This window comes from Orcinus orca, chromosome 11 (genome assembly GCF_937001465.1).
Source record: "Orcinus orca chromosome 11, mOrcOrc1.1, whole genome shotgun sequence".
In the NCBI taxonomy this organism is placed as follows: Eukaryota; Metazoa; Chordata; class Mammalia; order Artiodactyla; family Delphinidae; genus Orcinus; species Orcinus orca.
In genome coordinates, this window is record NC_064569.1 from 60067685 (window position 1) to 60319056 (window position 251372).

At 36.2% G+C, this 251372-nt stretch overlaps 1 protein-coding gene across 13 annotated transcripts; it reads right to left on the reverse strand.

The window, feature by feature from the left end:
* Nucleotides 1-33061: 33061 nt before the first annotated feature.
* KCNC2 (potassium voltage-gated channel subfamily C member 2) lies at nucleotides 33062-231925 on the reverse strand. Of its 13 annotated transcripts, none has more exons than XM_004281906.3 (6): nucleotides 230938-231214; nucleotides 229076-229778; nucleotides 42901-43828; nucleotides 40658-40822; nucleotides 35105-35199; nucleotides 33062-34191 (listed from the first exon to the last, which is right to left on the reverse strand). In XM_004281906.3, exons 2-5 carry the CDS (start codon nucleotides 229757-229759, stop codon nucleotides 35138-35140), a joined length of 1839 nt encoding a protein of 612 aa, XP_004281954.1. In that variant the 5' UTR covers nucleotides 229760-229778; nucleotides 230938-231214; the 3' UTR covers nucleotides 33062-34191; nucleotides 35105-35137. The 13 variants fall into 13 exon arrangements, 12 of the variants coding, with proteins under 12 accessions (XP_004281954.1, XP_033265444.1, XP_049550942.1 ...); XR_004478145.2 differs by having other exon boundaries at nucleotides 34139-34191; nucleotides 35105-36064; XM_033409553.2 differs by lacking the exon at nucleotides 230938-231214 and adding an exon at nucleotides 231714-231925 and having other exon boundaries at nucleotides 33062-36064.
* Between the last annotated feature and the right edge of the window lie 19447 nt (nucleotides 231926-251372).

Below are 251372 nucleotides of genomic sequence, written 5' to 3' on the forward strand. Positions count from 1 at the left end.
CTCCGCGGAGAGAGAGGCCACAACAGTGAGAGGCCCGCGTACTACAGAAAAAAAAAGAAAAAGAAAGAAAGAAAGCAACCCAAGAAGGAACAGTCCAGGTTCCTGAGATCTAGCCAGGGAACAGTAAACAACCAAGGTGTCACCATCTCCAGTTACATGAAACAGAGCCTGTTGCCAAAGATTCCAAGGATGATTCAGATCCTTTGGGAGAATTCAGTCTTTGAATAAAGAAATATTGCTCTATCTTTTGAGTTATTTGATACATATAATCTCAGCTTTGAGACATAGAACAGTCACATAATCCTGGATTTTCTGAGTCAGTGCCAAATTAAAATTTTCTGTTGTTGATGTGCGTGCCCTAGGTTTGGACTCAGGAAATAATGTCCCCTTGAACCTGACATCACTGGCATTAAAAAAGCCCTACCTTAACTCAGTCAGGGCAGGGAAAGGAAGAAGGGGTTTTCTTAGAGTTCTAAGTCCCACACCAATTTTTAGCTTCTTAAAAGAAAGGACACAGACTTTGAAATATCACAGAGATCAGGATAGTGAAGAGGTTGGCAGAGAATATGGATTATTTTTAGATAAAGAATATTTGCATACCTTTATCTTATTTATTATCATCGGAGCAGTTAGAAAAGACCCTAAAATAAGCGTAGAAATTGAGAGCAGACATAATATAAATGCACCTGCTTTTATCTCTTCCATTCACTTGTTATACTGTGTGCATGTATGTGTGTGTATGTGTGTTTTCTCAGCATTTCCCCCACTATATTGTGAGCGTTCTTCAGGTAGGGATATATTTTTAAATATCTTTATGTTCTAGAGCCTGATTTAGAATAGGTACTTAATAAACGCATATTTGTTGCATCAATGCATGCATACTTGAATGAATGAATGCTATTCCCAAGACAGAAAGATTAAATAAAACAAAAGTTACATTCGTTTTAGCTTACATGCTTAACTACCGTGGTGAAGAAGATAAAATCTTGGCTTTTAAATTGGAATGTAATTTGTTTCTCTAGCTCGGATGTAGGAAGCAGTAGGGGTCTAGGCTTGGAATCGTTGCCTAGCTTATCACTGCTTATCACTAATAAGGAAAGGTCTCAGAGACAGACCTGAAGAAAGGATCCTAAACCACTGTAGCACAGAATTTATTTTCTAGCTCAGGTACAGTTAATTCTTGATTATTTAATTCAGCTTCATGATCTGGTTTATGACTAGCTGTGGACTACAGGGCTTGCCTACGAGGAACGTAGAGCAAGCAATATTCTCTATTTGCCTTATTCAGTCAAGCCTTTGCACCCCTCTCTGCTACACTCAGTGCCGAAAACGTAAAGCTGAGTCAGCTCTTTAAAGGAAGAGGTGAAAAGAAAGGCATATGGAAAACATGGAGCCAAAAAACCTGCTTGTCTGGAAGCAGGTCAGGTATGGGGAAAAGCCACATGAAACAAAGATGGCCACTCTGGATGCTTCTGGGAGCTAATTTCACCCAATGGAACTGTGTCACTCACTTAGCTTAAAACCTGGAGAAGCTTGCATTGCTTATACCAACTCAAGGCCTTCAGACTGGGTGTATCTGACAGACATGTTTTCTTAGGTCTATTCACTATTAGCCTTCATAGTATTTTAAAACTATGGTTTATCAACAGTTACGATTTGGATTTGGGATACTTCACAAACAAAATGTGTAAGTCTACATTTCTTGAAAAATTGGAAGTTGTGGCAACACTGGGTGATTACAGTTTGTGCTTTGTAGTAGCCACTTTAGATAATAAAATATTCTCCAGTCTACCACAATCCTCATCACTCCTAAATAATCAAATGACTGTCAGGTCAGGACTCCTTTCTGGTATACGAAGGTAAGACTGAGGCAGTGGTATGCTGGAGCTGGCTAGTTCTGGCTCAAGAGAAAGAGTATGCACGTCTCTTCCAAATTTCAAGTTCAATGGCACCTTGCTGGTAGCTTGAACGGTCAGGTTCTTTAGCCAACCTTGGAGACCAGTTGTTAAACATTTATCAGTGCACCTCTGGACTGAGGTGAAATGAAGAGCAGCTGCAATTCACAAAGCCTCTTCAGTTAACATATGTTACCTGCTTTATAGAAAAAAAATCACGATCCACAATAAAAATATACTGAATCTATCATGATTGACCTCTATACTTATTTTTTAAGCATAATATCAAATGCTCCATTCCAGCCCTACTGAACTGTTTGCTATATCTAAGATGGAACACCATTTTTTCTTTGTTTCTTTGTAAATATTGTTCCCTTTTTCTGGAATAACCTTTCCATCTTCTCCATCTGACCAGTGCCTACCTGTCCTCTAAGATTCAACTCAGGTAACATCTTCTGCTGAGTTATCTCTTTAACTGGCTTCCATCTCTGTGCACTTGAACATGGAGCACATTTTTCTAATAGTTGTTCAATGTTTGGCCATTGCCTCTTTGATTGTCTCTTTCCCCTCCTGGACTTTGTGCCACTTGAGAATGGAGTTTTGCTTTTTTTTTTTTTTAATATGCTTATAGAAAGAGACCTGTTTTCCAGTAAACATTCAATAAAAGTTTCTTAATTTTAATATTTAAGAATATGAATTTCTTTGTATTTTGAGACATTTAATGCCTGCTTGTTCTAGCTATTAGTACTTGCTGTCTGTTGATCAAAATGTGACTCTCAAGCCTTAAACACTGGAGATAAGTTATGGTGAGGGGTTAGAATGGCAGAGAAGAGAAATAGCGTGGGTCACCAAGACCACAAGGCTCTCAGTAACTGACTGAATCAGAACGCTAGCCCAAGGTTACTAACAACAAATCCAATCTTTCCACTGGTTGCCAGCTTTCCTTTAATCCTACTATTTAATCTTATTACTCCAGTGTTTTCTCCCCACTGCTAAAAATTCCAGCACTGGTATTATCGTCTTCCTAAAGGCACTGAGATTCAATAAATAATGTAGGTACCTAATTTTATAATTTAACACCTTAAATTTCTACTTATGAGTCCATTTCCACCTTTCCTGGAGTTCCTCACAGACATCCTCTATCATCATCTTATCATTGAGATTTATTGATATCATTTCATTTACCAACTGCCCTTTTCAATTTCTGTCAGAGGCAGATGTTCAATCTGGCATCTTCCCCAGCTACAATCAATGTACATAATGCCACAGCTCCTTGATTGGCTTCAAAACATTTTCCTGTCTACAGAAAGGAAGACAGTTTAAGGTTTCTGATGGCACATTTCAAGTGATGCTGCTTAATTCGTCTCCAGTTCTCAATATCTTGGTTGTCTTATACTGATCTTTAAAAACAGACTCTCTGATGTTACAAGCTGAAAAGTAGTCCCAAAGAAAAGGAGATTAAAACCATGATGGTGCAGTATAGATACTGGACATCCTATTGCACTATGAGTACTAAAATGAATATGTAGGAGAAAAATGTAGATGTTTTGGCCCTGAGAAGTTAGATAACACCTGCTAGGTGATAAAGTTGTTTACTGTGTTTGTTCTTACTTTCCTATTCAGTTTTTTTAAAAAACTGCTCTTAATGTAAAAAGGTAATGATTTTCTTGGCAGTACTTATATATGATATTCATGATCCATAAGAAAAATTATCAATTAAAGAATGTTTTTAGAATAATTGTTATATGGATTCTCTTATGCTGAATTAAAACAAATTGTTCCAAACACACTTAACAAAATAAATGTCATTTATCCAAGACCTTTATAAATTTCTCAAATAGTGTTTTCATTTTTTTAATTTTTAAATTTTACATATTTTATTTTTTTAACATCTTTATTGGAATATAATTGCTTTACAATGGTGTGTTAGTTTCTGCTGTATAACAAAGTGAATCAGCTATACATATACATATATCCCCATACCTCCTCCCTCTTGCATCTCCCTCCACGTGAAAAATTTTTTTAAAAAAGAACAAGAAAAAAAAGAGAAAAATAGGAATTAAAAAAAATCAGGTAGTGTTTTTAAATGATTTTACTTATAATAAAATGTGCAATCTATCTTCATTGAAATATTTCCATTAATATTTTCATATGAATGCTGTTGTCATTTTTACCATTTCTTTGCTGTCCATTGATCAAGTACATACAGCAAAGCCAATGTTTTTGCCATTCTCCATTGAGTTTGGCTCTGCTCTGACTCTTCCTCCCTCCCCAACTTCTGAGACAATTAAACCAAGACTACCTTAAAACTTCAGCTGTAGTTGATGAATTTTGAAAATGGGGTAACTTTTAAGAGAACTTTTTCACAAAAATCATAATAGAAAACACACAAGTGATTTTTTTAAAAATTCCTCTAGCTTCTAGAGCTGTGTTCACTTTGCTCACTTGTTATAAATTGTTATTTTTTTAGGTAGATTAAAGCAACCTGGTATTTGGAAAGTCTAATAGACTGGCTTTTCCGTTTCTATTGTTCTATTTAAAGGTATTTTAAAGAATTTTTAGCAGTATTTGTACCACAGGGGATCCAGGATATATTAGGAAGGTAGAATGAGGTAAGTGTTTCTCAAAGTGACAGTTGTAAGTGAGTAAGACATAGGGAGATGAGTCACTTGGTCATCATATTGATGTGAATTCTTTGAGGACATAGATCGTAAATTTGAAGGAGAAGGGCGATGCATTTCTGCAAATGGACAGTGCATAAGTCTCTAAAATGCTCCTTGAAATAAATGGGACACAAAGGAGGTTGCTTTACCCTAAAATGATCTCACCTCCAATCTTAGCAGATTTCAGCATTCTTGAGACTTCCGGACTACCCTCTTAGATCAGTGTGTCTCTAAGGCGGTAGGCAATGGGGTACTGACTGGATGAGAATCAGAGGCCTTAAGCAAGTCACTCTAAGCAAGCAGGTTACTCTATTAACTGTGCCATCTGTAAAATAGACCTTGTTGAAGAAAAATGTTCACAGATCTCAAAAATCCTGTGACATACAACAATGCAATGCAGCCTCAAACCAAAAGCCATTCTATTTTCTTCATAGACCGCTGTCTCAGAAGCTAGTGGAAAATATTCCAGTAAAACATCTAGTAATTCCTGAAAATTCTGGTGCTGTATATACATTATGTTTTTATATGATAAGGCACTAAGCATGTAGGTTAGGTCTCAGTAAAATTCGTAATTGGTTTATTGCCAGAAGAAATTGGCAAACACATATAAATACACAAAATTTTGAATTTCATCTTTGCTACTTAAGATTTTCATCTTAGCTAAATAACCTTGGCCATCTCACAAAACTCCTCTGAGTTTCATTTTCTTCCTTCTATAAAGTGGAAAGAACAATCCCAATTCTGACTATATCATGGGTTATTAAAAGTAAATTAAACAAGGTAAAAAAACTAGCTATTATATTACCTAGGGATGACTTGTGTATATGAGTAGAAACCAAGAGTCTCTCATAAGCAGTGAATTGCTTCACTGGCATGCTCAGAAGAGGGGCTGATTTTTAAGTGAGATTCATTCATTCATTTACTCACTCAAGCCACACTGATATATTTCAAATATTATACCAAGGTGGAGGATACTGAGATACATAAAGCACCTCCTGTATCTTCAAGACAGGTATAGTGCAGAAAGGGTTGTAGGCTCGGCTCCTTGTGGTCCACAGATATATTTTGGTGGTTAGCACAGTTTATTTAAAGTTTGATTTAGAAGACATTTTAATATACTCTCCAGTTAGCCACATGCTCAACCACTTCCTTTCTTCTTACATTAACCCACTTTATTCAAACATAATATATGTATTTGCCTCCCAAAGTTCATGTGATAGAGGTGTGATACAGGCATGATACTCCTTGCCTTAGCCAAATGAGCACCGTAGTATAGACACCTTATTAATTTTGTTGTTTGACTCTCAGGCTACTTTCAAGAATGCATGTTCCCATGCAAGCTGTTGGAATAACATTCAGATCATTCTTTCTTATAAATGTGCCCCAAAAGCCTTTTTTTCCATTTTTCTTCTGGATCATGCATATCTCTAAATATCTCTTAGATTTTCTGTATTTCATTATAGTTTTGCTGAAACATAGCCCTGCCATACAGGGTATGCTTCTGTTACATTCTTTTGAGGCCTGTATTTCCCTCAAACTCAACAAAGTGAAATCTTCACTACTAGACTAGTTTACTCTTTAGTATTTGCTCCCTTTTCTGAATTCTTGTAGCATTCTTAATGCCTATACCAGTCATTTGGGAATGGAACCACATTTGGAAACATTTCTTTAGCTACTTCGTATCTTTCTAAAACTGCTTTGTTTATTTTTTGAGAACAGGCACTGGGTGTTACATTCTCTTGTTTCCAGACCTTCTCCTAGTGAAATCTTGGTGAAGTATATTAACAAATAAGCAGTGAAGGATGACACAACTCAAAATGTTACCTCAAATACATAGGTCTAATAATGTACATGGCACAGTTATATGAAATATAAAATTATATATAGTAAAAATTACTCTTAATTCTCAGAAGCAACAGAATCAACTAAGAGTAACTTGTATGTCTACTTTATTCATCCTTAAGCACAAACAACCACCAAAAAAATAAAAAGCTCCAAACTCTCATTCCATAGTTACCTGCAATAGCAATTATAATAATATTATCTGTGGTGCTATATTATACATTAGTTTTCCTGGAGGGCTAGCCTTATCTTCTGTTGCACTTGAGAACCTCTTGATTTTATGTATAAACTTATTTTTCTGAGGCTAAGTGTCTTTACCTTATAAAATCACACTTTAATGCCTCTGGAAATAAAGCTTGTTGTGAGAAACTATATGGAAACCTAGAGACTATTATCTTAATAGTTTCACCTGATACATAGCTATATAGTCCGCTGCAACCTGAGTCTCCATGTAATTCCTAGGAGACTACATTACTTTGATGTGCAAGATTTTAAGACTACATTTAACCATGCTCAGGCAAGTCAGTTATCCTTTGTGGCTTTATGCCGCGAAAGACTGGCCTCTTTTGGTACACATTCATTTTTCTTTCATTTTCTTTAATGGCTCACTGCATGCTGGTCAGATATTCTCAAAATGATTTCCAAGTAGAAAAAATGTAGATTTGGGATCTTTTATAAATGTCCCCAAAATGGAATGATATTTTTATATATAAATTGAAAAGAATTAGCAGAAAGTGAAATTATTACTGAAGAAGCATTGAACTTCAAATGAGAACATCAAAATTTGGCTTCCAGGGACTTCCCTGTTGGCACAGTGGTTAATAATCTGCCTGCCAATGCAGGGGACACAGGTTCAAGCCCTGGTCTGGAAAAAGCCCACATGCCGCGGAGCAACTAAGCCCATGAGCCACAACTACTGAGCCCACGTGCCACAACTACTGAAGCCTGCACGCCTACAGCCTGTGCTCTGCAACAAGAGAAGCCACCTCAATGAGGAGACCGCATACCACAATGAAGAGCAGCCCCCACTCGCAGCAACTAGAGAAAGCCCGCACGCAGTAACTAAGACCGAATGCAGCCAAAAATAAATAAATAAATAAATAAATTTATTTTTAAAAAAATGGCTTCCAGTTTTGTTAGTTAATAATGATAAAACTTTGGTTGACTACCTTTTCTGAATTTAATTTTCCTATCCAGGTAGTATGATAATTATAATCCTACCACTCATTAAGAGTAATTGAGAGGATCAAATAAAATATTTTAAGTGAAGAGATTTGCAAACTTTTAAACACTACACAAATGTCATGGTATAATTGCTAAGCATGAATAATGATTGCTAGAGCCTCATACTTGGCACCATTAATTCTTGCATAGCCACAGGACAAGCCATTGTTGATGGAAATAATCAATAAACAAACTATAATAGGAATAGGAAAGAGTTTTATTTGAACCAAACTGAGGACAATAAGCCAGGAAGACACAGATTCAAGAAACTCTGGACTACAAAATGAGGGAGGCTTATAAAAGGCAAAACCTGCAAAATTACGTAGACTATTTTTCAAGAATTAGGATTGGAGCTGGCAAAAAGTAAGGGTGCTTATTAAACAAGGATTGGTTGGGGTCCGAAATGGTTGCATAGTTACAAGGGGTGAACTTGAGAGCATAAGCTTGCAGCTAGCAGCTGCTAGCAATATTGTTTTAAGAATGCCTTGCCGCTAGCAGCTGCTAGCAATATTGTTTTAAGAATGCCTTGCCGTGTCCTTGAGTTTGATATAGTTCAGAAAATTCATGTTCTCAGTGATGCAGGAACATGTCTGAAACCATATCCACAATGGCCACCCAGCTCCATTCTGAATGCCTGAACAAGTTACTCCATTTTGATTTTTAAATGCATTCTTTTCTTTAATGGTTAAAACAGATACACAATGAATGTTTAATAGGCTACAAAACAGGTTGTTCTAGTTGCAAAAACTTTAGGTTAAAGCATGTATAATTCATAATGACTTCCCTATACCTCAATAGCAGAAAATTCCTTCCATCACCACACAGTATGGGAGTTGAGTGTACTGACTGACCGGTGGAATTATGCAGAGTCAAAATACAGTTTTGAATACATGAGAAAGAGGCCAGAGTTAGATATTTGAATGGTGAATAATCAGAACAAAGTAATTTTGAGAATAAGTTCAAAACCAGGAAATTCCATGTGAGAAAGCAGCAGATAGTACGTGAACAAATAAATAATACAGTGGTGGTGGTTGTGATTCTAATCTAAATTTTCAATCAGCATACAAAATTCAGGTAATCTATCCAAGTAGAAATGGAGCAAATAATCAACAAAGAGCTAAGAGCTATGCATTTGGTAGCAGTCAAGGCAAGCAGATAAGCAGCTGGCATTCATGTAATCTCACAATAAAATTTCAATCTAGTCATGATAACATTAAAGTTGATTGGAAAAGGTCCAATTATTAGAATGATTGGTTAATCAACAAGAGAGAAAATGGAAAAGGAGTTTTGTTTGTTTGGGTTGTTTAAAGTAGTATACTGCAGTGGTTAAAGAATATAGCTAAAATCTCTGTTGGAGAAACCACAAGGCAGATTTGACTTTTGGTCATGTAGCAATGGCCAAACGAATCTCTTTACTTCTTACCAGCCACACTCTCAAAATTTAGGCTGGTACTTGCATATATTTCAGGATGAGACCAAGGATGGCATTAATAGGCTAATCTACTAGTATTAGAGGAGTTTCATGCAACTCCATTGTATTTTGTATCTTTAGAGAGCTCACCTTGTATTCAATGAGAAATCAATCTAAGCAGCATACAAGGCTGTAAAATTAAACCTGTGATAAAAGCTATGTCAAAAAGCTGGTGATACTATTAAACTTCTAAATTGGGCATTTACTTGCTTGTATATGCCAGGGAAATTTCCCTAAGCAAGTCATAACCGAATTAAAATATGAAGAAAAAAGAAATTAAGTGGTGGGGAAGATGAAATCGGCAGGAAGCATTCAAACAGAGGAACAGTATAACCTCTTCGAAGGTAAATATCTTCTCCCATTCAGTATGGGCAGCCTTTGTGTTTTGTTGATAGTTACCTTATTTGCAAATGATATGTCTGATAAGAGGTTAATAACCAATAAAGAACTCGTACAACTCAACATCGAAAAAACAAACACTGTGATAAAAAATGGGCAGTGGACTTCAATAGACATTTTTCCAAAGAAGATATACTGATGGCCAACAGGCACATGACACGATGCTCAACATCACTAATCATCAAGGAAATGCAGCTCAAAACCATAATGAGATATCACCTCACATCTGTCAGAATGGCTGTCATCAGAGGCAGGAAATTACAAGTGTTGGGGAGGGTGTGGAGAAAAGGGAACTCTAGAACACTGCTGGGGGGAATATAAATTGGTGCCACTATGGGAAGCAGTATGGAGGTTCCTCAAAAACCTAAAAAAGAGCAACCATATGATCCTGCAATTTCACTCGGGTATTTATCCAAAAAAATGAAAACATTAATTTGAAATGATATATGCACCCCAGTGTTCATTGCGGCATTACTGACAACAGCCAAGATATGGAAGCAATCTAAGTGTTCAGTGACAGATTAATGGATTAAGAAGATGTGATAAATAGATACTACTCAACCATAAAAAAAAAATGAAATCTCTCCATTTGCAAGAACATGAATGGGCCTGGAGGATATTAAACCTAGTGAAATAAGTTAAACAGGGAAAGACAAACGCTACATTTTTTCACTTATATGGGAAATCTAAAAAACAAAACAAGGAATAAAATAATAGAAACCGGGGGAAAGGAGCTTCAAAATGGCGGAGGAGTAAGACGCGCAGATCACCTTCCTCCCCATAAATACATCAGAAATACATCTACATGTGGAACAACTCCTACAGAACACCTACTGAACGCTGGCAGAAGACCTCAGACCTCCCAAAAGGCAAGAAACTCCCCACGTACCTGGGTAGGCAAAAGAAAAAACAGACACAAAGAATAGGGACGGGACCCGCACCAGGGGGAGGGAGCCGTGAAGGAGGAAATGTTTCCACACACTAGGAAGCCCCTTCGCGGGCGGAGACTGCGGATGGCGAAGGGGGAAAGCTTCAGAGCCACGGAGGAAAGCACAGCAAGAGGGGTGCGGAGGGCAAAGCGGGGAGATACCCGCACAGAGAATTGGTGCCGACCAGCACTCACCAGCCCGAGAGGCTTGTCTGCTCACCCGCCGGGGCAGGCAGGGGCTGGGAGCTGAGGCTCGGGTTTCGGAGGTCGGATGCCGGGAGCCGGGAGAGGACTGGGGTTGGCGGCGTGAACACAGCCTGCAGGGGGTTAGTGCGCCACGGCTAGCCGGGAGGGAGTCCGGGAAAACGTCTAGAGCTGCCGAAGAGGCAAGAGACTTTTTCTTACCTCTTTGTTTCCTGGTGCGCGAGGAGAGGGGATTAAGAACGCTGCTTAAAGGAGTTCCAGAGACGGGCGCGAGCCGCGGCTATCAGCGCAGACCCCAGAGACGGCCATGAGACGCTAAGCCTGCTGCTGCCGCCACCAAGAAGCCTGTGTGCAAGCACAGGTCACCATCCACAACTCCCCGCCCGGAAGCCTGTGCAGCGTGCCACTGCCAGGGTCATGTGATCCAGGGACCACTTCCGCCGGAGAACGCACGGCGCGCCTCAGGCTGGTGCAACGTCACGCCGGTCTCTGCCGGCGCAGGCTCGCCCCGCCTCCGTACCCCTCCCTCCTCGCGGCCTGAGTGAGCCAGAGCTCCTCAAGCAGCTGCTCCTTTAACCCCGTCCTGTGTGAGCGAAGAACAGACGCCTTCAGGCGACCTACACGCAGAGGCGGGGCCGTATCCAAAGCTGAAACCCGGGAGCTGTGTGAACAAAGAAGAGAAAGGGAAATCTCTCCCAGCAGCCTCAGGAGCAGCGGATTAAATCTCCACAATCAACTTGATGTACCCTGCATCTGTGGAATACCTGAATAGACAACGAATCATCCCAAATTGAGGAGGTGGACTTGGGAGCAACGATATTTTTTTTTTTCCCTTTTTCTCTTTTTGTGAGTGTGTATGTGTATGCTTCTGTGTGTGATTTTGTCTGTATAGCTTTGCCTTTACCATTTGTCCTAGGGTTCTGTCGGCCTGTTTTTTATTTTTTTTATTAAAAATTTTTTTCTTTATAATTATTTTTATTTTAATAACTATTTTATTTTACTTTATTTTATTTTATCTTCTTCTTTCTTTCTTTCTTTCTTTCTTTTTTTCCTCCCTTTTATTCTGAGCCATGTGGAGGACAGGCTCTTTGTACTACAGCCAGGCATCAGGGCAGTGCCACTGAGGTGGGAGAGCCACATTCAGGACACTGGTCCGCAAAAGACCTCGCAGCTCCACGTAATACTAAGCGGCGAAAAACTCCCAGAGATCTCCATCTCAACGCCAAGACCCAGCTCCACTCAACAACGAGCAAGCTACAGTGCTGGACACCCTATGCAAAACAACTAGCAAGATAGGAACACAGCCCCACCCATTAGCACAGAGGCTGACTAAAATCATAATAAGGCCACAGACACCCCAAACCACAACACCAGATGTGGACCTGCCCACCAGAAAGACAAGATCCAGCCTCATCAACCAGAACACAGGCACTAGTCCCCTCCACCGGGAAGCCTACACAACCCACTGAACCAACCTTAGCCACTGGGGACAGACACCAAAAACAACGGGAACTACGAACCTGCAGCCTGCGAAAAGGAGATCCCAAACACAGTAAGTTAAGCAAAATGAGAAGACAAAGAAACACACAGCGGATGAAGGAGCAAGGCAAAAATCCACCAGACCTAACAAATGAAGAGGAAATAGGCAGTCTACCTGAAAAAGAATTGAGAATAATGACAGTAAAGATGATCCAAAATCTTGGAAATAGAATGGAGAAAATATAAGAAATGTTGAACGGGTTGCCCTGATGGCGCAGTGGTTGAGAATCTGCCTCCCAATGCAGGGGACATAGGTTCGAGCCCTGGTCAGGGAAGATCCCACATGCCACGGAGCAACTGGGCCCGTGAGCCACAACTACTGAGCCTGCGCGTCTGGAACCTGTGCTCCACAACAGGAGAGGCCGCGACAGTGAGAGGCCCGTGCACCGTGATGAAGAGTAGCCCCTGCTTGCCACAACTAGAGAAAGCCCTCACACAGAAACAAAGACCCAACACAGCCAAAAACAAATAAATATATTTAAAAAAAAAAAGATCAGGAACAAGACAAGGTGCCCACTCTCACCACTATTATTCAATATAGTTTTGGAAGTTTTAGCTACAGCAATCAAAGAAAAATAAATAAAAGGAATCCAAATTGGAAAAGAAGAAGTAAAGCTGTCACTGTTTGCAGATGACATGATACTATACATAGAGAATCCTAAAGATGCTACCAGAAAACTACTAGAGCTAATCAATGAATTTGGTAAAGTAGCAGGATACAAAATGAATGCACAGAAATCTCTTGTATTCCTTTACACTAATGATGAAAAATCTGAAAGTGAAATTAAGGAAACACTCCCATTTACCACTGCAACAAAAAGAATAAAATATCTAGGAATAAACCTACCTAAGGAGAAAAAAGACCTGTATGCAGGAAATTGTACGACACTGATGAAAGAAATTAAAGATGATGCAAATAGTTGGAGAGATATACCATGTTCTTGGATTGGAAGAATCAACATTTTGAAAATGACTCTACTACCCAAAGCAATCTATAGATTCAATGCAATCCCTATCAAACTACCCATGACATTTTTCACAGAACTAGAACAAAAAATTTCGCAGTGTGTCTGGAAACACAAAAGAACCCGAATAACCAAAGCAACCTTGAGAAAGAAAAACGGAGCTGGAGGAATCAGGCTCCCTGACTTTAGACTACACTACAAAGCTACAGTAATCAAGACAGCACAGTACTGGCACAGAAACAGAAATATAGATCAAGGAAAAGGATAGAAAGCCCAGAGATAAACCCACGCACATATGGTCACCTTATCTTTGATAAAGGAGGCAAGAATATACAGTGGAGAAAACATAGCCTCTTCAATAAGTGGTGTTGGGAAAGCTGGACAGCTACATGTAAAAAAATGAAATTAGAATACACCCTAACCCCATACACAAAAATAAACTCAAAATGGATTAAAGAACTAAATATAAGGCCAGACACCATCAAACTCTTAGAGGAAAACATAGGCAGAACACGCTATGACATAAATCACAGCAAGATCCTTTTTGACCCACCTCCTAGAGAAATGGAAATAAACACAAAAATAAACAAATGGGACCTAATGAAACTTAAAAGCTTTTGCACAGCAAAGGAAACCATAAACAAGATGAAAAGACAACCCTCAGAATGGGAGAAAATATTTGCAAATGAAGCAACTGACACAGGATTAATCTCCAAAATTTACAAGCAGCTCATGCAGCTCAATATTAAAAAAACAAACAACCCAAACCAAAAATGGGCAGAAGACCTATACAGACATTTCTCCAAAGAAGATATGCAGATTGCCAACAGACACATGAAAGAATGCTCAACATCATTAATCATTAGAGAAATATAAATCAAAACTACAATGAGATATCATCTCACACTGGTCAGAATGGCCATCATCAAACTATCTACAAACAATAAATGTTGGAAAGGTTGTGGAGAAAAGGGAACCCTCTTGCACTGTTGGTGGGAATGTAAATTGATACAAGCACTATGGAGAACAGTAGGGACATTCCTTAAAAAACTAAAGATAGAACTACCATACGACCCAGCAATCCCACTACTGGGCATATACCCTGAGAAAAACCATAATTCAAAAAGAGTCATGTACCGAAATGTTCTTTGCAGCTCTATTTACAATAGCCAGGACATGGAAGCAACCAAAGTGTCCATCAACAGAGAATGGATAAAGAAGATGTGGCACATATATACAATGGAATATTACTCAGCCATAAAAAGGAACGAAACTGAGTTATTTGTAGTGTGGTGGATGGACCTAGCGACTGTCATACAGAGTGAAGTAAGTCAGAAAGAGAAAAACAAATACCATATGCTAACACATATATATGGAATTTAAAAAAAAATTGGTCATGAATAACCTAGGGGCAAGATGGGAATAAAGATGCATACCTACTAAAGCATGGAGTTGAGGATACGGGGAGGGGGAAGGGTAAGCTGGGACAAAGTGAGAGAGTGGCATGGACATGTATACACTACCAAACGTAAAATAGATAGATAGTGGGAAGCAGCCACATAGCACAGGGAGATCAGCTCAGTGCTTTGTGACCACCTAGAGGGGTGGGACAGGGAGGGTGGGAGGGAGGGAGACGCAAGAGGGAAGAGAGATGGGGACATATTTATATGTATAACTGATTCACTTTGTTATGAAGCAGAAATTAATACACCATTGTAAAGCAATTATACTCCAACAAAGATGTTAAAAAAATAGAAACAAACTCACAAATAGAGATAAGAAATTAGTGGTTGCCAGAGGGGAGGGGCATGTCGGTGATGAGCAAAATATGTGAAGAGGATTAAAAGGTACAAACCAGTTATAAAATAAATAAGTCACAGATATGTAAGGTACAGCACAGGGAATACAGTCAACAATATTATAATAACTTTGGGTTTTTTTGTATGCTATATCCTTGCACTTTATTTATTTTATGTATTTAATATATTTATATTATTGAAGTATAGTTTATTTACAATGTTGTTTTAGTTTTAGATATACAACAACGTGATTTAGTTATGTGTGTATATATATATATATATGTTATTTTTCATATTCTTTTATCTTACAGGTTATTATAAAATATTGAGTATAGTTCCCTGTGCTATACTGTAGGTCCTTGTTGGTTATCTATTTTATATATAGTAGTGTGCATATGTTAATCCCAAACTCCTAATTTATCCCTCCCCCCACTTTTTCTCTTTGGTAACCATAAATTTGTTTTCTATGTCTGTGGGTCTATTTCTGTTGTATAAGTTCATTTGTATCTTTTTTTAGATTCCACATATAAGCGATATCATATGATATTTGTCTTTCTCTGTCTCGCTTACTCACTTAGTATGATAATCTATAATAACTTTGAATGGTGTGTAATCTGTAAAAATGTCAAATCACTATGTTATACTACTGATATTAATATATTAAAGTCAACTATACTTCAAACAAACAAACAAATCATCAAAAAAAATGTTAAGTAAGGCTAGAGTTCTGATAGCAAAGGGAAAAATGGAGAAAAATGAAGCTGTGAAGGTAAGGTCAGGTCTGGAAGGCCTTGTTTATTGGCCCTGCCAAATATGTTGGAACATTTGAAGTTTTAAAACAAGAGATCATATGTCTAAATTTACATACCATACAGCATGTGGCTTCAGTGTGAAGAAGAAATTTAATGATGCAACACTGGTTTTGGGGACAATTGCAGTAGGAAGGAGACAATACTGTGTTGACTAGGGCAATGGCAGTGGAGATGGAGAGAAGACCGATTTGAGAAATATTTAGGACGTAAAATCTATTCACAGTGCTGACTTCTACATTGGAGGAAAGGAGAGGGCAATGGAAATTTATGTTGCAAACAGTGGAAGAGATCCAACTTAGGGGGACAATAGTGAGTTCATAGATGTTGACTTACAGGTGCCTTTGAGGCATCCAATTAAGGATATTGGAACCCTAGTTGGAAATATATTTCTGGAGTTCAGAAATTTCAGGATGATGTAAATTTCTCAGTGATTTGCATATGTTCGATAGTAGAATGGTTGAATTGCATTCAGACCTGTTTTAATTTGGTGATCACTTTGCTGTGTTGTGGTACAATGTGGCTAGTGTTGCCAAATCTGGCTCCCTGTGCACCAATGCCAAATCAAAATACGGAGACAGAGAATTGGAAGATAAGAAATAGAGAGGCTTTTTATTTTCTTTGCCAGGCAAAGGGAAGACACAGTAGGCTAGAGCCTCAAGAACTGTGCCTCACCTTCCTGGGGAATTACAGGGATTCTTAATGGGGAGTTTGCAGTCCAAAGTGACTGATAAGGATCAAAATGGTGAAGGTCTTGCATTCTTCTTCTTGCATTATTTCAAAATAGTCATCGCTGGAGTCAGGCAACCCGGTAATTGGGTCCTTAGCCTCTGGGTTATCGGTCTACGACCTCCCCTCTGAAAGGTAAACAGCTACATGGGTGATTTGCTACAAGAGTTTATAGGGAGAGTAAAGAGTAAATACCAGGTACAGGATGTAAATTATTTAAATTACACAGGGTTAGGGGTGACAGATTAGCTTTGTGAAGGACAAATCTAACTACAGACACAACAGATTTGTAACAGTTAAAATAAAACTAGGACTGATTAACTCAGGCCAGTTTATGTTTCTTCTCTAGCCTGTTCACTGTTCCCTTTATTTTCCTGGTTATCAGGAGAGGAAAAACCTCATTTCTATTTTTGCTGCAACACTAGTCTCAACAGTATGTGACTGGTGAAGTACATTTACTGAGAAAGCGAGTGGTTGAACTTATTCTCAGTTGGGGGTTTGTTTGATGCATGTGACAAAACAGCCGAAGAGGCCAAGGAATTGAGAATATTATCAAGATTGTGTTGAAATATGGATAGTAGACTCTAATGAAATTGGAGATATTTGAAGTCAGGGAAGAAGTACAGGGGATCAGTGGCCTTGAGAGACCAATGAAGTCATAGATCAAAGCAGCTAGAATGGGAGAAGTTTTGAGATCAGAGTGTGATGCGCTTTAATTCTGACTGAAAATGAAATAGTTACAGGTGGCAGCAAGATGCCCCCTCAGAATGAATGAGGTGGTGGAGTGGAAAGGAAACTCATTGGTAGTGAGGTCAAAGAGCTGGGGAGCTGCATGTTGAACATTCCATGCCCTCAAAGCAATGATGAAGAGAAAGAATGAATTGTTATGCAAATAAAAACACAAAGACTTGACTTGCATACTATTTCCTTGCTTAAGAATATCAAAGAAACTGGAGCATATTCTGTTCCAGGAACTTTAAAAACATTATCACAATAAACACTTTGGGGTGTCTCAGTTTTTGATTTCAGTGCCAAATATTTGTACATAAGAACCTAGTGCTTTTGGATATTTCACATTTTAGCTGATATTACATCCTTGTCTCTCATTATCACACACACAAAAAAGCCCAGAAAATATAGCACAGAAAAATATCTATTTTGACAGTTTTGATCATTAAGAAGCAGTGACAACAGTCTCAAGATATTTCCTAGTAGGCTCTTGGATAGAGAAAGGAAATGTAATTAAGATGTTGAATAATTTAATGATGTACTAATAATTTAATGGTATACTCTCTAGAGCATACCTACTTTTACTGTGGTTGCTATTTCCAGATCCTATTTTCCAGCCAGCGATTTTTTCATGAGTTGTGATATTCACTTGAAACCTTAATCATTCTCAGAGATCCAGCTTTAAAATGGAAGCTAGGGCTTTTCCCTCTACCTGAAGCTCACTTGAAAGAACTACAGCTGCTGTCAACTGCTTTCAAGAATTATGGAGGGCAGGCCAAGGGAAAGCCTTAAGAATAATGTAATAATTGCTTTTTGTTTGTTTTTTAAAGGTACTGGTTATCCAGACTTTCCCTAAGAAAATTTCAGTGCTGAATTTTCAGGTCCCAGATTAAGATGCTGGTTAGATGCACAGTATGATCTAGGTAAGAATCTCTAATAAAGACCCTATCATTGTAAAATGAACCATAGGCAGCATCTAAAATAGTGTAACTACAAAGTAAGTAGGAAGCAAAATTTTAATACTCAAAACTCTAATTTGAAGAGTTCTATTAATTAAATTTCAATTTGTTTTTAATGTTATTCTACTGAATTTATTTACCAAATTCTATCATTTTTACCTTTATTTACCAAATTCTATCATTTTTACCTAACACTATGCACACACTTTTACCTTTGTTCCTGACTTTAAAACATAATCCTCATTCACTCCCAATTTGCACCCTCAAATTTGTCTCTATCGGTCTCCTGGCTATATCATTGTTTCCATGCAGTCTTTACTTTATGATATTTCCCAAAATGACTCTTTAATTTTGCAAATGCTTTCCTGCCCCAAAGGGAAGATACAATGATTGATCTCATTCCACCATTGTTTTTCAAGCTGTAGCAGAATAATGTCCCCCCATAGATACATATGTGATAATTCCAGGAACCTATGAATATGTTATGTTATAATACATGGCAAAGGGAATTAAAGTTATAAATGGAATTACATTTACTAATCAGCTGATTTTAAAGTAGAGAGATTATTCTAGATTATCCCAATGTAATTACGAAGGTCCTTCGAAGTAAAGGAGGCAGAAGAGTGTCAGAGTCAGAGATATTTAGTGATGCTACACTGCTTGATTTGAGGATGCAGGAAGGGGCTTTGAGCCAAGGAATACAGGTGGCCTCTAGAAGCTATAAAAGGCAAAGAAACAAATTTCCTTCTAGACACCTTAGAAGGAACACAGCCCTGCCAGCACCTTGACTGTAGCCCCGAAAGTCCCACTTTAAACTTCTGATCTCCAGAACTGTAATATAAGTTTGTGTTTTTTAAATCACTGCATTTGTGAAAATTTGTTACAGTGTAAAGGTAAACTACTACACAAGCTTTTACTTATGTGTCTATCAGCAATTTTCAGCTTCTGAATTCTCACCTTCATTAACAACTTGCACAGATTCTCCACCCACATCAGTGACTGGCATTGTTATCAAATCCGCACCAGTTAGTTTACTGCACAGTAGTTAGGGTTTTCCATTACTCAGTGGCAATATCCTGAAATAAAAGCACTCCCATAAAGGAAACATTGGAAAACCCAGCATTAGAGATGACAGAGCTTCCAGTAAAGCTGCAGTGAAGGATCACTTTGCTTAACCTCTGCTCATATCACTCACCAGGCTTTCTCATCTACAGGGCTGTTTTTCCCATATTCCCAGATTCTCTTCTCTTAGTGCTTACCAGATCCAGAGTCAAACCCATTTGAATGTACCTATATGTGTGCCCCAAAGTCTGTATCTAGGATTCATCCTAGGACTGTAATATCCCTTATTGTTGTTGCTAATTAAAACAGCTCGTGAAGTATCTCTTCCTCCTAGGTAGTTCACAACTAATTGGAGGAGATACATTGGTCATCTAACTAATTTGTCTAAATAAATAACAATTTCCCAAAGGCATATAACTTCCAATTATTTCTAATAATAATCTGAATTATTGGTCCTGACTAGTCCTGAGTGTTAAAAAGATGGAAAAGACTAGTCTGAAGATGAGAAAATCTGAATGATATGATATTTCTAAAGGATAAAGTTTTAAATTTGTATCATTGACCTAATTATGTTGCAGCTCTCAAGTACTGAACTATTTTTCTTAAAATGATGTCAAGGTTATGAGCAACCTATCAATGTTTCTATGCTTATAGATGCTTCTAGTGTGAAAAAAATAGCTTGTCCTCCTAAAAAAAAGAAAAAGTTGAATATCCTTCTGGAATGTTACTCATTTTCTCATCATTTTTTTTCTTTCTGAGAAAGTAGAAAATTAAGTTTGTGTGCCCAGAGATGGCAATTTCTAAGTTAATGAACAACCAATTGGTTGGGTTTTTATTTATGAAACTGATGTATGTAGTACATAGTAAACATACTTGTCTACATCTGTAGATTTTTGTTTTTTGGGTTTTTTTTTAATTCCCTCCCTCTTGCGCCTCCCTCCCACCCTCCCTATCCCACTCTCTATGTCGTTGCAAAGCACCCAGCTGATCTACCTGTGCTATGCTGCTGTTTCCTACTAGTTAATTATTTTACATTTGGTAGTGTATATATGTCGATGCTACTCTCACTTCACCCCAGCTTCGCCCTCCCACCCCATGTCCTCAAGTCCATTCTTTATGTCTACTTCATTATTCCTGTCCTGGCACTATGTTCATCAGTATCATTTTTTTTTTTTAGATTCCATATATATGTGTTACCATACGGTATTTGTTTTCCTCTTTCTGACTTACTTCACCCTGTATGACAGAATCTAGGTCCATCCACCTCACTAAGAATAACTCAATTTCATTTCTTTTTAGGGCTGAGTAATATTGCATTGTACGTATGTGCCACATCTTCTTTATCCATTCATCTGTCGATGGACATTTAGGTTGCTTCCATGTCCTGGCTATTGTAAATAGAGCTGCAATGAACATTGTGGTACATGACTCTTTTTGAATTATGGTTTTCTCAGGGTATATGCCCAGTAGTGGGATTGTTGGGTCATATGGTAGTTCTATTTCTAGTTTTTTAAACAACCTCCATACTGTTCTCCATAGTGGTTGTATCAATTTACATTCTCACCAACTGTGCAGGAGGGTTCCCTTTCCTCCACACCCTCTCCAACATTTATTGGTTGTAGATTTTTTGATGATGGCCGTTCTGACAGTTGTGAGGTGATATCTCATTGTAGTTTTGATTTGTATTTCTCTAATAATTAGTGATGTTTAGCATCTTTTCATGTGCCTCTTGACCATCTGCATGTCTTCTTTGGTGAAATGTCTATTTAGGTCTTCCACCCATTTTTTAATTGGATTGTATGTTTTTTTGATATTGAGCTCCATGTGCTGTTTGCATATTTTGGAGGTTAATCCTTTGTCTGTTGTTTCAGTTGCAAATATTTTCTCCCATTCTGAGGGTTGTCTTTTCATCTTGTTTATGGTTTCTTTTGCTGTGCAAAGGCTTTTAAGTTTCATTAAGTCCCATTTGTTTATTTTTGTTTTTATTTCCATTTCTCTAGAAGGTGGGTAAAAAAAGATCTTGCTGTGGTTTATGTCAAAGAGTGTTTTTCCTATATTTTCCTCTAAGAGTTTTATAGTGTCCAGTCTTACATTTAGGTCTTTAATCCATTTGGAGTTTATTTTTGTGTATGGTATTAGGTACTGTTTTAATTTCATTCTTTTACATGTAGCTGTCCAGTTTTCGTAGCACCACTTATTGAAGAGGCTGTCTTTCCTCCATTGTATGTTCTTGCCTCTTTTGTCATAAGTTAGGTCACCATATGTGCGTGGGTTTACCTCTGGGCTTTCTATCCTGTACCAATTATCTATATTTCTGTTTTTGTGCCAGTACCATACTGTCTTGATTATAGTTTGCAGTATAGTTTGAAGTCAGGGAGCCTGATTCATCCAGCTCCATTTTTATTTCTCAAGATTGCTTTGAATATTTAGGGTCTTTTGTGTTTCCATATGAATTGTAAAATATTTTGTTCTAATTCTGTGAAGAATGCCATTGGTAGTTCAATAGGGATTGCATTGAATCTGCAGATTGTTTTGGGTAGTATAGTCATTTTCACAATATTGATTCTTCCAATCCAAGAACGTGGTATATTTCTCCATCTGTTTATGTCATCTTTCATTTCTTTCAGTAGTATTTTATAGTTTTCTGAATGCAAGTGTTTCACCTCCTTACATAGGTTTATTCCTAGGTACTTTATTCTTTTTGTTGCAATTGTAAATGGGATTGTTTCCTTAATTTCTCTTTCAGATTTTTCATCATTAGGGTATAGGAATGCAAGAGATTTCTGTGCATTCATTTTGTATCCTGCAACCTTACCAATTTCATTGATGAGCTTTAGTAGTTATTGGTGACATCTTTAGGATTTTCTATATATAATATCATATCATCTGCAAAGAGTGACAGTTTTACTACTATGCTCTAGCATCTGTAGGCAAAAGCACTGCATTATGGAACATGGATAGGGGTTTGAGAGATGCATTCTTTAAAAATTAGCAGTAAAAATAAACATAGTAATCAATTTTTTCACCTTTCAACTCAAAAGCCCCAAATTCACAGGCAGAATGTTTTAATTAGAAAACAAGGATAAAATAAACAGATTACCTTGAAGGACTATCATGAAAACCATTACCCTGATTGTGTACCTCAGAGTATACTTTCAAAATCTATTTGGAAGAATTAATATATTGATGATCCAATTAGAAAATGCATGGTTTTGGAATGTCCTTTTGGTGAAAAGGAAATGCCATGCCATAGTTTACAGGAAACATGAGGGATAATGAAACCAACACCAAAATAAATAAATAAGCAAGCAAGCAATTCTTGCCACCAAATATGGGCTATAGTCCTCAGATTGATGATGAACCTTTTTAAAAGGTTAACTTTTTTTAACATTTTAAGAAAGGTTAAAAAAGAAAAGGTCTTTCTGAGAAACACAATTTCACAATATTTTAAGAGATATTTTCTTCTGGGCTGGTAGCCTTTGAAAGAATCCATCAGGTTGTCAAGTCAGGATGAAACAAACCCGGAGCAAATGGAAAAACAACAAAGCCTAGCAAAAATATTCTGAATCTTCTCTTATTACCCTTTCTTCTGGAAAGTTCAAGCAAATAATATTAGCTTTATTCTATTTGTGGAAAACAGCTATCCACTTACAATAGTTACACATTGAAAAATATTGAAAAGTAAAATGACTTGTTTTTCATTATTTTAAGTAAACATTGTACTGTTTTACTGATAGCCTTACCCCTATGGCCAAACATGAGAGAGAGAAAGACAGAGAGAGAGAGGGAGGGAGGGAGAGAGAGAGAAAGAGAGAGAAACACAGGTGAATACTGTGCCTGTATGGAACTGGGTTGTGGCAGTTTGATGGTTTAAATAAAAATGTCCAAAAGTCAGGTCTTTTTACCTATGTATAGATACCCATTGTGCCTAAATAAACTTTTCAAGAGGAATATTTGATGCCCAATGACCTCATCTGAACTGCCACGTAAACCAATATCCTTTATATTCTGTTTGTAAAAATGGAGCTCATATAAGGCTCACAATTTTGCCATTCTGAGTCATTAAACAGTCCACAACACTTGAGATAAAGAGTTTTTAGAAAATAAGCATATTATCTGTCTTTATACCATATTATTTCAGTAGTCAAGATTCCTTCATTTTTTTATGAAGCTTCATATATGCCACACAATGTAAGCAATGTTTCATTATTACTCAAAGTTTCCTATTGCAATTTGGAAATAAAATTATTTATGTCCACCTTAGGGGTAAATGTAGCTTCTTACGTTTTCACTTATAGAATTGAATGGTCCTAAATCCTTTGAAATTTAAATAACTTCAATAGCTAGAATATTAATTTCATTTTTGAGAACTCATACTCTTGAAGGGAAAGACCGCTAATGCCAAATATGGTATTGATATATTGCCCATAGGATTATAAAACAAATTTGCTTCTGGGTTACATAATCAACTACAAATTTGGGGAAATTTCCCTTTTGGCTACTACCATACATTTCTGTAGCCTCCAAACCAGAGAAGGATTTAAGGAACATTAGGAAAAATAAGACTAATTTGGATCTAAAAATTGCATCGTTAAATCATGGCATAAAAAAGATCCAACTTTTATTCAGTTATGCTCCAACAGTATAAATCTACTTAAAGTGAAAAAAAGGCCTAGAATATGATCTTTAAATATTTCATGTTGGCTCTACGTTATATTCTTTTCATGAACAGGTGAGAACATTAGCAGTTATTTTGGGTTGTTCTGTCAATTAATTGTAATACAAAAATCAGTGCTTTGGGAGAAGACCAAGGAGCTGTTGATTTGTGTTGCTTTTTTTAACAGCCAATTTGAGAGTTTTTAAAATTTTTTAAATATTAAGGTTTTATTTAAATTTTATTAAAGTGATTAATGTTTTTAAATAGTTGTGTTCTAGAGCATCAGCTTCACGAAGGAAACAGTCTTTAATCTGTTTTGTTCACTGACACCAAAGCACTTAGGAGAGTACCTGTAAAATAGTAAGCAATCAGTAAATATTTTTACCATACCCTGAACTAAAGTCACCACATACTCAACAGAATTTGCGGAAAATAGTCATCTCTCTGATCTTTGGACATTAACCTACCAATGTTTGTATATTATATTCAGATTTATGTAAATAAAGTGTATTTTATTTAATAAGAATATAATGAACATTTGGGAATAATTTATTTTTCTAACTTTTTTCTTTTTGGTGTCAGATATCAGAAATTCAAAATATAATATTACAATATGCGTTCAATATTACATTCAAATTACTTCTCAGTTTTATTTTAAGTTCAAGCTATGCATCTTAAAGAGCAATAGATTTATAATTATCTCAGCAATTCACATCAAGAGAGACAGTTTTCTAAAGTTGAAATCTCAAAAGATAAAGGTCTTTAAATTTTGCCTTTGAGGGTACTTCCATTTATAAAAACAATGTACTTGAACGTTTTATGTAGCACACTTTGGATATAGGAGGGATTTTGCTTCTGGCTTAGGTTTACACCTGCCATTCCCACCCCACCCCCATCCTTGCCCATGTCAAGAAAATGATAGCTCTGATTCTTTAGTGAATATTGCTTTCTCAAAGAAAATGACACAAGCTAAGGCATCGGGTTCTGTCATGTCTTTTGTTTTGTTTCAGAATAAAGATATCAAGACTTGAGAATAAACTGCAAATTGAAAACTAAAACGGTCCTTTAAAAAATGCATGCCTAAAAATTATACCCTTTTTATCATTGATATTTAATACAGAAACTCTAGATACTGCTTTGTAAGCCCAGAGTTTACTCATATGCATATATATAACATAATCCTAGGTAAAAGAGAGTGAGTGCATGTTTTATTAGTAATGTGGTAATGTAAAGAGAGAAGTTGCATAACTAAATTATTCCATTCCTTAGAATATTTCATTCCTCCATTAGCAACAAATTTTATTTTTATAGTGTTGAGGGTTTTTTTTATAGTTTATATATATGAATGTGTTGGAAAAATGCTAAAGAAATGTATTTCATGTAGGTTTATTCAGTCACAAATATTGGAAGAGTTCGCTTATCTAGTATGTCATTTCTTTGTTAAGTAGGACATGATCACCATTCTGATATTATCTCAGAAAAGAACAAACCCAAAGTCTTGTGTTACTGCTGTTGTTAACAACATTGGCCACTGCTTCCCCCTTTCCCAAGCTAAATGAGGGCATTGTTTTCCATTTTCACAGTATTGTGAGAAATGACTAAGAGAATAACCATGTTATTAAAACCATTACTTGAACCAGTTCAGAATAAAACTTCCTCCTAATGTGAAAAATAAACAGACAATTCCACTTTTGTGGATTTGGTATTTTCTAAAGAATTCTTAATAGACTAGGGAAGTACCAACACCACCCAAAGATCATGTCTAATTTTGGGTGGTCTTAGTGTGACCTGGGGGTAATCTTGGAATCTCTTAAACCTACTTTGCAGAATTAAATAGAAATTATATATACATATAATATTTTTATATTATTCAGGAAATATGCTAAGACTTTCCAATCATATTGAAACTTTAAATTACCAAAGAGATTCTGCCGACTTCTATTTGCTGTTATAAAATGTAAATACCTCCATCTCTGAGATTTAGTCTGTAAACAATTTTTTAAAAACCATTGAAAGTATGTTCATGTTGATGCCAGGATGAATTTGAAAGGAAGATTTCATTATCTTTAAAGGCAATTGGAAATGGGTTTAGAAACTGTTGTCAAAATCTTGTCCCATGTCTATCACACACAAAAACATCAACACTAGAGAAAAAATTACAAGTTACTACACTATAAAAAGTCTTTGTAAAAAAAAAAAGTAATCATAATTATAATCATAATTGCAGTTCACATTTACTGAGCAGAATCTCTGGATACAATACTGTGCTAAGCATATTACATGCATTTTCTCATTCAAAATTCATGACAAAATTATGTTGTAGATATTATTCTCAGAAGTTTACAAGTTTCTATGAAATTTATAGTTTAAATTACTTGTCCTAAATCATATAGCTAGTAAAGGATGAGAACAAGATTCCAACTCAAATTTACTTTGACTCTAAATACCATTTGATTTACCATAGGTTAAGTAGGTTTATCTACAAAGCACAATAGGACTTAATTACTTGTGCTAATTAAGGGGAGAGGGCACCAGAGGAGATCTGTAAAGTGAATTTCGGATCCTGGGAGTTAATTCTGGCATTGCTGTTGAAAAAGTTTAGATAAATATAAAAGAGGTTCAAAATAGAGTAACCATAGAATCTGTGGCAAATTGAAGTTTAATCCAGATAGTTATTAGTGTCCAAGAAGGTCCAGACCAATAGGTGAGGCAGGGCTGCAAGAGGTCCAGGGACAATGGTGAACACTGTGTCTACCATATCCTAGAGACTCTGTGAGGCCCTGGAGATACTGAACAAAGGAACCAAAGAAAAGAATAAATTGTTGACTATAGAGAGGTAAAAAGAAGCCAAATGATAAAATGTCTTGAATGGCAAGCTTAAAAGTTTGCATTTTACTCTGATGTTGATAAATGTACAACTAGGAAAGAACATAGTGAGATACAAATTTCAGAAAAATGAGTCTTAGTAACAGTTCAATTTTTTTTGTTTGTTTGTTTTTTTGCAGTACGCGGGCCTCTGACTCTTGTGGCCTCTCCCGTTGCGGAGCACAGGCTCCGGACGCGCAGGCTCGGCGGCCATGGCTCACGGGCCCAGCCGCTCCGCGGCATGTGGGATCTTCCCGGACCGGGGCACGAACCCGTGTCCCCTGCATCGGCAGGCGGACTCTCAACCACTGCACCACCGGGGAAGCCCATAACAGTTCAATTTAATAATATGTATTGAGATTCTTCAGTGAGCCTGGTAGTGTGCCAAGCAGTAGAAATAGAGTGATGAATGCCTGCTGGGAGACTCCAAGGGACAGTGTCCAGAAAAAGAGCAGATCTAATTAGATCATTTTATCATATTTTTGGCAGTAAAATGAAAAGACATGAATGGCAGCAACTTATCTGTTTACTTACAGCTGCCTTTCAATTTAATCCTTTCAAAAAAGGAAACTTAACTGTTTCAAGAAAGGAAAGGAGCTGATTTTTATTCATTTTCAAATTATATTTATGATATTATTAAAAGCTTCTAAAGATTTATTTCAATATTAAAGTGACTAACAGAGTGGTTGGAATTCCTCCCCACTCCTACCCAACCCATGTAAGTCCTCAAAGTTTTTTTTTTTTTTCTGTGATTCACCACAACTTTTTTTTTTTTCTGTGATTCACCACAACTACCAAGGAACTGTTAAAGACAAATTGTGTGGTACTAGTTAGGCAGGGAAGATTTTATTTAAGACTACTGCAATAAAGGAAAGAGATGGAACTCAACTACACTGAAACAAAAGTGGTAGAGATTTTAAGCCCCGGGGTGAGCTAGTGAAAAGTACCAGAGGACATTAGAGGGGAGTTTGGTTAATGTGATTCGGCCATCTGTGTTTGCTAATTGGCACTTAAGAAAGTTAGGCTCCTACCTTCCCACAGAGACTAGGAGTTAGAAGTGCTATCTTTCATGATTATTACATTTCAGAGAAATGGCTCCCGGGCCCTTGAGAAAGATATTCCTGGGTTGTAGAACTGGCAAGAGCTAGGAGAAGACTTACACTTCCAAGGGGCAGAGAAAGAATTTACACTAGCAAGTTTTCAAAAGTAAATGCTCTAAGAAAAGGGTTGTCAGGGCCGATGGCCAGGAAGAAACATGTTTTGTGGACTTGAGGGGAATGTTAAGGCATCTTGGTCATAACCATCAGTTGGCAATTCAAAAGATAACATTCGTGTCATGAAACAGTCTCATAGTTAAACCTAGTTTAGTTGGATGAAGGATTATTCAATGGTGTGAGGCTGTAGAAGTTACTGCCTATGGATCTCAAGTGAACCACTTAGGTCAGAAGATGCTTTCTAAGGAGTAATTCTGTGTGTCCTTTTTCCACAGGTCCAACACACCGCATGTCAACACAAGAACATTTGGTGCCAAGAAAAGATGATATTAAAGGCAAATTAATCTTATTTCCCCTTAATATTTTGACACTCAATGTTATGGTTGTTATGCATTATCAGTTCTAAAAAACAAGTAGGTAGATCTGAGCCTGAAGAAATTTAATTTTGGAAAATAAACCTTATAATGATATTTTTCCTAGGAATCTCATTTGTGTCATTAAGGAGTTTCACATTAAAAGGCAGTGTGTTCTCAGTAGTACTCTGTCATGTGGTGCTCTTATGATAAATTTTTAAAAACTTGTACAAATACATTTTACACAAATCAAAACAAATATAAAGCTAGTGGTATTTTATATTTTGACAGTCATCAGTTGGTTCTGAAAACATTTAACCTTAACATTAATGTAAAAGTAAAGAAAGGATATTTCTTTGTCAAAACTGAAAGAAGCAAATAAAAACAGAGCATATAAGAGAAAATTGTCTAAATTCATTCTTCGTTAGGGAATGTGAAAATTGATGGTCTCTTCTCTAGCCCCCTGTGATGTAATGCAAACCTTTCAAGGTCTCCAGTGAAAAGAATGTCTGGTCCTTTTGTGCAGAATTTATTCTAACATGGCTTATGAAGCAGAATTATCTAATTATTCCTTTACCTTTGACTTGTCCTTTTGTTTATTTCACACTAAATGACCTTGCTTCAGGCAATATTCAGCGTTTGCTGCTCTATCTTTGGCTTTTCTTTGTCTCTGAATATCCAGCGGTATATACGTGTGTGTTTTAATCATTACTATCTTAGATTCTGATGCTCTCTATCAGCCATCTGTCCAGAATTCCCATGATTTTTTTAATCTTCCTGCCAGCACCCAGTGTGATAAGGAACAGCTACTGCAACAGGAGTAAACATCATTGTAGAGTGTTTAAACTGGTGCCCTTTGTTTCCAGAGAGACGAAATTACTGGTAAAATGTGAGCTCTCAGGGAAAAAAAGAAAAAAATAAAGAAATATACATTCAGTCCTTAGGTACTGCCTTCATGCTTAATCCTTTGCAATAAAATTACAGGTTTTGTTTTGTTTTATTTTTGATCAGAAAATTAGGCATATCTTTAAGTAATATACTTTCTCTTGGCCATTAAGAAAGAATTGGTTTTAAATAAGAGTTCAGTTCATTGCTAACAGATCTCAAAAGGAAATAAAAACACTGAGCCCATTGATTAAAGAAAGGTTTAATCAAAGGTTTCAGAAGCTACCGCCTTCAAATTACATTAAGAATCCTTTCATATGCTAGCTGTTTCATGTCACTATTCACCACTCCTAAGATAAATGTGAATTTTTCACTAATGCCAAAGAAATTTTAATCATTTTGGTGTGACGACAACACTTCCTGGCTCATAGACAAAAGTCTAAGTGTTTATCAAATTTATAACAAAAATCAAAAAAATTGAGTTTCCCTCAAAAATAAGTTACTTGATCTTGAGTTACATGGTATGTCCTTATATCATTTTTTATTATAAGAAATATACTGAGAAATGAAGATTTAAACTCTATGGCTTTATAATACATGCACAAAATTTTTTTTAAATGGCTCCTCAAATTTGGAATCACATTTAAGGACTATGAAAAAAAAAAAGAATTTCCTAATGAAGTACTGGGTTGGTCTGCTAGTAAAAGACTAGCTATACAGTAAATAGGGGCATGATATTTCTAAAATCTATAATAGCTTAATTTATGCTAATTTTTTGTTTGTTCTGTTACATTTGTTAATAATATATATGCTAAGTCTTTTTTAAAAACAGTGTATGTCTAGGACTCATCTCCAGATATAATTTCAAAAGTTTAGAGTTGAGCGCTGGCATTAGTTTTTTTAAAGGACACCAACAGTTTTTCTGATGCAGAGCCAGAATTAGAGATCAACATAGTAGATGAAGTTTTCAATGCTAGGAATGATGTCTTACTCATCTGTGTTGCCCTGGGATGTTTCCATGAACATGCACATAGTTAGAACACCGTACATGAGAGAGAATGAACAGAGGCTAGAAAGGTAGTAGGCCAAATTGCAGCATGACTTGAATGATAGGTTAAATACACACACACACACACACACACACACACGAACACACACATTAGTATTATAAAGTAAAAATAACAAAAGGGAAAAAAGGCAAATTGATAAAACAAAAACATTTGATTTGTTGAGTGGAAAATTATGGAATTATAGTTAATTTTTTAAACTTTTTTGATTTCTATAAGAGGTTTTACTATTTTTTGTAAAAAAAATTACTTTTACAGAGAAAAATCTGTTGGTGGATAATCAATCAACATATTTACAGCTTGAAGTGAAGTGACAGATTTATAAATAACTCCTGTGTGGTTCACATGATTGACAGTAAGAAGATGAATTAGGAGAAAAGTAGTTCTGATAAATGTGTCAGGGGACCAAATAAAAAAAAAAAATGAGTGTAAATACCAGCAGCTGTGCACCTTGGTATTTACCCAGATGAATTGAAAACATATGCCCACACAAAACCTGAACACAAATGTTTGTAACAGCTTTATTCATAATTGCCAAAACTTGGAAGCAACCCAGCAACTTCAGTAGGTGACTGGATAAACTATGGTACATCCAGACAATGGAATATTATTCAGCACTAAAAAGAAATAAGCTATCAGGCCATGAAAAAACATGGAGCAACCTTAAGTGCGTACCACTGAGAGAAAGAAGCCAATCTAAGACTACATCCTATATGATTATAACTGTATGACATCTAGAAAAGACAAAACCAGGAAGACAATAAAAAGATTAGTGGTTGCCAAGATGAGGGGAGGGGTAAATAATTAGAGCACAGAGGATTTCTAGGGCAGTGAAATTATTCTTCAATAATTGATTCCTGTTATTAGACATTTATCAAGTTCCATAGAATGTACAACACCAAGAATGAACTCTTGGGCTTCCCTGGTGGCGCAGTGGTTGAGAGTCCGCCTGCCAACACAGGGGATACGGGTTCGTGTCCCGGTCCGGGTAGATCCCACATGCCGCAGAGCGGCTGGGCCCGTGAGCCATGGGCGCTGAGCCTGCGCGTCCGGAGCCTGTGCTCCGCAACGGGAGAGGCCACAACAGTGAGAGGCCCGCGTACCGAAAAAAAAAAAAAGAATGAACTCTAATGTAAACTATGGACTTTGGATAATGATGCATCAATGCAGGTTCATCACTTGTAACAAATATCACTGGTGTAGGATGCAGATAGTCGGGGATGTTGTGCGTGGTGGGGGGGCATGGGATAAATGGGAACTCTGTACTTTTTGCTTAATTTTGCTGTGAATCTAAAACTGCTCTAAAATATAGTTCATTTATTAAAAATTGAGTACTAGGTACCTGGGATCCTCAATGGAAAATCCATAGTCTTTGAACATTTTAATGTTCAAAATGCATATTCAGTGATCTGTCACTTTGACGTGACGGTTTGATAAGTAAAAAAAGAAATCATGTAATACTAATTCAATTAAATTATTTAATTTTTAGACAATAATGAAAACAACTATTTTAGGGGAGAACAGGAAGTAACAAAATTTAAGATGAATATTAATGACACAGCAACCATGTTAGAGAAAATTTGTATAAATCTATAGTTTAATAGTGTCCAAGTATTTAAACAATTCATTAAATTTTGGCAGGGGAAATTGGAAGGAAGGATGACAATTTTTTTCAGTAAGGAAAATTTTAAACCACATATTTTAATCATCATAAACTGCTAAGGATTTCAATTTTTTAACAGATTCATTTAGCTCTAAATGTCTTCAAGCATGTTATAAATCCTCCAAAGTCCCTGCTTGGTACTATAGCCTTTTAATATATTCATTGTCTCTTTCCAAGTTAAGTTCGCTGTTGCTATTCAATTCATCTGTCTTGTGATTTATTTCAAAGATAAAATGAATATCTTCACTTTTCATTCATGGCTATTTAACCTTGATTTTTTAATCAAAATTTGATGTCAATTATCTATTAAAATGTATTCTTTCCCCATCCTACATATTTTCCCTTTTTACAGTAAATCCTACATCCTGACACAATCATTAAAAACTTTTTATCAGTAGTTATATTTAGACAGATTTCCTTTTCTGAATCTCAGTTTCTTAATAGTCTCTTAATAATCAACACTGAGCACTTTTAGACCTACAAAAGATTCTGTTGATGCATTATGGGAAAGTGTTGGATTACCCAACCTTATTTCTCTTTTCCATTTTACCTTTCCTCTAATCCTGTTGGCATCATAGAATTTATAGGATAAATTTACACATAACCCCCCCAATACAAATGGAATGTCAGCTATGTGTGGTGCGCTGCTGAAACAGTGGTCCATTACCCAAAAGTGAGACAGAAGCCATCTTTGGAAGGTAAGTATTTACAACAAGATGCTCAGTAAATATTTAAACCATAATAAACTATGACAGGGGAAATTATCTGTGACACAGTTTTGCCTCTGTGATCCTTCACTTCACCACCAATAAAATGAAAACAAAAAATATTTACCTCCAGAATCTCTGTGATGATTAAGTTGGAAAGTGTAAGTGAAAATTCAGTATTAGTCATAAAATGCCATATAAAAATCAAATACCATAATAATTCATAATTTTACCACTTCTGAATCATAAGAGAAAAAAGCACTTAGAAAAGGAAGACACATGCCTAAGACTTAAATGAAAATGTGAGCTATGTATGTTTATAAATCCTTTCATCTCAAATTTTTTATAATGTATGAGTATTAGGTTTGGTATCATGATGCATAAAAATAGTAAAGCCTGTTGAAAACTCCAAAACAAAGAGAAGAGCCAAGAAAAGAATATGAAGAATTTAATCAGATAGGATTCAAGTTTATCCCCAGCTTATTTGCCTTTTATTCTTCATTTCAGTTATTTACATTTCCATCAATTATCAACAAGGATGTGCATGCACCTTGAGATGTTCACAAAAGGTCCACGATACACAGGTTCATAATTAGGTTATATGTTATATTCAGAATCCCAGGGGAACTAATAGATTCTGGAAATACTGATTAAGCAAGACGAAGAATTCTTATACAGTTTCAACTACAACAGATTTAAAGACAAGTACAAGCTTAATTTGCCACAAAACACAAAAAAGTAATTGATTGAAGAATATCTCTTTTATGCAAAATATACATTTTAGGATATAATTCAATTAATATTCTACTATATACTGACATTGTTCCTTGATCATTTAATAAAAAAATACTCTCATTGCCAGAATTTTATTTTTTGTCATATTAATAATTGAGGTAACAATGACAAAACACTTAAACTATAAGTAATATTAGTGAGTTTTTTAAGTCAAACAATTTTTCAGAACTTAAACAAATGTGGGATTCAAAATAGGTCAGTTTTGATAAATAGGCACTGAAAATTTCACAACGTAATCTGACAAGCTGATCATATAAGTGGTTTATTAAAAAAATGATACAGTTAGTGTTTGTGGATCCAACCAACAAAGGAGAAATAAGGGAAATTAAGACAGACCTATACTACACCAATATCACTGCTTTTATGATTCACAGCACAATCTACTGCAACTCCATGAGGTGGTAATTCACAGAGGTATGGGCCTTACTTGAAGCTCCAGAGATGTTGATCATGAATTTGGCTTCCTTTGACGTGAGATGGCCAAAGCTGTTGATCCATGCACACACGCTGGTATTTACAGTTGTTTCATGGACGCTGGCCAGTCCACAACAGACCACTCATATGGGGAGCACCAAATGAGTTCCATCCACTGTTCTTTTACGAACTTTTAATGCCTCATGAAGACGGGAGGATCTCTTCCAAGTGCAACCTGGTCACATCAGGGCACATTCAGCAGCAGAAATCTGTTTCCAGTACAGTCCTTGGTATGGCTAAATTCCACAGTCCCTTTTTCAGCAGTCAAAAATCCATGATAAATTCTGTACAACACTGCAGTCAATAACAGCAGCACCAGACAGTATATTAATTTCTTTACCATAAAGCTGTGTGTAATTATAACTTTCTATGTGTGGTGTTATCAAAAGCATCACTGAATCTCTAAATATCAGATGTTTATGTCTGAGTAAATACATTGCTGTACAAGGTCTTTGACATGCAGGTCATGCTCTAGGACTTAGGAATATAAAGTAGTACTTGTTATGTGGCCAATCATAAAAGTGGCAATTATCTTCCTAACTGAAAATAAACATGAGCATTAGGAATTAGCAGTCTCTAGGATCCTAAATGCCTCAGAAATATTGTTTATCTCTCAATTTATAGTATGACATTTTTCCTCCCTCTCATGCCCAGTACACCAGACACACTACTGCTATTGCATTTGTAGGGATGTGTAAACAGAATTTCTTCCACTTGGACTGAATAAGACACCCTGGGGGTTTCATTGGAGTGAACAAGCAGAGAGGCTTGTTCCAAGTAACCAAAGAAGGCAAGGGGCAGGGGAGAAGACCCAGTACTAAAATCATGAACACCTTATCAAGGCATTTCTGTGCTTCATGGAGACGGATGGCATATACACTTAAGACAGGGAGCTAAGACAAACGGACAGAACAACATACAGGACAAAGCACCTGATTAAATACTGCCTGAAAAGCTGATTAATCCTGTGAGTCAGAAATTTAAGGCTGGTCAAGAAAGCTTCCTGTGAACAACAATGCTCCTTGTTGTTTGCAAAAAAATTAATAATTAAAATAAAGGAAGGGGGTAAAAATGACAAGAGCTTTGAATGATATTTGGCACTCTGCCTCTGAAAATGATGACAAATTCTGGGATTTAAAAAAAATATATGACTCTAGTACCAAGCAGCAATTCCTATCTAAACAATGCAAGCCTGGCTGGCAGTTACCTTTCTCTCATGTTTTGTGCCTTCCCCAAGCCATTAAGTAAGAGATCTGGCCTCAGCTTGCGTGTAACCAGTAATGACAACCTCTTTGCAGTTATCTGTGTGCAAACAACCAGAGATATTCAGAACTCCAATACAGCATTTTGGAACAAAAGTAAATCAATCAAGAAATTAAATCTTTTAAAACAAATATTTTTTTCAAAGAATAAGAAAAAAAATATGTCAGGGAGAAACTCGCCCTCCATGCCCCACAATTCAACATGCAGAACAGTCGACCAGTACTTTCACATCAGCAGGATGGTTCAACGCAAGTACACATATCCTGAGCCATCCATGGTCCCCGAACTTTGTGACATTGCTTTCAGGTGATAGAGACAAGATGGTCCATGCAAATGAGCTGACCAAAGTCATGTTGTGAGCAATCAAAATAGAATCCCAGACATCTTCAGAATGGTTTAGAGAGTCACAAGAAATGAAGTTCCCATGAAGTGGTTGGCATTTGGAAGCACACTGGTTTAAATATATCTCCCTGAAGATATGTTTATGTATTAGGGTACTGGCCAATATCTGATGCTATCTGTCATTTTATTGCAAAAGGAGATCAGGGCAATTAATATGGAGAAGTAGTAGCACTACCAGGATAAGATTCATTTAAAGCCAGGATAAGATTTGTTGGCTACCCAAATGGCATTTCTGACTTCAGATAGTATCATGCAGGACTGGTACTGTATTAATGGAGCTTGGAGTAAGTCTATGTTTAATTATTTCCATTATGGGGTAAACAGTACTTGAATTAAGACAATTAAGCCGACTGATGCAGTTTGGTTTACAAGATAGATGGGATGGGAGATCGAGAGCGCCTCAGAGGACAAGGAGAGTTGTAGGGTGATGTTACTGGAGAGAGCCTCAGAGCATTGCCTGCCAAGCCCGCTATGTTGTTTAAGCTTCGGGATTTTTCATATCCTTTTATGAAAAAATGCACAGACATCAGTTGAATTCAACCAGAAAATAGACAAAGACAAACAATATCATGCAGGGTAATCAAAAGTGCTATTTTTGAGCTCAAAGAATTTGTTTACAAAGAATTCAATATTGAGACAATTTACAACTCTAAAAAAAAAAAAATGAAGCTCACTGTAGTTGTCACTTCCAAAAGATTAAACCAGCTATCAAAAATTACTGTTGCAATACTTCAAAATCTATTCGTTCGCAGATTACAGTCTGTATTGATGTAATTTTGGCATACACAATATCAGAAAGCTTTTAAGAATTAGGCAAAGCAACTTAAGTAAGATATAAATTTGGCAAATATTTTTAAATTTCAGAATATGTTCCTTAAAAAAAATGAGCTATTTTTTCTCTTTTCACTTTTCATTATTACTAAGCTAATAAACCATGCTTAACTTTAAGTGGACAACTCTTTTCCAGCATATTTAATCTTCCAGCCTTATGGGGTTAAAAGGATGATTCCTAAATAATGGTTTTTAATGCCATTATCTAGATGATGTAGAATGAATTCCCATTTCTAATCCCTTGTATTTAAAAAAAAAAGTAAAAAAAAAAAAAAGAAAAGAAATGAATATAAATTGAGTCATAATTTTAGTAAATTAAAGTCTGATTTTGATTATATATTTTCAGCTGACTCTCCCCTGCCAGGAATTGAGAACAATTTGATCTTAATCCACCTTTTCTTTCTATTATCGTGCATTCTAATCTTTTGTTTATGATCATCATGAATTTACAGAATGAAAGATACTTCCCACAAGCTCTAACCTATTGATTTGCCTTAGCTACTCAAGCAACACCCCATCAAGGTCACCTTTGGAAGGATTCATATATTGCAGTATTTTTTATTAGAAAAGATTAGAGGCAGGTAAATGAGGAAGGGAGTACCTAGTATAAAGTTAGAAGTAAAATTGTCTTAAAAGCCAGGCAACTATTAACTGAAAAAGTAGTTATAGTATACAGCTTAGCAAATAAATGTTCTGACAGCTCCACTGAAAAAAGTGTTGTAGATAGGAAAACTAAATAGCTCTACTGTGGGGTAAGATTGGAATAATAGGAACCTCTCCCTACATATACACCCACAAACTTTCAGCAGATTAGATGTCTTCTTTGATATTTTGTAGATGGAAATTTATGTCCTCCATTAACTACAATGAAGTTCTCTAGGACATAATTTCTGCTAATTATCTGCCTATATATTTTGTTAGTATTTTGAGCTGTAAAGCATGGGAGGTGGTATATATTTCGTTCTCCTTTGGTAGCTAATGGAGTAGTTAATGGGAGAATGTCTTAAATAATTAAAAAGGAATTGCAAGTCATTTTTTCTTACATAGGGATCTTCATGTGCCTGGAGGGCTAGTTATCACTACTCTTCTGTAATGCGATTGGAAATATAACTGGAAATTGTAGAAAGAATAATTTATACAAGTTGACTTGGATTTTTAGTGTAACCGAAAAATGTAAACTAGACTATAAACATTGATTGGTTTTGATTAAAAGCAAACTAGTGAATATGTATGAAACAAAGAGGTTATTAACAACTAAAATTCATCCTTATAAAAATGTACCTTTTGTCCTCACTGTCACCATGTTCTCTATAAGACTTCCAAAAAGGTAAAAAATCTGTTTGACAATTTACATTAATCATGCTAGTTACATGTAAATCTTGGTTGCCATTCTCAATGTTTACTTTTCTGAATTATAGTTATTAACATAAATATTATTTATTCTATTTATAGGTCTTTTATTTTTAATAACTATGATTTCAATGTCCATTTGAGAAGCCTTCCCTTATAATTTAGTAACAAGTATTTAATTAGTAAAATTATAAGTTATTCATATAAATATATTGTTCCTTTATTCTGGAGGTTCATTTATGAACAGAAAATTTGATAAAATTTTGCCTTATTAAACTTCTACTGAATGGAATGACTAAAAATATAATTCATGAGGATAAACAATGTTGAACCCAATACATGGTATACACTTTATACAGCTTTTAAGAGCACATATTAGTTTGGGACAGTATTGAAACTTCCTATTCATGTACTATCAATGGGTATGTTTGTGTTCATGTAAAATGATTTCATAAAACTACTATATAAATAAAAACACAGGTTCTAAGTTTTGGGAGTTTACTCTTTTAGGGAATCCACATGTTTTCTTAATGTATGCCCAACTACATTTACATTTGTTGATAGAAAAATAATACAATGGGAATCCAGTCATTTATCTCATGTACATAGGGGAGAATTTTCATAACTCTAAAATCAGGTTAAGGTAGAAACCAATTTGAAAGGCAAGGAAGAAATCATATAGGAAATAAATATCTGAGTAGGAGTAATAGGAGACATCTCTAATCTACATAAAGGAAAAAGGAGAAGAAATGAATGGATTTCTAATAGACATGACAAAATAAGACACTGAGAAGATTAAGTGAAATTAGCCAGAAATGTTATCAGACCTAGGAAAAGAACACAAATCTGCAAAAGAATTGGGCAAGAATGAAAACGAAGTTGATTATGGTGAGAAATGACAAAGAATAAAAAGCTCATAGATGAGTTTTCAAAGATGTTCTCACTGATAGAATTTGTATTTGTGAAATAAGATTAAATGTATAGTTTTCTCATATAAACTGAATATCTTATGAATTGCTTTGCTCATGAAAGTTTGCTATTTTATGGAAAAACTATATTTATATAGTGCTTTATAATTTGCAGTCTTTTTTCAAATGTGATCCCCTTTGACAGTTTAAAATTCAAAATATTTTCTAACCTAGAAAAAAAATTCTATCTAGATCCTTAAACATGTAACCCTAGTATAAATATTGCATGTGATACTTTATTGAATGATGCTCAAAATGCACATAAATCTAACCACATATTACATAAAAATACATATATACATATATAAGTATATATGTATATACACGTATAGTGATTTAAGATTACAATGCACTTAAAATACTATGTTCTATATTATTAGTTAGATATTATTATTTAATATATGTACATATATTTTGCTCAAATACTATGATAGAATATTAACTATCTTTATAAAATATTTAAAAATTGTTGTAACATGATATTTAAATGTAAAATAGCAAAAAATCAAATAAATCTATTAAGATGATTGAAATACATTTTGGTGCAAGGGATAGAGGCAGAGATTGAAAGTTCTTAGAATGAAGAAGGATTTAAAATATTACATATTAAAGAAACAAAAGAAGAGTCCTTTGTCTTCTCTTTCACGACTCACAGGTATGGAGACAGAAAGAACAATGTAAAGTGCTCAGAAGAAATGAAAGAGAAGCACAACATGGGTAATGAGCTATTTCAAAGAAAGTAGTCATCACAAAATAAATATTTTAGGCTTAAAATGGTAAAGTATTCAATAGGAAGAAACTGCAATGAATAGCAAATAAGCACAATATTTTAAAAATGCACTTTCACTAACGTGAAAGTTTTGGAGTGGCTTTTCGTTCAAATTCAGTCAACTGCATAAGAAATTATTATTTCTTCATAAGAAATTAATAGTTCTTCCTCTATTCTGTCAATAAACAGAGAAAAATAACCATGACACTAAAGCCACTGGAATTCTCAAAGTAGGAGGTAATCTAAGAGCATACCAGCACTTTGACAATGGTGGGTTATAAGTGTCACAAAACTATTTCTTAAGGAGAAGAAAAGGGTCCAATTGTTGGTTCATAAAATTTACTAAAACAAAAACAAAGACAAAAACTAGCACCTAAGGAATAGTCATAGACACCTGGCACAATCTAGGGAAATGAAACTGTGCTGGAGTAGAGCTTCAGTATCCTGTTATATTCCTTAACAAAGATGTCTGTCCGATACAATGTATTCATTCAACAAATATTTATTAAGTATCTTCTATGTGCCACGCACTGTTTAGTGTCAATTAAAAAAATAAAAAACTTAGAATTATTACTGCCCTGAAGAAAAATTCCATCAATACATTTTGTAAGTACACAAGTAGCCTTTCCAGTGATTGGCTGAGGATCTTGTACCTTAGCAACCTTCTGACATTCAGGTAAACCACTAGGAAAAGTTGCCCAAATACTGGATAAGAGACAACTAGAGTACGTTTAATGTTTTACTTTGAAAAAAACTTTATTATTGTTTTAAATTATTAATTACTTATCAAATATATGCATAGTGTCAATTAGTGAGTTTAATTCATTGTAGGAAAAAAGATAACTTTTAAAGACTGCTGAATCCATTGTATTAAAGTAATTAGACGAGTGACTTAATTTTTAAATACTTCATTACAATTCTGCCCATAGACAAATGAAAAAACAAAATGTAAAAAAAAAAAGAAGGGTGAAATGCCTTTTAGATATGACAATCAAGTCGGCTGTTATGATATGTATTTTTCAATGTTTATAAAGAGAGAAGATATGATGAGGAAAAGAGCACCATGATTGCACAGTTGCTCCTAGAAAATGATGAAAGAGCATTTTACAGCACTCCATATATTTGCAGCATTTAATTGCTAAGTCACCTGTTAGGATCTGATTAAATGCATGCCTACCTTTCCTGATCCCTCCATCAGAAGCACACGTGTAATCACCTGTCGTCAGTAGGAAACATGTTTCCCCTCTTCTGTGTTTGTCTCTGGTACTAGAGCGTCTGATGGGGAGCCTTTCTGGGGGTGATAATGGCGGCTCACTTCCTGTACTGTCGTCACCTGATAACACTGGTCACAGCACCATGCCCATTGACAGACAGTGATGGATGAGGAAATGAGACAGTACAAAGAGTTTACGCCGAATGTCCATAGTACAGTCACTCGATATACAAAACACAATAATCACATCATGATAAGAAAAAGAATTTTCATCACTCATTACAAAAATTTATGTGGAGCAAAATGGAAATGTACTGAAAAGGAGAGAAATGTTGTCTGGGAAATTTTAACTTCATTTTGGATTTTATCTAATAGGACAATAACTTTTACAAAATTAATGTGAATTCAAAATAAGTGTGATAATGAAGTAGCACACAAGTTAATATCTTTCCATTTTTGACATGTTATCTAGTTAATGCAAATAGACATCTTTGAAAGTGGAGCCTACTGAAGGAAAAACTCCTAAGTAAATATTTGTCTTTGCAGTGCTTTAAGACGCATGCTTTTATTATTTTCTGAAAGTAATTTTCCCCAATAAATTGTAATGAAAATAATCCTGAAGTTCACAAACTTCATGTCCAGGTTCTCTATTTTGAGGTGACATAATATTTTTGAGCATACCAGTGGAAAAAGATCAACTTCTCAAATGCCCTTGAAACAACTGTTTACTTCTATATGTTTTTGCCAAAGACTTTCACATCCTATCAGCCTAGATACTAACTTATAACAATGTTTGCCCAGGCTGAGAGTGTGTCCTCATTTCCATGCCCTTCATACGGGCTCTGCGCAAGTACGTGAGAGCAGTCTAATGAGAGCAGTAACACCAACTAAATTTCATCTTTCATAAAGACATTCCTGGCATAACAATTCTCAGATACATATTGACAGAATTTGCAAAACAATCTACTAAATAAACATAAGGACTGCGAATAAAATCTTTGAAAAAGCAGTTCAGTTCCAGCCAGTTTTTTTTTTTTTCCATGTACCCCATAATAACTTTTGGAAGCTAAGGAGGGAACCTGTGAAAATGTCACTTGCCTTTTCTGTTTGTTTGTTTCCTTGCTTGCTTTGTTTAATTGTTGTTATTTCTAAATAACACAAAATTATTCACATGGGATTCTAGTAAGTCATTTTTCTACAAGAAAAAGATCAAACCTATCTAAGTTATAGGGAATGCATATACCTTAACTTTTCATAGTGGACAAAATCTAAATTGTGTAAACTACAAAATATTTCATCTGTAGTAGACATAATAGACTAGAGATGACACTATTGACTATCACTTTGGCAAACTGAATGTCAGCTTACAATCAACCCTAGATTATTTATGACAATAGAGAGGCGTAGCAATTCAACTAATTCAAGCAGTAAATCATCCAAAACTGAGTTCTGGGAGGGAACAAAGCCCAATGCAGAGTGCATAAAAAAGGAAATCCACAGAGAAATTCAACCTTGCCATTGATTAGCCAAAGCAGATCATCTAGCTCCTGAATAATGTTGGGCTGATTATATTACATAGCACCTTACCCAATCCAAAGGGATTATATTGAAATATCCTAATTTAAGAATAATGAAAACTTAATGAACCCTCCGTAATATTACTGAGGAAGCTATTTACTTTGAAAAGGGACATCTTACATATCACCTCTTTGGTGTTTAGGCCTTTGAAATGTAAACGTCTGTTCTTCTTACGTATCTTCTTCTTGTGAATTAGGTTAAAATGCATGGCCCCATGTGGCAGAGATAAAACTGAGACAAACACGCCAAGCCAAATGGTATGGAGATCAACATTTTGAGAATGAAGGATGGAAAATGTCCAGTATCGTACCATCACATCGTGCAGGGAAACAAAGAAACATTGGCACAAAAGCAACAAACAGGCAAAAGAAAATATTGGTACCATCAGCAAAGGGCATTCCCACTAAAGCAGGAGAGCTCTATAGCCAGCTATGCAGACTTCTACTTAGGATTCATTTAGAAAAGCTATAATCTAGCTATCTACAAGCCTGACACAAACAAATTTTTTGTGAAGGGGTAGAATGGAAAACTCATGAAAATTTGCGGAAAATGAGAATGCTTGCCTTCTATTTCAGGGACATACTGGTCTATAAAGTATTTAATGGCATGCATTTGAAATCGTGCCTTACCTGATCTGTTATGTTCCGGAAGCCGATTGTCTTTGCCCAGACACGTGTCACCCTGTGTGCTATTACAGGCCATATTTAATTCTGTCTTGCAAAATGTAGGCGAGGTTGCCTGAGGGGCAGGAGGGATGTGCTTCTTTCTTTTTCTTGGAAGTTTCTGCTTCGCCATTGCCAAGGAGTAGTACATTCCAAAATTGTTGACAATGACAGGCACCGGCATGGCTATTGTCAGTACTCCAGCCAGAGCACACAGGGCTCCCACAAGCATCCCTGACCACGTTTGGGGGTACATATCTCCATAGCCCAAGGTAGTCATGGTCACTACAGCCCACCAGAACCCAATAGGAATGTTTTTGAACTGCGTGTGCTCACTAGCTGAAGGGTCATTGGGTTGAGCTCCTACTCTCTCCGCATAGTAGATCATAGTAGCAAATATCAAAACTCCTAGAGCCAGGAAGATGATCAGCAGCAAAAATTCATTAGTACTTGCTCGAAGCGTGTGTCCAAGCACCCTCAGACCTACAAAATGGCGGGTGAGCTTGAAGATTCTCAGGATCCTGACAAACCTGACCACCCTGAGGAAGCCAAGTACATCTTTAGCAGCTTTGGATGACAGCCCACTGAGTCCCACCTCTAAGTAGAAGGGTAGGATGGCTACAAAGTCAATGATATTCAAGAGGTTTTTGATGAATTCAAGTTTATTGGGGGAAAAAACAATACGGACTAAAAATTCAAAAGTAAACCATACCACGCACACTCCTTCTACATACGTCAAGGCAGGATCTGTTTCGATTTCATACTGTAGAACGACACTTGTGCCATTGATGACTGGTTCTGTCTTGTTTTTAACAATATTGAAAGCTTCGTGTGTCTCCAGGCAAAAAGTTGTGATTGAAACCAGGATGAAGAATAAAGAAGCAAAAGCAATAAACTGTAGAGAAAAAAAAAAAAAGAAATAAAAGAAGAAACACAGAGTGATCTAAACATAATATATTTCAATCCAAATCTAAATGTATCAATTCCTGTAGTAGAAAAAGTATAAACATATATTTGAAGATTTCACTTGGCATGTTTCTCAAGTGTAAGAAGACGTGTAGGGAACATTCATTAGAGTTGCACTGATGATATGTTTCAAGTTCTGTTTTCAGCTTATATAGGCAAAAAGTTTTGATTTATGTTGGAAAATAATTTGACTCTTTTGTGTAAGACACTATACCTGTGAAAAGAGCATAAAAATCCTTGCAAAAGAATGTTAAAGGGCAACAGGCTGAAAAAAAAATAAATGTAGACAATGGCTCCAGATATTTTTTACCATCCTAGAGATCTTCACATATTAGATCAAGATTTACAACCATAAATAAAAGGTACAGTCCACACTGATAGAAATTTGGTAGCCACCCATATTTAACTGTAGGTTTCTTCTATAATGTTCAGATTGTCATGAGGTATGAACATGAAAAAAAAAAATTTGAGCTATGTTACCATTTATATTATATCAACTTAAGGCAGAGTCTTGTCCAAAAAAGCAAATCTAGGAAGAGGAGGCATCGAGACTGAAGAGAGAGAAAGAGTTAAGGAACAAATTAAAAGGCAGTCTTCTTCCTGTCCTGAAAAAGAACTCCAAATGTTAAAGTAATATGTTATAAAGTTGCAGGATTTTTTTTAAATTCAACATTTCTTTGGTCAATAATATATGAATACACACCTACTAATACAGAATAATAATAAAAGCTCTCACTTATATAGTTCTTACTAGCGCCAGACAGTCTTCAAAGCAATTTACGTAATTAACTCACGTCAACACTCATAACAACACTACACCAACACCTTTTACAGTCACAGAGTTTGTCACTTCTCCAAAGTCATAAGATTACAAAGTGATAGACCTGAGACACTAACTTGGTAAGTTTTGCCCCCAATTCTGTTCCATAACTACCAAACTCTCAAATGTAGAATACAAATATGTTGAAACCTTTATTTTTCTTGGGATCACATACTTCTTAATATTAAAGATCTGAAAACTTGAAGCCCAGTTGTTTTAGTAAATGGCACTGTTGCCATTTGTCAGCACCAGAGGCTTTCAAAGAAGCTGGCAGATTTCTGATGCTCTCTGATAACGCTCTTAGATTGAGCATGCTTAATGAATACCAAGAGACTATTCCTTGAATGTCTAAACAAATGAATTATTCAGCAGGAGGAGGTCATCAGTCAAGTGGAGGGAGGCCATTATTTAGAAATAATAGGGTATATCCCAAACCCAAAGCTCTTCCCTAATATCCTGCATCTCAACCATGACACTGAAAAGATCTAAGTTTCAAGAAGAGATTGAAACCACCTCTTTTTTTGCCCCTGGTTGATCTTCAATGGACGAGATATACAGATCTCGCCAAATACATGAGATACACAAAAAGACTAAAAAAAAAAAAAAAAAATTTTGGCCTGAGATTATCTGCTTTAAAGAACTACACAAATACCTGTGAATAAACAAAGCAACGGAATAGTTTCTAAATATACACAATTCTAAGACACAAAACTTTAGAAACCAAAAATTGTCTGTTTTTATGTCATTGGAACTTGCATTTATAAATATTTTTATTAGCATAATTTAAAGAACTACATGATGATTTTTGTATTTGTATTATTCTTCATTGTAATCTTTATAACTCAGTATATCTTTAGCTTTTAAAGACTTTGTAAATCTGCTGGAGTGTGATAGTACTATAATCGGAAACTAAAAAGAGTATAAAGAATGGAAACAAACTTTGATATTCCTGGAAATATACAACATTCATCTTAGAAGTACCTCATTATTTTGCTTAAAAATCAGCTTGATAGGTCATTTTTTATTTATAAAGGCTAAGGACACTAGGTATGGTCTAGAACAAGAGTTGTAACTGAGAACCAAAGTATGCTTCATAATAACATGGTAGGAAATTGGAAGTTGGCCTCTATCAGCCTGCAAGTGAGGACCTTGGAAGGAAGTTGAATTCTGAAGAGAAGGAAGTGGAAAATGTCTCTAAAGTGAAGGAGGAGAGGCCCATAATATGAGCACAAACAATTGAGAAATCCCCCCACAGGTACAGCAGCAGAACTTTGGGAGACCAATGGAGAATATTAAATTCTAAGATGATGCTTGCTCTGTTAGGCCTTCAGCAAAAGGTGGTTGTACAAAACAGCTTGGTGTTGAAGGTGCTTTGAGTAATGAAGGCATTGGACCATGGGAGAAAAAAAGAGGACATCAGTCAACCACGAGAGGCAAAATACGTACTGAGATTCAAAACCATAAGAGAGTAACAAATAAAAGTAAAACGTAATAAGGAGAAATGCAGCTCCCAATAAAGTCCTTGGAGATATTGGGAGACAGAGCTTCCCATGGAATGAAGAATAGGGTCTCAGTTTATTAGGAACTTAGTTTGAGTATCAAATGAAAGCGTGACTCCAGAAACCTTGAAGATCTAGAATTATCCAGAGGCCACATTTGGATTCCTTTAGCAAGGAACTTGTGCACTTTACCTGAACTTAAATCTAAGAGTCTTGGATATAGAAAATGTCTTCTTTTGTTCCTGACTCACTGAGTTAAGCCGAGAATGGTAAATATGAGGTTAGATTGAATAATATTTTTTAAAAATTAAGAAGGAAATAAATGGGGAAAAAGAAGGTTTTATTTGTTTTTCCTCTTCACTGAACTGGGAACTGTTTAAGGACTGGAATGATGTCATATTCATTTCTGTACCTCCTGCTTCTGTCACAGTAGTTAGTATTTTGTATGGCTGGATGGATGAATAGAAGGATGGAAAAATTAATAAAGAATGAATAAATTAACAAAATAAGGTAGACTATATTCTAGTGAGGATAAAAATGATGTGAAAAAAGGAAATAACAGAAATGAAAAATGAAAGTCCGCATATTGAAGCAAAAAAGCCAAATTTACAGCTGAAGCAAACTGAATTGGCTTACAGGTCCAAATGTTGCCAATGTTAGCTTCCATTCATTCTGTTAATGAAGTTTGTATCTTAAAAGGGAGTTGGGGAAGAAACTTATACTGCCATCTTTCTCTTCCTTTTCCCCTGTGATAAGACCACAGACTCCTACAAGCATTAAATGAAAATAAAAAGAGGCACGTTAAATACTAATTAAAATGTTAGAAAGCTTTCCAGACAAAATGTAGCATGTTGACTGAATTCACAGAACTGATATTTCACCCAAGGCAGTTTCAGGCTGGGAATATCCTACTAAAATATTGGCTTGTGCGTCCAGTGAGTAGTTACTTTTTCTCCATAAGTTCAGTGCCCATGCTTAGCAACATAGAGTGCCCCAAATTCTCTCTCTCTCCCTTTTTTTTTCCAATTAGCAATTATGGAGTAGAAGTCCTCAGAGTCCAGATTCTACATAGAAGGTATTAGGTCAATCAACCTCGAAGCAAACATTCAAGTAGAATCTCCAGGTATATATAATAGGCTGAGAGAAACAAGGGGAAAGTGTGGTATATTTTTATGTTTCATCATTTTCTCTTTCAGGTTAGCATTAAAATATATGTAACTGAACTCAACAACTAACATTCTCTAACACCATACACAAAAATAAACTCAGAATGGATTAAAAACCTAAATGTAAGGCCAGATACTATGAAACTCCTAGAGGAAAACATAGGCAGAACATTTTATTTTTTTATTAGAACTATTCTTTTTTTCTTCTAGTTTTATTGAGATATAATTGAAGAACACTCTTTGACATAAATCACTGCAATATTTTTTTGGATCCATATGCTAATGTAAAGGAAATAAAAGCATAAATAAACAAATGGGACCTAATTAAACTTAAAAGCTTTTGCACAGCAAAGGAAACCATTGACAAAACGAAAAGATGACCTAATGAATGGGAGAAAGTACTTACAAATGATATGAACAATAAAGGATTAATATCTTACATATATAAACAACTCCTACAACTCAACATAGAAAAAACAAACAACTCAATTAAAAAATGGGCAGAAAAACTGAATAGACATTTTTCCAAAGAGGAAATGCAGATGAGTAACAGGCACATGAAAAGATGATCAACATCACTAATCATCAGGGAAATGCAAATCAAAACCACATGAAATATCACCTCACACCTGTCAGAACGGCTACCATCAAAACACAAATAACAAGTGCTGGCAAGGATGTGGAGAAAAGGGAACCCTTGTATATTGTTGGTGGGAATGTAAATGGGTGCAGCTGCAGTGGAAAACAGTGGAGGTTTCTCAAAAAACTAAAAATAGAACTATCATATGACTCAGCAATTCCATTCCTGGATATATATCCAAAAAAAAGAAAACCCAAAACATTAATTCAAAAAGATACATGCACCCCAATGTTCATAGCAGCATTATTTACCATTGCCAAGATATGGAAGCAACCTAAGTGTCCATCAACAGATGAATGGATAAAGAAGATGTGGTGTAGAGATACACACACACACACACACACACACACACACTAGAATACTACTCAGCCATAAAAAAGAATAAAATGTTGCCATTTGCAACAACATGGATGGTCTTATAGGGCATTATGCTAAGTGAAATAAGTAAAACAGAGAAAGACAAATACTATATGATATCACTTATATGTCAAATCTAAAAAATTCAACTAGTGAATATAAAAAAACAGAAGCAGACTCACAGATATAAAGAACAGACTAGTGGTTACCAGTGGGGAGAGGAAGGGGGGAGGGGCAATATATAGGGGTAGGGATCAAGAACTACAAACTATTAGGTATAAAATAAGCAACAAAGATATACTGTATAATACAGGGAATATAGGCAATATTTTATAATAATTGTAAATGGGTATAAACTTAAAAAAGTGTGAATCACTATATTGTACACCTGTAACTTATATAATATTGTACAGCAACTATACTTCAATAATAAATAGCTAGCTAGCTAAATAAATAAATAAATAAAATTGAACTCAATAACTAATTCAAAAGCTCCAGAACTTACAAACATAATGAGAACAAGACTCATTAAGTGACCCTTCTCCATACTTCCCTAGCCCAGGATCACTGATGATATTGTAGCAATTTTCACACACTTTTGTTACTGATTCTACATGCCCACAAGTTCTTCAAAGAGAAGGATTTAACATCTATCCTTAGAGCCAAGGACAAGGCCTAACCCAGACAAGAAGTAGGTGCTCAGTTCTTATGAAATTAGTAAAGCAGCACTTTTAAAAATATTTATCTGTTACGTAAAACTTCTGTTGGCCACAACACGGAATCTGTCTTTAAAAGTCACTTCTTATTAATTCACAGTCAGAAATATGGACCTTCATTGCAAAACTTAAAGGGAGAAAAAATCTGAAGAAAAATTAAATTCACCTCTATTTTTTAATGAAAGTCAATGAGATAATTTAATACTTGGAAATAAACTATGAGAAGATTTTTAAGACAAGTTACTTAAATATATGCTAAGGAATTTGTTTTCACAATCCCACATGAGGTACACCTGTTTTTAGTTTGTATTTCGAGAGCTTAAATGAAATCAATACATGAGAAGAGCAAGGACTTCCAATGATGAAGTATCAGAGCGCATAGTGCCTCCTGATCCAAAACCTCCACTTTTAGAAATTTACTCGGGTAAAATATGTATATAAAAGTACAAGGATATATGTAGGGCATTAATTTAAGCATTACTTGTACCCGAAAAGACCCAGAAAAATGTAAATATTCCTAGTCATTGTATTGTCATAAAATCGCATCACAAAGAATGATGTAGTTCAATACATACAGACACAGAATGATCACTAGTGAAACATATTAAACAACAACAAGTGGCTCATAGTAAATACTAAGTATCTGATTCTATTCTAAATGGCTGTGGCACAACAATACACAGAGTCCAATCCCATTTCTTTCTTTATGTACAACTAGTGTATGCAAATAAATAGAAACACTATATTCTCAGCAGTGGTGATGTCTGGGTATAAGAGTGGCCTCAGGTGAGTGTGTTGCTAATGGAGAATCATAACTGATTTTATAAATGCCTGCAAAGTTCACATTTTTCACAAAATTCTTACCATGTATTTTAAGTTTAATTTTAAAACAAAATTCAAAGAAAGTAATGACCAAGAGAGGATTAAACCTGGATCTTCATTCTCAATGACCATTAAGCTGATTTTATTTGTCCATAGAAATTATACATTTGCAAATTTTCTTCTTTTCTACAGCACCTGAAACTCAGCAGATGCTCTTAGTTATGTACTATTCAAGTCCCTTGTACTACTTTTGCCGTAATTAACAAGTGTGGTGGCGTTTACAGAAATGTGGTCTCTAGAGAGAGAAAAAGTCTCTTTCATTAGTAAGTCTATCCTCAAAGGCCAACCAAACAGGGAAAACTAGAGACCAGTGTCTGCTGGTTCCATGCAGAGTTGACAATTACTTTGACTTCTTTTGAAGCTGGTAAAATCAATTTCTCTTCATCCAAGTTTCACCATTTAAAAGCAGTTCCACAGACTTAACTGCATTTATTGTACTGAATTAGATTGAAGAAAGCTGATCACATACATGGTTACTAAACTCAGAAATCAGTGAAGAAGATTAAGCTACAGGTAACTGTACATAATCATGTGTGTGTTTATAACAAGTTATATGTTTTATGTCTATATCTACATATAAAATGTGTTATATGTATGGATATATGTGTATTATACACAGTAGGTATAGATTAAATATAGACACAAATATATTATATAGATAGGCATAGAAACAGACAAAAAACCCAAAAGACATAGAACAATATAAGATTTAGATTCTGTAAATCAAGAAAATATACCCCAATATTTCTTTTGGCTACTGAGACTTACGTGGCCCCTAATAAATATCTTCAATCACGGTTTTTGGTACCTTTATCCAATATATATACCATTCTCCTACATTTTTTTTTTCTATGCCACAGACTGATTTCATTGAAATTTTAGTTGTTTGTTTACAGTCAAGGCCTATCCACTCACACCCAAGTATAATTTTCCAGGATACAGGCAAGAGAGGCCTGTACATAATATTAGTTTTATCATAATGGATTGTTATATTCAAAGTCAGGGAACTAGAATTAAAAGTCATCAAATATGAATATACAATATCATTTACTTCTCTAAGTCTCACAATGAAATGTAAAGTGTCCAATTAACATACTTCATGAAAATAATTTTTATAACCGTTTCATTAGACTGAAGAAAAATTCTATACCTTTTGAGTCATAAGAATAACAGATTATATATAGTCATTTCACACCATAAACATGAATTGTATACCCTAAATTCCAATTATTGAAAACTCTCCCCAAACCAAATTTTCCATCTTTAGCATATATTAATTTGTCTTAAATTTATTTTTTAAATGATTCAGTTTGTCTTGAAATGATATGATGTACACCACCATGATCTAGGATTTTACATAGGGGGGCATATTTTAAGCCCTATGTACCCCAGTATATCTTTCTTTAGACTAACAATTACTTTCCAAAATGAATTATTTAAGGATCCTTGATTTTACTCAGTTGAAAGTGAGAGAGATTAAGGGAGGATTAGTTGAAGGTGAAGGGAGGTGACTAGCTTTCAAACACCTGCCAAAGATTCACTGACTCATAAATCTGTTTCTTTCAACACTATGGTGCCGTGGTTAAAACACACTCTACCCAGTGACATGAATGGCTGTCTACCCTGCAGTGTCACCTCTGCTGTACACCACAGAGTGTCCCAAGCTTCGGTCTCAAATACATTGTCCTCTTTTTGCCATATCTGCTTGCTCAGTAATTCTTTCTATAAACAGGACCTGTGCCAAGGTAACTGGGTCCTGAGAGTCTTCCAAGCCCAGGCATAGCTCCAATGGATCTGGCCATTCCACAAACAGATCAACATATTTGTTAGGGCTTTAGTATTCCCTCCTCCTCAAGATGATTTTTTTTTTAGTGGACATCTGCTCTTCCTTGCTACAAAGCCTGTGTCAGGACCTTCCAGTCCACTCTAGTCTACCTCCACAGGTATCCCTATGTGGATAGAGGACACTAGAGTTTCAGTTCCTCCTCTACCTGAAGATCTTGGGCATCTTGCAAATAGTTCAAAGTCTTCCCAGAGGGCAGAGGCAAATTTTCTATATTCCACAAAACAAAAGCCTATGTGTAACTTGTAATTTCGTTACGAGACACAGAAAACCATATTTAAAATCAGGAGGGGATTGATTGGCTGTGTAATTGGAAACCCAGTAGGGTCGACCTTAATGCTGCTTGCCTTAGCGATTTAACTATATCAACAGCTATCAAAGTGTGGCCTGGGGACTTCTAGCGGTCCTCAGAACCTTGTTTGGGTCTACAAAAGCAAAATTAGCTTTGTAATGATATTAAAATGATTTTTGCCTTTCTCATTGTCACACCAGTTTACAGGGAAGTTTTCCAGAAGCTACATGACATGTAGTATTACAACAGACTGAATGCACAAGGAGATATGAGAATCCAGCCATCTTCTATTAAGTCAGACATGAAAGAGATTTGCAAAAATGTAAAACAATGCCACTCTTCTCACTTTATTTTTTCTCTTTCAGAGATGCTATTCTTTTTAAAAATTTATTTTTTATTAAAAATACATTTGCTCACATCACTGAGTTACATCCTAATCCAGGAAAATAGGTATCTCCTGACCCTTCTATATATAGCTAATAGGACCCAACAGTGACTCTATACAAGATCACAAGGTCTCCAATGTGATTTTCAATACAATTAGCTGCTTTACTAGATAAAAAACCATGCATTTGTCATATTAACACTTTTAAAGCTGTCATGAATGAACTGAACTCTAACCAAAGGAATTCTCGGTATTTACAGAAATCTGGAATAATCAGAAATATCTGCGTCCACAGTTTAAATATTGAAATCTCTGGAAATCTGGTAATCTCATCTACTTCCACAATTCCAACTGCCATCAATGCATGAAATGTCAATCTTCAGGTTATACCTTTTCTTTGTGATTTATAATCATAATTCTCCAAATCCATACAGTTCTTCAGTCTCAGTAAATTAACAAATAATATGGAGGTAATCAAAACAATGGCTCTATTAGTCCAGGTTCTCCAGAGAAACAGAATCAATAGGATATTTATAGTATATAAAAAGGGATTTATTATGAGGGATTGGCTCACAAGATTACAGAGGTTGAGAAGTCCCATGATCTACTGTCTGCTCCCTGAAGGCTTAGAAAAGCCAGTGGTGTAGTCCCAGCCCAAGCTTGATGGCCTCAGAACCAGGGCAGCCAATGATGTAAGTCCCAGTCTGAGTCTGATGGTCCAAGAACCAGGAGTGCCAATGTTCGGGGGCAGGAGAAGATAAACGCCTCTGCTCAAGCAGAGAGAACTAATTCACCCTTCTGTTTTTTTGGCCCTCAGCAGAGTGGATGATGCCCACCCTCACTGGTGAGGGGATCTTTACTCAAGTGGACGGACTCAAATGCTAATCTCTTCCAGAAACCCTCATAGACACATCCAGAAATAATGTTTTACCAGTTATCAGGGCATCCCTAGCCCAGTCAAACTGACACATGAAATTAACCATCACACTATTATACATTTTATTATTGAAGATTTTAAAGGAACTTCAAACTTTACCTGCCTAATATACTGCTCAAATCTGATCTTCCTGTTCTCTTATATTTTCTGTTATTATTATTTTTGTGTGTGTGTGGTACGCGGGCCTCTCACTGTTGTGGCCTCTCCCGTTGCGGAGCACAGGCTCTGGACGCGCAGGCTCAGCGGCCATGGCTCACGGGCCCAGCCGCTCTGCGGCACGTGGGATCTTCCCGGACCAGGGCACGAACCCGCGTCCCCTGCATCGGCAGGCGGACTCTCAACCACTGCACCACCAGGGAAGCCCTATTTTCTGTTATTTTGACCATCATTTACCCATTAACCAGCTTGGTACCTAGATTCCTTATTTATTTTCCCAACACCTTTGGCTGTTGAATCACTGAATTGTGTAGATTCTCAGACTTGAAATACCTCTAGTTAGTATTCTTCTCCCTTCTCCCATTTCCAATGTCAGTGGCTTATCTTCTAATTTTCCTTTAATTAGCTTGTCTTGGATTACTAGGAATAAGCACTCCTTTAAGGGAACAAATGTGATTATGTCACTCATCTGCTTAAAATAGTTTAATGGCTCCCAATTACAGGATAACACACAACGTTCTTAGTATGTCATTCAAGAAATTTCTTTATGTGGACCTTACACACCTTTCTGCTGTGAACCTCACCATCTTCTATGATGTACGATGCCTTTGTACATGCAGTTCTTCTGTCTGAAATACACCTCTTTGCTTTGTGTGACTGGCAAAGAACTACTTAACATTCAAGACTCAACTCAGAGATCACTTAGTCTTTGAAAGAAATCCCTGAAATCTAAGGCAAAATTAAGCACTTCTTGTTAGGTTCCTATTCATATCTCTACTATAGCACTTCCCTCATTTCTGTAATATTTTATTTTTTCTCCTTTGGTTGAACACAAGCTTGTGACAGCAGGAATTTTTATTCCTATTTTATGTCAATGGTACTGAGTAGTGCTTAATAAATATTGACAATAGCAGCCTATGGCCACGCCAAACATAAAGTTTAACAGAACTTTGGTTCACTTATTTACACCCAACCACTTCCCCCAAATGGATGTTTAAGAAGGCTTATGAAAACAACAAACATAATAGATTAGGAAGAAAAGTATAAACTAAGACTAATAAGGGACTAATAAGGGAACTAATACGGGAACAGATTGTCAGTTTGAGTGACAAGAGCAGGACAATGTCAGAGATAAGAAAAGAAAGATAATGCTTCAAGGAAGAGGAATTAACAATGCCAATTTCTGCAGAGTTCAAAGAAGATAAAAATGGAGAAAGGACTTTTGAATGAGATAATTAGGCCATCCTTGGTTTCCCTTGATTAAGCACTTTTAGTGAAGAAATAGGAGAGAATCCAGATTGCAAGGGATTAACAAACTAGTGGGCGCTGAAAAGTACGAGTCGCAAACACACACACACACACACACACACACACACACACACACACATTACAGCATTCACAAGGGTAAGCCAGTTTTATTCATAGAGATCATTACCAACTTTTAATTTTTTGGCTTTACTTGCTATAAGAATAAACAAAATGGGCCAATTCTAGAAAATATAAAAAGTTATTCAGCGAATACAGCACCAGACCATAATTCTGAAATTGTGAAGATAAGAGCTTAGTAATGAAAGCTAATACCAAACATTCCCAAGTACTATAAAACTGTCTAAATCATAGACATTTTCTATCCATAACCAATCAGCAAAATATGGTAACTACACAATTGTTTTACACTGTTTTTAACTAATTCTACCTCCCAAATCTAATTCAGTGTCCGTTGTCCTCAGAGACATCAGGAAACTAAGAAATTCCAGGCTATGTCACCAATGACAGTTTATATGATTAATAAGTGATACTTTAAAAAACTAGGGATAGTTTTAAGATGCCAAGAGCAACACTGCCTTTGTCATTTAAAAATAACAACCAAAAAATAATACAAATAACAATCTAAAACCAAAGCAATAATAATATTAACAGGTAAAATTCAGTGAGGGCATCTGTCCTAAAAAAATAATTTGCATCTCTTCTAATCCTGCAAACATATTGCACAGTAGATTCCACTATCCCATTTTAAAGAAAAGTGAACCGAGGTGTAGAGACTAAGGTCAAAGCTCTCTGTTTTGTAACATATATTGCTTCTCTGAATTCACCTTTTTTTCAACACAAGAATCTTAAACCCTACTGAACACAAATATTTAGAAAATAAATATTACAGTATTCCAATAAATAGCATTTTATACACATATATGCATGCAAACACTCATGCACACACACATGCTAAACTTTTTTCAACAATAGTGCAAAAGCAGCAAAGCCAGGAAAATGAAATTCCTAAGCTTTATTTCTGATTTATCTTATGGATCTTTATATATAGTACTTTTTCAAGGTCCTTATAAAATAACTGATATAACCAAATGCTGATTCTACATAAGCAAAAATAACTAAGCAAACAAGTGTCAGGATAGAAAGCAATTGTGTGTTCATTACTTGGACAAAGTCAACTATACATTTTGTTCCTAAACTATCTAAAAAAGTCTGAAACTTGCATGAATGGACATGTATGAGCTGGGTTCTCCTCCTTTACATACTTTTTTTTTTGCGGTACGCGGGCCTCTCACTGTTGTGGCCTCTCCCGTTGTGGTGCACAGGCTCCGGACGCGCAGGCTCAGTGGCCATGGCTCACGGGCCCAGCCACTCCGCGGCATGTGGGATCTTCCCGGACCGGGTTATGAACCTGCGTCCCCTGCATCGGCAGGCGGACTCTCAACCGCTGCGCCACCAGGGAAGCCCTCCTTTACATACTTTTTAAAAATATATCTTCTAGCTAGAGAAAGAAATGGTGGTTTTCACAGATTATTTAGCTCATTTCAGAGCTTCCAAAGCAAGGTTTACAGGATTTGCCCTTGATACAGAGACAACAGAAGGGAAGCTTCTGAATATTTAATAGAGCTAGAAAATCCTACAGTTAATATTCTCTTGAGCTTGCACAATGCTGACTTAGAAAGAAACCCAAAGTATCTCTTTTCCACACCGTAGAATCTTAAAAATGCTGTAAGCCCTAAAATGACACTCACAACTTGAATTGCTTTCATTCTTAAAGGTAAAACATTTCTTTTAAAATATGTGCTAAAAGTTTTAGTCAATCAGGAAAAGAGAACTGTGACTGTGCTTTAGGTTTTTGTTAACATCCCATTTTTTATTACCTTATTTCTTCTTTTTAGAACTTCAACCATTTGGCAACAGCCCAAATTTTATCTAGGTTTTGTTTTATTTTGTTCTGCTTTGTCATTTTTGTTTTGTTTTGTTTGCATCAGGGACACATTTTAGGAATACTAAGCAAATCAGCCATCTAATGCCATTTAACAGTTTTTGCATATCCAACCAGGCTTTGTTGATTTTGATTTTGCAAATGTGAAAATTTCTTTAAGACAGGGTAAGCTTTTGAAAGAACTAGGACTGGAGAAGGACCCCCCGTACCTAAAAGTCCTTCTCAAATGGTTATAGTAATCCTTCATGGGATGTTTTTAATGACCTACAGTTTTCTTTCTTGTCTGTTCTATAATTTTGTTGGTTGTGCAAGAGTCTAATTCAACTCAATAAATATTTCTTGTTCAACTATTAAGTTGAAGGCTCTCTGCCCTGAGATTCTGGAGAAACCACAAGTTCTTATGTACAAAGAGCATGTAATCTATTTGGGGGGAAAGAGAAAAAGAAACAAATGCCTCAAATAAAGGTAGAAATTGTTCATTCAATAAGAAAGAGACAAAATGTTTAAAAGTCAGCCATCCACTCACTTCAGTCTGTCTTCCATTCATATTTCTCCAATTAGAGCAGCCGGCTCTTGTAGAGGTCATCAGTTGCAAGTCAGTGGCCAATTCCAATGGATATTTTTATGTTCTCACTCTCAGAATCAGTAAACACTAAAGGTCCTCTCCCTTTGAGACACTCTCACTAAATGATTTTCCACGTTCTTCTGATTTTCACCCTACTTCTCTGGACAATACTCTCAGTTTTCTTTGCTACTTCCTCTCTTCCACTTGATCTCCAAATGATAGAACAACATACAACTTGGCTCCAGATCCCTTTCTATATTTAGGCGACCTGATATGGTCCAGTGATTGAAACCTACATCCATTTGCTTCTGGTTCCAAATTTATATTCCCAGCCCTGACCTCGCTGAGCTCTAGACTGCATTCTTGCTCAGTTGGTTTCTTGTCATTGTCACTGGACATGGTGTCAAGTAGGTTCACCAAATTTTAAAATTTCTTTCCCCTCAAATCTGTTCTTCCCTTCATCTTCTTTATCTCAGTAGATGGAACACAAGTCAAAACTGAGAGGTCATCTTGGCGCCTCCCTTTCCTCCTCACTTCAGAGTCTAATTCACTAACACACTGGAATCCAAGTGACAATCATCTCTTTGAGAAATCACTACAGCCTTCTAATTAATCTCCTTGCTCCCATGCTTCCAGACATGAAAGTCATAATTATCTACTGCTATGTGAATATTACCCCGAAACTCAGCAACTTAAAACAACAGATATTTATTATCCCAATTTCAACAGTCAGGGTGGGTCTGGGTGGGTTCTGACTCAGAGCCTCTCATGAGGTTGTAGTCAAGATTTCAGCCAGCAGCTGTGGTCACCTAAGGTTTAACTGGGGCTGGCAGATCTATTTCTAAGGTAGCACACTCACAGTCTGTTGGTAGGAGACCTAAGTTCCTACTGTCTGTTGAGAGAAGGCCCCAGTTTCTTACCATGTGGGCCTTTCCATAGGGCTCCTTGAGTGCCTTCATAACATCACAACGTGTCAGCTGCCCACACCAGAGTGAGGAATCCAAGAGACAGAAAGAACAAGGAAGGAAAGGTGATGTCTTTTATGACCTAGTCTCAGAAGTTACTTTATGTACCATCACTTTCTCCACATTCTATTTGTCAGAAACAAATCACTAAATCCAGCCCACATTCAAAAGGGAGAAATCAAACACTGCCTTTTGAAGGGAGAAATATCAAGAATTAGAGGAATATTTTAAAAGTACCACAGCCTTCCTTTGCCCAGAGTGCAGGGCCTCTACATAAAACAGCTCCAAGGCCATCAAATAACATATGGAGAGTGGAATTAAAGGGTTCTGAAAATGATTAATTCAAGAACTGTGAGTTTCTGCAGATATTGATTCAGAGAATAGCATTTACTAAAAGAAATCTAGGTGAAAAAGTCTAATGTTGACAAGAGGGATTGGAAGAGGTTCAAAAATTCTGTGGGTAATTTCAGTGAAAAGGGATGGCCTAAATGCATAAACTACAGGGGCCAACTTTACTTCAAATAAGGAAAGCTTCAAAACATGGTATGAACTTGGCAGCAGGGAGGAAAGTGAAAAGTACTTTTCAAGGCATGGCAAAAGCAGGCACTGCTAATTAAAAGCAATCTCAGGAAAAGTTAGGTTTCACTTAGGCAAGGAGGTAGAAGAATGATAGGAAAATGAACTATAATCTGGGTTTATTAGTCTGGTCTAGCTGCCATAACAGAATACCACAGGCTAGGTAACTTAAACTAGGGGCCCCCAACCCCCGGGCTGCAGACCGTAGCCTGTTAAGAACCGGGCCACACAGCAGGAGGTGAGCGGCAGGCCAGCAAGCAAAGCTTCTTCTGCCGCTCCCCATTGCTCACATTACTACCTGAACCATCCCCTACATCGTTCTCATTACTGCCTGAAGCGTCCCAACCCCCCATCCCCCGACCCAGTCCCTGGAAAAATTGTCTTCCACGAAACCGGTCCCTGGTGCCAAAAAGGTTGGGAACCACTGACTTAAATAAAATAACAGAAATTTATTTCCTTGCAGTTCTGGAGGCTAGAAGTCCAAGATTAAGGCAGGTTGTTTCTGGTAAGACCACTCTTCCTGGCTTGTAGATAGCTACCTTCTCCCTGTGTCCTTACGTGGTCTTTCTTTTATGTGTGCTCATTCCTGGTATTTCTTCCTCTTCTTATAATAAGGTATCAGCCTTATTGGACTAGGGCCCCACCCTTATGGCCTCATTTAACCTTAATTACTCCCTTAAAGGCTGTGTCTCCAAATACAGTCACATTGACAGTTAGGACTTCAACATATGAATTTGCAGGGTGAGCAAGAGACACAATTCAGTCCATAATACTGAATTAGTTAATTCATACTCAAAATGGACTGTGGGTTTCTTGGGACCAGGTGAAAGAAGAGAAGAACATCATGGTCCAGGTTGCTGTAGGCACAGGAAGGAGTTAGAATAGATGCTAAGAAGGTGGAAACGTACAATGGGGAAGGAGATCTGAAAGCAAGGACGCAGAGTCAGATTCAGGAGTGGGGGGTAACTGAGGAATAGTGGGGTGTTGTTCTCGAAGCAAGAAAAAATTGCAGGCAGTGCAATGAGATGGAGAAAACTCCATATTAAGTGAGCATTATGAGAAGTTGGAAATTAGAAGTTATTCAATGTTCAATTTATATATTAGAAATTAGGCTTGAATTGGTGCCAAATTATTAGCCTTCTCAGAGCACCCACCTGCCTTCTCTGATACTGGAAGGGCAATTATTCTGCACACAAAAATGATTTTCAAAACCCAGAATGAAAGAAGGAGGAACTTGATAGGAGTGTGTTAGCAACAGGTTGAGGATGGAAGGGGGAGCAGAGCTGAATAAGCCGTAACTTGTCATGTCATGAACTAAATCACCTCAAATACTTCATTCAATAAACAATCATTGAGTCATTGGTGGTAAATTCAAGAAAATGTTTGAGATCCTTAAGTTTCTTTTTATACATTTTGGCAGAACGTGCATATGGACCAGAGACAGGACAAATCCTTTCACAATTTATGATAAACATGTTCAGGCGTGTGAGAAGCTGGATGAGAAAAATTAGATGCAGAGGCAAGACTAATCAAGTATGTCTACACTTCCTTAGCTTGCCAATGTATTAATTTTCACAGTCAATTATTATTTTTCCCAACAAATGATTCATAATAATTTGGATGAACTTTGAAACACTACAACTAAAATTACATAATTTTCACTTTCTTGGTGTTATAAAAGTGATTTCTTAATTATAAGTTCCTAACATGGGGATATAATAAAAAATCTTCCCATCATGTTTGACACTTTTATTAAATTATTAAAACTAGACTGATTCCAAGATAGATAAATACCGAGAAGCAAAAATTGATATGTATGTCACTTAATCTCTCTTAAATTCCATTTTGGAATAATTTCATTAGCTCCTTTGTTCCTTTATTCCATTACGTTACTACTCTAAGGTGCTATATGCAATGTCTCTTTTTGGATTCTAAAAGATTGTAAAGCCAAAAAAAAACCACATTGGATAAGCAATACCACCTCCCCATAATACCTTTATCTTTCACGATGCAGCTCTATGTTATGGCTGTGACTATTTTAATAAGGTGTCCCAATTTTTCTTGAAACAATTATAACTTTTCATTTCCTGGAAAAAAGCTTGAGTACACTAAATTCTTCTGATCAAGAAGTATATATTAAGTGTTTCACATAATTGTATTAGGAAGACAATAAATATTTCTCTAAATTATATGCATTATAGAGAAGATACAGAAATGATGCCTAATTTTTTGTTACTGTGTTTATTAGATTACAATTTCTTTCCATTGAATTTTTGCTCACTGTTGTCAGCAGTGGCAATTGTTTTTCAATAAGATAGATGTTTTCAAAAGTGGACTCAGAAATGACAATAGAAATTATGCTCAAAAATGTCAGTTCCAAGTTTATTTCTTATGACAGGGTGTATAGCCTTTTAACTTTGAAATTAACTGATCAGAAAATGTTCTCTTGTTTTAAATTTTGAAGTTGCATGCTTGAATTTTGCAGACATAACCCTCCATTGAAGTATGTCATTTACAACTTTTACACCAGGCAAAACTTTTTGGTATGCATTATTTAGATTGTGAGTGTATACACTCCATTATATATACATGTGTGTGTAGCATAGGACCAACAAATATCATACAAAAGTTATATAAAACTTATGAAGTTGTGTGTATATTTCCCCAAATAACATAGGCAACTAGATAGGTGGAAAAGAGAATCTAGTATCAGTGAATTTCTTCACCATCTGAACATCTAATAATCTTTATTCACTAATTTGATTTTCTTATTAGCTAGCATTTACATTATAAAATACAAAATTAAATATAATTATCAGTACTTGAAAAATGGATTTCAGTGGTAATGCAAGACTGAATCACTGGGATTCAAAGAATCCCTAGTAGGGATGCAAACAGTAACAATCAATATTTTTTGGCTCAGTTTCTTCAAAGGACCCCAACAGCAGTGCAAATGTAGTCATTCAGTGTGTTGGTATGCCTCAGTGAAGCCCCAGTTTGACCTAATTCTAACTTTTTAGAAATTGATAACCATGTGATTTTACTTAAATTTAATTATTTATAGTTTTTATAAATTTTATAATATTATAAATATGTATGATATTGCCAGTTATTCATTTTCTCTAAATTTTATTTTTATAACTGCTCAAAAACAGCATTTGATCAGGCTTCTCGTGACTTTCTTAAGTAAAATCATATTCATGTTTTCAATTTGCTATCGATCCCATTTGCACCAATTTTTTAAAAATGTGAAATATATTATCAAAATCTTACCTTAAAACACAATATCAAATATCTATTAAAAATAAGACATTATTCTTCTTTTATAGAAATATAAGAATAATTCAAGAAGACCTAACTTTATAGTAATATTTTCTTTTCAGCCATCTTTATCATTTTTTGATTTCTTTACCATTTATTTGGCACTATTTTTTATAGTTAGCCAATGTCTAATGTGTCAAAATAAAATGTCTAGTTTGCCTTAGGTTATGCTATAAATTTTGTTTTTATATGATGTCTAATATAGTAAAGATTAATATTTTCCTACAAGACAAAGCTTAAACTATAATGTGCTCCTCACACCATTGGAAGAAATAGTAATTTTTTTTTTTCAACAGAGCAAGATCACTTATAAGTTGGATTATACGAATGTCACAACCTTTGTCTAAATTAAAATTTCCTAGATAATTTAAGCCTTTGGACTATAATGCTACTCAGTTGAAATAATTCATCTGCATATAAAAATGAAAGATTTGGATAATATCCAAATCAAATAACTCACTTAACTTCAATTAATGTTACTGAAATAAACAGCACTCTGTTACTACTTGAATGATGTAGTTATATTACATGGACCTGATTTTAAGCCATGTGTTCTTTCTCCTTAAATAATCATTCACCATTTAATAAATAAGCTTAAAATATTAATTTTAATAAATCTAACATATTTGGGACTGGAATTGACCTATGTATTCTTGTTCTTACTAGTTAATTGAAAATAAAGATTTCCAAATTTAACAAGATGTGGTTTAAAAGTGATATTGTTACCTTAAACATACCAAGGAAATATATTCCAATTAATTTTTATCTGTTACAAATTGATAGAAAAGGAAATTTTAGACTTTAAAAAAACTTTAAAAGCTTTTTGTCTAACCTCTTCAATTTATGGATGAAAAAAGCCTAAGAAGTTAGGTCTCACGTCCAGAGTCACCTAGATAGTTTATGGCAAAGTCTCTAACTCACCAAGGTATTTACATACAGTTATTTTTTAAATTTTACACACAAGTAAACAGATAAATTATAAAACAATGTAGTATATTATGTCCTATTTGAGAAATTCATTATATGTGCATTTAACCAATACTTGTTGAACACCTACAATAGGTAAGACCCATGATAGATCAGATATAACATGATCAGATATAACGTGATATAACATGACAGATATAAATGGAGTTCTATGGGAATGGAGAGACAGAAAAGGTGAATTCTTCCTGGGGGAATATGGAAAGGCTTCACTGTGGAGAAAATATTAGACTCCACCTACTCCTTTAAAAAGCTTTCCCTGACTCTCTTCTGCATGGCTAGTTGTGTTAGAAGAAGAATCATACCCCAAATCCTATGGCAGCACTGAAAATAGATTCTAATCTTTAGCTACCTGCTCTAAATATATAAAGATCTGAAAAAGCATCACTATGGAGAATATATTCAAAAGTAGTAGCTACTATCACTGTAACTCCCTGTGTCATTGATTAGCTACTCCCTTCCTGGGTTTCCATGATATTCTATCAATTAGTCAATATCTCTCACATTCTCCTTACAGACTGTGAACTCTTTCAGAGCAGAGGAAATCATTTTTTCTTTATATTCTCAGTCTTATGCACATAGAGAACCCCTACAAAACTTCTGTTAAACTAAAGTAAACTGGGTCTAATGGGATGATCACAGTGTTTACCTCTTAAGCAAAGAAGCTGGAAAATGACTTCCCAGGGAAGGAAAAAAAGTGGAAGAGGTACAGAGTTTTAAAAGACTCTACTAAGTCTGAGGTAGAGTTTAGTCAATTATGCATACTTGGAGGGGTAAACCATGGTATGGAAAGTGGGGGCATGTTACTTGTGAAGTAAATGATGGGTGATGAGTTGGATCTAAATAGGGAATGGTCTTAGATGCCATAATAAACATTGTGTGTTTTTCTGTTCACCACAGGTATCCAAGGAAAGTTTTAAGCATGGTAGTGACATAATCAATCTTTATTTTTTAATAAATTTTAATTAATAAGAAGGAAGGAATTTGGAGAAAAAAAACTAAATAGAGTATATTCTAATCAACTAAGCAAGAGAAGACAAGGGCATGGGTTAAAGCCATGGCAGCAGCCATCAGGATGGAGTAAGGAAATAGGTTCAAGATATATTTATGTGGTGAAACAAACAAAATGTACAGATATATTTTGTTAGGAATTATTTAATGAGGTCAATTTGTAGAAAGCAGAAGTTAGAAATTATAAGAGGTGAAGCTATCCAGACAAATTAAGTGTGCTTTACTCCTATGGGAATTGTCTACTGACAGAATGGTTATATTTGTACTGATAAGTTTAATTTTCAAAAACCCAAAGGAGGAACAAAATTTGAGGAGTAGAGTGTTATTAACAGTTACAAATATCAGGGAGAAATAAAAGAAAACTTAAGATGGGTCTTTGGACTTCCGCAATGGGAGGTAATCAGTGACCAGAATGGGAACCTTTTCAAGGGAGTATTGGGCCCAGAAGCAAACTAGGTTTAGGAAAGACTGGCATAGAAGAAAGAAGGGCTAACTCTTCTTCACAAAACTCACCATAACAGGAAAGCAAAACGCGGAAGGGGAGGAAGAGTTAAAGGAAGGTCTGTTTGTCTTTGCTTGGTTTTTGCTCTTCTTTTAGAAGATATTTTGAGTATGAATACTCAAAATAGGCAGAAAGAAAGAAATCAGTGGAAAGGAAGAGCTTGAATATACAGGAGTAAGCACACTTCTCTGTGAAAATATCTTCAAGAATTAAAATAAAGGACCATTGAAACATGTCAAAAGAACTAAAACATAGCTTCACTTTTATATAATCTAAAAATCAAAATGATTTTCACCTCAGGCTTAGTGTACTGTTTCTGTTGAATGATTCCAGTGGGCCAAAATTTCACTATACAATATGGCTGTTGCACAATGACTACTGTGGACAAATTTCAGTGGTTTACAAAGATCTTATTTCTGTTCTTCCAATCTGATCATAACTGGGCTTAATTAACCATTCTTTATTACCAAATACTGAAAAAAGGGGAAAGGAAGTCCTTTTATTGGGTATAACAAGGAAAGGAAGGCATTCCTTTCCACCTTCAGCCTCTGGGTAAAAGCTTCTTGCAGACCTAGGGGATAAATGGAGCTTCAAGACCATAAGGAGTTATCTTCTCTATGCCTCAGCTAAACTGTCTGCATCTTTCCTATTTCAGGGAGACCCAGAGGAGTACAGGTGGGCCTCAGAGGATCAATTTTTGAGGCTGTAAAGTCAACTTCAGTAGCCCCCACTATACATCAAGAAAACAATAAACAGGATCTAAGTGACTCCACTGCAACAAATTTCACGAGTGGGAGACTTCTCTCTCTGGCTCCTTTATTCATGTATAGAACTGTGGCTGTTAACAATCATTAGCTAAGCTCTATGAGCTAACTTAAGAAAATGCAGTTAATCAATAAAAGAATATTAATAAATAAGATTATTCTTCTTGCTAGTATAAGAAATATTTTATGATACATTTTTAGACAAAGAATAGTCACTCTTTAACTTGCATAATATTAAAAATTGCAACGGCAAATTCTTTCAAGGAGAATCAAATATTTTCAGAGAAAAATTCCCACACAGTCTGATACCTACATTGCCATTTTATCTCAATCCTCAAGGTGATATTCACAAATAGGACTTAAAAAAATCCTTTACATATTCTTAAATACAGAATTATAAAATGATAATATACAAATGTGTAAATGCATTTATAATACATTTAATTTATATGTACCCTTTATAAGATGTCTTTAATTTATATGTACCCTTTATAAGATGTCTTTTAATTTAGTTTAAAAGAAAATGACTTTATAAATTATAAATACTGATTAAAACAGCATTTGTGGGAAATAAATGGAGAGTACAAGTATTCTGAAAAACTTATTCTTCAGACTAAGGTGCTAAAATGTACTCATAGGACATAAAAATATAGGGAGAAAATTACATTTTAAAAATACAAGCTTTAAAATTAATAGTCTATTTTATTAGCAACGGATGTATTCTTCACATTAATTCTTATATTTATTTTGCTAAGTTCTTTATTTTCATCTTTCTCATGGTTTTCCTGTACCTAACCACACTTTCATGGTATAATAGAAAATAAATTTTATAGGACTGGAGTAGAATCATATCTTCACCGTTTACTATCTGTGTAACTCTGGCCATTAGTGTCCCACTTGAAGAAGAGAGATAATAAACTCTTTATATAGTCACTATTTGAGCTTCAAAATTATCTGATCTATGTAAAAGGCACTGCATAATGCCAGGGTCTCTGCTAGCATAAGATGTCTTGAAAGCAATTTAAATAAACATTGGCTCTGGGCAGACTAATTTCTAAAAATGCTTCCGTGCTTCACCAAAGTCTCATGGTTTAAGGAACTGAGAGAGGGGATTTCAGATCCCCACTTATACCCCATGACAGGAGCCATTACATGCAGCACAACCTGCAAAACCTAAATCAGAGTCCTTAACATTTACTAAGGAGGTACTTAATAAATATTATGTTTCATTCCCCTCTTCTTCTTAGACACACCAGGTTTATGAATAAAGAAGTATGTTAAAAATATTGGTACACTTTTTAAAAATTTATTTTTTTAATATAAACAGTTCAAAAGGAAACCCAACACATTCTTTGTTATCTTAAATGGTTAGGTTCATAACTTATTCTTATTGGAAGTTATCCTGTGTGCCTCATGCATATTATATGTTCTCAAAGAATTAGAAAACAATGAACTATGCTTCCTACTAAAAGTGTACTCTAGATAAACTTCTTTTGTCCTTCAGCAGACACTTAAGAATACTCTATTGATAATTCCTCAGGGCTATCATCATGAAAACAATTAACCCTCCATCCAAGTAAGAGTTAGCTAAGGTGCTGGTTAACAGAATGCCAGATACAGAGATTTTGTTTATATAAATCTCTTTCAAATGAAAGTTCAGTAGGGGTATTCCTTAAAATAATGTCAACTTGATATATGTAACATAGCTGATATAGAATTAATATGTCATGGAGCTGGTTGTGAAGTTGCATATTGCTCTCTTTGTCTTTCTGTTGATGCCCCTGTTACCTAACTGTTCATTGCTGTTACTAGACATCATGTCATCAAAAGGGAGAATTAAAGTGACCTTGACATTTGTGGGCACTGTGGCACGACAATGTGATATCTAATTTGATTCAATTAAGGTTTAAAATTATGCTAATCACTGGTAAATAGATTCAACATAGATGATTCAAACTGATATTTATGGAAATAAAACCAAATAATGGTAAAAAGGAAAGAAACTTATTCTTCTATAATTACAAAAAAATGATACTTCAGAAATATATCCTTCAAGAAGATCCTTCTTGAGGTCCTTCAGGAAGTCCTATTAAGTGCATGTGTTACAGAGGCTTAATCTCCCCACATAGCTGAAGTTTTAAAAATGGATAACATCTGGGAAACCCAAAGATATGAAACATCAGGATATTTAAAAGGGAAAACCAATAGAAAACTCAAGTAAGTCCTATATACAAAAGGTCATTTTATGATTAGCATTTCAGGAACTCTTTTATAGAACACAAAAATTTCTCTGGAACTTGCTGAATGCCTGGGAATGACAACCTTAACTTGCAATTTTCTTTTGCTTGTCAGTTTCAATCAGACCTTTAATGCTATTTCAGTAAAGGGTTTTGAACCAAAGATCTTGAAATGGCTTTGATCTGACATGATTTTAAAACACAAATCTGTCAAAACTGTCAAATAAATATAACTTGTAGACTATTAGGGGATTTAGGATCTTTCGATAAGACAGTTTCTACTGATGTGGGCAGAATGGTGCCCATTCAAAGGACTAGAAATACATCCCTCATTACAAAAATGACTGTTTATGTTGAAGGAAAACAAGTCTGATCTAATCTGCTTGAGTCCAGGCTCATTTCTTTTTTTTTTTTCCCTCTATACATGTAATATTACATTAGTTTCAAGTAGGTACAAATGATCTTATTTTGAGTATTTTGTTTGTTTCTTTGCTTAATGCACAATTAGAAATGCTGCACCTAAATTTAGGAGACTGTGAATTATTCATATAAACTATATACAACTAAGATATCTCTTTAGAGAAGGAAGAATATAAAATTCCATAAATACAGAAATAGACGACTTTCGAATGCCTCTATTAAATAAACCATGGAAATGATTTAAAATTCCAGAGAGCATATAAATTTACAGGCTACCTAGATCTAGGTAGTAATTATCCTTAAGATGTTGCTATGCCTCTCAACCGAGGATCTTTAACTCAATAAATCCAAATAAAACTAGAGGTACTTAACCTAATTAAAGTTGCCATTTTGTATTGTAGTTCTTCCTAAACATTCTGGACAAGTGACTTTTCCCTATGTCAATTTCACATATAGTAGCACTTTCATTTTTTGTCTGCCTATTGAAATTGTAAGCATTTTGAGAGGAAACGTGGCTCGTAAAAAATAACAGCCAACAGAAAAATAGATTTAGAGTTGAAGATAGTGGTTTGGTTTTAGGATTTTCATAAGAATCTATTTAAATAAAAAAGAAAATCTGTTACTTTATTAGTTATAAGAGAAATTAAGTAGGGAATCAGCAAGCTGGGAAAGGGAGGCTAACCAAAGCTGGCTCACGGATGTTCCTTTTGCCATTTGCGTAAAGTCACTGTTGAAATTCTGCAAAACTCATCAGTGGCCAGCTTCCAGGGTAGAAAGTGTAGAGCGGTCCCACAGACAGATTTGCGGCCAACGACAGGGAGGAGGGGAAGAGGGGAGAGTCATACATAGCCTGGTTTCTCTCTCTAGAATGCTCTCTCTGATACCCAAATCTTTATGAAGTTGCTACTACTTCACCAATTCTGCTTTCCTTGCCCTTCTGGAAACTTAACATCAAATCAAGTTGCCTCAAGGCAATAACTGCATTAACACTTTTAGTTTCAGCCTCATTTAGAGTTTTGGTCTCAGTCTGTCACTGAAGTCCTGACCTCTTGGGTCCTGTGTGTAATTCAGGATTTGGATATGATCTTGGAGACCACTTTCAAGTTCAAAAGTATCCACCTGGTCTAAGAACTGAGCCTCGCTCAGCTCTTATTCATTTCATAAACATTAATTATAGACCTACATTTTTGCAAACATTAGATATGAGATACTGATACCACAAAGATGTATATGATATATTCTCTACCTCAAAGAGACTGAAGTGCTAAACAAGTGAGATGGGTAAGATAATACTTATTGTAAAGGTATAAGTGTGTTTGAGAAACACCGTGTGCCTATAGAAGCACAGAAGGAGGCCTAACTCAGGAGGACAGGGAAGGTTCACTTGAACCAAAGTCCAGATCGCTGAAGGAGGGAAAGGTGTGCCTGGATCAAGAAAGAGAAGGAATAGAAATGTTAGAAAGCAACATATGTAGTATTATTGAGCGACAGTTTTATGTGAAGGAGCAGAAGAATGTGAGTCTAGAAAGATCAGACAAAAAAGAAATAATTTAGGAACCTAAATTGAATCTACAGACTTTGAACTCTAAGCCCAAAATAATACTGAAGGTCTGTGCAAGACAGTGATAGATCTTCTATACTCTGATTAAAATGTGAAGTAACCAAAAGTCTTTGTTTTGTTTTGTTTTGTTCTCTTGTTTTATCTATTTATCCTAAACCCCACCCCACCAGGCCAATGTTGGTGGTTAAACTCTGCTCTGGTCAAGAGATGCTATGATTCCTCCTCACATTATCCCTTCAGAAGAAAACACCCCTTCAGGATCTGAATAATCTCCTTAATCTCTCTGTAGGAAAGGTGAATGTTTCCAAACATTAAATACAAGTCTCAGGAGAACAAAATGCAAAAGTTCCTCAGCATGTATACCTTCTAATCTGAAGACTGAAAGGGAATTAATGGAAGCCTCTTTAGGAGAAAAACACATAGCCAGTCTGGAATCTGTTGGGGTTGAGTAGAAGGCAGATGACAGCTATGATTGTATTATTGGTTTCCAAAATGTTAAAGTTTTGACCTAAATGTTGAAACTCCTGACTTCATAATTTTAAAAAATTGATGGAATTATGGCTGCATTCATGCTCTAAATAAAATAAACTATATACCATTACTTACATTAATAACTTAAGAAGTATACCTAGGAAGAGGTACAGTATAGAGTCTTTTTCCACATCCTTTTACAAGTTTATTTTAATATCTTATTTTCCAGCTATATATATCTATTTCTCTCTACCTAGCCAAATATATCACAAGCATTATTGAGTTCCAATAAAGCTTAAGAGTAAGATTTTTTGTGGTTTGAAATAGCTCCAAATTTAATCTAATCAATGAAAAAACCATGTCAATTCATAAAAATTTCAGTTTCACCAACTTTTAATAATAGATTTATTACATCAATAGTACACCTTGCTAATGCCAGTGCTAGTTTCATTAGTATTTGCTGAGAAAAAAATCACTTTTGTCCTCATTATTTAAGTGAAAAGGCAACCATATCTCTATGATAAACCCCATTAAAGTCAATTTTCTAAGACTTAATAAATTCTTATTTTTACAGATCTAAATGACTCACACAATAGTTACTTTCCACACATGGTCATTTTGGTAATATCTCATCACATGCTGTCTGACGAAATTTGTTTGTTTCCTAATGGGATATTCCATGGCTCCTAGTAACTTTAAATGAGAAAACAAGGTAAGGTTTCTGATGCAAATCAACTTCTTGTTAGTACTCATTTGTTCTTTTATTGTTTAGTCCATTTTAACCTTGAAGGAGAAAAATTTCCTCTCTTGTAAAGCATTCCAAGAGACACCTTAATTTGTAACCACGGATCTGTCAGCTGTCTTATAATATATTTATTCATATGGTAACCATTAGAATTTTAGAAGGGAAGTCTAGGTTTATTTAGGCAATGTCCTTTGTTAGACTATCTAAGTAATGACACAGTAAGACCTCCAAAATGTATTACACAAATTTACAAGTAAAGGGGCAAATGAGTTGAATGAAACCCCACTTCCTCTGGTACTTCTGAAAGGAAAGCAGGATGGAGAGTAGAACATTTAAGAGCAGAAATACATAGTATCCAGGTATCCCAGTAGGAGGCTGGTGTTGCAAAAAGATAGTACATGTTCAGTTACTCTCTGAGTTATAAGAGAAGACCCCTGATTATCCTTATTATTACATTCCCCTTTCTACTTCAGAACTCAAGCTCTCTGGCTGTATTATTCTTGTCACTTGTATTCATACTTTGTGTTGTTACTTCCATTTTTGGGTGACTATGGTTAATAACACAAAATACATTCAGCCCATCTTAGGTAGCTTGTATATAATATTCATTAGGCAGAATGGTCAAGAATAAGAAACCATAAACTGTGAATAAGTGCTAGGAAAAAGTAGTCTGAATAAAGATTTCACAGGCTCAGAAAACCAGAGTAGTGGGTAGTGGGAGACCAACCCTGGTTGGAGGGCACTTTATTATAACTTGTTTTCAGGACATATAAATACAAAGGAGTTTAACTTCTGGCTTCGCTCAAACTTATGCTTTTGAACATTCAGTTCAACATTTCCAAATAAACCTATGTTCTATCATTGTAATGACTTGCAAGAAAATGTGATACTGGCATAGAGAATACAGAATGACTTGTTGAATGGTGATAGCAATTTCCTTCAGTGCAATCAGTCTTCATCATCATAATAGTCAACACATATGGAAAGCTCTTACTACATAACAAGCACTGTTCTAAGTTCTGTACATGTGTCAACCCCTGTAATCCTCGAGGAAATCCTTCATTCTATAAATGAGTGAAGCACATAGACATTCACTTGTGCAAATTCACATAGGTAGGGCTGGGATTCCAATCTAGTCAGTCAGCTTCTATATTAACCAGGAGAGTAAATCTGGTAAGCAAAAGGAATGACGTGAAGGTATAGTGAGGATACTTTTAACATAACTTACATCCCTGCTATATTAGAGTTTCAGCGGTCTTCACTTAAGATGGTCTTTGAATACCACAAGTTAATTAACTTGGGTATGACTAGAGAATACCTAAGTAATGGTAGCATAAATTTCTGTAGATTCTATCTATACCCAGGTTTAATGTAAGAGCACAGAGAATTTTATTAAAGTGTATTTTCTTACTTCACTGAGATAAACATGTACTAAACATAAAAGCTTCATATTTTACCATGAGAAGCTGAAATTAGACTAGGAGAGCAGAGAAAACTAGAATTATATGTTTTACATAGATCCTAAAATACATAACACCAAATGGTGTTTGCAACTTAGAGAAAATGTTTGTGGTGTTGTGGGTAAGAGTATATAGGAATATGTTAAACCATATTTATGGTCTGTGCCTCTTCCACTGTTAAACATGAAGAAAGATCAAAGCTTTGATCTTTCCTATGGACACATTTCCAAATGCCTTAGAGCTACAATTTCTCCATGATTCCCCAGAAATTCTCCAGTGCCCTACCTTAGGGAATGCAATTGTCTTCATCCCTGAATAGAAAGATTATATGTAAAATTTCAATTTCAAAAGGAAAAAAGTTCAACTGTGAAAAACAATCTAAGGTCTCAAGATCTTAAGAATCGTTATATTTATTGTAATTGGCATATAACACATATGAAGGAATATTTTGTTGACTAAATGAATGAGTGAATGAATAAATGTATACTGAACCCCTTTGGTAGTATATCTATGTGTTTAAAATGGGTATGTTTGTATGAGTGTATAGACGCTTATAAACTGATCACCATAACTAACTGCAAGGTAAATCTTATCATGCATCATAAAAATAAGCAGTCTCTACAAAAGGCCAGAATTCTAACAGAAATAAAACAAACAGTTACTGAACATAAAAATCTGGAATAAATCTAAGCATCTAAATGGCTAGCTGAATTTTACAGCTCTTAGAGTTTCTCAATATAAGATAACCAAATAATCAAAAGTTAAGATAATTCTCTGACATATTTTTTAACATTTTAGAGATAGAGAGAGGGGAAAAGTATAGCATCCCTCTTTGATACAAAGCATTTCTTTCGTTGATGCAACTCTTTTACCGGGGACAATGTGTTTTCCTGTTCTTGTCTCTGAAGACTTTCTTTTCATCAGCAATGAGAATAAAAAGGAATAAATGAGATGCTAGATTTGGCAGTGACTGTAAGAGAAGGAGGCTGGGTCAATGACTGTAATTGTTCTTCAGTAGAGACTTTCTTCCAATCAGTTTAATTTTACATGAAATTTTTCCTTTTTTAATTTAAAAGTATATTGCTCTGTTCTTTCTATTTTCTTGCTCAATCTCAGGATCAATTCTGTTGGCAATGAATTACTCGTCCAAAACAACTTAAGAATTTCACTGAAAATAATTTTTAAAAATCAAAAATGTAGAAAAAGTAATTAAATAACATGCTAAGACAGAAAAAGATGCACTGTGCAAATAATCCTTTATCTGTGGCATTGTGCACCAAGATTGAGAATTAGAAACTGTCTTGTCTTGAATATGTGAGCAAGGGAATGTGTGTATTCACCATCATGCATAAGCTCCACTTAGAGTTGTACTATAGAAGAAAAAGCAAAACATTAAGAAACTACTCAAGTTGTCTCTTGATATAAACCAAATAGCCATGCATAAAGGGAACAGAGAGTTCATTCCAACTTTAGAGCTTCAGATTTACAACAAAAACAAAAGGCATTTTTGAACACATATAACATCTCTATAAATGGAAATGTTATACTGGGCTAGAATCGTACTAAATTACACATAACAGATCAATTTTTAAGATACGATTATCCTTGAAGAAATATATTGTGAAAATAAATAAAGGAAACCTCATTTAAAAACAAATGAACAAACATAACTAAACAGAAACAGAGACATAGATATAGAGAACAAACAGGTAGTTACCAGAGGGGAGAGGGTGGAGAGAGGAGAGAAATAGGTGAGGGAGATTAACAGGTACAAACTTTGAGCTACAAAATAAATAAGTCACATATGTGAAATGTATAGTATGGGAAATATAGTCAATAATTATATATCTTTGTACGGTGACAGATGACAACTAGACTTAACACAGTGATCATTTTGAAATGTATAGAAATATGGAATCAGTATATTATGTACCAGAAACTAACATAATGTTGTAGATCAACTAACACTTCAAAAACAAACAAATTCATAGAAAAAGAGGTCAGATACATGGTTACCATAGTCGGGGGTGTGGAGGGAAGGAGGCATTGGATGAAGGTAGTCAAAAGTTACAAAATTCCAGTTATAAGATAAATAAGTACTAGGGACGTACCGTAGAACATGATAAATATGATTAATACAGCTGCATGTTATATATGAAAGTTGTTAAGACAGTAAATCCTAAGAGTTCTCATCAAAATATCTTTTTTCTATTTCTTTAATGTTGTATCTGTATAAAATGATGGATGTTCACTGTACTTATTGTGGTAATCATTTCATGTGTATGTAGGTCAAATCATTGTGCTGTATACCTTAAACTTGTACAGTGCTGTATGTCAATTATATCTCCATAAAACTAGAAGAAAAAAATTTAAATTAAAGTCAGGAAGCTCTGAGGGGGAACTCTCACACACACATCACTCACCACAGCTTGCCGACCCCAGCAGGAAGAAAGATTCCCTTCTGACCCATCAACAACAAGCTTCCCACCACCTGCAGCTGATGAAGAGCCATCCCAGCCTCCCCAGTTTCCTCCTAATACCTGTTGAAGGCTGACCTCCCATTTGTCTCCTCGGACTTGCTTATGGTTCACCATAGTTTGCATGGCCCAAATTGCAATTCCTCTGATCTTCCCAAATAAACTCATTTTGCTGGTAAAATAACTGGCTCTTTTGTTTTTTGAAGGTCAACAAACTCAAGCAACAGCTCTACACTGAAGCTTCCCCTGGCCCCTTTCACACGCAGAGCCTCTCTCTAACCCTCTGTCCTCCGGCCGTGTGCCAGGCCCCCACTCCCACACACACAGGCAGAGCACTGAGATATGTGCCTATACTAGAATTTCATTCCTAGATAGTTGTTTGAGTTTGTATTTGACCACCCCCATGACGGCATAACCTCAGCACATAGTGCGGGGCTGAGTCACATTAACTGACAAAAATTGATGGATCCATTATGGCTTCTCAATCTTCTCATGGCAAATTCCTCCCTGAAAGAAGATATGCTAGCACAGGGTAAAATCAGTGGTTTTCAGAATGCCTTTCTCTTGTCTGTAATTATATTCTATAGCCTCCCTGTAACTCTACACACTGTCTTCAGTATCCATTCTATCAGAAGTGTAACTTTAACAAGTTTTCCCCAATAATCTCTAAACTTCCTGGAACAGCATTCAAACTAAACCAAGTCCCATCCCAGAGAATTTTTTTTTTTTTTCACATCACGACTCGGGTACGTCAACACACTTATTTTGACCTTAGAATCCCCTTTGGCAGAAGACAAGATTTATAAAGATAGTAAAGTATAATAATACGACCTGAGACTGACTTGACCAACCTCAAAATACTTTTTTTCTATAGATTTACAGCTTTCTTGTAATAATTTGGTTGCTGGGGATAGTTTGCTAAATATTTTATCTGCAAACAGCCTGATTCACTTCTTGTAATAAATGTCCTCAGCTATCTTGGAAAATGCTAGCAATAAAAATTTCCATTGCAGGTAACGGAGTCATGCCTATATAATTGTTTGAAAAATATAAAAAGACTATGAGAACTATTTATACCTAAGAAAAGAAAAGCATAAATGCTTCAGTGGAAACACACAAATTGAAAATCATGATGCACATCTGCTAAGTTTAGAAAACAAATATAACCCATGTTAGTAGACATCCTTTGATATAATTGTTCAGTACCTAGAAGCCTGTGCTGGACCCAAAGCCAATACCATGTGGACCGGACCTTTTTACTGGTCCGGCATCTTCAAAATGATTACGTTACAAAACTAAGTTGATTCCAGTTTCCTGGACGTACGCATTTCCATAGAATCTCTTGAGAACCACTTAATTTCTGCTCAAGCTTGAAGAAGTTGCCTTTTTGCTAAGTATTTTCAGAATGTGTGAAAGAGGCACAATAATACTTATTTCTTACTATTACCTCAGTGGTGTGAAGATTAATTAAAAGCACTGTTTGCTGACAACTTTGAAAAGTGCTATATAAACACAAGGTATTACAATTTTGAGGAGTAAGAAATTATCTTAGGGAAGTTTTAAATCCTGGAAACAAATGATGCATCAGAAGGCATTGTAATCATCTATAAATTCATGAAATAATAATAATTTTACTTAAAATTACAGAATGACAATGGAAGTGAGATTTCTACACCTGACCCTGCCACTACCACCAACACCAGTTTTTTGTGTAAAAGAAAAAACTTTCATAGATAACAACCTCTAGAAAAATACAATGAATAGCACTCTTATCACACAGATGAAGGAAGGACAGACAACATTATTTATTAAGCACTATATTATATACCAGATACTTTGCCAGTTGTTTTTACATAGTAATCTCATTTGAGACTTACAACAATCCTTAATGTAAATGGGTATAGTTTTAATTATTTCAGAGGTGATGAAACAGTCTCAAGCATGTTCAATAATGTGCTCAAATCAAACAGCTTTTAACTACCAGAGCTAGGATTTCCAACCAGGTCTTCTGCTCTTTGCATTTCAACATGTTGTGAGTATTTATTTTTAATGGTCATTGACCAAGATATAGTTAATATTTCTACCATTTAATGAGAATTTAAACTTCTAAAATTAGAGAGATTGCTCTATATAAGAGTAGACACTTCCTTATGAGGGAGTGGTTATCACCTGTGCACAGGTAGATACTGCCCTATGTGTAGGTACATAATTGAAATTTAGTTGTCACTACCACTGTGTAGAAAGACAATTCAGATTGTTAATATCACATGTAAAATGAAAAGACAATTAACAACCTAAGAAGAAAATGACATTTGCAACATATGTGACATCGATTAGCATACTTAATATGTGAAAAACTCTACTTTTTAAATTAATTATACAATTTTTTAAGGTGAAACATGAGTCAAAGAACACAATCAGTGAATTCACAGAGAAGAAATACAAATTCCATGTGTTTTTTTTAATGTTTAGCTTCACTTATACTAAAACAACACAATTCAAACAATATTTGCTGCCAATCAAATACATTTTTGAGCCAATGTTTATAAAATTCAGGGATGTTTATTCCTCCGGGTGGAGTATAAACTGGTACAACATTTCAGAAGATTTTAATGTAATCTATAATACAAGCCCCAAATCTTAAAAATTTAATTTCTATTTGATCCAGAAATTCTTTTAGAAAATCAACTAAAGGAATTAAGCTTCAATGTGTCAAAATTTTTTGCTATGAGAATATTCATTGCGGTGCTGCTTTTCATAGTAAAAATATGGACATTTCCTCAGTAAAGGTAATAAATAAAGAATAATTTAGGTAAATCCTGGGGCATTCATATATTGAACTTCTTTGTAACCAATTAAAATGGTATTCTGGAAAAATACTTAATGATATGAAAAAAATGTTCACAAATTAACTGAAAAAAACCTCAGTGTACAAATTAGTATTGAGGATGATTCTATTTTGTTTATATAAAGACAGCATACATTTCATTTTTGCATCCAGAGATAGAGATATCTATATAGAGAGATGGAAAGACATCTGTACAATAGAGATAGAACCAGAGAGAAAATGAGAGAGACAGAGACAGATATACCTACCAAGATGGACATGGAAGTAAAATAAAGATAGAGATATCTACACAGAGTAATAAAATATATTTATAGCAATAAAATTACAGATTCAGAAATACATAGACATAGGTATGCATATATATTTATATGCATACTTATATCTATATACAGCAAAAGTTTAGAAGTGGTTATCTATAGGTAGTGAGGATTAGATTTTTTTTCTTCTGTTTATCTGTCTTATTTTGCTTAAAAATTTAGAAAATTTAGAATTAAAAAAATTAATACGTAATATTTTCTTTAAAAAAGTCATTTGTAAAGACAAAAAAATTATGAATAAAGGTCAGCATCATCTTACCAAGAAGAGTATCATTATTGTTTTCTGTTAGCTGTTTTAATTCATAGAGAGCAGAAAAAAATCAATACCCTTTTAGACTTCTCCAATCACAACTTATTTCTGTTTGTTAATTTTATTGGTAATTAATTAGCATCATATTTAAAATTTTTCAGGTTCGCAAAAAAAATCCTTAGAGACAACCACCCTGGGTGCATTTAACTGGTCAATGTGTGGGGAATGTAGTTAGTTAGTAGTTAACTTGATAAAATTAATAAGGGTACATGTTAAAGCCAAAAGAGAATAATAAATTAGAAGTCATGAAAATAAGAGCTACAATCCTACTTCATTATTCACTAGGCACAAAGCCTTGAAATATTTCCTAAAAATTTCTATACCTCATTTACTTCATTTATAAAATTGGGCTAAAAATAACTGCCTTTCTACCTTAACAGATATATGTAAATACTGACTCTGGCAGTACACATAAAATCTAAGAAAGTTTATATAAGTATTACAATCAGTGTGATTATTACTATTTAAAAATAAACCAGGAAAATTACAATGTGAGTTAATTGTCGTGTCTGTTAATCAGTACAAAATACTTAAATTTAGCATTTTTAACCCTTTAAGAAGATATTTTACTATAATAAGTACATGATTTACTAATGTTTTTCTTACTCTTTTTTTATAGACTAGAAATGTTCTGTACTGCAATTAGTAAAAATTCAGAAACATCAAGACATATAAAATAAAATGACATTTAGTTAAATTCAATGAATTTAATTCATTTTTATTCCCTCTATACTGTATTCTCAAACCAAGTGGAATATGTAAGCACCGATATTCCTAAATGGGATACACCCTTTTAATTAGAATCCTCTGTTTAATTTTTGATTTGAGTGTTTCATACTTCTCTTGAAGTATCCTAGAATTAAACCACTTCAAGTGTGTTCACAAAGAAAGTTGGAAAATGTGGACATGAAAGTAATTCACCCAAAAGTATCTAAGGAGCATCTTCTTTACCAAATACAATACGAAAAGGAAACCTTGCTCTCCAGGAGTTCATAATCTAATTGATTTTATATCTATATCTATCTATCTGGCTATCTAATAAATAAAATACACACACACATAAATACACCAGTTAAATATGAGAAACAGTAGGATTTTAAGCTCCCCGCAAATACCATAAGAATTCATAAAAATAAGACCTCGTCCTAGTTCTAGTATTTTTAGATGATTAAAATAATTACCACCCCTATGCTCTTACAATTAGGGAGTGGCGGAGCTAGGATTCAAACATTCGTCATCAGAAGTCAGAGCCTACACTCTTACCATCTACAGAGATATTTGAAAATTCCATTAACTCTCTTAGGTCACATATATCTTAGTGTCTTTAAGAGACATTTTTCAAATAATAAGTGTCTCTAGGAAGTTTATTGGTCCAATAAAAGGTCTTTATTACCAGTCTCTCACACTAGTACTCCTAAAGATAGATTCCTTTTAACTGATTATGATCACTTATCTAGTAACTTCCTAAATTCTCATATCTCAAAATACAAATAACAAGAAAATTAGAAAATTAAAGATGAACTTAAAGTTGTGCCATTAATGCAACGGTTGTGATGGAAGAATATTACATTAAGATTCAAAAGACCTGATTTCCCACTCTCTAAACATTTCTTGGTGAAATTCCTTTTCTGCTGAAGGTATCAGCCTAACTCATGCCCATGCTGGTTCTAAAATTTATAATTTTAATATAATTCAGATTTTTTAGATAAATATATTTTCCACCTTCAGTATGCTCCATTCATATTCTAGGAAAGATTTAGGGTGCAAGAAGTATCAATCGTGACTGTAAAATTTCTCTACCCCAAAATTCAAGAAGCCATCATTTTGCTCTAAAACTACTGGGAAGGGCTTTTGCTGGCGTGTGTGTTGGGTGGGGTGGGAGAAAGAGTGGAGGGGGCAATGGGTGAGAAACCTGGTCATTAGAAGACATGATTTTGTGCCAGATATGCCACACACGGCTCAACAAAAAGGAAACCGTCAAAATACTTCCTCTGTACCAAGTTCTTTGCTATGTATTGGGGATGCAAGGATAAATGACGCTGTGTTAGTCTTTGCGCTTACAAAGCTTTGGAGTTTGAGAAGGAAAACACATAACAAATCATTATTATTCTATGTGAGAAGCACCATATGAAAGAATGTTCAAAGTGTTGAACCACTTATCTTCACAGTAACCTTGAGTTAAAATAGTTAATGTTTGCATCCCCATATTAAAGGTAGCATTGGCGTTTGGAGGTATAGCAGGATTCTTCTAAGGCCTAAGAGCTAACTGAAAGCAAAATCATGATGAGACTTTTCATCTGTAACATTCACCTTAGCATTAGTGCACTCCCTGTCTTCCTGTTAGTAAAAATAATATTCTAGAGGTTTAGATTTATAAACCCTTTGGCTATTATTTTAGATATGTAAAGTAATATTAGCTGGTGGTCTCAGCATCATTTTATAAGCAATTGTTCCTACAATTGGTCATTTCAATAATTTTTAAAGCTCTAATAATTGTGTAAAGACATTATACATTTTTTGATTAATTAATATTTTGTAGTACTTTCATTATTTTGAAGTTCGTGACCTTTATCACTCAAGGAAATTACCATTTGGTTTTTCTTTTTGATGCCCATGACCTTAGTTCCACTTGTCCACATTAAACTCTTTCAAATTAAATCTTGGGGAAACCCAGGCCAGCACTGCTAGTTACTTTGCAGATCCCCATCCATGGGCACATGTTACCATGGAGTATAATAACGCAAAGCCTGGGCACAGGCTGGGAGTGGACCAGGCATGAGAACGTGAAGATAGGCCTGTGGAAAGCTGTGTCTTCCCCCAATAATCTGACTAAAGTGTTTCAAATGAAACCCTTTGGCCACCAGTACCATCCTCTTCCTTTTTCCTTAAGCTCTTGATTGCCCCAAGGGACAGAACCAAAAGTTTCATGGTAACAGAAATTAGCCTAATAATTGAGTGACAGGCTTTTTATTTGGTGGATCTGGGTTTATATCCAGTCTATGACACTTATCAGCTGTATAACATTGGGCAGCATTTTTATCTCTCACCTGTGAACTGGAGGTTGATCCAATAGGATAATTATGAGGATTAAATGAGGCAATGAACATAAGTATTTAGCACACTGTCTGGAATATAGTGAAATCAATGGAATTTAGCAAATTGTACAAAGATGAAGTTCTAAGTTTCAATTTCCACATCTGTGAAATGTAAGTAAAAATAATTTATCCCATAAGCTTTGAGAATTTAATGAGGTAATGCATGAGAGCATTTCACCTGGTGTCAGGTCTATAATATGAGCTCAGTAAATGTGAACTCTTAATATATTGCACAAGCATAAAGTTAAAGTGGAAGCTCTCTTAACCTCTAATTAATTAATAGCCTAGATTAACCAAAAATTCTGTTCTTTGTGTAAAACATATGAGCTGATGTCCAAAGGATCCAAACAGCATGGCTAGTGACACACCCTCTAACTATGGTAATCATAGGCCTCAGTTTGTCCAGGACTGTCATAATTTATATTTTCTTTTACTCTCAAAAGCTTCTAGGCATGGATGATAAATTACATGCCTACTCTACAAGTACACCCATGCCCTCCATACACGCCAGAAAATTTGTATGCTCTCCAAGTACTCTCTGCATTAGTCTGCAGTGCTGTTTTTGCAAATTTTCCTTATTATTGTAAATTCATAATTCAATTAAATTTTATAAAGACTGATGAAGATGCTATGGAATTAAATATAATTTAATTAAAAATCTACATAAACTAATGAAAAATTCTACAGCATTGGACATGAGAGAGGAAAAGAAAGATCAGGAAGGGGGACTAGAGAGTTTTTGAAAATGTAGACGCTCCCACATTCATTACTTCCCAAGTTTAAGTGCTTGCTCTCGTTCACAGAAATTCAAAGTAAAAACTGTAGAGAATGAAAAAAAGAAAATGTGAAATGTGTCACTGGATTCATACACACGTTTCCATTATACCTCAAAATAACCTTGCAAGGAAATAATTTGTCTAAGTCCACTAGTAAACAACAGTGCTGAATCACAAACCTAAATGTGTCTGAAACAGAACACTTTGCTCTCAGTAGCTAGATAATAGCTTCCGCCACCCCATAACGAAGATACAGTATGTAAAGGCTAGAGCAAGCAAAAAAATGTGATATCTTTCGAATGGAAGCCCAAAGAGCTTAACTTGCTAATTCTGGAAGACTGACTACTTAACTGATTATAAGTTAAGGATACATCTTTATGCTCTATGTCAGCATTCCATTGATATAGACATAGATATAGATATAGATATTTTTAATTGCAAAAGGAAAAAGTGAACAGAGATTGGGTACATCCTGGTGATTTATTTTCTCTGTTAATATTCTACTGAAAATTAAGTGCCTATATAATTCTGCTGTAACACACTAAAGGAATATATTTAATCTGCAGTCCATCAATGCATAAACTTTTATGTTAAATAAGAAACTGCCATTGTATTCTCAACATTCACTATGTCATACTCCTAAATTGATATCTTCTATTAGAACTCTATGTAATATAACTATAAAATAGACTCTAGTTGCATCAGTAATTGAATTGGGCTCTGCTTTGAAAGATTATCTTAATTATAGTGAAACTAGGGAAATAAAAATGCAACCTAAGTAGATTTAATGTACAATTTATGAATTTTAAAACATTGAACACTGTTTTACCTACAGGTTTCATTAATGTCAATGGGAGATGTGCAGCGAAAAGAACATGCAACATTTAACAATTTTACATTTAACTGGGCACTTTTTTCCGTTTTCCTTATCAGTGATGAATTTGGTGGAATATTGCAAATGGAATTGTGGTCTACAAATTGTTAATAATGCACTCTGTTTTAGATTTAAATATGTGCTTAAAATATGGGTAAAATATCTAGATTTATACATTATGAATATAAATTATAAATATCTAAATTTATAAATAAGATATTTAATATATTACATAAAATTCACTCTCACCAGCCATGTTTCAAGTAGTCAGTAAATACATGTGCTTAGTGGCTGCCATATAGGGAAGTGCAGATATGAAACAGCTATTGGAGAGCCACTAAATAGGTTTTAGAATCAAACTATTTTTAGCTTTCACTTTTCCATGCATAAAAGTCCAGTTTGTGACTTTCTAATAAACGAGAATGGATTTTTTAAATAATATAGTGTCATTATTATTAATAAACCAGGGAGGTTTTGAATACTACCTTATAAGGAGCTCCAAATCCTCATTTCAATAGCCTGACATATCTGCCAGAAGTTTCTAAATATCCTCAAACTCATTGCTTTTGGAAGCTCTACTTATCTGCCATACACAGTTCTCCAAGGTTTCTGTTTCCCTTCTTCCTCTATTTATGTTTATGGTACCACCATCTCCAAAGCCATGTCAACATAATCTTCAAAATCATGTCTCTGATTTCTTACTCTTCCTCTCCTCATACCTCTAAAATGGTCACGGCGCTATTTCTTCAATCACGTAATTCTTTTTTGTCTTTTCCTCCTCTCTACCCTCATGCACTCTTATCAACCTTTTTCTCACTTTAATCTATCTTCCAAACAAAAGCCACAGCAGCCTTACTAGAACACAGATAATATGACAGATCCAACTACAAAATGAAAGGCAAACTCCTGAGAATAGCTTTAAGGAACTTCATAAACCCTTACACATGCTACTGCTGCCCCTGACAATGGCTTGGTGACCCCTGTTGGCATATTTTGAAACCTTTTCCAAATACCTGAAAATAAGTTCAAGGTCTTTAATCTTTGTGACCCTCAGTTCTTCTGTCATAAAGTGAGGGAAAGAATATTTACAGGACTTCCCTGGTGGTCCAGTGGTTAAGAATTGTTCTTGCAATGTAGGGGACGCCAGTTCCATCCCTGGTCGGGGAGCTAAGATCCCACACACCACGGGGTAACTAAGCCCGCACACCACAACTACGGAGCCCACGTGCTCTGGAGCCGGTGCACCAAAGCTAGAGAGAAGCCCACACACCGCAACAAAAGATCCCGGGTGCCACAACTAAGACCCGACGCAGCCAATAAATAAATAAATATTTTTTTAAAAAAACAATATTTACTTTCAGGGATAATTTAGAGCTTAAAATTAAGCCACGTAATAAATTGCTGCTGTTTATATCATCATCATCTTCTTCAACATCACCATTCATTTGGCTCTAACCTCCACATTTCTGGTTGCATTTTCGAAGAAGTCTGCATAGACAAATTGCTAAAGATCCCTATGTTTCATTTCACTGGTGAAGAAAAATAGGTCAGACAAGGCACCATGCACTTGCCATGACCAATCGTATCACTAGGGTGTAGCCTCAGGATACCAATGACTTTCTCATTACTACTAAAAGTTACTCAAAGGCTGTTGAAGCCTAATGCTATAAATGACTTTAAATTGTTTTTATAAGACTTCTGAATTTAGTGCAAAAATTTTCATTGTACTTCATCTACCTCTTGATGCAAAGATTGCATCTGAAGCCTGCATGCGCTCAGACACATTACAATACCGAGTCTACAATACCGAGTCTATCCAGTTGGTAATGTTACCACATTACTACTAAATAAAAATGACTGGAATATTGTTACTATAAGGCTTATCTAAATCTTCATTCTTTTCTGTTTCTTCCAGTTTTATTGAGACAAAATTGACATACAGCACTATAGAAGTTTCAGGTGTACAGCATAATGGTTTGACTTATATACATCATGAAATGATACCACAATGAGTATAGTGAACACCATCATCTCATATAGACACAACATTAAAAAAATAGAAAATAATATTGTTTCCTTGTGATGAAAACTCTTAGGATTTACTCTCTTAACAACTTTCACATATAATATACAGCAGTGTTAATTATATTAATCGTGTGTTATACATTACATCCTTAGTACTTATTTTTCTTATAACTGGAAGTTTGTACCTTTTGACAACCTTCACCAATTTTCATTCTTCACTTTCATTTGAGCTTTTTAATTCTGAGTTTATTTTTTTAAGCTCTTCATGCAGCAACAATTTAGGAACAGTCATTAATAAAATAGCTGCCTTTTGATTTAATAAAGGCAACTTGTTATTAACAAAAGCATCAAATTTGCTGAAAGATCATAACATCTTTGTGAGGCTGTCCTAGCAAGTGAATCCTCTTGAATCTCAGCTTTCCTCACACAACAGTCTTATTTTGAAAAAACATTAAAAAATGCTTAAAAAGCAATTTATAAAATAAGAGGTCCTTAAAATAGAACTTTTATCCTCATAAAAAATACGTGTAAAGTCAAGTATTAAGTTACTCTAATTAAAAGGTCTTCAGTTTCTATAACGCAAACTATGTGTTTGTGTTTGTTTCATTTTGTTTTTGAAACAAAGTTTAGAAGTTTTTAGAATATGTGGAGAATCCTCTCTCACTGGTGGTAAAAATATTTATGGTTATTTTTGAGAACCATAACAGAACAGAATGCCATAAGGACTGTAGGTAAATATAAAGTTGTGTCCTTTATTACTCAGCCATAAAAAGAAACAAAATTGAGTTATTTGTAGTGAGGTGGATGGACCTAGAGTCTGTCATACAGAGTGATGTAAGTCAGAAAGAGAAAAACAGATACCGTATGCTAACACATATATATGGAATCTAAAAAAAAAAAAAAAAAAAGGTTCTGAAGAACCTAGGAGCAGGACAGAAATAAAGACGCAGACGTAGAGAATGGACTTGACACAGGGAGAGGGAAGGGTAAGCTGGGACGAAGTGAGAGAGTGGCATGAACATATATACACTACCAGATGTAAAACAGATAGCTAGTGGGAAGCAGCTGCATAGCACAGGGAGGTAAGATCAGTGCTTTGTGACCACCTAGGATGGGGAGGGTGGGAGGGAGGCGCAAGAGGGAGGGGATATGGGGATATATGTATATGTATAGCTGATTCACTTTGTTACACAGCAGAAACTAACACATCATTGTAAAGCAATTATACTCCAATAAAGATGTTTAAAAAAAATTTTTTAAAAGATATATGCCGGGCTTCCCTGGTGGCGCAGTGGTTGGGAGTCCGCCTGCCGATGCAGGGGACACGGGTTCGTGCCCCGGACCGGGAGGATCCCGCATGCCGCGGAGCGGCTGAGCCCGTGAGCCATGGCCGCTGAGCCTGCGCGTCCGGAGCCTGTGCTCCGCAGCGGGAGAGGCCACAACAGTGAGAGGCCTGCGTACCGCAAAAAAAAAAAAAAAAAGATATATGCAAATACTATCCACTTTGGTTATAAGACAGAACTTATAAGATCTCAATTATTTTGTCATTTATGGCAAATGTTCAACAACTCAATTGTGGTTACTAGCTAATTGAGGGAAATAATGTACATGTTGCACTTTTGTATGATTTCCCTCAAATACCAACATTATTTCGTTATATCATGTGCCTCAAAATGTGCTCCTTGGATCAACTGTATCAGATCCACCTGAAATGCTTGTTTGAAATACAAATGCCTTGGAGAATTTGAATTCTGGAGGCAGTGCCTGATCTGCATTTTAACAATCTCCTCAGATAACTCCTAGGTATTCAAAATTTAAAAACACCGCACTATATTTTTTAGAGTGAAAGAAATTAAATGACAAAGCCAAAGGCAGACGAAAGGCCACGTGGCCCATCTCCATCCTCTCCTCTAAATCACACTGAACAATTGGAAGTCCTTACTTGAGGATATAGTCAGCATGCATAATTACCCTGTAGCATAACAGATCTGGTTTTCAAATTTTCTTGACAAAGTTTTGATAGTTTAAATAGGAAAACAGACGGTTGCTTATATATCCAACGTAAATTTATTTGTAAAATATCTTAATCAGTGTAAGTGTAGCACTTCTCTGGAGGGAAAGCTTACTTTTCATTGCCTTGCAAACATATTCAAATATATTTTACTCAAGTTTGCATTAAAATTCATTGATGACAACTTGTATAAATATCTTCAAGGCAAATTGAACAAAGATATCTATTCCTGAAAAATGAGACTCTCCCTTGGGAAAGTGATGATTATGATAATCAGTTGCACAAAATTCTAAACAATAATGATAAAAAAATTAAAATAGTATGGTTAAGGAAAATAAAAGAATAATTGTCAATCTTCCCTTCCCTTACCTCTTCATATTTCTGTCACAGTCTCTAAAGGAAACACATATCAAATATCACATTTAGTCCTGAAGAAAACATTCTTTGAATAAAAGGCACAAATTAATAGCTATGCTCAAATTAAACCTAATATGTGGATAAGCTTATCATATGCCAGAAGTCATTCTTGCATATATTGTTCAATCAGTTCATCACATATCTTTATCACAAGAATGACGCTAACTTTAAAAGGTCATGAATCCAGTATGTGGTTGTAATTTGACCTTCAGTTTTTTTAATTGGATGAATAGCTATCTGTTCCTTCCCCTATACTTGAAACCTCTAAAAAAATTAGGATAGGGAGCGGAAAGAAACCAATACAGCAATTGAAATTGTTCCTTTATATCGTTTTATGAATTCATAGATCCAAAATACTTTGGCAACCATACATAAAAAGAAATGTGTATATTCGGATGGAATGGCAGCAATTCATAAATTAAATGAAATCCAGGAAAGTCTTCTTTTAAAATTTGTTCTCTTTTTTCACCATAACAATTGTCTCAGTAGTGTCAACGCTGCATATGTTACAGGATCAGTTTATGTCCATAAAAAGAGAAAATTATATTAAAATATTAAATATTATATTAAAATATGTTCCTTCTCTCATGTGTTTGTGAAAAATCAATCTCTGTAAGAAGCTAATGGCCCAACAAGCCTGATTTCTCCAGATGCAACATCTATTCTTTAGACCTTTTCACCACTGATTGGTCACCCATGGATTTGTGGAAGATTAAAAAACTTGAAGCTCTTTTTTAGTTTACTCAGGGATAGAAGCACTAATTTCATCTAGAAGTATAGACAATAACATAATAAAAGTAAATTATTCTTAAATTAAAAGGGCTAATGAAGTTGTCAAAGATACTTAATTTACAGCGCAGCCTCCTAGGTATGGAGAACCCAGCACAACTTGACATTGACTAGAGCTTATTGCACTAATTTTGCTTTAATTTAAATGACCAGTGGCAACTAAGACCCATGGTTACCCATAAAAGATTCAAGCTTTTCTGAAAAAGATTAATTTATAATCCTTATTATTTCCAGTTAGTAAACATATATGTACTGACCAGCAAGAAACCGATAATGTGAGGCTGCTTTACTAGAAGGTTCCACTTTAAGAGTGCAGTTTAGTACATTTTGAATGTATAATAATGCATAATCTCAGTGTAGTGTTTTATTAGGTCCTCCTTTTAAAATTTTAGTTATTTTCCAGTTCACAAAAAAGCAAACTCTTGCCCCCCAATTGGGTTAAGTTTCAGAATACCAGTCCTGCTTACATTTAGTGACTAGTTCACAGTTTGGGTGGGGTGGGTACAACTTTCTGCTTGTTAAAAGTAAAGTTAAATATGATTTTTCTTTTAAAGTTGTCTTTTGATTTTTCAATTAAATAAAATTTAAACATACAGAAATTACATATTAAAAATAAAAAGTTATCTATTCCATCTATACTAACATCAAATATTCCGTCAACTAATATTTTATGAATGGACCGCCAAAACACATTGCTACCAAGATAATACATAGTTGAATGAATTGTCATTCTCAAGTTGAGTGAAGTAATAGCCTATTTGTTAAAGGTGATATAGCAGAATTTTTCTCCTCTTGTCTGCTTATAAAGAAATACACCTATTCTCATATTGTCTTAGCTTAAAAGTTGAACCTGAATAGCAAAAGTCTCCTCCACCCCTTCATAATTATGTTCAGTAATATTTTGCCTTCTCATTTAAATCAATTATATATATAACCCTTCTCTTATCCAGGGAAATGTCTGACTCATAAAATCCTTATTCCTGTTCAGCAAGAACTTTCACCTTTCTAACAGCAAGGTTTCCATAAGGGCAATTCAAGCAGACATTGAGAAGTTTCCAGGAAGTTTTAATTGAATCAGAACTGATAAAGATTAATTAGCTACATCTGTCCTCATGACAGCCCTGATGTGGGAACAATAATCAAATAAAAACTCTGTCAACAGAACTGGTCAGTGATAAAGACTTACTGCATCTCTCTATCTCAAATGCAAATCCCCACTGCAAAGACATTACAGAAAATGAAGTTACAATGAGATAGAGGATAAGTGACCTGCTGTGCTTGGAAACAGACCAATGCAGTCTAGGAACATCTAGCTCTTTTAAAAGTAACAATGGGTAAAACCAGAAATTAATAACACCTAATGTCCCCTTGATAGAACAAAGTCTTAAAGGCATCATGCTTCACATAGAGTGGACTATACATTGTCAGCACATTTATATACTGAAGATCTGTGTTTATTCATCTCTGATTTATAGATAACAGAAGAAGTGTAAAGGAGAAATATAAGGATAGAGAATGATTTATAGCTGATCATTAACAAAGAAAATTACACAACCATACTTTCCGCTCTCATGTCCAATTTATGATTTTAATCATTAAGTTGTTCCTCAGTGCTGGCAGGAAATTCTACTGTAATCTTTTAGCCACCTTAAAATGCATGGGTGTATTTGCACAAGGCCCACACTTAGGAACCATGCTTGGTTTTATGCATAGCTGTCACTGTCTTGAATTTTTTAATAATTTAACAGGACTCTGACATTTTGTGTTGCCTGTGCGGTCTCTAGTCAAATCTCTCTTATATTCCTCTACTTTTGCAAATAATTATTATTGCTTCCTTTTATTATTCCAGTGTCTTCTCCTTTCTTGCTCTCAGTTTGATGGTTTGGGTATATTATTTTACTAAAAAGAAAATGAAAGCAATCAAAAGAGAAATTCCACCTCCTCATGCAACCATATTCAGCAACGTAGCTACATCTATACAAATATAAACTTGGGTCTCCTCCTGTTACACTGAATGAATGTTTCTTTATTTTATCTAAAGCCACCTAACTCACAGGGAACATGACTCCTACTTAATGCCTGGTCTAGTCAATCCCATGACAGGACAGTAAATCTGCCTAATTCTGGAAGGCAGTATTAGGAAACCCATTTTGCCCTTGCACATGAGCTACATTCCCCATTTCCACCTTTAATACTACTAGAGGTAATATGTTGGGATCTCTGTCTATTCATTCTTTGTCTTATTTTTTGGGACAAAAAATTTTTTAATGTTGTTTATAAGAGTCCCTCAAAGACCTCAACCGAAATCACTTAATAAATATTTGTTGAAGGAATGAATGAGTGAAGCTAATCATGTTCTTAAATATTTGTTTGCTTAATCTACCAAGTAACCTTAATTTTTAAAAAATTTCCTAATTTTTACTTCCTTACCATAATTATGATATTTTATTCTTATTCCATTAGATAGTAATGTGGATGGGTACAGAAATCTATTTCAAGTAATATTGGGGTGGTCAAATAATTTACTTGAGAAAGTAATTTAGAATGGCTTTTGGTAAAATAGTAAAGTTATGGATGACTCTATAGAATTCAGATTTCACCCTCTCCCTACAACAGGCCATCTACAGCTTGGCTGAAGTCCTTAATTTTCTCCATATACCATAATGGACAAATCCCACAATTTGCACTCCTGTTACACCACTTCCAACCAAATCAAACACAAACAGCTCAGCTCAATTTTATTTTCCTTTAGAAATAAAGATAAACTTTCATTTCCCATGCTTATAGGAGATTCAAACTGAGAAGAATGAATTAGATTAATGTTTTCTAATATTGTTGATTTCATGAAAATATTTTAGGAACAGACTTGGGGAAGTTCAAACCAGTCTGAACCACTGGTTTAAATTACTACCTTCTGCCTACTCAAGTTCTGTAGTAGGAAAGCTTATTATTTACATTATTTAATATTTCATGAAAATATTTTAGGAACAGACTTTAGAAAATATTTTAAGAACAGATTTTCTCCACTTGGGGAAGTGGAGAAAATAGGAAAGAATCCCAGTGAATTCCCCACTTTCTACCAGAGCAACTCTGTATTTATCTTCCTTATTCATTGCGTTTTCTCATAACGTTTAAGATATTCTTCTGCTAAAAATTGTCTAAGTCCACTTACAGTTCTAAGTGATTAAATAAAATATTTTTGTTGAGTATGGGAAAAAAACATATGGTCAATTTGTTACTCAAAGTATCTTTATCAAAGAAAGAAATGGTATATTTCTTCAGAAGAAAGATTGAATGACAAAAGGCAAGTGATTATGTAATTACAGGAGAAAAAGGATGAGTAGTAAACAACACAAGAATAAGAAGAAGTAGCAGAAGCACATATTCATCCCTACTATCATTAACCTACTATCCTTAAGCACATAGGAAATGGGTTTACCCAGATTTAGGAATTTGAAAAAATTCTGCAATTCATAGATTGACAGATGAATTTAAAATCAAATGTAACTCATAATGTTTAGTGCATAAATAATATCCTCATTAGTTTCAGGCCTTTAAGGAATTTCCACTTTAATATTATAGAGAATAATTTATATAAATATAAAACTAAAAATAGAACTACCTTTTGACCAAGCAATTCCACTCCTGGGTATATATCTCAAAAAACCAAAAACACTAATTTGAAGATACATATGCCGCAATGTTCACAGCAGCATTATTTACAATTGCCAAGATATGGATGGAAACTAAGTGTCCATAAACAGATGAATGGATAAAGAAGATGTGATGTATGTATGTATTATATATATATTATATATAATATGTATGATATATAATATATATATATACATATACCTACAATGGAATACTACTCAGCCATAAAAAGAATGAAATTTGGCCATTTGCAACAACATGGATGGATTTGGAGGGTATTATGCTTAGTGAAATAAGTCAGACAGAAAGACAAATATTGTATGATATCACTGATATGTAAAATCCAAAAAATGCAACAAACTAATGAGTATAACAAAAAAGAAACAGAGTCACAGATATAGAGAACAAACTAGTATTTACCAGTGGGGAGAGGAATGGAACAGGAGAAATGTACGGGTAAGGGATTAAGAGGTATAAACCATTGTGTATAATATAAGTTACAAGGACATATTGTACAACACAGGGAGTATGGCCAATATTTTATAATAACTAAATAGAGTATAACTTCAAAAATTGTGAATCATTATATTAAACACCTGAACTTATATAATATTTTACATCCACTGTACTTCAATAAAAATAAGTAGCTAGGGACTTCCCTGGTGGCTCAGTGGTTAAGAATCTGCCTGCCAATGCAGGGGACATGGGTTCAAGCCCTGGTCCAGGAATACCCCACATGATGCGGAACAACGAAGCCCCTGCATCACAACTACTGAGCCCACGTGCCACAATTACTGACACCCGCGCGCCTAGAGCCCATGCTCTGCAACAAAAGAAGCCGCCACAATAAGCCCATGCACCACAAGAGAGTAGCCCTCACTTGCCGCAACTAGAGAAAGCCCACCAACAAAGACCCAACGTAGCCAAAAAATTAATCAATTCATTAAAAAACCCAAGAAAACAAAAACACGAGATAGTACTTCACATCCATTAGGACGGCTAAAGTTAAAAAAAAAAAAGTAACTAAATAAAGAATGAGATATGTTCATGCAAAAGCCTGTACATGAATGCCTATATCAGCTTTTATTTTATTTCTAAAACTTGGAAATTACCAAGATATCCTTCAATAGGTGAATGGATAAACTGTGGTACATGCGTACGATGGGATATTATTCAATGATTTTTAAAATGAGCTATCAAACTAGAAAAAGACATGGAAGAAACTTAAATGCAAATTGCTAAAAGGCCAAACTATATAGAGAGTAAAAAGATCAATAGTCCCAGGAGTTAGGGGGAGGGAGGGAAGGATGACTAGATGGAGCATAGGGGATTTTTAGCACAGTGAATATACTCTGTGTGATATTATAATGGTGGATATATGTCATCATATATTTGTCAAAACTGTAGCATGTACAACACAAAGAGCAAGTGTGAACTGAAGACTTTAAATAATAATAATGTATCAATATTGGCCCATCAATTGTAACAAATGTACCACTTTAATGCAAGATGTGAAATGGGAAGAGAGGAGGGGAGAAGCATATGGGAACTCTGTACTTTCTGCTCAATTTTTCTGAAAACCTAAACTGCTCAAAGATAAATAAAGTCTATTTTTAAGGCCCATAAAAATGAGAAGAGAAAATAAAAGTACAGTAGTGAAGTAATTCTACCTTATAAAAAAAGCATTAGAAGCCTATATATAGCATGATTTTTAACAACAAGGACTTTGAAGAGAGCTCAACCAGCATTTCAATTGAAGCTTTGCTGTTTACCACCTGTTTGACCTTGGGAAAAAAAGTTTCAACCTCTCAAAAACTAAGTTTCATCATTTACAAAATAGAGGTGATATTTGTACCTATTTCCCTCCCTTTGCTTTTTCTCAATATGAAATACTCAAAAAACTAGTAATGTCCTTTTATTTGTTCTTTTGGAAATAAAAGCAGCATCAAGTTATGAAATGGTTCAGTTTGAACCACTGTTTTAAATTACTACCTTCTGCCTATTCAAGTTCTGTAGTAGGAAAGCTTATTATTTACATTATTATGAATATGTGCAATTCAGAAGTCTTGCTCATTTTCAAGCCTTAAAGAAGTGGTGAATTTATAGCAATAAGGCTCCAATCTGAACTTCATTAAGTAGAGGCAGTTCTCATCCAGATAAGGGCAACTTAAGGACATGATTATCTTATTGAATATTTCATATTAAAACACATCACCATGGGCTTCCCTGGTGGCGCAGTGGTTGAGAGTCCGCCTGCCGATGCAGGGGACACGGGTTCGTGCCCCGGTCCGGGAAGATCCCACATGCCGCGGAGCGGCTGGGCCCGTGAACCATGGCCGCTGAGCCTGCGCGTCCGGAGCCTGTGCTCCGCAATGGGAGAGGCCACAACAGTGAGAGACCCACATACCGCAAAAACAAAAAAAACAAAAAAAACATCACCAGCATTTAATAGGAGAGAAGTTTGCTTCTGTTCTTCCTAATAAGAAGTATGAGAAGCCCTTTAAGTACTTACATGTTTTACTGGGCGCTTATATTACTGTGCAATCTGTTGCTATTTGTAAAGTATTTATTTCACATTACTTCGGTTGGTTGATTCAGGTTTTATTTCCATGGAGAACTACAGAGAAGCTTTTCGAACTTTCTAAAACTATCTTAAATCTGCTTTCTCTGTGGAATTCTTAAATTGTGTTGGTCTGGTACAAGGAATTATTTCTCAGAAATCATACTGGAAGAATTCTGAAGCTATACAAAACCATAAGCCAAGCGTGGTCTGAGAAAGGATAAGAGAGCTGTTGATCCAGAGTGGGGCTTTGCCCTCAGAGAACTTGGGCAGATTCTGTTCTCAGTGTCCTGCTGATTCATTGTTTGACCTCTCTCAAGAACTCTTCCTCGCTACGGGAAGAAAACGAGCAAAAGGTGTCAACATCTTCTACATTCTTTAATGACAACTTATGAATTAATAACCTTACCTTATGATACAAATCTGAAGCAGAAATATTGCTAAGAAATGCAAAGCATTATTATTATTTATGCAAAATGTGATAAGAAAACTGGAATGTATTAATTCGAAAAATTACGAGTAGTGTCTAGAGGGCTAGCACATATGCAAGGTGCCATTTGTGCTGAGATAAATTTACTTTCTATTTCTAAGATTCAAATGAGAGAAACAAATTGAATATTTCACACACAAACGCACAACTGTACAAGGCATCCAGGGATTTTGGAGTTGAATTTAGTTCAAAGTCAAATAAAGTTCAATTTTTGTACATTTTGCTTTGTTTTGTCCATGAAAGGCCCAGCTGCTTGCCCAGCTGTTTATCAGTCATTCTCGATCATAGCTTTATTAGTGTGATTCTGTACTCCTGCTATATCCTTTGCAACTAAGAATTGTAGACATATATTTTCTTTGTTTGAGGGTCATACAGAAAAGCTTCTGACTCAATGAACACGAAGATTATAAAGTAGACATTATTTAAAGATTCTTATACAAAAATATGGCATTTATAAGAATTCAACCCTGATTGAGTTATTATGGCTTCCTTAGATAGTTGTTGAATGACCAATCATCTCAAGATAAACAACTCAGCTTGTGCTCAAATACTAGATTTCTATTATTCCCACTTCAATCTCAAGTCTCTATTGAATAACTTCAAATTAACAAACAAACAAAATATATCACAAGAAAGAATGTCATGTTTCTTAAGACCTATAATATTTGTCAGAATGAATAAAACAAAACACTTGCTGTGGAAAAGTGAAGCAATAGACCAGGATCAGAAGAGCTTTCTCTGACCCCAAATGATGCTGTGATCTTTGGAAACTATCTGGACCTCCATTTACACGTAACAATTGAGAATAGACTAGATGAATGTTTTTTCAAATTGTATTCCAGAACCTCTGGCTTCTATGAAGGTATTGTAGGGGAAGGTTAAGGTTACAAAAAAAGGAGAAAGAAAAGTTCGCATGGGTAGGATTTTCACTCCCCTTTTCATTAGAATCACTCTGCGCTTATTTTTCTTATTCTTGGGGATTATCATAAGATTTAATTTAATAAAAATGTTTCCTTTTCTACACATGCTTTAAATAATGATTATTTCTATAGTCTTTTTTATATCTACCAGCCAAACTAGAAAAAAAATTCAATGAATTTTAGACAAATCCTGATCAGCCTGTTCCTCAAACAGGTCTACATCAGAAGTTTGCCCCTCCTTTGGTTTATTTGTTGTTATTATGGTATTATGTACTTACTGTGCATGTCCACACAGCAAAACATATTCTAGCAATCCAAACCACCTGTAAAAGGCAGTAAGAAAATGTAAAACTCCATGGATCAATAAAGCTCCCTAAAGATATTACAAAAGAATATATAACTTTGCATACTGAATATAGAACTATTTTATGTGGAAATAATATTAATATAAAATGTATGTACAGCACACATATTTTTGGGTATCATGAAGTACTATATTTTCCTTTTTTATGAATCATATTGCTACTACCATTTCAGGGGTCCCCCTTCTTTACTGATTAGAGAGACTATACATTTAGAAAGTCTTAATGTAGTATATTCACAGTGATTACAAAAAATCCCAACTTATAGCACAAAAACTTGACTGCACTTATTTTTAATACATTTTTGTCTTAGGAAAAAACTTGACAAATCTAAGTATTAAATTAATATTCCTTATTCTTCTTAGATCATGAACTACAAGCTCTGTAGAAGCAGTTAATGATAAAGGTGAAATTAGGAGTTTAAGTAATCAGGTATCAAGAGAAATACAACATGAAAAATAGTAGGAATTATGAAGCAGTAAAAGTGTTTAAATAAAGCAGATCTCCCAAATCATATATAAATATCAACTCAATTTGGATAATAGACTTAAATGTAAGAGCAAAACTACACAACTTCTAGAAGAAAATACGTTAAAAAAATCTTTTTGAGGGCTTCCCTGGTGGAGCAGTGGTTGAGAGTCTGCCTGCTGATGTAGGGGACACGGGTTCGTGCCCCGGTCCAGGAAGATCCCATCTGCCGTGGAGCGGCTAGGCCCATGAGGCATGGCCGCTGAGCCTGCGCATCCGGAGCCTGTGCTCCACAACAGGAGAGGCCACAACAGTGAGAGGCCTGAGTACTGCAAAAAAAAAAAAAAAAAAATCTTTTTGAAATTCTGTTAGACTCATCCTTAGATAGGACACAAAATTCAGGACTTATGAAGATAAATACATAAATAGGACTTTATCAGAAGTAAAAATCTTCTGTTTCCTGTTTTCATACTAAAAACATGGCACGAGAGGCAACAAACTATAAGAAAATATTTACAAAATACATTATCAGTTAAAGAACTTGTATCTACAATATGTAAAGAATGCTTATAACTCAATAATTTGAAAACCAACAGTCCAATCTAAAAAGGAACAAAAGATTTGAACAGACACTTCACCAAACAAGAGAATAGGCACATGAAAAATGCTCAATATTATTAGTCATCAGGGAAATGCAAATTAAACCACAATAAGTCAACTACTAGAATGGCTAAAATTAAAACAAAACAAAAAAAGACAATACAAATTTCTGACAAGGATGCAGTAAAATTGAAACGCTCAAAAATTTCCTGGTGAGAGTGCAAAATGTTACAACTTCTTTGGAAACCAGTTTGACAGTTTCTTATAAGGTCACAAGCATATCTACTATACAACCCAATAATTCATAGGGTAATTACCCAAGAGAAATGGAAACTTGTGTCAAACAAGGTCCTGTACACAAATTCTTCACTCACAATTGCCAAAAACTGGAAGCAACCCAAACTTCCAACAACAGATAAATGGATAAACACATTGTGACAGATCCATACAGTGGAAACCTATACAGCAATAAAAAGCAACAACACTAATGAATATCAAAAGCATTGTGCTGACTGAAAGAAGCCAGACACAAAAGAGTACACACTGTGTGATTCTATCTATTTGACATGTGGAATAGGGAGAGCAGTGATTTCCAGGGGCTGAGATGGCTGGGAGCAATGAAGGAAGAAAGATTGAACGTAAAAGGGCATCACACTTTGGAGTGATGGAAATCTTCTATATTTTGATTGAGGTGCGCTTCCAACTGTATACATTCACCAGAAATCATCAAACTCTGACCTGAAAAGGGTGCTCTTTTAAAATGAAAATTATACTTCAATAAACATCTTTTCAAAAAATAGATCTATGCTAATTGTGGTTTAACAATAAAGGGCTAGTTTTTAAAAAGTCATTATAGAAAGATATGCATAGACATAGGATTCATGGACTATTTCAGTTTACTCAGAGCTTTTCAGTATCACTTTAGAGAACCATGTGTGATTCGAACTTCCTTGGCAAAACCTATGGGGAACAAAAACAAGAAAAAAAAAGAAAGATAAAAAGATACCTCCAAACAAACAAGAAAAGCTGGAAGGAAGAAACTTATAGGACAATAAATGTTGGGACATATAACGCATATTAAAAGAGCAGTAGGGCTTTAGATAGCACAAATTCTCAGGGATCCTATCTCAATTAACTCTGTAGTGCCTCTCATACCACACTTCCTTTCCTGTGGCCCTTCCTGGCTGCTGAGAATGGAAGAGCATCTTCTTATGGGATTTGCTAATCCCCCCACTCCTCAATTCTTAAGCAATAGCCCAGAGGGCCCTCCAAGTCAGACCAGAGTTCTAAGAGTAAGCAATATGTCTATGTTGTGTTTTATTTTTAAGATCAAAGAGTTGTCTCTTAATGGAGCTAATTAGGGGAAGTACAGAAAAAATTAGGTTTATAACATGGTGAACTTTCAGTTTTCAGTAAGTGCCACTGCCCATGGAACATAGCCCCTCCCATACAGGTTTACTGATAATGGATCTTTTAATAGAGAACAAAGCCTTCAATTTTATAAGATAATGTGTTTCAAATAGGAATCTATGGAATGCAATGTTTTGATCTGAACTTTTCCAATATGATATAAAAATTTGTAACTAACGCTTTCCTCAGCGCAGGTCTTCATAGCTGGAGGAAGAGCACTGGGGCGTGAGATGCCTCCTCTGAGTGCAAGCCTGACAGACAAAGCCTGGATGCCAAGAGGTGAAATTGAGAATGTCAAGACACATTCCAGCTTTTCCTAAGAGGGTGCTGAATTGCTTGCAAAATAATCTCCAAGGGCAAATCATAAGCTCTCTAAATGAAAATGATTAAAAGGGTTAAATCTAACTCCATGGAAAACAAGCCAAAGAATGTAATTGGAAATTTCCAACCATGAGTCAGACTAGATGTATGGGTTCTATATCCACTATTATGGTTCCCAAAAGTGTAGGGTTTTTTCTTTCCTTATTGTTATGTAGAATTATTAAGGAAAGCCTACGATTTGTCCTTATCCATTTTCTTGAAACCTGAAAATATAGCCACTCATAAAATCCCATCAGTAACTTTCTGTAAGATATCAAAGCAAGGACAGCAGTTATATGTTCTGGGGATTGGTCCTTCTTCTTCAGTGCCACGGTTGCTGAGTAATTGATTTACTTAGTATCAACCATTCTGTAGGACATTCTACTGGGTTACAAAAGATGTTACGAAAAACCCAAACGAACTTTTTGGCCAATCCAATATATCTGTTACCTCATTTGCTTATTATACTACATCTCTATGGTACAAAAATACCCCCATTTAAAAATGAGGTGGATAAATTTAACATTAGTAACCTAAATCCACACAGCTAGTGGGAGAACTGGAACTACAAATCAGATTCCAAAACCCACATTAATTGTACAACGTGACATTCATATACAGGGATCAGTACAATGTGTTCCCCACAAAACAGGAAGTGAAAGAAACAATACTAATAATTAAGTATAATCAAACTAGTTCTATGACCACCATTATATCAATATATTTTACTTCCGAGCAGAGTTGTTTTTTTTTAACATCTTTATTGGAGTATAATTGCTTTACAATGTTGTGTTAGTTTCTGCTGTATAACAAAGTGAATCAGTTATATGTATACACATATCCCCATATCCCCTCCCTCTTGCGCCTCCCTCCCACCCTCCCTATCCCACCCCTCTAGGTGGTTACAAAGCACCGAGCTGATCTCCCCTTGCTATACAGCTGCTTCCCATTAGCTATCTATTTTACATTTGGTAGTGTGTATATGTCCATGCTACTCTTTCACTTCGTCCCAGCTTACTTCCCCCTCCCTGTGTCCTCAAGTCCATTCTCTACATCTGTGTCTTTATTCCTGTCCTGCCCCTAGGTTCCTCAGAACCATTTTTTTTTTTAGATTCCATATATATGTGTTAGCATACGGTATTTGTTTTTCTCTTTCTGACTTACTTCACTCTGTATGACAGTCTCTAGGTCCATCCACCTCACTACAAATAACTCAATTTCATTTCTTTTCATGGCTGAGTAATATTCCATTGTATATATGTGCCACATCTTCTTTATCCATTCATCTGTGAATAGACACTTAGGTTGCTTCCATGTCCTGGCTATTGTAAATAGAGCTGCAATGAACATTGTGGTACATGACTCTTTTTGAGTTATGGTTTTCTCAGGGTATATGCCCAGTAGTGGGATTGCTGGGTCATATGGTAGTTCTATTTGTAGTTTTTTAAGGAATCTCCATACTGTTCTCCATAGTGGCTGTATCAATTTACATTCCCACCAACAGTGCAAGAGGGTTCCCTTTTCTCCACACCCTCTCCCGCATTTATTGTTTGTAGATTTTTTGATGATGGCCATTCTGACTGGTGTGAGGTGATACCTCATTGTAGCTTTGATTTGCATTTCTCTAATGATTAGTGATGTTGAGCATTCTTTCATATGTTTGTTGGCAATCTGTATATCTTCTTTGGAGAAGTGTCTATTTAGGTCTTCTGCCCATTTTTGGATTGGGTTTTTTGTTTTTTGATATTGAGCTGCACGAGCTGCTTGAATATTTTGGAGATTAATCCTTTGTCAGTTGCTTCGTTTGCAAATATTTTCTTCCATTCTGAGGGTTCTCTTTTCGTCTTCTTTATGTTTTCCCTTGCTGTGCAAAAGCTTTTAAGTTTCATTAGGTCCCATTTGTTTATTTTTGTTTTTATTTCCATTTCTCTAGAAGGTGGGTTAAAAAGGATCTTGCTGTGATTTATGTCATAGAGTGTTCTGCCTATGTTTTCCTCTAAGAGTTTTACAGTGTCTAGCCTTACATTTAGGTCTTTAATCCATTTTGAGTTTATTTTTGTGTATGGTGTTAGGAAGTGTTCTAATTTCATTCTTTTACACCAACCTGAGCATCGTTTTGAAACATGTCTAATTCACACATCAATTTAATAATAATAATACTCCTTGTGCAGTATATATACAGGTAAGGAAACTGATGGGATAACTAAGTAACTTGTCTAAGGTCATACAAAGTAAATGATAGAGCCAGGATTCAAACCTAGGCAGTATGACTCCAGTCTCAAGAATCTTACCACTAGCTTGAAGGGCCCTTTAAGTAATAAAAGCATGTTCTATATATTAATGGCAATTATTATAATCCATTAATTCAACAAACATTGTTTGAGTGCCTACCTTACGTCAGGTCTTGATCTATGTGCCTGAGATGAAGCTAGAATCAAAACATATCAAGGTCCCTGACCTCAGGGAGGCTGTACTCCAGTGGGAAAGTCAGAAAATAGCCATCATCAATAAGTAAAATATATGGCATGTCAGTGCTTTAGAGAAAAAAATGTAAATAAGTGAAATAAGAAAGTCTAGGTGTATAGGAAGTGAAGATTTCCTATTGATATTTTAAATGTCACTACAGAGATGACATTTAAAGAGAGAGCTGCAGGAGGTGAATGTGTGTAACATGTAGATGCCTGGCGGAAGAGCATTCTAGCCAAGGGAACAGCAACTGCAAGGGTCCCAAGGCCAAAAAATGCTTAACCTCTATGAGTAACATCAAGAATACCAGTGTGGCAGGAGCAGCATGAACAAAGGAATAGACTAACAGAAGTGAAGTCAGAGATAAATGGAAACCTAGGTCCAAAGAACCTTGGAAGGACTTTGGCTTTTACTTTAAGAGTAATGAGATGCCATTTTTGGATTTTGAGCTGAAAGGTGTTTTGGTCAAGAATGGACTAAGAGGGGAAATGTCAAGGCAGGAAGATCCATTAGGTTATTGTACAAAAACAGGTAAGATGATAGTGGTTTGGATTTGGCTAGTGGTGGTGGAGATAGAGAGAAGTATCAAATTCCAGATATATTTTGAAGGCAGAGCAAATAGAATTTCCTGAGGAATAGGATATAGGAAGTAAAAGAAGAGAGAGGTTAAATTTGACTCCTGTGTTTTGGAGTCACAGGATAAAGTTGCCATATCTTGAGATGGGGAAGGCTTTTAGAGAAGCTGGTTTAGAGCTTACCAGAATTTCATCTGGGGTCATGTTAAGTCTGCAATGATGACTATATGGCAACAGGAAGAGGATGTCAATTACAGCAGTTGAATACAAGACTGCAGAGTTTGGAGAAGAGGACTATATGCATGAACATATAGATGGAATTTAAATTTCTTAGACTGGAAGAGATCACCAAAGGGGGAACTAGAGAGAGTAAAATTTTGAGGACCTATCTCCTAGAGACTCAATCATTAGGACATTGGGCAGAGGAGAAAACAGCAGAAGAGACTGAGAAGGAGCAAAGAGAAGGTCAAGGGGAAATCAGATGACCTGTAAACCAATGTTTCAAGCAAGATGGAATGATCAATTGTGTGAAATGCTGTTGATAAGTGTTAGTGTTGCCAAGGATTAATGATTTCATCTTAGTTTTCACCTTAGTTTTAGCAATTAGAGGACTTCGGTTACCTTGAAAAGAGCAGTCTCTGTGAAATTGAGGGCTGAAAGCCTGAGAGTGGTAGATTCAAGCAAGACTAGTAAAATGGAGAATGTAGAGAGAAAAAATGGGCAACTCTTTTGAGAAAATTTTCTGTAAAAGAGCAGAGAAGTAAGGTGGTGGCAGGAAGAAATTATAGTATGTTTCTATGCTGATGAAAATTATTCCAGGGTAAGAGAAAAAGCAATGATAAACGAGAGAGAAGGGAGAATTGCTGGAGAGGTGTCACTGAGGAGAGGAGATGAACTGGATTTACTGAACAAGAGGAGAGATCGTTATCAGATGGGAAATGGGAAAGTTCATTCATGGAAACAGGAGGGAAAGCAAAGGATGTGGATATGGCTAATAGATGCAGACAGGTGGCTAGAAGCACATGTAGGTTTCTTTCAGATTGGTACTATTTTCTCAACAAAATATGAAGTGAATAAACTATACTACAAATACAATCACCACTAATATTCACTGAGCATCAGCTATGTAGCAGGCACAGAGCTGGGTCCAGTAATTATGTGATTTAATACATCTTTTAGTTTAGATATTATCCTTACATTACTATGGTGTAAGCTGATGTCAGCAACAAAACAATTTATATATTCGATTTCAAAAATATATTTTTAATTCCACACATGTTAATATTTAAAGAAAGCCAAGAGTAATCAAACAACAATATATACTAAAAAATAGTAGTTTTTTGAATCAAGTCAATTTTCTGTCAGCAAATTGAAAGTTGTCTTTTTTTCTTTCATAATAAGAAGATAAACCAAAAAATAATATAACACAGAGATGTGAATAGAGTTGAAAGAGTAGGAATAATCACTCGTTATGAAAAGCTTTTCTTATAGAGTTCATTATAAAATCAAAAACATATAGAAATCAAATAATATTTTCCATCTTCTATGTATTATCTGAAATGTTTAGTCGATTTTGTTAACTTCTGTCAGAAAAAGAAAAATTTCTCTAAGACTAATCTCCGATTAATGACATGGCCACTCAATCTTCTCAGGTCTTTGCTAGATTTATGTTTTCAGCTGAAGAGCGGAAGGAAAACATGAAGTGTGTCTTTTTATTTGAATATGTTTCTTGCAAATATCTTTCATATAACACAGCTATAATTTTTAAGTTTAAAAATCAGAAGAGTAAAAGGAATGTGATGATGACAACCATAAAGAATATAAATTTTAGAATAAGTTGTAAGAGCAAACAAAGAAAAAATAAGGCCCAGATCATTGATTTTTACCTTTTCTAAACTATCAGAAAAACTGCAAAAGAATTACTTTTACCTGATGCATATTAAAACACAGAGCTCTCCAGATACTCTTATTTTCTGAAAGTAGCAAGCAGAATCCTGCATATAAACATAATTTACTTTTAAATTCTGTATTCATATCACAAAAGATGAAAAAGAAAATTAAAAAACAAAACAGGGAAGAGAAAGAAGACAATTGCAGAGTAGAAAATAAAGTCACCAGAACTGTCCTTAGGCCTACGACCTCTGAGAGCTGACACATTACTTCAGTCAATAGTGAAAAAGAATGTTTGCTGAATAAATCAATCAATAAACATTGAGCAGATATTTGGAACAGCATTTTGGGTTATTTTCCACTCACCTCTTTAGAAAATGACCTCTCTGAAGCTAACTGAATATATCCAAGAAAAATTAATTAACAGCCTGAATCTTGACTCAGAATGACTAGTGGTTTAAAAAGCTGATATGCAATAGACCAATGTGACCTTGGGCAAGCTGATTAACCTCTCCAATCTTTAGTTTCCACATCCATCAAATAAGAAAATATATATATTTTTTAATTTAATGAGTTATTATAGGGTAACTTGTGATAATATAAATAAACAGCATTCAGGAAGGGGTCTGGAACAAAACAAAATGAAATGTCTGCTGCCATGATTATGACCTCGTACAGCCTTTCCCAACCTCACTGTGATGATATATTTCTCCCTTCTATTTCATAATTTTTAATAGGTTCAGAAACATCCATGTCCATTCGTTAGGCATCCCACCACCCCAACTACTTAGTTCCTTATATTATCATATGACAGTGAATTTGAGAACAAATTTAATTAAAAATTAGAGGAGGAAAGAACAGTGACTAAAATTTGGTTCTGATTATAGCTATATAAAATAATTAATAATATTTGCATATTTTTGTTTACCCTATCTTTTCTATGACTATTGAACTGAAGACTATTTAGGGGCAAGAAAAGGAGATGTTGCCATCTTTTTCCTTTTACCCCTCGACAGCTTCTAGAACAATTTCTCTAATATTGCTGCTTATCCATTTCACCTTAGAAGCAATTATTTTAAAAATACATTTAGAATTGGGACTACTGTTTACCATGACCAAGCCTTTAACTGCCCTTATCCATTCCAAAACAGCTGCTAAATTTCATAAAGCCAGCAATTACAATTTGCTCCCCCAAACCCTCACAGCTTCTTGTAAATGGATTCTGCTTAATTCCATTCTAAACCAAATAAGAAATGGTGTTTTCATGAATCCAATGTGGTAGTTTCAAGGCTGAGATAGTTTTGTTGGGCATGGAAATTTAAGCATTTTTTCTCAGAAGTTCAACTGAAATCAAGCTATCAGATACAGCCATTTAACTTTACAGTAAATACCATCCCTAGTATCTAGCAATACTTTCACATATGTGCTAGAAGGAAAGAAGGGAATATTATAGCAACTTTCACAATTTTTCTGCAGTTAAGTTCAGGGTAACTCAGAAAGTAAGACAGTCACCTATTGGAAAGAGTACAAAGTTTAAAGTCCAGACAAACTGCAGACAAAATCTAAGCCACTTACTCGTGCAACTGTGAGAGGGTTACTTATTTATCTAAGCCTCAGTTTCCTCACTTAAAGTGGGGCAACTATTACATATCTAGTGCGATTGATGTGGTGATTAAAAGTAGATAATGCTCGACACATAGTAAACCCCATAAAAGGTATTATCTTTCATGTAAAACTGATCAATCTTATAGAAAGATCTGGGAGATTCTGGAGAGGCAGTGTCTCCTAAACTTTACCTTAATGCTCCCACCATACTCTCTCTTGCTCTATGGTTCAAGACAGCAGTCACTGAAGACAAACTGTTCACTCTCCTCTGTGTTTTGATGGGAGTCCAGAAACCACTGGTCTGGGATGATTATTTGGACCTTCATACACCCAGAAATAACCTCATCCTTGAAAATCTGTGAGTTATTTTAGGGAAGTCATGCTTATGTGGGGTCTGAGAACCTATAGAGAAGCTATAATTGGAGCTACATTGCTAACGGTCTTTGAAGTTCCTGGAGTATTAAAGCTTACATTGCACCCCAGCAGGTCTAGGAGCACCCAAGAAGTTCCTTCATGGTGCCTCAACAGATTTCAAGTCCCCTGTCTATTCACCACAGGCCTAAAGGAACAAAAATCATTTGGGCTCCCTTTCCTGGTTGGCCAGCACTTACAGGACCCTAATAATCTGATCTGATGGCTACCAACAAGCAATGGAACCCAGAAACCTCTGGGAGGACTTTCAAGTAGATGATCCCAAACTGAAGGCTTTGAAAAAATTCACTAAGAAGAGTCTGATGATGACTTGAAACTAGTAGAAAGCAATAAGACTATATAAAGATATCCTTTAGATCTTAAAAAATAATCTGGAATTTTAAAAACATTCAGTAAAGGAAATGAGAGAGAAGATGACAACGTTTAGGAAAAGATCAATGAACAGGAATATCTCAAAACATACAAAAAATGATACTAGAATATAAAAAGTCATGGGAGAACAGTTAAGAGTCTGAAGGAAAAATACAGGAGGTTTGATAGGCAAGTAATAAGAATTTAAGGGCTTCCCTGGTGGTGCAGTGGTTAGGAATCTGCCTGCCAATGCAGGGGACACAGGTTTGAGCCCTGGTTCGGGAAGATCTCCCATGCCGCAGAAAAACTAAACCCGTGCGTCACAACTACTAAGCCTGCACTCTAGAGCCCACGAACCACAACTACTGAGCTTGAGCGCCTAGACGCCATGCTCCGCAGCAAGAGAAGCCACTGCAATGAGAAGCCCACACACCGCAAGGAAGAGCAGCCCCTGCTCGCCACAACTAGAGAAAGCCTGCGCACAGTAACGAAGAGCCAACACAGCAAAAAAAACAAAAGTATGGAAAATTTCTTATTTTTTTTTAAACATCTTTAATGGAGTATAATTGCTTTACAATGGTGTGTTAGTTTCTGCTTTATAACAAAGTGAATCAGCTATACATATACATATATCCCCATATCCCTTCCCTCTTGCATCTCCCTCCCTCCCACCCTCCTTATCCCATACCTGGGAGAATTGCTTCTTAAAAAAAAAGAAAAAGAATTTCAGATGAAGGAAAAGGAACAGTTGGAGGAGGGAGAATAATCAAGCCAACAATAGACAAAACGTTTTATCAACTGAAGAAACATTTGAACTGCAGATTGAAAAGATTCACCACGTCTCAGAAAAGACTAATGAAAAAAACATATTTTTATAAGTACTCTGGTAAATTATCCCAAATTCCTAAAATGAGGTAAATTCTTTTAAGCTTCCATGCAAAGTAACTTTCACAGTAAAAAGAATCAGAGTAGCATTCAAACTCATCTGAAATCCCAGAAGGTAAAAGAAGTTCATATTCACAGGCCCCTGAGAAAGGACTGTAATCAATAACCCATACCCAGATGAGACACCTGTCACCTGGGAAAAGAAAAGAAGTATATCTCTGGATACACAGGGAATCTGAGCTTATGTCACTCACGTATTCCCATTTGCAGAAAATATGAGAAGGTACCAAATATCAACTGAGCAAGACTGGAGACCTTGGGATCAGAAAAGGTGAAGGGAAGAATGGGAAGACAGGAACCTCGTAAAGCACACAGATAAGTCAACAGAGATGATAGCCATGATAAGGCTGATGATTGATATGTTATGTTGTAAATATGCATTCTTTTTTGGAAATATTTTAATGTAATGTTTTTAGTTATAAAGTATGTTACATATATAAAAGCTATAAAGAATATTCACGAACCAAACACCTAACTACTCCAATACCTTGATTGTAGGCTACAATACCTCTGCCTTACTGTATCAGCAGAGACCACTATCATTTTCTTGCTTTTTTGAGTTTATGTTTTAAAAAATATATATGTATATTTCTATATGATACATTCTTTGCTTTTCTTGTTTTTAAGATTTATAAAAACCGGTGTCAGACTATGCAATTTTCTAGACCTTACTTTTTATGCAGTAATATGCTCATTAAGTCCATGAATATTTTTATGTAGATGATCTGCTTTCACTGCAGGATATAATCCACTGCATGAACCCACTGCACAGTTTGTCTATTTTTTTTGTTGGAGAAACCTGGTCGTTAGCAGTTACAAACAGCGTTGATATAAGCAATTCTATTTATATTTCCTGGTGCAATAGTTTCTCTAGAAAACATACCAAGATAAATATATCAATTTTTTTGTATATTAATAAATATATGTTCTACAAGATAATGCCAATTTCATTGTCACCAGTAGTGTATGAGTTTTCACTGAAAGTTGTCAAGATTTGGCATTGTCACTAAGTAATGAGTCTTAAAAGCTAGTGACACATTAAAAGAGAAAACTTATTAAGTCTGGAATTAAGAATATTAAGCTATCTCCTCAAAATCTAGAGACTTGAAGTGATTTAGGGAAAGATGGGAAATATATGCATTTTTAAAATATGTGCATTTAAATATGCATTTTGTGGACAGAGGCACATTATACTTGTTTCATTTTTTAAATAATAATCACAAAATATGAATATAAAAACTAATGATTAGGGCTTCCCTGGTGGCGCAGTGGTTGAGAGTCCACCTGCTGATGCAGAGGACGTGGGTTCGTTCCCCGGTCCGGGAAGATCCCACGTGCCGCGGAGCGGCTGCGCCCGTGAGCCACGGCCGCTAAGCCTGCACGTCGGGAGCCTGTGCTCCGCAACGGGAGAGGCCACAACAGTGAGAGGCCCGCGTACCGCAAAAAAAACAAAAAAACAAAAAAAAAACCCCAAAAAACTAATGATTAGAATGGGAATGTAAGCACCAGCAGAAATGAAAGATATATTAAAAGCTCTAAATTTATCAATTTAGACAGAAGAAATTCCTATCAGTTTATAAAATAAGAAATAAGAATGAAGATAACTAGAAAAATTCAGAGAGCAGAATTAAAAATCATGCAATAAAGCTATCATTAGTTACATTAAACGTGACTGACTTGACTGCTGCTTTCCCCTATTACAGAAGAGGGGCCGAAAAAAAAGCACAAAAAACCCCCTCTGTTGTTTTTTCTTTAAAAGTACACATAAAACAAAAAGTCTAAAAATAAAATGAGGGTCAGCTATTAGACAAATGCAAATAGAAGCAAAGCAGAAGTGACAATATCAGTAAAGTAGAATTTAAAGTCAAAGCATCAAATAGGACAAGAGGCATGTAATGTAATCATAAAGACGCAACTTACAAAGTTCTTCTATAAACTCTGCAGTTAAATATAAAAACTCAAACTTACTCAAAGTACAAGGTGACCTTGATAAACAATTATAGTGTGAGATGCTAATTTACATCTTTCTGAACAGAACAGAATACAGAGCAAAAACATTTGTTAAGGAATGAGGGGTCTGAAAAATACGACCAAAAATCTCAGTTATGTTGATTTATATTTTCTATCCATCTCTGTATCTATCTAATTATGTCTTATACTGTGAGCACTGAAATTCTTTTCATGTCTTATGACCAAGGAATATTTACAAAAATGCATCATGTACTTAGGAATTAAAAATATTCAGTATACTTTACAAAGAATAAATCAACCAGTAAACTTAGAAATGATAAAATCAATAGAGTAATTTTTCCTTACAATTGCATCCAACTGATCAAGAAAAATATGTACTTATTCTTCAAATAAAAGGCCACAAAATAGAAAATATATGAATGTCTATTATTAATCAATCAACCAATAAACTTAGCAATGAATTAATTGTAACCATACAAAGAATGAATACTGATAAAAGTCACCATGCCAAAAGCTAAAAATTTGAAAATGTGAGAGAGATTGCTAACAAATGCCTATGGTATACAGATATTCAGTCTTTTCTTGACAATCAGCCTTGCCTTGATATTCAAATAATAGGAATCAACCAATAAACTTAGAAATGATAAAAAGACAACTAAAAATCTTACTACAATGGCATTTTCTAAAAGTTTTCTTAACCCTTGAGTCAAAGAAATAACCAAAACTAAATTTACAAAATGTATTTTAAGGGCTTCCCTGGTGGTGCAGTGGTTGAGAGTCGGCCTGCTGATGCAGGGGACACGGGTCTGTGCCCCGGTCCGCGAGGATCCCACATGCCGCAGAGCGCCTGGGCCCGTGAGCCATGGACGCTTATCCTGCGTGTCTGGAGCCTGTGCTCTGCAACGGGAGATGCCACAACAGTGAGAGGCCCGCGTACCGCAAAAAAAAAAAAAAAAAATGTATTTTTATAAAGATTTATTTTAGAAAGAGCTAAAGATCTACTCAGAGGAAATCTGATAGACTTGAGTATCATCATTATTAATAAGTAGGAACTGAAAAAAATAACTTAGTGCTCATCTTAAGAAACTGGAAGGTAAAAAAGTAAATGAATGAATAAACCAGTAAAGTAAGAAGATGTAATTAAATACAGGTAAATACAGTTGGCCCTCCATATCTGCGGGTTCTGTATCTGCAGATTCAACCAACTACAGATTAAAAGTATTCAAAAATATAAAATTCCAGAAAGTTCCAAAAAGCAAAACTTGAATTTGTTACAAGCCAGCAACTATTTACTTAGCATTTACTTGTATTTGCAACTATTTACATAGTATTAGGTATTATAAGTAATCTAGAGATGATTTAAAGTATACAGGAAGATGTGCATTGGTTGTATGCAAATACTACACAATTTTATATAAGGAACTTGGGCATCTGCAGATTTTGGTATCTGTGGGGGTCCTGGAACCAATCCCCCACAGATACTGAGGGATGACTACACTAAAATAAAAGAAATACAAAATAAAAAAGGAACTTCTACTTTCCAAACTGTCTTTAGTATTTCATTCTAGCTGCCTTTATCATCATTGTCCTTTAATCACATTTTACAGTTAACTACCATAACACTCATAATAATAAAGAGCCTGGAGTTTTTAGAGAGATGGTCATAATTCATCATTGTTACATTAGTTCACTAGAACAGGTCACAAATGCAAATGCCTAAAGAATTCAGGTAACTGACATAATTAAGTACATCAAGACAGGTCGGGGTATAGTAGGGAAAGATGTGCACTGCTGTGAATTGGAACACACAGGCTGATCACAGTGCTTCAGGGAAACACTGCCATGTGGGAGTGTGGGCCAGAGCAGCATATCTTCCAACTTTTCAGAAGATGCCTATTAACTCAATTTTGTTTTATTTTGTTTTGCTTTTACGTGAAATTACTTGGAAACTAACTAAAAAATTTTTAAATACAGTGAGGAACTATGCTATGTGAACTAAAACTGGTTGGCCCAATAAAACAGATCTACAGCTAAAGTCAGTCCATGGGCGACTTGTTAATCACCCTCTTCCTTACTGCCAAAATCTAATGTTCCCTAGGGTATTAGAGCAAACACATAAACAGGAAACACAGCGATTTCATTTTTAAAGATCCTCGACAAATACCCCATCAGTGTTGTGTGAAAAATTAGACACTTTTAAAATACTCTCATCGTTTAAAAAATAAACAATCTATAGACAAGATGAAGAAAATTATGAAAATATTGAATTCTCCATCCAATTCACACTAGATTTTGTATCTTTAATTTTTAGAAACATTTTCTATTAAAATACAAAATGTCTGTTATAATTTCTTTTATAAATTTTTAAAAAATTTTTATTTTGTATTGGAATATAGTTGATTAACAATGTTGTATTAGTTTCAGGCATACAGCAAAGTGATTCAGTTATATATATATATGTACCTATTCTTTTTCAAATTCTTTTACCATTTAGGTTATTATAGAATATTGAGCAGAGTTCTCTGTGTTATACAGTGTTATAATTTCTTTTTGATTAAGTTTATTTATAACTTTATGTAACATGAAAAAAATGAACTACCACAAAAGATTGCTAATATCTTAAAAAAGAGTATCCAATTCTATTCTTTGCTTATGAAAATTATTCATAATTCACAAATTATTCTCCAACTATCATATATTAAGAAAAGAACAATATTTCAACTGAAGTTTTCTGAATTAATGCCTCCTTGATAGCAATGGCTACTGAAGATTACATTTAGTTTAACAGAACTTCTAAGAACCAAAAGATTTTTTACATTTTCCAATTTTTTATGCTTTTCTTGTTAACCCTTCCTACAATCGGCCTGTCCCCATGTGTTTTATTACTACCTCAAGTCTGGCCATTCCATGTTAATTCTATCTCATTTAAAAATTCTACTATGTTCTACTTTTTCCCCCGTTTTCTCCGTTTTTTACTTCTCTTTGAGCCAATATCATCTTCTTTTCCTCCTCAACTGCAAGTTCCTACGTATTTTCTCCACTTACTTGTACAATTGGAATGTACAATCAATGCAAGCCTGAACTTTGTTAATAGACAATATTGCCCAGAAGTGGGCATAGCACAAGTACCACAAAACATAACAAGCCACCAAACTACATAGCAGCCATAAAATTAAGCATAAGGAGACCAACAGTCTAATAGAAATCTTAAGTACATAACTTTTGAATTACAATACAAAAGATGAATACGGATAAAAAGTCACCATGGCAAAACTAAAAATTTGAAAACGTGGGAGATACTGCTAAAAAACGCCTAGAGTATACAAGTATTATTTCTTTCCTTAACATTGCCTTGATATTCAAATAATAGGAAATTGAAATGCTATAGAAAATTCTCAAATCTACACAAAGCAGAATCAAGTTAGTATAAGTAGGAAACCTGTATTCATTTTACTATTTATCTCAAAAGATAAGCAATAAGTAACCATCCGTAGTTCAGAAGACACCAAAATTAAGAAGCACGTTATATGGTAGAAAAGGATGCTTATAATTATATATATACCAATATTTGAACATCTGGAATGTTCAAAGTGAGTATATACATATGACAGTGCCTGCTACTTGATGAATTTAATTGCTTTAAAATCAATGTACTGACACTAATCAAAATTTCCATACCAAGGGATTTGGAGCAGTAAGGTGAATGTACTTAATTTTCATAAGAAAAGATCTCAGCATTATCTCTTGAAGGTTGAATTCCCAAACTTGATCCCAAATGTATTAGTCATTTGGATATGCAGTCTGTGATCAACCGAATATTAAACCCACTATTTCCCCTGCACAGTAGTCCCCCTTATCTGTGGGGGATACATTCCAAGATTCCCAGTAGATGCCTGAACTGAAGACAGTATCAAACCCTATATTCACTATGCTTTTTCTTATGAAAAAGTTTAATTTATATATTAATCATGATAAGAGATGAGCAACAATAACAAATAATAAAATAGAACAATTATAACAATCTACAGGTATAAAAGTTATGTGAATGTGGTCTCTCTATCTTTCTCAAAATATTGTATTGTATGAATTTCTTTTTTTTTTTTTAAAGATGTTGGGGGTAGGAGTTTATTAATTTATTTTTGCTGTGTTGGGTCTTCGTTTCTGTGCAAGGGCTTTCTCCAGTTGCAGCAAGCGGGGGCCACTCTTCATTGCGGTGCACGGGCCTCTCACTATCGCGGCCTCTCTTGCTGTGGAGCACAGGCTCCAGACACACAGGCTCAGTAGTTGTGGCTCACGGGCCTAGTTGCTCCGCGGCATGTGGGATCCTCCCAGACCCAGGCTCGAAACCGTGTCCCCTGCATTAGCAGGCGGATTCTCAACCACTGTGCCACCAGGGAAGCCCTGGCTTAGTTATTTTAAATCTAGTTTTCCTTACCTAATGTAACTCCCCGCCACACACATATTTGTGTATGAAAGTTTAATTTCATACATAAATCAAAAGAAAAATCAGACAGTTTAATTACTCTAACTCACATTTGAACTTCATTCAGCTAAATTTTTAATTTGAAGCAGAATGAAAGACTTATGAAATCTGATGGAATAATATGTAAAGCAAAATGAGAGTTCAGAGAGTCAAAACCAGCTATGAACAGATATCACTAAACAAATAAATCCAAAAGGTTAAGATAAAATTGTAGATAGTTGCCAGCTTCGATCTTTCCCCTTTTTTGTACCCTATAGCCAACTTGTCAGCAAATATGGTGGGTTCTTTTTCCTAAGTATCTTGCAGGCGTTATTAATTTAGTTAATGAATATAGAGAGAGTATTTAATAAATACCAGATACTGTTTTAGCAGCAAATACATAGTAGTGAGCAAAATAGACTAAGTCTTGCCCTCTTGAGCCTGTGTTTTATAATGTACTGCTGCTATTGGTATAAGCACGATCAAGAAAATTATATCAGGACAAGAAAATGTTAGAGGATAATATTTCAGATTGGGGATTACAACCCATAGAGGTAACATTCGATCAAAGTGTAAGTGATGTGTGGAACTGAGCCTTCCTCCAGGTATGTTCAAAGGACCTGGAATCCTCTCTGTATCTAGAGTTACTTACATCTTCTGTTTCCTTTATCTGTACATTTGCTTGTATTGTTCCCTCTCTAAAATGCCCACCACCCTTTTTGCTGCTTTTTAGAATCCAATCAGTTTCTTGCATGCTTCCATGACCCTGTCTCAAAAAACTCCAGTCAATACTCAACTTCTGTCTTTCATGGCCAGCTATCCCACGTACTGTGATCTGCACCAAATGTCATTGAACTTAGAATCTAAAAGAGAAAAGAAGTGATACTTACAGAACTTCTAATATGAACCAGGATCCCTGCCCATAGCCCTTTACGTATTATCTCACTAAATATTCATGATACTTCTATAAGGTAGGTATTACTATTCAGTTTTACAGATGAGGGAACTGACCTTCTGAGAGATTCTGACCACACAGCTATTAAATGGCAAAGCCAAAATCCATACCCAGTTTTATACAATTTCATATATTTAATTTTATTTATTTATTTATTTATACTCCTCCATCAAGACAGTTTGTCCCATGTCTTTTTTCCAAGTTAAGGAGTTAGATGATTTTCAGTGCTTTTGCCTGGAATTCTGTTAGGTTTCTCCTGTACGTATTAAATTCTTCAGGGCTCAGCATGATACAATGCCTTTCCAAATTAGTTAAGGTACACTTGGAATCAAAATTGCACAGATTGGAACCTGTTTCTTTCTTTACTTGTGTGATTCTTAATCCTTTTTCTAAACAAAATTATTTAAGAATCTAAAGCAAGCTCTAGACACTCTCCCCAGAAAAATAATGAATACAATTATATTACAATTACAATTGTGCATACCTGAAACTCATCCCTGGACTCCTTGCTCTGAATGCATCTATTTAAACTACCCAAGAAAATTACCTATTCCTTGAGAACAGCAGCTATGATTTATTTTCTTTTGAGCTCCCTGCAGTGCCTGGTACAGTGCTGAACAAATATACTAAGTGACTTGCCTGTCAAAGAATCTTGTGCTTTGGATTATGCAAAGTGATAGGTTTTCAGCATAAACTCATCTAATTCCAGTTTGCAAAATAAGAAAGTTGGATGCATTTTGCAGAACCCAAAGATCAGGGGATTATAACTTTAAAAAGGGAGCACAATAGAGTTCAACCCCACCGTTCTGAGGTCATTGAGCTGTGAATTCTGAACCTGGCTGCAGAATCTAGATTTTTTTCCCCTTTTTTTTAAAAAGTAATTTTTATTGGAGTATAGTTGATTTACAATGTTGTGTTAGTTTCTGCTGTACTGCAAAATGAATCAGTTATACATATACATAGAACCACTTTTTTTTAGATTCTATTCCCACATAGGTCATTGCAGAGTATTGAGTAGAGTTCCCTGTGCTATACAGTAGGTTCTTATTAGTTATTATTCTCTATATAGTAGTGTGTATATGTCAATGCCAATCTCCCAATTTATCCCTCCCACACTCTCTTTCCCTCTTGGTAACCATAAGTTTGTTTTCTACATCCATGACTCTATTTCTGTTTTGTAAATAGGTTCATTTGTACCATTTTTTCTAGATTCCACATATAAGTGATATCATATGATATTTATCTTTCTCTGTCTGACTTACTTCACTCAGTATGACAATCTCTGGGTCCATCCACATTGCTGTATATGGCATTGTTTCTTTCTTTTTTATGGCTAAGCAATATTCCCTCGTATATATAGCACAGCTTCTTTATCCATTCATCTGTCGATGGACATTTATGTTGCTTCTATGTCCTGGCTATTGTAAATAGTGCTTCAATGAACACTGGGGTGCATGTTTCTTTTTGAATTATGGTTTTCTCTGGCTATATGCCCAGTAGTGGGATTGCTGGGTTGTATGGTAGTTCTATTTTTAGCTTTTTAAGGAACCTCCATACTGTTCTCCATAGTGGCTGTACCAATTTACATTCCCACCAACAGTGTAGGAGGGTTCCCTTTTCTCTACACCCTCTCCAGCATTTATTGTTTGTAGATTTTTTGATGATGGCCATTCTGACCTGTATGAGGTGACGCCTCATTGTAGTTTTGATTTGCATTTCTCTAATAACTAGTGATGTTGAGCATCTTTTCATGTGCCTCTTGGCCATCTGTATGCCCATCTATCCCTCCATTTCCCTTCAGACATTCCTCTTAAGCATGTAAATCCAGATTCTGTAGACATACAGAAGAAGGGATAGATGGGCTCAAGTGGGACTCACACTCCCTTCCTCAAAGAGAGTATCAGATGAATATTTCCACCTGGTTATATTTTTGGACTTGCTCATTATAAAATAATAACAAAAATAAAGCAAAGGGAAATATTATTAGATTTCAAAAAGAAGACTATAAAGGCAGCTACTAAGAATCACTGTTAGGAATTCTTCCAATTCACATAGTATCATCTTCTTATTCAGATTCAAGTGAAATGAACATTCTGAGGGAACTGGCTGACTATACATATTCCAGCAGAGGAAAATACTGTAAGAGCAAACCAACATTTAAAAATAGCCAAATAAGAACAGTAGGAATAAGAGACAAAGCACCATATTTTATCCTGAAATTCAGGTCACTAGATAACAAAACAATATTTAAAAGTGGAACGAAACAGTAATAAATGTAGGAAATGTTGAGCTGCAAGATGGCCCCTTTCCTAACATCCTCTGTCTTGGCAACGTCAGCCCATATGCTGCACCCACTTTCCTTAGTAGACTCCACAGACTGACCCCCATAGACATGTCTCCAACTCACGGTTGATACAACTTTTTCCCTGCAGCCCATCTACCTCCAAAAAAACCGGATTTGCCTTAATTATCTAGCAGTAAAGGGTGGCATCTCACTTGCTTCAGCTATAATTCCCAGCTTAGCATAAGAAAACTTTCCTTTACAATTGCTCTCCCTAAAATTCCATTCACATAGCAAAACAATTTTTCTTCTGTTTTGGGCACAGTTACTCCCTGACTCTCGTTATCACTGGTAATTGAGGTTTTTTGTTTGTTTGTTTGTTTGTTTGTTTTTTTTGCATGGCAGTTTTTAAATAAAGAAGAAGAAAGAGAAAACGAAAAGAAAGGAATGACTTCCAGATTTAATTACACATTTACCTCCATACATTGAGAAGTTTCTGGGTGTAAAAGCTTAATGTTTTTCGTTCTTTCTAATGCTCTGAGAAGGTTTTGTTTTGAATTCATTTTGCCTGCTCCTTTCAAAATATACAAAGGGGAAAATCTGCACAAGATACAGGCTGCCCTGTCAACAGGCTGGCCCTGTATTGCTTTTATTATCTTGACTGCAGCCTCCAAAAAGACAGCAGACAATTTATATAATCTACCCATAACAACTGTTCACCCTCCCCCGCCCTCCAAAAGAACTGTAATGCTGAGTTTTTTCTTTTGTGGCAATTGTTAGAACCATGGATAGTCTCAGAATGTCCAAATTACTTTTATGGTCAAATGCTATTTTTCTACATAACCAAGCACTGCAGACTACAGTTTTAATCATTATTCTTTAACCAAGGCAATACTGAAGAGGGTTCAGGGAATTTTTTTAAAAAACAAGGAAATCAGCAATAATTGAGAACAAACTAAAAATTAGAGCTTCTAGGTTTGCAAAGATAAAGCAGAGAGGTAAATAATCAAATTTTAAATTCATGCAATACCTCAATAATAGTAATAACACATGTAAGAATAGCATATATACACTCTCTTATAGTGAACTGTTAATATGGACATTTAACTATCATCCTCAGCAGTTTTTTATGAATATCATATGAGTTAATGCTTAAAAGTGTTTAAAACAATGCATTACATAATTTAGGGCAATGAAGCTGGGTATTACATACCACAAACTGAATGGCACCCCTGGAGTTGTACAAAGCAGTGATCCTGCATAGTGATCAACATGTGTCAAAGTTATTTGTCTATGTCCTTGCCTACCTCACTGCACGGTGCTCTCTTCAAAACAGGCCCTATCCTTCATCCTTGTACCTCAGTCCTAACACAAGGCCTTAAAAGGTGAATGCTAACATTTTCAGAGTGTTACAAAATCCCTGGGAATTAGAGCAGATAATTATTATTTTCTGTAGATAAATCAAGAAGCCAAATCTCAGAAAGGATAAGTGAATTAGGAACTTTCAGTTAAATGATCATTGGTCATTGACTAAGCACCATTTCTGAATACTATGGTGTGCCAGATTCCAAGGGCACAGCCAAGGATAACACATAACTGTTACCGTATAGTAGCTAACATTCCACTGGGGAGAAACAGATGATGAGCATGTAAGCAAATAAAAGAACTTCAGATACTACTGATAAGAAAAAAGAATAAGGTGGGGTGGTAGGGTCTAGAGTGGGTTGGTTGGCAGGTTTACAACCTGCCCTGTTGGAAGAGGTGAACTTTGCATTTCAACCTCAATGCTGAGAAGGCTGCCCTGGAGAAAGCAACCCAAGCAGAAGGAGATCAAGGATCAAGACCTGAAACAAGCTGGCAAGGAGTAATAAGAAACCCAGAGTGGCTGGAATATTGTGGGTAAGCAGGAGATTTTAGGAAGAAGGCATAAGGAAAGGCTGGGCATTATAAGTCATGGTCAGGAGGGCAGACTTTATTCTGGTTACATTGGAAATCTATTAGATGGTTTTAAGCAGGGAAGCAGTGGGATACAATTTAAACTTTAGAAAATGTACTCAAGCTAATATATAGAAAATAAGGTAAGAAAAGGGCTAAAAGTTCAGTTAAGGGCCCAGTACAGTAATCCAGGAAAGAGATTATGTTTTGCATTACATCCCTTTCTACCACAGTGAGAGAAAGAACTTCTAACTAGACAGAATGTACTGAATGAATATGATAGCCCAAATTTTATGCCTTACAGGCACAGGAACTTCCTTACAAGCCAAATGTGACCTGCACCTTACTTTTTAACAAGTTCACTCTAAGTTACCAGGCCCTACAGGAGTCCAGCTAAATCACAGGGAGACACTGAAATTACAAAGAACAAAGCAATGCACCAATTACACTGAAATGTTATGTGGAATGTGTTTGCTGGATATCCCCTCCCATTGTATCCTTCCAGGCCTTTTCATTTCACTCGATGGCCCTTTTGAATAGATTAATATTAAATGCACAACTTAGTAACTGCAAGGTGGATCTTGAAGCTGCTCACATTTGTTTTCAGGAATACAACAAAAACTCGTTGCAGAGACGCCAAATGAGCCATTTCACAAATAAGTTCAAAATTTAGGTTTTCTTTAAAAAGTGGCTTTGACCAAACCAAGTCACAACTAGGGAGATAGATATTCTCTATCTCTAATAGAGATAGTGAAAAGAGGTTGGTTAAAAATAACTAATATTATGTCACTTCACTATTTGTAAAGTGCTTTTCCATACAGTGCCTCATATGATCCTCAAACAATCACTGTGACGTAGGATAATAATAATTATTATTATCTCTAATACAGAGACGAATAAACAAGTTCCGAGAAGTTAGTGACTTAACCAAGAATACTCAGCCAGTAACTGGTCAACTAGGTCAGAACTTGAAGCCAGTTCTTCTGTCGTTCAAGGTCATGCTAGTTCCATCACTCTACTCAAGCTTGCATTTAGAAAACGTTGTCTTTCCCCAGAAAGCTGCTTAGTGCTGGGGGGTAAGAACACAGGCTCTGAGGTCAGATGTAGCTCCAGGGATCTATAAGCCGACTCGTCTACATAATTGGCAATCTCTCTGTGTCTAAATGTTTCCAATTTAGTCTCTTATGAGCTTCAGTTGAATAGTTCCAGCCATCTGCATTTACGAGATGTTCAGAATAACTCACTTCCCATTAACCCCAAATATTCTATCATTTTAACAGTTGCAGAGACTCCACAATATGGCAGCAGTGTTTCGTCAATATCCAGGATTGATTTATGTTGGAGCACAGGCCATAGGTTCCTGGGCATTCTGGCAGTCAGGCTTGGCAGACACAGTACCCTAACCTGGCCTCCCACCAGGAGCCTTAGCCTCCCCCGTGCTGGCCTCCTTTGACCCCATATTCTAAATCAAGCAGGATTTACAGCTGGGATTCCATGCAGCGGCGCTTCTTTATAATGCCATGCCTTGAGCCCAGCCAGTTCTTTTCACAGCTGGAACAAATTCATATGCTATATCTTATGTCTTAGGGAATGGCACCCTTTTAAGCTTCTGAAGCTGCATGGACTGAAGCCACAAATGAGGCCAAAGCCGTCAAAGGAATGTCCCGATCCCCAAATACAAAGTGCTAAATTTGATGAAAGACTCTGGCAACAAGGAGAGTCTTTTACAAAACCTTCCTTGGCATTTGTTATTAATTACGCTCCCAGGAAAGGCAGTCACTTGGTGGTCCTCAGAAAGCGTCTCTTTAAGAGGAATTGTGGGAATTACCTGAGAGGGGTTCCATGTATGTCTTTTCAGAAGACTTTGAGATTATGCTCTCATTTCTTAGCTGCATACATCTTTTCATTTCCTTTTAATCATTGTAACATTTTTTTCCTTAAACACTAGCTCTGATTATAAAACCACAAAAGAATTACTTTATGTATTTTTCAACAGTAGGTGATGCTGTATTTTATCCCCTTCTCTGAGTTAATATGGAACTTCACCAACAGCAGCCTACTGTACAGTGCAGGTTTCTTTCTACTCTAGTCCTCTGTGTACACCTCTCTCTGGGCCACATGACCCACAGTGCCAAGACTGGCCATGGATACCTTCTATTTTTCTATTCCTAGCCTTTATGATGTTTCCAGTTCTTAATTCATCTCACCCCTAGTTCCTAATACTACACACTTCTATAACCAGTGCTGTTGACTTCCCCATTTGGTTCTTAAATACAGAGCTGATTTCAATGGATTTCCTACTTATTATACCTGCTTTGTTTTCAAAATTCTCCCTTTTGGGTTTCATAGACAAGCCAAGTATTCTCTCTACTGAGTCAGCTGATTTAGGACAATTTGCTTACAAGTCCTTTTTCTCATTTTACAATTAGCTACTGAGCGCAGGGCCAGGCATAAGGTGAGATGCTAAGAACATAGCAGTGAAAAATAGACATGATTCCTGCCCTCAGGAAAGAGAGGATGCTAAGCCAGTAATCACACATATAACCAGAGAATGAAAGTTGTGATACGTGCTAGTAAAAAATATCGGAGGTGGGAGGGAGTCAGGGAAAGCCCCTGAAGAAGTGATTGTCTTTGTCACGGGACCATAAGCACTCTTCTTTGTTTAATTGCACTTTTTTAATGAGCTGTTGAAATCAGAATGTTGTATTAGTTTGGTTAATATTCAGCATGTGATTCAGATACTCTGCAGCTGTGCCTGGAGAGCTTGGTCTTATTTCTTCTGGAATTTCCAATGGAACAGAAGCATTCATTTCCCACGACCGTATTTGATGGATTAAAATAAGTGCAACTCATTTGCCAGCTCAGTTGTAATGTCAGAGTAAAATTCTGCATTCCATTTCTGATATTCACTGGGATCCTTGGCTACCTCCACTGTATAAAGGAGAAAAGTGAAGTCCTTTTGTGCTTCAGTGATCTCATCCAAAGGACTCCACAAGTTCATGATGGGGAAAAGGTCAGAACACAGAGCTCTGGGCTATTAGCTCCTTGAGCACTGACTCAGCCTCTAAAGTGAGTGACCAGAAGCATCACATGGAGGCTGCTGCGGACACTGCTCGAGTCACACTAAGTACTTTGGCCCCAACCAAAGTACTTAGAAGGATGGTACACTGAAAGAGAAGGAGCATCTGGGGAAATAATAGCCATGTTCCACCACCATCAAGGCAAGAACATTAGTCTTCTTGCCAGAAAAATGGAGCTATCTCTGCCCTCCCTAGACTCATGGACAGTAGAGTTTACTTGTTAGTGTGAAGGGAGATGAGAAATAGCAGCTATTTTATACAGTCATGACCACCCTACAAAAATCATCATCCAAGTCTTATAGCAAGCCTATAGGATATGAAATCTTGTTTTACAGATGCGGAAACTGAGTCCCAGAGCCATTTATGTGGTGGAGAAAAACAGCACTCATTTTAGTACCCACATAGGTGGGAATCCAAAGCTGCCACATTTCCCATTACACTTACCAATGTTGAAAAATAGGGTATGAATTTAGAGTTAAGTTTGTTGTAATATATGTACTATTTTCCGTTAAATTTCCTTGATGAGTGCCCTTTTTTGTATGTTGACTTATCAACAGAAAGTTTTGTTTTTAAAAAGTCAGAAGAACAGGAAACAACTTCAAAGCTGAAGGTTCTGACCTTCAACATACTTGGGTTTTTATCCTGGCTCTGCTGCTCATTAGACATTTTGTCACCTATAAACTCAGGTCAGTAACTGTATGTTTCTATTAGGACTTTTTCAAGTATTGTATTGAATGATGTAGACTTATTTCTTGACTCAATGTCTGGCACACACTCAGGAAATGTTAGCTATCTTTATAGTCTATATTCACATGAGTGAAATTGTTTCTTGAAGCTGTGTTAAGTGACTTTGAAAGAGCTCAGCTAACTGAGCATACATCATGACACATTTTCAATAAAATCTCAGTTCTACAGTACATATCCTAAGGGTCTTTAAACTTTGTATTCCATTGCTTAAATCTCAACCTTCTAGAAAACTTAGCTCACACATCCTTAAAGCAAAACATAAGAACAGCCTGTAATAAGTAGATGACAGATTCAGAATCCAAAGACCAAAGTTCAAGTCCCAGTTCTTCCCATCTGTGGCTGTGTGATGTACGACATTCATTTAATCCTTATGAACTGATCACTAATCCTATATTTAAGATAAGGAAAATAGGATTCACCTCTTCCACATGGCTTCAGTATCAAAGTAAATCACTGCCGAAACAGGAAAATCTATTAGGTATATTTTTTGGTAAGTAAAACAGAAAAATTCAAGGACTGAATGTTCTTATTTGATCTGTTAGGCCAAATAAGCACTAATACAATTAAAAGGCATCAAAGTAAACCAGGAAGTACAAACATTCTTTTGTTCATCTATGGAATATTCATTATCTTCTAACATTTGCTAATATTGTATAATGAAATATCAGATACTAGTTAAAACCAGAAAGCTGGAAAAATATCAGATAGTGCTGTAGGTCATAGTTTTACTGAAAGAAATTTAATCTTTGAAACTCAGATTTATATTAATCAGAGGATATTTTAATTCAGGTCTTAGGCCAATCTGCCTTGATAACTTATAAAGATATTTTAACAAGTATTATATTTTTTAAATTGAGTGTTTAGCAAATCCTCGATGAAATAAAATCCCTACCTAACTAGATCAGATAATTATATTAAATTAAATATATTTCTTCAAAAGCAAGTACAAATTTTGTAGAAAAAATTGAAGATTGGTATATAGGTCTTGCTCATTTTTAAAGGATGAATGTTTCTCTAACATCATTATATAAACTTAAGGTACCACTTTAGGACAAAAATGAAAGCAGTTGCATAAGATTTCAGCTTCAAATTTGGGTATAAGAGAAACACACATGACAAAATATTCTTTTTTTAAGGCAGTTTTTACTGCGTATTAAGCCTAAACATTAAGTTTATTTTAATTGGCACAGAATCAATGACATATAAATCTTAGAGTATCATTTGAAACCAATTCTATTCTTAATAGTACTAAAATAGATACAATGAAATACTTTTCTTCTAATTAAATGTTTTAAAAATACACTTCATGAGAAGAGCAAAACAAACAGATTGGTATCCACCCACCATTCTAAGCTTCTCTATGAATCCCAAAAGGGAGAATTCCCAAGTGCCTCTTTTGGGGCTGAATAGTCAGTGAGTTTGTAATCCTTACTTCTACCTGAGGTTCTCTTCCCTAATCATTCATTAGGAATGAATGCAAAGGAAACCAATACAGCAACATCCCCTCCTTCCTTTCATGTGGGAACAACACGATTTTATCTGAGGACACAGTTTAAGGTCTTGATTCCAGACCAATTAAGTCAAGGGTTAAAAGGTACCAGATTCCCTGACCTGCATGTCAGTCCAATACAATCTGAGTACAGTTCTTCCTCTGGGGTATGCACCCCTCCACACTTCTTTCTCCTTCAATTCTTTCTTACCATGGTGAAACCCTTAGGGATCTGATGGTCTTAGAAACCCCAGGAATCAATGAGCACCTCTCAGAATCACATAGAAATCAGGAGAAACTTCAGAATCAGCAGCATTTGGAACACTGGATCTAGAGGAAGCTGACCAGAGGAGGTTGCAAAGGCTACTTGTCAAAACCCAAAACTGAATACCACTTTTGCAACACGGTGGAGCTATCCTTCAGTAAACACTACACTCTCTAAAGTCTTATATGTTCCCCATTCATCTAGTGAAGGGAATAAAATTTCACCTAAGGAAGCTAAAGGAAGCAAGTACAAAATTCCACTAAGAGTCCAAACCTTTCAATTCTTGCTACATGAAATTTCATTACCTTCTGTATACAGGATTTGGTTCTGTATGAACTTAAATCATCCTCATTCCCCTGAATCAATTTTCACCTTGTGTATAACTCCAGAAGAGAAAACAATCTGTCCTCTACTGATCAATTTTTATGCTTCAAAAAAACCCGAAGGTATGACTATTCATACTTCACAAAACATATCCAAGGGAGTTAAACACCCCAAAGTGCCTTTACACTATAATTTTTTAAGTTAAAAGTCTGCAAGTTTACTTGATCATAATCTTTAGCTCTATGAGGATTTACTATATAGAAGTTTTATAGCTTCACTGAGGCCAGAACAAGAGTTTAGATTTCAATGAGAAGGTTTTTATGAGATATAAATATGAATTGATGGTAGAGGAGGCTTTTAAGATGCTTTAATAAGTGATTAAGAATTAATTATCTGGGCTTCCCTGGTGGTGCAGTGGTTGAGAGTCCGCCTGCAGATGCAGGGGACTCGGGTTCGTGCTCCGCTCTGGGAAGATCCCACATGCCGCGGAGCGGCTGGGCCCATGAGCCATGGCCGCTGAGCCTGCGCACCCGGAGCCTGTGCTCCGCAGCGGGAGAGGCCACAGCAGTGAGAGGCCCGCGTACCCAAAAAAAAAAAAAAAAAAAAAAAAGAATTAATTATCGGAGATAGTTTAAATATTTAATCATACATAGAGACAAAAAAATGAGCTCTGGGGATCCTTTGCAGAACTATGATTCTACAGAAATGGGCCATGACACAGTTGAGTCTTTGAAGATAAAGATGTTTTCTACATATCAAAGAAGGATTAAAGATGTAGAATTTTCATATATTGTGGTTAAATCTCTATCTCCTACCAGGTTCATAAAACTTTAAAAATAAAAAATATTTTGCGACATTCTGTGAAGAAGTTCATAATCTTCCCACTGAAATTTACCATCCTTGATATCTTTATTACTATTCCTATTGAGGAGACATTAATCAAAATGCATCAAATGTTGTGGGCAAATATGATGACCAAGCTGGCAAAGAACATCAAAGAACATATGATTGGTGTATAGTCCACCATGGCGGGAATAACTATGCCATTTGTCAAACTCATGAGGCTACCATTCTCCTGCAGCAAGTTTTTCACAGTGTGGGTGATAAACAGATTAACAAAGCATGCAAAAGTACACATCTAAATTGAATGTTTTGGAAAATAATTTTGAAGTCTTGAACTTGAGCCAAAATCAGACCAACCTATTTTAGCCAATCAACCAACAGTTTAGGGTTCCATGATTATACTGTTATTCTTCTTAACAGAAACTTACCAATATAGTTACAATCAAGAGTAATCAACTGTGTTTCTCAGCAGAAGAACCAAACTAAGTGAAGAAAAGAGGAGCAGATGCTTCTTAGCTGCACTATTTGCATATCCTTATGAAATGGTGCAATCAGAAAATAATCATTCTGAATATGAACCATAGCTTCAGTTTCAATATCACCTTTTGTAAGGTATTTAGCCAAGACTATTAGAATGTGTAGGGTCAGTCATGGGAAGAATTTTTACAGAGAGAAATTTTATGTCATTGCCATTTGGTGCACCAAACACCCCTTCTGTACTCCTTTAACCCTTTTGTATGCAGTGTTATCAAACTTATACATAGGCTACCGGCTAGCACCCAAAAACTAAATTCACTTATTTTTCTCATTCCTCATCAGAATTCTCCCTTTCCTAGAAACATGCATTGGAAAATAAAGTGTTCAAATAAAATTTCTACTTGAATATTACCCTTAGGAAACGAGATAGATAGATAGATACATAGATAGATAGATAGATATAGACATGGAGAGAGACATTTCATTTTGCTCCTTATAATAATACCGAAACATGGCAATCATTCTCTTCCTTTTAAATGATAAGGGAAATAAGGCCAAGAGATGGATATCTAGCAAGTTGTGAACCCGAAACTGAAACCCAAGTCCCTCTTCTCTCAAACTCAAGACCTTACTACTACACAAAATAGTAAGGAAATTAATCTTTATAGCCTAGCCCAGTGTTACATGAACTAATTTTAAAGAATATTTGTTGCATTGAAGGAGGTCAAACTGAGTTAGTGTGTCATCTCACTTATAATAATTGGCATTTTAAAAGAAAATAGCTTGGTAAATTAAGTCCTTAAAACAGGAAAATGAATTTCCAATGTTGAAATATCAGCATTAATTTATTCATTCACACACTCATTCAACAAACCCTTACTGAACACTGTACAATGTGCCAGTCACTGTATAAGCTGTTAAGGGTACAACTTGAATAGGCTATTTTTACATCTCTAAGTATTTTATGTCAGGGGATATAGAAAATTAAACACCACTGATTACAGTGGAGTGATATATAATACATGAGGTTTACACAGGATGCCATGGAAACAAAAGGAGTTTGGAGAAAACATTCTACAAAGGTTTCATGTGTAATGTGACAAATGAGCTGAGTTTTGTAGGATTAGGAAGTTGGTGATATGAGAGGGAGGATGCTCCAGACACTTAGGACTGTGTGAAGAAGGCACAGGTGTGAAACAGCCTGAGACAAGGAAGGAATCACAAGCCATTCAAAATGGCTCTAGATGATGCGCAAGGCTCAATGTAGAGGTTTAAAATGAAGGGTCATGGTCATGGGCTAAAGCTGAAGTTTCTGAACTTTATCTTGAATCCTATGGGGACATCAAAGGATTATAAACAAGAAAGTTCAGGATAAGGATTTTGTTACAAAAAAGATTGCTCTAGCAGTAGGAAGATTATAAATATGCCTTTATATTTTGGAGAAGCATTTGGGGGCAGGAAGCATTTCCCAGTGTTCTTAAATCACATGGTCGAGAGTCAATTCTTCAAAATTACCCAGATATATTAAAAGAAAAACTCATGTATAATAACCAAACATTTCTACAAACTTTCCATCATGCCTACTAAAACACTGCTGTATTAAGCATTCCCTACTCTACAGTATACCATTGTATATTATACTGTATATTGTATGTACTGTATATTGTTAAAGACTTTTGCTTTCTAGTTTGTCTCAGTTAATGTTTTGGGTTTGGCACTTGTCTCAAAGATTTATAAATGAGAACTCACCATGGAAATTACAGAAAACAGGTAGTAACAATCTTACTGTTCTAGTGAAAGCCACACTTTAACAAAGTGAGAATTAGTAGCTACATAACAGCGCTAGTTGAAAATGTAGCTGGATTAAATTCAAACAATATAGAAAATTATAGGATCTCTCACTTGCTTTCAGAGAAAAAGGTCAGTTCTCCAACTGCTGACAGGAAGAGAAAAAGGAGCTTGATATTTAAGGAAAATTGCCTATGGCTTTATAGAACCATGGAGAAAACTGGTAGTCTCAGTGGTCTATTTTATTTGTTTTGTGATGGTTTGGAAATAATAATTGAACATGTCAATTGGAAAATATAAAGAAAAAGCATAGGGAAAAAAACTAGTCCTTTATTGAGTAATCAAAACACATAGATTCTCATTCCCAAACTGGAAAGCTTTAAAGAGGATGATGAGGGCTTCCCTGGTGGCGCAGTGGTTGAGAGTCCGCCTGCCGATGCAGGGGACACGGGTTCATGCCCCGGTCCGGGAAGATCCCACATGCCGCGGAGCGGCTGGGCCCTTGAGCCATGGCCGCTGAGCCTGCGCGTCCAGAGCCTGTGCTCCGCAACGGGAGAGGCCACAACTGTGAGAGGCCCGCGTACAGCAAAAAAAAAAAAAAAAAAAAAAAGAGGATGATGAGGCAAATATACACATTGCCCTTAGGAATGAAAATAATAAAGACTAGAAATGATGGAGAAGTAAAAAAAAGGGAGAGCAAACCCTATTTGTCTAAAAAAAGGAGGCAAGTGAAAAAGACAGAATTTAACATTTGGAAAAAAATGCAGATGTGAGCATGGTTGGAAGACAAATATAATGAGAAGAAAGTTGAGTCCATTAAAAAAAAAAACTCAAGGGAATATTTCTATCTCACAACTCAATGTACCTTTTCAAATAAATTATCAATTATGGAATTGCTAATGGAATTCCTTTCTTATCTTTAAGTAAGATATTAAAATTTTTTCATGGCATTTACCTGGAGAGGAACGAAGACTATAATCATCTAAAAGTATATGGATATGACTTTTCTCTAAACTAAGACAGAAACATGTCAAGCCAAAACCATTACTATTTCATTAATAAGGGACATAATGATGAAAAATTTCTCAATATTAAAGTGGTGTAGCAATGAAAATGTCTAGTAATATAATAGGATGTCCCAGCTTCAAACACAATTTCACAGAAAATTCGTATTACAGAGTACACTCTACGGTCTATTTTCTATTATTTTCTCATAATTAGTCTACTTTTCTTATTATAATATCTTTAGCCCCCAAATATTTACAATTTAGATTTTTAAATGGGCATTGGAATGATAAAGGAAAATCTTCAGCATAATAACCATAAAATTAGTCAATAAAAGATGTTCAGTCCTCTGTGGCCCATGTTGGAAATCTGTTCTATTATACTCATTCATAAGTAGAAATATATTCAACATAGGAAAAGACAAATGCATGTAATTATCTAAGCCTATTTCTGCAGAACACTATCAGTGATCAAAACAATGTGAGGACTGAAGGGTGTAAATAAATTCTTACAAGCCAGCTTCATATTCAGCATACTTTCAAACATGCCAGGGTAGTGGACCTTTCAAAGTTCCTCATAATTTCATGATCCCAACACCTAGTTTACAAAATCAGTTAAAACAGCAAGTCAACAAACTCTACCATTAAATAGGTATTGTTTAAATCAATTAATGCTTAAAGAATGAAAGTCCCTTGTACTTTTAAGTGTAAGCACCTACTCTCCCCACTTACAGACTCAAAGAAAATGTTGTTACCAAAAAGAGTAGTTCATATTTGCACTTCAGGAATTTCAGACTTTAACATTTATGCATACTCAATACCAGTCTTCTTTGTTAATAGGAAAAGAAAACCTATCTAGAGTTTTGTCTTTCAAATCCTACAAGAGAAAAATAATAGATATTCAAGCCTCAAGAGGGTTTTCAGACCCTGGTGATGTTATTCAAAAAGAATGTTAAGCTTTAAACTAATTAATTTCATATAGGAGGCAAAGAGAATTGCATACAATCAGATAATCACCAGTGGTGAGTCCCATTGTCTATTGATTCATGCTTTATTTATTTCCATGTTTTCTCTGGAGAAGATACAATTAGCCTCTCACCTGCTAATCAAATGTTTGGCTTCATGCCTCTCGGCATTTCCATTTATAGATTCATGAAACTAAGGTCAGATTGTCACCAACTTGAAAATCCTCTTCAATGACTTCTACAAGCGAAATTATTATCCAGGTAGCAGAAATAGCTTTTTTTTTTTTTTTTTTAACAAAACCTGAAGAGTCATAGGAGATATTTTATTTTTTTATTAAAATATGGTTGACGTACAATATAATGCTAGTTTCAGGTATACCACACAGTGATTCGACATTTACATACATTAGAAAATAATCACCATGGTAAGTCTAATAAACATGTCTCCATGCAAAGTAATTACAACATTACTGACAATATTCCTATATTGTATATTATATCCCTGTGACTTATTTATTTTATAACTGGAGGATTGTACCTCTTAATCCTCTCACCTATTTCTCCCTCTCACCCTCCTCCCCTCTGGCGACCACTTGTTTGTTCTCTGTATCTATATGTCTGTTTTGGTTTTGGTTTTGTTTCTTTGTTTTGTTTTTCAGGTTCCACATATAAGTGAGATCATACGGTATTTGCCTTTCTCTGTCTGACTTATTTCACTTAGCCTAATACCATCTAGATCATCCATATTGTTGCAAATAGCAATATTTAATTCTTTTTTATGGCTGAGTAATATTCCATTATGTATAAATATAAATATTCACATATACACCACACACACATATATATACTACACTTAATCCATTCATTGATCAGTGGGCACTTATGTTGCTTCCATATCTTGGCTATTATAAATAATGCTGCAATGAACATTGGGGTGCATTTATATTTTTGAATTAGTGTTTTTGTTTTCTTCAGATAAATACCCATAAGTTAAATTTATGGACTGCAGTTCTACATTTAATGTTTTGAGGAACCTCCAGACTGTTTTCCATAGTGGTTGCACCAATTACAATCCCACCAACAGTGCACAAATGTTCCTTTTTCTCCACATCCTCTCCAACACTTATTACTTTTTTTCTTTTTGAAGATAACCATTCCAACAAGTGTGAGGTGTATCTCATTGTGGTTTTGATTTGCATTACCCAATGATTTATGATGTTGAGCATTTTTCCATGTGTCTGTTGGCCATCTGTATGTCTTCTTTGGAAAAATGTCTAGTCAGGCCCTTTGCCCATTTTTTAATTGAATTTTTTTGATGTTGAGTTGTAAGAGTTCTTCGTGTGTTTTGGATATTAACCCCTTATTGGATATATTGTTTGCTAATATCTTCTATTCAGTAGGCTGCCTTTTCCTTTTGTTGATAGTTTCCATCACTGTACAAAAGCTTTTTAGTTTGGTGTAGTCCCATTTGTTTATTTTTGCTTTTGTTTCTCTTGCCTGAGGAGGCAGATCTAAACAAATATTGCTAGGACCTATTTCAAAGAGTTTACTATCTTTATTTCCAGAAGTTTTAGAGTATCAGGTTTTACATTTAAGTCTTTAACCTATTTTGACTTTATTTTTGTATATGGTGTGAAGATAGTCCAGTTTGATTCTTTTGTATGTACCTATCTATTTTTCCCAACACCATTTGTAGAAGAGGCTGTTTTTCCCTCCGTTGTGTATTTTTGCCTCCTTTGTCACAGATTAATTGACTAAGTATTTCTGGGCTCTCTATTCTGTTCCATTGACCTATGTGTCTGTTTATGTGTCAGTATCATATTGTTTTGATAAGTGTAGCTTTGTAGTTTAGTTTGAGATAAGGGAGCATGACCCCTCCAGCTTGTTCTTCTTTCTCAAGATTACTTTTGCTATTTGGGGTCTTTTGTGTTTCCATAAAAATTTTAGAATTATTTGTTACAGTTCTGTGAAAAAATGCCTTTGGTATAAGACTGCATTGAATCTGTAGATTGCTTTGCACAATATGGTCATTTTAACAATATTAATTCTTCCAATCTATGAGCATGACATCTTTCCATTTGTATTGTCTTCAATTTTCTTATCAATGTCTTATAGTTTTCAGATTTGACCTTTTTGGTTAGATTTATTCCTAGGTATTTTATTATTTTTGATGCAATTGTAAACTGAATTGTTTTCTTAATTTCTTTTTTTTTTTTGCCGTACGAGGGCCTCTCACTGTTGTGGCCTCTCCCGTTGTGGAGCACAGGCTCCGGATGCGCAGGCTCAGTGGCCATGGCTTACGGGCCCAGCTGCTCCGCGGCATGTGGGATTTTCCCGGACCGGGGCACGAATCCGTGTCCCCTGCATCGGCAGGCGGACTCTCAACCATAGCGCCACCAGGGAAGCCTTAATTTCTATTTTTGATAGTTTGTTATTAGTGTATGGAAAGACAAAAGATTTCTGTATATTAATTTTGTATCCTGAAACTTTACTGAATTCATTTATTAGCTCTAATAGTTTTTTGGTAGTATCTTTAGGATTTTCTATATGTGGTATCATGTCATCTGAAAACAGTTTTACTTCTTTCTTTCCAGTGTGGATTCCTTTTATTTTTCAATCTGATTGCTGTGCCTAGGACTTCCAATACTATGTTGAATAAAAGTGGCATGAGTGGGCATCCTTGCCTTGTTCCTGTTCTTAGACAAAATGTTTTTAGCTTTACATTGTTAAGTATGATGTTGGCTATGGGTTTGTCATATAGAGTCTTTATTATATTGAGGTATGTTCTCTCTATACCCACTTTGCTGAGAGCTTTTATTATAAGAGGATGTAGAATTGTGTCAAAAGTTTTTTCTGCATCTCTTGAGATAATCATATGATTTTTATTTTTCAATTTATTAATGTAGTCTATTACATTGATTGATTTGCAAATATTAACTCATCCTTGCATCTGTGGTATAAATCCCAGTTAATCATGGTGCATGATCCTTTTAATGTGTTGTTGAATTCAGTTTGCTAATATTTTGTTAAGGATTTTTGCATCTCTGCTGATTAGTGATATTGGTCTGTAATTTTATTGTTGTAGTTTGTTTGGTTTTAGTATCAGGATGATGCTGGCTTCATAGAATGAGTTCAGAAGCATTCCTTCCTCTTCAATTTTTTGGAATAGTTTAAGAAGGTATGTGTTAACTCTTCTTTAAATATATTGTTTTTAATTCACCTGTGAAACAGTCTGGTTCTGAACTTGTTTGTTGGGAGTTTTCTTTCTCTTTCATTAATGTTTCAATTTCACTACTGGTAATCTGTCTGTTCATATTTTATATTTCTTCCTGATTTAGTCTTGGGAGATTGTACATTTCTAGGAATTTGTCCATTTTTTCTGGTTATCCATTTTATTGGCATATAGCTGTACACAGTAATCTCTTACGATCCTTGGTATTTCTGCAGTGTCAGTTGTATATTCTCTTTTGTTTCTAATTTTATTTATCTAGGCCATCTCTTTTTTTTTCCTGCTGAGACTGGCTAAAGGTTTATCAATTTTGTTTATCTTTTCAAAGAACTAGCTCTTAGTTTCATTGACTTATTCTTTTTTTTTTTTTGTCTCTATTTCATTATTTTTGCTTTGATCTTCATTATTTCTTTCCTTCTACTAACTTTGGGTTTTGTTTGTTCTTCTTTTTGCTAGTTCCTTTTGGTGTAAATTTAGATTTTTGTTTGTTTGTTTGTTTTTTACATCTTTATTGGAGTATAATTGCTTTACAATGGTGTGTTAGTTTCTGCTTTATAACAAAGTGAATCAGTTATACATATACATATGTTCCCATATCTCTTCCCTCTTGCATCTCCCTCCCTCCCACCCTCCCTATTCCACCCCTCCAGGCAGTCACAAAGCACCTAGCTGATCTCCCTGTGCTATGCAGCTGCTTCCCACTAGCTATCTACCTTACATTTCGTAGTGTATATATGTCCATGCCACTCTTTCGCTTTGTCACAGCTTTTCTTGATTCCTGAGGCAGGCTTGTATCACTATAAACTTCCCTCTTAAAACCATTTCTGCTGCATCCTTTACATTTTGGATTGTCCTGTTTCCATTTTCATTTGATTCCAGGTATTTTTCAATTTCTTCTTTGATTTTTTCAGTGACCTATAGGTTGTTTGGTAGCATGTTGTTTAGACTCCACATGTTTGCAGTGTTTGCTGTTTTTTTCTTGTAGTTGATTTCTAGTCTCATAGCATTGTGGTCAGAAAAGATGGTTGACATGCTTCTTAAATTTATTGAGGCTTATTTGTTGCTTAGCATGTAATCTATTCTGGAGAATTTTCTACATGCACTTGAAAAAAATGTGTATTCTGCTCTTTTTGGATGAAATTTTCTGTATATATCTATTAACTCTACCTGGTCTAATTTGTTATGTAAGACCAGTGTTTCCTTACTGATTTTCTGTCTGAATAATCTGCTCATTGATGTAAGTAGGGAGAAAACCATTTAAAGCATGAATCACACTGAGGTTGCCAAGATGTCAACTTGAAATTCTCAAAAGCTAGTTATACTTGCTCTCTCTCATGGTTATATACTTCACCCATAACTCTCGCAAAACTACTGTCTTATAAATGCAGGCTATGGATCTCAAAGGGAAATGGGAAAATAGTGGCAGATCAGCACAAACAAGCACATCAACACCATGGGATGAACAACTCCTCTTGGAACATATGTTTCAGCCAGGGAGTCAGGGCACTACCATTCTATGAAAGAGTCCCACTATAACTCTGCCATGGTTGCCAGTTAGCCTCGGTAACAAGTCAGCACATATATCCACTGATAGTTTTCATGGATAAAGTGGCTTACATTGAGCTCACTTTTCCCTACCACTCAGTTTACTAAGTGCCGAATATTAAATAATAGAGAGCATTGTGCTTTCATTGATGTTTATATATTGACTCTTGCCCACATTCTAATTTCCTTAAGGGCAAGACTGTGTTCTCGCTGTTTTGGCTCCCTTTTCAATGTATACCACACTGCTTGATGCACAAGAAGTGTTTAATACATACACCTTGAAATAAAGGAAAGTGAATAGAGAAAACAGAAAAGGCACTGAGAGAAGAAATAAAATGATTTTCTGTAATCTGTACCACTATATGGAAATCATGCAGAAAAAATGGGGATAGGAAGTGTTTGCTAGAAACAGAACATTCTGAATGGTCCTGATAATCATTATACTAATAAGATATCTGTAGAATGCTATGATGCCTAAGAGCTTACTGTACTTTAATATATTTTAGAAGGCTGAAAAACTTATGGCAGAATAGGAATTTGATTACATATTTGCTTGACGGGGTAAATAACTTACCTAAAGACATATGCAGAAATAAATCTCATGCATAGTCCTAAAATCATTAAGTCTATATAACACTATTTAAGTTCTGTGTAGTACCCATGATATGCCAGTAGGCTTAATTTTCAAAAGTATGGGAATGGTCCTAAACAGTTCTGAGGTGCTTATAACACATTTTCAGTCTTAGTTCGTATACCTGTATTAAAGTGCAAACACCACACAAATATTTGTATCTTTCAAGTCTTTAACCTCAGTTAGGTCTTTCTCCTCCATGTTTATTTAATACTCTTGATCATAGCACTCATTATTGTATTATAATAATTTATTTATATGTTGTTCTTTTCTGCTACTCCACAAATTTTTAAAGTATCTTTTTCCAGTGTATCTCTCTCATCCCAGGACTTAACAGTGACTAACATAACATAGGCCCACAATAGCTCTATGCAAAAATGAATGATGTGATTAAGTAATCAAAATTGAGCACATATTTTGTATTAGAATCAGTATTAGGAAATGTTAGGGCTATAAATATGAAGCCATGTAAGTCATGACTTAAATGAGCTTACAGAGATTATTATAACATAGAAAGCGATAAAACCATCAACAAGAAATTATTGTAAGGATGTGGGAAGAACTAATTCATCTGCATCGATGTGGATATTGAAAGCATATGCTATCCATATTTGTGAGGGCAAAAATTTTTTATTTGACTTCGATACTTTCATTTTTAAAATCATATAGGGATTTTCATATCTTGTGAAATATCTCCTACTAATAAAAAACAATGCATATGCTGGACAGGTAAAGTGAGGTAGGAAAGCCACATAGGGAAGCTCAGATTTAGTTTGCCCTAGAATCCACTTTAGTTCATTGGCAATTCTGAATGAACGACCAATATCTTCCATTCACAGATAAAATCATTTCCATCTGTTGTGCCTTCTAAATTACTGCTGCTTGGATGCACCAATGCAATTATGTGTAGAATACCCTTCAGGATATAGCTAGAATAAACGTATGTTGAGAAAAGACCTAAAGCTTCAGAGCAGTTGGGGTACTTTCTATGTTTCCACCAAAATAAACAAGACTAGATGATTATAAATTTTCAGATGTGCAATGCAACAAGTCAGCTAGAATGCCTCAAATAAATACAAAATGACTCACAGCCTATGGAAGGGAATATTTCACAAGGAAGATGACCAAAATTTTTATTGATATCTTGGTATATTTGGTTTTCAACATATATGCAGAAATCAAAAGGTAAATGTAAACATTATGATAATTTCTCACAGATCTTATCCTCAAATATTAATTACATTCTTTATAGTTCACTCTTAGTAAAATTTTTGGATAATCAGGATCTCTTTTTCAAAATAGAGGACTTCTGAAAGCAATGGCATGTAACTGTGATTGTAGCAGGCAGAATGAACTCCTCAGTGTCTTCAGAGTTGTGAATATGTTACCTTACATAACAACAAGGATTTTGCAAATGTAATTAAGATTATAGACACTAAAATACAGAGATTATTCTGGATTATCTGAGTGGATCCAAACTAATCAGATGAGTCATTAAAAGCAGAGAGCTTTCTCTGGCTGGAGGTAGAGAGATGAAGTAGAAGAAATGTTAGAGATATTCAAAGCATGAAAGAAACTCAACTCATCATTGCTGGAGTGGGGCTATATAGAAAGTTTAAGGAAGTCAGCCAGCCTCTAGGAGCAAAAATGGTCCCCTGACTGACAGCCAGTAAAGAAAGGAAAACCTCTGTTCTACAACTGCATGGAACTTAATTTGGCCAACACGTGAATGAGACAGAATCTTCTGCAAAGCCTCCAGATAAGTAACCAGCCCAGGTGACATTTTGCTTTCAGCCTTGAGAGATCTTGAACAATGGACCCAGATGAGGTATGCTCTACACAGATTTCTGACACATGAATCTGTGAGATAATAAATAGATGTTGTTTTAAGATTGCTAGGATTGTGGTCAGTTGTTACAGCAGCAATAAAAAACTAATACAGAAGCCCTGGCTCTGGAGTCAAGACTCTCTATGTTCAAATTCCAGCCCTACCACAAAGATATAATCTCAGAAAATTTACTAATCAACTTGTATAAGTTTTCTAATCAACCTTGCAAGTCAATCAGCCTCTACAACTAAGCATAACATTAGGAAAATTATGTCTCCATGCTAAGGCTCTGTATTTTCACCTGGAAAGTTAATTTAATAAAAGCAATACCTTCCTCATAGCTTTGTTGGGAGTACCGTTGAGATACTGCAAGTAACATTGTTAGCCTAGTGCTTGGTCTAAAATATATGCTCAACAAATATTTCTATTTAAAATCAAATGCAACTGAAATATTTAGCCGGATGTGTAAGTGTCTGTAATTTACCTTGAAATATATCAAAAATAAGCAGATTGATGGATAGACATTGGGTTGGATAAATGGATAGATATGTGACAAACCAAGTATAATATATTGTTAATGGCAGAAGGGAGGTGGTGGATACATGGATGCTCACTGTGAAATTGCTTCAATTTTTTTATGCTTGGCAATTTTTATTACAAAAGCATTGGAACAAAACAAAATTCTGCCAGTGGCGTTTGACCAAGAAAACATCCTATGTTAAGGTGAAACAGATAGTTGTTATTATTAGCAAAATTACAAGTTTTGAGAAGAAACCTTCCTTTTCACCCTTGCTTTTTCTCTCTGCTCTATCTGTCTCTGAGATGTTAAGAGAATCAAATTATAAAAGGGAAGCAAATTCTCAATGCAAAATAAAAGTGTTATATGGTATATTTTTATTATTCAATTAATAATTCTTCACAAAGTGAAGTGACACATTGAATGTTCTAAAATAGGCTTATTAAATCAAATTAAATGATTCTGCAACACTGCTGAAGAAATGTAACGTAAATTTAATGACAGCTCCCCTGCTAATCCATGCTTCCTGTCACTGCATTATCCCTGCTGCTCGGCATTGCTCTCATTAATTCCTTACTGACTCCCTCTCACATTGAATCTCTAGTTGATGAATTAGCATGTGAGGTTGTTTTGAATCCTGAATCACTGTAAATTCTGAATTATTAAAGAAAAATTAATAAAGTTACTACAAAATTGACTGTAGTCTTTATCAAATGTATTATACACCTCACTTTTATCCAGACACCAAAAAGCTTAATAATTCTTCTTTTGATAGTTAGCTACCTGTAACCAAAGATTTTTATTTTCATTTATTATAGATGGTTTGGTTAAGGGTTCTGAAATTGTAAATATCTTAGCATGACCCCTACCACTCATGTGCAGACTGTATACAAAATTTCTACCATTTAGCAGTTGGCTTTTCATATGAGTATTCTTATATAAAATGGCAAATTTTTCCTTTCAGATTTTACTAACTCTGATATAATTTTGAAATTTAGTACCAAAAAATATAGTCTAGGCCTTATATATGAGTGAAATGGATACTAAACCTGGAAAGTTAGGATAAAGTTTATAGGCTTTAATTCAGTCTATGTAATGCATGTTCTGGATACTATAAGAATTGATAAATAAATGAGTACAACACCAGACTGCAAAAGCAAGTCAAGATGAAAAAGTATAAGCACTGGATTTGATAGTCACCTGGTTCCTATCAATAATCCTCAGAATAATACTCAGTAGACCTAGTTCTAGTATAACACAGAAAAAAAGATGATGTGTACTCCTTTCAAGATACATGTGGAGAAAACTAATTTAAATTGACATTTTTCTAATTCATCAACTAATAAATTAGTTGCTCTCCCAGATGAACGGGGGAAAGGATATTTCTAGTGTTTATATTACAGTGATTATGATTGATTATTCAATAGATTTTCTTTAAAATATACATTCCTACAATCAGCTAAAATGTAAAGACAAATTTTAACCCCAAGGACAATATATTTCATCATAATTAAAGTAGTGTTAAGGAAACCCATTGATTCTAGGAAGTTCAACTTGATCATAATGAGCAAAAATAACCTAGCTGCTAAAAACTGAATGCAGATGCTGTTCAATTTTTCAAATGTACTCCTAGTTAAAACCACATTTCACTTGTACAGGGACCATTAGGACCAACTCAGTAATCATTCTGTATGTAGAAAGACAGCACATAGAAGCCAAGTGAATCAGCTCTATTCCTAGCTCAGGAACATTAATTCTACAAATAGTAAATAAGTAGGGAGGGCAAGGGGCAAAGCAGAACCCTAAGAGAGTACTGACCCCAGAAACACCTTCAGCCAGTGAGTTGGGGAAAGCCATGAGATAAACATACCGGTGATATCGTCCTCTCTTCAGTCACATTTTCGCATGAATAGTAGCAAAGCTAACATCAGAGCCAGATGTATTTGAATTATACTTAGTACCTCTGCATTTGAACTAGGTGATAGCTTAATTTCTCTCAGTATCAGTTAGATGGACCATTCAAAATTGGATAATTGAGGATCATTTAATGCAGGAATGGGGGGCTATTTATACAGTTGTAGGAAAGGTTCAGGAAATTCGTGAAGGATGCTGAATCACCTGAAGTTGGCAACAGCAGAAAGTGGTTACTATCCCTAGGCCTGAAGACCAATGAAGGGACAGTGTCAGGGAGAGCTGACACAAAGAAACCTTTGGTCAAGGGATACAGCTATTACCAAATTAAGGTCCAGCAAGGAGGGAAATACGGAGACTTCTGGCCTTCCTCTGGTCTCTTGTCAATACTTCCAACTGGCTGAAACCTACTGGGATACAAAGAGCAAGGAAGGAGCCCACTGAAGACATCTCTAGGAGAGGGAGGTGGGGAAGAGGACCTGAGAGGCAAACAAAGATATCCTACATGTTTCTAATTGCCCAAAATGACTCATTCTTTTAAATAGTACATAAGAGAGGGATGAGCAAAAATATTAAGAAGGAAGCAAAACATGGCAGTAGAGCTCTCTACTGCTCTCCCCCAGAGGCTAAGTCAAGCAGTTCAATACTCAGCCCTCTCCCAAAGTGGTAAAATATTGAACTGAAATGGTAAAAGGGATCTGTTCCCCATCTGAGTGGAAAGCATTCATGTTTTTACCAGAAAGAGTGATATTAGCTGTAGAATTTTCTTATATGCACTTTAACTGATTGAGTATATTTTCTTTTATCCCTAATTTGTGGAAAATCTTTATCATGAATTGTCATTGCTTTTTTTTTTTCATCTATTGTGAAAATTATATCATTTTCTTTTGTCAGTTTGTTAATAAGGTGAATTACATTGTTTCATTTTCAAATGTTAAAACTACTTTGCATTCTTGGGGTAAATATCAGTTGGTCAGGATATATATTTTTAATATACTGTTAAATCCAATTTTCCGATATTTGATAATGATTGTTCACCAGAGATATTGATCTGTAGTTTTCTTAGTTTGTAATTTCTTTTATTTTGAATCTGCATTAAACTGGCCTCATAAAATGAAGTGGGGAACGTTGCCTCCTCTTCTATTTTCCAGAAACGTTCTTGAAGAACTGATATTATTTCTTCCTAAAATGATTTATAGTCTCTATCAGTGAGGGTATCTGGGTCTGGTATGTTTTGATAGAAAGATTATTTTTAGGTATAAATTTAATTTCTTTAATAAATTTTGGGCTATTCATACTATAAATTTATTTTAATGATAATTTTATGTAAATAATTCACATCTAATACAATTCACCATTTGAAGTGTACAGTTCAATAGTATTTAGTATATTTACGCAGTGTGCAACCATAACCATTATCTAATTTTAGGACATTTTTATCACTCCACCAAGAAATTCCATACTCATTAGCAAACATTTCCCATTTCATCTTCCGCTCAGTCAGATGACAACTACTAATCTAATTTCTGTCTCTATGGCTTTACCTATTTGGGATATTTTACATAAATGGATCATACAATATATTTATGGTGTTTGCTTTTTATTTAACATCTTTATTGGAGTATAATTGCTTAACAATGGTGTGTTAGTTTCTGCTTTATAACAAAGTAAATCAGCATAACATATACATATATATATATATATATATATATATATATATATCCCCATATGCTCCCTCTTGAGTCTCCCTCCCAACCTCCCTATCCCACCCCTCTAGGTGGTCACAAAGTCCCGAGCTGATATCCCTGTGCTATGCAGCTGCTTCTCACTAGCTATCTATTTTACATTTGGTAGTGTGTATATATGTCCATGCCACTCTCCCACTTCATCCCAGCTTACCCTTCTCCCTCTCTGTGTCCTCAACTCCATTCTCTATGTCTGTGTCAATCCTGTCCTGCCCCTAGGTTCTCCAGAACCATTTTCTTTTTTTTGCATTCCATATATATGTGTAAGCATACTGTGTTTTTCTCTTTCTGACTTACTTCACTCTGTATGACAGACGCTAGGTCGACCCACCTCATTACAAATAACTCAGTTTTGTTTCCTTTTATGGCTGAGTACTATTCCATTGTATATATGTGCCACATCTTCTTTATCCATTCATATGTCGATGGACACTTACATGTCCATGGATGCTTCCATGTCCTGGCTATTGTAAATAGAGCTGCAATGAACATTGTTGTACATGACTCTTTTTGAACTATGGTTTTCTCAGGGTATATGCCCAGTACTAGGATTGTTAGGTCATATAGTAGTTTATTTTTAGTTCTTTAAGGAACCTCCATACTGTTGTCCAGGTGGCTGTATCAATTTACATTCCCACCAACAGTGCAAGAGTGTTCCCTTTTCTCCACATCCGCTCCAGCATTTACTATTTGTATATTTTTTTGATGATGGCCATTCTGACTGGTGTGAGGAGATACCTCATTGTAGTTTTGATTTTATTTCCCTAATGATTATTGAGGTTGAGCATCCTTTCATGTGTTTGTTGGCGATCTGCATATCTTCTTTGGAGATATGCCTATTTAGGTCTTCTGTCCATTTTTGGATTGGGTTGTTTGTTTTTTTGATATTGAGCTGCAAGAGCTGCTTGTAAATTTTGGAGATTAATCCTTTGTCAGTTACTTCATTTGCAAATATTTTCTCCCATTCTGAGGGTTGTCTTTTCATCTTGTTTATAGTTTCCTTTGCCATGTAAAAGCTTTTAAGTTTCATCAGGTCCACTGGTATATTTTTGTTTTTATTTCCATCTCTCTAGGAGGTGTGTCAAAAATGATCTTGCTGTGATTTTCATCATACAGTGTTCAGCCTATGTTTTCCTCTAAAAGTTTTATAGTGTCTGGCCTTACATTTAGGTCTTTAATCCATTTTGAGTTTATTTTTGTGTATGGTGTTAGGGAGTGTTCTAATTTCATTCTTTTACATGTAGCTGTCCAATTTTCCCAGCACCACTTATTGAAGAGGCTGTCTTTTCTCCAATGTATATTCTTGCCTCCTTTATCAAAAACAAGGTGACCATATGTGCATGGGTTTTTCTCTGGGCTTTCTATCCTGTTCCATTTGTCTATATTTCTGTTTTTGTGCCAGTACCATACTGTCTTGATTACTGTAGCTTTGTAGTATAGTCTGATGTCAGGGAGCCTGATTCGTTCTTCTTTCTCAAGATTGCTTTGGCTATTCGGGTCTTTTGCATTTCCATACAAATTGTTAAATTTTTTTTTCTAGTTCTGTGAAAAATGCCATTAGTAGCTTGATAGGGATTGCATTCAATCTGTAGATTGCTTTCGGTAGTATAATCATTTTCACAATGTTGATTCTTCCAATCCAAGAACATGGTATATATCTCTCCATCTGTTTGTATCATCTTTAATTTTTTTCATCAGTGTCTTATAGTTTTCTGCATACAGGGTTTTTCCCTCTTTGGGTAGGTTTATTCCTAGGTATTTTATTCTTTATGTTGCAGTGGTAAATGGGAGTGTTTCTTTAATTTCTCTTTCAGATTTTTCACCATTAGTGTATAGGAATGCAAGAGATTTCTGTGCATTAATTTTGTATCCTGCTCTTTTACCAAATTCATTGATTAGTTCTAGTAGTTTTCTGGTAGCATCTTTAGGATTCTCTATGTATAGTATCAGGTCATCTACAAACAGTGACAGTTTTACTTCTTCTTTTCCAATTTGGATTACTTTTTTTCTTTTTCTTCTTTGACTGCTGTGGTGAAAACTTCCAAAACTATGTTGAATAATAGTGGTGAGTGTGGGCAACCTTGTCTTGTTCCTGATCATAGGGGAAACGGTTTCAGTTTTTCACCATTGAGAACGATGTTGGCTGTGGTTCTCTAAATGTTTGGTAGAATTCACCTGTGAAGCCATCTGGTCCTGGGCTTTTGTTTGTTGGAAAATTTTTAACCACAGTTTTGATTTCAGTGCTTGTGATTGGACTGTTTATATTTTCTATTTCTTCCTGGTTCAGTCTCCGAAGGTCATGCTTTTCTAAAAATTTGTCCATTTCTTCCAGGTTGTCCATTTTATTGGCATATAGTTGCTTTTAGTAATCTCTCATGATCCCTAGTATTTCTGCAGTGTCAGTTATTACTTCTCCTTTTTCATTTCTAATTCTATTGATTTGAGTCTTCTCCCTTTTTTTCTTGATAACTCAGGTTAATGGTTTACCAATTTTGTTTATCTTCTCAAAGAACTAGCTTTTAGTTTTATTGATATTTGCTATTGTTTTCTTCATTTCTTTTCCATTTATTTCTGGTCTGATTTTTATGATTTCTTTCCTTCTGCTAACTTTGGGATTTTTTTAGTTCTTCTTTCTCTAAATGCTTTAGGTGTAAGGTTATGTTGTTTATTTGAGATGTGTGTTTTTTCTTGAGGTAGGAATGTATTGCTATAAACTTCTCTCTTAGCACTGCTTTTGCTGCATTCTATAGGTTTTGGGTCATCATGTTTTCATTATCATTTGTTTCTAGGTATTTTTTTTTTTTTTTTTGCAGTACACGGTCCTCTCACTGCTGTAGCCTCTCCCATTGCGGAGCACAGGCTCTGGACACGCAGGCTCAGTGGCCATGACTCACAGGCCCAGCCACTCCGTGGCATGTGGGATCCTCCCGGACCAGGGCACGAACCCGTGTCCCCTGCATCAACAGGTGGACTCTCAACCACTGCGCCACCCGGGAAGCCCTCTAGGTATTTTTAAATTTCCTCTTTGATTTCTTTAGTGATCTCTTGGTTATTTAGTAGTGTAATGTTTAGCCTCCATGTGTTTGTGTTCTTTAAAGTTTTTTTCCTGTAATTGATATCTAGTCTCATAGCATAGTGATCGGAAAAGGTACTTGATACGATTTCAATTTTATTAAATTTACCAAGGCTTGATTTGTGACCCAAGATAGGATCTATCCTAGAGAATGTTCCATGAGCACTTGAAAAGAAAGTGTATTCTGTTGTTTTGGATGGAATGTTCTTTAAATATCAAATAAGTCCATCGTTTTTAATGTGTCATTTACAGCTTTTGTTTCCTTATTTATTTTCATTTTGGATGATCTGTCCATTGGTGAAAGTGGGGTGTTAAAGTCCCCTACTATGATTGTGTTACTGTCGATTTCCCCTTTTATGGCTGTTAGCATTTGTCTTAGGTATTGAGGTGCTCCTATGTTGAGTGCATAAATATTTACAGTTGTTATATCTTCTTCTTGGATTGATCCCTTGATCATTATGTAGTGTCCTTCTTTGTCTCCTGTAATAGTGTTTATTTTAAAGTCTATTTTCTCTGATATGAGAATTGCTACTCCAGCTTTCTTTTGATTTCCATTTGCATGGAATACCTTTTTCCAGCCCCTCACTTTCAGTGTGTATGTGTCTCTAGGTCTGAAGTGGGTCTCTTGTAGACAGCATATATATGGGTCTTGTTTTTGTATCCATTCAGCCAATCTATGTCTTTTGGTGGGAGCATTTAGTCCATTTACATTTAAGGTATTTATCAATATGTATGCTCCTATTACCATTTTCTTAATTGTTTTGGGTTTGTTATTGTAGGTCTTTTCCTTCACTTGTTTTTCCTGCCTAGTGAAGTTCCTTTAGCATTTGTTGTAAAGCTGGTTTGGTGGTGCTGAATTCTCTTAGCTTTTGCTTGTCTGTAAAGGTTTTAATTTCTCCATCGAATCTGAATGAGATCCTTGGTGGGTAGAATAATCTTGGTTGTGGCTTTTTCCCTTTCAGCACTTTAAATATGTCCTGCCACTCCCTTCTGGCTTGCAGAGTCTCTGCTGAAAGATCAACTGTTAATCTTATGGGATTCCTTTGTATGTTATTTGTTGCTTTTACCTTGCTGCCTTTAATATTTTTTCTTTGTATTTAATTTTTGATAGTTTGATTAATATGTGTCTTTGCATGTTTCTCCTTGGGTTTATCCTGTATGGGACTCTCTGCATTTCCTAGACTTGATTGACTATTTCCTTTCTCATATTAGAGAAGTTTTCAACTGTAATTTCTTCAAATGTTTTCTTGGTCCTTTTATTTTCTCTTCTTCTTCTGGGACCCCTATAATGTGAATGTTGGTGCATTTAATGTTGTCCCAGAAATCTCTGAGATTTTCCTCAATCCTTTTCATTCTTTTTTCTTTATTCTCCTCTGCAGTAGTTATTTCCACTATTTATCTTCCAGGTCACTTATCCGTTCTTCTACCTCAGTTATTCTGCTATTGATTCCTTCTAGAGAATTTTTAATTTCATTTATTGTGTTGTTTATCATTGTTTGTTTGCTCTTTAGTTCTTTTAGGTCCTTGTTAAAGGTTTCTTGTATTTTCTCCATTCTGTTTCTAAGATTTTGGATCATCTTTACTCTGAATTCTTCTTCAGGTAGACTGCCTATTTCCTCTTCATTTGTTTGGTCTGGTGGGTTTTTACCTTGTTCCTTCATCTGCTGTTTATTTCTCTGTCTTCTAATTTTGCTTAACTTACTGTGTTTGGGTCTCATTTTTGCAGGCTGCAGGTTCGTAGTTCCCGTTGTTTTAGGTGTCTGCCCACAGTGGGTAATGTTGGTTCAGTGAGTTGTGTAGGCTTCCTGGTGGAGGGGACTGGTGCCTGTGTTCTGGTGGATGAGGCTGGATCTTGTCTTTCTGGTGGGTAGGACCATGTCTGGTGATGTGTTTTGGGTTGTCTGTGACCTTATTATGATTTTAGGCAGCCTCTCTTCTAATGGGTGGGGTTGCCCTCCTGTCTTGCTAGTTGTTTGGCATAGGGTGTCCAGCACTGTAGCTTGCTGGTCGTTGAGTAGAGCTGGGTCTTATTGTTGAGATGGAGATGTCTGGTAGAGCTTTCGCTGTTTGATATTACTTGGAGTCAGGAGGTCTCTGGTGGACCAATGTCCTGAACTCGGCTCTCCCACCTCAGAGCCTCAGTCCTGACATCCAGCCAGTGCACCAAGGTCCTGTCAGCCACACAGCTCAGAAGAAAATGGAGAAAGAAAGAAAGAAAGAAAAAAGTAAATAAAATAAATAAAGCAAAATAAGATAATGAAAATAAAAAAAATTATTAAAAATAAAAAAAAATCCAAAGTAATAAAAAAAGAAGGAAAGAAGAGAGCAATCAAACCAAAAACCAAATCCACCAATGATAACAAGAGCTAAAAACTATCCAAAAAAAAAGGACAGACAGAACCCTAGGACAAATGGTAAAAGCAAAGCTATGCAGACAAAATCACACAAAGAAGCATACACATACACACTCACAAAAGGAGAAAAAGGAAATATATATATATATCTATACATAAAAAAAAGGGAGAGAGAAAACAAATCAATGAACAAATCTACCAATGATAGTAAACTCTAAATACTAAACTAAGATAAACATAAAACCAGAAACAAATTGGATGTCGAAAGCAAACCCAAGTCTACAGTTGCTCCCAAAGTCCACCACCTCAAGTTTGGGATGATTCGTTGTCTATTCGGGTATTCCACAAATGCAGGGTACATCAAGTTGATTGTGGAGATTTAATCCGCTGCTCCTGAGGCTGCTGGGAGAAATTCCCCTTTCTCTTCTTTGTTCGCACAGCTCCTGAGGTTCAGTTTTGGATTTGGCCCTGCCTCTGCGTGTAGGTCGCCTGAGGGCGTCTGTTCTTTGTTCAGACAAGAAGGGGTTAAAGGATCAGCTGATTAGGGGGCTCCAGTTCATTCAGGCCGGGGGAGGAAGTGGTACAGAATGCGGGGCGAACCTGTGGCGGCAGAGTCTGGCATGACGTTGCAACAGCCTGAGGCGTGCCGTGTGTTCTCTCAGGGAAATTGTCCCTGATTCACAGGACCCTGGCAGTGGCTTGATGCATAGCTTCCTGGGAGGGGAGGTGTGGAGAGTGACCTGTGCTTGCACACAGGCTTGTTGGTGGCGGCAGCAGCAGCCTTACTGTCTCATGCCCGTCTCTGGGGTCCGTGATGATAGCTGAGGCTTGCACCCGTCTCTGTTGCTCGTTTGGGCGGTGCTCTGAATCCAGTCTCCTCGAGCACCCCGAAACAATGGTCTCTTGCCTCTTAGGCAGGTCCAGACATTTTCCCGGACTCCCTCCCGGCTAGCTGTGGTGCACTAGCCCCCTTCAGGCAGTGTTCACGCAGCCAATTCCAGTCCTCTCCCTGGGGTCTGATCTCTGAAGCCGAAACCCGAGCCTCAGCTCCCAGTCCCTACCGCCCCAGCGGGTGAGCAGAAAAGCTTCTCGGGCTGGTGAGTGCTGGTCAGCACTGATCCTCTGTGCGGGAATCTCTCCGCTTTGCCCTCTGCACCCCTGTTGCTGAGCTCTCCTCCGTGGCTCCAAAGCTTCCCTCCTGCCCACCCCCTGTCTTCGCCAGTGAAGGGGCTTCCTAGGTGTGGAAACTTTTCCTCCTTCACAGCTCCCTCTCAGAGGTGCAGGTTCCATCCCTATTCTTTTGTCTTTGTTTTTTCTTTTGCCCTACCCAGATATGAGGGGAGTTTCTTGCCTTCTGGGAAGTCTGAGGTCTTCTGCCAGCGTTCACTAGGTGTTCTGTAGGAGTTGTTCCACATGTAGATGTATTTCTGATGATTTGTAGGGAGGAAGGTGATCTCCATGTCTTACTCCTCCACCATCTTGAAGGTCTCCTGGTGTTTTGTATATGGCTTCTTTCACTTAGCATAAAGTGTTCACTGTTCATCCATGTTGTAGCACATATCAGTACTTCATTCATTTCTATGACCAAATCATACCACATTTTATTTAGCCTTCCATCAGTTGATGGGCATCTGGGTTGTTTCCACTTTTTGTTTATTATGAATAATGATGCTATAAACATTCATGTCTCCATTTTTGTGTAGACAAATGTTTTCAGTTCTCTTGGGTATATAGCTAGGAGTGAAACTGCTAAGTTATATAGTAACTCTGTGTTTAACCAGTTGAGGAAGTACCAAACTCTTTTTTCAAAGTGGCTACATTTTACATTTTCACCAACAATGTATGAAGGTTCCAGTTTCTCCAGTATCCTCATCAATACTACTTATTGTCCATTTTTTCTATTACAGACATCCTAATAGATGTAGAGTGGTTATATCTCATTGTGGTTTTGATTTGTATTTTCCTAATGACTGATGACATTGAACATCTTTTGGTGTGCTTATTGGCCATTTGTAAATCTTCTTTGGAGAAATTTCTATTCAGATCCTGTGCCCATCAATAAATTTACTTATCCTTTTTGTTACTGAGTTGTAAGAGTTCTCTATGTATCATGGATACCAGTCCCTTAACAGATATATAGTTTGAAAATATTTTATTTAAATATGTGGGTTATCCTTTTTACTTTCTTATGACTTAATTTTCACTTATTTATTTTGTTATGTTTCACTGATTTTTTCCCCCTGATTATTGGGCTGTATTATCCTACTTCTTTGTGACTCTTGGTGATTCTACTGAATTCCCTGTGTATTAGGTCTTTCCATTCTTCATTGTTGGAACATGAGCTATGCCCAGTCCCATGTGGCCTTTGGGATTTTTCCACCTTCCACCTTCCAGTAGTTCTTTCCCTGCATATGCAAATGAGTACTCAACCAAAAATTGAAAGAAACTCCTTTGCATATGTCTGAGACAATCTGTGCAGTTACATCCTCTTTCATATTTTGCTCTGCAAATTACAGCAGCCCTGACATCCCCACGCATTAGACTCTGTATCCTCTACTGAAAGAGATTATTGGGTTCTTTTTGAATTCTTTCTCTTTGCCTGTGGCCTGGAAACTATCTCCAGGGAATCATCTGGGGCCACGGTAGAACTCACTTTCCTTCTCTCAGGGATCACTACCCTGTGGCCTGGATATAGTTAAATTAGGAGAAAATCCAGAGTTTGGAAAATGTGTTTAGAAAGTCATAAAGCATTAATTCCATACTAAGAAATTTACCTCTACTATTTTTATTGTTTTGTGTTGTTTTTCCTAAAAAGGAACATAATCAGTTAGTTACGTGATGAGAAAATCACCAAGTAACAGTGTAATAGATGGATTACAGGGCAAAAGTTATGATTGGGGCCTAAAACAGGGTGAAAAATGTTGAAATATTGCATTTAAAAATCACTCTAGAAATACTTATTCTGATGGGTATACCACTGACTCTGGAGAATGACACAAAGGAAGAAGTTCATGATCATGCGAGGTTTTGTAGCTTAAGAAAATTGGTGATAATGATTCTAGAGAAAGCATTAAGGAATGCAAAAGAAGGAAGAATATTTTTTATAGTGGAGGAAGCTAAATAGTTAAAATCAGGATACACACTGTTAGGCACTCTATGTGATACAAAGCTACATGTATTAAAACCCCAAAATGTTTCTCTTTGACATCTGTGGTTACTGTATATTATTTGGTTATCCTATATTATATAATGGGAAAAGGTTGGAATTTGGTAAGCAATGAATTTGGTAAGCCTTATCTAAAGCCTCATTCATTAGTAATTTCCTTACCATAATAATTGCCCAATTGTTGATCATCTGTTTTAATTGCAGCACAATTCAATTCTGGATGCATCAAAATTCTGCTTTGAAACCAGTGTGGATCAGCTTTCATCTCCCTTGAGTCTATTTGTGAGGTTTTGGCAGAAGTGTCAGTATACCTAAAGAGAGTGTTGGAATTTTTGAACAAACTAAATTAAAAGATGACTCTTACTCAAGCAGATTCTTAAAGCAATGTTAAGACAAAATTATAAAATAAAATCTTCTTTTCCAACAGGAAAAGAATTTTGAAAGATATTCTGGGCAAAAGCAAAATAAGGAAATAAAGCGTATGTGCCAGGGGTTGGATAATTCCCCAAACTGTAATATCTTCTTTTCTAAATGCAACAGGCACTGCAAGTTAGCTCCTGTATTGAATGAGGACTATAATTCATAAAAATTGCCCTGATCTAAATTTTTGTCCCTTATCAAAGGAAAATGAGTTCAACCAATATTTAGACTGGAGTGCCAAAACCTTTCCCTGATTAATCAGCTGTTCATTTCTGGCTGCAAGGCTCCTTTAGAGATTTTCAATATGTGTAAGAGCCATGGAGACATACATTTACAGATCATGATCTTTTAAACAAATGATGAGAATTTCAGCAATACTGTACTACAGACATCCAACAGTGATTTTTTTTTTTGTAGTTTTCTATTTGACTGGCTTTTATTCCCCCTAGAACTCCTACTGGCTGGAGAAGTATGAACATTTGTTAAAAGTTATAAATGACTTCCTGATTTCATCAATCACTGAAGAAATATCTATTTGGATCTACCTTCAGAAATAAAAAGTATTAAATTAATATTTTCAGCTTTAAAGAATGTATAAGACTCAATAACTTCAAATAAAACAACTTGTACAAGTTTATAGAAAAGGAAATGATTTTGTCCGGTATTTGTCTTTCATGTTTAAAAATGTCTTCAAGATCTGGCTACTAGCATCATACAAATTAAGACGTGTGTTACAGAATGATTTATAAACCAAGTATTGATATTGCTTGAGTATTGTTTATGTAGGGGGTTTTGTAGCTAAGCTCAGAGCTCAATGGCATTACTTCCCCATCATTTAGGATAGATGAACATTCATTGCAATTAATGATGTCTATAAAAGGAAAGTTTTCAAGAATCCACTCAAACCAATTCCAAAGTTTACACTAAGACACTACCAGGAAAACCTTCCTTATGTACCCTTTCATATTTCCAATGCTAGAATTGAATCATTTTCCTCAATTTTCTCTCAGTTGAGATGACTAATAATATCACTTTTTTCTGTGAGACTTCTGCAACAATTGAAGATCAGTCACTGAGCTCCACATCTATTGGAGCTCCAATTTTATTGGTTACCATTTTAGGCAAACAGCATGGATATGGCCCAGTGGGGTGGGTGGGGGGAAATAAGACCCAGAAATATAAGAAATAGATTCTGGCTCTGTCTCTATAAATTTGAGCACATATTTTGATTTCTCTGTAATTCATTCTTTGATAAAATGGGAATACATTCATCCAACAAATATTACAGAACCTATAACCTGTGCAAGAAACTGGGCTAGACAGCCGTGACGTAGTGATAAACCAGGCAGACGTGGCTCTTGCCTTAAGCAGAATAGTTGGGATGAACAACTAAAATAATAATAATAGTAATAAACAAAAAACAGAAAGAAAAGGAAAATGGTGGCAGAGGTGAAGGGATACAAGAGTACTACAAGAGCATATAATAATGGGTGTTTGTTAATATTTATCCTAATTTCCTCAAACAAATAAAATTTGTCATACAAATGAAAGCTGTCTATTATTATCTTCAATGGTGGTTAAAATGTGCCTGGACAGTTGTCAGAGTCACCTGGCAAGTCAGCCATTATCCACTTAAAATGGTATAATTAAAATTAAAGCATAATGAACTGTCTGTAATAAACATCAAGTGATTACTTGTTGAATAAAGTATTGTGATACTCCAAATATATAATTATATTATGTTTCTACTCATACCATGAAAGCATATGATTAATAGACACACGTGAATTTTTTATAACACAGAAGGTCTGATATCTGTATTCTCTGAAACAAGAAAAATGTAGTTCTATTGGGCATAAATTATTATTTTTTAAACATGATGTTAGAATGGCAGAAAAATAAGCATGGATATCTTTGTGATGACTTAAAAATGATTCAATGTCTAAGTTCATTGTTGGAAGCTGTTGCAATGTACATAAATATGTACTGCACACATTTATAACATTGCCAGTCCCAACCCATCCATAGACATAAAGGACATTATTATTCTCCTTTCATAGACCAGTCCAATGTTTTGGGTTAGACTCAGAATAGATTTTGCAAGGCACTAAGATTATAAATTCTTTTAAAGTAGTATCAGTCTTTCTAGAAACAACTATTCACAGATAATTTATTGATACAATTATAATCATTTTATAATACAGGAAGTTTCTTAAAGCTTACCCTTAGAAAACACTTTCAGTCTAATACTAAATGCAATGTTCATTTGCAAGTAACAAAATCACATTTGCTTTAAATGTTCTAAAATTCTGATTCAAACTGGAGTTCTCCCCAGTTAGTCTGATTAACCGGGTTTCATATAATTATAATTACACTCGCAAAAAAGAATGGCTTCTAGTAAACTTATTCATAACTAATATCAGACCATTTTTCTCTAAATAAATACAAAATATTTTCCTATTTGCTCTCTCAAATGTTACACAGCCCAAGTCATTAAGTAAAAATTATACTGATTCTTATGACCTAGGGTCACAAATACTTGTTTTCCTTAGAATCCCTATCCACATAGGGATTAGTTACATAGCAAATGGGAATAAGTCCAGGACAAAACAGATGGAGAGTAGCTGGGTTCATTAGGCAACATTCCAGGTGTTTGTTTCTGGCAAAAATGTCACTGAATCCCTGACCATTATGTCCTCACAGTTCTGCTTGAATGTGATAATGGCAGTAGTTAAATTAATGTGTCCTCTTTGCTACAGGGCAGGTCTGTGTTATTTCAATCAGACATTCAAACATTTACCGCATGGAGACTCAATGTCCAACTTTCCTCATATTAAAGTCCTAAAATTCTCTCTAAAGAAAATAAGAGAGATAAAGAAATAGCTAGCTAAACAAACAAATGCTTATATCCAAACTTCAGACATCTTTCTGAAAATAAGTATTTTTAGTCCAAGAGAGAATTTATAAACTAAGAAATACTGTAGATGTTACAGCAGTAGTTTTATAATTGCAGAACTTTTGATAGAGCTTATTATTGAAAATCAAAGGAAGAAATGTAAGGACATTCTACATTTGTACTGTGGCAAATGGCTTCCCTTCTCCACACATCACAGAATTGTGGCTATCACAATGGACATGATCTCTGTCCACTCATTTCCTCAGACCAATGACTTAGCTTAGCTCTTTAAAATAATTGGCTCATTGTAATTCCCCATTTTCAGTCATTAATTATGTACAAGGGATAATTGCACCCTACCTGTACCCTGAGCATGTTGATATTCTAATTTAACATGTTTCTTCTTTGACAAGTGTGTAATCTATCGAGAAAAAACTAAGCATTTTTCATTATATACATTAAACTTAGCTTCAGCTCCTTTAATTTCCAGTTAAGATTAATCTGTCAATTTAAGAGGAAAGGTGCACCTCCAGTTAAGATTAATCTGTAATTTAAGCACTCAGATCTCCCCATATCATCTAGGACTCAGTTCCATCTATTATGCTTTCTCTCTTTTATATATATAACCATTCTCTTCACTGCCATCAAAATAATAGCTTACTCTAGCTGCCTTCCTTTTTTTTCTTTCAACTCACTACAGTAAGTTTCTTCCAAAAATGCCTTTGCCAAAGTCACCAGTGATCACCTAATATTTAAATCTAATGGACTCTTTTAGGGTTTTGCTTCTCTCTTTGGCCCTCAGGATACTGTCTCACCTAGATCTTTCCTATGTCACTGATCATTCCTTTTAAGTCTCCAGCAGTAGGCTTTTTTTCCTTTTTGTCTTTTATAAATACTAATTTCTCAAGGATCCCGTCCTCAACTCGTTTCACACACTGCATGCACCACCTGGAGAATCATATAACCTACTGGTTTTATCCACCATCACTACAATAACGGCTTTTTACAACTGGCTTCCCCCCAAAGTCCCAGGATCTTGTGTTCAGTTGTGAATAGTCTGTATATTTTTTGTTATTGTTGTTTATCTGTCATAACTAAATTCTTTATAAGACCAAGGAAAAAACTGGACTAATCATATTTCTGAAAAAATCATATGGATAAAAGAAATGATGACATGGTCAAATCCATTAAAAATAGCAGGATTATGATTAATATTTTGTCCCAGTGCACTGTTTTTACATATATCTTTATGCTGAAACATTTCTGCACAGATCACTCTTATTTCTGAATGAAGAAAACTTTACAGTCAATATGATCTTTTAAAAAAGGATATAACTGAGACATAAAGTTAGCTTAAATTTCCTTCCTCAGTTCACATTTCCACTAGCACATCTCCATCCATCAAATATCCTCACCTCTTCAGCATGGGAAGGAACAGAGTGCCAATACCTCTGATTTAACCTTGGTACACAAAAATGTGCCTGTTAGCAGTTTACATTTATTTTAATAGCTATGGAAATGAAAATACAGCGTTGAGTTCATTTTCTAAAGAGAAAAATCTAATTCATGAAGATTATGAGCATTGCTGAAAGCCCACTATGGGAATGTAGTGGCTGCTTAGAATGGGTTGTCATTAATCAGTAGTGACCCATGCTGTGCCCTCATGTGGAATGACTCACTGATATGGACATAAACACAATCCTGCTAATTCCATTTTTAAAAGCAATGCTTATTTTAGGAGGACTGCATATCTGGACTATTTCTTGACATGAGAGAACAGCAACCACCTGAATTTTTGCTGTTGCATTTTGTCTTTGCCAAGGGAAAAAATATCCACTGTTTAGTCATTTGCTTGTCTTGTATCCACTATAAAAAACTTTATCACTTAATTGTTCTCACTATCTTTATCATAGGTCTTAAAATATTGTTTATACACATGTGTGACTTACCAATACCGATTAGAAGATAACAAAAATATAATTATATCTGAGTTTATGAAACCAAGGTTTAGGCCATTTCAGAATCACCTGGATGCTTTTCTAAAAACAAAACAAAACAAAAACAGATTCCTGGATCCCCCAGGAAATCCACTGAGTCAGAAGATTTTCAGTGAAGTAAGAGTCTATGTTTTAATAGACTTCCCAGGTCATCCTTATGCACACTAAAGTTGAAAACAAGACATTTTCATTGCTTTTACTAAGTTGACTTTGAACAAGAAATCAGAAAGAACGATTGAAAGCAGAGGAGGTTGTCAAAAATGTTTCACTTTTTAAAAAAATGGGATCCTATTTAGAAAAGGTTCAAGGAGATTCCTGCCTGTGCTCCTCACCTGAGAAAAAGCCAAGGCAATGAAGGCATTCTAGCATGATGTCCTAGAGACCTCGGGACCTAACAAATCATATTATTTACTGTCTACATCTTTAAGAGCAGCTTGACTGCCTTTGCTCTCTTTAGAGTTAAAATAGCCAATTCACTTCACTTCCTTCTGCTGCAGAAAAATCAGTCACTTCAAGCATCCAAGTTGGCCCAGATATAATAATAAGGCCATGCCTTGAAAAGGAAATGAAAAAGAATAAAACATGAACCAAAATTTTACCTCTTCCTCAAAGGAAGCTGTGAATTATGGTTAGAAATAAGCTGATAAAATTGTAAGCAATGTTCTACTTTAAAAACAGCAGCAAGTGAAATACAATTTGGCAGCCAGGAAGAGCACAAAATTCTCTCAGAAAAAGAGATCATGACTGAGGGTGAAACTTTCTTATGTGAACAAAACTTTCTGTGTAAATTTAGTTCCACTCTAACTGCTATTCCACATCCATAAGGACTACCCTCACTCAGGTTTTCTCTCTTTTCCTCTAAGTGTATGTTCTGATGGTGGCTAATACAACTCTTCTCCAACACTGAGGAAGAAATGTGTTAGCAGAAATATAGCTACTTTTTCAAATATAAAATAAAATAATTTTGACCTTGGAAATATGATTCATATTTTGTCTTAGAATTTTAAAAAATTTCTAAAGAACCTTAGTATAACATAATTATTAGACTTTGTTTTTCTTCTAAATCTGCTGAAGGAATTAATAAAGTATCATAGTAGAAGAAAACCTAATAGCAACCTTATAGATTCCTCATGTATAAAATTGAGACAACGAAATCTTCTCTAACTGCTTCACAGAGTTGATATCCCCACATGCTTCAAATAGCAATATGTGTATCAGTTGCCTATTGCTGTGTAACAAATCACCCTGAAATTTAGGCGTCTAAACAAAAACCGTCTATTGACTTAGTATTCTGCTTTGGAATGGAGTCTTCTAATCGTCTCCCCTATGTTCACTCATGAGGGGGATCTGTCAGGCATGGATGGTCCACAGCGATCTCACTCACATGTCTGGTGTTTCACTGGGACTTTTGTTCTGGGCCCTTTTGCTCTTCTCCATGTAACTTCTCCAGTATGTTCCAAAAGAGCAAGTCACAATGTGCAAGCATCTCTCAAGCCTCTGCTTGCATCACACAGATGAATATCCAGTTGGCTAAAGTCACATGACCAGCCCTAGAGTCACGATGGGAGGGGATTGTACAAACATGTAGATGCCAGGGGTGTGATTCATTAGGGATAGTTATTATCACAATCTAACAAAAATGTATTACAGTTATTTAGTAACTATAAAGAATCATATGAGTATAAGAATTATAACATTCAAAACAGTAAAGTAGTAAAAGTATAATAAAAATAGTAAAAAAAAATTATAAAAGTAAACTTGGACTAAGTCTATCAATGCCATCCACCCTTGACCATTGACCTTGTTTCCTACAATGCAGTAAATCTGATTGATTCAAATTTCATCAATTTTAAAAATATCCTTTGAAGTACATGTCGGTGGAAACACATTTGAAATACATATCTGCTCAAGAATAAAGGACCAAAAGGCAGGCAGACAGAAAAAGATATCTGCTACTTAATAGGCAAAAAAGAAAAATAAAAACCTTAGACAAACGAATAATCACAAACAGTGAAATAAAAGTTAGAAGTAGAGATATATAATCTATCATTGCTTAAAAAATTGAATGATTGGGACTTCCCTGATGGTCCAGTGGTAAAGAATCGGCCTTACAATGCAGGGGACGCAGGTTCGATCCCTGGACAGGGAACTAAGATCTCACATGTCACGGGGCAACTAAGCCAGCATGCTGCAACTACTGAGCTTGCATGCCTCAACTAGGGAGCCTGCATGCTGCAAACTACAGAGCCCACACGCCCTGGAGCCTGCGTGCCACAACTAGAGAAGAGAAAACCCACACGCCACACCTGGAGAGAAGCCCGTGCGCCACAAGGAAAGATCCTGCATGCCTCAGCGAAGATCCCACATGCCTCAACTAAGACCCGATGCAGCCAAAAATAAAGAATAAATAAATCTTTAAAAATCATGGAATGATTAATGTCACAGACCCAGAAAGACGAGAAAAAAAAAAGAGATTGTTTATCTCCTCTAGAACACCATTTAATGCCATTCTAAAGAGAAAACTATGCTTTAAAAAAAAGTGAAGAAAAAGTTCCATCTCTTCCATTAGCTCCACTCAGTAGTCTCTCAGTGAGGGAAAGACATTTCTTGCATCCAACCTATGTTACTCATGCTAAAACTTGCCCTTATTAGCTTTGCCCCTGTGTCTGGGCAATCCTCGTGAAAACTGGTTACCGCCTTCACACAACCACATAACCCTCCATTCACCAGAGTGCTGTTCTAATGACATCTCTTTTTTTTTTCCCTTCTGTAAACTAAATTTCAGTTTTCTAAACTGTTCCTCAAGATGTTTTATTTTCAAACTCTTGAATCACTTTCACTGTACTCTTCTAAATCCTCTCAAAAATTTCAACATTCATCTCAAGGGAGTGAGGCTCCTTCATCTTAGGTTATGATTAGCCAGAGACAACTACAATGCAGTTAACCTCTCCAACCTTAGATTGTCTTGAGGATTAAATAAACTGATACAGTTTCTTAGAATGAGCTTAAATAGTAACTAGTATAAAATATGTTAGCAAGCAGTAATTATAGTAGCTGCTGGGCACATTAATTTTAAACCTTCTCGGGTATGGGCATTTTTACTAACAGTATGTACTATATTATCGACTAATATGGAGCTTCTCAGCCACTATGGCTACTAGCTCTTCTTCACTTTTATTCAGACTGAATCAGTGATTTCCCATTTGAGCATTCCATTTTTTAAAAATTTACTCAATTATCAAAGTCATTCAGAATTTGAATCTGTCTTCTCACTTTTAAAGCAATTTTTCCATGTTTGAGTAAGGTTGTGACTAATGTAAATGTACGTTGTGGATTCAGTGAGCTCTGAAGTACTGAGAAGGAGTTGGAAGAAGGACATTACTCTTTAGCAGGTGTTACTATGTATCTGAGGAGAAAATAGTTGTATGCTTTGAAGGATCATCTGATTTAATTCCAATAACAATAAATAATAGCTAACATGTTTTGAGCATTTACTATGTACCATACTGTGCTATACAATTTACGTGAATTATTTCTTTTATCCTCACCAAATTACAATGCTGTAGTAGGTACTTATCCTGTTCTCATTTTACAAATGAGGAAGTTCAGTTTTAGATAGGCTGAGTGACTTGCCTAATGCTGCATACCTTTTAGGTGTCAATGTTTGAATTAAGTCCAGGTCAGACTCTAGAAACTGAATTTCTAATCCTTAAATAAATTTCCTGTACAACTGCCACAAAAAAAGTCTTGTAAGAGAGTTATTGGCTCTATTTCGTAGGTGAGTAGATTGAGACAAGGAAAAGTTAAATAACTTATCCAAGATCCACCATAAATGGCAGATTAAATATTTGAACCCAGGGCAGTCTGGCTTCAGGATAAAACAACAACAAAAAAATAGTTAAAACAACTGTGGTTCCAGAAAGCACAAATCCGCAAATGTAAATTTCTTGTTACGCTATCTGGGTAGACTTGTCCTTCACAAGTCCAACTTTAAGTTTCGAAAAGAAAATGATAGAAACAATGAAAGCTGTATGCTAAACAGTTTTTAAAGCTCTCTTGAATATAGGGTCTCACTGACAACTTCAGTCAAGTAAGCAAGCACATGGCATCCAGCGTGACAAACCACCCCCAAAACTTAGTGGCTTAAAACAGCAGTCATTTATTTTGCTCATGGATCTGCAGTTTTGAGATGAACAGGCCACTTCTGTTCCATGTGGCATCAGCTGTTGGAGGTTTGAACGGGGGCTAGACGGTCTATTTTCAAGATGGTTCTTTAGCCTGAAGATAGATGCAGACTGTCAGCTGGGACCTCAGCCAGGGATATTAAGCCCCTTCCTGGACTGCTTGGGTTCTCTCGTGGCATGGTAGCTGGGTCCCAAAGGAACTACACAGAGGTGGTATTACCTTTTAAGAGTTAGCCTGGGAAGTCACATAGTGACACTTTGCTGTAGTCACAAGTCAGGCTGCCCATATTCAAGGGATGGAAACATGGCCACCCACCTCTTGGGAGGAGTGTCAAAGTGATAAAGTAATTAAACTCTTGCACTCATTTTACTTTAAAAGCTACAGTCCTTTAACCCTAATTAATAACTTTAGTCCCACTCTCAACTCTCAGATCAACTCTGTCTCTAGTAAAGAGGATGTACAAAGCCCTGCTGAAGCAGTTCAGTGGCTTTGCGAAGAGTCAGACCTGCAGGCCTATAGAAGCAGCCATGCTGTTCAAAGAACACTCATCTGGGAAATCAGGCAATCCAAGATCTCATTCCAGGAGTTTCCTTAATCCTGTTTTATGATTAAGGACTCTACAGGCCTTAGTTTCCTCATATGTAAAACGGTTGTTGATCTAGGTGACCTCCAAAACCTCGGAGATTTATGATGAAAGTAACTCCTTACCTACGCATTCTCCCGTACTTATGTCCCATACCTCGTGTTCTAGTGCCCACCCAGATACAGAATTTGTCTGCCTCTGAAAATCTACCTCTGTGACTAGGCACCTAGTACCTGGTCCTACAACCCTCTCAGAGGACAGCCTGCCTTCCAGGATTTCCATCACATGTAACTCTGTCACTCAGCTGTCCCAAATGACTAGGACGGTAGAGGCTAGGTTTGGTAACTGATCTGGATGAGGTCCTAGCAGCCTGCTCCTTAGGTAGATTGACTTGTCAGAGATTTTATCTTCAGATTCACTTCTGCATACCTTTCCCTGAAATAGCAGGCCCCATCCTTGATCCGCTGCTCTCCTTGACCTTCACACGCCCAAGAAGGTTCTAGGAGAAATCTCTGATTTTCTGGCTTAGAATTCCCCAGTGCCATCTGTTCTTGGGTTCTCATGTTTATTTTATATTCCTTTCTCTTTCCATCACTGCCTTTAACAAAAGTGTCTAGTGAGTTCTTGTAGTTTTCACCTTGATTTTTGCTTCTTTTTGCAAAAATAGTAGCAAAAACCTTCCCCAAAGTTTCCATAAGTCAGCTTGAAAACTCCTATTATGCATGATATATTTTGATGGGAGTCTTAATTATATAAAACTAATTTAAGTGTCAGCAATATTTTTTCTAATATGAATGTAGACATACTTTTCATCTGATAATAAAAATGACACAGAAGGTAAAGAATTATCGTGTGGGAGTAAAGATTGCCTAAGAAAACATTGCACTTCATGGTGAATACCCATTTTTATAAGACTGACATTGTATTAATAATTATAATAGTTTTACTTGTCACTGAAACAAAAAAAGGAGAATATTAGTTTTATTGTACAAAGATAAGAGTCATCAAATGTATTGTCTGTGAGTATAACTATTATTTTTTTAATTATCATCTGTTTTTTAATTACTATGTGCTAGTATCCACAGGGAACTAAATATTCTGGAATACAAGTTATCGAAAGACATGGCTATTATCCCCAAACATCCTTAAAAAGAAACAAATCTATGACTCATTGTCACATGTAAATTTAACAAAGTCCCAATTCAATCCTTTGCATGGCTAGTAAAAAAGTAAATGAGATAACCTCCATCCAAACTGACAAAACTTTAGAGCTCTTCTATGGCTGACATCCAATCTGTACCAATTATTCACTTAAAATGAGCTCTCAGGAAATGCTTTTCCTCCTTGACTTGCTTTTAAACTATGTATGCTTAGGTCAGGAGGTCTGCCTTGCCCTAGTTGTATGGATAACATAGAGTATGTGTTTTGTTTTTTCCTTCTGGATATATCTTCCTAATGTTAAAAATAGTCATTTGAATCAAAAAATTAACTTGGTGACTATGATTTTAATATTTCCACTTAGCATATTAAAAGAAAAAAGATTTCTTATGTGTTTTATGTTGCATTTTATAGGTAAAATAAAATTACATTATTTAATTGTTTTTACCAAAAAAATAATGCAAGTTCACTGGCAAACACTGCTGTAGTTTTATAGTTTCTCATCAAACTTTGGTCCAATTCTTCAAAGAACAGTGAAATCCTTTTTTGGCTTAATTCTCTTTAATATCTATCTAGGGAAGAAAGAATGAATCAGCATTGCCAATTCATTTTTTTTTTGCCTCAATTTCAACTCAACTGTTTGAGATTTCCTGTCTGCCAATGCAAACATTTTTAAAGCTGCGTTATTTCTTACAAAACTTCTTATGTCTCATGGCATTTCACGATGTCAATGAGTGTGAAAAGCTTTTTGATAACTGAGTTACAAAAAAAAAAAAACCATCTTTGGTGGAAATTGAAAATTGATATCATCTTATCACTGTCTACCAGAATATTAAAATGTGAGCTGCAAGTGATGAATGACCAATTTCCAGGAACTTAATGAATCAAGGATGTAATTTAAGGAAATCTTTATCTAGTCATTAAAAAAGGTAATGGTGTGGAAAAGTTGGTGGAACCGTGTGTGTGTGAAGTATGCATTTTATTTTATGGTTTTCCCACTTACTCTACTCCTTGTATTAATAATAGTGTGTAGAAAATAAGCAAATCCTGCATCTACACATTTTCATTCACAGATCAAGACTGTATACTGTCTACTTCTCATTACCTTTTAGTCTTCTGAAGATCACATATTTTCCTCTCCTCCAAAAATTATTCTGTAATATGGTAAAAACCAAGAAAATGTATACCATTTAAAAATGGATAGAACCTACATCTCTGGAAGTTTTACTTTACTAGTCTTCTAAGCCATACAAACGAAAAAAAGCAATCACTAGTTGTGGCATGTCTTTCCACAGATATTCTAGCTCAAATCTCATATTAGTCATCTTTAATATTCATTAGTGCTCCACATTTGTGAGTGAAATAGCGAATATTTGTTTTAATTTATGTTTTGACCTGTGTCCCAGAATTTAAAATACTCATTGGAAGACATTTAATTATCTGCTAAGAAATAAAAAATCAAGTTTAATTACCTAATAATGTTTTAAAAAGAAGATAATAAATCAAAATACATACATATGTTTATTACGTTTGGACAGAAAAATCTCAACACCTTCTTACTCAAATCATGGGCATCATAACTAAGAGGTGCAAATGAGGATTACTGAGAAAATTCAGTTAGAATTCCCGTTTTATTCAACAAGCAGATACAGTGCTATTGAAACACTAAATTTAAATATCTTTAGGTTGGGCAAGAACTTTTTAATTGACCACGGTGCCCTCATATCTTACTATAACCCACTGCCTATTATCTGCCTGACCCCTGAAGGCACTTAATCACAACAAACTCAAATATAAACCAAAATACTGCACCTCTATCCAGAGTCTACTAGAGCTCACTTCTGCTAAGTATTTATTTCTGTTTGGCTTTGTGCTATTACCTATGTTACTTTTTTAGAAAATCAGAAAATCATTCAGTTTCAATTATTCAGATGATTCATAAAAATAAAATAACTTCAATGACCTCTGCTTAACAGTTTATTCCTTTTTCACTACATCCTCATCGTCCACACTAACACATTGTATAGTCTCTAGTAATAGTGAGCTTAGAGTTCTATATTATATTGCTCTGCACAAAATGCTATGCTTTTATAAACTATTATCACCACCATCTCCAACTTATTAACTTGGTAAATGCCTATTAAAATATAAAGACCATTCTTTTCTTAAAATTTATTTATTTATTTATTTTTGGCTGCATTGGGTCTTAGTTGCAGCACGCAGGATCTTTTGTTGCAGTGTACCCGTTCTTCATTGCAGCACTTGGGCTTCTCTCTAGTTGTGGCACATGGGCTCCAGAGCACCTGGGCTCTGTAGTTGCAACACGCGGGCTCTCTAGCTGTGGCATGCGGGCTCAGTAGTTGTGATGGGCAGGTTTAGTTGCCCTGCGGCATATGGGATCTTAGTTCCCCTACCAGGGATCAAACCTGTGTTCCCTGCATTGGAGAGCAGATTCTTAACCACTGGACCACCAGGGAAGTCCCTCAAGACCATTCTTAAAATTTCCTTGATTCTCACAGGCAGATTGAGTTGATCCTTCCTCTAAGCACCATTAATATGTACATGTATTTCGAGGTATGTAGTTATTTGATTACATGGCTATCTATTTACTTAACTGTGAGCTTCATCAAAGCAGGAACATCCCAAGTGCTTTGAGCAATTCTTGGGACATAGTTAGCATTCAAGAAATAATTTTCAAAACAAGGAATGAATTGTTACATAAATAATATCCTCAATCTTCCAAGTCACTTACAGAATGAATATTTGTAATGTAAATGCATTGTAAATTAGTAAATGTATTGTCATTTAAGAAAATTGAATTCTGAAGCCATACTGTCTGGGTGCTAAATCTGACGTGGCTGCAAGTAACTGTGTAAATATGGGTGAGCTACTCAGACTCTCTGACCTCGGTTTTCTCATATATAAAACAGGTATTAAAAAGTATCTTCTTCAAAGGGTCATGATGAGGACTGAGTAAATAAATTTTAAAAACTTAGAACAGTCCCTAGCACATAGAACTGCTCAACAAATGTTAGCTACTTTTACTACTGAACCTAAGCATAGAAATAATGCCTTTTTATGGACACCATAAACATATCATTCATAAAGGAAAACAAATGAAACTGTGTAATCCTCACAATTCTTTGATTTTGTTTTTTTTTCAGATTTTTTGTGTGTGTTTCTTTGCGGTATGCGGGCCTCTCACTGTTGTGGCCTCTCCCGCAACAAAGAGTAGCCCCTCCTGTTGCAGAGCACAGGCTCTGGACACGCAGGCTAAGCGGCCATGGCTCACGGGCCCAGCCGCTCCACGGCATGTGGGATCTTCCCGGACCGGGGCACGAACCCATGTCCCTTGCATCGGCAGGCGGACTCTCAACCACTGCGCCACCAGGGAAGCCCAGATTTTTAACAGAAGTTTTAAAAATTCTGTAAAGTCTTACTGGCCAAGCATATCTTCACATATACATATGAAATACTGGCTTCAACAACAACAAAATATATTACATGACCACATTACTCTAATAAAGATTCTATATATAAATAATATATATATAAATTATATATATTTATATATTATAAATTATTTATATATTATATTGTTTAATATAAATAATATATCAACACTTTATACATTCACTTTTAATGTTATGACCCTCTGAATATCAACAATTCACTAAATTTTACTTCATTCACTAAATTTGTCTTCATATGGTTACAAGAATAAAATGCACCTTATAACAGCAACTCAGCTATGTAAAACATAACCTTCAAAACCCTACAGTAAAATTAGGGGTAAAATCAATCTTGTATGCATTTGTAGTCCCTAAATTAACACCCAGGATATCTAGTTCCATCTGTACAGTGGATTATATACCCTGCCTGATGCTCCTTACTGAGGAATTAAAATTATATATAAGAGTGTGTATGCATGTGTGTGTAATAAATGTTATTTTGAACACATCACTGAGCTCATGCAAAAAATACAAAAGAGGAAGCAAGAGCTCTGGGGGATGAGCAAATACCAAAGATGATTTTTACCTGGACAATTTTTACCTGAAGCCAAAAGACTTTGAGCTTCCATTGTGATTACTGCACAAAAGGACAAGAGTGGTAAAACCTGAGGTTCTCACAATGCAGGGAAACTAATAAGAAGATTAAGTACAGGAGAAATAAACCCTTCCATTTGGAAAGATACATGACTGTCTAGCTGCTGGATGTGGGTGAAGAAAAATTAAAACTTCTCCTGAGGATCTGTAGCCACAGATTAGTTTTCAACCAGGTCTGCAGTTGGAATTCACACTATCTGTTTAGACCCAAGATCCTCATGTAGAGAATGTCAAGGTGTCCTGGGTTGGTGCACTGCCATATGACTCGCCGAAACAAATATGAAATCACTCTGGAAGAGCTCAACTTCAAACCAGACCTCAAAGAATCCCCACTGGTAAAAATTCCAAGATAAATGAATAGGTCACAGTCAAAATTCACAACCTGTGTCAAAACGAGAACAAGCAGAATGTAATATATAGATAGACAGAAGAGGGAAGGAGAGCAGGAGGGAGGGAGAGCAAAAGTAGATTAGATAGTTAAATAATACACAAATTAAAATAGACAATGGATTCTGGAATTATCATATACGTATTTAACACATTTAAAGCAATTAAAATCCTAAATAAAATATGTTTGATAATATGACCAGGTATCAAGAATATTTGAAAAAAAACAGAACTTACAGAAATGGAAAATATAGTAAAGAAATTAAAAACTTATTGGACGGATCAACTAAATGCATTAGTTTAAGTGAAAATTAGTGAACCACAATAAACACCTGAGATATTATCCAGAATATAATGCAGAGGGTTAAAGAGAAGGAAAATATGATAAAGAGAATATGAGACATGGAGTGGAAGAAAATCTAATGTATGTATAATTATAGCCAATAAAGAGAAAGGGGAGCAAATGCTATTCAAAAAGATAATGCTGAAGACATTTCCAAGACTATGGTTAAAGACTCAATCCTCAGATCCAGGAAGCTCAATGAATCCTAAGCAGAAAAATAAAAAGAGATACAGCTAAAATAAAAAGTACCAAAATGAATGGGAAGATCTTAATATCAGTGAGAGAGAAAAATAGAGACAATCTTCAAAAGAATGATTATTAAAATAATTGCTGGTTTTTGAACAATAGAATCCAGATAAAAATGGATCCCTTGCTTTACTGAGAACAAACAATGGTTAACACAGTTCTATTTCCAGTATTGTAGATTTCAAGTCATATTCAAACAAGTAATAAATGAGAAAGTATAGTACCAAAAGACCCTCACTGAAAGAATTTTCATCTATATCCTTCAGGCCGAAGGAAAATTATCTCAGATGTGAGATTTGAGATGTAAAAAAGAATGGTAAGATAACATATTAATAAATATTTGGGTAAATTTAAACAAACATTCATTGTCTACATTAGCAGTAAAAATCACTAATTGTATGTTTGTGTGGGGTAGAGGGTAAATAGGCTACAATTAAAATACTGAGCCATAATAATACATAAGTTGTTATAAGAGTGTTCAAGATAAGGAATTCTAAGGTATTTGATTTGTTGCAGGGAAACATGGCATAAGAATTTAGAGGCCTCAAGTAAAGTATTCCTGCTGTATGTACTAAGGTAGCCACTAGAAAAAGTCATAGTCCACATAACTTCCAAAAATTAGAGGAGAAATATACAATAAAAAAAATAAATTTGAAAACTCAATTTATCTCAAAAGACTGCAGCAAGGGTGGGGGTGAGGGTGGGGCAAAGGGAGAGCGGGGAAAACAGCAACAATAAACATGGATGAATTTCAAAATATGTTGAGATAAAGTCAAAAGAAAAATACTTGGAAAGGGGGAAGATGGCAGAGGAGTAAGATGTGGAGATCACCTTCCTCCCCACAGATACATCAGAAATACATCTACACGTGGAACAACTCCTACAGAACACCCACTGAACGCTGGCAGAAGACCTCAGACCTCCCAAAAGGCAAGAAACTCCCCATGTACCTGGGTAGGGCAAAAGAAAAAAGAAAAAGCAGAGACAAAAGAATAGGGACGGGACCTGCACCAATGGGAGGGAGCCGTGAAGGAGGAAAGGTTTCCACACACTAGAAGCCCCTTCGTGGGTGGAGACTGCGGGTGGCGGAGGGGGGAAGCTTCGGCGCCGCAGAGGAGAGTGCAGAAACAGGGGTGCAGAGGGCAAAGCGGAGAGATTCGTGCACAGAGGGTCAGTGCCGACCAGCACTCACCAGCCCGAAAGGCTTGTCTGGTCACCCACTGGGGTGGGCGGGACTGGGAGCTGAGGCTTGGGCTTTGGTCGGATCGCAGGGAGAGGACTGGCGGCGTGAACACAGCCCGAAGGGGATAGTGCACCACGGCTAGCCTGGAGGGAGTCCAGGAAAAAATCTGGGCCTGCCGAAGAGGCAATAGACTTTTTCTTCCCTCTTTGTTTCCTGGTGCGCAAGGAGAGGGGATTAACAGCGCTGCTTAAAGGAGCTCCAGAGATGGGCGCGAGCCGCCGCTATCAGCGCAGACCCCAGACACGGGCATGAGATGCTAAGGCCGCTGCTGCTGCCACCAAGAAGCCTGTGTGCGAGCACAGGTCACTCTCCACACCTCCCCTTCCGGGAGACTGTGCAGCCCGCCACTGTCAGGGCCCCGTGATCCAGGGACAACTTCCCCGGGAGAACGCACGGTGCGCCTCAGGCTGGTGCAACGTCACACCGGCCTCTGCCACCACAGGCTCGCCCCGCATCTGAACCCCTCCCTCCCCCTGGCCTGAGTGAGCCAGAGACCCCGAAGCAGCTGCCCTTTAACCCCGTCCTATCTGAGCGAAGAACAGACGCCCTCAGGTGACCTACATGCAGAGGCGGGGCCAAATCTAAAGCTGAACCCTGGTAGCTGTGCAAACAAACAAGAGAAAGGGAAATTTCTCCCAGCAGCCTCAGGAGCAGCGGATTAAATCTCCACAATCAACTTGATGTACCCTGCATCGGTGGAATATCTGAACAGACAACGAATCATCCCAAATTGAGGAAGTGGACTTTGAGAGCAAGATATATTATGTTTTCCCCTCTTCCTCTTTTTGTGAGTGTGTATGTGTATGCTTCTGTGTGAGATTTTGTCTGTATAGCTTTGCTTTCACCATTTGTCCTAGGGTTCTATCCATCCATTTGTTTGTTTGTTTTTTTCTGTTTTTTTGTTTGTTTTTTATAAAAAAATTATTTTTCTTAATAATTATTTCTTATTTTAATAACTTTATTCCCTCCCTCCCTCCCTCCCTCCCTCCCTCCCTCCCTCCCTCCCTCCCTCCCTTCCTTCCTTCCTTCCTTCCTTCCTTCCTTCCTTCCTTCCTTCCTTCCTTCCTTCCTTCCTTCCTTCCTTCCTTCCTTCCTTCCTTCCTTCCCGTCTACTTTTTCTCCCTTTTATTCTGAGCCGTGTGGATGAAAGGCACTTGGTGCTGCAGCCAGGAGTCAGTGCTGTGCCTCTGACATGGGAGAGCCAACTTCAGGACACTGGTCCACAAAAGACCTCCCAGCTCCACATAATATCAAATGGCGAAAATCTCCCAGAGATCTCCATCTCAACACCAACATCCGGCTTCATTAAATGACCAGCAAGCTACAGTGCTGGACACCCTATGCCAAACAACTAGCAAGACAGGAACACAACCCCACCCATTAGCAGAGAGGCTGCCTAAAATCATAATAAGGACACAGACACCCCAAAACACACCACCAGAGGTGGACCTGCCCACCAGAAAGACAAGATCCAGCCTCATCCACCAGAACACAGGCACTAGTCTCCTCCACCGGGAAGCCTACACAACCCGCTGAAACAACCTTAGCCACTGGGGACGGACACCAAAAACAACGGGAACTACGAACCTGCAGCCTGCGAAAGGAGACCCCAAACACAGTAAGTTAAGCAAAATGAGAAGACAGAAAAACACACAGCAGATGAAGGAGCAAGATAAAAACCCACCAGACCTAACAAATGAAGAGGAAATAGGCAGTCTACCTGAAAAAGAATTCAGAAAAATGATAGTAAAGATGATCCAAAATCTTGGAAATAGAATAGAGAAAATATAAGAAACATTTAACAAGGACCTAGAAGAACTAAAGAGGAAACAAGCAATGATGAACAACACAATAAATGAAATTTAAAATACTCTAGGGCTTCCCTGGTGGCACAGTGGTTGAGAGTCCACCTGCCGATGCAGGGGACGTGGGTTCGTGCCCCGGTCCAGGAAGATCCCACATGCCGCGGAGCGGCTGGGCCCGTGAACCATGGCTGCTGAGCCTGTGCATCTGGAGCCTGTGCTCCGCAATGGGAGAGGCCACAACACTGTAAAAAATAAATAAATAAAATAAAATAAAATAAAATACTCTAGAAGGGATCAATAGCAGAATAACTGAGGCAGAAGAACGGATAAGTGACCTGGAAGGTAAAATAGTGGAAATAACTACTGCGGGCCAGAATAAAGAAAAAAGAATGAAAAGAACTGAGGACAGTCTCAGAGACTTCTTGGACAACGTTAAATGCACCAACATTCAAATTATAGGGGTCCCAGAAGAAGAAGAGAAAAAGAAAGGGACTGAGAAAATATTTGAAGAGATTATAGTTGAAAACTTCCTTAATATGGGAAAGGAAAGAGTTAATCAAGTGCAGGAAGCAGAGAGAGTCCCACACACAATAAATCCATGGAGAAACACGCCAAGACACATATTAATCAAACTATCAAAAATTAAATACACAGAAAAAATATTAAAAGCAGCAAGGGGAAAACAACAAATAACACACAAGGGAATCCACATAAGGTTAAGAGCTGATCTTTCAGCAGAAGCTCTGCAAGCCAGAAGGGACTGGCAGGACATATTTAAAGTGATGAAGGAGAAAAACCTACAACAAAGATTACTCTACCCAGCAAGAATCTCATTCAGATTTGATGGACAAATTAAAACCTTTATAGACAAGGAAAAGCTGAGAGAGTTCACCACCACCAAACCAGCTTTACAACAAATGCTAAAGGAACTTCTCTAGGCAAGAAACACAAGAGAAGGAAAAGACCTACAATAACAAAACCAAAACAATTAAGAAAATGGGAATAGGAACATACATATCGATAATTACCTTAAATGTATTAAATGTTCCCACCAAAAGACACAGACTGGCTGAATGGATACAAAAACAAGACCCATATATATGCTATCTACAAGAGACCCACTTCAGACCTAGGGGGCACATACAGACTGAAAGTGAGGGGATGGTAAAAGATATTCCGTGCAAATGGAAATCAAAAGAAAGCTGGAGTAGCAATTCTCATATCAGACAAAATAGACTTTAAAATAAAGACTATTACAAGAGACAAAGAAGGACACTACATAATGATCAAGGGATCAATCCAAGAAGAAGATATAATAATTGTAATTATTTATGCACCCAACATAGGAGCACCTCAATACATAAGGCATATACTAACAGCCATAAAAGGGGAAATCGACAGTAACACATTCATAGTAGGGGACTTTAATACCCCACTTTCACCAATGGACAGATCATCCAAAATGAAAATAAATAAGGAAACATAAGCTTTAAATGATACATTAAACAAGATGGACTTAATTGATATTTATAAGACATTCCATTCAAAAACAACAGAATACATATTTTCCTCAAGTGCTCATGGAACATTCTCCAGGATAGATAATATCTAGGGTCACAAATCAAGCCGTGGTAAATTTAAGAAAATTGAAATTGTATCAAGTATCTTTTCCAACGACAATGCTTTGAGACTAGATATCAATTACAGGAAAAGATCTGTAAAAAATACAAACACATGGAGGCTAAACAATACACTACTTAAAAACGAAGTGATCACTGAAGAAATCAAAGAGGCAATAATAAAATACCTAGAAACAAATGACAATGGAGACTCGACCACCTAAAACCTATGCGATGCAGCAAAAGCAGTTCTAAGAGGGAAGTTTATAGCAATACAATCCTACCTTAAGTAACAGGAAACACCTCGAATAAACAACCTAACCTTGCACCTAAAGCAATTAGAGAAAGAAGAACAAAAAAAGCCCAAAGTTAGCAGAAGGAAAGAAATCATAAAGATCAGATCAGAAATAAATGAAAAAGAAATGAAGGAAATGATAGCAAAGATCAATAAAACTAAAAGCTGGTTTTTTGAGAAGATAAACAAAACTGATAAACCATTAGCCAGACTCAACAAGAAAAAAAGGAAGAAGACTCAAATCAATAGAATTAGAAATGAAAAAGGAGAAGTAACAACTGACACTGCAGAAATATAAAAGATCATGAGAGATTACTACAAGCAACTCTATGCCAACAAAATGGACAACCTGGAAGATATGGACAAATTCTTAGAAATGCACAACCTGCCAAGACTGAATCAGGAAGAAATGGAAAATATGAACAGACCAATCACAAGCACTGAAATTGAAACTGTGATTAAAAATCTTCCAACAGGGCTTCCCTGGTGGTGCAGTGGTTGAGAGTCTGCCTGCCGATGCAGGGGACACGGGTTCGTGCCCCAGTCTGGGAAGATCCCACATGCCACGGAGTGGCTGGGCCCGTGAGCCATGGCTGCTGAGCCTGCGCGTGCGGAGTCTGTGCTCCACAATGGGAGAGGCCACAATGGTGAGAGGCCTGCGTACCACAAAACAAACAAACAAACAATCTTCCAATGAACAAAAGCCCAGGACCAGATGGCTTTACAGGCGAATTCTATGAAACATTTACAGGAGAGCTAACACCTATCCTCCTCAAACTCTTCCAAAATATAACAGAGGGAGGAACACTCCCAAACTCATTCTACGAGGCTACCATCACCCTGATACCAAAACCAGACAAAGATGTCACAAAGAAAGAAAACTACAGATTAATATCACTGATGAACATAGGTTCAAAAATCCTCAACAAAATACTAGCAAACAGAATCCAAGAGCACATTAAAAGGATCATACAACCATGGTCAAGTGGGGTTTGTCCCAGGAATGCAAGGATCCTTCAATATACGCAAATCAATCAACGTTATACACCATATTAACAAATTGAAGGAGAAAATCCATATGATCATCTCAATAGATGCAGAGAAAGCTTTTGACAAAATTCAACACCCATTTATGATAAAAACCCTGCAGAATGTAGGCACAGAGGGAACTTTCCTCAACATAATAAAGGCCATATATGACAAACTCACAGCCAACATCGTCCTCAATGGTGAAAAACTGAAAGAATTTCCACTAAGATCAGGAACAAGACAAGGTTGCCCACTCTCACCACTCTTATTCAACATAGTTTTGGAAGTTTTAGCCACAGCAATCAGAGAAGAAAAGGAAATAAAAGGAATCCAAATCGGAAAAGAAGAAGTAAAGCTGTCACTGTTTGCAGATGACATGATACTATACATAGAGAATCCTAAAGATGCTACCAGAATACTACTAGAGCTAATCAATGAATTTGGTAATGTAGCAGGATACAAAATAAATGCACAGAAATCTTTGGCATTCCTATATACTAATGATGAAAAATCTGAAAGTAAAATTAAGAAAACACTCCCATTTACCATTGCAACAAAAAGATTAAAATATCTAGGAATAAACCTACCTAAGGAGACAAAAGACCTGTATGCAGAAAATTATACGACACTGATGAAAGAAGTTAAAGATGATTCAAATAGATGGAGAGATATACCATGTTCTTGGACTGGAAGAATCAACATTGTGAAAATGACTCTACTACCCAAAGCAATCTACAGATTCAATGCAATCCCTATCAAACTACCAATGGCATTTTTCACAGACATAGAACAAAAAATTTCACAATTTGTATGGAAACACAAAAGACCCCGAATAGCCAAAGCAATCTTGAGAAAGAAAAATGGAGCTGGAGGAATCAGGCTCCCTGACTTCAGACTACACTACAAAGCTACAGTAATCAAGACAGTATGGTACTGGCACAAAAAGAGAACTATAGATCAATGGAACAAGATTGAAAGCCCAGAGATAAACCCACGAACATATGGTCACCTTATCTTTGATAAAGGAGACAGGAATGTACAGTGGAGAAAGGACAGCCTCTTCAATAAGTGGTGCTGGGAAAACTGGACAGCTACATGTATAAGTATGATATTAGCACACTCCCTAACACCATACACAAAAATAAGCTCAAAATGGATTAAAGACCTAAATGTAAGGCCAGAAACTATCAAACTCTTAGAGGAAAACATAGGCAGAACACTCTATGACATAAATCACAGCAAGGTCCTTTTTGACTCACCTCCTAGAGAAATGGAAATAAAAACAAAAATAAACAAATGGGACCTAATGAAACTTCAAAGGTTTTGCACAGCAAAGAAACCATAAACAAGATGAAAAGAGAACCCTCAGAATGGGAGAGAATATTTGCAAATGAAGCAACTGACAAAGGATTAATCTCCAAAATTTACAAGCAGCTCATGCAGCTCAATAACAAAAAAACAAACAACCCAATCCAAAAATGGGCCAAAAACCTAAATAGACATTTCTCCAAAGAAGATATACAGATTGCCAACACACACATGAAAGAATGCTCAACATCATTAATCATTAGAGAAATGCAAATCAAAACTAAAATGAGATATCATCTCACCCCAGTCAGAATGGCCATCATCTAAAAATCTAGAAACAGTAAATGCTGGAGAGGGTGTGGAGAAAAGGGAACCCTCTTGCACTGCTGGTGGGAATGTGAATTGGTACAGCCACTATGGAGAACAGTATGGAGGTTCCTTAAAAATCTACAAACAGAACTACCATATGACCCCGCAATCCCATTACTGAGCATATACCCTGAGAAAACCATAATTCAAAAAGAGTCATGTACCACAATGTTCATTGCAGCTCTATTTACAATAGCCAGGACATGGAATCAACCTAAGTGTCCATGAACAGATGAATGGATAAGGAAGATGTGGCACGTATATGCAATGGAATATTACTCAGCCATGAAAAGAAACGAAATTGAGTTATTTGTAGTGAGGTGGATGGACCTAGAGTCTGTCATACAGAGTGAAGTAAATCAGAAAGAGAAAAACAAATACCATATGCTAACACAGATATATGGAATCTAAGAAAAAAAAAATGGTCATGGAGAACCTAGGGGCAAGACAGGAATAAAGACACAGACCTACTAGAGAATGGACTTGAGGATAAGGGGAGGGGGAAGGGTAAGCTGCGACAAAGTGAGAGAGTGGCATGGACATATATACACTACCAAACGTAAAATAGATTGCTAGTGGGAAGCAGCCGCATAGCACAGGGAGATCAGCTCGGTGCTTTGTGACCACCTAGAGGGGTGGGATAGGGAGGGTGGGAGGGAGACGCAAGAGGGAAGAGATATGGGAACATATGTATAACTGATTCACTTTGTTACAAAGCAGAAACTAACACACCATTGTAAGGCAGTTATACTCCAATAAAGATGTTAAAAAGAAAAGAAAAGAAAAGAAATACTTTTCATTTATTTAGCGTTCACAATAGGTCAACAGTAAACCATATATTGTAGAAATGCATTTAAAGGAACTGTGACTTGGAATAATAGACATTTTGAGGAAGATACAGTGGTATGTGATGGGACAGGGGTCATGGAGGGTTCCTAGCATACAAGCAATTTTCCATTTCTTAGTCTCAGTGATGTGACAATGATGTTTATTTTTTCATTTTTTTCTGAAGTATGCATATAACTTTACACACTCATATAGGAATGGTGTATTTCACAATAAAAACGTTTTACTATCAGGACTCTTCATAAAGGAAACTTACTTTCATTCCATTGAGTAGTTTCATGAGAGAATTGACCGGGTAGAGCACATTGAAGTAGATGATTCCTTGGGGTCCATCCTAATATTTAATTATTTAGCAAAACGTACAATTACTGCATTTGTCGTATCAGGAGAAATAATTGTGGAAGATTTAGATGGGAGCATCTGAAAGACTGGCATCTCAAACCAGCCGTATTCTTGAGATAAAACTGGCTGTTGCGGAGAGAGCAGCTGAAATCCGGGAGACCTTAGTTGAGATCTCCTTTCCAAGGATCATCACACCTGTCCTCACAGTTGTCTATATACAGACTCCCAGCCTGATTCTCTCTTGGAGGTTCAGGGGCTCTCATATTATGCAACTTTTACACCTTGGCAAATGTCAAGGCATTAGGACTCTTAGTTTCTGACATTTGTGACGTGTGGAGAATAAGCGACGATAAATCAGACTGACTAAATTTCCCAATCCCATCTGGTACTGCTGCTGCATAGATAGATGGAATCATGGTTTAAAAAAGAAATCTGACTGGCAATGGTATGTCCTGAGTCATGAAATGTGTGAGCTGGTCACCCAAATAAGCAGGAGAGGAAAACTCACTTAAAGCTTTTATAATTCTGAGCTATTTTTGTTTGATGTCATTTTATAAATCATATGGTACTGGTGCTATAAAACTAAATACACAGTATATAAATAGATAATAGAGAAGTCTGTGGTTTTCTACAATAGTTACAACACGGCAACTGCTATGTGATATTTCTTTCACATTTTAAGCATTTTGAAAAACTAATATTTCCTCTGTTAATTGTTCTGTCTTTATTGTCTCTATCAAGAAGTACTTTTCAAGTTCCAACACACTTTTTCACTGATATGCCATGCTGTGTGCTAAGTATAAAGAGAGTTTCAAAACTATCACCAAACACTTTGGAGCTCACACAAGTTCAGGGCAAATAAAGACACTAGATTCAATCCTGTCTTCCAACTCTCTTTCAAGAAAATTTCCCCTCTCCTGCACAAGCCCCTGGTTCAAATATGCAATAACAACTATCAATGCACAAACTGGGTTAGGGCCGATTATATAAATTGAGGAAATTGTATTCTATGGTGCCTGTAATGAAGCCATGTTCTCTCATGCACTTCACTATTGAATAGCTGATTTGGGGGCAGAGGAACAAAGTAGAAACAAAGAAAAACTGAGAAAAGCTGTGATTCTTTTTTCCCCCAAAAGCTAGTCTCAAATCCAGTTTTAAACAAATGTCAGGGACAAGAAAGACAAAGAAAAATAAACTCACATCATTCAAGGGAATAAACTCAGCACCAGCATGACTGCACAAAGATGGAGTCCCAACCAATTAATGTAGATTTCCTTCAAAGTTAGAGTTCAGAGCTGAGAAATTAGGACTGTATGAAGATAATGCGTGTTTATGTTGGCAAGGCTTTATATCTAATACTGACATATGAGTTCATATGCTGTATTTACCCACTGATGATAGAAAACGACAGGGCTTGTTAAGACTGCAGGTGACCCTAACTTGAAAGGGTGCTTAGCAAGGAGGAAGACGGGAGAAGAATTAATAAGTTAAACATTGCCAAGCAGTTGAAGAGAAGCAGAGCACCATTACATAATGACAAGGTTAGGAAGGTTCAAGTCACTGGGCTAAGTGCTTTAGATATAGTTTATCATTTCTTCTTGCAATAAGGCTTCAAGGTAGGTAACATTCACAGAAGAGGGCAATATGAAATCCCAAAGAAATGGGACTACTTATATCTGAAAAAGGAGAAAATGTTGTCATCAGGGAGCATCAACAAAAAATAAGTACCTATGATGTAGCACTATGTATATTTTAAAAGTGGAGTTAGGCTTCAACTTTTAGAAAAACTGTTCTAAAGGTCTGATTTCAGGTCACCAAGAGTAGTAGTTGTATATTACTTCCTCGTAGTTTTTGAGGTTGGAGATGTCACAGACAGTGCAGACATCTAGGAAATGCCAGTTGGATATATCTATAGTGCTTAGGTATAGCACCAAGGTCAAAAGCACAGGATTTAGAGCAGTGGTCAGCAAACTATGACCCACAGACAAAAGCTGACACTCCTGCCCATTTTTTGGGCAGTCCACAAGCTAAGAATGGCTTATACATTTTTAAGTGGTTGAAAAATGTGAAAACAAAAATAATATTTCAGCACACATGAGAGTTATGACACTTGCAGTCTAAAATCTTCACCATCTGGTCCTTTACAGAGAAAGTTTTCCATCCCTGCTCTGAGTTGTTGGGTCTTGAATTCAAATCCTGATTTATGTCTAGCTAAACTCAATTTCTTTAAACCTCATGTCTTCATCTTTAAATGATACCTACCTTGAAGGTTTATTGTGAAACAAAATGGTAAACTATCTAAAGCACTTAACCTAGTATATTGCACATAATAAAACTCAAAAAAAGTATAGATACCCTGCTCAGGTAAGTCTAAGCTCCTTATGTAACTTTACAGCCTACCAATTGTATAATATGTCATGGGTTCCGTAAGCCCATTTAGAATTTTTCAATATCATTATCATACCCAAATAAGTCTACCATGTGGTCCTTTTCCAGGAAAATGGCCAGTGTGTTTATGAGCCAGGCAGTGGTTTAGCTAAAACTAAAGTTCTGTAAGGTATCACCTATTCCATATAAGTCAACTTAATTTCAGAAATATTTATTGAGAGTCCACCATGGTCCAGGGACAATCCTAGGTGCTACCCTGGTTCCTCCCTGTGCAGAGCCTGATGGTTGCATTCTCCCTTCTTCCTCACAGACAGAACTTCAGTTTTGTAGGGGTAGCAATGTGCCCAGCTAAAGCAAAGCACTACATTTTCCTACTTACTTTGAAGGTAGGGATGATTGTGGTAATGAGAAGTAAGTGGGAATCACTGAGTAGATCCATTTTTGGATGGATAACTCCTTCTGCTTTTTGTTCTTAGTTTGTGCCCTTCCGCCTCCCTGAACTGTGGGCATCATGGCTGGAGCTCTAGCAGTCATTTTGTGGTTATGGGAGAAAGGCTTAAAAATTTGCAGAAACCTAGGCTTTGACATCCTTGAGCTGCTGAACCAGCAATGCTCTATCTCAAGACTTCTTGGTAAATCAGAAAAATAAAGCCTTTAATTTGTCTTTTGGTTTCTCTGTTTCTTATAGCCAAATCCAATCTTAACTAATATATCCACCCTCAAGGAGTTCTTTGATCCACATACTTCTTTGGGTCTAGGCATCCAAATATCAAGACTACATTTTAGTTATTTTAATCAGCTTCTGGTCATTTATGCCTGAGTAATATTATGTAATCTACTAGCACCAATCATCAAAAGTGAGGGAAAAAGATAAAGAAATAGGGAAAAGGAATCTGAGATGCTGAACTTTAAATGAGACTCCCTGCCAGCTGACTACCGACAGGGGTGATCTTAATTGATATCTCTGATTTGGGAGCTTGAACTCTGTCCTGCAAATCAGCAATATAATTACTTTATCACTTAAAGACATTTTCAATGGAAACTTCAAACTTCATAAACCTTTGGTTCATCCACTCCCCTGGAAACTTCTCTCTCTTACAATGACTAGATTAAATGACAGGGAGGCTTTATTGATGTCAAGTCCATCTAAGTCATAACTCACTCAGGCAGGTCACTGATTCAAGTTACATTTGAATTTGGCCAATCTTTGTCATTAATCTGATCCTATGGACCTAACTTACACAATTTACATTTGAAGTCAATAGAAGTCAGTGGGAGACTTATTTATGTTTTCTCACACAGGGTTCGGTAATGAATACATAAGTTTTTACCAATCTTTTAGTTTATCAATTTATTGTCTGAATCTAAGTCTGTCATCCACCAAACCCAAGCTGTGAAATGGAACAGTAATAAAATAATGTTGCTTTATAAGCCAAAAAATTGTAGTTCTAATTTTCTGAACTTATAGAATCTAACTTTTAACCTTAATTGAAAGTGGGAAAAACGTTACTGACACAACTTTGCTGCCCACCTTTAGTAAGAAGTAAACCATACGTATATTTGGAAATCATTCACTATATCACTGAAGATTATATTTTTAGATATGCTTCAAAGAGGAAAAAAGGAAGCAGCCATACATTTTTAGTTAATGGCAAAAACAAAGTAACAGTCTATATCCTCTGATCTTTACATTGGGTAGAGCCTTGGTTTTCCTTACCAAGAGGGCCTGGTGCTTTGAAATCCAAACCAAGGGTTTTTCATGGTTATGACATTTCCTTAAAAAAAAAAAAAAATCAATCTGGCTTTTCAAGCACTGGAAACAGGGTCTTGTGAAATGTTGAAACCATAACAAGGCTTCAGCCAACAAAGTTACTTTGATTTTTTTTGCCCAAAAACCTTCCCAGAAGCTTCATCTGAAAATGGATCTAGTAACACTTCAAAGGCAAAGGCCACATAAGAGGCGTTTTATTAACAGCAGGGCTATCTTCTACAGATTTAATTTTAGTCCCCTGAGACTTTGAATATAATCAAGTCATAGAGTCAATACTGGGCAAAATTTAATTTGGTCTTGTCCTAATCAGACCCAAGAAATGAAACAGGAATGACAAAAATTCTTATTTAAAAGGCTTAGAAATATGGGGTGAAAATGTGACCTTTACTCACAACTCAAACACTTTACCCATTGTACTATGGCATGGAATGTGCTCTTTCTATTAATAAATCCAGAATTATAACCAACTTCTAAAGCAGGATCCAATCTGCAAAAACATGAAGGTGATTTGTTCGGAAACAGCATGCTTTTCGGATAACATTGTTGTCAAATGCACATTGAGATCTTCTCTATTCAGATCCTCATTTGCTAAATCATAAGATAAATGTACTCAAGGCTTCATTAAGATATAAAAGAAATACATGCATTTAACATCTCAGTTATAAAAGAAATACATGCATTTAACATCTCAGTTAAATGCATTATCATAGTTTCACAAGTGATATGTATGGTAGGTGATAATAACCACAAGAAACAGTTTTAAAACATGCAGTATAACTTTCAAGTACATTATTGATTTGAAAATTTTGCATCTCCCATGAAAAGCAAATGAGACAAAAACAACTTTAATGGAATTTGTGTCTATTCTTAAACAGGAAATACAATAAAATTAAAAACAGAATAATTTTCATTCCTGTTTATTACTAGGTTGTGTGAGGTGGCAAACCTACATATTTGGGTTTTAACAAGCCCACATCATTAAAGGTTTTAGATCTCATGTTTCAGAGATTAACAGATAATATCTTAAAGTATAAACTCAGGACTGCTTTTGCTTTTGATAAAAGCCTGATGGCAACAACAATAAATACTATGTAGAACTTTGTATTTTCAGAGTTAAACCAAAGTATCAAATCTAAACTATTGTTGTAAACATCTGTGGATTCATCCCACAAGCACACTTTTAAAATGTAACTGATATCTACTCAATTAGGAACTAATTTTACCCAAAGCCATATAGGAAGCTACTTTCAAGTAGTAGTCCCAAAACAAAGAGCTCAAATGAATAAAAATAATCTGTCAAGTGGAGCACACTGATACCACTTAAATGAAAACTTCATTTTATTGAACATCAGGGTCTTTTACAGAATAAAGTTCTGCAAAGTTTGAACAACATGAAGTTAACGCATCCTGATTTCTGCTCAGCAGGGAAGTTTATTGCCTTTTCTCCTCCAGCAATGTAAAGAAAGAAAAGAAAAGAAAAGAAAAGACCTTGGTAAAATTTATAGTTCTGGCAAGTTTTACAGTCTAGATCTGTCACATACACTCACGGAGGTTGTCCGCTGCCCAATTCTAGAGACTTGAATGTGAATTGCAACCCCCTGGAGTCATGTAATGCTGTTTCTAACTGGTAAATACATTTTAACTCTAAATTTTCTTACTAAGAAAAAACAGCCTTGTTCCCCTACCCATAGTAGATTACTATGACTTAAAGTGTAGAGGGGGAGAGGCACTGGCAATTAAGAAGCAATATCTAGGCAGAGATACGAAAACATGCTTAAGAAGGGAAGTGATACCGTTAATAGAACTGAAATCTTACAGTAACTAAATTCCTTCAAAGTTGTGAATTCTGTGCTTATAATATTCCCAACCTGTACACCATCCAACATTCATCAGCCAAGAATGACTGGACCCACGATGAGCAGAGTGCTATGTGAGGTTCTATTTGGGATTATAGAAAATAAACAAAGACATTCCAGTCATGTTCTCATTCTCTATTATAGACTGAATGCCTGTGTCCCTGCAAAATTCGTATGTTGAAACTTAACCCTGAGTGTGATGGTATTTGGAGATGGGGCCTTTGGGAAGTGATTAGATCATAAGAATGGAGCCCTCATGAATAGAATTAGTGCCCTTATAAAACAGACCCCAGAGATATCCCTTGCCCCTTTCACCATGTAAGGACACTGAGAAGATGGCTATCTATGAACCGGGAAGCAGACTCTCATCAGACACCTCTTTCTGCCAGCACCTTGATCTTGGACTTCCTAGGCTCCAGAACTGTGAGAAATGAATTTCTGTCACTTATGGGCCACCACTGCTATATTTTTGTTATAGCAGTCCAAACAGACTTAGATACCCGCTCTCTCTCGCTCTGATAGTGAGTCTCTCTGTATAACCAACTATTCCACTGAGCCAGTTTACCTGTCTCAAAACTAAACCTTTTGTTAAAAAAATTAATGTTTTATAAACATCTTTCTAAAATGTATTAAATACAGCTTCTTCAACAGAATGCTTGACCTCAGTTTCTTCACTTATTAAAGATTTAGGTTATATGGACTCCAAGGTCTGCTTTTCAAGTTTTTCTAAATGATCAGGGTTTGCTGCTTTCAACCTAATGATAACTCTTTTCCATGACATCCTGAAGCCACCAGGGTTGGCTCAAGTTTATTAAATCATATGCACACTTACACACAACCAAGCCTGCTTAAAACTCTACGAAAAGAGGCTTGTCCTGTGCAGTGTTAGATTTTGAGGAGAAAGAACAGACTTAATGACACCTGTGTTGCCTCATCATCAGAAAGCCTCTCTTTCTCCCTTTCTTTTAGCTTCATTTTTCAGAAGAGGTAACTTCACCCTCTCTGCCTACTTGCAGATTAGTGGAAGAAAACATTTCCAGCTCCTTTAGCAGCCCCCATCTCAAGACATTCACATGGGAGGTATATTTTACTAGAGATTTAAAAGGCTGAGGCCACAACCTACTTCCTCTTTATTTCCTGTAAATAAAGGTAGGAGGATATCGCTTACAATTTGTCCTCACAAAGCCGACCTATTTAACTCATTGTAAAAGTGGATCTCCAGATCCAGACCTGTCTCTCTCTCCCCATGCTGGCAAGCCTGAGCATGTGAGACTGTTTTCAGTTCAGGGGAAGATAACATGCTCATATTGTAGCTTCCCTGAGAAGCCCAGCAAGGAGGGAGAGAGGGGATAAGGAGGAGGTGAAAGAAGAAAAGTGGGAGTTGCTGTCATCCTGTGCTTTTCCATTAATCACTAAAGCTGATATTTTATTTCCTTTTTGTCTGCAATTCCTTGACCAGAAACCCCAAAGTAAAAAGGATTGATAGGTCATCTCCAGGTAAAAGAGATGTTACTGTGAAATCACTGCCCGGAATAAACAAAGAGTTGTTGGGAGAAACCTAATTTTTCAAGTGGGATACCTAAGCCAAGAGTCTACCAGATGGAGAAAAAGAACACTTCTCACTGGGAACAGATGCATTTAGTTTCTACACATTAATAATTTGTTCTAATACCAGTCACTTACAGTTGAAAAATTCTGAGCATTAAATATAGCATTAAGCACACACATAGGTCTATGGATTGTTAAACTTCAAAATATGAGATAGATATATAGCCCATATAAGAAATATCTATTGCTACTTACTCATTCCAACCATTTCTGCTCCATTTGTTTTTTAAAAAGCTGTTGACATAATTTTTTTTTTTTTTTTTTTTGCGGTACGCTTGCCTCTCACTGTTGTGACCTCTCCCACTGCAGAGCACAGGCTCCGGACGCACAGGCTCAGCGGCCATGGCTCACGGGCCCAGCCACTCTGCGGCATGTGGAATCTCCCCGGACCGGGGCACAAACCTGTGTCCCCTGCATCGGCAGGTGGACTCTCAACCACTGCACCACCAGGGAAGCCCTGTTGACATAATCTTGAATGTAATTTAGAAAATCTCACCATGACACTTGGAGAACTGCAACGTCAATGATTTGAAAAATATAGATTACATTAAGTAAAAGGAAAGATGAGTTATTTTCCTGAAACCTAAAAATTTGAAACGCTAAGTGTTTGTATTACAACACTTATAGTTTTGCTCGACTTCTCCAAACTGTGACCCCATTTCAAAACTGCCATCAGACTTCCTGCAAAGATTGTTGCTGCTACTGTGACGCAAACCCCAGTTATTCTAAAACTACCTTGGGGAAAATCTCACACTCCCCTTGATTGGAATTTGCAAGAAAAATATGAAAGAAGGGCAACAGAATGATACCTGAACTCAGGAATTCTCAAAACTCTCAAAAAGAATTGCCTTTAATACCTGACTTAAGCTCCCTCTTGTATAACCAGCTTTTCTTTGGTCATTTGAGGAGAACACAAGCCCAGCCTCTGAACATTATTAGCCTCACACTTATTTGTTGTTGTATTTTTAAAATATATTTTCAGTGGAGGAAATGGTTTGGACTTAGTGTGTGTGTTGACCCTTCTTATGTTCACTCAGCCCAATGCAACACACCACCATCTAAACCGAATTTGATTCACTTCATTTTGAACAATAAATCAGCATCCACTTTAGGGACTACTCTGGTTATATTATCACATGACTATCCTGGGGTATCACAGGTCAAATTATACTCTCAGCTCCAAACATATTCTAATACATTTCACACTGTGCCCTAACGAGAAAATTCTGGTTCCTGGAAACAATTCGAATTTCTGATCCTTTGCCAGTAGCCACTGTCCCTGCAGGCTTTCACTTAATGCATTTGGGCATAACTGTTGATCCTTAACTGGAGTGCATTCCTCTGGACTAAACAGCTACCAGGTAGAATTTGGGTAATGGAACCACCAGTCATGTGCAAGAAGAACATAAATGTTCTCTGGGTAAGTCAATTTGAGTCCCTTAAACACGGACCTGTAATAAATGTTTTGTTTCCCCTCCCAAATCTATTTTTTATTTATGAGGACACCCAATAGTATGGCACCTGGAGTCTTCTATGTATTATTCATAGGTCAGAAATGATTGAAATAAAAGTATCTTCATCTGCATGAATTATTCAAAAATTTTGTTGGATATTCATTAATACTTCGAAAGCCCATTTAAAAAACTCTGTCAAGTTTTCAATTATGTGCTTCCCTAACTTCACCACCAAAAGATCTACCAACCTACTGCAGTTATAACAATTATTCTTAGGCCAAGCCATGACTGCTACACATACTTAAATTCCTATTTTATTTCTCAGTGATTATAACTTGTTCAGGTCAAGATAGTGAACTTGTACATTTCCTAGTAGTGTCCCCCAAATCCATGGGGCCCATGTATGAAAATTCTAAGGGAAACTGATAAAATGAAGTCTGCATTGTTATCTCTGAGTCTGATTAGAAGTGTTTATAATATCTATCCTTTAATGATTCTTTTCCCATATTTTATCAGTGGACTAAATGGAAAATCTCAATAGGACTAAAAACAGTGAAGAGATTGAAGTAGTAATTTTAAAAAACTATCTCCCCAACAAAAACAAACAAACAAACAAAAAACCCAACCTACATAGTTTCACTAGTGAACTCCACCAAACATTTAAAAAATTAATACCAATCCCTCACAAATTATTCAAAAATAGAAGAGAAAGGAACACTTTCCAATCCATTCTGTGAGGCCATTATTGCCCTAATACCCAAACCAGAAAAAGACATCACACACACATACACACACACACACACACACACTCATACACACACACTACAGAACAATACTCCCTAAAAATATAGACCAAAAAAAAAAAAAAAAAAGTCCTCGACAAAATACTAGAAAACTGAATTGAGTAAAATATAAAAAGGATTATATATCATGACCAAGTGGATTTATCCCAGCAATACAAGGCTAGATTAAATCTATTAAAATTGAATAAAATTTAAAAATTAATCACTGTAATACGTTCTATTAATAGAATATAGGACAAAAACCACATGATCATCTTAACTAATATAGAAAAAGGCATTTGACAAAATCCAACACTCTTTCATGATAAAAAACACAAAAAAATCTAGGAATAGAGGGAACTTCCTCATCTTGATAAAAGGCATTAAGAAACCCCTTATAGGGCTTCCCTGGTGGTACAGTGGTTGAGAGTCCGCCTGCCGATGCGGGGGACACGGGTTCGTGCCCCGGTCCGGGAGGATCCCACATACCGCAGGGCAGCTGGGCCCGTGACCCATGGCCGCTGAGCCTGCGCATCCGGAGCCTGTGCTCCGCAACGGGAGAGGCCACAGCGGTGAGAGGCCCGCGTACCACACACACACAAAAAAGGAAGAAACCCCTTATATTTAATGGCAAAAGCCTAAGATCAGGAATAGTCCAGTACCAGGAACAAGACAAGAATGTCCACTCTTGCCACTTCTATTCAACATTAAATGGTCCTAACCAGAAGGAGGTCCTAACCAGAAAAATTATGCAAGAAAAAGAAATAAAAGGCGTTCGAATTGGAAAAGTATTTACAGATGACATATCATGATAATAAGGAATCCACTGAAAAAAAATTGTAACATAAACAATTTGAGCAAGTGTTCAGGATACAAGATAAATATACAAAAATCAACTTGCATTTTTATACACCAGCAATGAACAAACCAAAAATAAAATTCAGAAGGCAATTCCATTTAAAATAGCATCAAAAATACTTGAGAATAAATTTAATAAAGGAAGTACAAGATTTATACATTGAAAATTACAAATATTTTAAAAGAAATAAAAAATTTCTAAAAAATGGAAAGCTAACCCATGTTCATGGACTAGAAGACTTAATATTGTTAGGATGGCAATACTTCCCAAATGATCTACAGACTCAACAAAATGCCAGCTGCCTTTTTTGCAGACATTGATAAGCTGATACTAAAATTAATTTGGAAATTCAAGGGAACTAGGATAGCCAAAATAATTCTGAGAAAGAACAAAGTTGGAGGACTCATACTTCTTAATTACAAAACTATAGTAACCAAGAGAGTGTAATATAAAGATAGCCATATTAATCAATGGAGTAGGATTGAGATTCTAAAAATAAACCCTTATATTTACAGTCAATTAAGTTTTGACAAGAGTGTTAAGACAATACAATGGGGGAAATGATTGTCTTTTCAACATGTGGTGCTGGGATATCCACATGCAAAGAAGGAAGTTAGTTCTTTAACTTGGACCCTATACAAAACTTAACTCCAAATGGATAACAGACCTAAGTGTAAGAGTGAAACTATAAAACTCTTAAACATAGGAGTAAATCTCTGTGGTCTGGAGTTAGGTAATGGCTTTTTAGATGCTACACAAGTACACAGAACAGTGCCTGGCATACAGTTGGGTCTCATTTCTTTATTTTTCTAAATCCAGCTAAATCATATTTATTGTTTCTTTTTATCTGTCATTATCAGAAATTTGAATATTGTATTCCTAGGTGTGTTTAATTTTCTCACTTAGGGTTCTCTGAACTTTTTTTAATTAATTTTTATTGGAATATAGTTGATTTACAATGTTGTGTTAGTTTCTGCTGTACAGCAAAGTGAATCAGTTATACATATACATATATCCACTCTTTTTTAGATTCTTTTCCCATATAGGTCACTACAGAGTATTGAGTAGAGTTCTCTGTGCTACACAGTAGGTCCTCATTAGTTATCTATTTTATATATAGCAGTGTGTATATGTCAATCCCAATCTCCTAATTTATCCCCCTGCCCTTCCCCCTTGGTAATCATAAGTTTGCTTTCTACATCTGTGACTCTGTCTTGTAAATAAGTTCATTTGTACAATTTTTTTAGATTCCACATATAAGCAATATCATATGATATTTGTCTTTGATCTCCTTCACTCAATATGACAATCTCTAGGTCCATCCATGTTGCTACAAATGGCATTATTTCTTTCTTTTTTATGGCTGAGTAATATTCCCTTGTATATATATACCATATCTTCTTTATCCATTCATCTGTTTATGGACATTTAGGTTGCTTCCATGTCCTGGCTATAGTGCTGCAGTGAACATTGGGGAGCATGTATCTTTGAATTATGGTTTTCTCTGGATATATGCCAAGGATTGGGATTGATGGATCATATGGTAGCTCTATTTTTGTTTTTTAAGGAACCTCCATACAGTTCTCCATAGTGGCTATACCAATTTACATTCCCACCGACAACGTAAGAGTGTTCCCTTTTCTCCACACCCTCTTCACCATTTATTGTTTGTAGAATTTTTGATGATGACCATTCTGACCAGTATGAGGTGATACCTCATTGTAGTTTTGATTTGCATTTCTCCAATAATTAGTGATGTTGAGCATTTTTCATGTGCTTTTGAACCTAAGTTTTACCAGTTTTAGAAAATCCTCAGCCACTATCACTTTAAATACTGTTTCTTTCATTCATTCCCCTCTCTTTCTAGTACTCTAGTTTCCAAAGTTTACACCATTTATTATGCCCCAAATATCTATTAAGTTTTTTTCTGTTCTTTTTATTCTTTTTCCCCTCTGTGTTCCAGATGCGTTTTTTATTGATCTGCCTTTTGATTTCATTAAACCTGTGTTCTGATATCTCTAATTGTTTTTAATCCAACCTAATGAGTTCCTAAGTTTAGCATTAGTAGAATATCCACTTGACTCTCTCTGATGGTTTGAAAGTCTATATAAAATTCTCCATTTTTCAAATTTCATCTTTTTAAAATTCATATTTCTTTTATTTTTTAAATATGTCCATTGTAATTAAAGTTCTTGTCTGCTAACCCTACTGTGTGAATTATCTGTGTGTCTGCTTCTACCGTCTAATAATTTTCCCTTGATTTTCTTGCCTTTTCACTTGTCTTTTAAGTTTTCATTTATATATCAAAAATTGTATATTTAAGAAAGAAAACATAGGCTGAAGTTGAAAATCTCTTCCTCAGAGCAGTTTCATCCTTTCCACAGTTAGGCAGATAGTTTGAGGGGTTAAATACTTAATCCAGTAAGGATCTGCAATAGATCAGGGATATTTTGCATTGTCTGTACAATTCAATACATCTCTGATTTAAATGTCTAATGGTGAGACTTGTAGAATGTTTATTTCAGGCCTCTCCCTCTAGAAGGATTTTGTTGCATCAGCAGTGAGACAGTGTACAAGATTTCACTCTGCTTTTCCTGCCCAAGATTAATCTCAATTTTACAAATGTTATGATTTTTATCATTGATCCATTAAATCCTCATAACCCTGAGAGGAAACCCAGCAAGAGAATTATTAAAAACTTTCCCCAAATTACTCATCCATTAGTGGCGGAGCTGACATTTGAACAAAGAAAATCTAGATTTAGGGACCATGCTCTTAACCATTACACATCTATTACTGCCTTTCATAAATGCTCTAAATGTTCAAAAATGGGAATTTTTTAAAGAATGTAGCTTTCTAAGGAATATTATGTAACCATTAAAATTACCATGTAGATCTATATTCAGGCAGAAATGAGATTATACATATATTGTAAAGTAAAAAAAGAGCAAGAGAGAACAAAACTGTATATTATATGGTTTAATTTTTTGTAAAATAAAACAGTGTAGTATGTGCATTCATGTACATGTGAACATATGAAAAATATAAAAAAATATACATCCAAATAATAATGGTGGTTATCAGCAAGCATAGGGCAATGGGTGAATTTTTACTCTATTATCTGTTTTGTTTTTTCTCCTTTTGTTTCTATTTAGCAACAAGCATGTTTTACTGTTTAATTTTTTCATTTGTAAAATAAAATTCATTTAATAAATACTACAAAGAGTAAATTGATGGATTAAAAATCTAACATTTTTCTCAAAAATATAAAATAAAAGTTCCTGATGGGTCACATTTTCCTCTTTAGAAATAATGATAATTACAAGCTAGGAACTATTCATAAATATAACACATGAAAAGAAAATCATAGGTAAATACTGGAATGACACAGTGAGAAAGTTCTACAGATAAAATAACCTTGAGGTTAACATATGTAAAGACACATGAAATTAGAAATAAACAAAGGTTGATAACTAGAGTTGTCTTAGCAGAGAGGTCTTTCACCGATCTGAGTTGTAATTGATGCATTGTGTTTACAGCTCTACACTTTGGGCATTTCTGTTTTCTTAAAAGTACCATGAGAAAGACTGAGTTATTAAATCATGCATTCCACAGGATAAATTTTTTATTATTTTCACTTTTTAGATCCTCTTTCTTTTCGGATAACTGCTATTTTATATAGAATTTAATCAGCATCTCAAGATTGTCTGACATCTTGATGGCCTTTAATCTATAATGCATAAAAAAAGTTATCTTAAATCCTCAATCATCATTTCCAATTTTGCTTTAATCTCTACATTTTATCTTCCATATTTGAATGATAACTCTTTGTTAAAAATGTATTATATGAGATTGCTAAAGACCAAAATGAGTTCCACATCCAAGTGATTTGGAATACCTGTCTCCAAAAATCTAATCTCTTCTTGCTGTTCATCATTTACCCTCCTGTAATTGACAAAATGAATGCTGGTTTTTGTTTTTTTCAATGAATGATTTGAGAAAACTGAAAGTCATGGTTATGTTGGGCAAATCAATCAAGAACTGGAGAAGAAAAAATTCTTTAATGACTTTTACATCTTTTTGAGTATTTACTATGCGTAAGTCTAGTAGGTATACGTGGTAAATATATTCAATAAGAAATAATAATGGACTGTTTATTATGCACTTGTCTATTTACCAGGTATTGTGTTTAGTCCTTTACTAAAGCAAAATAAGAGCACTAGCCCTGTTTTCAAACTAGAAAACTAAGTCAGAGAAGCTGATTGCCCAAGGTCATAAAGGAGCTAGAAAGTGGTGGTACCAGGCTGCAGAACCAGAGAGTTGGTTTAATTCCTATGCTCTATAATTTTAAACTGCATTGTTTCCATACAAACAATAAGTTTCATGTAAACTTGCTAGGAAAATATAATTAAGTAGAAACCAAAACACAATGGTTTTGAGATTCAAAAATGATAAATATAATCGTTTGACTTTCTTTAATTTTGACAACGTGTTTTCTGTTTAAAACCATATCAGCAGAAGGAGAATTGCTCAAATATTTTTTAAAATGTTTATTCCCTCATCATACTTATTCCCAAATAATTCTGTATAAGTAGGGGTTGTAAATAATGTAATAATGTATACTTAATGTATGAGTGGGGGTTGTACATAACGTATGACTGGCTAGAACCTAGAATCTGTCCAAATGTATTTAATTCAGCCAAAAGCAATATTAAAAATCTGTTTCAATATTTTTGGAAGAAAAGTTTACACAATCTTCATTTAAAGATTCTCTTACTTGGTTTAAGCCATTGCTATGACTATTTGTAAAGATTTGCTCACAAATATAATGCAAATAATAAGACTAACAGAAAGGCTTTCCTTTGCAAAAGTCAAGTAGATGATGGTGGTTTTTTTTTTTTTTTTCCGGTACGCGGGCCTCTCACCGCTGTGGCCTCTCCCGTCGCGGAGCACAGGCTCCGGACGCGCAGGCCCAGCGGCCGTGGCCGACGGGCCAGGCCGCTCCGTGGCATGCGGGATCCTCCCGGACCGGGGCACGAACCCGCGCCCCCCGCATCGGCAGGCGGACTCCCAACCACTGTGCCACCAGGGAAGCCCAAGATGATGTTTTTAATCATCAATCTTCTGTTGAGATAGATGCCAGAAAGGAAAGAGCAAACATTTTTTGTCAAAGTTATCTCTCCACCAGGCAGTTAATTTACTATGTGTAGCCTCCATTTTTGAAACCCAGAAACCAATGTGATCAAAAACAAATCATAGTAATTAAAATAATCTGTTTCAAGCATAAAGCTAATTGGGATTGCCTTTGTCTTTGGCCCTGATAGTCTTTCCCAGGTAAATCTCTACACTAGCACATAACACGGTGCCTGGCACACAGTAAGCACTGAACAAAAATATTTTTGAATAAATGGATGAATCATTGACTATCACAAAATAGACGTAAGACTGCAACAACTCTGAAAAAACTAGTAGAATTAATTATAACCAATGAAATAGCACAAATTATTCAATGATGTTCCATTAGTAGTGATAAGATGATATCATTTAGGGTGCAAAATAAAAATTCTCTTTTAAAATTTGTGAACTCAAAAGAAATATATACATAATTTGCTTAACCAACCAAACTTCATTTGTACTTTATCTTCTCTGGGCAACGAGGTAAAAAATCAGTTTGGAAAGAATTTTAACCAATACAATCACTTTCAGGGTATTTTCATTTCCTCTTCTTCTGAGTTTCATTTTTTTTAATCTTCATAATATATGTAATCCTTCCCAACAAAAAAAAGTCATTTTAAAGACAATAACTTCTTTAATATAGATTTTGATTGAATTTTGGTTAAATATTATTCTTCCTCATAGCTCTGACATTTTTCCAACCTAGTTCCTTAATTTCACTGGTAATCAAAATCATAGCAAACTTGAATATTCTAGATCATTGATTAAGCTTGATCAGAATTCTTAAAAATTATTAAACACACAACTAAACTGTCATAAAATGGGTGCTGATATATAAAACTAATTTTTCAAATGTTCTGAAATATAATAATTGGATGACTATCTTAATCACTTTTGATGCTCTCCATGGCACGTGGATTCCCCTAGTGAATATAAAATAAAGAGTAGCAAAAACCTATCTTATTTTGCCTCATTCTCACCACAAGAAAGATGAAAACTTTGCAGCACTGTTGTATAGTCTGAATCGCTTATTGAGATAAAAATGAATTTTCCTTGACATAGTACATGTGTTGCCTCTGATCCACTCCTCAGATATGAAAGTGGTCATTTAAATCCAGTCTTCGCTTAGAGTTTGAATCTCTCAAATTTCTTCCATTCCCCAATTCTTGGTATTTACTGAAATGTGTCTTCTCAGTTGTTAGAAAATGAAGTCTATTTCTGGCAGAAATCCACCAAAATTTGGTTATTTATCCCAAATGGATTCAAAAAGAAGTTTCCCATTTGAGTAGTCAACATATTTTCCTATATGTTCTATTGAATTAACTGTGGTTTTGTACACATGTGCTTATGTGTGAACATCTGTTTGTCCGACCTGACTGAAAAGATAGCAGAAAAGAAAAAGCTTAAGAAAAAGAAATTAATACCAGGTTAATTCCTCCAAACTGGAGACAGCAGCAGTAAAGAGGTGCAAGGAGCAGAGAATCTGTAGTGTCCAGAAGCAGAGGAATCTGCTTCCTGCCTGCTACATAATACTTCCAGGAAAACAGCCAGACAAATGAGAAGCAGAGGAGAGCCTGTGTACCTGAAGGACCATTGAAGACCACAACACTGGACATCTCAACAGCAATGTTCAGATGAAATCCCACCTTCACACAGGGCTGGGACTAGAGAGAGGTGAATGAGGCACAAAAGGTAAGAACAATTCAACACACATGAATTGAAGTTCTACTCTCTGTCAATATAATTCTAAGCTCTGCCTCTCAAATAATTTACCCCAAAAGGATTAAATAAGTAGAAAGTGGTTAAAATAAGATAAATATCATTAGGGAATAACAAATAAATCCCTACGGGGCTCAAGAAAGGGGAGATTACACCTATGGGGAATTGTACATAGAGATTACACCTTTGGTGCTTTTCTCTACATAGTTCCAGCCCCCTCTTTCCCACGACATAATAGAATTGAACTCTGGCTCCTCTTTAGTTGATGGGCCCAAAGGACTATTTCTGGCCAATGAGTTGCAAGTGGCAGTTATGTTTGTTACTTCCAGGCCAGAGCATTTAATTGCTCATGTGAGATTCTGCAAAGCTATTTTCCTCCTCTGGCATCGTAAGAAGCAACTTTGAAATGGTAGTCTCTGAAGAACTACAATTAATAGGGCTTCTCTGCTGCTCCATAAAGTACATATAGTATAAGCAGGAAACAAAACTTTGTTGTCTAAAGTCTCAAAGACTCTGGAGTTTCATTTTACCTCGGCATAACAAAACCTAACCTGACAAACTTCAGTGGTCAAGTACAGCTTATTAATAGGGTTGGCCAGATAAAATTCTGGACTCCCAGATGAATTTGAATTTTAATAAACAATGAAAAAATAGTAAACTGTGTCCCGTGCAGTATTTGGGACATAGTTATATTTTAAAGTATTCATTGTTTATCTGAAATTCAAATTTAATTGGACCTCCTATGTTTTTACTTGCTAAATTTGACAACCCTATTTATGAAGGCAGTGGATCTGTGACGAGTTTTAACTCATTAATAGAATTTTGACATGTAGGAAAGATAAGCAAATGCTCAGGTAAAGGGCCAAAGAGCAAAAAGTACAGAAGAACGGCCAAAGATCAGGAAGTCAGACTTAACTGAAACACTGTGTACCTGGGATGGCAGTTACCCTTGCATTTTGCTGTTTCTTAGGGTTCCATCCTTGGTACTACTCTCATTATTGTACATGCTTGCCCTAAGCACTGTCATCCACTCCAGCCGTCCTCTCATCTGAGCTGGAATGGGACAAGAAATGTAGGTTGGGCTGTAACTCACTTCTATAACCTCCTTTCTGTTGAGAGCCACCATGTCTTGCCTATATTCTTACAATAGCCCCCTAACCCTGACTCAGCCCTTGCTCCCAGCCCTACAATGTGTTTCACAATAATGACCACAGTAATCATTTTAAACAGAAGCTAGGTCATGTCACTCTTCTTGCTCAAATGTTTCAATAGCGTCTGGCTCAGAGTAAAATATGAAGTCCTTATAATAGCCTGCAGGCCCTTCAAACACTCTGACTCCATTTACCGCTGCTCTCTTCCATCCCTGCATCAGCCAAACAGCCTCCCTGGTGCTCCTCAAAGGCACCAGGCATACTTTCTAGCGTGGAACCTGTGCACTTGCCCACTGTCTTTACCTGAATACACTTTTCACATAATTTTTTTTTGCTCCACTTCCTGTCTTACTTCCTTCAGGCCTCTGCTCAAATATTCTCTTTCCACTGAAGCCCTTCCTCATAGTTATGACATTGAAGCCCTCATCTCTTGTCAAATATTTTTCTCCATATTTTTATCACCACATAATATACAGCATTTAATTATTCATTTATTTTCTATCTGCTCCCCCAATAAAATGTAAAATCCACAAGAGTAAGGGTTGTGTCTGCTTTGTTCATTTCTGCATCTCCAGTGCCCAAAACAGCAACTTGCACATAGAAGTTACTCAATATTTTTAAATGAATGAATGCATAAGTGCTGTGGAAGATAAGAATAGCCTTGGATGATTTGAAGTCAGTAAGCATGTTATCTGAGTTGTGCTTTAGCAAGATTAACAACATAGTGTAAGAGTAGTTGGCATACCCCGAATAAATAACTTTAGAAAACAACCTGAACCATAAAATAAGTGTACGGAAGTCTAATAAAGTTATGATTTTTTTTCCAAATGCCTCTTTCAATGTATTTTGTAAATACCTAATACAAAAATTTTTAAGAAAAATACATGCTCCAACTTTCCCAATGCCATAATCTTCCCATGAATAATCCATGCAGAGGAGATAGGAAGTTCATTGTGGAAGCTATTTCTGTAATATCAAAAGAGCAGCAGTGTGCAAATGGGAAGAATATGTAGGTAAGAGGTAATAGTAAGATAAACATTTTTAAACTCAGCAATCAATTGGATAAGGAGAAAATTGCAGAAAAATTTTCAACATAACTGTGGAGTTTGAGACCCATGTGATTTCACTGAAAGTTGGAATTTTCAAGCCTTATGGGCACTCCTGCTTTATTTTAATCACCTACTGAATTCCATAATCTACTATCTCTTAGCAGACCATGTCCCAATCAACTTTGCTCATCCCTATCCCATATCAATGTTTAGCAAACTATTTGCATTATTGCAAGAATATAAGCACAGTTTTGTGTTTTTGTTTTTGTTTTGTTTTGTTTTGCTGTACGCGGGCCTCTCACTGTTGTGGCCTCTCCCGTTGCGGAGCACAGGCTCGGGACGCGCAGGCTCAGCGGCCATGGCTCACGGGCCCAGCCGCTCCGCGACACGTGGGATCTTCCCTGACCGGGGCACGAACTCGTGTCCCCTGCATCGGCAGGCGGACTCTCAACCACTGCGCCACCAGGGAAGCCCCTAAGCACGGTTTTATTGTAACCTAATTTTCAATAAGTAGGGAAATTCTTCCATGAGATATGCTTTTCATTTTTATTAGTTTAATTTTAGATATTTATTATAATTTTATTTCAGCCATTATACTTTCTTATTCATAGTATTAAAAAATAATTAGTGTGATGATTTACCATTAAAACAGGTAAAGTAATATAAAAGTCTTAGAAAAAAATATAGGAGAATTGAACCATGACATTGGATACGGCAATTATTTCTTAGATATGACACCAAAAGCACAGTAAACAAATGAAAAACTAAATAAATTAGACTTTATCAAAATTAAAAACTACTGTGCATCAAAAGATATTATCAACAGAATGAAAAGGCAACCCACAGAGTGAAAGAAAATATTTTTCAAAGCATATATCTGACATGGGAATGATATCTAGAATACATAAGAAATCCTACAAGTCAACAACAACAAAAAAAAACCACCTGATAAAAAAATGGGCAGGGGACTTGAATAGACATTTCTCCAAAGAAGATATACAAATGGCCAATAAGCACATGACAAGATGCTGAACATCACTAGTCACTAGAGAAATGAAAATCAGAACCACAATGAGATACCAGCTTCACACTCATTTAAAATGGCTATTATCAGAGAAACAGAAAATAACAAGTGTTAGCAAGAAAGTGGAGATATTGGAAACCTTGGGTATTGCCGATAGGAATGTAAATGTGTGCAGCTGCTAAATGGTATGGTAATTTCTCACTAAATTAAACATAGAATTATCATATGACCCAGAAATTCCACTTCTGTGTATAGATCCAAACGAATTGAAAGCAGGGACTTGAATAGACAACTGTACACCCATGTCCACAGCAGCATTATTCACAATAGCCAAATATGAAGCAACCCAAGTGCCCACCCATAGATGAATGTATAAATGAAATGTGATACATACATACAATAGAATATCATTCAGCCTAAAAAGAGGAGGAAATTTTGACATGCTGTAACATGAATGAAAACTTCGGAACAGTATGTTAAGTGCAATAAGCCAGTCACAAAAGAACAAATATTGTATTATTCCTCTTATATGAGATTCCTAGAGTAGCCAAATCCATAGAGACAGAAAGTAGAATGGTGGTTGCCAGGGGTGGGGGAAAATCAGATGGGGAGTTAGTGCTTAATGGGTACAGAGTTTCAGTTGGGGAGGATGAAAATGTTTTGGAGACAAATGGTGGTGAATGTTGCACAGCAGTGTGAATGTACTTAATACCATAAAACTGTACACACAAAAATTATTAAAATGGTGAATTTTACGTTATGTATATTTTACCATAATTTTTTAAAAAAAACAGATAAACTGTACCCAATGTACTGTACTCTACCAGATTCACACTTTTTGCAGCTTTGAATTCAAATCCTCTCATTAAAAAATACAAAAACTGGTAACAACACTATACACTGAAGAAAAATAATACAACATACCATATTCCATGGCAATGCCCATTAGTTGTCATCTTAGTGAGAAAGATGAGAATCAAGAGATTTGCCCCAATCTCCCTCTCCACCCCTGTCCACACTCATCTCTCTTCATTGAGAAAAATCTCCAAACCCAGATCATATAATTATGTAGTAATCTTTCCTCCTGATAAATTCTCTTTTTCTCAGTAATTTAATATATATGGTACAAGCCTTTAATATCCTCTCAAATGTCCTATTCAACTTCTCACCTGCTACCTTCATCATAAAAACCAAAACCGCAGACATAAACTGGCTCATCTCCTGACCCATTTAGAATTTTATCTACATTTAAACCTGATACACTGCAATTACCTTCATTCTCAGAGGATGAGTGATTCTTGTGTGATTCACTAATCCTTCCACTGGTATCAGCTCATTTATTCATTTAGGAAATATTGAGAGTCTACTATAAGTCATTTCATTTTCTACCTTTTCCTTGACTCATTTCAAAAGCTATTTATTTTCCTTTTTTTCAATTTCTTGATCTCTCCTGGCTCTGAATATGTTCAAGTCATATCCAGCCTCAAACAATATCCTCCCTTGAATCCAGATCCACAGTTCTCTGAATTTGCAGTTCTTTCTTACTAAAACTCTTTTACTTTCCTTTCTTAGACAATCTTCTTGAAATAATATTTTACACTAGACTTTACTATTTCCTCTCATCCCACTGGAATATGGAAGCTTCCCACACAGAAACTGCTCATCCAAAGTCATCAATAATCTCCATGTTGATAAATTGGATAGGCACGTTTCAGGCCTTATATTACTGGACTTCTAGACTGCACAGGTCACGCTGACCTTTGTTTGAATCCTTTGTAAATGTTTTACTCCCTTCGTTTGATGGTTGGCTCTCTCTTGGATGATGATATCTTACCTCCATGGCCATTATTTATCAAGCTACTTTGTGACTCTTCTCTGCCCACTCTTTACGTTTTGCCATCTCCTAGGGTTCTACTCTTGGGGTGGTATTCTCATTACTCTACATGCCTGTCCTGAACCCTCTAATATACTCCAGCCCTTACTCTCCCTGAGCCTCATGCATATGTTCAAATGCCTGATGGACACATGCATCTGCACGTCCCACAAACACATCAATTCAGCATGTTTAATTGTATTTATCATCTTTTCTCACAATCTTAATTAATGACACCTGTCACTCAGACCAAAACTTGGGAGTTATCTGACTCTCTCTCTTTCACATAATCACTTTGACATCGTGTTAAGATCATGTCCTTAACACATTTCAAATCCAAGTCCCTTTTCCATATTCACTAGCACTGCCTTAACTGAATAATCATCATGGCCCCATAAATCACTAGTGGAGCCGTCTACCTCCCAACTGCCATTCTTGACTTAATTTCTTGCCTATAAACCCATTCTCCTTACTACAGTAAGAGTGATCTATTGATCTGATTGAACTGTCTTTTCCACCACTTCAGTTAACAATGAATCCCTACCATCTTGACTTTGGAAACAGATAGAATGATTCATTTCAAATGATACTGTAAATTTATATAATCTCTTTGGATATTAATCTAGCAGTTCTTATTAAAGGGCATTAAAAATATTTGTGACCTCTGAAATAGCAGTCCAAGTCCTGAGTTTGTCAAAAAAATTCAAATGGAAAAAATGTGTATTTTCAAATATGTTCTTAACACTAATGCCTCAGTAATGTTCTCAATAATTTAATTCACAATAGTGAAAAAAGAAGTATATTGATGGGATAGTGTGTCTCTCAGAAAGCCTAAAGAGGAAGACTGCATCAATATGAAAGTGTTAAGAAAGTTAAGTAAAACATTTCTCCAAATTATTATACACTGCACTTCGACTTTACACATTGGAAAACAGGAAGAAATGAAAACAATTGTTTTAGAGTATAGTAGTTTGCTACAACTGCTATGACAAAATACCACAGACTGGGTGACTTTAACAGCAGAAATTTATTTTCTCATAGTTCTGGAGGCTAGAAGTCCAAGATCAAGGCACTGACAGGTTCAGTTTCTTCCATGACCTCTCTCCTTGACTTGCAGATGGCTACCTTCTCACTGGGTCCTCACATTGTTCTTTCTCTATTTGGTGTCTCTGTGTCCTAATTTCCTCTTCTTATAAGGATACCAATCATATTGGATTAAGGTCCACCCTATTGACCCCATTTTAACTTAACTGCCTCTTTAAAGTCCCTATCTCCAATGCAGTCACATTGTGAGGTACTGAGGGTTAGGGCTTCAACATGTGAATTGTGGAGGGCTACAATTCAGCCCATAACATAAAGTAATGGAATTATAGTTGAAATTTTTTTTATTATTTTGTCTTGTTAATATGATAATCAAGTGTTAACATAAAAACATAAAAAACAAGAGCTACTTTCCAAGAGGAGTTGCTATGGGATGAAGTGAGAATTAAGGAGAAGTTTTAATAAACTTACATTAGAGAATTTAATAAAATCTGATCTCTTCCCCTACTTCCTGGCAAAAAGAGCAGTGAAGAAACACCAGGAAGAAGTAATGTTATTCCATGAATAGACACAGCGTTCAGGAAATGTGCTTTTAATCCTATAAGCTTACTGTGGAATATCAATTATATATATATATATATATATATATATATATATATATATATATAAAAGAATTGTCAAAGTGGAAGGAAATTTGGGAATTGTGTAAATTAAAATGCTTTCAGCTGCAATAAACAAGAAATACTGACTAAAACTGACTTAAAATATAGGAAAATTCATCTTAAACTTTATGCAAACCAGGAGTGGCTTCAAGGTTGGTTGACTCAGCAGCTTCCCTAGTGACCAGGTTCCTTCAATTTTTCTGCTCTAAGATCCCTTGTACTCACTTCATCTTTCATCAAACAACTGTTTCAGTCATGATATCTGGACATAATATCATACAGAAAAGAAAAATTAAGTTTTAATCTTGAGGCAAACTCTTTAGAAGGAAGACAATTTCTCCAAAAGTTTCCTTGGAGACTTGCCCTAAAATTTCATTGTTTTATTGAACCATTCATTGACAAGAGAAATGGGATTGTTCTTGGATCATTCAGGTCCACCACTGTATCTGCGTTGGAGTCAACATCACCTGAGACATATAGCTGTATACAGAGAATGGTGTCTACCCGAAAAAAAATCAGTTATTTTATAAAGGAACAAAGTGGAGGACAGAGGTAAACAACAATGTTCCTTGTCTGCATATGAACACACTAAAGATGATATCCAGAGTTGCATATTAACACACTAAAGGTGATATGCAGACAGAGTAAAAACCTTGTCCAAGAATCGAGTGACAAGGCCTACCATTGATGCCCATGTCTTCTGGAATGTGGAGTGCCCAATGAGAATACTGGTTAATCCTCTCAACTTTTGTAATACAATTATCCCCAGGAACACACTGAAGGCATGGCCCAGATGTGAAATACTAATGAAGTAGTCAAGACACTCTTCTACTTTCATCACAACCTACATCTAAGCTTAGCGATACAGTTCTACTGTACCATACAAATGAGTGTGGATGCATAGGCCTACTAGCTCTCACTAGAAACTAGGCCTTCCCAAAAAGAAATAAGGTGGTGGGTAAGAATTAAACTGGAAAATTGATCCACGGGGATGGCAAAATGCTTCTTGAAGCTCTTAGTGTAATCGACATCAAATTCATTTAGCAGAGTTATGTTGGTGAAGGCAGTGTGGAAAGTTCATTTCCTGACATTGTGTTTTGTTGACTGTTAAAAATATTTTCAAACACTTCATTGTAGAGTAAAAAGTACCCTAGATTTGGAGCAAGATATACCAAGTTTGGAAATTGGTTTCACAGCTTACCAACGTTGTAAGCATGTAACTATTCAGAGCTCTGTAACCCTCAAATGGGAATTGAGTCAAACAGAATAATAACAATAACAAAAATTCACCACCCTCCAAAAAAAAACTGTCACAGAACTGTAGTAAAGAAAAATGGGATAGCATAAATGAAAACATTTAGGAGCACAGCTTAGCACTAAGATACTTCTGCCTTTGATACAGAAGGATCCAAACTGCCAGCATGAAGCAAGCAATTCAGAGTTAAGGAATATATCCATCCCATCTATTCTTTAACAGTAATTACATTATATAGTTAGTATCACTGTGCAAGCATTTCAGACCTCCTTATTCAGAAAAGGAAAAAGGTCACGAATAGTAAAGTTCTGGGACAGATGAGCTAATAGATCAGGTAATAGGAACCCAGTGCATATTTTATCTTTAGGATTGAACGTTACGTCCCTATAGGAAACAAACAAACCAGAAGGAAATCTCACTTCAAGATTAATTATGATACACAGAAATACACTAAAGGAAAGAAGATAATGAAAGAGTAAGAATTAAATCCCATAATTCTAAAAAATTTTACCTATGTGTTCCAACAATATTTTTTTTCCAACAATATTTGATGTATATACTACTACAAAATTAAATCAGTTCTAAGGCTGAATCAGAGTACTAGTAAAAATTAGGCTTTCTGTAGGAAATGATACAGTGTTTTACTTGTCTATAAACATTCAGAGGGCAAATAATTTTTAAAAAGTGAAAATAATTGCTCCTTAGAAAAAAGACCATTTATCATTTTTATCAATCTCAGTTTTATTTTTCCTATTTTGGTTAAAATATAGAAGAAGAAATATGACAACTAGCTAAAGAAATGTTCCTTAAATCAGAGGACAAGAAGAAATTTACAAAGCATTAAAAAAAAAATCCCATGTAATTGGATATCAATTCCAATTATATGAGAAAAAAGATTTGAAGTCAATTTGATTTTTTCCCCCAGACCTACTAATGTATTTTGGTTAATTTATGCATGTACGTCTCCATGTAGTTGAATCGGTGCTATTAATTTCTAACGATGTGAAGCCTCTTTTATATGTTACGTCCATGTATAAACTAGTTCTATTTCATCACAAGTTACTTCTTGGTATAAGGAAAACTAATGAATTTGGTATGTTCAATTTATTGTTAAACACTCTCTATTCCAATTAAGTTTTTATTGTTTTTTTTCTTTTGATTTCAAGGCATGCAAGCTGTTTATTATTTCTTATTTGATGTGTTGATTTGACTTGTTTTAATAATAGATTTTCACCCTTATAATGCCTATAATAAATGCAACCTGATTGTGGTAGATCAATGTTCTAATATCTTTAAATTCAATTTGCAAGTATTCCATTTAGTAATTTTGCATTCTATACTTGTAGGTAAGTTTGCTGTATAAGGTTTACTCTGTCAGATTTAAAACTGGAAGATTTTCATACATTTACTTGGTATCTTTTTATAAAATCTTTTCTGATGCTCTGAAATAAATTATATATTGTGAAAATTACCATTTTTCAAAAGTTTAGAAGAACTTGTTATGAAACTAGTCAGGTTCAAGCCTTCTTAGTGTAATTTTTGGCAATTTTCAGGGTCTTCCATAGTTAGTGTTTTTGATAATTCATGTCTTTCCAAAAACATAAATTTCTTCACAATTTTCTTATTTACTCACACATAGTTGCATACTTTTTGTTTTTCTTATAACTTGTTGAGTACAATGCTTCACAATAAATTCTTGAAAAGAGAGCCTTTGTGGACAGTCTTCAATACTGAAGATAACGATCCTCAAGGTAAAGTAAGGAACGAACTTGACAAATTGGTTTTCAGGATTCCCATGGAAATGTAAGGCAAAACTCAAAAGTCAACTCATTTAATAATGATGCAGATGTAGAGAATGGACTTGAGGACATGGGGAGGGAGAAGGGTAAGCTGGGACGAAGTGAGAGAGTGGCATGGACATATATACACTACCAAATGTAAATTAGATAGCTAGTGGGAAGCAGCTGCATTGCACAGGGAGATCAGCTCAGTGCTTTGTAACCACCTAGGGGGGTGGGATACGGAGGGTGGGAGGGAGACGCAAGAGGGAGGAGATATGGGAATGTATGTATATGTATAAGCTGATTCACTTTGTTAGACAGCAGAAACTAATACACAATTGTAAAGCAATTATACTCCAATAAAGATGTTTAAAAAAAAAGTCAGTTCATTTAAAATGCAACCAAGTTATGATCCCAGGTACGAGGATTGAGGACCTCATTTAAATTAAGAAAATAATAATTCCTTACCCTTATTTTAAGAATAATGAACTGTGTCCATAAAGTAAACTGGTTCGCTACTTCTAACAACAGTACTTTTTCACTTTTTCCAATGCTTAAATCGCCCTTTTTCCTGTCTCCTTCTGTCTACAGGACATACCTGCCTATCCACAGCAATGCAGCTGCAACCAATCCTATGCAGTACTGTAGAGCAGCAAAAACTGTTTACTACTTTTATCTCAGCCTTTGATTTCTGTCTCCTCCCTTAAGTATACCTGTCCACCTTTTCATGGCTGCTGAGGCCTCCCACTAGAGTACCTACCACTTGACCTTCTCCAAGCAGCCTCTTTCTCTCAATATTTTCATTCCAAGCAGTTCATCATTAAAGCACCATTTTTTGCAGAGAAGCAATAGAGTACAACAGTGAAAAGTGCAGATCTGATGACATCACAGATATGAATTCAAACCCTTCTCAATGACTTTCCTGCTGTGTGAACACAGGCAAGTTATCAAACTTCATTATATCTCAATTTTTTCATCTATAAAATGAGGAACATTGTGCCAACATCACAGTTTTATCAAAATGATTAACAATAATAATTCTCTGAAGCATAGTTATAAGTGCTTTGCATTTCTTAAGTCATTTTATCTCCATTACAAGTCTATTAGGGAAATGTTACCTCTCTATTTTGAGATGAGAAAACTGAGGTAAAGGGAGGAAAAGACTAGTACCCAAAGGCATACAGGGGGTTAAAGAATAAACCTGAAATTCCAACCCAGGTAGTTTGGTTTTCAAACCCCTGCTCTTTCCACTCTGAAACAGCTGCCTCTCATGTATTAAAAAGGTGACGTGTGTCAGCACATAGTGCCCCACCTGACTCGTGGGAAGCACTGAATACGTGATACTTTCCAAGATCTTCAGTCTCTTACTCAAAACCCTTAGGGCCAGATGTACTTCAGAATTACGATTTTTTTTTTAGATTTTAGAAAGGCAATGCAGTACCTTTAACACATGTTACATAATACCTCCAGCAGGGTCTGGGGCAGCACCCTATAATCAAGCATATTAATATTTCTGCAGCAATCCAAACATTCACACTAAGTGGGATAAATAAAGAAGACTATAAATAGCCTCACCTCACTTCAGGACAAGTTTTACTGCAAATCAGTTACTCAAAAATGTTCTTTTTCCAGAGCTTCCCCCTCTGCCCCAGGATTTGAGAATTGAGGACAAGATATTGTGGGCTATTTTGTGCCAGGCACTGTACTGGGTGCTAGGGACACGTGATGTCTAACAGTAGACCATGAGAGACAGAATGAAGAAGTTATTCGGACCTTCTATCCCCAAACAGATTGTTTTTTGCTTCTTACTTCTTCCAGACCCTCTCTGATGGAACAGTTAGCAATCTGATCACTAATTTATTGTAGTGTTTGTGGCTAAAAAGAGCCCAACAACATTACCCCTCTCAGGAAACATATTTATATGTTAACAGAGACATTCCAAAATCACAGTGCATTAATTGAAAGGAGTGACTCCACTACTAGAAGTTTTCTTACAAGTTTCATAATAAAGGAACATAATGCAGAGATTTTGGTGACCTTAGCTCAAATATTCCCCACAAACAGACTACTAATACATATATCTCAAACCTAGATTTGACAAATCCTTTGTGCTAAGTAGGAGCTTCTGTAACCATGATCATTTCTAAAACAAATTGTAGTTTATTATAGCAGATATCCACCATAATAAAAATATTTAAACTTTCTCTTCAGTGTCCAATCCAAAAAGTAAAAAAATACAAAAACCACTGTGCCCAATGCACCAAAATTATCAGTCATACTCAGGAATAAAATAACCAGTGACTGGAAAGACCAGGAAACGACAAGATCCTAGAGATAAAAGCAAACTACATCTGAAATTTCTGTAAGGCTTTAATGTGTCTTTGAAATATTAGCTACACGTTAGGAATTTCAGCATAATCATTATGCTTCTTTTCAAGTCCAACTGAATGATATCTTTTTCTTCTCACCATAAAGAGATGTAAGAATATGAAATGTCAGCTCCCCTTGAGATGGTCCCACAACTTTAGTAACAGAAATCTATTTTAACCTGGAATGTGAAAGTAAACTGAATAATATTCTTGTCTTAAAATATTTTGTTGATCAAAAAAAAGTGAAGCTGCTACTATTTTCCAGTTAAAAAAATACAAGTAAAGTCCAGATTGTCCAATAAAAAGTTGCTTTGTTTTTAAGAAACTTGTAGTTCAAGTTTGCTATTCACTGTGTACACTTCTATAGGCAAACACTGTATGACAATTAGCCATGAAGGGGAAGTACACTAAGATGCTCAAACAGAAGAATCTTGCCTCGATTTGTGTAATTCCTCCTTCACTGGTTGTTCTTCCATTCTTGCCCTTGTCCTTTTATCCATCCTTAAGTGGCTTACCAGGCTCTCCACTATCTCCATCTGCCTTTGCAATCTCGCCACCCACTGTCCCTCTCAGATTCTCAGAGCTCCAGCCTTGCTCAGCTCCATTCTCTTCCTCAAGAGCATCGCACTCACCCCTCGTCCCCCTGACACTCTCCCTCTCATAGCTCATACACATTTCCTTCACACCCACTTCTCCTAATCCATACTCTTCCTTCAAAGGATGGACCTAGAGTCTGTCATACAGAGTGAAGTAAGTCAGAAAGAGAAAAACAAATACCATATGCTAACACATATATATGGAATCTAAAAAAAAAAAAAAAATGGTTCTGAAGAACCTAGGGGCAGAACAGGAAAGGAATAAAGACACAGACGTAGAGAATGGACGTGAGGACACGGGGAGGGGGAAGGATAAGCTGGGACGAAGTGAGAGAGTGGCATGTACTTATAAATACTACCAAATGTAAAATAGATAGCTAGTGGGAAGCAGCTGCATAACACAGGGAGATCTGCTTGGTGCTTTGTGACCACCTAGAGGGGTGGAATAGGGAGGGTGGGAGGGAGACTCAAGAGGGAGGAGATATGGGGACGTATGTATATGTATAGCTGATTCACTTTGTTATAAAGCAGAAACTAACACACCACTGTAGAACAATTATATTCCAATAAAGATGTTAAAAAAAATCTATAAAGTTTAATTCCTGTAGGTTTTCTCTGATTACCTTGGCTTGATTAAATCCACTTTCTATATGTTCCCTGTATACACACTGTTATAACACATCATATTTCCTTGTAATAATTGGTTCATGTTTTCTAAATGTAAATTCTATAAGGACTTGTGTAGCCCCATTAATGACACAGAGTCTTCCATTTTGTAGAAACACAAAATGAATAATTTTAATAATCATACATCCTTTTGTAGGAGCTGAACATTTTTTGCACTGTTCAAGAGCAGATACTTAGTAGTCCCAACTTCATCATCTAGTTGAGTCTCCACAGATGTCGATCGGCTAGGCTAAGGAAACCTGGGTTAATGGCACTGGATTTAATCGCTAACAATAATATCAACCATTAGATAAGTACCTTCTATGTGAAGTCAATTTATATATTTTTCTCACTTAACCCTTACTACATCTCCCCTTTCAGCAGGGGAAGTGAGGTAACTCCCTGGAAATCAATAATTTAATTGGCAGAGCGGATATGTAAACCCAGGTCTAATTCTGCCAGGCACTTCTTTTTACCTTGCTTTACATTACCTGATAGAATGTGCTGCCACACAGCATTTTTTTCCTGAATTAAGGAAATGTAGGTAGGAGTCACCAGGCACAGTGATCTCTTTTAATTATCTCACAGCGATCTCTTTTAATTATCTCACAGCACCTAAGAAAGATTATATTCAAAATATTCATCTAGTCCTGTAAGACGCATTGATTAAAGAGACACACATATCTCAGTACCTGCCTGCAAAATGATCTGTGAATCCACAGAGACAAAACAGAGTTTAAATACTTGTAGTGGTTACGTGCCCAATCCTCACTATTCAGAATCAGGGCTGATATTCTCATGGGAAATTTTTAGTATGTAAATATCCATTAATGGATACATGAATGCAGGCTATCTCTGAAGGGACAGAGGTATAGAGCTGGAAGGATATAGAGAACATATCTGGAATGTTAAGAGCAAATTCTACATCTGAAATGATGTAAGATCTGTCGAATTCTCATGGAAGAAATAGAATAATCAAGAGTTACAGGGCTTCCCTGGTGGCGCAGTGGTTGAGAGTCCACCTGCCGATGCAGGGGACGCGGGTTTGTGCCCCGGTCCGGGAAGATCCCACATGCCGCGGAGCGGCTGGGCCCATGAGCCATGGCCACTGAGCCTGCGCGTCCCGAGCCTGTGCTCCGCAACGGGAGAGGCCACAACAGTAAGAGGCCCGCGTATCGCCAAAAAAGAGTTACAAAAAAGACTTGATGTGTAACCCTTTATAGGAATGCTATAACAGATGCTATATTTAACCAGATAATAGACGACAGAATTATGAAAGACATCTTTGGACTGGCACAATGGTAACACATTACTAAGTTTATGTGATTTATTAGTTTGCATACTTATTCAATTTGTATGTATTTCTGAAAACAGAATGCTATAAAATCTGCTATCTACTAAATAAATGTACTATCATAGTCTCCTATAAATGTTACTTTAGTTATTAATTTCAATTTCATTGTAATGCCAATAAAGAAAATAGAGGTATATCAGTGGAGTCACAGTACAAAAGAGGCTACAAATCCTAGACTATTGGAAATTTTCTTTAGGCGTCTCTGAGAATGATTCTTGGAGTTCTAGAACCATCTAGTGCGTTTTAAGGAAAAACACTGGGCTCTCCCTCACCATTCCTCTGTGCATCTGTACTCTACTCAAGCCAAAATGATTGCCTTGTGGGGCACTCAAACTCGAGACATTCTCAGTGTTGCCCCCTCTATGAAGAACATATTGCTTCTTACTCTTCTGCCTACTTTGAACCTGTCATTTGACTCAGCTCAGGTGTTGCCTTCTCAAGGAAATCTTTCCTGATTTTCAGGTCTGGTTAGATGCTCATCCTATGGGTTCTTAAGACATTCTGTGTATCTCTCTCATGAATTTACCAAACTGTGTAATTTGTTTACCTGTCTGCTGCACCTCCAAATCCCAGTTAGACTGTATGATTCTTTAGGCTAGAGATAATCTCCAGTACCAATAGCACTTAGGAGGCATAAAGTTCAATAAATATCTAATCAATTAATAAATAAAAATTAAATTGGACACAATTTTTCTCACTGATAATTTCTCTCTGTGGTGTGCATTAGAGTTTAGACATTAGATGTGAGATTTTTGATAATTTACCTATTCCTTTAAAGCAGAAAGATTTACAGAATTCCCGACCTGCTACATCTTCAGGGCTAAGAGCTTCATTTGTGCACACTGCTATACCTTAGAAATGTGCTCTTTAAAACTGGTACATTCATATTTTTTATAAAGTTAACAAATGACCACTGTACAAAACTTAGAAACACGTAATCCTTTTAGGATGAAAAAGTAAATGATCTCAAATCTCTATAGCTCAGTTATATAAATAACTTTTCACTAATTCTCAGAATTCTTTTACCATATATTTAAGTTGCTAATAATATATGAAATAAGTAGAATTTAAACCTGCTACGAGAATATTTTATAAATAGTTTTCCATATTACTAAGATTTTTTCATACATATTATTTTTCACAGTACAGTAATATTTCATCATGTGGATTGTCATAATTTACATATATCTTTTATCTCCCTTTGATGGAAATTAAAGTTATTTCAAATTTTTCACTAATATAAAATAATTATTCAAGGAATATTTTTGTGCAAAGATTAGTTTCTTCATATTGAATACATTTTCTTATAATTCATCCTAAAAGTAAGATTACTAGATTGAGAAACAATCTTGGTTGTTTACAAAGTTGACAGCATTTCACTAGTCTTTTCTATGTTTGAAAGGTCTGCTGTTAAGCGTGAAGACATTCTTTTCATGTTACTTTTTTTTATTTTTTAGCTCTTGATTCCTTATTCTGTTATGGAATCATGTGATCAAACCCCTCAAATGTTATCTTGAATGGTGGCCAAACTCAAAGGCACACAGAGTTGAACCGAATCCTCATTTCATAAAATTTTCCCATTTCGGTCCTGCAGTTTAACTTAGATACCTGAATCACAGGTGTCATTTTCCTTTCATTAGCCATTTTAACACCTTTCCTGCAATATGTGACTCCACAGCAATGGCTTTAAAAACACACAAATCAAAACTCAGATAAGCAATGATATCATCTCCTTTTAAAAAAGTGCCCAAAGGACAGTATTTATGAAAGATACGCCTTGAAACTATATGTTTTGGGGAAGGAAATTGGAAGATAGGCAATTTTCCTTTTTGTTTTAAATGGGATTTCTCAGAGGCTTAATGCACAATGTGCACTGTGAATCGACAGGTGGAGATACAGTGTGACTCATTTCTCAAGCAGAATTTGTTTTTTATGATGCAGCATCTCAAAGGACTTGTGTACTGAAGAACACACTTCCTCTTGAGGAGATTATGCCCTTAGTATGACATTGCCATTGTTTAAAGCATTTTTAGAAATCCTCTGTTGGAAGCAACTCCAAGAGACAAGTTACCAAACACCAGAAAAATCAGTCTTACTGAATTACAGTTATAGCGTATGCTCTTTTGTTCCAACCTCTTTCTTTGTCCTTATTTTCTCGGCTGTATTCCTTCACCTGCCTATTCCTCACTTACTGAACCATGTGGAACTCACAGTGGGGCATGCTGACTCTGCTTGCAAGGAGAGTTATTTGCAGAAGAGACACAGTGAAGGCCAAAGGGAATGACTGTGGAACCAAACTGAAGGCAGAGACAAGATGCTACTTTGCCCCAAGTACATCATGGAACAGACTGTTTAATTTAACTGCCCACGGACTATTCCCTGCATGAAAATAGCACAACTAATAACATAAATATAATAACCTGAGAACTATAAAATAAAATTATGAGAAATCAAATTTCCAGAAGTTAGGAATGCATATACCCATATATTTTAAAACACACCTGAAATAAGATGCATCTCTATATAGCTCATTAGCAGTTACTGAGTTTTCCTCAAATAACATAGCCTTTATGAGCAATTATTTAGTAATAATTAAAAGTCTTCTTTTTTGCAATCATCATATGTTTCTTGAGTAAAATATACTAGGAAGAGACTATTAACATGCAAGCAGAAATTGTATAAAAGCCAACAAGAAGAGAAAAAAATACAGGGATATGTTGGTCCAATAACGTTTGAATGAAAATGGTATTAAATTTTACCCTTTCTCCACCTCTGGGACCACAGAAATCACCTCTGGCGAGGACCCAACCATCTTTGTTGTTGTTCTAGCAGTGGTGTCACTGGACAGCTGGAGAAGTTATCTGTCTCTATTTGAACACTAACTGCTTCAAAAATTAGTGCTGAACTATCAATTATTTGATAGTTCAGGAGTGGAGAGAGTTGCCAGTGTGTGATGTTCTCCAATACCAGCAGTGTAACAATGCTCAAGAGTCTCTGTTCCTTCTTGTCTGACAACCATCCCAGGGAGCCACTGAGCTGCGGGAAGAAAGGTTTCTAGTTGCTCCCCTCAGAGATGCATTTGCAGGTGAAGAAGTAGAAGTCTTTGGAGCACTGCATGCTGGGAAGTATACCTCACCACTTACGAAATAATCAGTGGCCAGTCTGTCAGGAAACACTTCTTTGAGGACCTTCTGTGTACCAGTCTGTCCTAGGCATCAGTAATTCACTAAACAAAAGTGATTTCAGGGCTTCCCTGGTGGCGCAGTGGTTGAGAATCTGCCTGCCAATGCAGGGGACACAGGTTCGAGCCCTGGTCTGGGAAGATCCCACATGCGCGGAGCAACTAGCCCCATAAGCCACAATTACTGAGCCTGCGCGTCTGGAGCCTGTGCTCCGCAACAAGAGAGGCCGCGATAGTGAGAGGCCTGCGCACCGCAATGAAGAGTGGCCCCTGCTTGCCACAACTAGAGAAAGCTCTCACACAGAAACGAAGAGCCAACGCAGCCATAAATAAATAAATAAAAATTTAAAAAAAATTTTAAAAAGTAATTTCAGTCTCCCCTGTGCTTCATGATCTTTACTCCCTTCATGTCTTTCAGAGAAGCATGCAATGGTATCAGGAATATTATCTTACATCATTTCAACACAGGGTCTAAACTTAGTGGAATTATAGTCAAGGCAATGATAGAAAGTTGTCAGCTGTGCTCCAAAAGCTATTGACAAAAATGCAAATAATCTCGGAAACTCTCCCACAGCCTCCTGGATTTTCTACCTATGATCCAATGAAAAGAGGCTCTCCTGTCCCAAGATCTAGGGATACAACAAGCATTTGAAAGATGCCACCAATTATTAGACTAAAGATTTTGCACATCAGCCTGCTCTCAAGCTTCATATGATAATAGTTACCATTTACAGAAGGCTTACTTTATGTTAGGCATTCTGCTACACACATTAAATGCATTATCTCATTTAGTTCTCATATCATTTAATCCTCATAATACGCATCTTATGAGGAGGTTCTTTTACAAATAATGAGACAAAATCTTAAAGAAGTTAATTATATCATCCAAGGTCATGCAACTAATATGTCGTAGGGCCATATTCAAATCCAGCTCTGTCTGATGCCAAGATCTCTACTCTTAGCCACCACAATATGCTGCCTCTTAAGAGAGGTTATGCTAGAACATAAATGGATTAGGAGGAAATTCAGGACAATTCTGAATCTTGGCTGCAGAATACCAAGAAAACTGGAGACTAAAGGTGGAAGTAGAAGTGGAACTTGCAGAAAGAGATGTCCTTCTTGGGGCCAAGATTTGTTTAGTGCTCCTGCCTGTGCTTATAGCACAGGGAATTTCCCTATTCTCTTTTTTCTTCTACTTTCATTATTTCTAAATATGAGACAGAAACCGCAGATTCTAGTGATCAAAATTGTGTATCCAAAAATTCTAAACGTAGCCAAGATAATTTTCATAGGTCAATGCAACAGAAAGATATCCTCAGATCTATGAATACCCACAAAAATATATCATACTCAACTCATTCTTAAAAAATAAATTTTAAAATATATAGCGTATCACAAAGAAGTGTTTCCAAATTGACTCAAAAATGAGAAATAATGACAGAAAGTAATAGTGGTCATTTTTTAAACAGATACAAATATATCTGAAAATTATGACCATAAATATAGTTACCAATTATATACATATAATAAAAATAAAAAATAAAAGATATATTAATCATAAAATGAATTATTGTTTACATATATGGCATATCCACAAAACCTAAAACAATAAACTGAAATACTATTTCTATCAATAAGGATTCAGTAAGATAACTATACATATGATTAATATACTAAAAGTAGTTCTTACTCATATGCCATCAATAACTAGTTAAAATGTAATGGAGAGCAAGATCCCATTCACAATACCAACTAAACATAAAATATATAGTATAATACTTGAAGTAAACACATAGGACATATATGAAGTAAACGATATAATTCTTTTTTGAGATGTAAAACCAGATTTGAATAAAATCAGAAGGTACTGTGTTCCTGATTACAAAGATTAAATATTGGATAAAAAAACTCTCTATACCCCTATGACTAAAATTATCTTAGAGGAAATAAAAATAAAATAATTATAGTAAATTTCTAATAGCCTTTGGGGGACAAAATGGCTATTTTCTTTTTTCGTCTATTATATACTCCCTTAATTGTCCATAATAAGAACACTTACTTTTATGATTTAAGACTACTTTTTATTTTAAAAATAGGGTTTCCTGGGCTTCCCTGGTGGCGCAGTGGTTAAGAATCTACCTGCCAATGCAGGGGACATGGGTTCGAGCCCTGGTCTGGGAAGATCCCACATGCCGCAGAGCAACTAAGCCCGTGCGCCACAACTACTGAGCCTGCGCTCTAGAGCCCACGAGCCACAACTACTGAGCCCACGTGCCACAACTACTGAAGCCCGTGTGCCTAGAGCCCATGCTCCGCAACAAGAGAAGCCACTGCAATGAGAAGCCCACGCACCACAACAAAGAGTAGCCCCTGCTTGCCACAACTAGAGAAAGCCCGCGCACAGCAGTGAAGACCCAACACAGCCAAAAATAAATAAATAAAATAAATTTATAAATAATAAATTAAAAAGAAAAATAGGGCTTCCCTGGTGGCACAGTGGTTGAGAGTTCGCCTGCCGATGCAGGGGACATGGGTTCGTGTCCCGGTCCGGGAAGATCCCATGTGCCGCGGAGCGGCTGGGCCTGTGAGCCATGGCCACTGAGCCTGAGCATCCGGAGCCTGTGCTCCGCAACGGGAGAGGCCATGACAGTGAGAGGCCCGTGTACCGCAAAAAATAAATAAATAAATAAACTACAATGATCCCCTATCTTAAAAACATAAATTTGTCCTAAAATTATTCTGTTTTGAATACTATGATTTATTTTATAATTTTTATTTTATCTACTATCTCACAATGGTTTTTCCTAAAAACAATAAAGTTTTACTTGATGTCTATAATATATACAATATATTTGTATAAATGAAGGCTTTTCCAATTCCTTCTATTTGCATGACCACTATAATGTATATATGTTTCTTTAAATGTCTTTCTCAGTCTTCATATTTGCCACAATTTAGAGAGAATATCTGAGCATAATTAGGTTTTAGATGTAATGGTCCTCATTACTGCACTGGTTTGATAAACTGTATTCTAGGTAGCATGAGGAAAAAGTCACCTTGGATATTTCCATTATATTAAATGAAATGAGATAACAATACTCTGATGAATAAGAATCTTTTTTTTTCTGTTCTCCTTGTCTAATTTTCTTGCTGCTACAACGTCCATTCTTCAGCGTCTTTTCTTAGAACACAGCACCCTTCACTGAAGGCCCCGTTTCCATGTAATAAGCAGGACAATCAGTGCCATCTATTATCGTCAGTCAGATGTTTCTCTGTAAAATAAGGACTAAGCATTTGGTCCCACTGGCAATGTCTCTGTGTAAAAAATTAAAGCACACTAATATGTAAACATTATTTCAGCTTGATGCTGTTACTTTATTGGGGAACTTTAAGTACCACAAACATCTGTTTAACCATCAATGTTCATGTTCTTACAAATGTATTTTCAGTGGACAGATGATAAATTAAAGTGTCACTGTTCTCCAAGTGATAATTTTCTAGGATTTTGTATTAATGTTAGTCTAACAAGCTTCTTATAGCAATGATAAAGTCACACACTACACGTCGGCTTTGAATTTCTTCACTAGGAATATATATTCGGGGACCAGAAGAGACAAAAAGTAGTTAAAGAAGGTGGGCCCAAAGAAGGTAAGAAGAAACAATGACTTTGTAGGGAAGAATCATAGAGTAATACATTCTTGTAGACAAGAGAACTAATGGAATTGTTCATATGGTAATAAAAACCCACTGAGAAAACTACCAGACACTGAGCATGACTCTGGAGAACAACAACAAGAATGGAACGGTGCCTCTATGCAGAAGTTCGTAACGAGTATGGGCAAGAAGTCTATATACATACAATCAAATTCTAGCGGAAGATAGTATACCTCATCTCCTTGGCCACGTCTCATTAAAAGTGATGAAAAAATATCACAGGGATAGAAAACAGGAAACATTGCTATCACTGACCCAGAAATATTAAGATATAAAGCAAACAGAATTGAACGAATCGAGATGCAGATTCAGGGGAGAGGGAGAATGGAATTCAATACAGGTGCAAGAGGAAGCTTTTCTGGGAGTTGGTCCAATTCTTCCCACAGAGATCCAGAAGCCAGAGGAACCAGAGGCAACGGGCCCTAATACAAGGAGCTGGCTGTGGGACAACTCCTTGGAAGTTCCTGAATTACTTTAGTGGCTGGCTACAGAATTTTCCCTCAGGATATAGCCAGCAAGAATAGCTCTCTAAATTATGTAGAGATTCAACAGTAGAGCAGACAGTTTCTATTAGGTGTGTTGGTGTGATAGAGAAAAGTAAAGTAAACTTCTTAGTACCTCAGATTTCCTCAAAGAGCATGGAGGAAAAGAAAAGAGAAAGGTCACCCTGCATTAACTGAAATTCACTAAATTTCTTTCCCCAAATACAGCTTCCTTTCTTAGGCCTTGAGAGGGTCCCTAGCTTGCCCACCTGCTCCTCCCTACACACCCTGAAGGGAATTCTTTGTTTCTGCATGATCCTGCCTATCTACCCACAAAACACTATAATCACCCCCACTCTCTTTCAAAGGAAAAGATATTTCAAGAAACTAAATACTATAAAAAAGAAAAAAGGTGAAAGAATAGAAAAAAAATACCCATAGAGGGACCAGAGTTAATACCAGAAACGAGACAGAACTTTAAAAATTATTTAACTGGTATCTTCACAGAGATTCCTGAAGACACTCTATCCATTAAATGAGAACATACTGAAATGGAAAAGGAGAAGTCAGAAAATAAATGATTTATTGGATACTACAAAAATGTTGCCCAAATGGAAAAGTCAGTGTACTGGGTTAAATGGTATCAACCCACATGCATATTCACCCCAAACCTCAGAATGTCCTTATTTTGAAATAGCATCTTTGCAGAGGTATTGTAATTAGTTAAATTAAGATGCGGTCATACTGGGTTATTAAGGGCTATAATCCAAAAATTAGTGTCTTTATAAGAAGAGAAAACCGAGAGAGACACACAAGGAAGATCAGCTTGTGAAAAGGGTGACAGAGATTGGAGTGACGTGTCTACAAATCGAGGAACACCAAAGATTGCCAGGAACCACCAGAAGCTAGGAGAGAGCCATGGAGCAGATTTTTCCCTCAAAACCTTCAAAAGAAACCAATCCTGCTGAGACCTGGATTTCAGACTTCTAGCCTCTAGAACTATAAGAGAATAAAGTTCTGTTGTTTCAAGACATCAAGTTTGTGGTAGTTTGCTACAACTCAGAGAAACTAATACAGCCAGTTAAATGCTGTAATACTGTGTCTACAAAGTGATAGAGAAACTCAGAGGAAGAAATGAACTGCTTTTGAGAGAGTTTAGAAGGTGTCAGGTAAGACTTGATAATTATACAGGCTATTGAAAGATGATTGAATCAACCTGTTACATAGAGGAGGAGAAAGTATTCTAGGCTGTGAAAACAGTGCACAAATGTGCAACAGTGTCAAGGCACCTCGTATTCAGGAATGGCAAAGCATGCAGTCTGACTGGTAGAGCTGTGAGAGCTATTATTATGTTTATGGATGATGGGCAGATTCTGGAGAGCCAGACTAAGGAAAATATAGTTTAATATGTAGCCAAAGGAAAGGGATAACAAGGTTGTAAGCAAGAAAATAGCATGGTACATTAATGCTTTAGAAGGAATTACTCTGCCTTGGATCTGAACACACCATCTTTTTCCCATTTTAACTCCTTTGGTGCCTGTTTTCATTTCTGCTTTTCTTCCTCACTACCTTTGCTCCTTCCTGGACTTTTATCTAAAGGAAATATTCATTTAAAGCAATTTAAAAGAGTATTTTAAGGCCACAGAATCTTATTGGTATTTTTTTAAATCTCCAATTCACTTTAAGCTTCTAGCTTTGGAGTCTACATGAGCTACTATATTGAACTAGTCAGTTCCATTTCATAGAAATTATGCAAAAATTAATATTATTTTCTTGGGCTTTAAACCAAAAAAGCTGACATTTATTGTACAGAGGACTTCTTACTCCTCACCACCTTTTTATGGTGGTGAATTACTGCAACCAAAAAATTTAAGGGGCATACTCTGCATCTAATTTCACAACCATAAAATCTATGAAATAGCTATTAATAATCGAGTAATTGGTACTGAAGTATAAAAGATTAACCACAAAACATAATACAAAATATTATAGGGCTTCCCTGGTGGCGCAGTGGTTGAGAGTCCGCTTGCTGATGCAGGGGACACGGGTTTGTGCCCCGGTCCTGGAGGATCCCACATGCCGCGGAGCGGCTGGGCCCGTGGGCCATGGCCGCTGAGCCTGCGCGTCCGGAGCCTGTGCTCCGCAACGGGAGAGGCCACAACAGTGAGAGGCCCGCGTACCAGGGGAAAAAAAAAAAAAAAAAAATATATATATATATATATATATATATATATATATATATAAAATAGTGTTAAATCCCATGAAAGAATAACTGTTGATTTCTCAAATCATATAACCACTGATTCTTGAATTAGAAAAAAGTCATAAAGTTTGTCTTGTTCCATTGTGCAAACAGAAACTAGGGAGACATTCTTGATGTCTCTCTCTGCCTCATTCACTGCATGTAATTAATAGACAATTCCACTTTAATTATGTTCATTTTACTTCATCCCTCTGGCCACTGTTTTAATTAAGATCACGGGTATCTCTGACCTGGATTACTGCAATAACATGCTAAACTGCAGCTCTTCTGAGAAACTTGTACTCATTTTCCCCAGCCCAATCCCCTCTTCAAGTATAAAGGTTTCAGAATAATATTCCCATTTACAAACATGCCTGCCATTGCTCTGCTTAAAATCCTTCAAAAGCTCCCCACTACCACCAGAGGAAGACCAGACCTTCTCAACAGAGCTTACCAAGCCTCTGGATCCAACCTCAGCTTCTGTCTCCTGCCCTATCTCCGCATCCCTCACGCAACGCTGTAGCTGTCCTGAATTATTTACAGTATCTTGCACAGGCCTTGCCTTCTTTCCCTTTTAGGACTTTGTTTCAGCTCTTCTCTCTAAAAAGTCTGGCGATTTCCTCCTCTTCATCTTCTGGTACCAACAGAGGCATATTTCCTCCAGGAAGTCTTTTTCCCACCTTGGCAAGACTACGTTAACTTCTACTGGAGCTCTCCTGACATTGCACTATCATTTCCCTTCTGTTCTCCTCCAGGACACCACAACTCCTTAAAGGCAGGAAATATGCCTTTACCTTGCCACTCGTAAAATGCCTGGTATATAATACATACACATTAGATATTGTTCTAATTAATCACCCTTTATTCATTAGGGATAGAATTACTCCTACAATTTTCTGGACAGTAATCCAAGACCCATACGAAAAATCTCAGGAACAGACAACTTATTTTTTTATGAACATTCTAAATGCTAGAAAGTTCCCTTAAGGTGGGCTATTGTAACCACGCTATCTCCCAAAATAAGCAATGCTTGTCGTAAAGAACAGTGATGATGATGACGATGATGATAATAATATTACAGCTAAAATTTAGAGAACCAGGCACTATGCTGGCTTCTGAACATGACTATGCTCAATCCACCCTTCTAACGATTCCTTGAGTCAGATAAAATTATTATCTCCCCAGTCCAGATGAAAAGAGGGAGGCTTAAAGAAGCAACTTTGTGAAAGTTATACAGCAAGCAAGTGGTACAGTCAGAATTCGAACTCAGGCAACTGAGTTTTAATTCACACCACTTCACTTCGCATTAATTCACTCCCATCTCAAAACCAACTGTCAGCTAGTCCTTCAACTCTTTGGCCTGAAAAAGAGCTGTAGTAAAAATGATATTAATAATAATAATAAAATTAAAAAATAAAAACCTAGTTAACTTTGTTTTAAACTAGTCTCTGAGTTCATCTGTCCATGGAACTCTTTTGAGGGGCAACATCTGTTAACACCCTGAAGAGCTGCAGATCTAGAAAACACACTTTGATACTGGTCCAAGCATGATTATTATCTTAATTCACTGTTAAATTGTATTTGCTTTGGCAGCAGTCACATCACAGTACTGTCATGTACTGGGTCAGTAGCCAACTACAACCCCAAAGATGTTCATCTTATCTGAATCCTATCCAAATCCTACTGCAGTGAGACCTGGGAAGTAAAAATTTTAGTCATCATCTTAAATTATTCCTATCTAAGTTTCAGAACCACTATTTTGGAATAAACTGAGATAACAGTGTTTATTCCTGCCCTGGACTGAATATCCATCTCATTAGAAAATCTCATTAATAAGCCCAGAAGCCCTCTCTTCCTCTGAAGCCTGTTTTCCTGCCTTCTGATCCTTTTATTACCCCATATAACATGGCATGGTATTCTCTGTCAAACTTCCATGTTTGCACACTACTCTGTTAACCTAATCCTTGATTGCTGGGAAAAACTTTATCTCTTGCGCATTAACTAAAATCTCATCTCCTCTGTATAGGAGACTGGGTCCTTCCCAAATCTGTGTGTCCACACTATACCAATATCTCTATTATAGTGTTAATGCATTATATTGTAGCTATGGACATACAGTTGTTCTTTTCCAATAGAATACAAGCATCTTGAAGGTAAATGCTAAATTTTAACCGTTGCATTCTCAGTACTAACCTAGTTTTGGCCAATAGTTGAAGCTCAATAACTGCAGCAGAGAGATTCAAAGGCATTTGAAAACTTTCATCTTTGATGCTTCCAGTTTGTTTAGCTGAGAAAAATGTACTAATACCTGGTGACGGCACACTACTTCATCAACCAAGTGATGCAAGCCAAGGTAGAGGAAACACAAAATGTTGTTGACAAAGAAACCTAGCAGTGAAGCACAAAGTCAAGTACTCAAAAGTAAATACCAAGAAATCACCTATATAGAGAAATTTAAGATGAATTAAATCCATGATTAATACATAAATAGAAAAATGAATAAGTATTGAAAACAATCACTAAATTTAAAAAAAACTAAAGAACTGATAGTATGCACATGTTACAAGTAAAAACTGAGCACTGGACTCTCAGGAGAAGGTGAAACAACTAAAGAATCCTGTTTCTGAATTAAGACTAATCCATTTTGAATGTCATTGCAGCCTATTAGTACATTAAAATATATTTGATTTCATTAATTTGCATGAATTTTATATCTCTAGCATTGTACTCCAAATATCAAAGCACAGTCAACACCATTTTGAACCTAGGAATTAAGCATAAGCTCACAAATGTTTCTCCATCATGATACAAATATGATGGTTGTTCAACTTGATGCACCCACTAATCATTTTATATGACCCTCATAGGTCACTCAGGCCTGATAATAAAGTTCCAGCTAAAAAAAAAAAAAGGCTACTTGCTACTTTAGATTCCATTTGCACAAAAAAAGGGCCAGCTAAATCTCTGTTCTGTCCATTTCCTACTCAATTTATATGAAAGATGGGTTTCATTAAGAGTATTTTAATAATTTTCATAATTGCCCTCTTGCTGTTCACCCCAAGAGAGAAGCAGGACAATTTAAACAGTAAATCAAACTATAATGATGCATTGTTCTGTTTTCCTAAATAACAATTTTATCCAAATTAATATATTGGGTTGGCCAAAAAATTCATTCGGGTTTTTCCATAACATCTTACTGAAAAATCCGAATGAACTTTTTGGCCAGCCCAATAGTAAGGAAGCTTCCTCTTGCTATGATTACTTTGCCATTGTTTCCAATACAGTTATTACACAATATTCACTTTTAGCAAATGGCATTTTATCCTTAATCAATAAACAGAAATATAAGCAACCCTATACCTGAATTTCTGTTGTATAATTTACAAACACAGATACAAAATTTACAGAAATTCTGAATAATCTGTCCCTTTCATTAAGCCCAATCTGACAAACTACTCAATGAATAATTTTATATTCATCCAAATTGTTTTTGCTTAAACATAATTCATAAACATGTCTTAAATTTAGAATTAACAATATTATTTGGATATCATGACAATATTATCTAGGATCACTTTATTTTATAAAAAAAAATTTGCATTTTATCATTTAGTGAATAACTTTCAAATTCTGGACAAAGTATTGGTGTAAAATAAGAGAATGTCTGTGGTCAAAAGGTGGCATATTTTCGTCACTTGGACTTTCTCCATGGAGACAACTCAAAGGAGAACACCTTCCATTGCTGAGACTAAATCACATGTCACTTGCCAAGAAGGGCTATCTTGACCTTTGCTCCAGTTTTTAAAGATATCAGCAACGTTGTCAGATACATAAAGAATGGCAAAGCTCCAAGATCTGACAGCAAACCCACCAGAGTATTCAAACAGAAAATGAAGATGACACTGAGGTGTCTGCATAGGATTTTCTTAATACATGAACACTGAGGAAATGTCAGATTACAAAGATGTCTCTATCATTATGAGCTTTCAGAAGAAAAGGTCAGTCAACTAACCATAGCAATTATGGAGTACTTTTTTCCCAATATTACCAGAAACTTCTTCTGTTTTGATTCCTATAAAATGCATTCTTTCAAACATTCCAAAAATTATAATGCTGCTTTACATCCCACCACAAGGAAGGAAACACCACCTTTGGATAACTGTCTACTAAAAGAAGGTTGAAGGAAAAGTTTTTCTGTCCTGTGTTTTCTGACCTCAAACAATATATAATCTCATTTTCAGATCTTAAAAACCACTCCAAGTATCTTTCACTCTGATTTACCAGTTATTCCTGTGTAAAGCCAACCATGATCTGGTTAATTACATGTGAGAAAAGAATGTTCTATAAAACACATTAACCATCACCAATAGGTTGAACTAGGGCTGCATTTAAAAATTCCAAAGGCAATAAGTCCAATAAAAGTAGAAAAACATATTACAAAAGACACACACACACAAGGATAAAGGGAAAAAACAGGAGGTAAGTGCACAGGCAGGTTAGTTTTGAGGCTTTAAAGGTAGTAGAACAGTAAGATATAGAACTGGTAGAGAAGGCAGCAATGGAAGGATTCATCTGGAGGGGATCTGGAAATAGAAGGAATATCTAAAACAGTGACAATAGGACATGGAAGAGGACAGACCCTACCCCAACTAACATACTTACTGCTTCCCAGAAGCTAAAATCTGTGCACCTAACGTTAAACCCAACCCAGACTAAGCAATCAAGATTGAATGCGAAGAGCGCCAGGGGTCAGAAGATCTAAATTCTAGCCCTGCTACTGTCACTAACTAGCCAAGGCTATGAACAAGCCAGCTGCTTTTTCTGTGAGTTGAGGTAACTGTGTCAGGTGATCACCAGTTTCCTTCCAATTCTAAGTCTCATGCACACTAGAAGTCTGTTTTATATACCAATCTCATTCAAAGAGTATATATTATATATATAAATATACACATGCACACATACAAATTAATATTCTCAATCAAAACTTTAAGCAATACTCCCATGAGTCTCTTCCTTCATTTATCCATATAAAAATTTTATAAACATATACAAACCCTGAGTGTGTATCTACAGTATGACAGTGAATATATGTTTTTATGTAAATATGTATATACTGAAATAGAAAAACTATTTTTTCCCAAAAGAGAAATATGGTGCCCTATATAATACCTACATATATTTCTCTTGAAATAGTCTTCATTAATGAGTACATTAAAATACAAGCTTATGAAGTGTGCTAGACAGCATACCATTCTCTATGCTTACTCTGATAGAATGAGTTGTGAAAGAGATTAGGACTAAATAATTTGACACTATTTTGTAAACACTTCAATATGTTAGGCATACCTGTAAATCCTCAAGTGAGTAAGACTTTCCCTTCTGTATAAGATACGGGAAGGGGAAAACGCTGGTGTCTTTGACAAGGCTCTATTCAAATGGAAATAAAACTGAGATTATCTAATCAGTTATCCTTGTGGGTGGATGGGTATACACCTGCACTGAATCTTAGACTTAGGAAATGACAGAGCCGATCATCTTTATGGGTTTCATGACAGAGCCACAGCAAAATGATTTCCTGAGATCAATATGTGGTTGAGAGAAAGCTGTTTTCAATGGAAACAAGAAGCTAGGAGCTAACATGTTTCTATGGTAACCAGAGCAGCAGTTACCCAACAGCTGTAGGGAAAGAGAAGGGCAGAAAGTTAAAATGCAAAAAACAAAAGAAATCCATGCTAGTTTACCCTATTAGGGTGATGGTCCCTAGAGTACAATCAAAACCAGTGCAGACATACTGTTCCCCCCACCCAAGGGATTTTTAGCAATCACTATCCTTATTTTTCCTCCAAACCTCAAAATCTTAGAGCTGGAAGGAAGTTTGGATACTTATCTAGTCCAGTGTGTCATCCCCATTTTTTTCTTTCAGAATAAGGCTGAAGGATATCAAGACTCAAGAAGATAAAGTAAATTCTTTAAGGTCACACAGCTAGTTGTGAAATCAAGGTTAGTGCCTAGGTCTCATGGATTCCAACTCAGGCATTTTCCCAATGCTGTTTCCATATACTCTCTACTTCTAGTCTCTTCTCCTCCCAACACCCACATTTTAGTCACTTTCTGAGAAAATATTGACTACAGAGTATTAAAATTAATCACCACCCTTCAACCTATGAGAAAAGCAAAAAAGCAATGCTATCCTGTCATAAAAAAAAAAAATCTTGACTGCTCTTCCAAAAGAAAAGCCCTTCATACTTCAAAAAGAATTGAATTAAGTTTATATCATATATTGATGGTTATTGTTTAGATTATGTTGCCACTCTATATTTCCTTATGGAGATCTGTTTTTATATGTTATCAGTCCTTTAGTGTCCTTTACTATTTCATTCAGATATACTTTAAAGGTTGCCATAATAAAAAGGATAAATGACTCAGAATTTGAAAAATATATGAGATCTAAAAACTGCATTTACTTTATTTGCAGTAGTAAAAATAAATAGTAATGATACATATTTCTAATGGGAAAGGTTGACCTGCATTTCTTTATAAACCTACACATTTCCTTGTTTTCAGTTGCTTTGAAAATAAGCTTCTTGACAGAGAAGAAAAATTTCCTTGACTCTCATTTAGTATTGTCAACTCAGTTCTACAGATGAACTCTTGGGAAAATATAACAGAAAAAAGTCATACCTAATCTGTCCAGCTGTTCACCTTTGGCATGCCTAATGCCCCAGCAATGGATCAGATCACCTAGTTTGTGATAAAATACACTACTGAAAATACAATTCTATTAGAGTTACCTGTTTTTTTTAAATTATATGTTGAATGAGGCACTCTCTGATCTTATCCAATGCTCAGAATATAAGAATAAAATTAATTTGTGAACTATACAATTAGTGGCCTGGAAAAGGTCAAAGGACACTTAGATGCTTATACAGCAAATGCAAACACACCAGACTATTACACCAAACTCTTTTTAGGGGCCTGAAGTTTGGATTTGCATTGTCATATGGTTGGTCATAACTTGTAATTAAAATGCAAGGGATGAAGACACTCGACCACACTGCAAATAATTCAGTTGTTTGGTATATGTACATCGTTTAACATATTCTTCAATAATGCTGCAGAAAGAGAGTGTATAAATCACTTTGAAAAACAGAAAAATCAAGATTGAAAAAGCCTAACATTTTCACATAATAAAATAAAGACTGGCAATACCTTAAGACCATCATTTCTTTTTTTTTTTTTTTTGGTCACCCCCTGCAGCTTGTGGGATGTTAGTTCCCCAACCAGGGATTGAACCCTGGGCCCTCTGCAGTGAAAGCACGGGCGTCTTAACCAGTGGACCGCCAGGGAATTTCTGAGACCATCATTTCTAGATGGAATATTTTCCTGCACATCTAGGCAATATTTCTATGTGAGATTTTTTTTTTTGAGGAAAACATCTATAATATTTCTGGAATTTTGTTTGTTGTTATTTTGTTGCATTTTTAATTGAATAGATAATGTTTTAGGAGATATCTTATTATAAATAGAGTGGCGAGCTTATTGAGGGCAAAGCACTATATCTTCTCATGCATTCCCAGTAGCTTACATAGTTTCTGGTACAGTGACTGCATAATCAGTATTCACTGACTAAATAAACATTCTAAAATTTTAATAATTAAGAGCAATATTTTATAAACAAGCTATATTTGACCATTAATTATTTTAACTGGAGCAAGGCTCACAAAACAAGAATTAATACACTTTCTTTCTTTAATCTTAGTATATGACTCAAATTGTCTTTGCCTTATTATAATTTTTTTAAATTAAACGTTACACTTAAAGCTAGCAAATAGCTACTTAGATAATTTCTTTCCTGTTTTGTTTTGTGCTTTGAGGTAAAGGAAAAAATGGCCCATAAAAAGTAAATTACATATTTGCAATTCTGAATCCAATTCTAGATATTTAAGTTTAAATTTTAATAGTTTTAAGGAGTATATTTTAGTAATGCTGTGGAAATAAACAATTTAAAATACTAATAAAGTATATTTTCAAGATTATAAAAATGATGGATTCACTATCATAATCCAAGTATAGTCAGGATTATCTGTATATAGTGGTATATAGATAAAGGTCTGGAGAACATATACGAAGTGATCCAGACCCACACCAAAAAGCCAACATCTTAAATATGGTTCTGTGGCAGTTTTTTTGTTTTGTTTTGTTTTTCTTTTCTAAAATTCTCTTTGAGAGTAAAAAAAAAAAGGTCTATCAGGTAATCAAAGATACACATGCTGCCAAGGAAGGGCCACACTCTAGACCAGAATCTAATTCAATCACTTTCCCTCCTTCCCCCAAAAAATAAGTGAAAAGAAGAGGGAGATCTAATATAACCACTCTTAGCTCTGTAATATTGGGAAATTTTGCGCTTATATTATCTTTCAAACTTCTAAAAAATCTAGAAGTTCTATTAAAGAATTTCTGCCTGGTGCCTGTTCACTTACTATTATATGCCTTCATAGGAAAGCGCATACAAGCTTCATCTCCTTCTAAAACTTAGACATTAAATTGGAAATATACAATGCAGAACATTTTTACAAAACATCTATGCCTCCTTGTTTTTTACTATTTGTAAATATCACTCAATGGCATCAACGGAATAATCTCACCTTTTCTTTCCTGATCTCATTTTCTGAACAACAGGTTTCCATGACAACTTATATTTAAATTTTTATAAATTTCTATTTTGGAATACTATTCTTAAGGATACAATTCATAAATGAAAAGTATAAACTTATTTACCAAGTTAACCTGAACAATTTAGACCTCTCAAATATGTATTTACATCATAAATTAAAAGTAATAGAGGAGGGGGAAATGCCAACCAAAACAAAAGGCAAAAATACAATGTTGTAGAATTCAATTAATTATCCAGTTCCTATCACTCTTGTTTCAGTCTGCCACTTTAGATCATAAAAGTTAGAAATTAAACATGTCTATTATAAAATTGAGCCAATCTCCTCAATGTTGGGAAAGGATAAGGACAATGTTGAAACAGGTGTAACAAATTGAAAATAGAATTTGGACAGTTAAAATTGTTCATCTCAAGTATATCAATAAAAGATGAACTAATGTAAAATGAAAAGTAAGAGGGCTTATAAAAGTTAAATACTTCTATTAAGAATGAGACTTGTGACAGTAAGACCACAGCTAAAACAAACCACTTGATAATTGATTTTATGTCTCCTAGAATCATGTCCATGCAAAATATAATTTCATCCAGTGACCTCCCAATGTAATTCTATTTATCAAATTAGTCAGATAACATTGTCTGTCAATCATCTGAACTAAAAGTGTCCATATAAAAATATTAAATCACATTTAAATAGAATGGTGACTTCTGAGTATTCTTCAGGCAACCCCTAATAATTTGAAAAGGGATTTTCTTGAAGACAAGTCCCACAAATGTTAGCCAATCTGAACAAAAAGGAAAACATTACATATCAACTGGTCAATAAAAATGGAAAGTTAAAACAGGGTTCATTTTAAGAAAACTGGAATCCCATATTTGCACTCTAATGTTGGGTGGTACAGCCAAAGACCTGGAAAAATATATATATATATATACACATATGTCATAGATGACCTTTCGAAGTTAGAATTCTAGTGACTGTCCTATGCTGCATTAAATCTCAAGAGCAACACTATATGCAGAGATTTCACAAGCCAGACAGTCAGTTATAATCAGTGGTTGTGGTGGAAAGGGCCTGGGGGGGATGTCATGAGACCTCCAGCATAATTTTGGCTCTGCTAATAACTCGCTGTATGACCTTGGCCCTCACTTAGTATCTGCAGTCTTCATTTTCCTCATCTACAAAATACAGGGTCCTCACGAGGTGATCTCAAAGAAATTTTCCAGGTCTATGATTCTGAGCTGATTCTGCTTCTAATGGCTCTTTGACCTTGTATTAATCTCTAATCTATCTGTGTTCTTTTCCTCACCTAAAAGGGATGCAGGTCAAATCCTTAATATTACTACAATGAAATCTTAGTAAGATTTTTAAAAAACTATTTTCAGTTCAATAGTCTAGCCATTGACCAATAATCAATAGAATCAATTACCATAGCAATAATAAAAACTGAACATCTTAAAGTTTTTGCTGTGCAACCTGGTCTACAATAAAATGTATTCTATTATTATGAGGAAAGATAATAAAACTTCCTGTCTTTTTTTGTACCACATAAAATAAGAAAATTATAGGATGAGTCTGAAAACAAATGCAGATTATCTTTTTAGCTGCCAAGTGGAAAGAGCACTGTAGCACTCGGCTGAAATCCAAAACAACAGAGGTAAGGGTCATGAGTCTATGATTTAACTTAAATAAATAATATGCACTTTTTTTTCCCTGAATGCCAGCTCTTGCTGAATTTATAGAATGGTCTTAGAAGGAAGATTTCAGAGTTGAAGTTAGTAATTCTACATTCAAATATGAGAACATGGGCATACTAGAATTTATATATGCATTTAAATACCAGATCCCATAAAGTAGCAATGCTTTAAATTGTCTCTTTGATATTCTATTTCAAATTGAAAACAAAACACATCCTCAGACTTCTACTAAAGTGGTATCAGAAGCACATCTTCTGACATGTTATCAGCTGCACAACATCTCAGATGCAGAGACTTCTGACATTCAGGGGAACACAATAATGAGGATATAACCAAAGTTAAGCTGGGAGAATTCCCCTTCTGCCCAAGGGGAATCTTTTCTGGGTGTCAGAAGCAAACCAGACACATGCAGTTACAAAGATTTAACTAAATACAGTACTCTGTTCTCACATATAATTAAAAACCATTCACATGCTGTATAATTTTGGGTTGTTTATATTTCTTTTCTTTCCTTTAAAACTAGAGAAACCATTATTAGTTACTTTTATAATCTCTTCATTGGGATTTTGAAGAATTAATCGTGGGTATCAAGGACTAAATTTAAACTGTCACTCAAGCTAAAGACTGAAAAGAAAAATTGAAGATGGGATCACAATCTATAGAGTATAATAAAGTTGCCTACAATCTAAATTACCCAGTCTTTAATTTAGAGACTCCCACTAAACCAGGATCACCAAAGTGACCAATTGGCGTTCAACCTGTAGAAAACACAGATACAGCACAAGGGGAAAGGCATCAGACTCCAAAATTCACTGTGCAGGTGGGCTATCCCGTCAACTCACGGGGACAAGTAAACCCAGCACTGCTCTCTCTTGGAAGGACACAGGCGCAAACAACATTCGGGAGATTTTCACAAAATGAACCTCCTGGCACACCCTCTCCCGGCCCAACCACAGACATATATTCCATTTCTCCTCTACTGTCCTCAGATTAGATCCCTAATTGGAGCCACTGCTCTGGGGGAGTCAGGTGCGCAGCAGTGTCAGGTCTCACTGTAAAGGTCCAATAGTGATGACCAGAAGGCCTGAAGGGCCATCCGAGCTAAAGAAAACGTTGGAACAAGAGTTAGAAAAAGAAACTCAACAGAAAGTGTGATAGCGGTTTCGGAACAAGGGTCCGGACAGACTCGCCCAGAGTAGCCGACATTTGCCCTTTCGGTCCCATCTGCTGAAGTAAATCTCAGTTGCAGTTGAGGAGGAGAGGAGGGGGATGCTGGGGGGCGGGGGGTAGGGAGCAGGGAGGATCGGGGCCAGAGTCCCTGAGTTTACCCTGCACGGGAGGGGCCCCTCGTCTCCTGGTTAGGGAACCCTGTTCTCTTCTCCCCCTGCCCCCATCCCAGAGGCCTCGGCGATAAAGAACAGGAAGTTGCGGAAGGAGTTGGGAGAAGTTGGCGCAGCAGGGAAGGGGGCGACTCTGGCCTTACCCTGGCGGCTCTGGACGAGTAGGGGTCCTCAAAGAGGGCCCACATGCGGGGCTGCAGCCTCCTCCAGCGGCCGGACTTGCCGTCGGGGCCCCCCAGGCCCGCGGCGTCCTCGATGCCAAGCCTCTTGGCCTTCAGGTCCTCGTCGTCGCCAGGGTCGCCGCCGATGAGGTCGGGGGTCTCGAAGATGTCGAGCGCCTCTTCGGCGTCGCGGTGTTGCCGGTAAGTCATCCAGCAGCAGGGCTCCACGTCGGTCTCGTCGATGCCCCAGAAGGCCAGCTCCTCCTCGAACAGCGGCCCGCACACGTCGGCGGGGCAGTGCAGCTTGCCGGTGCGGTAGTAGTTGAGCACATAGGCGAAGACGCCCGGGTGCCGGTCGAAGAAGAACTCGCGGCTGCCCCGGGGGTAGTCGCCGCCGCCGCCGCGGACGCTGCAGTTGCCCGCGCCGCCCTCGAAGCAGCCGCCCGGCCCGGGGGACAGCGGGGGCGGTCGCGGCGGCGGCGAGAGCGTAGGGGGCGACGGCTGCAGCTTGTCGCCCGCCGCCTTCAGGCAGTCGCCCTGGGGCTCGGAGGCGGCGAGAAGGGCCAGGCGCGTCCCGGGCAGGGTCTTGAGGGTGCTGCGGTAGGTTTCGTGCCGGGTGCCCCCGACATTGAGGATCACCCTCTCGTTGTTCTCGATCTTGCCCATCTCTGTGCCTTAGACATGACTGGGGGGAGGCGAACACAGCACCAAGTTAAAGATCTCGGCCGGCGGAGCCGCGCTGTGACTCCCACCCCCACTCCCAGCCCGAGAGTCCCAAGATGCAGGGTTGACAGAAAGGCGAGGGGCAAAGGGCTCTCCCAGGATGAGTTTGGCGCCCAGCCCTGTCCCCGCCTCAAGCATCATACCTTTCCCAGGTTTCTAGAGAACTGAGGAGATAGCAGTCCGAATCTTCCTTGACCTTCCTTGACACCTTTTACCCGCCTCACACCTTTCTCCCTCTGCTCTGTCTCCTTCATCTTTTCACCCTTCACCCTCTCTGCCCTCTGTCCTCTCTCAAGTCTCACCTGTTCCCAGCCCCTAACTCTCCCCCTCTCTCTCTCTCCTCAAACCCCTTATCTTTCCCTCCTAAGTCCTCCCCTCCCCCTCTCCCCACCCCCGTCCTCTCCCAGTGCCCCGTCCCTTTCCTCCCTCATATTCCGAGACCCTCTCCCTCCTACCCTCTCCGGGAGGCTGTTCCCTTAGGCAGGGAGTTCTCTCTGCCCAGGCAACTTGGCAGTGTTGAGTGAGAGACCCCCAGACTGGGCGGCGAGCCCCCACTAAACGCGTACTCTCGGTGAACTCTGGACAGACCGCTGTTGCCGGCTCGCGGGGAGTGCCCCTTGCGCGACCTCTACTCCCCTTCCCGGGCCAGGCAAATAGACTGAACGCGGAAGTCAGAGCAAAAAAAAACGTCCCTGCTGGTGCCTTTCACCAGGGAGACCTCTCCCAAATTTCCTGATCCAATCTCCTTTTCACATTACTGCTATTGTTGAAATTATTATTACTTGGGAAAGGAAACGACTGACTAGGATCCATTTTGGGGAGCAGAAGTGATCAGTGCATCCCACCCCATCCCCCTTTCCCAAGAAATGCAAACGTCTTGCGGGCGGAGGGGTGCTTTCTAGGAGGAGCGAGGCCCGGGGAAAAGCTGCTGGAGGCACACCCCCTGCATCCCCGAGATGGGAGTCCTGGCTGACAGTGTCCCCGTTTCCGATCTCCCAGCCACCTCTCCCCTGGGCTTCACCTCTCCAATCCTACTGCGGAACGGAGGGGGGATGCCTGCCTTGCAGGGTCAGCACGCCCTTCCCGGCAAATCAGCCCCTTGCCCTCCCGCCTCTAGGTACCTTAACGAGACCGAGAGAAAAGTGGTTCTGCTATGGTGTCCGAGTGGACGAGGTGTTCCGGGCAGCCGGACGGAGTCCCGACACCCAGCCGAGCCGCCCTTCTCCAACGAGAAACTACTTGTTGGCGTTTTTCGGGTTCAGGTGGCTGGGCCGCTTCCCGTGGCGCTGGGCTCGCGGAGACAGACCCCGCCGGCCGCGCGCCGCGCCACCCGCCCTCATTGTGCGAGCTGCTGTGGGCTCGCTCCGCGCCAACCTCGGCGCCCAGAGTCACCATCGCGCGGGGCCGGGCGGACCATGGAGCTCGGGGCGGGTCCAGCCGACGCTCCGCGACCCAGCCGGGAGCCGGCAGAGCAGCCGGCCTTGGCTGCCGCGGAGCTGACCCGAGGTCCGGAGAGCTCACCCACTCGAAGGTGAGACCACCCGGCTCCGACTTGGACCTGCAGGTCTCGCTTCTCCCCGCTAAGCAGCCGCTGCTGGAGCTGTCCCTTCCCCGCCGCTCGCCTTCAGCCCCCGCCGCCAAAGCCCAGAGCTCGGGGAACGGTGGGTGGTGGGTGGACCTGGGGAAGCTCTGTTGTACCAACCAGGTTCCTCTATTTTTCTTCAGTGAAGCTGTATTCCCACCCTCTCTGGAGCGTCTGTCTGCCTTATTTACACCCACTGTCTACACCCTTTCTCTTCCTGCTGCCGCACCCCTCCCAACAAGTGAGAGAGAAAATCTAAGACAAAGTGCATTTTTTTTTTCTTAATGGCAGCTGAAGGGAGAGAGCTCTACTTACAGGTGACAAGTGTGTCCGGTTTCTCGCGTCTTATCCATGGCTCTGGCTTGTTCTTTTCAGTGAAATGTAGGTCTCCAGTCACCACATCATGGTTATATAAAACAAAACAAGTTTTAAAAGTTTATTCCAGGAACATAATGCTCTAGCAAGTAAAAATTCAGGTTTATCAGAAGCTAAAAAGACAAGCTACAGATATCCAAGTAACGAAGCAATGATCTCTTTAGCCAATCTCTCCCTTTCTCAAATTTTTGTTGCACCTTGTATTAGTTTGCTAGGGCTGTCATAAAAAGCACCACAAACTGGATTGTTTAAACAGCAGAAATTTATTATCTCACAGTTCTGGAAGCTAGAAGTTCCAGATTAAGGTGTTGTCAGGGTTGGTTCCTTCTGAGGGTTGTGAGAAATGGACCTCTTCAAGGCCTTTCTCCTTGGCTTATAGATGGCTGTCTTCTCTCTGTGTCTCTTTACATCATTTTTCCTTTATGCATGCCTGTCTCTGTGAACAAATTTCTCCTTTATATACGAACACTAGTCGTATAGGATTAGGTGCCACCTTAATAATTTCATTTTAACTTGACACCTCTGTAAAGACCTTATCTCCAAATAAGATGGCATTCTGAGGTACTGGAGGTTAGGACTCCCACGTCTCTTTTTGGGGGGAGGTTTGAGGGGAAGGCTGAGACACAGAGCAGCCCATATCAGACCTTACCACCAATGGATTATGTGTTTCTGTGTCTGTGTGTGTATTTCTAGAAAGAAAAGAAAGGAAGGAAGGAAGAGAGAGACCATAGTCCATGGAGATAGATTGATAGGCTTGAACTTGAAGTCCATGGAGTAGGTAAAACACCAGGTTTTATGTAGGAGGAAGTCTCTTTGAAAAACAGATACTGATATTGACATTATGGAAAGAGCAAGAGTTGTGAGTTACTAATGAAAAAGTTTTAGCAATATACAGGGCTGCAAGGCAGGCAATTAAATATAAACAATTCACTAAAGAAAACTACCTGTTATGACAGTAAATAACTAAACAAACTACAAAGTCTTTGGAAGACCACTAATGTCTAGGAAACTAATGCAAGAAAATATGGTAAGTATACATTTATAAGAAATTTACTAACAATATGACAGTAAATGTGTAATAATAACCTACCTAGCCTTGTGAAAATATAAATTTTACTAACAAAAAAAATGTAAAGCTTAAATACTGAGGGAATGATTCTAGTTTTGCACAGTCACTGAGGCATTTCTAAAAGTAGCAGTGATAGTAAATTCCATTGCCAGAAAATTTACAAAGAAAAATTATGTTCAGATTCTAACATGCATTCTCATATTGTCTAGATAGTTCCTTATATAGCTTAATGTAAATTCAATAGGGAGAAAAAGGCATATGGTTTGCTTTAAAATAAATTAGTAATAGTAAGTGTAGTAGCAGCAGCATTTATAATTATAGATAGCATTTAGTGAGAGCTTACTATGTGCAAAATGCTTTACATAAATTACCCCTGTTAATTTAAATGGAGGAAGTATTTACACTAAATTACAAGACTTCCAGAAAGATAACTCCTACAGATGGCAGGAATCAGTAATGAAAGCTTTTAGCTTGATAATGTTAAGTTTGTATTAGAAAGGCTCCATATAGAAACCAAAAGAAAAGTGAAAAATAATGCAAAGGACTCATGGGGGGAAAGGAGAAAACAAAGATCTAACGAATCAAGTTGAGTCTGAGGTTATATAAGCTCTCTGGAAATAATCACAATGGCAAAAGGATCATCTTTTAGAAGAATTCAGAATTTTCTTGTGATTCATAAAGAAATAGATGTGAAATTAGAGAAGATTTTGGATAAATTTGAAAATAAGAATGTGGGAAGGTAAAAGGATGAGATGTCCTTATCAATGGAGAATTGATAAATGAAACAGTGAATGAAATAACAGTCTCGCATTTTTTTTTTTCCTGGTCATTATAAGAGGGGAAGATCCTAAGACAAATACCCAGGCTTCATTATATAAGACAGGAGAGAACAGAAAACCCCTCCAGCTAACTAACTCCATTGATCCTGCTGTAAAACACACATAAAAGTGTGTGGGACAGTGGGGAAGCAAACCTTTGAAAGATGGCAATGGAAAACTGAGAAGGAAAAAACAGTTGTGGTTTCCTTTGTTGGTCTGTGTAGAGCAAGGATTTAAAAGATGTATGGACATTACCTCTTGCAGAGAAGCAATTGAAATACTGCTTCCTTTATATCCTTGAGTCAGCATCACAGAAGGCTACAGGAACTGTGCTACATCACCACCGGAAATGTGGATTGATCTCATAAAGCCACATTGTGACTGTCAGAATGACATACTTGTCAAATGTTAACACTTTAACAAATTAACTCTTTTAAAGTCCAGTATAATGATTATTTAAATATTATTCACCTTCAGAAAGCAACATATTCATAAGCAAAATTTCTCTGCCGTAAATTTTTAAGATGGCCAGAAGTTCCCATCCCCTCCTTTAGGTATGCCCCTTTGTAATGTGATTTTTGCATCTGCTCCCATTAAGTCTGTTTCTCCAGCCCTTGAATCTATACAGGCTTTGTAACTTGCTTTGGCCAATAGAAAAAGTGCAAGTGATTTTTGTACCAGTTCAAAGCCTTGGCTTCAGAAGGTCTTGTGTGCTTCTGCTCTCTCTCTTTCTTGGAACCCTACCCTAGTGCTACAAGAACAAGCCTTAGCTGGCCTGCTTGATGATGAGAGACATATATACCATCACACACACACCCGGCCACACACACACACACACACACACACACACACACACCTCTTTGGTACAAAGAAAAATAGTACTAGAAAACAAGTAAGAGGACATAATACAATAAGGATTTAAAAGAAATAAACCCCTAAAAGATATAAAGCACCCTGCACCAACAGCTAAAACGTCTCATCTCTGCCCCTGGAGGATACCCAGCTAATCTCCAGAAGTAGAACTGCCTTGCCCTTATACATGTGTCCAGAAGAGCTGTCCAGCTGAACCAAGCCCAGATGCACTGACCCACAGAATCAAGAACTAAAGAAAAGACTATGTAGAGACTATTAAGTTTTGGAATGGTTTGTTATACAAGCTGATTCATCCTCTAAGGTCCCTTCATCTGAAAAGTAAAAAACGAGCCTACTTACCTGACCTCTTAACAATAACTAACATTTATATCATGTATTGTGAATTCTAAAAAAACTAACAATATATGATATACATTTTCTTAAACTATAACTTTTTGAGAGGTAATATTTTACGGTGGTTGATTCCACAGGCCTTGGAGACAGATAAAATGGAGTTTACCTTCTGAGTGTCACTCGCTAGATGTCTGACCTAGAGAAAATTACCCATCTCCTTGAGCCTCAGTTTTCTCTTCTATAGAATGAGGAAGATGACACTATAGTTACTATGGGAATTAAATGGCATAAGGCCAATAAAACACTTAAAAAGTTTCTGGCATATTTTAAGCATCTATGAATAGTAACTTTCACTGTCAAATGAGGACGAAGTCTCACCCCAAAATCACATAGTTACTAATTGGCAGAAGCAGGACCATAACCCGTATTTTCTGATGGCAATCCTAACTCTTATCTGTTATAGCACACTGCCTTGCTGAGAGGTCAAAACTAGCTCAAATACTGAATGGTCCATAACGATGTAATGAAACCAAAACTCTAGAATCCTTGCAATATGTCTGTATTCTTATCAAATTATTTTAATTTAAAAATATATGTATTAACCATCTTTTAATGACCTAGTTTATGCAATACACTTTTTTTTTTTACTATCCAACATAGTTACTTGTGACAATTATGATAAGATAGACCTAAATACAAAGAATTCATGGATTACTAGTTTTACAACTTGGTCGTTTAATTTGTAAGAAATACATATTTGCATTGGTTATCAAGAGTCAGAGGCTCTGCATAAATACTCAGCATAACAACATAGACATTTAGCCAATTTGAGCTTACTGTATGCTTATAAAATTAATGTGCAAGAGTGCTAAGAAAAGGCATTTAGAAAGGATGAGAAAAATTTCCCACTAATATTGGATCATGTTGACTGATGACCATTAAAAGCAAGAGTTGAAAATAGCCTCTTGTTATGAAAAATTCTGGGTCATAGTCCTCTGCGCCAACCATTCATTTAAATAGATGATGATAGATAGATAGATAGATAGATAGATAGATAGGTAGGTAAGCTTTGGTAAATGGAACAGCCCGTTATTCACGCTGCACTACTTGATGTCATTTTAACTTACAAATGTGTCAATTTGCAGTAGTTTCTCCTAGAGTAACCAACTATTTTACTGCTGAGGGTTAAATTATTGGCAGATACCAATAAAGTGCACTTTACTTCCTATTGTCCTTGTTCCTCAATAGGTCATGGATACTAGATAAGATATTTCATTAAAATTTTATAATCTGTATTTTTAGTACTTTCCTGCCTTCTCCTGCTAATTATTTCATATCTGTATGACTTACTTTACTACGTTGTATACACTTATAGCTTCCCTCTCTTTATATGTTCTCCCTCTCCCCGGGCTGGAGAGTTCTATGCTTTAAAGTGCATCAGACTCCCCTAAGAAGCCTTTCAAAATGCAAGTCTCCACCCTGAGATTTTGGTTCAGTTGGTTTGGTCTGCACCAGTTTCTGCAGTTGGAAATCTGTGTTTTTAAAAAGCATCCTACACTTTATGAAATGTCCATAGGAAGCTGTATGGAAGTGAATGTTTATAAATATGTAACAAGAAATTAGCTGAACATTGCATCTGCAGAATATATTAGAGAGGACTGGAGCAGGAAGGGAACTAACATTTATTAAGGACAAACTATAGACATATATATGTATTATTTTATTAGTATTACAGTAAGTCTAAGAAGCAAGTGTTGAAACACTTATTTTCTTCACATTAGGCCAGGGATTGTCAGAGTGATTAAGGAAAGAGAATTGTTAGCAACTGCAGTAGTCAAAACAATTTTAAGTACTTAAGAGCAAAATAAAAGGCCAAGAGCTTTAGATGTAACTCATTTGATCCTCAACCTATGATTTTACCAGCATTTTACTGATACGGAGACTGAGATTCCGTAATTTTAAAATAACTTGCCCAGTGTCACATGACTAATAAGACACAGATGGTAACTTTCAAACACACAGGCATTTAATCTCAATGCTTGTGTCCTAGTCAGAGAATAAATAGTAGAGCCGTGATTTGAATATATGTAGAACCATGATTTGAATAGGAAATAGAAGAAAATAGACATAACAAAAAATAAATACCATATTTGAAGTATACCAATTGTATAGTGAATTGAAAACCCATTATCACAGTATCTCAGAGCTGTATCTCTTCCTTCTGTTTAATAAACAGCATACGAAAAAAAAGCAGAAATCAAAGTAGGGAAGTAAACCAGATTTTTAAGAAGGACTTTGTTTGGATTTATTTAATACAAGAGGAGAAGAATGGAAACGATGAGTCACAAATATTGTTTTGCAAAAGGTCGGAAATAATCTGGTGGGTTTCCCCAGGAAATAAAAGTATGAGCTCAAAGAATGAGGAAAGCTGAAAGAGACTTGCAATAAGACTAAAGCAAATATAAGCACACCATTTTAGCTTCATTATTTAGAAATAGAACTAGACAGGTAGGAAAACAGGCTTCTGAAAAGCTACCATATTCAGGTTTCAAACAGAATTGAGTGAAGTAAAAATAATATCAGGGCAAAGGAGCAGTTCTAAAAAGGAACCAGACAGAGACAAATATTATTGAAATTCTTCTTTAACCAGAGCATGGAAACCTGCTTTTCAATTTATTTTTATTTTTTTTTAAAGAAATGGAACTATGGGATAGCATAGAATATCATGCAATTTTGGGAACAGAGGTGAAAAATAGTTTAAAACTCCATATGAATTAGCATGACAAAATAACCTCTCAGAGAAAATGTTATGCCCCATACTGAAACACACAGTTAATTGTTTCCAAGAGATATAAAACACGTTTCAAATTTCTATCAAGAAAAAAAAAGAAAAACACGCATCAATTTTAACTCCGTAGTATGATATATAATCTTTAAAAGTCCAGTATTCTCTGAATGTCCTGAATCTTTTTTTATTGCCATAATTAAATTTGGACATTTAGTTAAATAGATTTAAGAGCATCTTTAGTTGATTTCATTTCATTACTGTGATGGGTGACACATTTATTAATGAAATATTAAACCAAGAGAATACTCACAATACATACTCCTCCCTAACCCTAAAGGCAATACTTTCTACTTTTACTAGTAGTCATTTCAATTATTTTGTCCCCTTTTAGGCAATGACCAAAAAAAAAAAAAGTATTAGGCAGTAGAACCAACTTAGAAAGCATAGTTGTGGGGGCTTCCCGGGTGGCGCAGTGTTTGAGAGTCCGCCTGCCGATGCAGGGGACACGGGTTCGTGCCCCGGTCCGGGAAGATTCCACATGCCGCGGAGCGGCTGGGCCCGTGAACCATGGCCGCTGAGCCTGCGCGTCCGGAGCCTGTGCTCCGCAATGGGAGAGGCCACAACAGTGAGAGGCCCGCGTACTGCAAAAAAACAAAAAAAAAACAAAAGAAAGCAAGCAAGCATAGTGGTGGACAATAACTAAAAATAAAAAAATTGTCCCAAAGGCCTTGCAAACACAATACCTAGAACTAAACTCATCATCCATTATCTTCAATCCCCAATTCAGCTTTTCCAACTTCCTCCTGAAATCTATGAGTGGTATTGATATGCTCAAGCTAAAAACTTGGAAAATAAACATTCATGGCTCAATCCCTTTCTATCTCACATCCAAGATCAACTCTGTCACCATGTTCAAAAAATTCTTTCTCCTAAGCAGCTTTCATGTCTGCTCACTTCCTTCCATTCTTAACTGTCCAGGCAGTCACCATGTGTTATCTGCATAATATCCACAGCTCCCTAACAGAGCTCTCTGCCCTCAGTATTGATACCAAAAAAAAAAAAAAAAAAAAAAATCTATTCTGCTTATTGCAGTCAAAATGGTCTTTCAGAGAATAAAGACACTCATGATGCCCTGCCCTGTTTTATTACTTACCAATGGCTATTTCTTGCAATTAGGATAAACCCAAGTTCCTTAAGATGTCCCTGTCCATCTCACCTGGGTCATTTCTTTCTGACGCTTTCTCCTTCTTCGAACTACCTCAGGATAATTCTCAGATACCATTCCTTTTTCTTAGAACCTTCCCATCTCTCCTCGCATGTCTAACTGCTACTCAACCTTCAGATCTCAGTTTAAACATTATTATCTCCTCACAGGCTTCCTCAGTCCTCTAAAATATGTTGTGTTCTGTGGATTCAGTACTATGCATATGCACATAGCATGCTTTATTTTCTCTATCGGGACACTTAGAAGTCAGAATTGCAATTACTTGTTTAATTGCTTATCTCCCATGCTAGACTATAAGGGCTGAAATCAAGGCTTTCTTGGCTACAATTATATCCCCAATGCCCAGGTTAATGCCTGCTTTACAATGATCAATGATGAAGATAATGAAGATGATGATGATAATGAAATAACTGCAATGTTGACTATATTGCATTTGATGATTATAATTATATTATTGTGTAACTACCATCTTCCGGATTCTGGGTTAAATGATTTACATTTATTCCTCCGTTTAATTCTCACAACAATCCTTTAGTATATGTACTATGATTATTCCCATTTTAAAGTTAATGACTATTCCCATTTTAGAGGTAAAGTTATGTAGGTATAGAAAGGTTATTAAAATTGCCTGAAATCAAACCTCTAGTAACTGGAGGAAATAAGACTTGAATCCAGGTGTTTTGCCTGCAAAGGTTGTCTTTTTCAATAATATTTGTGTTGAATTTTATTGAATGTTGCAAGCCATGTGGAGGAAATTGCTCTTTATGAGTTTGAGTTTCTACAACCGAGAATTTTAGATATTGGATTCTTTTCCCATTGGATTTCTGATGATTCAATCTTACTCATTCACAGTGGAATCCTAGTGCTCTCAGCTCTGCTTCCTTTTCTTAAGAATTCTAAATGTATTATTTCCTTGGAAAATTACAAAACCCATAATATACAGTACGTTTACAAAGTAAAAGGTTTTTAATGGGTATTCAGAAGTTTATAGATCAATGTCCTTCTAATTTTAAAATTAACTTAGTGACACTATTTTTCAATTAATGTCCTATTCTAATATGTCATCTATATTCAAAAAATAAGAAGAGAAAATCTTCCAAAATATAAGGATGCTTCTCAGCCTGCTTCTTATCTGAAGCAGGTTAGAGTCCAAAAGCCTCTTTTCATTTTGAACTTTCCCTGCCACTTTTAGCCCAATCTAATATAATTCTTTTTAAATCTTTGTGCATCAAATTAGGATCTATTCCATTAAACAAAAGATACATTCATATACTTTTTCTTAAAACCCATCTAAATCTTGGGTTCCCTGTGAGGCTGCTAGGATACAAAACCCTTCACAGTCTTAGGAGTTCTATTGTTTTAACAGGGAAGGTCTATGTGGCATACCCTTAAATTCCTTAGATGGCTTTTGTCTAACTGAAAGTATCTATGAGATATACCAACTTATATCTTTTGAGGATTTTAACAAAGGATGCTACAGCCCTATCTAATTTGATTTCTTACTTTGGTATTCTTTTGTTGGGAAAGATTGAGAAAAGAAACAGTTTTACTTTCAAATCCAGCAATTTCTGGTTCATGTAATTTCTCTAAATTCTGCTCAGAAATTTAGAGGCTTCTTCTTTGGTGCATCTCTTCTTCTCCTGTTTTATCACAGGCAGCAAAAAGAAGCCAGTTGTCACTTTGTACATTCTGCCTGAAAATCTCCCCTGCCAGATCTATGAGTTCCTTAGGTTTCCTTTCTATTTCTCATGTGACCGTAGGCAACAGTACTGTCAAACTTTCTGCCACTACATAACAAGAAACCTCTGTTTGCAATCTCCAGTGACATTTTCCTCACTTTCCTTCAAGCCCTCACCAATGGTTTCCTCAAGGTTATTTCCAGCTTCCACTAACAGTCTCCTTGAGACCCTTTCAGCTTTGGTCTACCACTGGGTCCCAAAGCCAATGGAAAATGCTTTGGGCAGCAGTGCTATACTTCCAGAACCAAATTCTGTTCTGATTAGAGCTGCATCACAAACTACTCCAAAACTTTGTGGCTTAAAACCAGAGCCATCTTATTATTACCTCTAATGGTTTTGTGGGTCAGGTACCATGGCAAAGGATGGCTCATCCTTGCTCCATGATATCTGAGGCCTCAGATGGGAAGACTGAAATGACTGTGGTCTGGATCTGCTGAGACTGACTGAGAGTTTGCCATCTACATAGTCTCAGGGTCTTTTCATGGGATGTCTCCATGTAATTTTTCCAGTATGGCAGCCCAGGGTAGTCATACACTTTACATTGAAGCTCAGGGCTTCAGAAGCAATAAATCCAATAGATCATGGTAGAAACGACAAGGATTCCTGTGATGATGCAAACCTAACCTTAAGCTCCAGTCCTAGTAGTTTTATTTCTATTCCATAATGTACTAAAACTAGTTCCTATCTTGAGACCATTTCAGTTACTGTTTCCTTTGCCTGAATTGCTATTTTTATGGATCTCTTCCTGGATTGCCCTTTGTGTCATTCAAGTCTCTGCTCAGACTCATCATCACATGGAAATTGTCTTGACATGGTTACCTCCTGCATCAGTCACCCAGAATCCAGGGAAGCATGTCACTTTTCTTAATGTGATGCAGGGTGTGCAGCAGAGAGGTCAAAAAGAAAAAGAGAACCCTCTTTTGCAGGCGGTGAGATACTGCAATTACTTATGACTTTATTTTTTTCCTGACTTTTTTTTTCCCCTCCTTGAATCTTCGTGGTTTTATGAAAAGCAAAGTGATTCACAGTCTAATCATATACCCCTTTTTTTCTTGTCCTTCACCTAATAGGTTTGGGGAAGTTGTAATTATAAATAGAAGAAATAAGTTAGAATCCAGGCTTTAAAAAGTGGGGATGATAGAGCAGAATATTCAGCCCTAAAACCCCTCAACCTTCCTCCCATCAACTGTGTCAATTACCATCTTCCTGTTTTGTTTTACTCCCATACCCTGAGCAACAGCAATAATATATGAAGGATAGAGAAAATGTCCAGTATAAAACAAATGCTTACGCATTTTTGTTCATTCAAATACTATTTCTTAAACTCTATCTCTCATCTGAACAATAGAACACCAAATGAAATTGCTAGTTTGGAAATTACATTAGACATACAGGGAAAAATTCTGACTTCAGTGGTTATAAGAAAGTACGATGTGTTGTGTTGTCATAGCAGATGCAAAAGAAATTATTAGAAAGAAATGCCTGGATCAACTTGGATGAACTCTCCCTCTAGGCAATAGAGGAAACTAGAAATTTAATTGTAGTCTTGTCCCTGTCTTAGAAATGTGCACTTTAAATCGCAAGGAAACATCATTAAACATCAAGTTTCATCACTTCCACCAGGATTTAGAAGCAAGTTAATTTCACATGCATTTTTTCTTAGTAAGGAAAATGTTTCCACAGAATCTACCTCATGGGAATCATACTAGAATTTATTACACAGTGAAAAAAAGCAATACAGAAATATCTTTGTGCAATTGCTAGACTAAAAAGCATAGGTGAAGCTAGTAACTTTGTATAATCCATTAAGAAAGTGTACCTGGAAGCCCCATTCTCAGGCTAGCAAACTAAAAGTCTTGACTCTCTTCCTGTGAAGATAAAATTACTTTATTGGAGCACAAATACTTGCAATGAAAGTGGAATGATGGAACTCTGGCCAGAAAGGACAGCCAGAAATATAATTTGTCAAATGATACTACAACATGTCCACTACACATATGTTACCCTGGAAGAGATAAGAGACCCCACAGGGCTTGAACATTTTACTTCCAGAAAAAAAGTGTCAGTTCGCACTTAACATATAATGTTAAGATTTTGTTTCTAATATCTAGGATAGCTGGTGAATGTTCTGATAGTTCACATTTTCAAGACATGTAGCAGTTATTCCTTTAGATTTCATATATTTTCTTTTCAATATTTTAAGAAAAGCTACCTAAAATGTATTTCACATTTTCTGCCTTAGTAAATTGTGTGAAGAAGCATAATTTATCCTCTCTATTGATATAGAAGGAAAATACTTTATTGTTTTATTACCTTATATTTATTTTATTATCAGTGAATTTAACTTGTTCATTAAATATGTATATTTAGTTACATTTATATGTATAAGGACTTACATTATATATACAAATATACACACATATGTATGTGTATATGTGTGTGTATATTGCTGAATCAATTGAAAATAAGCTGTAGATGACTTGACATTTCACCTCTGAATATTTCAATATGTATTTCCTATAAATGAAGACATTCTCTTATATGTCCATAATACCTAACAAAATTAACAATAATTCAATAATGTCTGATAAACATTCAATATTGAATTTTTCCCATTCTGGGATCTAATCGATGTTTACACATTTGCATGTGTTCATTAGGTCTCTTTAATCTCCTTTCATCTGGAACTTGTTGCCCTTCCTTTGTTTCTCATGATGTTTTCAAAGAGGCCAGGCCATTTGTCTTGCACGACGTCTCATATTCTGAATTTGTCTGATTGTTCTCTTATTATTAGATACAATTACAGTTTTTGGAAATAATAGATGATATAGCATACTTTTTTATTGTATCACATCTGAAGACATGCAATAACCAATTATACTACTATTGATGATGCTAAGGTTGTCATTTGGTAATCAAGTGACCACCAAATCTTTTCAGGTAAAGGTACATTTGACTGTGGTAATTAGTAATCTGTGGGATGATTCTTTGAGATCACATGAAAATTCTTTTTCCCAACATTTTATTTGTTTTAGCATTCATGTATAATGTTTGCCTGAATTAATCTTTATTATATTAGTTGTTACAATATAAGAAATTCTAGAAATGAAATATATAGTTACTGGAATTAAGAAATTATTACATGAGTGTAACAGGATATTAGACACAGCTGATGAAATGGTTAGTGAAGTGGAAGTTCAGCGAGTTAGTAGAAAATATCAGGACTGAAACACATACAAGGAAAAGGAATAAAAAATGAAGAATATAGGAGATGTATGGGACACTGTAAAAGGCCTAATAAGAATGTTAAAATCCCTGGAGGAAAACAGAAATAATTGGGCAAGTAACTATGCTTTTTCAAGCATATGCAATAGTTACCTAAAGTTAAATGACTTTATTAAAAGAATAAAGAATATTCTTGAAAGAATACTGGACTAGAATTTTAAAGTTTCTAGCCTTGGCTTTACTAATGCCTACTCATGGCAAAAACGTCTTTATTCATTAGACATATCATTTAGCTTTGATGGTCTTCAATAGCCTCAGTTTTTTAAATGGTGATTTTAAAAAGCCCATATTGTCTACCTTACAGGATTTCTTTTAAAATAAATCAAATGAATCACATACATAAAAGAACACTGAAAAGTGTAACATTTTCAAATGTAAAGTATTGACGTTGACATCCTTCATAGGTGTTAAAATCACTTGTCATTATTGATTCCAAGAAGAAGGGACCCAACAGGAAAAAAATACTTTGTTATTTTATAATTATTGTTCTTCATAGGGAACAAGTCTTAAGTCTTCAGATAACTTACTATGCCAAAATAAAGCCCTTTGTGATTAACAAATTTAATAGAAAAGAGTGACTTAAACATATGTAGATATTGTTCAGTCTGTCCTTGAATAACCTTGTGTTGATTCATATATTTGTCAAGGCATTATTTGGAAAACATCAGAAAACAAACCAACTTTATCAGAACTACAAGACTATTTACAAAATAGTTTGTACACAAGTCCATTCTCTAGAAAAAATTAATGTTATTCATACATTTGCTTCTTTAGTAATGTATCTAACTTTGAAGAGTCAAAGTCATGCATGCATTTAAAGCTACATATACCAAGTTTATATGTTGATAGTTTTTTGTTTTAATTGTTAGGTATTAGGAGTACCTTTGACCATTTTCAAGAAAACAGGCTCCTTAGTGGCTGCAGCAGCAGCTTTAGCATTGCATGCCCATGTCTGTTGTCCATGCTGATAGCCGTGGCTCACGCCCATCTCTGAAGCTTATTTAGGCGGTGCTCTGAGTCCCCCCTCCTCACGCACCCCAAAACAATGGTCTCTTGACTCATAGGCAGCTCCAGACGTTTTCCTGGACTCCCTCCCGGCTAGCTGTGGCGCACTAGCCCCCTTCAGGCTGTGTTCACACAGCCAACCCCAGTCCACTCCCTGGGATCCGACCTCCGTATTCCGAACCTCAGCTCCCAGTCCCCACCTGTCCCAACGGGTGAGCAGACAAGCCTCTCGGGCTGGTGAGTGCTGGTCAGCACCGGTCCTCCGTGCGGGAATCTCTCCGCTTTGGCTGCACTCTCCTACGTGACTCCGAAGCTTCCCCCAACGCCCACCCCCTGTTTCCACCAGTGAAGGCGCTTCCTAGTATGTGGAAACTTTTCCTCCTTCACAGCTCCCTCCCAGAGGTGCAGGTCCTGTCCCTCTTCTTTTGTCTTTGTTCTTTTTTCTTTTGCCCTTTCCAGGTACATGGGTAGTTTCTTGCCTTTTGTGAAGACTGAGGTCCTCTGCCAGCGTTCAGTAGGTGTTCTGTAGGAGTTGTTCCACATGTAGATGTATTTTTTAATGTATTTGTGGGGAGGACGGTGATCTCCACATCTTACTCCTCCACCATCTTGAAGGTCCTCCCACTACATGGCCTTTTAAATGAATGAGATAGACTTTTATGTACTTGTACAAACCCTCAGCCCAACTCTATAAAAATGGAAGTTACAAGATACAAACACTAAAGGTCAAAGTATCAATTTCCATCTAATAGAAATCCCAGAAAGAAAAAAATAAGAAAATGGAGAGGAGGGGCTCCCCTGGTAGCGCTGTGGTTAAGAATCCGCCTGCCAATGCAGGGGACCCAGGTTCGAGCCCTGGTCTGGGAAGATCCTGTATGCCGCGGAGCAACTAAGCCTGTGTGCCACAACTACTGAGTCCACGCGCCACAACTACTGAAGCCTGTGCACCTAGAGCCCATGCTCCAAACAAGAGAAGCCACCGCAATGAGAACCCCACTCACCGCAGTGAAGAGTAGTCCCCACTCACCACAACTAGAGAAAGCCCACACGCAGCAACGAAGACCCAACGCAGCCAAAAATTTAAAAAAGGAAAAGATAATGGAGAGGAAAAACTAAAGATATAATAGTCATGAAATCTTCATAACTAAAGAAAAATACATGCCCTCAGGTGAGAAGCCACATAGAGTACAAAGCAGACCAGAAAAGATAAAATAATACATATTTATAAATAGTACAGAAATATTTAAAAACATTAAACACAAAGAGAAATTCTCAACATTTGTAGGGTAAAATGGTAATGTTAAATTTGAATCATTGAGCTGAGGTTCCCAAAGAGCAACATTGGATGTAAAAAGATAAAAGACTAAAGTACTATATAGAGGATAAAGTATGGATTATTTTGTGAATGATGTTGAAATAATTGGTTCACTATACTATGTAAAACACAAAGGAATTATGACTCTTCACAGAAAAAAAGCTCCATGGATCGAAGACATATTGTGAAAAGAAAAGCAGAATTAGTGGAAAGTGTACTCTAACATCTTTTCTCTCTCTATGGAGAATGACTTTAAAATAAGACCAAAAGGCATTAATGAGGTAAAGAACAATCATGTATAACATTACATCCAAAAAATAAAGATTTCCTCAGACAAGGGCCCCTCAGATAACGTTAGCAGTAAGAGGGTATTTGCAACATCCAAAAGTGACAAAAGGATTAAGATCTGGAATATCAAGGAAGTCTTAAAAATTATCAAGAAAAAAGGAAACCAGTAATAACTTATAATGTAAAATAATATGAAAAAAATTATATATCTGGATCACTTTGCTGTACTTCTGAGACTCACACAATATTGTAAGTCAACTATACTTCAATTCTTTAAAAAAGACTAAAAAAGAATAAGGAAACCACAAAAAATTGAGAAAGGATATGAATAGGCAATTTATAGACACAAACACCATTAAATATACAAAAAGGAAACCAACTTCAGTAGTAATCACAGAAGTGCAAGTAAAAATAACAATGGCTACACTGCATGTTCATCATATTGGCAAAACTTCAAATAATATTAAGTATTGTTGCAGGTTCAGGGAAGCAAAAACCCTGATGCACTATTTTTGGATGTAATCAGTAGCATTCATTTTGGAAATAAAATCTGTTAGTTCAATAAGGGTATGTACATCTCCTAGAATCAAAAACAAGCTCTAGAGAAACTCTTGTTCAGGTACACAAATAGGCATGAATAAAAATGCTCATTGAAGTACAACAGTAGAAAAACATTGGAAGCAATCTAGGTATCAGTCAATAGAAGACTAGATAACCTAGGTGAGTACTAAAAGAGGATAATTCCAATATATTTATTTTTTAATCCAGTTCCATATGGGCTGAATGAAAAAAGTAAGAAATGTAATGCAACACATGTAGTAATATATGAATCTAATATTTATATGAAACTTATGTAATTTATATATACATATATAAGTATATATGCATTATATGAAGCAATACTGTATATTTTACCTTGACACATGTAAAGACATTTATGGAAGTATGAATTGGCAGGACAAAAGTTAAGCACAAAAGGAAAGAAAGCATAAGGGGATGGGATCATGCTGGGAGATGAAGGGTATAAAAATACAAAATAAAAATTTGTCATATACTGACTGATAATATACCGAGGAATATACCTCAATTTAGTTGGATGCACTTGAGATCCTCCTCAAATTATAACATTCCACATGGGCAAGGTCATAGTGAAACAAGCACTCACATATACTGCTATTAGATGATACTTTTCAGGACATAAACTCTAATCTGTGTTTTTTTGGAATGTATAATAAACTAGTCAATTTCTAAGTCTATATTATTTTATAGGAGCAATTTCACCGCTCTTGACTATCAAGGCCACGTTTAACCACCCCAGTCTTAGCCTTTATCTAGTTTGTAAGCTATTTCTCTTTTATTCATTCAACAGATGTTTACCAAACTCCAATTACATTCCACAAACTCTCTTAAAACTCATCCCTGTCCTTTATTGGTTCCCCTTCCACTTCTGCTTGCTCTATTATTTTATTTTTTATAATTTTGATCTACCTCTAAATCTGAAAATCTCTAAAATTAAACCATATTTTTGCCTAAAATACTCTTTAGACTAATCTTCTATTCTTGTACTTCTCTATATTGTCAATTTCCAAATCCAAATCTATTTTTTCATCTGGATATTTACGCTTTCATAACATTCTACTACCTCAAACTCAACATAAATCAGTTGACTCTCATTATCTTCTACCCCGAAACATCTCCCATTGCCAATTATGGTTGGCTTCTCTGGATGCATTGTTATCCCAATTGACCACTTAAATTTAAAAAAAAAAAAAAAAAGATTCATATATTTGTTTTTCTCTTTTCCTTCCCTGATCAATCACATCAACTCCCATAAACTCATATCTGTATTGATTTCCTATTGCTGTTGTAACATATTACTACAAACTTAGTGGCTTAAAACAACTTAAAACAGCAATCAATTTATTATCTTACAGCTTTAGAGGACAAAAGTCTGAAATGGGCTAAAATCAATGTGTCAGTGGGACTGCATTCCTTATGAGAGTTCTAGGGAAGAATTCTTTTTTTTTTTTTTTGCCTTTTCCATCTTCTAGAGGCTACCCACCTTCCTTGGCTCATGGCCTCCTCCCATCTTCAAAGCCTGCAATGACTAGTTGAATCTTTTTTGTGCTGCCATTTCTCTGGTTCTATTTTTTCTGTCTCCTTCTTCCTCGATGACCCTTTGGATTACACTGAACCCACCTGCAAAATCCAGAATAATTTCCTGCATTAGCTGATTAGCAATCTTAATTCCAATCTCAACCTTAATTTCCCCCTCACCATGTAACATTCACAGTCTCTGAGGATTAGGATTTGGACATCTTTGTGGAGCCATTATTCTATCTATCACATCATCTAATCCAAATCAGTTGAAATATCACCTCCCCCATCCTTTTTTTTTTTTTTTTTGCTTTTTTCCCCCTTATTTCATAATTTAGGACAAATCCTATGCAAAATTCTTTTCCTTCCAAGCACTTCTGGGAGTTCCACCAGGTACCTCGCATGTACTTAAACCAAGTCATATTTTTTTAAAGTTTCACCTGTACTGTTATCCCTCTTTTCTTCCTTAGCCTTGTTCATTAAATACAAGCATGTCTTCTGGTTAGTGATGTAGCCTTGGAGGATCACGATCACTGTTCCTAGCCTTGCCCATCATTTCTGCTGATGCTGCAATAGTGGCACTCAAATCCCAGAAGCATCAAATTTTTGAATTGGAGGAAAATGCTTCTTTCCACTTTTTGTGTTATGTTCTACTAAAGGATAACACAGCCAAGTTGCTTGTTCCCATCTTAGAGACTTTTTTAAAAAACTTAGTTTTTACTTTAAAATATAGATCCATAGAGGAGACAAATCTAACTGGCAAAAATGATGTGTACTCAGCATCACTATTCCCCAAGGATGAAAAATGCCTGGTTTTGGTTTGAATATCTACAGATTGAGTCATTGACTCCCTCTTCTCTGAGGTCAAGTTTTCATCCAAGAAGCCTCCTCAGTTAGGCAGGATAGACTCTGGTAGACCTAATCACCATCACACAGACCATATCTATCTTAAACCAATGGTGGAAACAGCTTGCTTAAATGCAATCAGCTACAACCACAGCCTCTCACACCTATTCCTTCTTTACTTTTCCATAATCACAGCTTGCCCAGCAAGGGAGGTTCACGTAGTATTTATGTAATTGCAATAGCCACCACCATCACCCTATTGTCTATATAATCCTCGCCCATCCAACATGACATCATTGATTAAGATTCCTAAATCGGTGCTACTTTTCTATTTGGGGATGTATAGTATTTTTCTGTGACCATTCGAAAAAAATCCAAACAATCTATCATTCAAATTCTTTCTAATATTTATAATATGACTTCCATTGTTTTGTTTTTAGCTATTGCCTTTCTTCATCCTAGTCCTTATGTCACACACTTTCTTTTTCAAATTATCTAAGTCACATCATCTTTAAACATCCACCACAAATCCCCACTACCTCTCAATACAGTTGGGAAATTTTCTAGGACAATTTTAAGTCTTTTTAAAAATTCAGTAAATTAGTTGATGCTTAAATGACTGAGTAAGTATGGATTTTGTTTAATAGATGTCAGCTGTTGCTTTATTGTACCTAGGTGAGAAGAGTATCTCTTAAAAATAAAAATTAAACAATTTATGCTAGGGTTAGCATTACTTTGTTATTACCCTCTCGGGCTAGCAGACCATTGATAACAGCCCCAGGTGTTACTCTGTTCTTTCTCGCTAGACTTAAACTCAATAATTCCAGGTTAAGTCTCATCCTGATATCCTCAAAAACCCAATTTGGCAATTCTATTATTTCCTGTCTGTACCCAGTACCCTTAGCAAGTCTCCTTTCCTGAGGCCACTGCCTGCCTTTTTAGAAAAATTCCCTTTTATCAGTGGCTCCAAACTCACAATATTTTTCAACTGACTTGCCTTCAGTCCTTCTGGAAATGACTGCCGCTCTTTCAGGCTAGATCAAAAATATACGTCTTTAAATTCCAGAGTTTCTCATAAAAAGTCTAGTTCATCATTCATAGCCATACCAGGTCAAATTACTGCCATATGATTATTAATAAATCATGAAATTAGTTTATCTGAAGATAATGTGATCACTTTCACTGACAGGGAAAACAGGGACTATAATTCAATACCCAAAAACATTTGAGGAAGGAAGTATTCTTCACGAAGCTTTCTGGTTGAAAAATGCTGCATAATTTCAAAATAGCAGAATCATTTGGGCAACAGAGGAAAAGAGCTTCAAGGGTTCTGAGGTTATGTCTTTACTCTGATGCATTTTTAGAGATCTCTCATGAGGACAAAATAACCCTTAAGGAGGAAAAAAATACCAGTGTTGCTGTAATTTTTGATAAAAGCAAATAGTTCCAACAAAAGAACCGGGATTTAAGACGCTGTGTGAGCAGAAGGCCAAAAGATCGGATACTTGGGCACTTAACAAGTTAAACGTGCTGAGAAACTCATTGTTAGCAGCTTGCATGCATTTATTGTCTCTCCTAAGGAGGTTGAAGAGACAAGCATTATGAAAACCAATTTTTTCAAAAAGTGAAATCGTGTCTTGGGGTCTTCATTGGTTATCTCTGACCTGACAGAAAAGAGTTACTGAGCTAAAATTAAGTCATCTCATCACCATTTCAATTAATTATAAGATACGTGGAGGGTTATGAGGAAGGAACTTAAACTAATGACTCTCTGCTTCTAACACCATGAAAAACCCTGGATTTATCAGCACTCTTAACACTGGCTGAAATCTCCTCACATATAGTCCTTACCACATGCCTAAGACAAGCAGGGTACAGTACTTCCCACACAAAAATGACTTGTGCAAAAGTTAGAATG

Coding starts and splice junctions, on each gene's coding strand:
- KCNC2 (XM_033409553.2), bottom strand. CDS start 229,759: ATGGGCAAGATCGAGAACAACGAGAGGGTGATCCTCAATGTCGGGGGC. Junction 43,829..229,075: donor ACTCGTCCAGAGCCGCCAGG/GTAAGGCCAGAG, acceptor TTTTCTCTACAG/TTTATTGCTTTTGCTTCTTT. Junction 40,823..42,900: donor TCCGGAACATAACAGATCAG/GTAAGGCACGAT, acceptor TGCTGTGACCAG/TGTTATCAGGTGACGACAGT.